Raw genomic sequence first — 243,793 nt, forward strand, 5'->3', positions numbered from 1 at the left:
ACTTGTAGCATAATGCATGGATGGATCAAGGATATTAGTAAGGAAATAAGTTGCATGTTTACCTGAAGTTTCTCTCAAATTATATTGTGCTGATGATAGCCATAAAACCTTCCGAAAGAGTGGTCATATTGCATTTCTGGAAACTGGCTTCAGTTTCACATAACACTTATTATATTTTATATTTTTAGTTATTCAGGATAGCAAATCATTTGCATATCACCTTGCAAGTGTACAACAGATCCATACAACATAGCCTAGGCCCAAGCATTTTACATTGACCATATTGCACTGTATACAGATCTAGACACCATTAGGTGTTATCATTTCTTTGGTGTGTGTGTTGTTAACAATTCAACTCTGTCTATTTTGACCATAGCTACATGATAACAACAGGATGTGCACATTTCTAAGACGACTGTATTAATCCAAACAGCTGCATGCAGTTTACTTAACTGTTATGTTGCAGTTATTTGCTGTATACTCTGTGTGAGGTGAAGGATTTAATCTTCATTACTCGTGTTGTAAATCAGTGTCATGTCAGTTTTTTTTTAACTTGCTGAAGTGAATCCTTTAATATGTTTATTGTCTTTATCCTACACAAGTGCTTTTCAAAACAATCATCTGCATATTGAGTTCCAGTTGGGAATCAATCCAATGCTAGATACCACCTCTGATGGTACTATATGAGACGCTTTACTTCTAATTTTAAAATGTTGTGACAGTACATTAATTTAATTTTAAAATGTTATGAGAAGTACATATAATCATTCAGTGTCTGTGTGGGTTACATGGTGGGTAATGACTTCCTGTGAAGTTTCACAATCGCTAGAGACAATTGCAATAAGTATAAAGTTCTGTAAGAACTTGTCACTATAACCCACTCCACCAAATAATCCCATCAAATCTATATACACCAAACTTGGATGATACGTATATATTTCACTTCGAGAATAGCCAAATATAGCAAACACGTGTGCTCAACCACACTACACATTTCACATGAAATCACAAAGTGCTGAAACCTTTGTAGAAAAAACAACACAACAGCAATGTGTACACTACACACTATAGTAAACACATGCACATGATCTAAATCCTAAACAAAAATACAGTGTCAGTACTAGACTACTACTACTAAATTTCATCAAACAACAACAGCTACTACAGAGTCAATGGTATGTCTTCAGCAGCCTAACAAACATCTTTGCCATGGTTAGGCTTAGGACAATCATGGGACCAGTCAGGTTTCAATGCACACAATATAATCTCCTTACAATCCCTTCCACAATCAATTATTTCACGACGATAGAAGTACCTACAAAACACCATTCACAGCATATACAGTACAGTCGGTTACTTCACTTGTGAAACAGTGCAAACAAGCTGTCATCTTTTTCCATCCTGTCCACAAAGCTTGACCACTCCTGTGGGTGTAAGTTATCCAGGTTGTATGCCTCCTAATATATGACATCATATTCCAGATCACGTGATCACATCACTCACCTTAGCACTGTACTCAAACTGCCAGGTCAAATTATTATTATTATTAGCTTCTGTTAAGTTAGTGAAGTATGTGTAATGGTCCAACACTTGGAAAGCGGAGTTCTCATGGAGGCTTTCAATCTTATAAATGCGATAAGATGGATTGTTACACTTGTAAGGCGTGACACTGGGACCCAAGTAAGCAACACTGTAAAAACAACATCGTTTATTAATGGTCACATGATCTCATTGCAGTGCCATGTGTACCTGATAGCTCTTGAGGAATTAACCATGTCATAAAATATTTCAAACTCATCGAAGTGACTGTGACCAAAGAACTGTCCCACAATAGTTGCTTCATACCTACAAAAAATGTTAATATGCTAAACTACATAATAAACTAGTTAATGCAATGCCCAAAAAAACCTGAAAGTACTTATGAAAAAAATTGTTTGAGGTGACTCTGCTCTAAGTGTTAGTAATTGAATTAATTCTTGCAAGATAAGGATTCAAAAAGCTACTGGGTCGGCACACAACTTACATCCTGTCTCCCTTTACGCTGACAACTTTCTCTGGCATTGCTTTATAGTTTACACACTATGGTTTGCGCTTTAAAAGTGCTGGGTGACTCTGAGCAGCAGTTTGTTATGAGAGTAATATCCACACAAAAACAGCCAAGCTGTGAAAAATGGTGCGGCCTTAAAAAGCTTGGGTGAAAAAAGTTGTGAAATCAAAGGTGGCGGCCAAGAAATGGCTGCAATGATGTCAATGCCAATAAATTTTAACAATGCACACAGCCATTATTAAAATTTTTATCATTAACATCATTGCAGCCATTTCTTGGCTGCCACCTTTGATTTTACACCTTTTTTCACCCAGGCTTTTTAAGGCTGCACCATTTTTTCACAGCTTGGCTGTTTTTGTGTGGATTTCACTTCTTTTTATACTTTATAAGGTCCAAAACCAGCCTATGGCTGACTTTGAGGTTTGTTTTTACTCACATTTCTTCTTTTCTATGCAGATGCAATAATGATTATTGAAGACAGACTTATAAATGTATTTCATTGCATGATTTAATTCAATATTTGATAATATTATTGTAATGTTCTAATAGAGTGCACATTTTTTGAGGACTTCTAATAGAACATGCATAGAATGTTCTAGAACAATCTAGTACTTCTATTGGTGAATGTTTGATTATAAGCAGATTTCAACTAGAAATTTCATTTATAAAGCAGAAATTAAGTGCGGTGATCAGCCAAGGTAGCAGTAGTTCAGTGGTTAAGGATGCAGGTGTTAGGTATGGAGGTCCCTAGTTTGAACTCTGGTAAGGTTTTTTCGACATTTTTTGTACCCCTTTTTTATCCCGTGGTGACTGCTCCAATAGAGTATCTCGATCCTGCAATTTTACATTTGTTTGGTTTTTGCTTTATTACTTTGTAGCTGTAACTCTATTGCTATTCAAACTATAAAAAAACACTGCTACGATGATCAGCTTAACTACACAACATGCAATTTTCAAGTTATTCCTATGCTCGGTTTACCCTGTAGCTGTGACAGAAGTTTGATCTGCTTTTACATGAATAAACGCTCATAACTCCTTGGTTATTTCTCAGACTCACAGCAAACTTGGTACATGAATCCACTGTTACACATTTCTCATTTGTGCCAAAGATTGAGGCAATAAAGTTACACATTTGAGTCTTATAGCAATTTTTGCAAAGTGTATGAAAAGAAAAATCAAAGTCCCCATATCCCCCATACTGCATAAGAAAAAAATTAAGAAATTAAAACAAAACTTTGAACGACCATATCTCGCAAATGGCTGTTGCGAATTTAATCAAACTTGCTGTGTGGGGTACCCTACCTGGTGGACAGCTATAATGCAAAAATGATGTGCTTTGAAGAGGGGGCCATGAAGCTATGCATGTGTGAAAAAGCTGTTTTCTTTCTTCTTGTCAATATACTCACGGTGTGGTGTGCCGGCCACACGACACACTACCGTGTGTCTTGATTAATGCTATTGTTATTGTTGTTAGCGCTTTACAGTGACCAGCACTGAAGGTCTGACAGCAACATGTGCTGCAGCCTTAGGATTACCTAACCTAATTGCAAGGACTTAGACTTAGTGACTTATAGCTGAAAAGGTGTAACAGAAAAGGGGCCAAAGTAAGGAAAAAAAATCCCTCCAACCCCAGGATTCGAACTGCAGGTCACCCAATGTCTAGTCAGGGCCACACTCAGTCTCCTCCAGGAGGGAATGCATAACTAAAAGGATTACTGTAAAGTACAGAGCACAACATACAATCTGCAGGTTTTGTGCACCTACAGCTACTTGTAGCTAGAGTTGTGTTTCTTGTTCCTGAAATTTGCTGGGTGAATGTGAGCAGCATGAGAGTAATATCAAGTAGAATAGAGCACAACATACAATCTGCGTTTATAGCCACAGTGCTTTTTTTTAATGTGTCATAAACCTGTCTCAATCCACTGAGCAAAAAACTAGTGTGTTAAAATCAATGACTTGAATGGATACATTATAGCTTCCCTAAAGCAGCTGAATGGTGAAACACGTCACTCACACACCAAACAAATTTTAGTGGGAAAACAAATACCTTAGTGATGTGGCTTTTGACAGGTGGTAACTACAAGACAGGTGAATTATACAGCACCAGACAGCTTTACAAGATTACCTGTTCATAATACGGTAGTAATTCCATTTCCATACTTGCATGCAGTCTCTACTGCCAGGTCCAATATGACCAATAATGTGTACCTTCTCTCCATCATCTTCTGACTCTTGTAACTCATTGATCAACCATTGTAGCTGTCCAGCTGGATCAGTACTGTTGATCAGTAACCACCTGTGGGATATAGGGGGGATAATACTTACGTATGAAACAGGAAGGCAGTGACATATTCTCACAAACTGATAATTATGAAGCCATGGTGTAAGTTAGATCCATATCAGTATTGTTTCACTGTTATTAAAAACATGTATAAAATGAGTTTTGTTTGTATATATCACACTTATTTTATCCCAGCACGTTGTATTGTAACTCCAGCTAGAATTTGCAGACTAGTTGGGTGTTTGCTCAGTGGGTCACACATATACACCATACTAACGTGTGTCCAACCTCCTCTGACAGCATGGTATTTCATATTCATCTTTAAGAGGAGAGCAAGAATATCTTTGTTTCTATTCTGTACCATCAAGCGAATGTGACCCTAAGCATGCTTGTTTATAATGTAATTTATTGTGGCAACATCCACTGAATAGCCCTCTAGAACTATTATTACACTTACGACGTGACTTATGGTTGATTCAATGAACATGTGTAGTATGGTCACTGTACACGTTTTCCCTCACTATGTCACTACTGCAAAATGTCACATAGGCCTACAGTCATGATAAGTCTAAGAAATTTTCTAGGAGACTGTACAGGGCTTACAGAAATTGCTAAACACATATATGTATCTTTTACTATTCTCCTACGAGATTTATAGAGTATGAAGCTATTCAAGCTTCTTTCTATGCACTTCATTTCAACTAAAAATTTGCAGAATTATGCACACTTTCAGGGTGTAGTGACAATAAACAAATCATCTGTACTCACCAATTCTGAGTATTACAATAGTTCATATTCAGTGATATCAGTTTAAGTCCTTGAACAAGTTTGGTAGAGTAGTACCCACCCCTGTATCACATGTGATTATGTGATATCAACATGTTAGAGTAACTTACTTCTTAATTGTACTGGCTGTGTTGCTAGGCAACCAGCGAGAAAAGTCAGTTTGGTAAGCATCCAACAGCCATTGGTTGGAACTTTTGCCAGTGATAAATGGTGGAGGAAAGCTAAAAATAGTGATAGAAATAATTACCATCTGCATTATATGTGTGTGTGTATGCGCAGGGCCACTGGATGGCAGGTCATGCATGTGTAAGGGTTTCATACAGAACTTAAAACTTTTATGCTATTCAACAACCATGATGAATAGAGTATTTTTATGATAGCCCAACTGTTCTATATCAGTATACACTTTTCAAGCAGTAAAAACTACAGCTCTGCTTACACTGGCTCTGATGTGTGTATGCATGTGTGGTGTGTGTGTGCGCGTGTATGTTGAGTATGCGTACATGCATGTGTGTATGTTCAATAGAACACAACACACAATTGAGCTCTACCTGTTAACTGGTGCACTCTCATGATTTCCTAAAGTAGGGTACACTTTCTTATTCTCTAGATAAGATGCCATCAGTGTTGTTACATTATGGAGTATTCCCATTTGGTCCTCTCTAGTTTGATCCCAGATGTTATGTGCTGGCAAATCACCAGTCCAGTATACCACATCAAACTGGTCCTTGATATCAGCAAGATGTTTAAATAATTCATTGACGGTCGCCATGGGTACATCACAATGGTAGTCACCCCAGGGTCCAGCTGCCGGGGATATTGGCTCGTTAGGAGGACGACAACACAATGGCGCCCCACACTCTGTAGTAGTCAACCCCTCTTTGTAGAGTAGGTCCACATGTATGTCAGATAAATGGAGTATTCTAATAGGATTGTCTTGCTGTGGGTGAAATAACAGCAATAGCCAAACACACAAATATGTACAAGCTTAATTATGTATTCACATAAAATTACTGGAAATCCTTGGCCAGTGAGAAGATTGGTATCAAAATCATGACAGCTATAATTATTGTTACAAAGTTAGTGATGGGCCAATGGAAGTTCACATTGCAGTTTACTAATCCATCTTCTTGTTAATGCCACAAATATTATGATATATACCATTATTGTAAAAGATATGCCATATTGAATCAGAAGAAAATAAAATTAGTGCAACACTGCTTTGTAACATTTTTTAAGTGGCAAACAAAAAATTATATGTACAATAGGAGATATCTGACCTTTGGTGGAGGCAATGGTTCAACAGGAGGTTTTGGTTTGTCAGGGAAACTCACAGTCCAATTTTGATTCAATGGGTTGTAGTGTCCACATCCAGGAACAATAGCACCACAAATATCATCAGATTCAATGGACATGAGTACAGAGAAGACCTCATTCTACACCGGAGACAGTGCATAACTGAGGGTATGTACTGGTTCAGAAAAACCAAAAATATGTGATACAATATAATGTCATGGCTACGTATACAGTGGAACTGTGTTTGAAGAATTTACTTGGGGGATGTGTGTGAATGTGTGTGTGTGTGGGGGGGGGGGGGGGGGGGGGCATGCCCCTCAGACCCCCCTAGCTTTCCATGTACCCCTAAGATGAGAATACCACTTACCTTATAGATATCCCTAAATTCTGCAAAAAAAACAGCATTAATTCCCAGTACTTTGCCTCATATGTCCCCTCTTGACTGTGCTTCTAAAATAAACACTGGTATAAATTTCTCAATTAGGTTATGATTTTGAGTATTTTCACAAGTGTACAGAGAGTATTACCCCCTCCCTGGCCTCCTACTCACTGAAAAGTGTACTATAATGTTGATGTGGTAGCTATTGTACGATCAGTGTTAATTTTTTTCAATACATCTTCTTGCTAATCCTCTCTGACTTGCCAAAATGTAGGCATTGAAAAAATGTTGATCCTTTATACATAATGTACACAGCTTGGCTATGTAGCCAGTTCCTGAAGCAATCATATTCAGAGCCCAGCTGCAACTCAGGTTTACTAAATTATTATTTCTTTTAAACGTTGAAAATAACTTACAGATTGCCTTTTTAGAGAGGCAGCCGGACCGGAGGCAACTCTAATATTCCAACATAAAAGAAAACTTCAGAAAAGCAACTGACAATAAACTCCCAATTATCAGATTTTTTAGCCAAATGATCAACTGTTGAAGATTATCACAAGATTGGATTTTTAATGCACTAGCTGTTAGTCAAATGAAACAAGGAAATTGTACTGAGCAATTTCAACAGCACAAGTACAAGGAATTAAGTTCAATTAGGGTCACTATAGAAATTAATGAAAGAAGTCAGCAGTAGTGAAACAAGGGAGGCCGCCTATGCCCGAAGATATAATAGTGGACCTACTTCAGTCTATACCAATGTTGGATTGAAGTAGGGATTAATGTCTGGTGAAGGTGACCTCCCTTGTTTCACTACTTTTTCATTTAATATTCTATGATCTCTAATCGAACTTAACATTCCTATTTTTCCTTGTAGCTACTTGTTACTTTTTTGTAACACTGGTGACATACCATATTCTGAACACACACACCAACTATCTAATACTGGAATATGATATAGAGGGAAACATTGGCGGGGGTAAACTTTGCGAATAACCAGCTAAATTGCATTTGGTGAAATAAACTTTCACAAATTCAAGCTCAATATTTAACTATAAAGATGCTAATCTCAGGTGCTACAAGTAATTGGTGGTTGACGGATTTGTAGCAAATCGTCAAATTCGTGTTTCCCTCTATTTGGTGGTGAAGTGGCCATTATACGCTTCATTTTCAACTAGCTATGTTCAGTCCATTACATAAATGAAGAATATTACAAGCACCTCTGCAACCAATTCAATCACCATATACAAAAAACTCAGACAATTGCCATTACAAATGTATAAGGTGCTACTGTGAATTGGCACCTTGAGCTGTCAGCAAAAAGAAATGGGACACAAAGGAGGACAAAGGCAAGTGCTGATACATTGTATGTACTGCAACATGCCAAAAGGCACCTATTGGGCTGAAGTGATGTCAAACAGAGAAAAAATCAGGCTTTGTAGCCTTAGCTGTTATTGAGTTACACTTGTCTCAGTCAGTAGAAAATTCCACTAAATCAATTGTTTTTAATACTTCGTAGCAACCTAGCTTTTGAAAACATGAGTCAGGTTGATTATGTAATCATTGTAAGCTGAGTGCAGTGTATGCCTTCAATAGCTATATTACTTTTCAAGCTCTCAATTTAAAGAGTGAGCTTCTAGTAAATTTCAGGGATGTGTGGGTGGATGGGAGTGCAATACGGCGATACACTACTGACTGCGGGGCAACTGACTGCTACCGTTAAACAGCAGGATATAATTAGTGAAATGATTTTCAGTGCCATACCTGCTGATTAACAGTAGCAGTCAGTTGCCCCGCAGTCAGTAGTGTATATACTGCCCTATTGCACTCCCATCCACCCACACATCCCTGAAATTTACTAGAAGCTCACTCTTTAAATTGAGATCCTGAATAGTAATATAGCTAGCTAAGCCTATTGGAGGCATACTCTGCACTCAGCTTACAATGATTACAAAATCAACCTAACTCATGTTTTCAAAAACTAGGTTGCTATGAAATATTAAAAACGATTGATTTAGTAGAATTTTCTACTAACTTAGGTAATCCTAAGGCTGCAGCACATGTTGCTGTCAGACCTTCAGTGCTGGTCAGCGTTGAAACCGGGTCACTACTGCTGACCCGGATGACCCACTGACCCGGATAGCAATCCGGGTCAGACCCGGATTAAATTAAGCCGAGGCGCGCGATAAGAGCTATGTTTCGGGTTTTCTCGAGCGACTCAGGCGGCGAGACTACGTTTTGAGCGTTCGATTCGTGTTGAGTAAACGAGTAGTTATGTGATAACTAAGCCGGTAAGTTTATAATTTAAAATCAGTCAGTGGGTTTGGTTCCACGTAGCTACTGTGAGTTTACAGACAGCAATTGGGTGTGGCTTCGTACATACTTAGTATTGCAATTTCCCAATATATTAAAATGGGTGTGGCTCACAAAAGTACTTATCCTGCTGCAAGACTAGACCTAGACTATATACAACTCATACATTAATCGATTAGTGGGCGTGGCCCCACGTAAGCTTGTAGACAGAAACGGACACAGTTTCATGATACAGACTGTACTTACTAATAAATGGGCGTGGCTGAGCGTATGTTTGTAACGCGATAAGTGGGCGTGGCTCACGAAAGAGCTACGCGACTAGCGTTTATAGGTTCCACGTCGTCAAACGATCAATTTCGTTTCTCACGTGATCCAATCCGGGTCATACTCGGATAATTTGTAAACCGGGTCAGACCCGGATGACCCGACCCGGTTTCAACGCTGGTGCTGGTCACTGTAAAGCACTAATACAATAACTGAAACAAGTGTAACTCAATAACAACTAAGGCTACAAAGCCTGATTTTTTCTCTATTTATCATCACTTCAGCCCAGTAGGTGCCTTTTGGCATGTTGCAGTACATACAATGTATCAGCACTTGCCTTTGTCCTCCTTTGTGTCCCATTTCTCTTTGCTGACAGCTCAATAGCTACACTTTCATATAAATTACAAATGTCAGTAGAACACACAATTTTTTTTTCAGTTTCTTAACTCAGATTTTGTGCATTCGTTGTCCTTTTGCCTCAATGAAGATATATCTGGAACACTTCTAGCTATAGCTAGCGGTTACACACCTGTGTCAAATTTCTGGCCAAGAAATTTCACTAAATAGCCGACTGACACTTTCGGCAGCTTTTGTGGTCTTCCAATAAACAAAGCATAAAAACATCTTCGTAAATCATTATATCTAAAAGTTTTCTGTTTGAACTATCTTTTCACTGTTCAGGTTCTTAGTTTAATATTTCTGCTGTATTCTTACCTGTTATGAATTTCGAAAATTAGTGGAAATATCTATAATGAATAATGGATAATGAACTGCCCACCCGCATATATTTTTGAGGTCAATGAAATGGGAAAGTCAGGAAACAATGAAATTTCTTGGAGTGGCCTAAACGATATTTCATGATTTCACATAGCAGTACTATACCGCAACGCCATTTTAACCATACTACTACACAGTGCTACAACGTCATGGTTACTTCGATCTAGATCACTCCAACATTTTCACTCTTTCCCACAACACACAAACTAGAGGTCACGCATATAAATTATGTAAGCCCTTGCCCACCATTCATGTTGGGTCAACTACTTTGGTACTAGAGTAATTCAATGACTGGAACAATCTTACAGGAGAGCAATTTCCTCTGGCTTCATCAAATGTGGAAGATGGTGCACGTTTGGACATCTCTGTTAATGGCTTCTGGGAAGGAAGTTGTGAGAGAACATTTCTTGATGTCAAGGTTTTCAACCCCTATGCCCCCAGTAATCGTTCTGCAACTCCTAGGGGAATTTACAGATGACATGAAAATATGAAGAAACGAACCTATATGAAGCAAGAATATGAGATAGAACATGCCACATTCACACCTTTAGTTTTTTTCTGCCACAGGAGGGATGGCTTGTGCATTCTACAAACGTTTGGCATCCTTGCTATGTGAGAAGTGGTCCGACACATATGCTGCTGTAATGGGGTGGTTTCGTTGCTACCTTTCATTCTCATTGTTACATTCTGCTATCAGATGTGTAAGAGGCTCCTGCTCTTCTGCTGGAAGTTTTTGTCAACCAGTCTTGACAAATTCAGTTGGGTTGGTTCAGGCAGAAACTGGACTGACCTCCTTAGTTTTGTAACTGTCTGAGTAAATTTGTTTGTATTGGAAAAATTTAAAATTCTAGTGTTTTGTGGAAAAACAGTGATATTGTGGAAAATTTTTAATTTTAAATCAGCTATAGATAATTACTTTTATGACTTCAGATTTATGTTAATGTATTAATAATAATTATATTCATAGTTAAGTTTTGTTTATTGCAACTAATTTATGTATGTATACGTATGTAATTGAATGGGTGTACAGGCTTTTTAGCCTCAACCCAAATCGCATCATAAACATAACCATAACGTTTACGTCAACTTCTGGTGCAACCAAATTATGTGACTTTTGGACACTTCAGTGCGTTTCTACTGCATTTGGCAATAAAGCAAAGATTGACGTCTGTCTGTTGGTGGTCCCCCCCATAGCAATGAATGATATTCAAAACATAGCTAAAGCCAACAATTGTAAATTCCTTGTTTCCCATCCTAGTCAGACAAAAAATACCATGTGGGCGGGCAGGCGGGCGGCTATTATTCATTATATTGTTAAATTCTATTATTTAATATCAAGGATATTAAAGGGAGCTCATTAACTCCAAATTACTCTATTCTCTTAAATTCAGGAGAGCTAGATTCAAGATTAGTAGTAATTTGAAAGATTTTACTAAGATTCAAACCTCTAGAAGGTTAGATTTGAAGTGTTGCAGCATTTACGTATAGAGCTGCTGGGTTTGCCATGCTTGTGGTGACACGTGCTAGCTACATAGTACTGTATCCTGACTCTGTACCATCAACTTCAACAGTACAAATTTTCCGAATGTTTCACACATTAGTAACAGATTGAGAATGGGACTCGTGTTACATCTCAAGTTTACCAATGACCACATGAAGAGATTCACTGCTAGTATTAAATAACATCAGAAACTCACATAAGAGTCTACCTATCCAATAACTTAGTCTTCATCCCAATGACATGACCACACAACTGAACTCCCTGCCAGTATTAATATTTAGATCACGTGACTATCAAACGCAATAATAAATTTGCATGCGGTTCTAAAATTACCATGTGGGTGGGTGACAGGAAACAAGGAATCACCCTGGCTTTTTGGAGGCCATGTCCTTTTTTTACAGCTTGATTAGATATCACTTCTTTTTGTAATTTCATACCTAAAGCCAGCCTATGGCCAGCTTTGGGTATTACAGGGGCATAGGAAGCATGGGTGCTTGGGCACCCATAAATATTTCCAGTTGTGTAACTAACAGGTGTCAGCACACTGTACTACATATTACTGAAAAGATCGAGATACTCTAATAGAGCAGTCAATGACTCTGGTCTTCAGCCTTACCACTGGGCACCCATAAGTTAAATATCTTCCTACACCCCTGTATTACATCACGACAAAATATTTAGCTATGTTTCCCACCACTATAGCTTTAGGTTCTCCTCACCTTAAACTCTGGTACAAGCGCAGAGCACACATACTTGTACATATGTTCTATCAATTCGCAAATTCTGATAGCAACCTGTATAATTTCCTCTTCCGACCTGTGCAGTTCAACTAGGGTTTTTACAGTAACCACCACCAGAATACAGGCTTGGCATTCAGAGTTAGCTTCCGAATTAGCTGGATGGCTCGGTGGATGATGCCGAAGTTGCTTGTCACAGTGTCCATCCACATCAGGATTGTCTGATATCAATGACGCAGACGATTTCAATACCGCACAACACGCCAGCAAGCTAAACACAATCCTTATGTAAGCCATACTAAGTCAGACCTCTCAACTCTCACGATAAATTGGTCGTGAGAGACACGATTTCAGCCTTGATGTCACGACCGCTTGCTGATCTCACGATTTCAATAAAATTTTCTAATGCATCCTTGATTTATAGTGGCGCGATTTCCGGTTTGAGGATAATTGGTCTAGTGGCTCTAGCCCTCGGCAGAAAGGTTTTCACACCTTGTGAATGTGAGCGCCATGCCGGAAAATCCGCGTCTAGGAATGGAAAGCATCGATTCGTTACTGTGGAAAGCCTGAATTTTATTGAATCATACCAGTCTCCTGATGGTAAGAAAGTTAAGGTAAGTAAGGGGGTTTCCGGACAGCTGGGTATTCCGGACACTTAGTTTTTAATCTGCTACTGAAAGATGGAATAGAAACCAATCAGGCTATGGTTTAAGTACCTAAGTACCCTACTTGTGTACTATAAAATACTAAAGTTTTGTTTCGATAGCTTTAAGAATTGCCGAGATACATCACAATTCACTTGCGCGTGTAGAATATTTTTGTGTAAAAACTTTTACTACGCATGTTAACAGGAGATTGAGGGCACCATTCATAATTCTAAGCAACCATAGGCAACACAAATGATCAGTCACACTATTCAGTGAACGGATATATGATTTAGAGATAGTACAACTGGAATCCAAGCCCATTAAGGTAAATGCGGGTATTTCCGGACAGCGTACAATTCCGGACACTTTGGTACCTTTATCAAGCTAGCCGAGGAACGAAACAACGGATTGCCTTGAAATTTCTGCTGTGAATAGCTATTCTTATAGGGATTATAAAAATCGAAAAGTGTGTTCTAGTTGATTCATTCTTGGGTGCTATACACGAAGTGTCCGGAATTGTGCGCTGTCCGGAAATACCCGCATTTACCTTACCTGCGACGTGTTAACTGGCACGCACAATCAACACAACCAGCAGCCCAGAGAAGCCCCAAGCAAGGATCCGCGGGGCTACACTACTTAACTATGCTGTTTCGGCATTAAGGCAAGGACTGATACAGATTTCCAAGCAGTAGATCAAATGTCGCATCTTCGAAAGTGCTGCAAGACATACGCACGGTCCGAGCCGGTAAGGCTGGCAGCAGTTCTGGCTGCTTCTTAAAAATCGCTGTCACCAACAAAGTAACCACACAAACAGAATGCTATCAGTCTCTGCTGGGCTTTGACACTCAATACAGTGTAGCATTTCCCATAACAATGGCAGGTACGTCTTTTTAGTGGTGTCCGGAAACCCCAGCCACATAAATTTTTGACAATTTCTCAAACTGCAAGTTTAAATTGCCTAGTACTCTATACTTCACCACCCACAATTTATACCACCGATAGCCTAGTTCAATAGCTACAGTTCGGCACTAAGCATTTTAAAATCCGTTTTTCTTTCTAGGAGGAATGAACAAATTTCTGATGCGTGTGCAAACTTTGTCCGGAAACACCCGCCCCTACCTTAACGCTGCCAGTTCATCATTTCTGGATGCCGTTTTGTTTCGCCTGATTCCTAATCTGTTGTCACTCAGCAGGATGACACTGTTACAGTGTACTGATTCTTTACAACTCGCAAATAACTCTGATATTTCGTCACAAGATCAATCCTCAATTCACATTGATAATTCAACTAAAGACCAATCCTCGAATAACACTGATAATCCATTTCAAAACCCTTCTCATTATTTGCCAAATTTTTGCCTTTACTTCAACCAACCCTGTATTTACTTGGGGTTCTGTTGATTCTGATACATTTTGTCATTCTCTTGAAGCAGCTTATACAGAAGTAGTCCATTGGAGAATTAACAGTTTTAAAATACCATCTGGAAATCTTGGCAAGAAATTTTGTGTTGGAGCTAGCTCGGCTTTTTCGGTCTGCTGGGGAAGGATCTAGTTTGGAGTGGATTGCTTTGAAGGCTGCTTTTACATTCTGTATCCTAGTTACTCAGAAGCCAACTCGTACCTCAAAATCAAAGGACAATATGTCTTGTCTAGAAAGAAGATTGCTGTTATGGACAGATGGTAATTTAAATGAGTTATTATTAGTAGGAAGAGCTATCCAAAGTCGTCTTCACACAAGTGGTAGAACTTCTACTAATGATTGTTTGTCATAGTCCTTTGCATAGTTGATGTTTTCTGGTAAGACTGCTGCTGCTCTCCAGCTTTTGTCCTCTGCACCTGGGAGAGGAGTTCTTCATTTAGATGACACTGTACCTGGTTCTGGTAAAGTATTTGACATCCTGAAGTCTAAACATCCAGCCGCTGCTCCACTAAATTCGGAAACTTTGCTACCTGACAGTGTTCCTACAACTCCAGTACATTCAGTTATCTTTGACATGTTAGATGGATCAGTCATAAGAGCTGCTGCACTTCGAACCTCAGGTGCTGCTGGTCCATCTGGCATTGATGCTCATGGTTGGAGAAGACTATGTTCATCCTTCCGCTCTGCTTCAGATGAGCTTTGCTCTGCCCTTGCTATCCTGGCTCGTCGTTTGTGTTCTACATTTGTTGATCCTGTGATAATTTCCCCTCTGATGGCTTGCCGGCTGATAGCTCTGGATAAAAAACCAGGTGTTTGACTTATTGGTATTGCAGAAACAGTACGTCGTATAATCGCTAAGGCAGTCTTGTCTGTAATTGGTGAAGACATTCAGTTTGCTCTGTGCAGGCCAACCTTCAGGAGGTGAAGCTGCAGTTCATGCAATGAGGGAAGCTTTTCACAATGATGATACTGAGGGCATTTTATTAATTGATGCTACCAATGCTTTTAATTCTCTGAATAGAGCTGTAGCTTTATATAATATTCAACATCTGTATCCATCATTTTCTACCATTCTGATAAATACCTATCAAAACCCAGCTTGTCTTTATGTTGATGGTGATGTTCTTTACTTGGAGGAAGGGACAACTCAAGGTGAACCTCTTGCAATGCCATTCTACGCTCTTGCCACAATACCCTTGATTCGGAAATTATCTGCTCATGTTACTCAGGTGTGGTATGCAGACGATGCTGCAGCTTGTGGTAAAATCTCTGATCTTTGCCGGGAGAATGGTGGAACCAAGTGTCTTTGGGTCCTTCCTTTGGTTATTTTCCTAATGTAAATAAGACCCTAAACAACAGTATTGTTCTATTGGTAGGGAGATATTTAGTGATACTACTGTAAATGTAACATCTGATGGTAGACCTCATCTGGGTGCTCCAGTTGGTGCCACTAAGTATATGTGGAGAAGTTTACCTTGGAAAGATTGACTGCTGAATTTCTGAAATTGACAAACTGTCCTCTGTTGCAATCTCCCAGCCACATGCCGCTTACACTCATGGTTTAATTAGTAGGTGGCTGTATGTATCATGTACAGTTCCTGACATTTCGTCTTCTTTCCACAAACTTGAGAAGGCATTGTTGACAAAGCACGCTACTTGCATTAAAGAAGCTTTTCAACATTACCTTATTGATTACATCGTGTTTCAAAAGATGCATTTCAATACGTTTAGCTTTTTTTTCCCGTTAGGCCATACCTATAGTATGTTCACGTTGAGCTGAATCCTGAAAAACGGCTAAAAATTAAAAGTGGATTTTTTTCTCAACAGAGTTAACATTTTAGTCAACAGGATGATTATTGGTAACAGCAAAGGTGTCAACAACAGACATGTACAGTTTGGCTCCATTACAAGTTCGGGAAAGGGCTGTAATGGACACTGTATTTATATGGCTTCCCCATAGGAAATGTATTGTGAAAATTTTGATTGGCCATTAATATTATGTCAAACATTTGAACATAAAGATTTTGAAATATTTGTAGCGGGTCAAGCAGTACTACAAATGAGCCAAGTTTCAGGATCGTGTGTAATTGCATCCATGAGTTATTAAATGTTTTTGAGGATTCAGCTCAACGTGAACATACTATATATGAAAAGTTGTTGCTTGGATGTATTTTACTAGTCTGGCGCTGCCTACCGTATTTTATGCTTATAGGTGCCTAAAATAGGGTCGGTGGTGCCAGACTAGTATTTTACAACAAAATGGGTCGGTCGGTAGGCAAAGAAACAACAAAACAACCAACTAGCTAGTTTTAGATGTTTATGATGGTTAGCTACAAGCCGTAATTTATGCTATTTCAAAATAGATCAGTAGCTAACTCAGATTATAAAGAAACGTATAACTATATTGTACTCTATGTAGACATGTCAAATCCTTCTAGTTACAAGCCACATAACTTTTATAAACAGATATAAAACATAGCTAGTAGTTACATACATAGCTCAACGAGCTTAGATGGTATTGATGTATTGGTGATTTTCTTAGCCAGGGGTGTGGAACACTGGTTTAAGCCAGAGCTGGCCTTACCAATAGGCTGAGTAGGCAGCCTGCCTAGGGCCTTAGGGCAAAAGGAGCCTCACTCTCAAACTTTTAGACTGACTATGAATTTATGTGTTAAAATGCTATTCATATAGAGCCAATTGCATTCACACTTCGTTTTATGCAGCCATAATACTGTATGTTATGGTAAGCACTTCTAAGAATTTGCATGAATACCATCTACTTAGCCAGTGTGTGCATGTATATTGTTTTCTACCAATTTCGTTTTGCTGGATGCTAAGGTTAGCCTTGGTTTAAGCAATTTATGCTTACAGAAAGCTAGCATTACTTTTTCAGATCAAAATTGTACCAACTGACTGTTCTATTAGAGTATCTCGATCATTTTGCAGCAATTACAAAAATAAATTCTAGGTGTCATGCAACCCAATCTTAAATAAACTCTGTGCAAAATTGGGTTGATAAAGTCCAAGCAACAACTTTTCAAATAGGTTAGACGTGGTGCCCACCTTGTCAACCTCCCCCAGCACAAGAAAGTGTGTGCTGGACAGGGCCAGCATGGAAAAGACAAAATCCTTAATAAGACAGGTGGGACTCCACATTCACTAAATCCATTGGTGGTCGAGCCCTAAGACACCAATGGAAGAATGTGCTCCACCAATACATCGAATGACAGACTGAAGCAACGGAAAGCCGAAACAAAAGTGAAGAGTATTATATTAGAGGATTCTATTATATTAGAGCATCTTAATCTTGTACACTTGTTCCATTCTTGCATGGTCATTAGCACAAATGAACCAGAGTAGCCATGAGGCTTTGTTGCCCTTTCTATAGAGAATTTGCATATGAAAACACGATAGACAAACTATAAAACACAGTTAAGAAGATGCTTAATTACAAAATTTGTGGCTTAAAGTGGTTTCCTTGAGTTATGCTTCCTTTGCAATACACAAACGTAATTGATGAATTACAAAATAATTGATTAATTATGAAATACATTTAATTTTATTGAGTGTATGTATTCTTACAAAAACAAGGTGGGAAATAAATTAATAGCATGCTGTGTGTATTTGATTGATTCACGGAAGTGGCGTTGCAAGAGCAGAGCAAAGGGCAAGACACAGGATCTGTCAATCCTTGACACCATAGGTTGATCATCAGTGAGTGGTACCCAACTTCTACGATCTTTTGGAGGTAGCAGTAATCTCTTTTTAAAATACAGTACAGTATTACTGTATATTACAGTACAGTATTACTGTATATTACTGTACAGTATTACTGTATATATTACTGTATTACTTACTGTATTACTGTCTCATGCTTCACATTTCGCAGAGTGTGCTTTTGCACACTGTGGAATGACTTCTACCTGTTTCCCTCCTCCCCTTAGTAAAATCCTGGGTCTTCCCTTGATAGTATACCTTCATATAAATTTGCAATTCGAGCACTGACCACATGTACATTATGTGAAGTACAAAATGTAGACCTAAGTATGCATGAAGTCACTATATACAGCAAGGTGGCCTTTTGCCAAAGTTTTGAGCAAACAATCTATTATTATATAAAGCTAAAATGCTGTCCGTCCGACCGTCACACTGCTTACTCACCGTCACACTGCTTACTCACCGTCACACTGCTTACTCACCGTCACACTGCTTACTCATTTCAGTTACTCAATTTTAAATAATTAACTTTTTGAGATTGAATTTGGTAGTGATTTTGAATAAATGTTTATGAAACTATAGCTAATTCAATGCAGTATAAGGAAATTTTGAAAAATTTACTTTTTGGGAATGATATTGTAGTAATTTTGACTGCCATTCACGAGAAACGTGAATACTCTTTGCAGCATCTAGCTAAACCTAAAGATAATAATTACCTCTTTACAACCCAATTTATGATTTAGACAAATAAGTCAAGGTGGGAAAGTTTTTTATCATCCACATTTCCGGCTCCAACTAAGTAAATGTGTCACTGTTAATTGGTACTTACTCTGTACATACACTACCATCATTATATGACTCTTCTTTACTGCTTTAATTTGCTACCTTTCATCATCATCAGCTGATTCATCACCAATTACTTCCTTGGTAGACACATGCGGTCTACAGTAGAGGGGGTAGATAATATAGTTCTACATATAAATCTGGCTATAGGAGATTGCATACTTGCAAAATCAACTATCACTTGCTAATTAATGCACACCTCACTAAAGGAATTTTTGAGGACAGTGGGATTAGCTTCCTCTGGGAGATCAATTGGCTCGAGAATCATGTTACACCAAGTAAGAATATGTATTACTATGTACTAACTAATGTTTCATGGATGTTCTTTGCTGAGGGGTACTGTAGCTACCTTATACTTAGCTAGGCTATCAAGGTATACTAATTTACAAAAATTGTTATCAAGGTATACTTCGTATACCCCCATATACCCTCAATTCGAGCACTGCATGTGGTTGCTTAGTATGCAATACATACAAGTGTGTTGCAATGGAATTGATAAACAGCACATCACAGCAGACATAAAAAAAAATGAACCATCCACCACTGTATAATTATGTATATTCATCAAGTTTCATTGGGGAATATCAGCCGGTACATTGTTAGAATTTGACGCCACAAACATTAAACTTGGTAGCATGGCAACCAGGAGACAAACTGTCTAATAATCTTACCTAACACATTAGACAGGCTGCATTCCATTATGTACACTAAAGTGTCAACAAAACAAGACAATATAGAACCTATAGAACCATTTTTCCTTCCTTTCCAAACACAACTGTTGTATTGCAAGTCTTAATACAATGGATGGTGCCTCTTAATTACAAGTACAATTAATTAGTACCACCATATCACCAATCAAAATCCATATTGGCACAGAACACTAATACTATGCATTTTGTAGCATTGAACAGCATAGCATTGTTACATTAGAGTACTACATATAGCAACTGTATAATTATAGCTAGCTACATCCTATGGCTACTGTATTACCTCAAATTATGGCCAATCTCATCACCACCGTATTAGTCACCAGAGTAGATAACATCATAGCCACAATAAATGCCTGTTTCAAGTATTCATAGTTTCAACAGACATCAGCCTTTAGTGTGACAATGCGTGTGCGACACACAACCATGCACACACCATCAATTTTGTGTGGCAATAATTTTTTGTAATTATTTATATGATGTGTAGACTCAGTAGTATGCCACGCATCATGGTGTGGTGATGCTAAAACATGGAGTTTGTGTACCCACACGTGGAACAAGTTAATTTGCTTTACCCATGCAGTGACAATGTGTGCAAAAATGTTGCAAGTGTCAGTATGTGAAGTAAAGTGGTAGTTTGTGATATCATAAATGCACAACTTAGCTATATTCAATCATATATCAATTGTACGAATCCCCTGAGTAGTGTATTATTGTACATTTCTAAATCTTATGATTGTGTACATTAGTTGTTAAGAATCCCTACCTAGTTTTATAACTATGTAATCTCACCTATACACACTATCTCCAAGGAATACATACATATACAACTATAACAATAGAAATAGTTGGCCTCTTCCATTCATAATCAACAAGTCATTACTTAACAATTAATTATAGATTACATATGTAGTAATCATTCACGATCAATGCTTTACTTTATTACGCAGCTTGTTGGCAATGACAATGTTATGAGAGCACTTTTTAAAAATGAAGGGTGCAATGTAGCTAATACACATGTGGGGGCTTCAGAAGTGTTTTTTATTAATGATGCAGTGCATTCCTTACACAGCAACACAATGCATAGTGTTGATCAGCAAAAACCTTACACGATGACTTTGACTATTTTTAGTCTCGTGTAGCCAGATCCTAGCTCCGTGAGAGTCTGGTCTGTATCAATACTAGCACTTGTGCAGCTGGAATCTAAATAGTTAAAACTGCATTATTAGACTGCTACACATGCAGGTCAATGAGACCATGACCTCACTCATGAATAAGATTAAAACTGTTGTAAGATTGGTATGAGAAACTTATCAATTTTGAATATGCTGCAATCGGATTGGTACCGCATCTATTCTTGCAGTTTGCACAAGTGCTAGCTAGTATTGATACAGACCAGACCCTCACTCCATTAGAATATAAGCGTCTGGATAGCCTCACAAAACCAAACCAGTTTTTGGTCTTTTGCTATTGGGTCAAGAAGAAAAACTGTATAGTGAATACATGTAATGTGAGTGAATGCACGCGTGTGATAATGTGAGTCAGTCAGTCAGTCGGTCAGCCGTCAGTATGCATGTACAGGTGTTTAAGTTGGCCAGCAGGAAATATTATTATTGCTCTTTGGCTGATTTTGGTATGTGACTTGTTTGATTCATAGTCCTGCTGTTGCTTTAGGAACAGCATCATCTCTTTCATGTGTGTTTGCATAGTGATGAAATAATTTCTTCAGAACTGAAATGAAAACATACTGATTAGCTAATAACACTAACAATAACACAGAACCAAATCTGATTGGATGTTTTATGTTTAAACTACTAGACCATTTGTTTATTTTATCTAATTGCAGCTTAACTTAAGCAGACAAGAAGTTTCCTTGATTAGCTACCTGGTCATAAAAAATAAACTGCTTTCCAGTAATGCACTGAGAAACTCCCTTGCTCAGTCCACCCGTCAGTTTGTCCCAGTTTGCTATTTGGCAAGCTAGTGACAAACATGCAAAAATAATAAATGCGATTAAATCTGCAAAAGGGTCTTATATACATAGCCTTCCCAATTGTATGTACCTGGCAACCCATATCTGGTCACATTATAAAACCCTAACATAATACTATTGCTTGGTAAGGTGATAGGTAGAAACATGAGGTTATAGTCAAACTTGAAAATTTGGAAAGGTTGTACTAAATATAATACACCAAATAACAAATAGACTACACTAAATAATAGCTATAACTGTCGTTTCATGCCATATTAAAAACATAGTATTATTGTTATTATTTAATATTAATGCATGGTAACCAAAAATGTATACAAGAATGTAAAATCTCTACAGCATTCATTTTTTAACACTATATCAGCCATGCAGTCAGTAACAGCTGCTAAAGTGACAAAGAGCTTTCCTTAATATTGCCAATGATTCCATGGTGAAGCAATGATTTCTTGAGAAAATGCCTGAAAATACTTTACACTAACAATAACACAGAACCAAATCTGATTGGATGTTTTATGTTTATACTACTAGACCACTTGTTTATTTTACCTAGTTATTATAATAACCTAATGCACACAAAACCTTCCCTGTATCACAGTCAAGGAAATCTTTTTTTTAATTGTTGTTGAAGCGGTCTCTTGGTAACATCATCCACTGTGAAGCTTCAAGATCAAGTGCAACATTTAGTGCACACCACTTCATGTATATACTGTGTTAAATTATAAATAGTTCTATTTCAACTATATGCATGGTATAATTAGAGGATTTAGTGACTACAGCATTATGTGAAAGCAGGGTATTATCTGGGCACAAACTACACCTGGCCCCTTCATATATTTTTTCTAGCCAACTGAATACAATCAAAAGTTATATTATATGAAGTGTTAAAAAAGTTTGTTGTCATGCATGTATAAATTTTATCAGTGTCTTGTATGTCTATACTGTGCCTGCATAGTCACATGATATTAACCATGCAGTCATAAAGCATGTAAACTACAGTGCTTCTCCAGCAGATCACATTGAATCCATGCATAGCATTGTATTGTATTGAAATCCCACTTAAATTAACTGAGTATTCGTAGGTATGCACTATTATACTGACTCAAAACCTCATTGTATGCGTTGGGTGGGCCCCCTTGCTACAGTTTGTCTATAATTATACTTTACAATCAGTATGGCTAAAAATGGTTATAACAACTGAACTTTTGTGACAATTTCTTCAGAAAACAGAAACATGAATAACACATGCTTACATTAACAATAACACGGAATCAAATCTGATTGGATGCTTTATGTTCAAGCTATTAAGACCACATGTTGATTTTATCAAGCTACTAACCTTATATACACAAGACCTTCCTGTATTGCATACATACACTTTCACCATATATGTCAATGGTTAGCTAGAGTGGTGAAATAAAGAGCTCAGCATTAAGATGTAAATGCACTGCAAATTGCAATTAAACATGATACACTGAATGCTTCAATCCTTTAAAAGGAAAGTGCAATCCAGAGATATTTTTATTCTTTTTGGCCATGTGTATTTGTTGTTAATACTACCTACTGGAAGACCCTGACCTCATTTTTCATATGCATAATCAATGTGTGCATAATACCCACTATGTATGTTAGCAAACAATAATAATATCACAGGACCAGTGCATGATGTTAAGAAAGTTAACGCTGCCAGTTCATCATTTCTGGATGCCGCCTGATTCCTAATCTGTTGTCACTCAGCAGGATGACGCTGTTGCAGTGTACTAATCCTTTACAACTCGCAAATAACTCTGATATTTCGTCACAAGATCAATCCTCAATTCACATTGATGATTCAACTAAAGACCAATCCTTGAATAACACTGATAATCCATTTCAAAACCCTCCTCATTATTTGCCAGATTTGTGCCTTTACTTCAACCAACCCTGTATTTACTTGGGGTTCTGTTGATTCTGATACATTTTGTCATTCTCTTGAAGCAGCTTATACAGAAGTAGTCCATTGGAGCATAGATAGTATACCACAGACTGTCTGTGGTATACTATCTATGATTGGAGAATTAACAGTTTTAAAATACCATCTGGAAATCTTGGCAAGAAATTTTGTGTTGGAGCTAGCTCAGCTTTTTTGGTCTGCTGGGGAAGAATCTAGTTTGGAGTGGATTGCTTTGAAGGCTGCTTTTACATTCTGTATCCTAATTACTCAGAAGCCAACTCGTACCTCAAAATCAAAGGACCATATGTCTTGTCTAGAAAGAAGATTGCTCAGATGGTAATTTAAATGAGTTATTATTAGAAGGAAGAGCTATCCAAAGTCGTTTTCACACAAGTGGTGGAGCTTCTACTAATGATTGTTTGTCATAGTCCTTTGCATAGTTGATGTTTTCTGGTAAGACTGCTGCTGCTCTCCAGCTTTTGTCCTCTGCACCTGGGAGAGGAGTTCTTCATTTAGATGACACTGTACCTGGTTCTGGTAAAGTATTTGTCATCCTGAAGTCTAAGTATCCAGCTGCTGCTCCACTAAATTCTGAAGCTTTGCTACCTGATGGTGTTTTACAACTCCAGTACATTCAGTTATCTTTGACATGTTAGATGGATCAGTCATAAGAGCTGCTGCACTTCGAACCTCAGGTGCTGCTGGTCCATCTGGCATTGATGCTCATGGTTGGAGAAGACTATGTTCATCCTTCCGCTCTGCTTCAGATGAGCTTTGCTCTGCCCTTGCTATCCTGGCTCGTCGTTTGTGTTCTACATTTGTTGATCCTGTGATAATTTCCCCTCTGATGGCTTGCCGGCTGATAGCTCTGGATAAAAAACCAGGTGTTCGACTTATTGGTATTGGAGAAACAGTACGTGGTATAATCGCTAAGGCCGTCTTGTCTGTAATTGGTGAAGACATTCAGTTTGCTCTGTGCAGGCCAACCTTCAGGAGGTGAAGCTGCAGTTCATGCAATGAGGGAAGCTTTTCACAATGATGATACTGAGGGCATTTTATTAATTGATGCTACCAATGCTTTTAATTCTCTGAATAGAGCTGTGGCTTTATATAACATTCAACATCTGTATCCATCATTTTCTACCATTCTGATAAATACCTATCAAAGCCCAGCTTGTCTTTATGTTGATGGTTATGTTCTTTACTTGGAGGAAGGGACAACTCAAGGTGACCCTCTTGCAATGCCATTCTACGCTCTTGCCACAATACCCTTGATTCGGAAAATATCTGCTCATGTTACTCAGGTGTGGTATGCAGACGATGCTGCAGCTTGTGGTAAAATCTCTGATCTTTGCCGGGAGAATGGTGGAACCAAGTGTCTTCATTGGGTCCTTCCTTTGGTTATTTTCCTAATGTAAATAAGACCCTAAACAACAGTATTGTTCTATTGGTAGGGAGATATTTAGTGATACTACTGTAAATGTAACATCTGATGGTAGACCTCATCTGGGTGCTCCAGTTGGTACCACTAAGTATATGTGGAGAAGTTTACCGTTGGTAAGATTGACTGCTGAATTTCTGAAATTAACAAACTGTCCTCTGTTGCAATCTCCCAGCCGCATGCCGCTTACACTCATGGTTTAATTAGTAGGTGGCTGTATGTATCATGTACAGTTCCTGACATTTCGTCTTCTTTCCACAAACTTGAGAAGGCATTGTTGACAAAGTGCGCTACTTGCATTAAAGAAGCTTTTCAACATTACCTTATTGATTACATCGTGTTTCAAAAGATGCATTTCAATACGTTTAGCTTTTTTTTTCCCGTTAGGCCATACCTATATGAAAAGTTGTTGCTTGGATGTATTTCACTAGTCTGGCGCTGCCTACCGTATTTTATGCTTATAGGTGCCTAAAATAGGGTCGGCGGTGCCAGACTAGTATTTTACAACAAAATGGGTCGGTCGGTAGGCAAAGAAACAACAAAACAACCAACTAGCTAGTTTTAGATGTTTATGATGGTTAGCTACAAGCCGTAATTTATGCTATTTCAAAATAGATCAGTAGCTAACTCAGATTATAAAGAAATGTTTAACTATATTCTACTCTATGTAGACATGTCAAATCCTTCTAGTTACAAGCCACATAACATTTATAAACAGATATAAAACATAGCTAGTAGTTACATACATAGCTCAATGAGCTTAGATGGTATTGATGTATTGGTGATTTTCTTAGCCAGGGGTGTGGAACACTGGTTTAAGCCAGAGCTGGCCTTACCAATAGGCTGAGTAGGCAGCCTGCCTAGGGCCTTAGGGCAAAAGGAGCCTCACTCTCAAACTTTTAGACTGACTATGAATTTATGTGTTAAAATGCTATTCATATAGAGCCAATTGCATTCACACTTCCTTTTATGCAGCCATAATGATGCATTTCTTAGAAGTGTGATGCAGCCATAATGATTCATGCAAATTCTTAGAAGTGTTATGGTAAGCACTTCTAAGAATTTGCATGAATACCATCTACTTAGCCAGTGTGCATGTATATTGTTTTCTACCAATTTCATTTTGCTGGATGCTAAGGTTAGCCTTGGTTTAAGCAATTTATGCTTACAGAAAGCTAGCATTACTTTTTCAGATCAAAATTGTACCAACTGACTGTTCTATTAGAGTATCTCGATCATTTTTCAGCAATTACAAAAATAAATTCTAGGTGTCACGCAACCCAATCTTAATTAAACTCTGTGCAAAATTGGGTTGATAAAGTCCAAGCAACAACTTTTCAAATAGGTTAGACGTGGTGCCCACCTTGCCAACCTCCCCCAGCACAAGAAAGTGTGTGCTGGACAGGGCCAGCATGGAAAAGACAAAATCCTTAATAAGACAGGTGGGACTCCACATTCACTAAATCCATTGGTGGTCGAGCCCTAAGACACCAATGGAAGAATGTGCTCCACCAATACATCAAATGACAGACTGAAGCAACGGAAAGCCCAAACAAAAGTGAAGAGTATTATATTAGAGGATTCTATTATATTAGAGCATCTTAATCTTGTACACTTGTTCCATTCTTGCATGGTCATTAGCACAAATGAACCAGAGTAGCCATGAGGCTTTGTTGCCCTTTCTATAGAGAATTTGCATATGAAAACATGATAGACAAACTATAAAACACAGTTAAGAAGATGCTTAATTACAAAATTTGTGGCTTAAAGTGGTTTCCTCGAGTTATGCTTCCTTTGCAATACACAAACGTAATTGATGAATTACAAAACAATTGATTAATTATGAAATACATTTAATTTTATTGAGTGTATGTATTCTTACAAAAACAAGGTGGGAAATAAATTAATAGCATGCTGTGTGTATTGACAGATTTTTTGAAGTAGCACAACATCAACTTGATTTTGTACCTTGTCATGATTTCTCTAATCATGCGTGTGTGATCAGGTTGACATCCAAGATAATGATGCTACTTCCTTTATCTTCGAAAGTGATGATGCCTGAACTGCAGACAAGTATTGATTCACGGAAGTGGCGTTGCAAGAGCAGAGCAAAGGGCAAGACACAGGATCTGTCAATCCTTGACACCATAGGTTGATCATCAGTGAGTGGTACCCAACTTCTACGATCTTTTGGAGGTAGCAGTAATCTCTTTTTAAAATATTACTGTATAGTAGGGACCCCATGCACCAAAAGCGACACACGTCCCAAAATTGCTGCCCTTAAAAACCATCATAGAGCATCTTACATGTTACACTCACAATCTTTAACTGATTTTAAGAATAATTTATATGTACATTATACCCGTAATTGAGGTCTGTACATTACCCCAAATTAAATTAAATTTTTGCATGTATAGCCGCATATGTGTCTGTGGCATTTGTAATTATGTGTTTTGAACATTCCTATAGCTAATTAATGATGGTTAGTTTTCTCTCTACTTCAAGTGAACTTGCTAAGCCAACATTTCCAAGGACGGTCCCAACAATAAGTACTTTTACAGAAGTTTGATTGTTCAAAACTGCAAGATAAATTAAGCTCTATTACTCATGGATTTAGCTTTCAACTTGATCAAGATGACGGGGCTAGCCATATATATGCTTGATGTATCTTCAGGCAGGTGTATCTTAAGCACAGGAATGCATGTAACATTAGTACTACATGCATACAACTTATTTTAGTGCCAATGGCTTTTTTCCTTGTACTGCTCTATAGTCTATACAAAATATGTAGCTATCAAATGTTATCTGCATACAGAATATATTATTACAGAACTTCCATTTTTAGTAGTTTAATTGCTCCATTCTCTACGTTGCGTGTCTGTTTGTGCATAAAGTGTTGTTATTCATTGCATAAAAGAACTGCTTCAGATTAGAGTACGTGTATACATTATAAGCATTGTACTTGTGCATATAGCTATACATTTCTAAAGATCCATTTTCTATTTATTAGTAATTTCCATTAGGAACCTGCATGTATGAGAAGCCATTCTGTTAAAGTGCCACGTACACGTTTGAATGCAGAGGAGATCATGGATTGTAGACTACGTGGCTCCTCAGGAACTTGTCCATAGACTGCAAGCTGTTATTGTTAGGGACCCGCCGATTATGCTCATAATTTTACCTATTATGCTATGCTGCACTGCTCAAAAATTTACCTATTATGCTTAAATTTATACTCAATACTTACCTATTATGCTTAAATTATGCCCAATTATTTATGCCTCAGTTCTCATGCTCTGCTAATAATTTCATAAATAATAAGTGGCTGAAGCACAAACTTACTTGTCAAAATGCATATCACAGAAAAGATCGATATACTCTAATAGAACAGTCAGCTATGTGATTGTTCTATTAGAGTTACTGACTGTTCTATTAGAGTATATCGATCTTTTTGTGATAGCTATTTTTATAAGCAAGAATTCGTACTGTTACAAAATATTCTACCTATTATGCTAGCATTATGCTCAATGCTTTCAGATATCTATTATGCTCATAATTATGCCAGCATAATCGGCGGGTCCCTAGACTTATTGTAGGATCAAGTTAATTCCTGCATGGGATCCTTTTGCATTCCACAGAATTTGGTGTCAAATTTCTGACTCCTTGGAACACAGGCTTTCTATATAGCCTTAAGTTTTGTAGTTGCATGTCCCTAGCATGATAATAATAAACTCAAAAGGAGTTTTATAAACTTTCGAACTATGAACTTGTGATGATGAACATTGGTAGCTATTCAATCACAAAACTAACAGAACTTCATTGATTATGAAATCATGTAAGAATATAATAATTACACTGTTATAACTACATTTTCTGCATTAGTATACCAGTCATCTAGTTGTAAATGATAGCTACACACTGATATATAAGGCCTCACACCAGTTTCAGAAATACATTGTTGTAATGCACTAATTTTATTATTGTGGTATAGCTTGCCTGGGTTTTCAAAGGTTTTCTGAAATTGTTATTTGCATGTGGAGGACAACATATACAACTGGAACATCAGAATGCATCTCAAGAACTTCTTTATAAATGTATGTAGTATGATAAAAAGACAAAAAAAAAAACAACAACAAAGTGTAAACAAACTTATGTGAGATGTATTCAGATAGAAAATACATGAGATTCTTTAATTTTAGGATCGCTAATATCAATCACACGTGCAAATTGATGTAGTAATGTGCAGAGGTAGCCTGGACACTGTAAAACTTATGTACTCCTGCAAATGCTGCAGCCACTTTTAATGTGTTTAGTGTTAGACATGTGGTACTGCATGATCACTATCCTTGGGCTAATTATACTGTTGTTTGTTCCACTCAAGTGTTATTAATCACCAACATGATTTTGCTAGAGAGTGTCAACAATTTGCACTATACTGTACAAATTACACATATACTTATATGTATGGCCAAGTAACTGTGTCACACTAATATTGTAGCACCTGATTGTATAGGTGAGGAGTCACCATGATGACATTGTAATTTTCAATAAATAGAAAAACTGTAATAAATAGAAAAACTGTTAAAACAATATTGTCTTTAGAAATAACATTTAGTTATTATTGTGTACAAACGTCACCAAGGTATGGATCATAGATATCATTGTGGTATGAAGAGTTGTGGGACCAGCATGAATTCAGTATACACAGCATACCACTCTTGCAGCCCCCAGTACAACTGGTTGTTTCACGACGGTGAAAATACCTGTGTAAGAACACCACGAATACATAACATCAACAACGAATCTATTATGTACATAAACCCATGAAGCCTCCATTGGCAAGAAGCTTCACTGTCATTTAATGGATAAACTTAAAGGAAATATGAACATTCTAATCTGGAAATGATATGACTGTAGAAACTATGGTAGGCAGCTATGCAGAAACATTTCTAGTGAGAGAATAATGTGGAAGCCTAAATCTACCACTGTTTTATAACCACATTGAGATATTTTACTTGTAAAACAGATCAAACAAGCTATCATCAGTTTTCATCCTGTCCACCAATTTTGACCACTCTTGAGGGTGTAAGTTATCCAGCTTGTATGCCTCCTAACATATGACATCATACTCCAGATCACATGATCACATCACTCACCTTAGCACTATACTCAAACTGCCAGGTCAAATTGTTATTAGCATTAGCTTCTGTTAAGTTAGTGAAGTATGTGTGATGATCTACCATCTGGAAGCTGCTATTATCATGTTGGCCTTCAACCTCATAAATACGATAACCTGGGTTGTTACACTGGTATGGGGTGACACTGGGACCCACGTAAGCAACACTATAAATATGATGCCATTGTTTGGTCAAGTAACTTTGTTGTAATGGTACATATAGCCTTACCTGAAGGCTCTTGAGGAATTTACCATGTCATAAAATATTTGAAACTCATCGTGGTGAGTGTGGCCAAAGAACTGTCCTGCAATAGTTGATTCATACCTACATGATTGCCATAAAATGTTTTGCTTGACTGCACTGACTAAACCCAACACAATGTACTTATGTATACGTGCCAGCTAGAGAAACAAAGTACAAGTGCCCATAAATAGATGTTTGTGTATATCTGTATCTGCTGCTTGTTTACACATGTTACCATACCGATATGCACAAACAAGGCTGATATAGCCGATGACCAACAGCCAATCCAATTATCGGTAAATCTCTAGTACCAGAATAGATAAAAGTGAATGTTATATTAGAGTTTAAAGTGCTGATATGCAACCTTATTAGTTAAAAGTACCAAAAGAATTAGGAATTATAGCAATCTTAGAAAAAAAAAAAGTAATGAAACGAGGGAGGTTATACCTACACCTGTATATGTACTCCACTAGTATATATCTGCAGGTGTTGTGATCTCCCTAGTTACAATACTTTTATTTCTATGATCCTTAATTTTGCTAATTTTTACTTGTATTTATTTCATAATTATGACTGGTGAACCAGTGCATGCTGCATCAAAAGAAAGAATGACATCAAACACGTCATTAAGAGTATATATAACTAAGAGTATTTGAACAGCATATTACCCCATAATTAATGATAGCATAGGATATTTCAGTAATTGTTTGTTTATGTTGCTGTTAATGGTAGCTGTATTTAGTCCAATTCAGCCACTAAACCAAGTGAAAACACAATAGTGTTAAAGGGCAAGTAGATCCTGAAGGCATGGCAAACACTCATTTGTCACTGCTCTCTGGAGTTATCTTAGGTCTTTATTACATGTAATAACTGTTGAATACTACTTGGTTGAATAACATGAAAAACTAGACTCATCGCCATGTTCACTTTTCTGTAGTTAATGGTTGGGGCACACATTCAGACACAAAACTGATTTCATGATATCTAGAGTATATAATAGTAATGAAGAGTATCGAAGGATGTATTACTGTGCGATTAATGAATAAAATAGATTTTATTTCGGTAATTGTGTGTTGTGCAAAATGGTAATTTGCAATGACTCTTTGTTTTCAGGATATGTGTTCAGGATAATGTGTTCAGCCTGTTACACAATGTTATAAAAGAAGAACAGTAAGAGAAGCACATCTGCACTCCATCCAGTCACTATGGAAAATAGAAACAATTCCTGTTACGTAAGCCACTGGGAAGCCATTTCACAATACCGTGAGTTGACACCTTGTGTTGCCAGTAAAAAAAGACATAAAGGAGGACAACGGTAAGTCCACGATGAATGTGTTGCATGTGCTGTATAGAGGTGAATTTGGCGATTTGCTACAAACTTGTCAAAGTTTAACCTGCCAATTGCTCGCAGCACCTGAGATTAGCATCTAATTTATAGGTAAACATTGAGCATGAATTCACCAAAGTTTATTTCGCCAAATACAATCTAGGCAATTCGCCAAAGTACAGTACTGCAGTATGCCAAAAGGTACCTTGCAATATCTAACAGTGAAAAAAATCAAGCCAGTAGTCTTAGCTGTTATTGAGTTACGTTTGTCTAAAGGTATCAGTCAGCCAATCAATCAGGCAGGCAGCAGAAAATTCCACTCATATAATTTTTGTAGTAATCTATAATATGGAGTACTACAGTACCGTATTGTGTGACTTTTAAATTTAATTTTGAATTCCCATACACTGCAGACACATGATATACGTACAATTCATGATGATACCTGTTGATGATACGGTAGTAATTCCACCTAAACACATCCATGCATCCTCCTGGTGGAATATGGCCGATAATATGTACCTTCTCTCCATCATCTTCTGACTCTTGTAACTCATTGATCAACCATTGTAGCTGTCCAGCTGGATCAGTACTGTTGATCAGTAACCACCTGTGGGTAGGGAGGCATACTAGCCTCGTTGAATACAAACCAATTAACTAAACTGGTAGTATCTGCTTTAAATAAAGTACAAAATGCTAAAGGATTTTCCACTAGTACAGTGGATCCTCGCTTATCTTATCACCTTCATTACCCAATTGCCAAATGTGACTGTTCTATTAGAGTATTTTGTGATTGGTGTACACTCTATTAATTGAATATACAAATCAGTTATCCAAACAATTCCACTTATCTGAACACTTTCGACTATCTATAAGAAAAAAGGTGTTCGGATAACTGAGGATCTACTGTATTCACATAATTATATAACTACACCTCTGTGTAATGTACCAGATCAACCCATGATAACTGACTGTTATCAATCAAAGCACAACTCGTCATTATTGACTGCTATAACTACATGCACTGCTCATAAAGACAACAACATAATATTTCATAATCTATTCAAATTGCTGTAAAATCTGTCATGAAAAGGGTGTTCTGGTGCAAACAGTAGATACATGTGCATACCGAAATCCTCATTATGAATACAATCATACAGTGGATGACAATGTGTTGGAGAGCAGAATGGGACTACTAGAGATGGTGGAATAGGGATTGGTAGAGCTATGTGATACCAACTAAGCTAGCATTACATGACATTATAATACTCAAAACTACTAAGATACAGTATAATACTATAATGCCTTCTGAATGGTCTTCTAACATACAGTACATACCGCTCAAACGCAACGTCACTTCACGAGAATGCAAACGATTAAAAACTTGCTTATTAAAGGGATTGGCACCTGTTTCACTCACAAGTATTCATCCCATTATGAATACTCGCAAGTGAAATGGGTGCTGTGCCCCTTAATTAGTAAGTTTCTTAATTGCTCACACTCTCGCAAGATGATGTTGCATTTGAGCGGTACTGTATGATTGGGTACAGTACTACCAGTGGTGAATATTTCTGAACAAATGTAGCTCACTGCAGCAGTATGCTATAAGAATAAATAAGTATAAGGACTATCTTGTGTAGGGACCACACTTGCTGGATTCATTAATTTCACTTCATCTTTTTGTCCTTGAGTGCTACATGTGATGACCATTGTATTAGAGTGCTTGACTGCTCTGTTACGGAGTCTTAATAGTATGTAGCAGTACTATTAGAATCAACACATCAAAACTATCAATAGCATTATACAGCACTATGAAGTATTACACACAATGCCCATATTGTATCTAGTTACAAACTTCCAGTTGAGATAACACTCTCAAATACCAACTGATCTATGCTGCATGTACAGTAGCAATGGGTAACATCAGTAATTCACTGCTGGTACCTGATACAGTAAATCCAAACCCACAATAACAGCTTAATAACTAGACAGTACATCCAGCACAATAGTTGTAGGCATTTGCTCAATCCATTCAATATCATGTTCAGTACTATATTGCTTGTTGACTACAAGCCGTCAGAATATTTCAGCTAATTACGGCTATGAGAATACTGGAATACTATGTGAGCCTGAGAAATTATCGACATAACTTCACTCAATCAACAGCTAGAAATGAACCTGTTTTGCCTTCATTATTTTATATTTGTTAACCTTAAAACTCAAAATATCTATAACAAGAATAGTGTTCTGAAATTGCTGGGGGTACCTTCTTCCTATTTTCTTTCCAGTAATTCTTTTATTTTTAGCCTAATATTTTCCTAGAAATTACTACAATTTTTCTTAGGATTACATGTAGGGCTGGGCAGTATCTCAGTAGTATAGTAATATTGGCTGTATCATCTAGATTTCAGTAAACTATAAATATCGCAATATCACCAATGGTTAAGTGTTTGTGACAGCTCTTTGGAGACCAGAAGATTATTATACTGTACCACATAGAATCATGTAAGCTGGTCCAGGACATTTACAAGTTAGTTATTATTTCAATAGATTAAGATACCCTAACAGAACAGTCAACCACTCCAATATAACAGTCATCCATAAATATTTAATATCAGTAATATCGTGATATTATTCTACACAATGTACTGGGCACTTCTAATAGAGGACTTGCAGCGCGACATAAATCATCATAATTGCTAAGCAACCGTAGCAGTCAGCCATGCTTCGGGACAGTGTTGTGACTGAAAGCACTTTCCCAGGATTTGGTATAGGCTGAAATGAAGCGAATCATTGTTGAGCTGTGTTGTAAATACCACCCAGCTCGTTAAAAAAGGCGAAGAAGTTAGAATCGGTGAGTAATGTATTGAAATCTATTTAGCCACCCATTTCACAGAGCCAATGATAAGATCTTCTATTTCAATACCAGCCCCTCTTCCCAGTACCACTATACCCAGTGCTTAGTGAATAAATCTCGTTACCTTCATTCTGACCCAATATGTGCCATAGAAAGTTGTCATGAAACATGTCCGCCTAGCAACCGTTGCTTCACGCGTGCAAGTCTTCTATACCACCCAGCCCGAATTACATGCAGGATCAAGCAGTGCACTTGGTGACCCTTCTATTAGAGCACTGACTGTTAAAATATACTATCTTGGATTCATCCTTGTATTAATTTGGTATTTTTCCTTCAAGTAAAAGCATAAATTTTGGAGGGCAAATATCAAAAAAGTCGATGACTAAGAATTTTCTACATACATGTGCTCAGCATTAGAGACAACACTATCCAGATTTTCACAAAATTAGACTAACAGCTGCAATTACTAAAAATACAGTAAAACATGAACCATATACAGTATATTCAACATGTTTAGCAAGCCATGCACATACTCTAAACCACAACAGACACTGATTGTATTCACAAATGAAAAGACTTATTTGCATTGCTGCAGACTGTTAATGGAAATTGCATTTTCATGGTTAATCACCGTAGACTACATTTCCCACTATCAATATTATACTCACCAGTTCAGATTATTCCCATAGTTCATATTCAGTGATATTAGTTTGAGTCCTGGAACAAGTTTGGTAGAGTAGTATCCACCCCTGTATCACATGACATCATGTGATATCAACATGTGAAAGTAAACTTACTTCTTTATTGTACTGGCCGTGTCACTAGGAAGCCAGTGGGAAAAGTCAGTCTGATAACCATTCAACAGCCACTGGTTGGAATTTTTCCCCGTGATGAATGGTGGAGGAAAACTATTAATAGAATAAATTATTTCACACACACGCGCGTGCGCACGAATTGTGTGTGTGCATGTGTGTGTGTGTGTGTGTGTGTGTGTGTGTGTGTGTGTGTGTGTGTGTGTGTGTATGCCCAGTCATTCCAAGCTGGTGTTGTTGTTTCCTTGAGCAAGAAACTTTACTCACATTGCTCCAGCTGTTAAATAAGACCTGGTGTCAACTTGGGAAGCCACCAGCTGTAAACATCAAAGGAGGATTTGCCTGTGCTGGCTCCTAGCACCTGAGTAGCATACAAGTGTCCCAGTGCTGGTTCATTGGGTAGGCATGACCGTTTTATAGTGGTAGCCAAATGCATTACTTGCATTTTCATAGGCGTAGCAAGATATTTTTAAATAGTGGGGCTCTAGTTTGGTGTTGAAGAGCACAAAAAAAAGGTCAATACTTTCTAAGAATGGCTGTCCTCCACTAAATTGTATCACTGATAAAGCACATAAAAATCCTTATTCACAACTTCATAGCTTTCTCTGAATACTGCGACTGCTTTATAAGAGTAACCGACTGCTCTATTAGAGTATCTCGATCTTCATTGTTGCTACGCCTATGATTTCGTGTGTGTGCGTGTGTTGTGTGTGTGCGTGCGTGTGTGTACATACTTGGGAGGTTGAAGTACGTAAACAATTTGTAAACAAAATGTCTCATACATCATTCTACTGTGATAGGGACAAAAGGTTTTATATTAAGGGGGATTCTATGAAGGTGTATAGAGCCTTGTAGCAACTTCTCCCACATGATCATAGAGGTGTTCCACAGCAAGAGAAAAGAACAAAGGAAGAAAAGCAGCAAGCATAAAAGCATGTACAGTTTATGTCTGCATGGTAAACATATTACTCTATGCAATGTAGTGTGGCTGCGTGCACTAACCTGTTAACTGGTGCACTCTCATGATTCCCCAAAGTGGGGTACATTTTCTTATCCCCAAAGAACAACTTCATTTGATCTGTCAGTAAATCAATCACACCCAACTGGTCCTCCCTAGTTTGACTCCATACATTATGTGCCGGCAGATCACCAGTCCAGTAGACCCAGTCAAACTGGTCTTTAGATGTATTGAGGTGTTCAAATAAATCATTGAGGGTTGCCAAGGGAACATCACATAAGTAGTCACCCCAGGGACCAGCTGCTGGGGATACTGGCTTGTTAGGGGGACGACAACACAATGGCTCCCTACACTCTGTAGTCAACCCCTCTGTGTAGAGCAGGTCCACGTGTATGTCAGATAAATGGAGTATTCTAATAGGATTGTCTGGCTGTGAGGGAAAACACACACTAGTAGATTAGACCAGCCACAAAAGGACAATACAAGAACAGCGCATAGCAGAATATTAGTTTACAAGATGAAATTGCACTTATTGACAAGGACGGACTCAATTGGACACAAAACACATTTGTTTTATTTCCATACTATTAGATCAAGATGACCATGCTCTAATAGAACAGTCCTAAGCACTCACAGCAAGGACAAATTAAGAATTTAAGAGATATTGACTTTACTAAGTGGGAAGAAATCCTCCAAATTTAAATATCATAAGGATCATTATCACTCTTGTCAGTTTGTCAAACTATTGCAAATCACCATTATTTTAGGTGTATGGTTCCCCAAAATGGCACATTCTAATTCCAAATATAAATCATAGTAACATGCTATGATTCATAACTTGGTTTACCGATCTGATGATAAGCTACCAGCACTAAGAACTTGCTTTTAAACAAATGGTACCTTAGGGAGTTTCAGACCTTCTAATGTTCATTGTATCACTGCACTAATCCACTACTAGTGTTATAACTAGTTTTGGCAATGGTTCAATTTTCTTTGGATGGACCCCTACTATGAGCACTAAATGATCAATGAGCCCAAACAGTAAGCCCCACCCACTTAACAATAGATTATACTTCTTACAGTAGGCTTACATTGGATAGAATTTTTTGTATCTTGGCACCCAAATATTAATGGTGGCTGGTGCTATGTAATATCTGACCTTGGGTGCAGGTAGTGGTTCAACAGGAGGCTTTGGCTTATCAGGTAAGGTTACAGTCCAGTTCTGTTGCCATGGATTATAATAGTGTCCACAGCTACCACCAATAATGGCACCACAAATTTCTTTAGGTCCAAGAGCAATGGATGTGAATACGTAGAGGACTTCATTCTACAGAGGAAAGAGTAGTCCATAATTAAAACAGGAGACAGTAAATATATCAATGTTACTCCCAGGATGCACAGCAGATGAAGTTATGTCAACCAATCGTACCCAGCCTGAGTATGACTTTGGTTGACATAACCCCATCCACTAGGTAGGATACTGCTGTCCCCAGGAGCAAGCAATTTGTTACAATGCAAATTTCTACCTCTGCTCGACATCGGGTAGGTGCATATATAGCAACTGTCAGGGGAATCTATGGTTGTATGTACTAGTTGGCTCTTACCTTAAATTCTGGTACAATTCCTGAACATACTACTTGGTCTTCAATTTTTAACGAAATACACAGCTCAAGGATAGCGTCAGCAATTTCATCTTCCGACCTGTTTTCTCGAGTTAGAAATTGTATGGTTTCCACCACCAGAATACAAGAATCGCATTCAACGTCAATTTTCGCCTTAGCTGGATCGTGAAGTTGTTTGTACAGTTCATCTGCATCGCGATTGTCTGATACCAGTGATGTGGACGATTGCAGCACTAAACAACACAACAGTAAAACTGTCGAATAAATTATATTGTACATCACGTGCTATTTTGTTTATTTGGGGACGTTTGGGGATCTCCCCCAGCATCTCTGCAAATTGCGGGCGCAAAATTTGACACTGTCTCATTGGGAACATTGGTGATACTACAAAAGTAGGTGACATCGGTGATACTACAGAATATACAAAAAGAAAAATGTTGTAAAAAATGATTGCAAGGTCTAGAGTTATTGGTATTATGCCATGGCTCCGGCAGCAGCAACATTAACAGACATCACTGCCTTGATAAGGTTTAGTGCCATTATTACAATGAGAATAGTCATGGGACTGGGCTGTTTTCAATGTACACAATACACTCTCCTTGCAGTCTCCAGTACAATCAGTTGTTTCACGACGATAGTATAACCTACAAAACAACGCCATCCATACCATATTAGCTATACAGTACAGTCAGTTACTTTACTTGAAAAACAGATCAAACAAACTGTCATCAGTTTCCATCCTGTCCACAAAGCTTGACCACTCTTGAGGGTGTAAGTTATCCAACTTGTATGCCTCCTAATATATGACATCATACTCCAGATCACATGATCACATCACTCACCTTAGCACTGTACTCAAACTGCCAGGTCAAATTATTATTAGCATTAGCTTCTGTTAAGTTAGTGAAGTATGTGTGATGGTCCAACACTTGAAATGTGGAGTTCTTGTGGCGGCCTTCGATCTCGTAAATACGATAAGATGGATTGTTACACTTGTAAGGCGTGACACTGGGACCCAAGTAAGCAACGCTGTAAAAACAACATTTATTAATGGTCACATGATCTCATTGCAGTGCCATAATAATATGTACCTGATAGCTCTTGAGGTATTAACCATGTCATAAAATATTTCAAACTCATCAAAGTGACTGTGACCAAAGAACTGTCCCACAATAGTTGCTTCATACCTACACAAACAAAAAATACACCAAACAAATTTTGCTTGAGGTGACTCTGCTCTAAGGGTTAGAAATTGGATTAATTCTTGCAAAATCTATGGAAACAATATTCTAAAAGCTTCTGGGGGGCACACAACCTACATTTAGCTTCCCCTTATGTCAACAAATTTCTCTTCCCACTGCTGTATAGGGTGTGTATGCATGCAGTAGCATATCCAGAGTGACCCCCAAACACCCACCAAAAAACTCTATACACAAGATCAAGAGCCAGTCAAATACTCTAATAGAACAGTCACCATATGCAACACCATTAAGAATCCTCTACCGAGTTTGAAAAGTTGCATCTGTAGCACCAACCATTGGCACACTTAGCTATATAGCCTACAAGGACATTACTTACTTGGTCTTTTGTATGTCATTCTTATATGACAATTTAGTTTTATACTCATAACCAAACTCATGGTCTCTAAATGCACCTCTGTGATGTAGCTGTTGACAAATGGTATCTAAGAGTCTAAGACAGAGTTTTACAAGATTACCTGTTCACAATACGGTAGTAATTCCAGCTCCATACTTCCATGCAGTCCTTACTGCCAGGTCCAATATGGCCGATAATGTGTACCTTCTCTCCATCATCTTCTGACTCTTGTAACTCATTGATCAACCATTGTAGCTGTCCAGCTGGATCAGTACTGTTGATCAGTAACCACCTGTGGGTAGGGGGATAATATTTATGTATAAAACAGGGAAGCAGTGATATATGAAGGATCCCGTGTGCATACAATAAAAATTTAATTACCTTATTAGGGGATAATAAATGATGGTCTCTATTCAGGGGTGGAGAACAGTATTCCAATTTAGTAACTGTGTCTTAGTAAGCAAAGCATACTAGCATGCCAATACTGGGGGCATGTCTGCACAGGAAAATTTTTAGATTGAATCTGAGAGTACTTTCAATGGTACACGTGTCCTTGAATAGGATACTCCTATGATATTATGGCAATGACTATCATTAAGATACTGTACTATTAGATACATCAGTTAATGATGAAGGCATTTCAGATAGACTCGTGTTCTTGATTATGTATAGATACAAGTTAATGGTAAAAGATTAAATAAATTGCATAGAAGAACCCACTGACTGTTCTATTAGAGTAGTTAGGTAACTGCTCTATTATAGTGTCTCTCCCAGCACTAGTATACAATGGTGTAAGTCATATCCATATCAATATTGTTTCACTGTTTACTAAAGTGATTAAAAACATGTGTAAGGTTGGTGTAAAGACCACGATACTGAGCCCAAATCTATTTCCAGAGAAACTATACACAGTCTATCTGATTAAGAATCTCTTTAATCAACAGCAGTAAAAAATACAGCAGCAACAGCAAAATAACAACAGCACACCAGGAGTACAATAACACCAGGAAAATGTACATGCTACACTATCTATTTATACACAATTCTGAAGAAAGTTCTAGAACTTGCCAGAGTCAACCTTTACATCTACACTTTCAATGTTGACTGTTTCACAACAACTAAGTTTATTTTTTATCTTTATTCCATTTCCCCCTCCTCATGTTCTACATGATGATATAGGAGTTAGTGTAATATCAGTAGTGAATCGTTCTCTTTAAGTAATCTTTTGGTGAAGGTATATTATCTCTCAATTGTCTGTACAAAATATTCTTATTTAGCTGATTCCAGTTCTAGTGGACAAAGCTTAACTATTGGTCTAACAAAGGTCTTATCTGCTACTTGAACTTTAACTGAGCGAACATTCCCATCTTGGCCCGAATATACTTCAAGAACTCTTGCCAAAGGCCAGTGAGCTCGTGGACTATCAGTTGTCATCATTAAAACTACATCACCCACTTTCAAATTGTTCCACAACTCGAACCACTTCTTCCGCGGACTCAGACCTGGTATCCATTCATGAAACCATCGTTGCCAAAAATGTCTACTAAGTTCTTGTATTCTTCTCCATCGTCTCAGTGGATGGTAAGCTACCTCTTTTGTACTTTCAGGAGCGAAAGTTCCCCCCATTTGACCATGTAACAAATGATTCGGTGTAAGGGGTACATCGTCATGTGGATTAGCAGATTGATAAGTCAAAGGTCTGCAATTAATCAAGGCCTCCGCTTCAGTAAAAGCCGTCATCAATTCCTCATCAGTAATGTCTGAGTTACTCAGAATAGCCGTGATTGCCCTCTTTGCTGCTTTAATCATCGTTTCGAAGACTCCTCCAAAGTGTGGGGCTTGGGGAGGATTAAAAGACCACTTTATCTTTCTTTTAATCATTGCAGAAGTGAACTTCGAATCGTTTACTATTTGGCATGTCATCTTCTTGAGTTCTTTATCTGCTGCCACAAAGTTAGTGCCGTTATCTGATATTATTTCCTCTGGTAGTCCTCTCCTATTAATCATTCGGCTGAAAGCAGTTAGAAAAGAATCAACATCCAAGCCATAAGCAATTTCCAAGTGAACAGCTCTGCGTGCGAGACACGTGAAAATACATAAGTAGCATTTCTGTCTTCGCTTTCCTCGACCCTGTACCGTGATAAATGGCCCAGCAAAATCTACTCCCACTCTTGCAAAAGCCCTCAAGGGTGTTGTCAGCCTATTCAATGGTAAAGGTGCCATTATTTGCTCTGTCCTCTTTGCTTTCTTCCTCTTACACATGGCACACTCTCTCTCCCACTCAATGATTGCTTCCCTGGCAGCCACAATCCAATATTTGGATGATAAAGTGGACAATATCTGGTTAGTACCCACACTATGGTTCCCCAGCTCATGGTGATGCTTCACAATAAGTTTGGTTATCCAACTTTTCCTGGGCAGGACAATAGGATACCTTATATCATATGGAAGGAATTCACCATACTTGAGTCGGCCCTCTGATCTCATCACCCCATCATCATCCAGTAGTGGACATAAACTGAGTAATTTACTATTTTTAGATAATTTCTTTCTTTCGACTATGGCTGTATACTCTTCTTTAAAACATTCTTTCTGTGTTGTCTTCAAAATTAGTTTTTCTGCATCCCTTATTTCCTCCAAATTTATCCCTTTGTCTAACAATCTTTCATGCTGGTGAGAACGACAATTTGTTGTAAATCTCATAACCCAGGCTTGTAATCTAGTTAATTTATTCCAGCTGGAGAAACGTTCTGGTTGTAATCGCCAAATTATCTTTGTTGTGGTAGTCATAAAGGCTGATTTTTCTTCTGATGGTTCTTTCACTGTATATTTCTGTTTAACTTCTTCTACAGCTGATGCAGGTCTCTTGTCAACAACATTCCTTGGCCATTGGGATTCATCTTCTTTTAAATATTCTGGACCTTCCCACCACATCCTCAACTCTACTAACTCAACTCTACTAACTCCATAAGTTTAACTACACGTGTCAAATAATCTGCTGGGTTTAACTTTGTTGGAACATATCGCCACTGATCAGGAGAAGAGGATGAGTGTATTTCTCCTACTCTGTTTGCAACAAATGACTTAAATGTTCTACTGTATCCCCTAATCCACCATAGAACATTTGCACTATCAGTCCAGAATGTATAGGATTGTTTCTCCATATCTAAAGCATCTGAAATTGATGTCGCTAACCTGCTCCCTAACACAGCTCCCATGAGCTCTAAACGTGGTACACTCACTGACTGAAGTGGAGCCACCTTGGTCTTGGATGAAACTAAACGTACTGATAAACTTCCATCCTGATATTTGACTCTTACATAAACTACTGCACCATAAGCCTCCAGTGAAGCATCCACAAACACATGCACTGCAATTGAGCTCACCTCCTTCCTCAACTGTAAACACCTTGGAATTCTAACACTTGGTAAACTTGATAATTCTCTGAACCATGTTGTCACTTGTGTAGATGTATCCAGTGGTAACTCTTCATCCCAATCTACACCTTGTACCCACACTTCTTGCATTAACATTTTTGCCCGTATTACAAAAGGGGACAAAAAGCCCAATGGGTCGAACAAGGTTGCAATTTTCTTCAAAAAATTTCTCTTTTGTTAACTCAAATCTTTGTTCCATCATTTTTGAATTAAACATAAACACATCCTCCGTAGCTAGCCACATTACTCCAAGTGTCTTGACTGAAGGTAAGGGGTCACTGTTTAGGTCAAACTCATAAATTCTATCCTTTACTGGAATCTGACTAAGAACCACATCAGAATTTGATAGCCATTTATGGGCATGCATTCCTGCCCCCGCCCAAAGGTCGGATAGCTCTTGATAAAGTTGGACTCCCTGATCTTCACTCACAACTGAAGTCATACTATCATCCATATAGGTTGACTTTAATATAATTTCAGAACCCATAGGGTATCTTTCTTGATAAATCTTAGCATGATGTTGTGTCACCAATTGTGCCAAAAACGGAGAACAATTTAAACCAAATACTAACCGATCAAACTCATACTTCTTTATGTCTTCCTCCAAACTTAAATCTCTCCGTAGGAACCTGTGACTAGGCCGATCCTGTGGATAAAGCTTGATCTGTAAATACATTTCAGCTATATCACATATCAAAGCTACTGGGAGCTTTCTAAAACGTAGCAGAACTTGATATAATTCCTGCTGTAACTTTGGCCCTTGGTGTATAGCATCATTCAAAGACACTCCATCACATTGAGCAGAAGCATCAAATACAATGCGGGTTTTAGTTGTCAACCTTGACTTCTTAACTATCGCAAAGTGTGGTAAGTACCACTGTCTGTGGGATTTCTCCGAAGGATTAACTTGCCTGATGTAACCCTTCTCCAAATGTTGTTTAATGGTCTCTTGATAGGACCTGGCCACCTCAGGATTCTTTGCCAGTCGTTTCTCAAAGTTCTTCAAACGATTCACCGCCACAGAATAGTTGTCAGGTAGATACACTGAATCTCCCTTCCATGGTATGGAGACTCTATAATGACTATCAACAAATTGAATTGATTTTTTTGTCTTTTCTAACACCAGTTTATCTTGAGGAGATAAGAAACTCACTTCTCCACTACAACTGTCGACTTCCCAAAATTTCTGTAATACAGCTTCAATCTTGCTGACATCAGTGTCCCCTGTGGTAAAGTAAGTTCTAGCAAAATTAGTCATACAAGCCTGTCCCTCATCATAGACACCCAAGTGGTGTAAGTCTAGCCACAGGCTGACCTGGTTCACCACGTACATCCCTAAAAGAAAAATGTAACTCAGAACAATCCAGCCCTATTAACACATCAACTATCGGTTGAGGTCCTAATTTTTGAAACTCTATATTTCTTAAATGTGGCCATCTTCCTGCACACTCGACCCAGTCAATAACTTTCATGTTCCCGGTAACTCTACCTGTTGTAAGTGCAGTCACTTTCAAAGTAGTATTTCCATCTAAACTTTCTATCAAAAGCTCAACTGGTGAAGTCTCAAAAGTTTCAACCTGGCTATTCAACACATTTACATTTATTCTCTGAAGCTTACCCTTCAATCCCAACTCTGATGCTACATCCGTATTCAGGTAAGTCTTAGTACTAGCATCATCCAAGAGAGCATTAACCATCAACTTTCTATGCCCATTCCTCACAAAAACAGGTATTGTCCTTAAGGCAATATTACTCGAGATTCCAGAAACCATGTTGGTATTTTGAGTTGATGTCACTTGGTCCCCCTCCCTGGGGGGAATCCACTCTTGTCACTGGGACCCTCTCTTCTTGGGTACACTTTGATGCCTCAGTAGTAAGTGGCTGATCAACCTTAACTGTTGATCTTTTGTTTGTTGTTATTCTCTGTGATTCCTCAACGTTATCAGGTAAGGTAACTGGATCTCTATGTAACAGTCGGTGGTGAAGCTCTTTGCAACCATTCAAGCCACAAACTCTGGCACGTGTACAGTATTGGCCCAGGTGACCCTCGCCCAGACAACGGAAACATAGTCTTAATCTTTTTGTACATTCCCACCTTTTCTGGATATTCAGCTGTTTGAACTCATCACATGTCCACGTTCCATGTTGTTTATTACAAACTCTACATGACCTCTGACCTCGGGATTCACCAGACTCCAGCTTGGCATTTGACCTCCCAAAAAAGGTCTGATGAGGTTCTCTAAAACCATGAGATCTAGTCTCTGGCTTTCTGTGCCTTCCAGTAGACAAACCTTGGACTGTTTCTATAGCCCTCATCTGAAATTCTGCCTCCTGAACTATCCATTCATGCAACACCTCAACATTTTCAATCTTGTAGTTTTCAAACACCCAACGATGGTAAACAGCCAGCATTTGAGTTGGTAATTTCTTTTGTAATTTGATATACAACATACCATCCCTTAACTCTTCAGGATAATGTGTTTCCTTCAAATTTACAATAGCAACATCCAATAGGTCTGCAAACTTTTCAATATCTTTGTAATTTCCAGGTCGAACCGGCTTAAAACTGCCAAACACTGTCGTAATTGAAGGAGTTTGTATTCTGGGGTGGCTGGTGCCTGATCCACACAGGCCAAAAAGGCAGCTTTCCAATTTGAGTATGTTCTTTTATCACCGGAGAAAACAGGAATACTAACCCTCTTGAGCTGTTTCCACAGGTCTTGTCCAATCAGTGCAGAATCAGCCATATTCTGGCTTGTCCCTTCATCCAATGGATAATATGCCCTTCTTTCTGGTACTGTAATCTGATGATCCACTGCCGAGTGAAGTGACACAGTGGGAATCTTACTTTTTACTATGCTGCCTTCTCTTACAACTCGCGGCTGGTGTTTTATATTATCTTTTACATGTTCAGACTGCTGGTGTGCTATTAAATCCTCTGACTTTGATACTTCCCTTGAGGCTGTAGTCTTATAATCAGCTATTGTCTCTGACTGTTTGAAACTATCTTCTTCTAATCTCCTGACAAACTTGTTGAGGTTAGCTACTTTATTCAGTTCATCCAAGGTGTCTTGCACACGATCTTGTACATTACTATACTCTAACTCAACCTTTTATATTTCTTGGCTGAGCTTATCACCATTTTTACGATCTCTGTTTTCTCTAAAAGCATCTGCTAACCTAGTCATTGTGTCCATAACATTCGCCAAAGCCTCATCTAAATCTTCACAAACATCCTTAATAACTTCTACAGTCACATCTTTTTTTTGTATCAAAACTAGTGTTCTACGCCTTGCCTTAGTAAATAGTGTCTTTACTTTAGCTTTTTCTTGTCTTAACTCTAATATGCTATCTTCAAGCTGTTCATTACCTTGCTGCTGTTCTAAACCTTTCTCCATCTCTAGTATCTCACTATTAGTCTCCATAGTCATCAGCTTTTAACCTTGATACTGAGCCCAAATCTATTTCCAGAGAAACTATACACAGTCTATCTGATTAAGAATCTCTTTAATTAACAGCAGTAAAAAATACAGCAGCAACAGCAAAATAACAACAGCACACCAGGAGTACAATAACACCAGGAAAATGTACATGCTACACTATCTATTTATACACAATTCTGAAGAAAGTTCTAGAACTTGCCAGAGTCAACCTTTACATCTACACTTTCAATGTTGACTGTTTCACAACAACTAAGTTTATTTTTTATCTTTATTCCAAGGTTATGCAAGATTGATTGGAATATTCATCTTATTGTGGTAAGTAAGAATATCTCTGTTTCTATTCTGTACCATCAAGCAAATGTGAGCTACTGTATGCGTGTTTGTTTATATTGATGCAAAATGTAAATTTATTGTGACCACTTCAATTGAGGGGGCCAGCAGCAAAAGGGGACAAATGCCATTTAAAAATTTAGGTGAACATATAGAGGGCATAAAACAGACATAATTGAAATATTGTGATGTTTGCTAAATATTAATTTGAGACTGTCATGAACTTTTAAATTCTTTTGTTTACTTAGTGCAAAGATTACTCACATGGCTAAAACAGGCAATTCTAATGTTTAAAAGAAAATGGAAAATTTTAAATGTCCCCTTTTTCCACTGACCCCTTCAATTGAATAGTCCTCTTGCTTGTAAGCATGGGTGGGTATAGACCAAAATCTAAGCCTTTGATGAATTCACCAGTTCACGTCAACTAGAGTGAGATATGTCCCAACTTCATAGACTATTACACTCATTTAATGAGCACTTGTGGTATAGTCACTGTACACATTTTGGCTCAGTATGTCACTACTGCACAATGCCATATACGATAGGCCTCACCAGCCATGATAAGCACAATTTTTAAGGAATTTTCTAGGAAACTGTCCATAGCTTACAGAAGTTGCTAAACATTCTTCTTAATGTATGTCTGTACTTCTGTGATTTCAAGGGAGATTTATAGTGCATGCATGAAGATATACAAGCTTCTATGCATTTCATATTTAACAGAATTATGCACACTTTCAGGGTAACACCAACTGTACTCACCAATTCTCAGTATTACAATAGTTCATATTCAGTGATATCAGTTTAAGTCCTTGAACAAGTTTGGTAGAGTAGTACCCACCCCTGTATCACATGAGATCATGTGATATCAACATGTGAAGGTAACTTACTTCTTTATTGTACTGGCTGTTTTGCTAGGCAGCCAGTGGGAAAAGTCAGCTTGATAAGCATTCAACAGCCATTGGTTGGAATTTTTGCCAGTGATAAATGGTGGAGGAAAGCTAAAAATAATTAAATAAGTAATTACTATCTGTGCTTGAGTGTGTGTGTGTGTGTGTACACGGCTGGTGGAAGTTATAAATGGCAGGTTAGGCAAAGTAATGTTTATGTGATGTCTGATCAGGGTATCTAAAGCATATTAAACTATTCAACAACATCGCAACAACACGGTGACTGTTCAATTAAACACACACACACACACACACACATATATGTACACTTTTCAAGCTTACACTGGCCCCGGCGTGTGTAATGTGTACATGTTGTATGTGTTTGTGTAGTATGTGTGTGTGCGTTTGTGTGTGTGCATGTGTGTGTGCGAGCATGCGTGCGTGTCCAACAGAACACAACTGAGCTCTACCTGTTAACTGGTGCACTCTCATGATTTCCTAAAGTAGGGTACACTATCTTATTCTCTAGATAAGATGCCATCAGTGTTGTTACTGTATGGAGTATTCCCACTTGGTCCTCTCTAGTTTGGTTCCAGATGTTATGTGCTGGCAAATCGCCAGTCCAGTACACCCAATCAAACTGGTCCTTGATATTAGCAAGATGTTTAAATAAATCACTGAGGGTTACCATGGGTACGTCACAATAGTAATCACCCCAAGGACCAGCTGCTGGAGATACTGGCTTGTTAGGAGGACGACAACACAATGGCTCCCCACACTCTGTAGTCAACCCCTCTGTGTAGAGCAGGTCCACGTGTATGTCAGATAAATGAAGTATTTTAATAGGATTGTCTGGCTGTGGGTGACATAACAGAAATGGTCAAACACGCAAATATGTACAAGTTCAAATATATACTTACAACAAAATTTCTGAAAATCCTTAGCCAGAAAGAAGTAAAATTATATTGTAAAAGTCACCACTTGATTGTGCATCACAAATATTAATGATATGTCAACTGAAGTTGAAAAGAACATAAAGTTTCAAACAAGACTTGTAACACTGCTTTGTAACATCTTCCTAATGCAAACTACACGTACAGTAGCAGTTTCACTGTGGACATATATTATAAAGTAGACATTAAAATTGTGAGGACCTGACTATGCGTTGTTTACACACATAATCAGGAGAGCATCAAATTCTATGTACAATAGGACTCCTGGCATAATCCATAGCAAAAGGTGTACATCTTAGTAATATCTGACCTTTGGTGGAGGCAGTGGTTCAACAGGAGGTTTTGGTTTGTCAGGGAAACTCACAGTCCAGTTTTGTTTCCATGGGTCGTAGGGGTGTCCACACCCATCACCAACAATAACACCACAAATTTCTTTAGGTCCAAGAGCAATGGATGTAAATACGTAGAGGACTTCATCCTACACAGGATACAGTGAATAACTGAGAAGGGTACTGGTTCAGGAAAATAAATATTGTAATATGTACCAAAAAATATGATGCAATATGCATCATACTTTTTGAAACCAATCCCTATTAGCAGCTTTTTGAAAACAGCTGCCAAAAGATCAGTTCCAGTTGCAGTGGAACCAATCTTTTGGGAGCTGGTTTTTTTTATTGAAAAATTCCTGGGAGTAGGGTGTCTTGCTCTCAGATTCCTCTAGCTACAGCATGCTGCCAGTGTGGCATGAGATTCATGAGAACCCCTCATGTACCCCTGACTGCTTTAGATTTCTAAATTATCTTGACTGTATTATAGAAAATAAACGCGGGTAACACATGACAGGAAATTTTGACGAAGGAAAATAAATATTAATGAAAATCAAGAAACATAAATCATATTTTTAGGGTGCATGTGGAAACTAAAATTTGATGAATTTAACTAACTCATTAACTTTTTCTTTATCAAAATTTCCTGTTGTACAGTATATAATATAAACTTCTCACTTCAGGGGATTTAAAGATTGGATAGGCGGCCTTTCTATACAGTGGACTGCTTAAGAAAGTTTCTCTAAACAAATACTTATTACAGCATAAAAAAACAAAACTTCAGAAAACAGTGGTTTTAAAAAAACAATTGTCAGGATGTGGAAGTGATTTTAAACCAAATGATGGACTGTTGAAGATTGAAAATAGCTATCACAAGGTCGGATTTTGTGTAGGGCTGAACATGGTGTTTTAGTATTCGAGTACTCTCTGGAGTTTATGATTGAGCACTCACAAATACTAGCTACTTGTAGTCATACCCATGTGACACATTTATATCAGATCTTTAAGTTACAACAATGATACGCACAGTACAAATGATTTTGATTCTAGTAAAATTGGTACTCCAATAAGATCACATGACCCAGCTCACACGATGTATTTGTCATCATGAAATGAAACAATGAAGACTGTAGAATTGATTGGTGAGTATTTGCAGTATTTGTTCAGCCCTGACTTTGAGACTTGAAACTAGGAAAAAATTTTATAGCAATTTTAACACCATTAATCCTTAAATTTCAAGGAGGGGGGAGGGCTTATACACCAATACACTTCGAAGCCACCTGTCTATTAAGGCCAGAACAGACAGGTTCCATGATATGTTATCTACAAAGAAAAATCTACTGTACTCGTAGACGAAATTAAACCTTTAGAAATATCAAAAGCTAAACCTGTACCATATGTTGTCAAACAACACTTCTCAATTCACCCAGTCATTGGCGATTTGTCATCCCCAGTAGCAAAGGTAATTTTCAAACAAGCAGAAATGAGTCTGGCCAGTGAGATGATCTCCACATTTTCTCTACATTGGTGGGTGGGGCTTAACTTTTGATGAGTTTCATAATGTGCCCTATCAACGTTGTCCCACCGTACCTCCAACTCTGATGATCATGCCAGAGTAGATATATCTGCAAGAGGCTTAAATTGGAACACTTCTCATAAACAAGCATTTGTCAACGTGAGGGTACACAACCCGTGGTTAAGCTATTGTAAGAATGAGAATGAGAACATATGATGAGCACGTCCTCAATATCAAGCATGGTACTTTCACACCTCTTGTTTTTTCTGTTGCTAATGGCATGGGACTGACTGCCACAACTTTTTATAAACGATTGGCTTCTTTGCTATCAGATAAGTTGCACCAGTCCTATAGTCAAATAATTCATTGGCTTTGTTGCAGTTTTTCATTACTACGATCCTTAATCATGTGCTTGAGGGGTGCACGTTCTTTGTCTGGCGAACCACAGCTGATTGCTGGTGATATTTCCCAGGCAGTTAGCAAGGCCAGGCTTTAAGTATCTGACTGACTGTATGTATTTCCTATTGCTATTATTATGCTAGTTAAAAATAAAAATCAATGATAAGCACTGCAGCACATTTTATCAATAAAATTATAGTGCAAAGATTGACTCTTGCTTTTACAAGCTTTAGGTTTTTTGCTGGACATAGCTCTCGACATAGCTAGCAATGAATAATATTTTATAGAAACAAAATATTTACCCCAGATATTATAAATTTCTCACCTTAAACTCTGGTACAATTCCAGAGCACACATACTTGTCCTCAATGTGTAGTCGTGTACACAATTCAATAGCAGCGTCTACAATTTCATCTTCCGACCTGTTCTCTCGAAATAGGAATTGTATGGTTTCTACCACCAGAATACAAGAATCGCATTCAACATCAATTCTGTCCTTAGCTGGATCGTCCGAGTTAAGTGATTCGGACGATTGCAGCACCGCACAACACGCCAGTAAACTAAACACTATCCACATGTCGGCAACCAAGTCACGTGACATTATTTATTTAAATTTCGGGGTCTCCCTACACGCACACCCACCAAAAATGGCTGACGACGCAGCTAACACAGAGGAACAGTTGACTCAAGAAGATACCACTGAAACACAAGCTGAACAACCCAGCGAAAAAGTCGAGGATACTGAAAAACAAGACGATACGGCTGCTAGTACTTCTAATGAACAAAACGAGGGAGCTGCCTCCCAGAACGTAGAAGGGCAAGATCAGTCTGCAGACATCGACAAAGATAAAATGGAAGGTGCGAACTCGCTGAAATTTATCAAGTGTGTATGCACATAAGACGATATTAACAGGGTCTACTTCAAGTGAGGCTGCCAAGCCATCGTTTCCAAGGACGCTGGAAGAGTTCGGATACAAATTCAACGATAGTAAGTATCGTGTGCTATTAGTGGAATATTAAAGGCCTATCACATCACGCAGGAGGTCAACTACGACAAATTGAAAACGATGAGCCATTTGTTTTCAATGTGAAGGAGTCTGATCAAGCTTATAATCAAGCACACTATGAGGCACTAGGAGAGGTAACTATATATAACCTGTTAAAAACAGTACCAGTAATGTTTTATGTAGACCATTACTGAACATGTTTATGGACTGTTGGAATCTGAAGGGAAGCTAAACAAGACCGTGATTCCAGTACGTGCCCTTTATTTACATCATGTGACAAATGTTAAAAACATGTCTATACATTCTTGCATCATCTTCTCTAATCATGCATGTTATGTATGCGTGGTCAGATTGATGTGCAAGATAACGAGGCTACATCCTTCATCTTTGAGAGTGATGATGCCCGAACTGCAGACAAGTTGATGGTATTGATTCACGGCAGCGGTGTTGTGAGAGCAGGACAATGGGCAAGAAGGTATGTCACAAGATCCATTCATCTTTGGACAGGTTTAAACCCCATCCACTTGTAAGGTTGATCATCAACGATTGTCTAGATAGTGGTACCCAGCTACCCTTCATCAAACGATCTTTGGAGGTAACAATATTCTCTTTTAAAATACTTTTATATTATGACCTTTTTAAAAAATTTAATTTTTAGAACAATTATGGTGTAATGGTACTTAACACCAACAGAAACACTACTACTGTTGATAGCAAAGAAGAATCTCTGACCATCAGAGTAAGTAACCTTTTATCACTCCCCATACCTGTTTGTCCTGATTATCCTGTCAAGCCAGTTCACTTGAAGCCTGGCAAGCCAGTAGTATTTATATAAAGCTTATAAGCCAGCTAGTGGAATAGCAAGCTTTTAAGCCAAGTCAACCTTATTAAAATAAGAACAAAGCAAGCCAGCCATGTGATACAATTATATAACAATATGAAACTCAAGCCAGTCGAGTGTACTAAATTAATGTCCCTATAAAATAGTTAATAGCATTAGCAGTTAAGCCAAGCCGTAAGCTAAAAAAGAAAAGCAGACAAAGCAAAGCGGCTGGCTAGGTGACTCTTAGTAATCATGATAATCATAGGGTCGGCTGTCATAGTAGTCATCTCTTGGTCTGTGGTATCCGTAGCCATGTTGGGGTGGTCCACGTCTTTGAGGTGGTGGTTGATAGTAGCTTTCACGGTGATCATAATGATGAGGGGGTGGTCCATAACCACGAGGATGGTAGGGTGGTGGGCCATAGTCTCTGTAACCATGGGATCGTGGTGGTGGCGGGGGTTGGAAGTTACCTTGACGACCTCCATAGCCACCAGGATTTCTTCTGCCAGGAGGCCTCTTCTGGGGCTTTTCTATATTAAAAAAAGAAACACAAAAGGTAATGAACCACAACTGTACTATTAAATACCTCAACATACCTCCTAAAGCTTGCCTTGCAGCATCAGTTTTGTCAACAACTGTAAAAAGGTTTCAACATTTGACACAGTTACTTCATTTTAGCTACGTACCTATATTTGCACCAAAGAAATGCTGGCCATGAAGATGCTTGATGGCTTCATCCACACAGTCTGGTGTCTTGTATTGTACAAACCCATAGCCATTGAGTACAGAACAGCCAGTGATTATTCCATACTCAGAAAACAGTTTTTCTACATCTTCACGAGAACATCTATCTGTGGGTAGGTGGCCCACAAACACTCGCGAAAATATGTCTTGTTGGCGGTCACTGTTGGTCTTCGTGCCGGGTTGTAACTTGTTGTCATCAGTTGGCTCTCCAGAATCGCCTGTCGTTTCCGCCTCATTTTTCTCCTGGTTTTCCTCTGCGTTTTCTTCCGCTTCTTCCGCTGGCTTCTCGGTAGATTCAGTGGTGTCTTCTTGCTCGTTGTTGTCACCTTCCGCCGTTTCATTTGTTTCTTCTGTCTGAACTTCGTCGTCGCCTGCTGACACCTTTACTTCTCCAAATAGGTCACAGTTCTGCATGCTTTCCGGGTCGACGTTTGTCTGCGGCGCCTCTTCCAGATTGTCACCGTTTTCTTCTTCGAACTGTTCCTGTACCTCAGTATCGCCGTTCTCGCTACTCGCCTGTTCCCTATTGTCGCCGTCCATGCTGTCGTGCGATTCTTTAACGCATGCGCAGAACTTATTTAATCCCACAATCGATACTATACGTTGCTTACAAAATAGCGTTCTTGCCAAATTTGCACTTGAAAGCAGTGTGTGCAATACGTGCATGTAATCGCTTTATCTTTATGAAAAACGACAGGTAGAGTTGTCCTTGAGTTGCTACGCAAGCTCAGTAAGAGTAAGATGATGCTTCATAATCATTTCAGATTTCTCCTAGTGCTAGATTATTTTATTGAGAATAGCTGGCTGTTTGAAAGGTGGGATATTTGTAGGCTATTATTATTATGTTGCAATAGTTCTCACAACTGGTACTATATACTTTCCTTAAAAGTAATAATAATAATATAGCAACACTGACCTTGCTACCCATGATTTGATACACTGAAGTCAATCACTGTGTGGGTGTTAATCGTATTAGTTTGTTATCACACTGTAGGGCAGTGAGTCAGCTGAGGAGCATACAAATTATGTGTGGGACAATGTGATCACTAAGTGTCAAGCTAAGAAGATTGATATTGTTGCTCATAGCTATGGGGGTGTGGCAATATTGGATCTGGTGAGTCAGACAGATACATGTTGTGATGGTAATTTTGTCTAATTTGTTATATAAAAGCTGGTGCAACGTTTTGCTGACGTCAAGAGCAGAGTGGATAAAATTGCCTTTACTGACTCTGTACACCACGTGTCACCTGATCACCCTGATGTCATGCAATGGCTCAGTGAGGTATAGACATAACTGTCTATGACATGTAGCACATATCCATGTGATGTTGTTATAGCATGCCATCAATTGGGTGAGTAGCGAGACACCCCTTGATTCTCTTGTTACACCTGCAGAAGGCAATATTGGCAAGCTGTCAGCTGGTAAGTTAGTCAGCTACTGTTTAACAGTTAAGGAAACCTTGTTATTTTAGGTACTAAGAAACACGAAGAGACCTCTTGGTGTTCTTTTGATTCTATCTTCAAGTTTTTTAATGGTGAAGAGGACTACATGCAGAAGGTGGCCAAACCTGGAGAGCCAACCACTACCACTGAAGAGCCAGTTACCACAACCACTGAAGAGCCAGTTACCACAACCACTGAAGAGCCAGTTACCACAACCACTGAAGAGCCAGTTACCACTACCACTGAAGAGCCGGTGTCTAAAAATGAGGAACCAACTGCTTCAACTGAAGAGCCGGCGTCTAAAAATGAGGAGCCAGTTACTACTACTGAAGAGCCGGTAACTGCAACTGAAGAACCGACCCCTAAAAGCCAGGAGACAACCACTACAAATGAGCCAGATAAAGATATTGAGCACAGGGTTGAAACCAGTGGACATCACCAATCATTGAAGAATACCACTGATACTACCCCCCCAACTGAAGAAATGAAATCAGGCTGTTGTGTCATTGTTTAAACTGTTGTAACCAGTTAACAAGAAAAGTACTGTAGAAAGTTTAAACTGTCATAACCAGTGAACAAGAAAAGTAGAAAGCTTTGTTTTTAAAACAAATCATTGTAAATTCTGTCATTGTTCATTTACGTGGTTGGTTTATCTGTACCGGCTTTTTGACTGGTAGGTGTTTATCATGCTGCGGCAGTGGCTTGTTATGAGCTTGGGTCCTTTTCACCTCCTTTATGCTATCTGCTGGGTAACTATCCACCTGTAATAACAGTTATAACTTGGGAAATTATGTAGTTAAAATAGCTTACTGTTGTAACAGCGCCTACGCTGCTTTGCCCTATCATCAACGATGGCCTACGGAAAAGGTGTTAGGTGGCATGCCGTATTTTAGTCGCTTACGTTTCTGGTAGTTGCTCTAAATACTTTTCATCGTAGGCATCAGCATCTTGTTCTTGGGGCCGTCCTTTAGAAACAATCCTCTTCCCGCCCGCCTTAACTATAATAATAATAAGTGTCAATAACCCAGTAGATATTCTACTAACCTGCGGGAGCATGTCCAGCTTTTAGCTCGCGGTCGTCTTTGTCCGACATCGCATTGACTCTTGACCTGTGTACCTAGTATACGGACAAACACGGAGAGTGTTATTCTAATTATTTCACTTGGTTGTCAACCGTCTCAAACCCTTCTTTGTTGTCGCAAGGTAGCCATTATGTACGTCTCGGTATATTTATAATGAATATCTTGTTACACAGAATGGGCAAATTAGCTGGTCAGATATTAAATGGAGTGCGCCATCAAATTGTCTACAACAAATCGCCTTATGAGCTTCGACCATTTGCCGGTTTCTTTAGTGAAGGAGTCGGAAACCTAGTGCGTAGATTTTTCGACCAGGTATTCTACATCGCACCATCTGTGGCATTCTTCGGGAGTGTGTATTGGTGGATGGATAAAAAACATGTTGCTCTAAACCGAAAGAACCCTAAAGATTTTGAAGATGAAGTTTAGTCTGACTTATATATACACTAATATGCATACAGATGATCATCTTTTATTATCAGTGTCATTATTGGGTACTAGAGTTAGTTTTGTTCTTGGTCTTGACACTTCTAATTCTAGTCGATCAAGTTGCCATGTTCCATTAGCAACACTGGCCTCACACCACAAGTATCCACGTCCCTTGGAACCACTCACTGGAATGCAAATCTGTGTGAAAAATACAGTGGTTTAACTTAGGCAGGGTTGACCACATGCACACTGTATATACATGTGTTTAGGTGCCTTTTGATGTACGTAGAACCTGAAATTATGTTTTGGAAATGATCTGACAAATGTGTTAGGTAATGGTCGGACGTACTCAATAGTATTGTACAAAAAATTTCAAAATGTGTTCAGAAAATGGCAGATGTCTGACCATGGCTCTGTGCAGCAAACATTGGAGGGAGTTTTTACTAACATCATGAAGAACATTATATTTAGTTATGTAAGTAAAACTACAAAAATTCCAGTACCAGGGATTTCATCTGTTTGAAAACAGGCATTTTGTGTGGTGATGCAATCACATTGTTTAAACTTGTTGATGTCATCATGCAAAGAGCACACAATTTTCAAATGGAACTGAAATTCCCTTCAGTTCCTGGTAACCAGTGATTTTTTGTCCATTGTGGACCCCTTAGAGTAAAGGCTAAAAAGGAAAGGTAGGAAGGAGATCTGGTGTTTAAAAGATTCATGCTGACACCTCCAATCCACAGTTGCTGGTGTTATCTAGCTGTCCAGCACTTGACAGCCAGTGCTGGAAGTGAAATAAATTTTAAAAATATTAAAGTAACACATTCTGGCACACATTTTTGTCATGGTTGCACAGCCAGGTTTATTGCTTCTTTGCAATCAATCAGTAGTGTTTGTTGCTTTGCGCCAGGAAGTATACTGGAATGCCCAGTAAAAGGCACATACGCCGATCTGTTAATACAAAGCTCCCCAAAATGCAGTTGGTTATCCAACCCCTAGGAAGGGATCGTCCACAACTTTTCGCAAGTGTACAGAGAGTGCTCTTTTTAAGTAGCCTATCCCCTCCCTCCAAAAGTGTAATGTTGACACTACAATTTTTGTTTTCTTTCCTCACTAGATTTCCCTGCTTCATCCTCTGATTTGAGTCACAATGTAGGTACTGACAAAATATTGATTTGGAACCTTACTTGGCAATGTAACAAGTTCCCAGACTCCAGCTGCAACTCAGTTTCTTATCTTTAACAACACTATTATTATGAATTATTTCATTATATATGGTGCTACCAAGAGTGGGAGGGCAAGTTGGTGCTACTATTAAAGATCAACATTTTCAAGTGGCATACAGATGAACTACCCCCTCCCCCTAGCATACGCCTGCAAAAAAAAAACTTGGAAATAATGGATGATCCTTCCTAACGTATATGGGCAACTGGTTGTATCTATTGCTACATTGAATATAAAATATGCAGGTGAAACCTGGCTGTGACTATTCAGTGGACTGGACCACTGGACACTGACATATTTTTTGGTTTTTTACACATTCTGTGATTAGATTTACTGAGTCTCACTAGTTTAGGGCTATTAGGAAACCTACTAAACACTGAATACATGCACTGGAATATGCAAAAAACTGTCTTAATAATCATGGCACTGTGTACTGTTTGTTCTGCAATTATTCTGATACTGACAGCATGTACTCCTTACTCTGGTGTGTAATGCTGCAGGGAATTAACGAGACTGCAATAATTAGCTAGCAATCGACTTTACTAGTTGATGATATTCTTCAGGCCTTAGAGCTAGCTCGAGAAGAAGTGAGATAGTCTTACATCCTGCTAAGAATATTAATTGCAGATAAAATGCGCATGGTCCTTTGTATGCCATTCTTTAGGCTAATTTATAACTATAGTTGAACCTGACCAACCGACAAAAGAAAAAATACAGGCTGGCATCCCCCATGCTGAAATAGAAGTCAGGCACCATGCAAGATTAGCATGCTACTCGAGCTATCTCGAAGGAGTGTCATTGCTGATTACCTTAAGCATTACTATACACCAGGGTAAGGAGTAAGTGATGTATAGTGGTATAACAAACAGTAGCAAAATTCTGATTTGACTGAGACGGTTTCACATATTCCACTCACATATTCAGTGTGCGGTAGCTTCCCTAAGGGACCTTAACTAGCAAGACTCAGTAAATACAATGTGTAAAAACTTGCCAGTCCAGTACTCCAGTCCACTGAATGACGGCCTGGTAAACCTGTCTACTTGGTACTGCCTGTTCATCTTAGGATTGTGTGCAATTTGCATAACATCTCTCTTGGCATAATTTCCATTGTATGACTACCACTTGTCTTATCATGAAGTACAAACCATGTGTATGTAGTGTTGTAGTAACCATACATTCTAAATACAAGCCACCGAGTCAGCTAAATTAACTGGTGACAGTTAACTGTCCTGCTATTGATGCAGCTGGAAAATGTGAAAAGTCTGGCATGATCATACCTTTCTTTTGTGAGTGTATGTGTGTGTGTGTGATCTCAGTTTGCTGATGACCTGGCACTGTATGCTTCCAGCCGTGATAAGTTAGAGAGTGTCACTACAGGGTTTGTAAGGAGGACAGAGAGATGGGATCTGACTGTTAGTGTTCCTAAGACCAAAGGGATGGCTTCTGGTGATGATTTGAGTGTTGCTGATACTGCTCCATTACAAGCCAATGGTGGGGAGATTGAAATGGTGAACAAGTTTACCTACCTTGGTTCAGTGGTGTCTAATGATGGTGACTTTTTTGAGGATATTAAGTGTAGACTGGCTAAGGCTTCCCGTGTTTTTGGTTGCTTAAGACTTTCAATTTTTGCAAACTCAAACTTGTCATTGGGAACTAAGAGAGCAGTGTATCAGACAACAGTGTTAGCTGTGCTATTGTATGGGGCTGAAACGTGGACTCTTAAGGCTCCCCATGTGAGGCGTCTGACTGTTTTTCATAATCATTGTATCAGAACCATTTTAGGGGTCTCCAGATATGAACAGTGACAACAACACCTTACTTCAGCCGCTTTGTGTTCAGCCGCTTTGTGTGACAAGTTTGGCATTGAGCAAATATCTAAGATAATCATGGAGAGGCATTTATGCTGGTTGGACCATGTTGGGCGTATGGATGAGAATAGGCTACCTCAGATTGTTTTGTATGGTGAGATGAAGAAAAAGAGACCTGCTCATGGACCCAAAAAGTGTTGGAGGGATCTTGTTTCTATTGACCTACAAAATCTTAATTTAAGTGATAGCTGGCAGGAACTCTGTTTGGACAGGGACACATGGTATAAGCGTTGTCAAGAAGGGATATCTCAGCTGTGCCCTATTGGAGAGAACTTGTGTGCTGCCAACAACCAGCCTTCGGGATGGAACATTTACTTGTCTTTGTGGAAGAATCTTTAGAACAGCTGGAGATCGGACAAGGCATCAAAAGTTCTGCAAAATTGCACATTCCAAAAGCCTACTAAAGGCTTCATTATCGCAACGTCAGTTGTGGACGACTTGATGTGTGTGTGTGTGTGTGTGTGTGTGTTTCTTTATGTGCAGGGAAGTGATCTAACTACATGAGACTAGCATACCATATAGCCTAAATATTTTGAGGAGAAATTTTTCATTGATTTCGTGGTTTTGGGGATTATCAGTGAAAATTTTATCCTTGAAATGTTTAATCCTCCATATAGTCTAATACATTTTAGGAGTGTTTGCAAATCTGCAAAAAAAAAATATTTTTAGCAACAGTTACAACACCAGTTGCACAAATATTTGGTGAAAATACCTGAGTCTAGTGATTGTATATTTGTGATCTAACCTTGGCTGTTTCTGGGGTGATGACATTATAGGTGTAGAACAGGTTTATTTTGTGGGCTTGAACTGGGTTGCCTAGTACATCACGTGATGACTGGTGATTCATTAATGATTGAATTGCGTAGGTGTAATAAAGTCCAGAGCACAGCTTAGCTGTAAAACAGTACATGACGTTAACACAACGAATGAAAAGTTTCCATACTTTGAATTTTGAAATGCATGAAATAGCAACTTGAGAACGTAGCGATTCCGCCATAAAATGCTATTTTTGCCAACGACTTCATTGGAATCACGTGACCCAAGATATGGCGTGATCTCACAGATACTGTCTATGTGCTGTTGTGATATAAGGGGGTGAATGTGCGAAAATAAAACCACCGCGATTAAGTAATCTTCCTATTCACATAGTTGTAGCTACAATATGAGTAAGTTGCCTTATCATCAACTGCGCACAGACTCGAGCGAAGAGGACGACTCTCCCCCCTTAGTAACACACAGTATTCGTGATACAATCACAGGTGGGTGTAGCCCTTTATTTCGCTGAACTTGTAGACGTATGTTTATGCATAGAAAACAAATGGAACCATCTTGAGGACCTGGATGGTTTTTTCACTCGGGTGAGTATATCTGGTCATAGGTAGTATATTCCCCGTAAGGAGAATATAACATCTATGATGTGGTCGTGTACGTGATTCACTGTGTACATTGTTTGTGTAGGTGTATCAGTATCACCAACAAAACGGCTTTCTTGCCATTGTGCTAAGTGATGTGCTTGAATTACTGTAAGTTATTTTTTAATAGTGAAAATGTGATGACAAACTTTTTCTGTTTCTATAGTCAGTTCATGTTTGTTGTGTCATTCGGTGTTTTCCTGGTTGTTTGTTTAAAATATGACTTGTTGTTTGATGACAATGCTGACATCAATTCAATAGAGGATTTAATTGATACCTCTCAATTCTGGAATATTTCTGGTTTGGTTATAATTATTCTGCTGGTTGCTATTGTGTTTTGGATGCACCAACTCTCTCGGACTGTTTGGCGAGCTTATAAATTTTGGGAAATCAGATCATTTTACATTGAATGTCTTGGAGTACCCCCCTCTGAGTTAAGGAATTACACATGGAAAGATATTTTGGTCAGGTTGAACATAGCACAGAAGAAGTATAAGATGAACATTCGTAAACAAGATTTGACGGAGCTCGATGTTCATTATCGTATCCTACGTCGTACCAATTTTCTGGTGGCCATGATTAACAAGTCAAAATTGCCTTGCATATTAAACCTTCCATTATTGGGAGAGAAAGTATTCTTTTCAACAGGATTACGTTACAACTTTGAAATGATTCTATTTTGGGGTCCATATGCTCCTTTTGATAACTCCTATCACCTTAATGAAAAATACAAGCAACGAAACAAACGTGAAGAATTAACAAAAAGTATTCAAGGAATCATTTCCATATATGCATTGGTCAATTTTATTTTGTTTCCAGTTATATTCCTCTATAATGTCTTCCATTTTATTTTCCACTTCGCTGAGTTGATTAAAAGACAGCCAGGAGCACTTGGTGTTCGTCGTTGGACTACCTACGGCCATTACTATCTACGCCACTTTAATGAACTTGATCATGAACTTGAAATGCGTCTAAACCAAGCCTACCTTCCTGCCTCGAAATATATGGACATCTTTGTGTCACCCATTGTTGTAGTATTAGCAAGGAACATAGCTTTTGTAGCTGGCTCACTGTTAGCTGTGTTGGCTGTACTAACAGTGTTACAGGAACAGTTGCTTACTGCTGATAATGTGCTTGTGTGGATGTCCCTGCTTGGTATTGTTTTGTTGGTGTGTTCTGCTTGTCTCCCTGATGAAAATCGTCCTCTGTGCCCCCAAGACATGATGCTACAGATACTAACACATATTCAGTATATGCCTAATGAATGGAAGGAACAACCTCATTCTGAGAAAGTACGTAGTCATTTCTCGCAACTATTCCAGTTCAAAGTTGTCACTCTAATTGATGAATTATTGAGCCCAATTGTTACCCCACTTGTACTGTACTTTAAGCTTCGTCCGATGGCTGGTGATATTGTTAGTTTCCTTCATGACTTCACAATTGACGTATCCGGTGTGGGAGATGTGTGCTCATTTGCTGAAATGAATCCTAAACGTCATGGCTCCCCTGACTGGCTATCTACCAGTGCTAACACAACACAATATCAACAAACTGAATTAGGGAAAACCGAACTATCCTTGGTACAGTTTCAAGTGAGGCACCCCACATGGCAACCCTCAGAAGATGCTGCTGCTTATATCTCCAACCTGAAAACATCCCTGGAAGCTTCCATAAACATAAATGAAGAAGAATCACTCAATTACTTGTCTATCCACCCCAGTAGCTACAGCTATATTCATCAACCCACCATGACTGATCACGACTCCATGCAATGGTCCATTTGGAGTGTTCATCCTAAGCCCACCAATCAGCAACAATCAACATCGATGGACAACAGTATGTTGGATACCCTACAATTGCATAAGGTTAGAGTCTCTTGATTTTGCATGTTACTATCATCTTTTTTTTACACAGCTACATGATCAGTGCATCACTAAGAGTGGCATGTCCAGCATACACGTACCAACCAGCTCCATGTATATGTCTGGACCTCCTGCTCTTATTCCTGGTAGAGGAGCTCAAGAGCCACTTTTGATTTTGCAAACCAGTGACACAGTATGATAATACAGCAGCATCGTAAATGTGTGTAATGTCTAACTATAAAATTTTTATTTTAAAATATTATGCAGTGTGCATAATGAATGGAGTATAACGTGAAAAGTATACTATTTACAATAGCTTAATAAATAAGTATAAATACACAATTCTACTTCTAGACTTCAGTACATTGATGTTGTGTCGGTGGTAGCTTAAGTGTTGACAATCTCCTTGGAGGAGGTGGAGACCTTTCTGCATAAGACATGTGTCTCCATAAATCACATTTTTCCATCTCTACTGAAATGTTAATGGAGACTTCAACTCCATCCTGCAAGAATGAATGGAATAGACTAGGGCTCAAACAAATATTCTATTATATATTCGGAGAATATTCGAATACCATTTCTGGTATTCGAATTTTTGTTTCAAAGGAAATACATAACATCAGTGTGTAAACACTTGGAATTCTTGATCCTACATAAGCATATCTATGACATAAATGATCAAATCATGTTGATTCTGAATTGTATTAAAGAGACATCTTGTACAACAGGATTATTGATATCTCGTCCATATACCAATACTGAAAAAGAATATTCAAATATTCGATAGTTGTGAATAAAGAATATTCGAATAGTAAAAACCACTATTTGTTTGAGCCCTAGAATAGACATGTAACAATAGGATGTTTTTTTTTTAAACAATAATTTTTACTATGTCAATTATCATTTCATTGAAAAACCATTGTACTTCCCCTTCTATTCCAAAAGCCTTACCACATTATCTTGTGACTCTAACTGTCTGGGGCTGTTTGCTGTGATGGATGGCTGTTGCTGCAGCTGTTGTCGTGGACACCGTAGCTTGATCAGCGGATCATCCAAGATCTCAAGTTGCTTAGCTGAGAACAGTGAACCAAGAAATGCCCAACGAATTAGTGCTAACACAACAATCTGAAACAAAAAATTAAATATCAAAATTATTGTAAACAAACCACATCAATATCCTGTTTACAACTAGGTCATTTTTCATTATACTTATGACATAAAAGTCTCATTGTGAGGTCATCACCAAAATTCCCCCTTTTGGAAACATCTAGTTTGTGCTGATCAACTATAAATTCAATCAGCAATCTTTAACAGAAGAGGTCACCCATAAGTCACATGTTATATACAACAATGATCAAATACACTTTGTGTCTGTGTTAGCTTTTTTATACCAGCTGCCAGGTCAAACTCACAAAATTATGTTAAAATCATGCACAGTGGAGCCTGTACAATATGGTCCTGATTATCGAGGTGTCCTGATTTTCCAGGTCAGTTTATGTACTAAGAAATACTTTGGGACCTTTACTAAATGTCTGGATTACGTAGGTGACCTCAAGTGTCCCACATTAACAGGTTCTAGTGTATATGGTCCTATTACACTTACCAATACAGGTAGTCCTAGTATAGCCGGAGAGAACACCACTACACACAACAGTACTAGCAGGAGTAGCTGCAGCAATGTGAACAAGTGGATGCGTCGGTTGGGAATACTGCGGACATAACAACGGTCTGGCTTGTGTTTGTCTGTGATGAAGAGTAATGCCAGTCTCTGTACAAACTAGACAAGAAAACAAGTCAACGTGATCACTCATCCATCAAATACATTCATAGTAATCACATGTTATGTTTTATGTTGGATGACTGTCCATCGTGTACTACTCACATTTGCATCTTTGTTCAAATTGCATGGCATAGAGTGTGGCATGTAACTCTTGTGTGGGGCGTGAGCATAGGCTTTAATGATTTGATCATAACCGCAAGAAGCTGAGTTTATATCATGCTACTACAACGCTATGTTGCATGATTCGATCATTACTGCAAATGTCAGAATTATATTAGTGTAGTAATAGTGCTATTGAGTAACAATAGCACATATCTACATCCAGGGAATAAGACTATTTAGTATGCATACAATTTACATAGTATGTACACAGAAATACATTCGACCTTTGATCACATAAAAAATACATATTTGCACTGTCATGCCCTTAACATGTACTATGACACTGCAACATGTGTGATCAGAATATCAGCACATTCCTCGTGTGTATTGCTTGTGCAATGACATTAGCAAAACATTCACTCCTCCTTGTTCTTCTATGGGTTGAATTTTTACACTCAACACTATTATATGTTACAAGTGCAAAACACTATATCTCACATTCCTATTATTTTTTGATGCAATTTTATGCCTTGTCCAGCAACTGCTGGTATAATTCTATTCGAACTAATTGGAAAACATTCAAACGTTTCCCATCATTTGTATTTGAATCACATAATAACTTTATAGCAAACTATATCCCACAAACTTTATGATAACTTGATTCAGTTTATATAGAATAACTAAGTGCACAAATGGTATTGAAGAAAACCATACTAGATTGTTACAAACTGTTTATGACTTCTGTCTGTAATCATGACAATAGACAAAATCCACCACACTGTGCAGCCCATACAGTTCATCAGGCACACCTCAATACAATCAACACTCATGGTTTTGATGGTATTCATGGCCATTGAAGTCCCAAAGCTTTGAGGCACCTTTAGCTAGGTCAACACATTTTCTGCATTTGTAGGCTGTAAATTTAGCTCATGAGTCATGACCTACTAATATGGTGATTCAAAGAGTATTAGAGTACTTTGATCTTTCGACAAGACACTATGAACCTGCCAAGCTAGCAAGAGTTCAATAGTGAGGGAAATTGTCAATGCAGCCTGTATAAATCACTGCATAATACTCTTGATAACACTGAATAGACAATGATCTTTGAACAAATCAACACTTTTAATGATAGAGAACTGTTGATACATAATTGTTGACATAGGTGCTAAATCAGGTAAAGCCTCAAGTAACTCAAAGTTATGCAGTGATTTTGCCTGTAGTTAGACACTCTCCCTTTTTTTACTCACAAATAAGGTCGGTAATATGATACCAATGTAAATGATATCAATCCACCAGGTGCAGATCTGTACCAGAGCCCCACCCTCTTCTCTCCCACAAACCTTTATTCAGCATCCTAACACAACAGTGTATAGCTTTCCAATCTCCATTCACATAGTACAGTATCTACACTTCTCATGACTGTGGTTTTCCATACCCAAACAGAAACAGTCACTTGTGCCAGTATTATGCAAAGTAATGACTTTACAGAAACTATCCAATAGTTTTTAAATAACAAAAATGAGAACCAATGTAGAGATCACTAGGATTATAACATGTTTAGACTTTAAAAGCAAATTCTTGGGAACCCCTTGCATAGCATACAGTAGAAACAAGCTGAAAACATGGAGAATTACAATCTGTATACTGTTTTCATGCTTGTACGTACTTTGAATTACATAATCACACTATTAAATATGTACTGTTTGAAGTTTTGGTGAATTGTTTATGGAATATTATCCATCTACATGTAGACTTACATACAATAATGCAAGAATAAATTCAAAGTTTTATTATTTAATCAGTTGTCCTCAAAAATTTTACACCTCTCTCAAAAATTTTCATCATCTACTTTAATAGTATACTCAGCAGTATACTCAGCACTATACCGACCACTTGTAACAAGCAAATAAGTCTCCCAAGCCAGGTGGTACCATAACAGTAACCATAAGGGATAAAACTAAATCTGCAATCATATGCTATCTAACATAACCTTTTCATTGTGCATAACGTTTTATGACAGTGTCTTCTGGACAACAGTTGTTTTATAGATGGCAGTGCATGTTACACGTAAAACTGGTTTGACTCTAGCTGCGTTGAACTACAGTACGTCAACAGCGCCAGTAGATAGTTTACAAAAGGCTACTATACTGATGGCCTTTTAAAATACAAAATGACAAAAAGAACTACATAATTTGCAAGACTGTAATTACCTGTACATTGGAAAGGGAGTACACGCCCACCAACAGGAGCACTCCATATAGAACAGGAAGTGGAAGATGGCTGAGGACTGGCTCCACGGCAACAGATATAGCCAATAGCATTCCTACGGCTAGCCCAGTGACACGCTGTTCCCTAGTGGGTAAGGGTGGGGTGAATAAGTCAACTCAAAGTACAACACTAACTCACTTAATACTTATCATCTTTTTCCCTGGCAACATCACTGATAAGATGTCGATGTGCGCTAGTGTAGGGACTAAAGCTGCTAGTATCCATGGAAACCCCAGTATAGCAGACACCCCGGCCATAAAGGCAGCCACTATCAAGTCCAAATGGTAACCACGACCCTTCTACAATGGAAAAAAAAACTACATCATTACAGATAAGTTAAAATGATGTCTCGCACACAGCAAAAGCTTTAAACTTGAACAATTTTAATCAATAACATATGTCAACTCTTGTCATCAAAAATCATATTATAAAACAGACATCAAAGTCAAGATGTCAATATAATGATATTTGGGACAGAAAATAGTCATATAACAAACTTACGCTAACTATATAATCTACTATTCAAACAATACACACTACAACACTCGTACACTACCTTCATCTTTTTGTTTACACAATGGATGGAGACCAAGTGTTGACTACTGATGAGCAGTGTTGCTATGACAGCAGGGATGAGGGCAGCAATGATCGCCCATACAGGTAACTTGTCGTCATGGCTACCAACAGGATTGACAATCAAATTACGATCATTAGCCGGTTTGTGGTCTGATTTTATAGGTAGCAATGGAGTGTCCTCATGTGCGATGATATCCACGACAACCCAAATAAACAATGAGATAGGAACAGCAAATCTGCAGACAATGTCTCTGACCTACATACAAGGAAATATGTACTAAATACTTAGAACACAGCCACTTACCAATGATGTAAAATACGGGGTTCTTGCAAATTTTCTTAAATACATAGCAACCAGAAAAGTGCCTGCTAATAAAATGATTGATAAAAAGAACACATCTGGCTTCTGGTTGGTTGGGCATCCATCCCCAATCAACATATAATCTTCTCCAGTACAGTTAGACAGAGGTATATTTACTAGCTGCCAACTAGAATTTGTGCTGAAGTTGCAGTCACATGATCTCTCAGCTATGGGATAGAAGAAATAATGAGAGTGTGGGTAGTCATCGTAAATGTCCCACATCTTGATGGCTATGTAGCCAATGAAACTGATTGATAGAACTACAGAGAATATTTCTAGTGTAAATTTTGTGAGAGCCAGCAACACCCCACTAGCATTGGTTGCTACTAGCAACAGTAATAGTAGCATAGTCCAAATTCCAACCCAGAATCGGAATGGAAAAAATGGAATAGAATTTGAAGAAGTGAAATCATACAATACTGCGTCCAATACCACCGTGGATCTGCTAGTTACCATAACAACCAAAGGCTGTCCACTAAATAGAGGTGACAACATGTTGCCGAGAGATGCCATGAGTAGACTCTCTGGAACACCCTAATATAGTGGTCGGTGTAGTCAATGACATCACAAACATCACATAATATCACTAACCATTGTATTATTTGTTAAATCTTCTAATTCTTTCCCCAGACTAACTGCCAGTGTCAAGGTAACTAAGAACATCAATAAAATGGCTGCCAAGCTGTGCCAGTGGATGGCATCACGTATGTCACTAAGGAAACGTGATCTCCAACGACGACCATCATGAATCAGTCCAGAGAAGGGTCTACAAGAATATGTTGTTAACACATAGTAACTAGGCCACAAGTTTTGTGTACCTTCTTTCGCACTGAAAATTTACAAGCTCTTCATTTTGTTTAGTGATTGTGCTCTTCCTGGCCACCTTAGGACTTTCCCGAACACCAGCGGTCGCCATGGAAACCCGGGCTGTGGGAGAGGGTAGATTTTCAGGGGGCTCAATCCTAATTTGTGGGTCCCATTCTCCAGGAGGAAGCACAGTCACCTGAAGATCACAACATTTATAAATCAAACATCACACAACACTTAACACACAATTTCCAGCTGTAATAACATTTAGAACATGCCAGCTGTTCTTACTGTATGCATACTACCACTCTACCATCAGCTTCATGAAAAAATTTTAATTAGTATTTAATGTCCTTCCTGGCTTTTAACATAATAACATACAGTAATGTACTGTATTGCACAGAAAGCAAACAGCATACATAGAATTTCAGGTGCTCTCAATTGATACAATTTTTATGCTACTGTATTGTTCATTGTTTACTGACTGCTGCACACAATGTAATGTCAACCACCACTTTAAGCAACACACTAAATATACTCTAATAGAACACGCATACTCCACTGCATGCATTCGAACAGCATAACTCAACAATGATGAAATTTTCACAAATTTCATCAAACTAAAACTGCTCATAGAGATCTAATTAAAACCTTGTGTGTTCCAATGAAACTTTTATCATTTTGAGGTGCTTTAATGTAAGCTTTTTCATTGCAGTTTCTATCACAAATACCAACAGATTCGAAACTTTTGCCATTCTGGAATCCACCCCAATCAAAACGTGATCATTATTCTAACTAAAGCACACCCTCACCTTATCAAGAAACTCATCAATTCCAGCCAACAAGTCCTCCCTAGACTTGGCCTTGTAGGCTACATCATGGAATACCTGACGGAACAATATAATATGATTGCTGGATAATTGAGGCACTCCTGACACTTACAGGGTCGGACATTAGTGTTGATATGGACCTGCCCACTTCATGGTAACGAGCTCGATTGCCAAGGGGACCAAGTAGTACAAAGATGAATCTTGTAGGTATGGGCACCTCTGTCAGATCACCTAGCAACACACTTGACGCGAGACGTACAAACGCAATCACAGTGTGTGGCAGTGTTTCAACTTCTCCAACCAACACATTTGAGGCTTCAGCATTGCTAGGCAATTTTTTCATTAAATGCTGGTCAACCTATCAACACGTTACCATGGCAACCATGCACAACAAATACACACTATTGTATACAAACGGAACTACTTCCAACAAAATTTTGTGAATAAATTAAACTTTCTAATTTAATAAGTGGAAGCTGTGCTTAATTTTGAGGCATTGCTAAAGCGGTTCCGTGTTTTATTGATGCCATACTTTGTTGGGTCTGCTAGTACTTGGAGCCACGCCCTCTTCCAGCTCCTCAGCCATGCTTTGCTGCTGTGACTGCAAGCTAGACAATAAATTCTTGATTGGTAACAGTGGAGCAAAACTGGAATTTCTTCTTGCTTCAGAGTTGAAACTAGTTTGTCGGCTCATGGAGGGGCTAGGGCCTTTACTCTCATCACCATATTGTACAGAAGAGTTGTTACGACGTAGTATACCACTGTTGTTATGGTGACAGTGTCGCTGTAGCAACGCTTCTCGGACCAGTGAGCGATACTCTTCCTCCAAATGATTGTTAGCAACCAAGTTGTCAAGGACTAAATCTATAGAATAAAAAATATATAAATACCTGACAAATATACAATATGCCTTAACTCCACAGTGTATAAAATGATTGCTATGGAAGCTTAACAAACAGTTTCTAAGAGCAGCCAATTTTCTTCCAAACAAATCAACATGTTTTATAATACAATAACCTAACAAGTAACAGATTGGATGGGTGGGCTCTGCTAAATTAGTGACACTACAAACATATGGGTGAGTTTTGAGTGGGCAATGATACAATCAAATAAGCCCCCATAGAAATAGTACACATTGGCAGTACACCAACACACAATGCAAACACACATGTGATAAACAAGTATATCAAGTGGGAAAGTTGACCACACCATTACACAGTGCACAATTAGTGCTACAAGGAGTTGCTAACTGTTACACCATTCACAGCAAGAATTGTACAAAATGGTACCATTAAAGGAGCTGCTTTTTTAACATCACCCACATTAAGCTATGGCCACCTGGGATACGTGGGCAATGAAACCATTTAGCATCTAAACGAGTTTAATAATATCTTAGAAATTATAGAATTGTTCTATTTGCATTGCACGCTAATTATATTTGATACATCAGTTTCACAGCCACATAGCCCACCTGCAACTTTTATATGACTTAATATCACGGGTTAGTGAATTAGAGAGGTCTTTTCAGGTGTACCTTGCAGTATGGCCTATAGTTTATTTTATGCTACAAAATGTTTCTCCATATTATGAAGTGCTCAAACTCACTTGTTGGTCCTTCGTCAGCATTGAGCAATTTAGGATATCGTCTCAGGAAATTCTAGTATTTTAGTGATTCACTGTTACATCATAAAAATTACAAAATTTAGTCCATTCTCTTTGAACTTTCTGAAATTTGGCAAAGAGACATTGTAGAGAAATCACTCAATGTCAAGTCACACCATTTTAGAACAATGTATGATCAATTGATTAACTATAATTAGAATCTTAACTTCTGCCAACAACATTTTTGTACAATTTTAACTTGAGGGCTGCATACAAAAACCAGAACAAATTGATAAGTCAGTATACTTGTCTAATATATATGTTTGCTGCCACTTGGTTAATGGCCAGGAATATTTTCACCAACTTTATATGATGCAGGAAATTTACCATATGACACAGTGGGGATTCTTCTGGTTTACAGAAAGGTGACCAAGTACGTAGCTAGATCTAGGCAGGTCTCTTTGTACACAGATGGAACATTAAAAGATTGGTTGATCGCTGATCTAGACAGGTGAACTACGTAAGTTATTACACAATGATGCAGTACAAGTAAGCAATTGCGTAACTAATAATAACTGTTTACAATGCCAAGGGAGTGGATACACAATGACTACAAAAAAGCCCACTCCATTCAAGTTGTAAATTCCATTCACTGTGACAGGCAGGTATCATGACATACACTAATTGAACGTTTGCCAACTTAACTAAATCACTACACATCTAGTTCCCACTAAACAATCAAGTAATTGTGAGGAACATCACCACTAATTTGTGTAATCAAATAAGCTACAATCACCATCCATTAAATGCAGCTCATGAACAAGTTAGGCTGTTTCTTTGACATTTGAATTTATTCAGCCATTATACATACTGTACATACATATGTATCATGTATGCGGTAGCTGTTACTATTCGCCTGTGTAATACATACTGTACAGTGACCAGATTTGTAATTTTCAAAGTGTACTGGTCATCAAAATGCAAGTCACGTGGTAGTGAACCTTACACAAACCTTATGAAGCATTAGCATTTTTGTCCACAACCATACTCTGTATCTAACCAAAACAGTCTATATGCCTTTTCCACACTCAAGGCTATGACAAGTTAAATATAGGCCTCTAATTCCCTAGGGGATTACCCTACTCACCACAGACTTGGGATAAGTTCTCAGCATCAAGGTCCAATTGTACTGATCCTCGCAGCACACAACTACGCAGCTCAAACAGGCTACGCAGGGACAGTGTGGCAACATGAGGTTTACTCCATCGATCAGCATCTTCCTCTAAGTCCTCTTCGAACTTGATCCACCTGTAGTACAGTCAGATGATAATAATCACTCACTAGATCTTGCAAAAAGAATGGGCATTAATTTTTAATGATCCATCAACTGCTATACCTTGTAGCAGCTGCTGCTACAGTACCTTTGATAAGCAATTTGTTTCATTCTTGTACAAATACAAGACTGTACATTATCACAGTACTCCCCAGCCTTTTATAAAGATGTACATTTATTCAAGCCTGGTTTTAGTACTACGACAGCTAGACATACTAACAAACAGGATAATTAGTGTATGACCTTATAGTATGTACAAGTTGAGCTGGATCCTGAAAAAGCTGGATCCTGAAAATCCTAAAAGTGAAAAGTGGATTTTTTTCTCTCAAAAGAATTAACATTTCAGCCAACCAGATGATTAGTGGTGACAGTAAAAGTGTCAACAACAGACATGTACATGTGTTTCATTACAAGTTCGGAAAGGATATTGTATTTTATGGCTTCCCTATAGGAAACGTATGGTAGAAATTTTGATTGGCTGTAAATATTGCGTCAAGCATTTCAATGATAAGATTTTGAAATATTTTTTAGTGGGTCAAGCAGTACTACAAATGAGGCAAATTTCAAGATCGTGTGCAAATGTATCCATGGGTTATTAAATGTTTTAGAGGATCCAGTTCAATGCATACATACTATAAGACTGATTCCGTTTCTGTTTTATTTGCTTAGCACTCAGGCAACTTTAACAGAGAGATTTCACAAAGAAAGCTGCGTATATATACAGTATGCAGATGTACACTTCTTAAAGTTTCATGTCACAAGACAAATTCCACTATAGGAAGTGTAATGTTTAAATACTTTCATTTGGGTGACTTGTACTTGTATGAGCTTAACAGCTAGCTCACAAAGAACGATGAAATCATGCAGGTAGCCAAAATGATGGAACTATTAACCAGTTGGCTTCACTGGACAACTGGCTACATTAGACAATAATTGAATGAGATTTGTATAAGATACACAGTCAACCATTGAAAAGTGTTCCAGGTCATTTCCTTCCACCAGTTTCATTGTAAGGCTTTACTGCAGTTGGCCTCTATTTAAGCAGTTATGTGTATTCTACTAACTTCATATTGAGCTCATAATAGTGTTACAGTATATACTGCATGTGGTGTGTGTGAGTGAGTGAGTGTGTACGTGTGTGTGTCTGATGGGGTTGGTACTGTATAGTTACTGGTGCAGTGTTGTATGCACTGGTTGGGTCATATGGTGAGATGATTGTTTGCCCAAGCAGGTGATACTAGGCCATTTTACCAACACAAGTTGCAGTGTAGTTTTGAGGAATATTCAAAGGATGAGGTCGACCTATGGTTGCTGCCTCTTTTGCCTGCGGCTGTGGGAGGACTTTCAGATGATCTGGGGACTTAACTCGACATAGTAACTTCTGTGCTGGTCAACCTCCTCCACCAAAACAGACAGAGTTCTAGCAGATGTTTGACCGGACTTGGCACCAGCAATACTGCTTAAGTCCAGTTCTTCAGATTCAGGACCCTACTATTGTCAGTTGACAGTCCAATAAGAGGTGTATGTGTGTGTGTGTGTGTGTGTGTGTGTGTGTGTGTGTGTGTGTGTGTGTATGTGTGTGTGTGTGTGTGTGTGTGTGTGTGCACAGACAAGAAATCCTACTAGGTAGTCTGGGCAGCAACAATGTCATGCGACTTGACCATTCAGGCTTTGCCTGTTTTGCTTTGCATACATTTTCTAAGCCAGAATAGGAGTTACAAGTCCCAGCCACACAGCATTACATTACATACGAACACACTAGCAGGCATTATCAGGTAAACACTCTACACTCATACTTGACTTCTCAGAAATGACTCAACCAACACATCTACACAACAGTGTTGATACAACAGGCTATCACCACACTATATACTACAATGTATTCATATTCACAATATACACTTTGAATAGAAGAAGCCAGGAGACTTCATTAGTTGGACTATCAATGAAGTCATGAAATACAAGCCTGGGAGCTGCATGACACAGCTACTATCATAAGGTAGTCAAGAAGGTTTTGTGACTCACTAGGATCAACAATGCAAACTGTGGAGCTGCAAACTTTCCTTCTTTATTGCAAACCAGCTCGCCTGTTGATACATAACAAAAATAGTTAACCAGGTACGTCTACCCTCTTGTGCTGATTGACAACAAGACTTTAATACTGCTGGCGTGAAAGCAATAAAAGTTTCTAACAGCAAGCTTTACAAAACAAAGTTAAATTTAGCAAGTGTACTCTACAGCACAAAAACCACATAGCCTATAGTCTTATGTATGCAGTGATCTGTGTTAAGTAGGTATGTAAGTATACAAATGAGAGATATAAGATTTCAGTATAACATCAAGAATTCATGAACTCCCACTGAATAACTTGAACGTCAGGTTCTCCATAAAAGGAGATCATAAACTTGAGCATTGACATCAATTGTGTTTGCCGATTTGTTAGGTGCTTTTACACAAAGAAATAAGTTTGAGGCAAGAGTGCTTGTTGTAAAAAGACGGACTGTCTGTTGGTGCTTCAATGATTTCATTAGAAGGAGGAATAGGGAAAACACCCAGCAAAAATGCATTAGGTTTTCACAGATTTGATCACAGCACACAGCACACACTACCTTGCTGTTTCCTTCCATTCCATGCGATGATCAGGGTAAGAGCATAGTTCATCCATTTCTGTAAACAACTGACGACTGGTGCAGGTGACTGCATTGCTACTATTGTTGTTGCTGAGGGACCCGCCTACTCCAGCATCATCTTCACCCAGGATAAATTTTACACGATCACAAGGGTTGATAGGTGTGCCAGGTGCTAACAATTCTGGTGGTTGGCATAGCGACTGCTGCCGCTGAGGATGATGATCTGTTACATCATTAGAGGTGGGTGTGGTATCTGGGCTACTGTGGAGATGTCTCTTTTTATGGTGTCTATGGCGATGGTGTCCATGGTGATGGTGTCTATGGTGATGCTTTTTACCATAGGGCATGTGGACGCCGACATACACATTTCTATGATCTGTAAAAACAGAAATAGAACTTTAATTTCATAATAAACACTATTAAACAGTGTTGTAAACAACACATTACATTGTGCTTTTCACACTACCTAGACTTGTGAAATAATAGTTAACACAATACATGAAAAGATTCCTAATATGTTGATGATAGAATTACAAAGTGACATTTACCCGACAAACAAAAAATAACTAGACATATGCAAAATGTTTTATGTACAGAAATTTTTTTGCCTCACATAATATTTATAGTACTAGCGACCAAGGATTGGGTTACCAAAGTTTCAGCCTATTGAAGTTAGTAGTTTTGGAATTATAGTACTAGACAGTAGGAAGAGAAAAGAAATTGATTTGTACTATACTGAAATATAAACTACATTTACAGGCGCTTAAAATTATGTGTGAACGTTGGGCTTCACAGAGTGAATTGGTTCAAAATCAATTAACAAATCTTCCAAGGTATATAGTTTTAGATGAAAGTACTTCAAATGATAAAATGATGACAAAACTGTTTACGTCCACAACATATACTTGCAACACTTAATGTTACAGGAACAAGAACTCTTCATGGACAGATAAATAAGATAGTGTATAGGTTTAATACTTGCTTCATTGAGTTACTAACAACACAATTAAAACTAATGCTCCATTGCTTTGTTTATATTGGAGCAAACTATGCAAGGTTTCGCGGTGGTACACAGAAGAGGTACCTGTATGTACTATGTTTACACACACGTTACACACAAATGCACCTACTAACATCACACATAAACACACCAATCAAACAGTCCCCCTGACAACACATGTAGCTCATGATGCTGGTCATATGTTCAATCATATGACTACCCACAACACATACCTCATGTCACTGTGGTCAGCAGTTTGAGGTTCAATACAAGCTGCTAAACTAACTGTACTCTGATAGCTAAATATATGGACATGTGAGTGAAGTTCAAGAGGTTACGATAACCTGAGAGGGAATTCTTGGACACTAAGTCTTCATGAACAATCCTAAATTATTCGTTATTCATTAACTATGTAATAAACTTTTAATTTCAGTCTAATTCTGAAGAACCTTGCACAAAATAAATAAACAACATTAGCTATGTTTACCAGTAATATGATTATATAGTGTGAACAAGAACACCTTGGAATCAACCAACAGTGTCCTGATTGTCAGGAACCTTAACTAAAGTGCTTGGAGGTGTCCTCAAGTGTCCAGGTTAACAAAATACATTACGTATATCACAAAATGAGTTAACCACACAGGAACATTATCACAAGGAAATCAATCTCTACTTCTCTTCTACGGAGAGTTTTATCATAAATTATAACATATATATACAGTCATCTGTTACATGGGATATCCTGATTATATAGTTGTACATGCCATTCCACTGCAATAAGATAGAGATGTGATCACATCCTATACTGTACTATATGTCAATATCCCACAAAGGAATACACTAGATGTCATCCATTACAAGTGTATTCTCCCCCAACACTTGTGTTAAAAGGCAAAAGCATTATCATAGATTCTCAGAACACCTTTGTGCTAGACAAGAGCCCAGTAAGGACATGGATTAAATGAACCTTATGATGAAGACACCACATATAAGCTAGATATGAATAACATTACAACAATGAGAGAACCAGTCAACAGGTAGTTAAGCCTCACAGATGGTGTTGATGGCAAGTCTAATGGTGGTTGAAATGTTTGCGTTTTGACAATTGTGGCTCTGTATAGTACCACCCCTTAAACGTAACACCCATTGAATATGTGTAGTCATATATAAAAGGCTTACAGCACACATCTATGGTGATGCAGATAAGGGAAAAAAAAACATAAACAGCTATGAGGGAGTGCAAGGTGTAAAGAATAGGAATTTATATTTACTTTCAACTTATTTCACATGGACACACTTAATTCATAGTTAGCTGACCACCTAGAATGACTTGCTATGCCACAGGAGCTAAAATAAGCCATTGGTGGTAAAGCATAAAAACTTTAGCTTTACTAATTACATTAGTACAGGGTGTCCTTACAAACCAAACGGCCAAGTCATACAATAGCAGGGTAAAGCCACGAGCTAGCCAATACGTTAGCTACAAAATAGCGACTCACTGATATAGTCCTCTTCGTCGAATTTTCTGAACTCTACGTCAATTTTTGGTAACTCTTCTTCATGACCAGCCGGGTCCTCCATATCTCCTCTTCAATAATTCGCTCTTTCTGTCTAGCTCTAACCGAAAACTTGCCCGCTGTTTTTCTACTAAGCATACCCGTGACCAGATGAATTGAAACCTGTTAGTTTTCATTGTGGCATTGGGTATGATGTGATCACGTGATCACGGGTGATTTAAAAAAATGAATTTGATTATAAGCGCGGGATGCTAAGTGTTTTTCGTGGTTTGATTGTGGTATGCAGCTATTAACGCGCTGCTAGGCGCTATTTTCCTATTTCATCATGTACAGAATTCGTACTGTGGTGGCGGGGAGCGCAGCAGTTGGCCTGACAGCTACTGCAATCGGATGGAAGCTAAAAGTGAGACAAACTATTTATAAACACCGCTTAAGTCATTTTTACGTCTTTACGTGCAGAAAACCCAAGTAGAGGCACGTGAGAACAAAGCCACTGACCCAATACCTCACCACACAAAACAGCTCTCAATTCCAACCCGGTAGGAATTTTATTTTGCATGAAAGTAATTATAATTAGTTACTATGGCTACAGGGAAGAACAGGTTGCTAAGTTACAGTCAGGACATCAGTATGATGTGCTAGTGATTGGGGGCGGGGCTACTGGCACAGGTGTGGCTCTGGATGCTGCTACAAGAGGTACTACACATACAATCAATATGTACTGAAGTGGAATGTGACCGTGTCTACATTTTGATTCCCTGTCCGTAGTGGGGCATATTTTGTGAAAATTATATTTTAAATTTGGCGAATTTCATGGTCACAACAAAACAAAGCTCGGATGTTACGTAGACATTTATCAAATATTTTGTTCCATGGGACAAAATTTTTGAGCAGGTGTGTACTAATGACCAGTTATTGGATTACACGGTTGGCTGATTCAGATGGGTGACCTTATTACACAGTGGTCTTAGTAAGTGATGGCCACAATAGGCAGGTTACTTTCTTGGGATTTTAAGAGACAGATGATCTTATTACACAGTGACAGTTAGACTGAGTGTATTGTTGATACTTTGCATTTAGGGCTGAGCGTGGCCATGGTAGAAAGGGATGATTTCTCAGCAGGGACCAGCAGTCGTAGCACCAAACTGATCCACGGTGGAGTACGCTACCTACAGAAGGCTATTATGAAACTAGACTACCAACAGGTACGATGATGTGTAGTACTACTTCTCTTCCAAACATAGTAGAAAATTCCAACAACAGACTGACTGCATATATTATTATATCTGAGACAAAATTCTTAGTATCAACAAAATGTCCATATGTTGTTCATGAGGGGTCTGCTGGGACTGGCATTGTGTAAATGAATATTTGATGCATACCATGTAAGTTGTGAATTCTGCATGAAACCTTGACTAGTATATGAAGATCACATTACAGTGGAATTGTGTTTGTATCATTTTTATGGTGATATATGCCACTTCACACTAGCTAACTTTTACATGTTCATTATTTTAATAAATAAACTAGTGTCCATTTGGTTCTACTTGGGGTACTTAGAGATAATGAGTTACTCTCTAGAATTCCTATGGATATAATTACATGAAAATAACAAGGAGAATACATCCTGACCACCTGGTAGACTCCTGTAAGCGTTCGAGCGTAAATCGGATGGCTGCAGGTTCGAGGCTACCTAGGTCCAGTCATGGATTTTTTCTCCTGTCTTCAACTTTTCAAACACACCTTAAGTAGTTAAAGTCTAAGTAGCTAAAGTCTTTGAGCAGGCTGTAGGACCAGGTGTCCTACAGACCTTCAGCACTTGTGCTGTAAAGCATTAATAAATAAATAAATTTTTTTTACTGAAGTCTTAAGGATTGAATTGTTCATGCAATGGATTAATCTAGAAGTTGGGGAAAGGAGGGGAGAAAAGCTGATGAGTGTTATGTTCCTTTAAGGGTACTCTGTACAGTCCGCTTATATAGCTTCCCATGAAATTTAATTTGTTCTATAACTTACAAATGGTTTTAGCTGTACTTTTTACTGGATATAAGCTAACACTAGTACACAGTTTAGTCCAAACCCAACTGCTAAATTTGCTTTAGAACATGAATTACAGTTTTTCCCTTTATACTAGAACTAGTCCTACAGTTTACCCACAAGAGCCTTGATACTTTTATGATACACTATGCTAAACAGCACAAACCATTGTGTGTTTTTATTTTTGTCTTTTAGCTTCTCAATCATCACATATTTATCTTTCGGGTTGACACTCCCAGAAATCCTTTTCTTTACTTCCACGTTATTCATCATCTGAACTTGCTATTTCAAAATGGCAAACGCTCTTCTTTGGCAAAATTACTAAAGTAGCAATTACTAAAGTAGCTTGTGTGAAAATTTCATGTCTATTGGATTAAAAATGACGGAGTAGTTCTAATTTAAGTGAGAGGGTGTAGAATAGCAAGATGCGTGTGCTTGTTGCTATGGGATACCTAATTTACAGGTACTAAAATGCGTCAACATGTCACAGGCTAATTAAGTGACCATACTATTTCTTTTAGTGCAAAACAGACTATGTCTTGGGAAGCCTTGTACAAACTGTACAGAGCATCCTTAACCAGTAAATCTTGCTATAGGTATTTTGCTATTAATAGTTACTAAAATATATTTCAGATACCGATGTGGTTTTCTAAAATGTCTAAATACTAACTTTTGGTGGTATAGTCCATACATTGAGCCATACACACTGCAGTCAGGACTTGTTTAGAAGAAGTATTCATCTCCTTTATAATGGTTTCTTTACTTTGGGGTGCTTAAAGCCTTACTTTGTAGTGCAGTTGTTACTCCTTTACAAGATCATTTCTACCAACACAGATGTGAGTGTAAGTGTAAATCATAACGTATCAATAGTTTAGTGAGTATGAAATATTAAAAGGTATATTTGTGATTTATCTCAATATCATGCATTATTCGAAAATGCAAAACCACTTATCTCTATGGCCCAGGTGTTTATTTTTTTTTCGAGAAACTTTTTGTCCCAGCTACTAAACAAGGCAAGCAACTATACAAGACTGGTTTTTATGTACATGACTAGTATTCATGAATCGACTTCATACCTCAGTGTTGTTCTCTCCTTCATGTTTTTCACAGATTCAAACTTTAAAAGGGCTCTTCTTCACTTCATCGTTTATAACACTGCACAGAATTGTCAGAGATCATTAATGCATGGCTTTTATTTCTGTATACCCTCAGTGACTAAACAGGACTAGGATTTGTATGAGACTGGCCGCAATTCAAGTCAGTATGGTATCTCTTTTAGTCAATTAATTTGTGGCTCTGCTAGTATGTACGTGTTGAGCTGAGCCCTTAAACACATTTAATGGAATTGTACAAGTTCTTTAAATTTGGTTTATTTGTGCAATTGTGCTACTGCTGGAGTCAACTTGACCCCTATCTTTTCATTTAAATTCCTGACACAGTATTTATGACCGATCCAAAAATTTCAACATACGTACATTTCCTATGGGGAAGCCATAATGTGTTGTATACGTCTCTTTCCCAAACCTGTATTGGAGCCAAACCACACATGTCTGCTTTTGACACCTTTACTGTCACAACTATTCATCTGGTTGGCTGAAATGGTATTTCTCTTGAGAAAAAACTTCTTTTTTAGCTGTTTTCTCAGGGCTAAGCTCAACTTGTACACACTGTTAATACAATGACTTTGTTTCATAACTGTATGCAAGCATTTGGCTTGTATGCATCTATTGTGCATGCAACATGCAATCATGAATGTTATTGTATACCTGTGAGGTGCATGTTCCATTGACATGCAGTGTTGGGCAAGTTACTTTGTAAAAGTAACTAGTTACATATTACATATTACTTGCAACTGAACTATTTAGTTACAGTTACATATTACCCATAAAATAAAGTAACTGTAATAATATTACATATTATATTACTTTGTGTCCACAGCCTTAAGCTGTCATGTATGAAACTACAGTACCACCTTATCACGTGACATGATTGCGTTGTTGGACAATATGCAAATTTTGGTTATAAGTAAGAAGCTGGTGAATAAGCTTCATTCAGTAGGCCTCGTTACTTCGTTGTGGCTAGCCGTTTCTCAAAGGACAACTAACGAGATTAGTAACTTCGTTACTTGTAGTAATAATATTACGTAATATTAGACTCGTTACAGTAACTATATTACTTAGGTAACGCGTTACATTTGTAAGTAAAGTAGCTTGCGTTATATTACCTGTTTTTATAGCATATTTCGTTATATTACTTTGTTACCACAAAAGTAATAATATTACGTAACACGTTACATAAGTAACGCGTTACTCCCAACACTGTTGACATGATACACATTACAGGGTAGCATGTGTTGTAGGCACATACAGATTAGTTAACATATGTGTTACATGCAAGATGGAATTTACGATGGTAACACTGTGGGACCATGCCAAATTTTGTGCAGTATATATATGCAACCATGGTAACTGTGGTGGTCTTATTAATGAGGTTGTAATGTGTACCTTTTGGCTATTCAGAACTTACTTGACATGATCACTATAGTAAAGTGGTCTTATTAATGAGGTCATGAAATACACCTTGGCTATTTTCTTATTGTAGACAATTTATTGTGTTAACATATTGTATTGCTCTGTAGTATAAGATGGTACGCGAGGCACTTCATGAGAGACGAAACTTGCTAGACATTGCACCCCACCTAGCTGGTCCATTGGAGATAATGCTACCAGTATACAGGTGACTACCTTATTATATTTTGTAAAGTTTTTGTGAAAAATGTTTTTGAGTTTTTGAGACATTCAAGCATTGAACCATTCTGTTTTGAAAATAATGTTGAAATCATGTTTTCTGCTAATTGTATGTTTACGCGGTTGTTGTGGTGACAGATGGTGGCAGGTACCATACTACTGGGCTGGGATCAAGATGTATGATATAGTGTCTGGATCACAACGGATTAAGTGGAGCTACTTTGTCAGTAAAACTAAAGCATTGGAACAATTCCCTCACTTGAAGAAGGATAGCCTGGCAGGAGCCATAGTGTACTATGATGGTGAGTTGTACAGTAGACTGTAAGCATGGTTTTATTTCTATACTGCATTCCATGTTCCATTCCAGGTCAGCATGATGATGCCAGAATGAATGTTGCTATAGCATTGACTGCTGCAAGGGAAGGAGCCACCGTAGCCAATCACGTTGAAGTAACCTCGTTACTCAAGGAGCAACAAATGGTATCAAAAGAAAACGGAGAACAAGAGACTAAACAAGTTTTGTGTGGAGCTCGACTACGTGACATGATCACAGGCAAGGAGTGGGAGGTGCGATCTCGTGTGATAGTGAACGCTACCGGACCATTTACCGACCATGTGAGGATAATGGATAATCCTGATGTGGTGAAAATATGTCAGCCAAGTGCTGGAGTACATATTGTCCTGCCAAGCTATTACAGGTACTGTGACGTCTTCTTCACCTACTGTATTGAGAGTTAACATGACAAGATTAAAGTGCCAATTTTTTGTGCACAAATTTGTGAAATCTGAATTAGGTGCATCGTAAATTTACAAAACTTTTATCCACCAATTTGTGTTATATTTTTCATCTTTCATTGTACACACTGGAACTTGTTAATGAGGACACCAGACACTTTGATAATCAGGACACTATTGGCTGGCCTCAGTTGTCCATAATATTTATGCAAGTTTTATGTTGTTTTTATTTAGCCCAAAGTCAATGGGATTACTTGATCCAGCTACTAGTGATGGTCGAGTGATCTTTTTCCTGCCATGGGAAGGTGTGTCCTGTGTGATGTCATATTACATTACATGATGTCATGACATGCTCACAGGTGCTACAGTTGCTGGTACTACTGATGCCCCTACTGAAGTGACTGCTGACCCTCACCCTAAGGAGTTTGATATTCAATTTATCCTTCAAGAAATCAGAGACTACCTTAGTCCAGATATATCTGGTACGTATGTATGTTTGGCAAGTTTTTACATACGTAGGCTTTCAGTTGCAGTCCATTGTAGATTATGTAGTTTATTTTACTTAGTGGCCACGTCAGTAATAAGACCACGTCATTGTAGTGACCATGTCAAGTAGGTCCCAAACATAGCTAAGGTGTACTTCACTAATAAGACCACCTCATTATACTATCCCATTATGGACTTGACTGAAAGTGTTAACTAAACAAATAAACAAACAACAATAACAAAAACAAAAACAAAAAAAAACTAGACTTGATCCCCAGTCAACTTGCACTCTTCTTGGCGTTTCATGATTAGACTTATAGTAGACCCAGAAATGGTCCTATTTATGTTAGAATTGTGTTTTCATGCTATTGTTTGCAGTTCGTCGAGGTGATGTCTTGGCCGCATGGAGTGGAATAAGACCACTAGTGCATGACCCAAACTCAAAGGACACACAGTCTATCGCTCGTAATCACATCATTGAAGTCAGTGACAGTAACCTGGTCACCATTGCTGGGGGCAAGTGGACCACGTATCGTTCAATGGCCCAAGAAACAGTGGATACTGTAGTGAGTGTCGGTGGATTTGAACAAGCCAAGAAGTGTCAAACAGACGGGCTAATGCTTGTTGGTGGAGACAATTATTATTCCTCACTGTTCATATCTCTGATACAAGACTATGGTCTGGATGAGGAGGTGTGTGTCTGTGTGTGTGTGTGTGTGTGTGTGTGTGTGTGTGTGTGTGTGTGTGTGTGTGTGTGTGTGTGTGTGTGTGTGTGTGTGTTTGTGTTTGCTATACTTGGGTCCTTGTGATATAACTACACATTCTAACGGATGGTGTAAATTACTTACCACTTGTACAGTGCACCCACCCATGTGGTTTGCAAGCAAGTTGTAATATAGTTGATTCACACCACTTTTTATAGACTTTATACTTCTTCAAGTATAGTTCAAAGCTCATGTAGTATGCATGTTTAAGCAGTGGAGAGACCTGCCTTAGAAGGCTTAACTTTAGAATCTGTTAGTGGCTTAAACTGTGTAGGATTTTGGAAGATGCAGAGTTGGTTTATAAGCCTTACTGATTTTTCGTTCCAAAAGGGCCACTTTTTGTAAGCAGCTTCATGTAAAGAGGAACTCCATCACCCTAAAATGTGGGCTCCAAGAACACTCATCCACAATCCCATTTGGACCCCTGATTCCCAAACATTATACCATGATTTGATTTGATTTGATATATTATTTGGACTCGGCTATAGCCGTTCTTCCTTACAAGAGTTTTAAAAAAGGAGCTACAAAGCAATACTCATACTACACTAAAGCTCACAAAATAAAATACATATACACAAAAATACCATGGTCACAAGTTCCACTGCAGTTATATCCTCTTTCTTTTAGGTGGCTAAGCACTTAGCCTGCACATATGGTGATCAGGCCCCATTTGTTGCTGAGATGGCAACATTGACTGGTCGGAGATGGCCAGTAGTGGGACGTAGACTAGTCCAAGATCATCCCTACATTGAGGCTGAAGTGCAGCAAGCTATGAAGGAATACGCTCGTACCGCAACCGATCTGATTGCCCGTCGAACCAGGTAGGGATGAGCATGCGTTATGGGGGAGGGATATTTAAACATTTCAGATAACCCTAGACCTACAGACATCATAAACATTACCCAAACATTATTCTTTGGTCACTATCCTGATGACTTGTATCACATCTAGATTAACAAAATGGACACTGTATAAGTCCAATAGAGATGCTAGTGTTACAGTGTACAATGTGTCATCAGGTTGGCATTCTTGAATGTCCAAGCTGCTGAAGATGCTTTGCCGAAGATCGTTGAAACTATGGGGACCCATCTTGGCTGGAGCAAGAGCGAGAAAAAGGTGAATGTGTGTATACAGCGATACCTTATCAATACCTGCCACCATGAGTGGAGTGTGCAATCTATACATAGTGTATTAAGTTATAGCATGTGTTACTACAAAATGCAGCCAATCATACCTTCTCTTGGTACATAAAATCACTTTATAACTACAGTGTATGTATGGGCTTACTTATTGTAGCAGGAATTTTTGAGGGAAAGTTTTGCGATTTTCATGGATTGGCAGCTATCCACAAAAATTTCCCTTCTCAAAATTTGCAGCTTGATAAAAATAGAGTATTATGAAATCCTGAAGAAACAAAAATTTTCCTCCTCGAAATTTTGGTTGGCAAAAAATCCCCCCTAGCTCAACATATCCTGCTATACAGTACTTGTTATATAGGCCTGGCAATTTTCAAGCCTTATCAAATCTGGTATGTAGATTTTAGCGAGCTGTATACCAATTATCACTTTTTAGTTTTGATATGTTCAGGAACCTGTAGCTTGCAGAACTTTTGTAGATATGATGGTACATATCAGTGTCATACAGTGGAGCCTTGCCACCCTTTTGTGGACCACCTCATTATAGTGACTAATCAAGTAGGTTCCAAACATGCACTATTAGCTTCATGGCGTTGGTAATAAGGCTATCTCATTCATACATTTGGTGCCGTTCAGTAGGTGGCTTTATAAATAAGGTCACAGTGTCAATATTCGCCTTGTGATCTTAAACGAATGTTGAACCTTGTGTAGTACTAATCCAACATCAACCCTGCCTAATGTTCTAAAGGAACAATTGTATAATATCAAGGCTATTGCAACACCTAGATGTACACCAATGAGACGTTTATCTTGTCCAGAAAGTAAGCTTCCAAGTGGCAAACTGTACTGACATCGAGGTTTCTGTTGCCTCAGACATCAAGTATTGTATAATAAGGTTTTCTAAAGAATGGTTTGGAATTCTGAGCACAGTATATTGGTTTAACACTTACTCTTGTTCTGCAGGCACAGTTGGAGTCAGCCAAGCAGTTCCTGCAAGGAATGGGTCACAAGGCAAGACAAGATCTCTATGAACTACCAATAAACTTGTCCTACACCGAGGCACAAAATTACATCAAGAAATTTAAAGCCTTCGACAAGGACGGAGATGGCCACATAAGGTAAGAGCAATGACTTATTGATGGCCACAATTTCTACAGTCAAATAGACAATTAGACACCTCTGACCAGCCAACTATAAATTCCCTACCTGAAAATTAATACAGCAATGCTAACTTGCCTTATACGTAGTAAGACTGAAAATTGTTGGCCTACTTATACAGGTTATACTGTTAAGTAAATGTAGTGTTTGCTGTTCTATTATAGTAAGAAAGATTTACGCAAGGCCCTAGAAGAAATCGGGGAGCAAGTCAGTGAGGCTCAGCTAAGAGAACTCATTGCTGAAGTGGATGTGAACCAGAACAGTACCATTGAAGAGGAAGAATTTCTCATTGTAAGTGTTGAATTTATATATGGCACGTATGATCGAGTATTTCTGTAGCTGATGAGCTCTTTGAAGAGTGGTGCTGTAGCCCACAATCGGATAGCTAAGATAATGGATAAAGTTGGTGGGCACAAGAAGAGAATTGAAGTGGATCGCAGTGGCGGAGGTGTCTAGATCATCATACTCAAACCTATCAGTACACACACAAACAACAAGAAAACTTTTTCTGTAGTACATATGAAATTCCTTTGTATATATATATATATTTATTTAAAATATCGTGCTATTTCAGATAAATATAAATAAAAAAATAAATTATTACATCATTTTTCAAAATTATGATACAGCCAAAGTTTTCTGCTTCCAATGATGTCCCGTTGCTTTGTTGAACTTCTTGTGAGCTGCTTGTGTTTTCTCACACTCATTGCTTTCCCACAGTGACTTGGCTATGGGGAGCAATTCTTGAAGTTTCTTGCTTCTCTCTTCACTTGGTGGGTGGGTTGATTTGTAATGCCCTATGGAATTGTTATTGGCACCAAAATGGCTCCAAAGACTTGGGCCTGCTGCCGGATTATAGCAGGCACGGGCTGCAAACATCATCCCAATCATATCGGCTTCAGTTTCCAAACTACGAGAATAAGGAAGATGCAGTGCCATTGTTACTAGACGTTTACTAATCATGTGCATCAAATAGGCCAGTGAGTCAAATGGAGCCATGAACCAGATTATGGCAATTGGAAATAACAATAAAGAATCAATGAAAGTGGTTACACTCAGTTTCTCCTGACCGTGTCGTAACACGGCATGGGACATCTCATGGCCGAGAATCATCGCTAATTCATCTACAGTTGTCAATTGTTTCAATAATCCGGTATAAACTAAAATTTCGCCTGTTGGGTATGTCATTGCATTAGCTTCTTCATTACACACAACAAACAATCTCCAGTTGATATTCTGTACTTCTTTATACTGGTTAGCTGCTAATAACTTTTCCACAACTTCTTTGATCAGTTTATATGCTTGGTGTGATGGCTCCAGCACTGCATTTAATTCAGTATATTTCTGTATTGCTCCTTCAAATTCACCTATTGACATCGTTTCCAAGTCTTCGTTAGACACCCATATAAACCTCCTTCTACCTGTAATAGGTGCCTCTTCTATGTGCATTGCTAGGTAGGTCACTAGCGCCCCCAGTCCACCTAAACACACTAGAAACACAGTGTCCTTTCTTTCTCGCACATACTTGACCATACTAGCCTTTTCTCCATCAGGGAGGTTCTTCCACCAGCGGCGTGCGTATCTCCCAGCTACAGCAATGGCGAATCTGGCCAGTGGCGTGCCTAGTATCCATGGGCCAATGTGTAATGGGGCACTAGTGCGAAATGGTCTACACAACTGACGCTTTCCATTAAACAACGCAACATGATGAGGTACTTGCCGTAACTGCACCAAACCAGATGTTTTAATGTGACAATAACCTCGCCAAACACGCCACATTTGACTCGTGTAGATTACTAATACCGGATGAAGGAAGGATCAGCATTTATAACTAAAAAGTTAGAATACAGTGTCACGTGAGCTTCCACGTGTAAACGAAGAACTGAAGATGCTGGTGTTGTTCGAGACATCTAGTGGATATGCCATCTTCAAGGTGAGCGACCTATATATGGTGGGTTGTGCTAGCATCGGTGGCACTTGTTCAGCTGCTTGATGAGCGCAAGCTGGAGAAGGTTGATGACCTGTACAAGGAATTTGAGTCACCAGAGAGTGCCAATAAAGTGTAAGGGATGGTCACGTGTAACAGTATCATGAGTGGTAGTACTCCCGTAGTGTTAAACTGAAGCATTTCTCCAAGTTTGGGGACATGACAGATGCTCTGGCAGGTACAATATTAACATCTTACAAATACCTTCTAGAGGTGGTACTGTACTTGTGTATTCCGTATTGAGGAGTAGGTAATGAGCTGAAATTTCCGATGGGCTTACAACGACAAAGATGACTGCCCATGTTTCATCTTTCAAGGCATGTTTCACTTCATCTTTTATTTATTAAGGCTTTACAGCACAAGTGCTGAAGGTCTGACACCTGGTCCTACAGCCTGTTTAAAGTTGTTACAGAAAGTGTGTTTGAAAAGGTGAAGAAAGGGAAAAAAATCCATGACTGTACCTGAACCTGCAGCCATCCGATTAACACTTGAACGCTTGCAGGAGTCTTCCAGGCGGTCAGGATGTTTTCTCCTTGTCAATTTATATCTTTCTCCGTAATTAGTAAATCTGATATGTGTAAACTGCCATCTGTTTAATCGCCAACTTTTCAAATTTCAGACAATATTTCATTTTTCAAATATACTTTTGAAGGTTACCTACGAAATTTCAGGTCATTATCTACCCCTCATCCTGTACTATGATATTCATCATATGAAGTCAAAAACGAACAAGATGTTTCCAATTGCAGTAGGTCAAATGCTGGTTGAGTCGATGCCATTTCAGAATCGTGATTGTGGAAATCTAAGTGCCATTTTTATTTTTGACTAGTTGTCAAGGCCTATGAGCAGAAATTTTGGCATAGAATTAAATTTGGTGGGCACTTACAAAATCGCCAAATTAAAATCTCCCATATTTTATTATTAGTGTTTCTAATATTTTAACCGATTGAACAGGCACAAGATCGAGCAAGAAGGAAGGTGTTGTATCTGGCGAGGTTATCAAGTACGGTGATGTTGAAGGTCAAGTGCATGGAGCTGATACAAATTAAGATAGTTATGAGATATCTAGCTATAAATACTTACTGTATGGGAGGCACATTACACACTAACTTTTTACTATTGATGTACTGAACCTCAGCCAGTGATTAATCAAATAATTATACGATTGTCTGTAATATTGTCCTGCTGTTTCGTTGGAAGGAAGTGAAGGTATATTCTATGAAAATCTTGCATGGAGAATCATTTTTGGATGGTTAGCTATGGATCTCCATTTCACATGAACGAGTTTAATAAGGTAAGTTACTTCCTTTTTAAACGAGAAGCCACGCAGCTAGCTAACAATTTGTGCTACCACATGGGAAATGCATCTCATCAAATAAAATTTTCATTAAGTGCAAATTATTAAGCAAATGCCAAATATTCTGCTCACCAAAATTTCTGCTTATAGGATATTATTGGAAATGTAATCACCTTGGTTTATATATATATATCACATACCACACATACTAGCTACCACGGCTACTGTGGAAGGCAAGATGGGTAAAGGACTGAAGAAACTACTGAAGAAGGTGTTTGCTTCAGGAGCACATGATACATTAGCAGTGGCTGACTCTAAACTGGGAAACTTGATAAAGGCAAGTCCATAACCCACACACTGTGGTTGGTGGTAATAAAAGTTGAGCTAGTATGCTTGGCAAGTAAATTAATTAGACTTTTACAATAAATCCTTCCTTGTTAAGTGCCTGATATTGCTCACATGATCTCACCATTGCTCATGTGATCCCACAGGAGAAATTTGATGTCAGTTGTTTACACAACAATGCTGTAAATGAGTTGATGAGATGTATCCGCCTGCAACGTAGTAACTTGATCACGGGGCTGCCTGAGGAAGAGATCAATGCTATGTCTTTAGGACTGGCACACAGGTAAGTTAACTTGAGTGAAGCACCTCTTGACGTGTCATTTTTCATAGTTTGTCACGATACAAACTCAAGTTTAGTCCTGATAAGGTGGACACCATGGTAGTACAGGCCATCAGTAAGTGTACATATGTCATAATGTGTGATTCTATAGCATTTGCATATGTGCACACACACACACACACACACACACACACACACACACACACACACACACACACACACACACACACACACACACACACACACACACACACACACACACACACACACTACTCAATGATGCACACATCTTATTGCTTGTTAGGCTTACTAGACGACCTAGACAAGGAACTGAACAATTATGTGATGAGGTGTAGGGAGTGGTATGGTTGGCACTTCCCTGAGCTGGGCAAACTAGTATCAGACAACCTTGTCTATGCAAAGACAGTGAAGGTGATTGGAATGAAGGAGAACTGTGCAGATATGGATCTATCATCTGTTCTACCGGAAGAAGTAGAAGCCGAGGTAAAAGAAATGGCTGAAGTATCCATGGGAACAGAGGTACCAATGTTTTCATTTTAGACATACTTGTCTCATTGCCATGATCACAGATTTCACAAGAAGATATCTGCAACATTATCCACTTATGTGACCAGGTTATTGATGGATCATGTGATCTTGTATGTGCATCATGTGATCCTACAGATCATTCAGATATCAGAATACAGGACCCAGCTTTATGACTACCTGAAGAATCGTATGATGGCTATTGCCCCTAATCTGACTATCATGGTCGGGGAGTTGGTGGGTGCAAGGCTCATCGCTCATGCTGGTTGGTTGGATTATTACCAATGAGATGTTTGCTAGTGTTATTGCATGTACAGGGTCTCTGATGAATCTGGCTAAACATCCATCATCAACTGTACAGATTCTTGGGGCTGAGAAGGCATTGTTTAGGTTTGTGGTATATGTAGCATATGTGCATGCATGTGTGTACTGTGCAGTGTAGTGTATCATACAATATGGTAGTACTATATTAGGGATCATGGAGGTTTGAACTTTCTCACAAAAAGCATTGACCAGAAACCAACCTCACAATACCTTTCATGGCACTTTGGCATGTATATCAAGCCCAAAAGGACAACTCAAAACACTTCCAATAGGTTGCTACTAATTGAACTTAAAATTCTGGTACAAATCTGCCTCAAATTTGGAGTACGTCACCCATGAGGAATTTTATCTCTCAAACTTTGATATGTAATCAGTATGGGATGGATTTTAGTCTGGTAAAGTGAGTATTATTGATCATGTAGCATTGGCTACAGTGGAACCTGGGACCAAGACCACTTTTTGCTATAGTGTGCATCTTTCAGAGGTATGGACCAGACCTATTGGGACCAAATTTTTTGTCTTTATTATGGAGGTTTTTCCAACTTCAGAGAGTTTGTTAACTGTAATGTAGTATGGACATGTACATATATCTGGGCAGGCCATTAAAACATTACCTCAGTAGTGAGGTGGTTAAAGTGGTACACCGTAACTGTGTTAGGGACCTACTCGACATGGTCACTATAATGAGGTGGTCTTTTAGTGAGGTCATGAAGTACACCTTAGCTATGTTTGGGACCTGTAGACTTGATGTGGTCACTATAATGAGGTGGTCTTATTAATGAGGTCATAAAGTATATCTTAGCGACCTACTTAACATAGTTGTTAAAATTGGTGAGGTTATGAAGTACATTTTAGCTGCGTTTCCTACAAGGAAGTGACTGCTAAAGGATAAGGTTTCAGGTCATTTAGTAGTGCGTGCAAAGGTAATATTATTCTATGCTTGTTGTGTTTGTCCATTCAGACTCCATTGAATCTAAAATGGTGAGTGTAGTGCCATTAATAGTACTAATATGATGCAGTTGGTATTAGCATTGATTCCTATTGGGCAGAATTTTTGGAATTACGTACATTGTAGCAGTGTTTTGGCATGTTAAACTGTTATGGCTGCCATTGTGTGTAGTTACAACTTAATTCGAAGGTTTTGCAAGCACCACCATTCTTACAGTACAAGGCACAAAGTATGATGCAAAGTCTGCGGAGTAAATTATTAGAATACCTTTGGTTGTGAATTACATGTGACATTTTGTATTTACTTTGACACCAGAGCTCTCAAGACAAAACACGACACTCCCAAATATGGACTGATCTACCATGCCTCTCTAGTTGGCCAAACTTCCGCAAAGAACAAAGGAAAGGTACTCACATAATATCTTTATCATAGTAGTACCTGTTAAATTACTATTTCAAAACTCTGTTTGAAGATCTCACGAATGCTGGCTGCCAAGACAGCGCTGGCGGTGCGGTATGATGCATTAGGAGAAGATGGGTCCCAAGATGTTGGAATACAAGGAAGAGCAAAAATTGAGGACAGGCTTAGACAGGTGGAACAGGGCCAGGTAAGTAAGTGGGTGTGGCTAGAACTGCTGCAATGATTGGCTGCATTTCAGATGAGGAGAATTAGTGGTACTGGAAAAGCATTAGCTAAAGCTGAGAAGTTTGAAATGAAACCGTAAGTTTAATAATTTTTGTTACCCTCTTCATATATATATATACTATATATCTCTAGTGCAGTCCAGTACAATCCTGCAGCAGATTCTACACTAGAAACAAAGAAAGGCAAAAAGAGGAAGCTAGATGACTCACTGGCAGAAGGTTCCAGCAAGAAAACTAAGAAAGAAGAGCTTATCGAGGGAGCCCAAGATTTTTTGTTCCCAGAATCAGTACCCACTGTTGATACTCCATCAGGTAACAACGTATTGTTGTTCATACAGTGTACACAGTACAGTGACCAGTTCATGGAACTTTACAAGCTTTCAGGACATATGTTTTTTGTATTGACTGATAAGACCTATTGTGGAGGTTGTGTATGACTTCCTATTCAGAATACCCCATCTGTTTTGTAGGTCATTTCTTGTTTTGTATACTTCATTGATAATTGGCTAGAGTAATTTATCTGCATAATGTGATTGCACAAATACATGCTCTGAAGTTTCAGTTTTGAATGTGAACCAGAGGAAGGCAGACGCATTTAGTTTCACAGATGTTTTATTCATGAATGATGTGCTGAGTGACGCTAAGTTTAAGAAATGAGAAACAAAACAGGAATTTTGAAAAACCAAGTGTACCATTGTAAAGCTTACTTGAAACTTGATCCAATTTTCCAGCAAACCCCCTCCAACCTACTGTTTGCTAGTTTTGTACTAAGACTATTGAGGCTCACGTGATATACCAAGCAGAGCTATGCAAATTAAAGCAATGATTTTATGTAGTGCTTAAACCGTGTCTGCCCTCCTCTGAAGGTGAACCATTTCATGCTTTCAGAAAAGAAGAAAAAGAAGAAGAAAAGACAACAACAAGAAACGGAAGAACAAGAACCTGCAGTTGAGGTGGAGGAGTCCAGCAGTGCTGTAGAGGTAGAGCTAGATGATGTGTTTGTATTGTGTTGTGCGTCCACATGATGTGCAGATCCTGTAAAGAGCCTGTTATTAGTTAAGGGAGTAAATACTGCCTGTTAGTATCATTTTGCAGTTAAGTGAGATTGAGTTATTGACTTGACATTGTCACTGCTTTTTAATGCAGGGGAGCCTGCATTAAAGGTCTGTAGAGAGAAATGTAGTATAATTGACTATATGTGACCATCTCAGCGAAAACCCATCTAGTTCTCACAACTTCCGAATTTCTTTTTATGTTCTCAGCATTATCTGCATTGTTCAACGAATGGTTTGCTAAAAGTCAGTCGATTATGATGGGTAGTTTTGGAATTACAGCACTAGACAGTAGGAAGCGCAAGGAAATCAATTTGTACAGTGACTATACTAAAAATAGACTACAGGTGCTTGCATTCACAGCCATAACTTCCATTTGGAGTAGTCTACATAGTTGGATTTGGCTTACAATGTTCACCATGGATTGGCAGATCGACCAAGGTTTAGTTTTCGCCCAGCAGTTACTTGCGCATAGGCGTACGAAGGCGGTTTTGTTGTAGAAATGGCAACAATTTTGTTTACATCTACCGCATCGTAAACAAACGCATGTGACATGCAAGCCATTGGGACTACAGACATTGAACAAAGAGTTTCGAACTCTCCATGAGTAGGCGAATAAGGTGGTATATAGGTTTAATTGATTTGAGTCTTCCTTCTCTGAGTAATAGCTCGATTGAAACTTGCATACAATTTACTTTGTAAATGTGTAATTTCACCAATTTTTTTTTAATTTCGTTTTTCTTGAAACGCGTGCTTGTGTACAAACTAGACGGGTTTTCGCTGAGACAGTCACATATAGCTATTTATAAGTTTACTTGAAAGCTTGTATGGATTTACTTATCATTATAATTATATAACTAACAATTAGTAGAAAGAGAGGAAATTGGTATCGGTAGCATCAAGAGTGTATAATATTTATTATTATTATGTACTCTTTTGTAGCATGGACATAGAAGATGAAATAGACATGTTACTGTATTGTAAAAAAAAACTTTGGCAGTAAAAAATTTGGCGAATAGCATTATAATCGCCAAAGTTTTAATTATTTTTAGCAATCACCTGCTGAAATGATGGGTATCAAAACATCATGACAGGTATTGTGGGTATTTCCAAGCATTCCCTTCGATTAAATTGTCGCAAGGTTCAATTGTCCCAGAAGAGTGCTATAAAATAAAATTTTTTCTAATCAAAACCAAGGGGGTACAACCAAAACTAGCTATTAATACTGTTTAACTACAAAGCTACACTACTTAACTACCATACTACGCTACTTACATTGCTCTCGATAATGCTACAAAATCCAAACGTTGCTCTTGATATTACAAGAACCAGCAAACTTTTACAATAGCTACCAATCGAATGCAACATCGCTACTTACAAGTGATTAAGACTTGCCAATTAAGGGATGTGGCAGCCATTTCCATTGCAAGTCGTCCCTTACTGTGAGGGATAAAGAGTCACGATTGAAACGGCTGCCACACCCCTTAATTGGCAAGTTGTTTAATCATTCACACTTGTGTGTAGCGATGTTAGTACAGTACGTGGTAGCTACGTTCTATCGTAGATTATAAAAAAATTCAGGTGAAAAACCCCACTCGCCAAAGTTTTTTTTGCTAATTTTGCAATAGTGGGTTTTCACCAAACTTTTTTACTATACAGTAAATTATTATAATTTGTGATCCTTCTTTACTTGTGGTTGGGCGTGCTTGTGGACTGCATACATGGTGATGATATATATGGTGTGTAGCAACGTGTGTTACTGTACATGTGTTGTGGTATGGACAGACCGCTGAGGTAACTCCAAAGAAGAAAAAGAAGAAGCATCATCAAACTGAGGAAGAAACCACAGAATCAAGCAGTGCAGTAGAGGTACCAGTTATGATTGTATTGGGTTGTAGTGATATACTACTGTCTGTACTAAGGTACTTGAAGTCACCACTCCAAAGAAAAAGAAGAAAAAGGAAAAGACAGAATCTTGACTTGTGTAGTTATTGTAATTATTTTAATTCATTTCTTCATTGTGTGTTCTTACAAGGGTGTGTGTATGTGTCTGAGTCTGTCGTCGTCACCACTGCATCTCGTAATCCAAGTCCTGTGGAGTGTCACACGTCAAACATGTTAGAAGAGTACCAACTCACAGAAAGTCTTCGTTTTAGTTTAGCAGGACTAATGTCAGTGGTGTGTTCACGTCTTTGCACTCCATTTTCAACCCGGGTCTGGTTGTTATCCGGATTGTTAGCTATTTCTCCGGATTCTGCCGTCCCTGGTCGCGATGCTGACGTTCCAGGTCGTGACTCTGATGATCTTGGTCGCTAGACATAAAAGAAAAAACAATACAGTTTCAGTCAGTATAAAACAATGTGAATAACTTGGTGTCTCGCTCACCTCAGCTGGGCTTTGCCTTTCGCGGGAAAGTAATGCGGCAGTACGGGCCGCCTCTCTTTGTCGGTCTATAGTCCTTTGCTTTCGCTTCGCTTCCCAGTGGTAACAATCCGCTCCAGACATGGTTGACGACTTCACACCTTAAACTCAAACTGTTAGCACTTCGGAAAGTTACGTGGGAGGGGCTCGATAGAACAATCACGTGCTGCAAAACGAATCGGAAGAGCTGTAGCTTAAATGTGCCCCGCCCTATATCTGGGCTCCCTCAAAGATGCTAGAGGTGTAAACGACCATTATTTATGATGTATTTCGGCGAGTCGGATGGTTTATCACAAATCAAAAACCTTCCAGAGCCGAGTGGTGAATGGGAGTTGCTTGAAGTGATCGGTGGAGGCAACTACGGGGAGGTGTTTAAGAGTAGGAACTGCAAGAATGGTGAAATAGCTGCTGTGAAGATCATGGAGGCGGTACTGGATAAGGAAGAGGACATCAGATCAGAACTAAACGTGTTTCAGAGTCACTCCAGTCATCCAAACATAGTAAAGTTCTTTGGAGCGTTCGTGAAGAGGGACAAACGTGAAGACGATCAACTCTGGATCGTAATGGAGGTAGAATACACATTACATACAGATACTCCACCTACACTATGGTTACACACAATTTTCTATAACGTATAGCTATTAGCTATAGTGGCTAAATATAATAGTTTATAGATTTTCTATTACCTACACAGTATTGTTCTGGAGGGTCGGTGACCAATCTGGTGAAGAACATGAATGACAAGACAATGTTTCTGCCAGAGGATCTTATTGCATACATCTTGAGGGAGGTCACTGAAGGACTAGTGTACTTACACAAAGAACATGTCATGCACCGTGATATTAAGGGACAAAATGTGTTGCTTACCCGACAAGCTCATATTAGACTGGTGGACTTTGGTAAGGAGTTGTTAATGATGATGATGTTGCGATATTGTGTTGTTAGGGGTATCTGCTATGGTGGAACGGACCACTGGTTATCGGCATACATCTATTGGGACACCATATTGGATGGCACCCGAGGTACGGTATGAGTGAATATACGTAACATCATATGACAGTGATTGTACACTGCATGAATAAATAAACGAGGGAGACTACAGATTAGAAATATTATTAATACAGACTTTAGTTAGACACGGTCCATAATTTTTAAATCACCGTTTGTGTTTTACACTGAATTTGCAAGTAAATATAAATAATTAATAGGCATGGTACATGTGGCCTGTACGGTGAGCATGGTTGATACATATGAAACCAGGTCAGTGTTGCTGGTCCATAATTATGGTATAGACCTGTCAAGCTTACACTGCTGACTTAGCAAGACACAGGAACAATGTGGGTACATAGCATGAAAAGCTATGTGATAGATGTTCAACAAAACCTGGCATTCTTCATGAAACAATTTACTATGTAACTGACTTTCCAGTGATGCTAATAAAAGGATTGTGGGATGATAGTTTTATAAAATGATACAATTAATTAGGTCAAAGGTCAAGCCTCAAATGTCTGCATGGACAGTTCTATGGTTGCATAAACCGCTAGCCCCAATACTCCACTGCAGTGGCTTATCAGAAAAAAGTTTCTCTGAAAGCAACAAGGTGTGATTAATTTTATGTATTCTATTTTGCCCAAGCTATATGTTAGCAGGAATAATGAACCATTTTGATCTGTACACATGCACGTGTGTCTGCATGAAATTGAAAATGTGTTGACAATTACTTGCAACCAGGGAAGTCCTGGCATATATAATTTTCTGCTAAAATGCTGACCAGTATAAAATCATGACTGCATAGTTGGTCACCTGGGGTTCTCTTCAATATACCGAGATAGCTAGCTGGGTATATGACCCATACTGTTGAGCGACCATCTTGTAAGAATAAGGATAGATGTTCTTGGAGTGCTTGTTAGGTAACATAACTATATTGCTAAGTGCCTCCCAAAACTCCCAATGACTAGCTATAGTTCAGAGAAAAGCAAGGTTCAATTATGATAGAGTTATACTCCATCATGCTTCGCCAGTATGATACCACTGGGTATAGATATGTAGCATGTGAGACCTATACGGACACCTCTCTCTGCATGAAATTGATCACTACACAATACTTTACCACAATGACTGACACACCTTTAGATTGCAAAAGAGGAAATCCAAACCAAAAATATTTTGAATCTGGTTCATGACATCATTGTATTCCACATGTATAGCCAACATCAATGTGTTCTCGTGAATTTCACTAAAACACTTGCAATACAATCAGTATAGATTGTCATTGGCAGGTTTGCATATCATTAAATACATTAAGTAATAAAAACTGACATATGCATGAAGGAAAGGTATGAATTAGATTTTAGATTCTTAACAGAGATATCTCAATAATTAATGAGGTGCAAAAAGACCATTTGCTATATCAGCTAACAGGACTTGTTTACTATTAGCTATCATGTTGACATTACAGGTGATAGCTTGTGAGAATCAAGCCTATGAATATGATATGAGAGCTGATGTGTGGTCACTTGGTATCACTACTATTGAAGTTACTGATGGTACACCTCCATTGTATGGACAACACCCTATGAAGGCATTACTGGCTATACCTCGGTCACCGCCACCCACTTTGAAGAAGCCTGACAAGTGGAGTAATCACTTGAATGAATTCATTGCAAAGTACAACTATTTTCACTATATATAAGGTGTTACTATTGCTGCATTTAAAGATGTTTGATAAAGGATTTTGAAGTACGCCCGACTTCGTCTGAGTTGTTGTTACTTCCATTTCTTAAACATGTCCCCCAAAACACTCGATCAGTAAGCACAAGACTATTGTTCGTAACATTATTAGCATTGGTAATTAGTTGAGGAGGAAGCTAATGACATTGGTGGACCTTTACAATAAAGATAGTGAAGGACAACATGAGCAGATCCTCTCTGATGGGACTGGTTCTTCGGATGATAAGGAAACAATGAAGTAAGCTATAACAATCATTTATTTGTAGTAGTATGTCTGTACGACTGTTAGACGTAAAAACCTACAGAATAAACTGGTAGATGATTTGACCACTTTGGAATACGTTGATGAGGTGAGTCATAACTTTGAGAGATGACAATCTATTCTCTATGTTCTTAGGGAGTTATTGCAGCCCAGCTGAAGGGACGTTACTTAAAGGGGACCATTTATACCTATGTTGGAGATATCCTGATATCAGTCAACCCATTTCATGAGCTACCAGACTTATACTCAGAAGAGGTAACCTAAAATGACTGTTAGGGCTAATGATATGTACAATCGTGGTTAATCTTGGGAAGCCACTCAACAGGGTGATTCTGGCAGTATTATTCTTGCTACCTCTAGGAATCCTTGAAGTACATCAATGTTTCTAGAGGACATTTACCCCCTCACATCTTTGCAATATCTGATGGTGCTTATCAGGGTATGATCAGCGAGGACAGAAGCCAGGTGATCGATGAACACTATATTATTAATAGGGTTTTACACAGGGTATTGTCTAGTGTATTGTGATATCCGGTGAAAGTGGAGCTGGTAAAACTGAAGCGTCTAACTTTGTTGTTCAGCAGCTGATGAGACTTGGGAAAGTACATGTTAACTTTATTGTTTAATTTTGTTGTATATCAACCACATGGCTTCTTTCACAGGCTGAAACTAGAACTTTAGAAGATCAAATTTTACAAGTAATTATAAATGAAATTGATATGATTGGGTTGTGACAATTCATATGTAGGTTAACCCGCTATTGGAGTCTTTTGGAAATGCTCGTACAGTTATCAACAATAATTCTTCTCGATTTGGAAAATACCTGGAGCTTCATTTTACCCCTTCAGGGAATGTAGTGGGAGGTTGGTAACTCAGTATCACCTTGTATTTCAATACTGACTTTCATTATCAGCAAAATTGTCTGAGTATTTGCTTGAAAAATCACGTGTTGTTATGCAAGCAAGGTATCATTAGCTATACCAGTTTGTCATAATTATTTTTTCATATATTGACACTTATTTAAAGGAAAGAGAAGAATTTTCATGTGTTCTACTATCTGCTGGCCGGGCTTACGTATCGCGAAGCTCTTGATAAATACAAACTCAGACCAATGCAACAACATCGGTTAGTACGCCAACTTGTACTTTCAATGTTGACACGTCTGTTACAGCTATCTCGGCCATGGTGGCACAAGTACACAAAAGAGAGTGAAATTCTACGACATGTTTCTGACAATTGAACGATGTTTCCATGTCATCGGGTTCACCCCACAGGTCAGCAGGTAATTGACCAGTACAAGTTGTATTATTGGTACCAACAGGAAGTGGAATCAATGTACAGTATCTTGGCTGCCATACTACACATTGGGGATATTAAATTAGAAGCTGATTCATCAGTAGCTTATGCTGGGGAGGGTACCTATGTATCTACTATGGAAGTGTTAACATATGGTATCTAACCAACTACATGTTATGGTCAATATTCAATTTGTTTGTTTCCCCCTTAGCTGCCACTCTATTGGGTGTACAGGCTAATAGGATTGCTGCAGCTCTTACTTCATCAAATGTTATCACTATGGGAGAAACAATAAGACGTCCTGTGTCTATTGAAAAGGCTGTAGACTTCAGAGATGCAATGGCTAAGGTATATAAATTTAACACATGCCTAAGATTGTGTCATTTCCGTTAGGTGTTATATGGACGACTATTCACTTGGATTGTACGTAAAATTAACATTATACTAAAGCCACCAATGGAAAGGTGAGGCATACAGATATTGTTACAGTTTAAATAGTGATATATTTTTATAGTCGCCAGCTTCATACCATTGGAGTACTAGATATTTTTGGGTTTGAAAATTTCAAGAACAATTCCTTTGAGCAGCTCTGCATAAACATTGCAAATGAACAACTTCAATTTTACTTCAACCAGCATGTGTTTGCATGGGAACAGGTAGGTGGGGCTCAAGAGTAGTCACTACAGACTTATTACTGTGGAACAATAGGAGGAATATGAAAGGGAAGGGATTGAAGTGGACACGGTGATGTATGAGGATAATCGGCCACGTTTGGATATTTTCCTCAATGTAAGATACTTACCTGCTTATCAGTTTAAATATGATGTACCATACCAGAGACCAATGGGTATGCTGGCTTTATTGGATGAGGAAAGTAGATTCCCTAGAGCAACAGACCGATCATTAGCAGGTAACATACAACATGTTAATACAGTACTACAATTTACCTATCTGTCCTTTAGATAAATTTCATGACCACTTTTCAAGCTCTGCTTACTACACTCCTCCCAAAGATAGAGGGCCTTGTTTCACCTTCACACATTATGCCGGCCCAGTATGTTTGTAATGTGCAAGTGTAAAGTGTATTCATGCTTGGTAGATAGACACAAGATGCTGGCTTGTCTCCTATTTACATAGTTGTGGTCCACACACTAGGTTACCTATGAAACAGCTGGCTTCTTGGAAAAGAACCGTGATACTCTCCATTCTGATGTAGTGAATCTGCTAAAAGATTCTAATGACACACTAGTCAGTGAACTATTTGTCAGCTCACTTTCAACTGAAGTTGCGGAGACTGGAAGTCCTCACCAGAGAAAGAAACCAAAACCTTCAGCTACACCAATATTTAGCCGCAGAGCTCCACAGGTTTTAAACTAAACATTTAGAATGCTACTATTTCAGTATCTCTGGTACACACTTTAGGTTGGGTCCCCTCAAATGAAGGCCAAGTCACCATTATCATCTAGCGGGACTTTAACCGCTAGAAAATCCCGCACAGTTGGGGCATATTTTGTGGTGAGCACATGTAGCTGTCAACAGTGATAATTTAATACTGTTGTGTTTGTGTGTTGTAGTACTCATTGAGAGATCTGGTATCACAGATGTTAGCTGGCACACCTCACTTTGTTAGGTAGGGATGGACAAAACATTACATCATCTATTATCAATTATTATTGTACACAGGTGTATTAGACCTAATGACTTTAAGAGTCGCAATCACTTTCAAATTGACAAAGTCATTGTCCAGCTACGCTATACTGGTGTGATTGAGACCACTCTCATTAGAAAACAAGTAGGCTGATTGTGACATAGTATTGTAGTGGTCATTAAGGAAAAATGCCTCCACACCCTTGAGTTAAGATTTCCCCCAGACATGCATACTGTTGGTAGACATTTAGACTTTCTCATTCTTGCACTGTTCATTGTAACATGAAATCTTCTCATTAGGGTTACTCACATCGTATTCCATTTGATACTTTTGTGGAGCGATACAAATTGATCAGTTTCAAATTGAGTGAAGCAGTAGAAGCCTGTCCTACAAATTGTATACAAGTGTTGATGCAGTCAGGACTAGAGGGATGGAAAATGGGACTCACCAAGGTAAAACTCCAAGTTTCAAAGAAATTAAAGCAAAACATTGTTTAATAGGTTTTTCTGAAATACTATCATGTTGAACGGCTAACACAGATTATAAACACGTACCACAGAGCTGCCAGAGTTATACAGAATGGTTAGCAATCATATAGATCTCAAATCATTTAGATGGAGTACCTATTGGTAAATAGGATTTGCTCGCTGGCTAGCATACAAGAAATTGATGGCAAAGAGAAGAGAAGAACTGATTATCAAGTTACAGGCAAGGGTGAGAGGTTTGCTGGTCAGGAGAAGTCATCACAAACAACAATTAGCTATCACCAGATTACAGTCAGGTGCTAGTTTTGTTTTCTGTATGTGTAATTGTTACCATATGGTGTAGCAATTCGTGGGTTTCTTGCTCGCCACCACTTCAAAGCAGAAAAACAAGCACAAGCAAAGAGACTTACCTTAATAATCCAACTACAATCTGGTAAGATAGTACTATTTTACCCACACTTTACTCAACATGCTGATAATGTATAGTAATACGAAGGTACCTAGCTAAAAAGAAATATGAAAATTTAAAAGAACAACGAAGAGTACAAATGACACAGACCATAGTAAAGTTACAAGCTGGTTAGTAAATAGATTAAAATATACTTGTAATGAGGTATGTATGTTTTCTATTGTGGTAATCATGGATTTTCTTGTGGTTCCTTTTTGTGAATCCTTAAGAATACCATTTTTACAGCTCATGTGTATTTCATTGTTTATGATGTCATACAGCAATAAGGGGTATGAGAACTAGAGCCGAAATTCTAAGGATGAAGGAAGAACGTGCAAAGAGGGCTGCTACAAAAGTGGCACAAAAATGTACGTCTCATTTATAGCAACATGCATTGATGCTATGTTTTCACCCCAGTATCACGCAACAACAGTATGCGGCTATTACTACACAAAAGTGTTATGTCAAGTGTGAAAGTATTAGAGACTAGGATGAGACAGACAGAGACACAAAGGACGCATAACAGCATTGTTTTGCTCCAGTCTGGTACGGCCCATGTGTGTGTGTCCATGTAACTGTATAACTTGTTGATTGTAACTTTAGCCGTCATCCGATATAAGATACTATAACAGTGACCCTTTTCCTTTTCCCCCCAGGGATTAGCCAGTAGCATTGAAACTAACAAAGTGGCATTACTTTATATGAAATAGACCCTTCATTGTAAATTAGATAAGTGGAGTGTTAATAGTTCTACCATAGATAAACAGTTAGCTTGTGGTTAATAAAATAACAACTGGCTTCCATTCTCAAGAGTTGGGTTGGCTTCACCATGACCTCTGCTTGTTCTATGGATCACAAAATTTGAATGAATCCGCTCATCTACTATTTTTGGTTGGCAGGACATTTTGAATAGTTTAATTGGTGGTGAGTGTGGGGGGTAACCACATCAAGTTCCCATGTCTTTCTAAGAATCTCCTTGTACCACTACAAAAAATGAAATCACCTAATTACATCAATTATCTCAAGTGTTGCATTATATAATTGCAATAGCTATCAGAGGAAATCTAGCCCGAAGACATTTCAGATATCTCAAGCAGAAATCTATACAGGAGAGCGAGTCAATAAACTCTTTCTGTTCACAGGTCAGAAATATACCACGATCTGTCATGCACAATTGAATTGCACATAATGTCACAGGTAAACGCTTCATCAATCAACTATTATCAACTACAACAAACCACTGAACACGCCATAAGAAGTAAGATGTGTTGTGAAGCCATTGACAACATAGTCAGTGGTTATGCCTCCTACAACACTTGCCAGATCATCAGATGGTCGTTTTCCTTTTAGTGTGGCTTCTATCACACCTTCTGTCTCATGTGATGCTAATGTGTGCTGTACATTGCAAGATAGGGCTTCCCCACAACGACATTTCTGAGGCTTGTAAAGTAGACAGCTAGTTTACCAAAGCGTATTAGTTAGGTTGACTCCTCCACGCTAAGTTGTTCAGGTGCCATATGTCCTTGCATACCAGAGCTGGGATAACTGAATAGCACTACATCTTAGATAATAACCACTGGCTATTGACTCTGTAACACTGGTACATCTCTTGTCTATCTTTATAGGTGCCACGCCATTCAAGCAACACCCTCACAATCAAATCAGGTGTGCTGTGTTGGTAGCTATTTAGTTGTTATTAACTGTACCACCTCTTCCTTTTCTTACAGGGAGGACCACAAAGTGGTAGGTGGTTAATAGCCATATAAGGCTGTACCCAACAGTTGGACTTGTAGCCCCAGGAATTGGTTGGCTTTAGTTGTGACCAGAATCAGCACATAAATTGATGGTGGCACCACTAACAAGTGGAAACACTCACATCATCCTGCAAATTAACTGTTACCACTAGATTAGCTCATCATGTTTTTGTTCTTTCCCTAACTAGGATGCCAGGAAGCAGAGCCACAATCCAACAACCAAAGTGTCAATTAGGTAAAAAACCATATACGTTTTATGACACCAATATTCACCTAGAGTTGTTTAGTGTTGGTGGTCACATTCACTCAACAAGAAGACTTTATGAACAGTTAGCTGAACAAGCACAAAAAGAACCACACCGGCCGATAGCCAAGGGTAAAGGTGGACACTTTAGGAGGTATACTCGTCGAGAAGGCCTTGGTGAAGGAGTGAATTCATTTTTTAACTTCAAACAAGTATTGGAGAAATTCAATAGTTTGGACATTAATCGGACAGCCATATTAAACCATTCTAAACAATTTGTATGACGTTATAAAAAATCACGTGTAAGACACACCCATCACATTTAAGCGGCACGCCTCCTGGAGAGTGCAGTGGTTGTGGTGCCAGTACAGCCAGCAGTCAAACTTCGTGATTACAGTTAACTTCGCTGAGTGGATTCGCTCTATTGTGCGCCGTTTCAGAGCAGCGACTAAAGTTTGTTGTTTCGGAAGGCGTATCCTCTGTGTGCGTACGGCTTCAGAAAGTGGTCTACAATGACGTCATCCCCCGGAGCCACGCCCAGTACGGATCATGATTATTGTACAGAGGAAGTGGTTTACACTACGTCTTTTGAGGTTAGTTAGTATATACGCTGCGGTCATGGGCCGCCTCCCGGCATTGGTGGTTTGTAGCTACTCCAGTTATTGCTTTCAATAGCCAGTTTGTAGCGGATGAGTGATCGCAGTTAGGTGTGTAGCTATTAGTGTGCCTAGCTGAGGAAGAAAGAGAGATTTTGAATTTCTAATTATAGCTCACTTAAGACGTTATGGAGAGGGTTAATGGCCAGATGTTTGCTAAACTTGTACAATACGTACCTATCATACCTGTGTATTATACCTCCGCCGTTCCCTCTTCACAGCCCGAGCCAACGGAGCTCGCAACGGAGAGTGATGTCGTCAGTGAGGTGAAGAAAGAAGTTCTTAGTCCTTCAGCTGCCACCGCAGATTCCTATACTCCACCCACGTTCGTCACCCAGGAACTGTTACCACAAGACACACCTGTATTTGTTCAGAATCCAGCAGGAGGGGGTGGACCACAAATGGTTACTATGGCTACTCAACCAAATGGTAACCCAGTGTCATGTATGCCAGCAGTACAACTAAATCTGTCCTGTGACCCTTCCTCAGGGAAGGCTGGAATACAGCTACAAGCTTCCGTCGCTTGTTCACTCCAACAACAGCCACCGATCACAGTTGAAAGTAACAATGGATCAATGCTAATACCAGTCTCGGCTGATGGCAAGCAGCTAAAACTGATACAATCTGGTCACCCAGCCATGATGCAACAACCTCCTCCTCAACCTCAAGGATATGTTAAAACTATGCCTACTGTTGTGACGTCTGATGGAATCCAGTTACTATTAGACAATGCTCAACCTACGACTGTCAACTTCAGCCCTGAGCAGGCACAAGCTATGGGAGGTCAGCATGTGTATATGGCTCCGAATGATTCCAATAACAATGGTGCTGTGGTTCAGTATGTTCAAATTGCTGGCCAAGATAAGCAGGCAGTCTTACGACGTGTCAAACAAGACACGAGTATGGTTAGGAGAAGAACTGGCTGTACTTGCCCCAACTGTCAAGAGATTAGAAAGAATGGCGCTCCAGCTGGAACTAAAAGAACTCATATCTGTCATTGGCCAGGTTGTGGCAAGACATATCACAAGTCTTCGCACCTTAAGGCCCATGTCAGGACACATACAGGTGAAAAGCCATATGTGTGTGAGTGGCCGACAGCTTTTATGAAGATCTGTGGTAAAAGATTTTCAAGATCTGATGAGTTACAACGACACTACAGGATCCATACTGGAGAGAGAAGATATCAGTGTACCGAGTGTGATAAACGGTTTACTCGTAGTGATCACCTAAAGAAGCATTTCAACCGAATGCATACGGCGAAGATGCAGAAATCATCAGGAATGAGTGAATTACCATCAACCGCCACTAAAGTAGAATTACCATCTTACCCTTCCCCTGACAATGTAGGAGAAGTGATTCCAATGTATACAACCCATACTGAAGAAGATTTTACACCCTCAGACACCATGGAAGATGGCTTACCAGTTTATTCCCCTCCGGAAAATGATTCCATCGATGATACACAAGTAGACGAATCTAGCGAACACTTAACGGTAACAATTTATCGTGATGCCAGCAATTTCATGCAGTCAAGTAGCTCAGAATCAGATCTTTTGAATGCTGAAGATGACTTACCACCAGTAGATCAGACAGACATCCTAGAAGACAATCTACACACATCATCTGTAACAGTTGACCCACCAGCGAATAGTTGCTGAGTATTTGTATGTGACTAATGTTTGTATTACTTATTGCATTACAAAAAGCATTATTTTTTTATACACTTTTTGAACGTAACTATATTTTAATAATTTTTGTTTGGGCAACCGAATATTTTGTGTAAGAATCGGAAGTAGGAGAGGCATATTAACATCGATCACGCGATAAAAATTGGACGTGGGCGGTGGTAATAGGGTTTCCTATAATAAGCGCGCGTGTTGTTCCGTCCCAGGCGTAGTGAATAACGTTTGGGACTGTTTACTCAAGATGTCTTTGACGCAGTTATTATTACCCGCTGATTATTTCCAAGGTCAACAGCTAGATCAGCAGCAGCAACAACCGCAACAGCAGCAGTACCAGCAAATAGCGTGGTGCCCGTCGGATAACGTAAGGCTGCTTTGTTTGTATTCAACATTTATCGCTTATGCTAAATTTATTTTGACGTCTTATTTACTTGAACTGCTTTTCAGTCTCCGCCCTGCCCCTGTCTTTTAACACACGTTTATCGCCCACAGGACTCATCGCTGGATACACTTGCTAATATTTGTACTTCGGTGCAAGAACACGAGCAGGAAACGGCAAATAGAATGCTGCACAAGCCAGCTGGACTGCTCATCCCAGCATCTTCCCCAGATTGTGCTATGGTTGAGAGTATCTGTGCACTGCAATGGCCACAAGACAACGGGCCAACTGTGTTCCAGCAAAGAGTGAATCATCATCAAAATATGCCGTTTCCTTCGCCTCCATACTCAGCCCTGCCGTCCACCACTCCCAAGTTTGAAGTTTTCTCCGACAACTATCAACCTCCGATGCGTATAGCGTCTGAGCAAAGTGCTTCTCCATTTGGGCTAATCCCTAAAGCAGAGCCAACGTCTCCAGGATGCGTGCATCACTACCATCAACAGCAGGTACATGACGAGCAGCATTCTAATAACTGGTGGGGGAATAATGTACGTGGTAACTCGGGGCCCTGGTCAGCCCCAGCTACACATGCTACCACTAATGGTACAGCCTTTCCTTACCCGACTACCAGTAGTCCTTTTCAACCATTGAGCCCTACTTCTCCTAATCAGTCCACACAATCCATTGGGACAGTAGCTTTTACTTCAACAGTAGAGCAGCCAGCTATTGAGCAACAGAAGCAACAGCAACAGCAAATGGACACTGTGTGGACCAGTGGGGCAACTACTATTACTACGATTCACCCAGTCTCCTTTCTAGCTGATACTACTGTGTTGGCGTCACGTAAAGTGCGTCGTGTTGCATGTACTTGTCCAAATTGTGTTAATGGTATGAACAGTATGAAGAATGCTGATGGGACTCCCAAGAAGAAGCAGCATCTGTGTCACTATCCCGGATGTAATAAGGTCTATGGAAAGACATCACATCTTAGAGCACACTTGAGGTGGCACACTGGTGAACGGCCGTTTATTTGCAATTGGCTCTTCTGTGGGAAAAGGTTTACAAGGTCGGATGAGCTTCAGCGGCATAGACGTACCCATACCGGTGAAAAGAAGTTTGTGTGTCCAGAGTGCTCAAAGCGATTCATGCGGAGTGACCACCTCAGCAAGCACATAAAAACTCACAATAAAACTAAAGAAAAGTCACCAGTGAAATCAAGGGGACAGTCATCAAGCTTAGATGCAGACAGCATTAGCAGCATCAGTGGCAGTAGCAATTCTTTAAAGTCAAACAATTCAGATATTCCATCGATTCAGAGTATCACCGACGACATGTTACCTGACGACGTAGCGACGATAGTTGTTCACACAGTACCTGAACTCCAGGAGATCTAACTTGAGTTACCCTTTAATTTACTGTGCTGGTCAAAAGGATACATATATACAGGTCAAGATTTTCACCGCTCACTTATTTTATTTAGTTATTTTCCAGTTTTTTGAATCATCTGTATTACATTGGCACGTTTATTTTCTCTCCACTTTGTAATTTTTTTTTATAGTGGACCGACCAGGTTTTTTTCTTTACTTCCCTGTTTTGTTACTACACAACTGACTGTCACATACTACACATACACTAACTGTAAATACACTGTTATGTTTCTAAGCAGGTATACCCAGAAAGTGAACCTTTTGGCAACTGTAACTCTTATAATACCCTTTTTGTTTGTATACTTTTAAAAAACTTTTGTACAAGATGTATTGTGTGTGTTGAAAGATATTTATTTGATTAAATTTAATTCCACAAGTTTCACATAGACGCATGTAGTTCAGGCAGCAGTCAACGCATGGCTCACTTTTTCTTGCCACTTGTCAGGCCTGCCCCAGCATTGAACTTAAAGTAAATTATATCACCATCATCCACAACATAATTCCTTCCTTGCTGTCTGTATTTACCAGCTGCCTAGCAATATATAAAGCGCACAAATATGTGTAAATGTACAGGGTATGTAACACTTCTCACAAGTAATAAATTTCCTTTGTTTAGCAAAATTTGGGTGGGATTAAACTAGTTTACGCCAAAAGCTATAGAAATACAAGATGGAAAATTGCCTTTCACAGGTAGAGCAAATTTGTCACTCAAGCTTGCTAACCAACAAATCAGCTGATATATAACACACCTTTATTATTATTTCAATAAAGGTAAGGCTTTCATCTCGCCAGAAAACCAAAGTTACTTTTCTTCACCAACAATTACAACCTATTTGCCAGTGGGCATGTCTTGGCTCCAGGTATATGCCAACTACAATTAACCACATAAGGCCAAACAATGGTCTTGTTGGTCTTGTTGGTATTGAAGTAACCAGAAACCTTTAGCCACTGTTTTGATCACAATGAAACACCTATTAAGGTAGGTTGTATTGTTAGCCCAGTATTGTTTACAAGCCAGTGTGTGTGTGTGGTTTTATCGTGGTGTGTACCTTTGCAGCAGACTCTGAACCCAGCTCTTTAAAATCTTCATACTTCATAACCTGAAAACAAATAAATTTGTACCATCATGCTTCATATAGCAAAGCTAATGGGCAACCCTGGTAAGGAATTACCAACTATCTCACCCCCTGCAATGCTTAGCACCTATAGACTGTGATCACCTCATGATTTTGACTGTTTTTCCTTATACACTAAACCACACATTCTAGCAGGCAATGTGAGGAATGCCACACTTCCTTATAACTGAAAACAACTTGTTCACTTAACTTGAAAACTCCCACAATCAAGGGCCCAATAGACAAAACCTTGAGTGATGTTGTGGTACCAATATGTCTAGCTCCATTCAGAAAACTCTGAAAGCAAAAGAATTTCTGTACTATGGAAAGTGGACCAAAAATATGGGGTATAAAAGTTCACTTAATTATTTGACAAAGTTAGATCACTGAAGGGAGTTGACTGATTTGGTAACCTTACACTGGTGGGCTTAGCTTTGTGATTAACCAGTTACCATTGTGGGAAAGAAGATTGGCTTACCTCTGCCATGATGAAACCTTTCTCAAAGTCTGTGTGAATTTTTCCAGCTGCCTGAGGTGCTTTTGTTCCTTGCTAAAAAGAGGGGAGGGGCAGTGGATTAGTGCAGACTTAACAGTTACACTCACCATAATTGTCCATGCCTTTACTTCATCTGATCCACATGTGAAGAAATATTGTAAGTGAAGAGCCTTGTAGCCATAAGATATTATCTTAGGTAAAGCACTATATGGTAAACCCCATTCAAATAGGCTATGTACAACGTATTCAAAAGGCTGACCAGGTTGTTTTCTTTTCATCAAGGTATCTTTGTGCTTCATCATCTGCCATGTCAACTAGCTATCGAGGAGGTGCATTGATAATGAAGTGTTGTTTGTGTGTGTTGCTGGTGTCACCTTGGCTTCTAATGCTCCACTGAATGGGATAATGGTACACCCTGGCTCCCTAGCATCCACCCATTCCTTTATCTTTACTAGCCATTTGTTTTTCTTGCGAATGTAGTCCTTTTCTGATAAGTTGACCAAATAGATGACTGGTTTGGATGTTAGGAATAAGTGTTTGTTGAGGACGTCTATCTGAAAGGGATATAGAGTTGGTGTGTGTGTGTGCGTGCGTGCGTGCGTGTGTGGTGTAGCATAGTGCGTGAATTTGGTGGGGTGTACCTCTGCAGTACTCCACTCTTCAAATCTGACATCTTTTTTGCTGTCTACAAGACAGTGTTGCACCTTGACAATCGTCTCCTGTGTGCATCAGTGTTCATGATTTTAGACACATATAGACATAAGAGACTAGACTCACTACACTACCATAGCTACACTATATACTACAATGACTACATGGACAAAATATATATTCTTGACATAATTTATGTATGCGTACACACACACCCACACACACAAACTTGATACTCACACTACACTACAAACAACTACAACATTAACACTACACAACATCTCTTATAATTACACACACTAAGAACACTAACATATTCCAACTTCCTTGTCTTGTCTCCTCCCCTGACTACCACTTTCTCTAATGAACTAATTTGATTAGCAACATATTGTTCATCCTACAATAACACAACACATGTTAACCACATGTCCATAACAACAATGACCCACCTTCTTCCTCAACTCCTCATGTATGGTCTCCAGGTCCCTCACAGGGTTGACCTCTCCATCAACATGTGTCACATCAGTGTCTTCAAATGCACCTTATAACCAATCAGATTGCACCGATTACTGACATACTCTCTATGTAAAAATAACTTACGGATTACATGGAAGATAGCATCACAGGCCCCGATGTGGGATAGAAAGGCATTACCAAGTCCTTGTCCCTCATGTGCCCCTTTAACTAGTCCTGCTATGTCGACCACATGAAGGAAGGCCGGCACCTTACTACAGTAGCATACTAGAGTATCGCAGGCCTTCTATGTAACACAGCATACCAACCTTGCAGGTTTGTGGTAGTCACACAGAAAATCAAATCTTGCATCAGGGACCGCTACACGAGCCTCATTAGGGTCTAACGACACATTGTATCAGTGAATGATCAGAAGATCTATTGTGATTACCTATTGTGCAGAATGGGAAGTTCTCGGCTGGTGCATTGTTTTTCGTGAGTACATTAAAAAACGTTGATTTTCTGTAATGATCAAGAACACACGTGCTAAGTTTATATTCTAAATAATGCCACCGTTACAAGCTCTTGTAAAATCGATAATTTCAAAAAAAAAAACTTACCCTACGTTGGGTATGCCGACTATTCCGCATTTGAGAGAAGTGCCGAATCTTCCTAGGAAAATAGGCGACTTTTCTTCCTCCTTTTTCTTAGGCGGCATTCCGGTTACTCGAAATTTACGGTAAAAGAAAGCCCGAAACCGTTTAGAGCTTATCTGCCGTTTGTTTAGACGAACACTTGTACACAATAGTATAAAAGAATTTGCACATTTTGTAACAAAGTAATTTAGTTGGAGATTCATAGTGCAAAAATGTGTCGATTATATTGCCATGGCAACACACAATTTTCACAAGACAAAATGGCCGTTGTACATAACAAAGCTTCGTTACTGCTGTTGGAGTGCGTTTAGCAGCTAATGGATTCGAGAGTGCAGGTAATTTGCTGTTGGCATAATAAATACTGGAATTATAAATATTTATCTCCAGCCCCTGGTTGGAAAGAAACCAGAGCCTGTAAGATTTCTTCCCAAGCTACCAGAGGTGAGCATTTTTTACACAAGATTAGTTAATGTGTAAGTGTTTGTGTAGCATCGTACTAAGCCGTCGTGGCAACAAACTACACCAAATTTTAAACTACTACCTGAGCCACCACGCCCTTCTAATGGACACAGAGAAGTTGAACCACACCCACCTCTAGGAAAAATTCCTACCAATGGTTAGTGCAAGAATGTAGAAAGTTTGTTGTAATATATAACCTAGGCCAGAGACCTAAGCGTTCACGAAGTTACTCATGGGAGCCAGGTTCTTCTGGGCCGATGACAAAGAAATCTTCCTTCACTAAACCAAAAAGGGACCGTGAACAATTCAGGAGTGCTTTAGTTAATATTATATTGTAAGTTGGTCACTCTTCATTGTCTGTCATCTTTACTCCCCGTATTATAGACATGGCAATGAACATGGACCCCCTGATGCTGATGCAACATTAACTGAAGCATCTGGAGATTTAGCGCGTTCGCCATCTCCCACTCCAGCAGAAAAAGATCTTCTGGTAAACACGTGTTATTTTATCAGCTACTGATATACTGGTGTATACCACAGCGTTACTATTACTACATTCACAATGGGATTGATACAGACCATGTGGCTCCCATGGAGGACTCCTGGCTGGACCATGTACTACAACTGGTACCCAAACACTTGAGAACTACATTTGTACTCAGTATTGAACAACTATCTGATGAAATGAAGGATGACTATATTCTCAGTGTCAAGAAATCCATCGGTAAAATATACAATATTTGTGATGGATATATTTAGTTATTAATGTGCAGTGGACTTTGTGCTGAAGGACCCACGTCTCAAACAAGAGCAAAAAAGTGAAGTGTCACTACCTCACAGAAAAGAGTAAGACAGTCTTATATAGGGAATGGTGAGGCATTTAGTGTGTGTTATAGACTAGCAGTGGTACCCAAGCCATGGAATAAATCTTATGTAGCAGCTGTTCAGTCAGTATCCAAACAGTTGTACATCACCAACCCCACCATGCCTGCTGTTCTCAATGCTTGGTATAACTACCACAGGTACAACACATAAACAATAGCCCCACCCGTATTTTGTATTGCAATTTTCTTGTACAGTCAACTGAGGTTGATTGGAATAAAAGACCTTATGGCAAACAAGAAGGCATTTCATTTGAGAGAGTATCGTAATATGTTAGTGTTACATATTGAAGAAGCTGAGAAGATTATTTTAAAGAAGTGTGTCTGTGTAGTGTTTTGGGGGCAGTATACTGAACATTATGTTTACAGGTGGTTTAAAGATGTACAGAATATATTTTATCTCGGCAACAAGCGTAAGATGGTACCACTTGATGATAGCCACTTGGAGCGGTTCTTTGACTCTGTCAGTGTCTTGATGTCCAATATATTACGTCAGTTAGCTCTTGATAGTATTGCAGACTATAGTGAACTGTTTAGCTGTAATGAGGTATGTTTGTGTGCATGTGTGTGTGCGTACATGCATGTATGAACGTGTATGTACAGTGTTTTCTAGTAACATTGGTCAGAGATTTTTGTACATTGATCATATACTTTTTGTTTAATACAGCTTGGTAAGTTTCCAGGGTTTGTAGTTGAAGTTGTATTGGAAGGCTCAAAGGTTACATTTGAACCAAACGTCGCTGACATTGAGGTATAGTTGTTGATAATGAGCAATGTAGCAGGTTGTCATATATGTGTTATTACAGGGTGTTGTTCTCAGTGGGTTTGTCATGATGATGGAGGCAATTCGTTCAGTACCTCGAGTGGAAAGCAAGCTCTATTCAAAAGAGGTGGGTGTGGCTGATCAGTGTAGCCACACCTCTACATGTTGTTGCAGACATACAAAGATAAAGGCAACCTTACTCCAGTCATTGCCGAGGAGATCATTGACAGAGCTAAAGAAAAAGTGAGCACCTTCAATTCATTAGCAGAAAAATGAGTACCATTTTGTGCTTGTCCCTAAACAGTTATCAGCTATCATACATTCTGCAATGGATGGTCCTGAAGATTACATTAAAAGTTTTGAGAAATATGAGACTCTTATTACCAGACAGGTAAGCATGACCCAGAAGTGTTCTGTTAATGTGTCACATACATACAGGCTGATGCTGATTTGGACCAATTCTTATCTGAAGAACATTTATTTGATGAATACAGTGGTGTAAGTTGATCACCTGCAGTGTGTCTAACAGTAAGTATATTGACTATTTAGCTTGTGGATAAGTACCACAATCTGGGTAGAGAGTTACAGTACAGTGTAACCAAGGTAGGGACCTCATGTACGGTAGTTAGTAATATTATTATTGTATATGTGCTATAGCTGGTACCATTGGGTTTGTATGAGTTACACTGTGATGAGCTGATCAGAGCTTTGGTGAAGAGAACTGACAATATTTGTAACAAGTTACTACAACGTATGATTAAAGACAACCAAGAACAGAACAAACAGCTAAGACAGGAGTACGAGAAGATAGCAGAAAAGGCTTTGACTACGCCTGCCAACACAGACCATCTTATGGAATTAAAGGAATACATTGAGAAGGTGGAAGAGAAAGATATTTTTGATTTGGAACAACAGATGGTTGAGTCAATGACCCGACTAAAGTTTCTAATAGAACATACGACACTGACCCAGTCTGAAATGAGACTCAATGCAGAAACTTTTGACTGGTTGTCAAGAATGCCATCCATTTTTGCTGAACACAAAGAGATTATAACACAGACAAGACGAGAGGCTGAGGAGGCTCTTAAGGTAATAATAGAATTGTGATGTGATGAATAGATGACTCTTTAATGTTGTAGTTACGTCGTGAACGGTTTAATGAAGAACTGGAGGGTTATGCTCGTCAAGTTGAAGAATTTGAAGCATTTGGAGATCTAGAGGAGGTGCCACGTTACCAGAAGAAGGCACAGAGTTTGAGAAAGAAACTTGAGGCTGCCCAGGAGAAGATTGAAACATTCAATAGTGAAGAAGATTTGTTTGAGTGGGATCGTACACAATATCCAATGAGGAACAAGCTTGTTAATAAGTTTGAACCTTATGTGAAGTTATATGATACCATTGTGGAATTTGAGGAGAAGTACCAGTAAGTGTGTTTGTCTGTGTGTATGCATGCATGCATCAAGTGGATAGGTCTATTAGTGCTGCACCAATATCACAAGTATCGTTATCAGTCAATTACGAGGTGTGTATCGTCGATATTTCATTTATGTACAATAAACCTAGTCTTGCAGGCCAGACCCTTTTCTGCGCAGGGCGTTATCACTTTCAGTTTAAGCACCTGTGTGGAAGGGTCTGACTGCATTACTTGAATCAAACTTGATTGGAATTTAGGTAGACCAATCAGATCGCAGCATTTGCTTGATGTAACCGCACTAGTTGCACCATAACATTTTCAAACCATGGCTTTAGGCAACATCAATGATAAAAATACAGTGGTTCCTCCATTATCCGAACTCATTGGGCCCTAGGCGTGTTCGAATAATGGAAAAGTTCGGATAAATGAAGCCCATACATTTATATACAGATACTCTAAAAGAACGTACACCTTAGGTAAAGTACAGACTAATAGAACAGTCACTTCCACAGTTTGGATAACAGAACATTCAGAAAATCGATGGCCAAGGGACTACTGTAACACTGTTACGTAGTCATTTTATACATTACTTCCTGAGGATTTTGTCCAGATTCCCCAGACCCTCCTGTAAGGGTGCTTATACTGCAAAGGATAATGGGAAAAAGTCTGGCTTGCAAGACTATAAGTTTCAAATGTCAGAGTAGCCAGGTTATTTTTTTCTTCACTTTTGGTATCTTTATAGCTTCTTTTTGTACAGTTGATTTGTACTGACAGATTTTCATCAAAGAGCTTCATTGGTAACTAGCTACAGTATTGGATAATTGAAGAGGTTGTTGAATTAGCCACACAACAGTGATTGAAAGTTTAACACTTGTATCTCAAAAAAGGATATTGGTTAGTATTGGCTGTTTTTTGTAATGTCGGTTCATTGAAAAACTTTCGGATCAGATGCAAAATGTGGTATCGGTACAAGCCTAGTGTCTACGTATGTGCAAACAAGCACTGGATACAATTATATGTGTATGCTAAGCTATACTTAGAACATGCCAACAGGTTAACTGTCACTGTGAGTCTCTTCAAGGCCCCGTACATCAAAGACAATATTATTATTCTTTTAAGTGACAGCTACACTTGAAACATAGGGTTCTACAATAATATCCTGTGTTGTTGCCACAAGCAAAGCAAGGATACTGTAATGTTTTATCACAAATCAAGATACATGATAGTGTGTTGTGCGGCCAAGAAAGTCACTGTGGATATATTAATAGAAGAAAAAACACCATTTTCATGAGTGCATAGTTCCATGGCCCTTTCTCCAAAGCACACCATTTTTGCATTATAGCTGTCCACCAGGTAGGGTAGGCCATACACACACAGCAAAATTTGCACCAGCCATTTGTGAAATATGGGCATTCAAAGTTTAGACTTTCTTCTTCGTATTTTCTTCTTAAGTCTACAGGGTCTTAGATTTCTTTTTACTCACTTTGCAAGAATTGTTATACGCAAATGTGTAACTCCATTGCATCAAACTTTTGTCACGGCTACAGGGTAAACCGAGTATGGGAATAATTTGAAAATTGGTGTGTGCACAGGCTGATCATCGTAGTAGTACCTTTTGATGGTTTGATGAATAGCAACAACAGAGCTTCAAAGCAAAAACCGAGTGTAAAGTCACAGATACTCTAATAGAGCAGTCACTGTGGGATAAAAAAGCTACAAAACAATGTCAAAACATTCAATATATTCTTACTAGTGGACCCCATACCTAACACCTGCATCCTTAACTACTGAACCACTACTATAATTATTCCACTTAATTTCTACTTTATAAATGAAAATTCTGCTATTATTAGTAAATGTTTATAATTTCATTGATCCAATAAAAGTTCAAGATTGTTCTATGTATGTTCTATTAGAGTCCTCAAAAATTGCGCTATATTAGAGTATTGCAATAATATTGAAGTAAATCATGCAATACAATACATTTATAACCCTGTCTTCGTTGTGTCTGCATAGATAAGAAGAAATGTGAGTAAAAACAACCCCTAAAGTCAACCATAGGCTGGTTTTGGGGCCTTATAAAGTACAAAAAGAAGTGAAATCCATATAAAAACAGCCAAGCTGTGAAAAGATGGCGCGGCCTTCAAAAGCCTAGCCATGAAATCAAAGGTGGTGGCCAGGCAATTAATTGTAAATTTTGGATAGAGGCGTAAGCTTGTACATCCAAACCATACACTCTAGTCATACACAATTTATTTTAACCATTTCAAATCATACGTTACATTTATTGGTACCTGTCCAGCAGGTTCTTAACTGATTTGGGGAATTGGCATCAATCACTGACTGGGATAGACAGGGGCAATTTTAGGGGGATTTCTGGGGTTTCCGGAAACCCCTTTGGTGTTGGGCTGACTTCAGAACTGCTGTCTAGCCATTTGGCAGCTATATATCTATTAGCTAATATTGTACTGATTCTTCACTGTAGCACCCCATAGAATATAACACATGAATTATCATAGATGGTGGAAACAGGGGGGAGAGCAGGGGGCCCACTTTTAAAGGACAATGCTTGTAAGAAAAGGTCGAGATACTCTAATAGAGCAGTCAGCCATTCTAATAGAACAGTCAATCACTCTAATAGAACAGTAACTTGTATAATATCTTTTGAAGACTGTAAGTGACTACTTTAGAAACATAATAAAATACTCTATCAGAGCTTCTGTAATGTGAACTTTTCTTGAAGGCAAGCCCGATGAATACCATTCAAATCTGCTAGCTATACACTTTAATCTCCACTGTTTCAACTTCATTGCCAAAGTTGGCCCCCACCTTTTGGCCTGCTCCACTGCCCCTGATTATACTCACCAATACCCATCTGCTAACTAATGCTATCACTGTTCTTGCAGTAAAACTTAAGAATCATATCCAAGTGAAAAATGCTATTTCTAATTGATACCCATCACTTAATTATTATATTTTGTACATGGCCAACAACTGATTTTTAAGGAAAATTTCTTGTTGTTAGTAGTAAGACTACAGAACAAACAGAACTGAGAAGGTGGTACTTCAATTAGATAGATAGCTAACTACTTAGAAAGAGATCAACATAGCTACTTAACCCTTGGCCCTATGTTAATAAAAAAAGTTGTTCCGTTAAACGCGAAAGCCAATATATTGGCATTTGTTACACGCATGCGTTCAAACGCACATATCTCGTAAACAAAATATCTTATGAATATACAGTTTGGACCATGCTACTCTGTGGTTAATGGGTAATACCCTAAGCTTTATCCAAACATTGTAGCATGATCAAGCGTGAAGTAAGGCCAATATACGTTTGAAAGAATTTTCAGCCATTTTTAAGATAATAATTTCTACGATACTACCTGTCATAAAGGAGAGACGGAATAAAGAGGGTTAGTAAAAGTTAAATGATGTTGTAGATCTATCCTTCATGAGTAGTTTAACACAAACCACGAAGGCCTACATGGAGTAACAGGAGCCCAAATTTATATGTCAAAACGCGTATTTTTCGTAAAATAATTTTTGTTTTTAGGAACCAAAGCCAAAATATTGGCTTTGGGGCCAAAGGGTTAAATGTGCAGCTAACTTGTCTGACAATTCATTAAAATAATGATATCACAGCAGCAGAGTGCTGATAAGCAGCTTTAAAAACTTGACATTTGCCATGCAAATAAGTTCAAACTGAATAAAATTTATGGATACCCATAAAACCATCTTGTCATTCTGTGGATGCAGAATAGCTAGCTATTTCACTAGAATATTGGATGATAGTGAACATCAGTATATCGGATATGTAAAATAACTAATGTGTAGTAGTATAACACATCAAAGTTTTATTAAATATATTGTAATTATTAAAACTTTGCCAGCGTCTGGGGGCTGCATCCCCAGACCCTTGCGCTGAGTCTTACTACCACTGGAAACCCCCTTCTGAAAATCCTAGATCCGCCCCTGATAGAGAATTCCAATCATTAATCACTCTAAAGGAATTATCTTGATCAATAATTTGTGTGGGAATTTAAGCCTACGATACTGTAACGACAGTAATTTTAAATAATGCAGTCAATCATAATATGGCAGATCTCAACAGGTGGGGGGGCTCATCATTGAATGGCCTCTACTTTTTGTTTGTCCATAACATAATGTGGGCCCCAGATTGCATTGTTATACTCACACAAAAATGATTGCCATTAACATCATTGGAGTCATTTCTTGGCTGCCACTTTTGATTTCACAACTTTTTTCATCCAGACTTTTTGAAGGCTGCACCATTTTTTCACAGCTTGTGTGATTGTATATCACTGTAGTATAAATAGTGAACAAATTTAATAATTAGTGAACAAATTTAGTAATTAGTGAACAGATTAACAATTTGTAAACAAATTACTTGCTAATTATCAATTATTACAAACTACCCACCTGTATTAATTTTTAATACAATTAATTTACACTACAACATGGTATGTTTTAGGATGTGGATGTTTGGTCCAATGGGTGCAGTAGATCCTGACCAGGTAGACAATGATGCTGGTGGTTTCTGGCGTGGTCTCTACAAGTTGGAGAAGACATTTAGTGACTATCCTAATGCTCAAAAGATGGCTCAGAAGGTCAGTCAACTACCCATGTTACAACTATTGAGAACTTGCAGCACATTTGTATGTATCTATGTATCACTAAATGGTTTGTTTGTGCCCAACCTGCTGTCTTGATTGTTCTAGAGTGATTGAATTTAGTGTGTGTTCTATTAGGGTTATCACCGATACTATATTCCTATTAGGTTAAAAGTCGTGTGGACGAATTCAAGGAGCATCTTCCATTGTTGGCAGCTCTGTTTAATCCTGGTTTACGTGATCGTCATTGGGAGAAGATGAGTGAGATAGCAGGACAAGACCTAAGACCCAATGAGGTTGTGTATCTATTAGATAATTTAACATGTAACCTATCTGTGATACTCTAGAACTCTAACCTGTCACAATATGTGGAAATGAACCTTGAGCCATTCCTTGAGCAGTTTGAGTCAATCAGTGAAGGAGCAAGCAAAGAATTTTCTTTGGAGAAGGCTATGGAAAAGATGGTATCAGAATGGGATGAGGTGTGTTGGTATATATGTCACCATGTGGAGATTGGATGTCACTGTTAGTATGGTCCTACTGATTCACAATGAGATGTTTTTGTGTTTTCAGATATCATATTTACTTGGTTAAACTAGTATTAGCCTAGTGACCTTCACTTGTCGTTTTATACTCCCTTGGTCACTCCTACTGCTCTTATGTCTACCACATGTAATGCTATATACCCTGCCAAAAACAGGGTATGTTTTGGGCATTGGAAACATATATAGACCCCACACAGGGATGGCTAATAAAATGAAGACGTGGTGAGAATTTTATTTGCAATAGCTTTAAGTTATGTACAATACATTGGTTAATTAAACTCACTATACCTACTAATAGTGTTTTATGCATTAAAAAATAGAATTTAGTCGGATACATAGTGTAGTGCTCATAATTGATCATGTTGATGTACATACGCATGTGTTCATGGAGTTCATTTGTTTAATTCCAGATGGAGTTCACCCTTATCCCATACCGTGAGACTGGTACTAAGATATTGACTGCTATTGATGACATTCAAAACTTGTTGGATGATCACATTGTGAAAACTCAGACGATGATGGGGTCACCCTTCATTAAACCTTTTGAAGCACAAATCAAGTAAGTCTGTTGTGTGGATGTGTGCGGCTGTTTTTATGTACATATATATAAAAGGCTGTTTGTATGGTTGCTTATCAGGTGTACTGCGTATGTGTGCAACAGTTAGTACAAAACAATGATAGTTTGAAGTGTTTAATTTGTAAGTTCCAGTTCATGCAAATTGTGTTCAGAAGTGCAAGTTGTAGCATTACTTTTATGATAATTGAGGGGTAGCAGAATAATCCCAACAGATTCTGTCAAGCCAAATTAATTATCATTGTAAAATTGATAGATCAGACAAATACTCTAATATAGCAGTCAAAGCTGTTCTAGTGTAGTAATCTAAAACACACATTTATTCTAATATAACAGTCACAGTAGTCATAAACCAGTGAATCACAAAGCTGCCATTATTATAGGCTAGCTACACATAATCTTATAATCCTCATGTACTTCAGAGGTAATATCACTACAGGGAATGGGAACATAAGCTACTCAGTTTACAAGAAATTCTTGACGAATGGTTGAAGGTACAAGCCACCTGGTTGTACTTGGAGCCCATCTTCAGCTCTCCCGATATCATGGCTCAAATGCCAGAAGAAGGACGTCGTTTCACGCAAGTCGATAAACATTGGAAGGATATTATAAAGGCTGCTGATATTGTAAGTAGTTTGTGTTGTGTGTGTATAAGCTCTATACAAATGACATTCCTAGGATCGACATGTGCTAGTAGTTACATTGATTGATAAGATGTATGAACGACTGAAGAAATCTAATGAGTTGCTTGACCTCATTCTGAAAGGATTGAATGAATACTTGGAGAAGAAACGACTTTACTTTCCTCGTTTCTTCTTCCTTTCCAACGATGAGTTGCTGGAAATCTTGTCAGAAACTAAAGACCCAACTCGGTAAGAGCAGCTGCTCTATGCTTGTCTTTACTTGTAATTTTGTAGTGTTCAGCCTCATCTTAAGAAGTGTTTTGAGGGTATTGCTAAACTGACGTTTACAGAAGAATTGGATATTACAGAGATGAAGAGCTCAGAAGGAGAAGTGGTACCATTAGTGGAGACCATCTCCACAGCTAAAGCTAGAGGACAAGTAGAGAAGTGGCTGCTTGAACTAGAGGGAGATATGGTGACCAGTGTACACAATATTACCCAGCGAGCCATGGAGGCTTATCCTGATAGTGTCAGAGTGGAATGGGTTGTATCATGGCCAGGACAAGCTGTGCTGTGTGTCTCACAAAGATATTGGACAGTTGAAGTACACAAAGCCATTCGTAGTGGTCAAAAGGTACATACATATTGAAGTATAGTGATGGTTTGTTCATGTGATGTATTACAGGCATTAGAGACCTACCTAGCACAAAACAACACACAGATTGACAGTATCGTAGAACTAGTGAGAGGAAAGCTAAACAAGCAGAATCGGACAACACTTGGTGCACTGGTGGTGTTGGATGTACATGCACGTGATGTACTGGACAAGCTAGTGAAGAACAGTGAGTTATCGGTTGATACTAGTAGGACCTAGTGACTACACATTACTATACTAGAGGTAACCAGTGAAAATGATTTCCAGTGGCTGAGTCAGTTACGTTACTACTGGGAAGAAGATAACATGGTAACTAGAATGATTAATTCACATCTCGCTTATGGATATGAATATCTTGGTAACTCATCACGACTGGTCATAACTCCCTTAACTGATCGGTGAGTGTGCAGTGTTTGTTAACCCCACCCTTTTACTGATCTTCCACACCCACCACAGTTGTTATCGTACATTATTTGGTGCACTACATCTTCACTTGGGAGGGGCACCGGAGGGTCCTGCTGGTACTGGTAAAACAGAGACTGTGAAAGATTTGGCTAAAGCTGTAGCTAAACAGGTACTTATGAATACATATTTTATTTTATTTATGTTCTTGCAATAGTGTGTAGTGTTCAACTGTTCTGATGGATTGGACTATATTGCACTTGGAAAGTTCTTCAAGGGACTTGCATCTTGTGGAGCTTGGTCCTGTTTTGATGAGTTCAATCGTATTGACCTTGAAGTGTTGTCTGTTGTTGCCCAACAAATCTTAACCATTCAGAGAGGTATTAATTCAGGAGCAGCAACACTGCTGTTTGAAGGAACAGAGATCAAGTTGGATCCCACTTGTAGTGTATTCATTACTATGAACCCTGGTTATGCTGGTCGTTCTGAACTGCCTGACAACTTGAAAGCATTGTTCCGTACAGTAGCTATGATGGTACCGGATTATGCCTTGATTGCTGAAATTGTGTTATACTCTTGTGGCTTTGTAAATGCTCGTCCCTTGTCAGTCAAGATAGTAGCCACTTATCGTCTGTGTTCAGAACAGTTGTCTTCTCAACACCATTATGATTATGGTATGAGAGCTGTAAAGTCTGTACTGACTGCTGCTGGAAATTTAAAGGTGTGTATTTGTCTGTAACGTATTTGAACAGTATTTCATGGTTTGGCCTGTATATAACTACATAGTTGGCATATCCAAATGAAGATGAGGATATTCTGATGTTACGTTCTATCAGAGATGTAAACCTCCCAAAGTTCTTGTCACATGATCTTCCACTGTTTCATGTGAGTCAGTAGTCATTCATAGATCTTATATGTAGAGTGACAGGTACAGTGAACCCTAGCTTATCTGAACCCCAATGTGATGGTAAAAGTGTTCAGATAAGTGAATTTTCTGGATAACTGAAGTTTTATATGCAGAGCTTTGTTGAAATACTCTAATAAAACGTACAATTGTACTCAAAATACTCTAATAGAACAGTCAACTCTGATTTCGGATAAACGAGGGTCGGATAACTCTATCTATGTTTCTCTAAGATCTATACTTTTTGCAATATGGTATACAGCTGTATAATTATTAGGGTATCACAAGTGACTTGTTTCCTGGAGTGAAACTACCTGAACCAGACTACTCTATACTGGCCCCAGCAATTGCAGAAAACTGTAAGAAGCTAAACCTGCAATGTACTGAGGTGTTCCAGGGAAAGATTCTACAGGTTAGTAACACTTATACCGCTTTATAAATAAATAAATAAATACAAAGTTGCTGTTTGTAAAAAAAAATTGTTCTTCACAATTAATGTACAACAGATCTACGAGATGATGATCGTACGTCATGGGTTCATGATTGTTGGTGAACCATTTGGAGGCAAGACATCAGCTTATCGTGTGTTAGCACATGCTCTAGGAGACATTAACGAAAAGGTGGGTGTGGCTGCAATCTTGCATAGCTTGTGATGATCATGTTATGAAGGGTTTGATGGAAGAAAACAAAGTACAGATCACAGTCATCAACCCCAAGGCCATCACAATGGGACAATTGTATGGATCATTTGACCCTGTATCTCACGAGTGGTCTGATGGAGTATTGGCCGTCAGCTATCGATCATTTGCCAGCTCAACAGTAAGTGTTCACCATGTATGGTATAGTAACATGCAGTCATTGTAGCCTGTGTTCTCTACCTAGACTCCTGATCGTAAATGGTTAATATTTGATGGACCAGTAGATGCTATTTGGATTGAGAATATGAATACTGTGTTGGATGACAATAAGAAGGTTTACTTTACTGACTGGCCAATATAGTTCTCTATGTTATGTCTTGTCTAGTTATGCTTGATGAGTGGTGAGATTATTCAGTTGGCTTCCACTACTAACCTGATATTTGAGCCAATGGACTTGGAGGTGGCCTCTCCAGCTACAGTGAGCCCCACCCACTTTTAGTAGCTACATTATTTGTTATTATAATTCTACAAGGTATCACGTTGTGGTATGATCTACATGGAACCACACATGCTGGGATGGCAACCACTGTTCCAGTCTTGGTTAGCAACTTTACCAGAACACTTGAAAGATCAACATGAGTTGCTCACACAACTGTACAATAGAATGGTACCACCATGTCTTGACTTTGTAAAGAAGGCTGGCTTTAAGGTAAAGTGATGGTCTAATGATTGAAATCATTTTTGGTTGAACAATAGGAATTGTCACCAACATCTGATTCTAACTTGACTAATTCTCTGATGAACATCCACGAGTCAATGATGGATGAACTGACAGATGAGACTAAGTTTAAACAATTGTCCCCAGAACAAGTGGAGGCTTGGATAATGGTGAGCCCCATCCACCCATTGTGCAGATACTATATGATTGACTTTACAGGGAACGTTCCTGTTTTCATGTGTGTGGTCTATGGGAGCTACTGGAGATGAGAAAAGTAGAAAAGCATTTGATTCACTTATCAGGGAATTATCTCTGGTAATTAGTCACATGTAGTTATTGTACTATTGGGTACTGAGTAATTGTAATAGGGTCCTCTGTCAATGGATATGCAAACCAAGCTTCACATTTTGGAGTCTGTAGCTGCTCCAGAAATTCCATTTGCTGTTCCATTTCCAGAAGAACAGTCAGTTTATAGCTACCGGTTTGTGAAGGAGGATTTTGGGCAGTGGGTTCCTTGGACAGATGCTATTAAGGATGCTCCAGCCATCCCTAAGGTTATCCAGTGTTTTCCCCCGTCCCACACATACATAGTTTCTCCTTACAGGATGCAAAGTTTAATACCATCATTGTGCCAACAGTGGATACAGTCCGATATACTTTCCTGATGGATGTGTTAATTAGCCATAAGAAACCTTGTCTGTTTGTTGGTCCCACTGGTACTGGAAAGTCAGTATATATCACTGTAAGTTCTGTCATTGTTATGTTTGATCACTGTTAATAATGTCTTCAAGGATTTTTTGATGAACAAGTTACCTAAGGATACATACAAGCCAGTACTGATCAACTTTTCTGCTCAAACAACATCAACACAAACACAAAACATTATTTTGTCCAAATTGGACAAACGTCGTAAAGGAGTATTTGGCCCTCCACTTGGCTGGAGAACTGTAAGAAAACCATATGTTTGTGGGAGTAACAATGATGATCATTGATAGGTTGTGTTTGTGGATGATCTCAACATGCCAGCCAGAGAAGAATATGGTGCTCAGCCTCCTATTGAATTACTACGACAATGGTTGGACCACTGGAACTGGTATGGACAGGTTATTATGACTATTAGTTTCATTGGTAGTGTACAGGTATGATCTGAAGGAGACCACAGCCATGAAACTGGTTGATATTCAACTGATAGCTGCCATGGGCCCTCCTGGTGGTGGACGCAACCCGGTCACTTCACGTTTCTTACGTCATTTTAATACGATCACTATCAATGAGTTTGATGACTCTACCATGAGTCATATCTTTAACCGAATTATGGACTGGCATCTTGCAAAGTGAGTAGTGATGTACAAATTGCTATTGACCTAGCATACTATGTCCTACAGAGGCTTTAATGCTGATTTGCGAGTTGTCGGTAAACAAATAGTAGAAGGTACTATGGCCGTGTATAAGAATGCCACCATCAACTTACTGCCTACCCCTGCTAAATCACACTACCTGTTTAACCTCAGAGACTTTGCTCGTGTTATTCAGGGTGTATTACTGGGGAGTGCTGATACAGTGCAAACTGTGGATATGTTGTTGAAACTTTGGACTCATGAGGTGTTTAGAGTTTACTATGATCGGTTGGTGGATAATTCTGATCGTGTCTGGCTGGTTAACTATCTTCAGCAAGTTATGACAGAAGTGTTTTCACGAGACTTTCATGAGCTATTCCAGCACTTGGACTCTAATAAAGATGGTAAAGTTCTGGATCGTGTCTCACATTGTTTATATCATGTAATCCATAGGTAAAGTAGATGATGATGACATGAGGAGTTTGATGTTCTGTGATTTTGTTGATCCCAAAGCTGACAACAAACCTTATGTTGAAGTTATTGATGTTGATAAGCTGCGTCTAGTAGTAGAGAACTATTTGGATGAGTTTAACAATATCTCCAAGAAGCCCATGAATTTAGTGCTGTTTAGGTCTGTAGTGTTTCACTATAGCTGTCATTGCTTTTATACATTTGTTGTTAATAGATTTGCTATTGAGCACATTTGTCGTATCAGTCGTATCGTCAAACAACCTCGCAGCCATGCTCTCTTAGTCGGAGTTGGTGGAAGTGGTCGCCAGTCTCTCACAAGACTTGCTGCATACATGGCAGATTATGAACTGTTTCAAGTGAGTAGTACAACATGCAATAACCTACCTGTTAGTATACTGAGACCAGGTGGAAATTGGTAAAGGCTATACTTCAGTGGAGTGGAGAGAAGATTTAAAGAAAATTTTGCGGAAGGGTGCAGAGGGTACCAGTAATGCTGTGTTCTTGTTCAGTGACACTCAGATCAAGGAGGAATCATTTTTGGAAGATATCAGCAACTTACTAAACTCTGGAGAGGTGCCTAACATGTTTCCTATTGATGAGAAGAATGAGATCTGTTCAAAGATGAGACAAATTGACAAGTTAGTCATTTCTCTGTTGACTACAGGCTGGTAACGTATCATGGTGATTATAGAGCTAGAGAGAAGTCCAAACAAACTGACGGAACTCCACTGGCTTTGTTTAACATGTTTGTGGACCGAGTGAGAGATCAACTTCATGTAGTGCTAGCCATGAGTCCTATCGGAGATGCCTTTCGTACTAGACTGAGAAAGTTCCCATCTTTAGTAAACTGCTGTACAATCAACTGGTTCCAGGTATGTATTTAGTTATAATGCTCTTGCATACATCTTTCCTTAGAACTGGCCAGATGATGCACTTGAAATTGTAGCTCAGCGTTTCCTGGAGGATGTGGAATTGGATGACAGCACAAGATCTGGTTGTGTACAGATGTGTAAGGAGGTTCACCAGTCTACTATCCAATTGTCTGTACGCTATTTGGATGAACTTGAAAGGCACAACTATGTTACTCCCACTTCTTATTTGGAGCTCATCTCCACTTACAAGACATTGCTGGCAAAGAAAAGAAGGTGTGTTGCAAAAATGGGTTGGGCTAGCATGTGATAACATGTTGTACAGTGAGGTGATGAAGCTAAAGAAACGTTATGAGGTGGGGCTAGAGAAGTTGGCATCAGCAGCATCACAAGTAGCTTCCATGCAAAAAGAACTGGAGGAACTACAACCCCAGTTGAAAGTGGCTGGTAAAGAAGTGGCCGAGATGATGATAGTGATTGAGAAAGAATCAAAGGAAGTTGCTGACACAGAAAAGGTATACATGTCCACATTGTAGCTGTTGATGACAAGGCTGACTGGTAATAGATTGTAAAGCAAGATGAAGCGGTAGCTAATGAACAAGCTAAAGCAGCTAAGGCCATTAAGGATGAATGTGATGCTGATCTTGCTGAAGCTATTCCTATCCTTGAGTCAGCCTTAGCTGCCCTGGACACATTAACTCCACAGGTACAATTGGGCCACTCTTATCATTATCAACATTGTTACACATGTCCTCAGGATATTACAATAGTGAAGACAATGAAGAGCCCTCCAGCTGGAGTTAAACTAGTTATGGAGGCTATTTGTATATTGAAAGGAGTCAAACCAGATAGGATCAATGACCCTAGTGGATCTGGTATGCTAAAACTTTGACACATTTCAGTTTTAGTGTTCATGTTTATAGGTAAGAAGATTGAGGACTTTTGGGGACCATCTAAGAAAATATTGGGAGACATGCAATTCTTGAAATCACTTCATGCATATGATAAAGTTAGTATAGAGCTGTACTACACATTGCAATAAGCTACTGTATTGAATGTAGGATAATATACCAGTTGCTGTCATCGCTAAAATTCGCAAGACGTACTCTTCCAACCCTGAGTTTGATCCAGAGAAGATCAAGTCTGCTAGTACAGCCGCCGAGGGGTTGTGTAAGTGGGTGTGTGCCATGGAACAGTATGACAGGTGAGCATTGCCCAATCTGTGGTCAGCACACACAACATGGCATTCCTTTAGGGTAGCTAAAGTGGTAGCCCCTAAGAAGGAGAAATTGAAAGAAGCTGAAGGAGAATTGGCAGTAGCAATGAAGGTACAGTAAATAACTAAACATTTTACTTTGTCATCCTATCTGTTTTAGTCATTAGAAGAGAAGCGTGCAAACTTGCGTCAGGTACAGGAGAAGCTAGCAAGACTTCAGGAGCAGTTTGAAGTGAATACTAAGAAAAAAGCTGACCTAGAATTTCAAGTAGACCAGTGTTCCAAGAAACTCGACCGTGCTGAGAAGCTGATTGGTGGTCTAGGAGGAGAGAAGGATCGGTGAGTATAATGTGGTCACAGTAGAGTGGATATAAACTAGTACCTCTACAGTTGGAGTCAGGCTGCTACAGAGCTAGGAGAAAAGTATAATAGTTTAACAGGCGATGTATTAATATCTGCTGGAGTAGTAGCATATTTGGGAGCTTTCACTTCAGCATTTAGACAAGTCAGTGTCACTCTCTGTATGACACCTGCACATATTGTTGACTGTATAGCATCAAACTGAGGAATGGTTAAAGTTATGCAAACGAAGGAGCATTCCTTCTTCATCTGATTTTGGCCTCAGTGCAACATTAGGAGAACAGGTGAAAATTCGTGAGTGGAACATCTTTGGATTACCTACTGACACATTCTCTGTTGAGAATGGTATAATCATCAGGTCAGTTAGCTAGTATCTCATGCTGTAGTGACTAAACTGTTCTTGTAGCAATGCTCGTCGATGGCCTCTCATGATTGATCCTCAGGGTCAAGCCAACAAATGGGTAAAGAACATGGAGAAGGCTAACAACCTACATGTCATCAAGCTGTCTGATTCAGACTTTGTGCGAACACTTGAGAACTGTATACAGTTTGGAACTCCAGTGCGTTTGTCTATTAGCCTATTTGTGTGTATTTGTTGTGTTTGTGTAGATTTTGCTAGAAAATATTGGAGAAGAGCTTGATCCCATCTTAGAGCCTTTGCTGCTCAAACAGACGTTTAAACAGGCTGGCAGTATTTGCATCAAGTTGGGTGACAGTACTATTGAGTATTCCAAAGACTTTCGGTTTTACATGACCACAAAGTTACGTAATCCTCACTACCTGCCAGAGACATCAGTCAAAGTGACACTACTCAACTTTATGATTACAATGGAAGGACTGCTTGATCAGTTACTTGGTATTGTAGTGTCCCAAGAAAGACCAGAACTGGAGGAAGAAAAGAGTCAGTTGATCTTGCAGAGTGCAGAGAACAAAAAGTGGGTGGAGCTGATGTAGTGACAGCATTATTGCTACAATTCAATGTAGGAAACTTAAAGAAATTGAGGATAAGATTCTAGAGGTGTTATCCTCATCAGAAGGAAACATTTTAGAAGATGAACGTGCCATTGAGGTTCTGTCTTCATCAAAAGTTCTTGCTAATGAGATCCAGGAGAAACAGGTCAGCATACTGAGAGACTATCGTCTAAGGTACATGTATAATTGTTGCTATAGGCAGTTGCTGAAGTTACAGAACATAAGATAGACACTACTAGAATGGGCTACAAGCCAATAGCACAACATTCGTCAGTGTTGTTCTTTTCCATAGCAGATCTGGCAAACATTGAGCCAATGTACCAATACTCACTACCGTGGTTCATCAACCTGTTTGTTAATTCTATTGATAACTCTGAGAAGTCTGATGTCTTAGAGGAGAGGTGAGGTTCAACGTAGAGTCTGGTGTTTGAATAGTGACAGTAGATGATTTTTTTTGCTGCTCTTTTCTGGGTTTGATAGGATAGACTGTCTTTTCAATAAAATAAAATTGAAGAATAAGGACTGTATTAACTAATGGAAAACTGGGACTTTATACTCTTACCAGTGTACTACACCGAGGTAGCAACCAATTACTGAACATGCACCAGCACCATATCCAAAATTTAATGTCATTAGAAGCATAGTCTATGTGCCCATGCTTTTCTACTAACACCTCTTCTATATCAATGACATCACTAGTACTAAATATCAAACAGTACAGTAGTACTGTTTAAGTAGGGATCCCCCTGAAAATGACGTGCGCCACCTAAAATGCTGCCTTCAAAAATCATCCTAGAGACATCTTATGCCACAAAAATCACCTTTACGGATATAATATTAGTCCATCTAACATGAAATACAGCATTAAAAACAAGAAAACACTTACCGGTGACCGGATATAGAATTTTTTTTTTAAATCGCCAAAACTTGAAATTCCATCTGCCTCACTCACTCACTCACTGACTACAGTCGCATGCATAGAGGCCAAACAAAGCAGTGCACAGCCACCATTTTATGCCACAATAATAAACTCACCAGTGGGATGTGCCTTTTAGGTTCCAACGAGTGTAGGCCCTCCGTGCCTTGTCGTTTCTTTTATCTTCAATCAGGCTGCTTGTCTTCTTCATCCAACGAAACCATATTGAGGCATTAATTTTCCATATCAACACTTTCATATTTAGATGCCACAGAATTATTTCAGAGCTCTAGTGGATTTCAGAAGCATTTCAGTCCCGGTGCTACTATAAGAGGTATCAAAGCTAGCTAGATACCTGCAACTTTGTGATTAGGATCCCGTTTGCGATAGGTTCTCGACCACAACCATCAAATAAAGATCTATGTGGACTGATGGCAATAGAGTGCGGAGACTACACCTCTTAATAATCTAGCTATTTACTTAACAATAAACAAGATGACCTCGCTAGCTGCACACCCCTTTGTTGACTCGAGATACTCTAATACAACAGTCACTCTAATACAACAGATATTCTAATAGAACAGTCACAAGTTACACTGTAACTAGCTGTGCCACAACAAAAAAAACTAAACAAACTAGTATTTTAAATAAAAATGAAATAGGATAAAAAGTAGTGAAACAAGAGATGAATGATGGTATTACAGCATAGCTCGGTGGGAATGTCCCTACTTTGGCACATTAGCTATAATTTTGTTCAATGCCAAAGTAGGGACTTGCTCACCTAGCTATGCTGTAATACCATCATTCATCTCTTGTTTCACTACTTTTTATTGTATAGATCTCTACTTCATTTTTCATTAACAATTTTTAAAATACTCAAGTACTTTATGCGGATGACATATTGATAAATAAAGTAATTAACGCGGAAACTGACACCATATGCCTTCAAAATGATCTTCTCGCTCTGAAAAACTGATAGCAAATGGATTACTAATGCATACACCTTGCTATATCAAAGAAAAACAGTTACATAAAACATTGTTATTAAATTATGATCAGCAAATCCAGTAAAACAAATCAGCATGGTACCTAGGTATGGAACTTGGAAAGAACACATCAATGAAGTATGTAGTATAGCCATTAACACAAAGCATTTTTACAGTGAAATCTTTTTAGATGCCCTAAATTCAATTGTTGCTTACACATCTATAGTGAGGCCTATACTGGAATACACAGCTAAAGTGTGGTTACCACATGTACAGATAAACAAAATTGCAACGAAGTTCAGCTCGCTTTGTTATGAATTGTTTTCATTGTAATCAACATGTTAGAACAACTCAAGTGGCCATCACTTGAACAAAGGAGAAAATTTCAATTCTTTTCTTCATAACTGAATCCTATCTGAATCCATTTTTACCCTCAACCATCAATTTATGGAACGGATTACCTCAGTCAATACACAGCCTTACAAAATTTGATGATTTATCTGCTCACCTCTTCCCCATAGATCATAGCTGATTGTATAGCTATCTGTGCTTTATAACTCATCCTGTGAGTTATAAATAAATAAATAAATGCAGGATAACCCACAGAACACAACAGTAAATAGTCAATACAGATCAGTACACAATTAAACCTTCCCAGGTATTTCACTTAAGACGTTAGGAAGGATTTAGTTATCCCACACTCAATGAAATTCTGTAATTGTGCAAACTGAGCACATTCAATGTTCACACTTAATTTTAACACTGTATGCATGTATCATACAACAATTCATGTGTACTGCATAGAATATCCAGTGCTACAAGATCATAGAAAAATGACATTTGAAATGCTGTGTTGTGTACTGCAATGCCATTCATGGCCATGGCAAGATTGTCAAGCTAGTCACAAGTATAATTTATGCTGTATGTTAGGTATGTGGCTAAAGAAATGTGCTGCTATTGCATCCTAATACTATCTTTTCCTAAATAGTAGATACATTATACACTGTGTTACAAACTGTACACATGTAGTTTTTAGCCATCTAACTGTTTTTTCTACCTTTTAGACTGCGTCACTTACAGGATCACTTCACTTACAGTTTATATGTTAATGTTTGTCGTTCACTGTTTGAGAAAGACAAGGTAGACTACTGTTATACTGCTCTGTACTTATTTGTGTTGTGTGTAGTTACTCTTTTCCTTCCTGCTCTGTGTCAACCTACTTAAGCACAGGAAAGAAGTAAAGGAGGAGGAATGGAGGTTTCTTCTCACTGGAGGTATTGGTCTAGATAATCCACATGTTAATCCTACCAAATGGTTGCCTGATAAGTCATGGAATGAGATTTGTCGTCTTGATGATATTCCCAGGTAGAAATTCATGTTATTTCAAGCATCAAATTATATGTACTGATTTCAGCTTTAAGCATCTTCGAATAAAGTTTGCATCCCAAACAAGTGAATGGCAAAAGATATATGACAGTGTGGTAAGTGATTGTTGGAAAGGCACAGTTTTCTAATGGTAGTATCCATGGCCTAGTGAACTGTAAGAGTACAGGTTTGATCCCATTGGAATTTATTTTCTGCATATAGGTATAGGAATGATTAAGCCCATGTAGCAGGGGCGGGTCCAGACTTTTAAAAAGGGAGGTTCCACTCTGGAATTCAACTTCAGCCTAGCTGTAAGTTGAAGACCAAAAAAAAAAAAAAAAAAAAAAAAGTCATCACCTGCTCACAATAACTGCCCCTCACCATAGATGCCCTCACCAACTATATTTCCTTATTTATAACTAGATACATACCTTGCTACGCTGATCCTCGAAAGACTACTGTGACTGCTCTATTAGAGTATCTCGATTTGACTGCTCTATTTTGCTTTTGTCTTGAACTGTCCACCCCATCACATGTACTGTAACTACTGTATGACACAATAGGAACCACAAAATGAGCCATTGCCAAAAGATTGGGGACATCTTGAACACTTTCAACAACTACTGTTGCTGCGTTGCCTAAGACCTGACAAAGTTAGCACCCAAAAGGTTTTGTGTTGTTGTTCATGCATTGTTCTTAGGTTGTACCGGCAGTACAAGACTTCGTTACTGCTAAATTAGGTCACAAATTTATAGAACCACCTCCATTTGACCTGGGCAAGGCATTTGGTGACTCACACAGTTGTGCTCCTCTTATCTTTGTGTTGTCCCCTGGTGCTGATCCAATGGCCTCACTGCTGAAATTTGCTGATGACCAGGTAAGGGTGTGATTGTTGCCCATAAACAGTTGACCATGAGATGATGATAGGGATTTGGAGGTGCCAAGCTCAGTTCACTATCACTTGGGCAAGGTCAAGGACCAATTGCTCTTTCTATGATAGAATCTGGTCAAAAGGAGGGGACTTGGGTGGTACTCCAGAACTGTCATCTAGCTGCTTCATGGATGTCTACTCTAGAAAGAGTGTGTGAGGTGAGTGTGTTATGTTTTTGAAGAATGTATGCTTATTCGCATCATGCAGGAATTCAACCCTGACACTACTCATCCTGACTTTAGGCTATGGTTAACCAGTTATCCATCACAGAATTTCCCAGTCTCTGTACTCCAGAATGGAGTGAAGATGACCAATGAACCTCCGAAGGGGATGAAGGCCAACATCTTACGATCATACCTAGGTGATCCTGTCTCTGACCCAGAATTCTTTAATGGGTGCAAGAAACCCGTAAGTTACAGACTCACCATGCTTATGTGATGTATGGCATTGTATAGCACGAGTGGAAGAAATTGTTGTTTGGCCTGTGCTTTTTCCATGCTCTTGTCCAAGAGAGGAGAAAGTTTGGAGCACTGGGTTGGAATATTCCTTACGAATTCAATGAAACTGATCTACGTATCAGTGTTCGTCAACTACAAATGTTTCTCAATGAATATGAGGTCAGTATATAGCTAAGTATAGTTGTATGGTCGTCTAATACATCACTGGCAAGGATCAAATTGATAGGGAATGTGCAATTAAGTAGAATAAAAGTTCACATCAGTTATGAGGCTAATTTACTGGGTTGTTACAGGAAGTTCCATTTGATGCACTACGCTACCTTACTGGTCAATGTAACTACGGTGGACGTGTGACTGATGACTGGGATCGTCGTACACTTGTCTGTATCCTGAATAAGTACTACTGCTCAGAGATCATCTCTACTCCACAATACCCATTCTCTGGTAGTGGAATATACTATTCTCCTGATGATGGTGATGTAAGTTGTCATCTTTAACATGCCCTAGATGGTAACTGGTGTGGTGTATATAGTATGATCACTATTTGGAGTACATGAGATCCCTACCTATTATACCTCATCCTGAAGTGTTTGGGATGCATGCTAATGCTGACATCACCAAGGACCAGCAGGAGACCAATCAACTATTTGACAGCATCCTGCTAACACAAGTGGGTGGGGCTACTTTTGCTGCATGTAAAATTATTTTGGTCACTAGGCTAGAGCAAGTTCTGGAGGGGGAAAATCAAATGATGAGATTCTTCAAGAGGTTTCTGGAGATATTTTAGCGAAGTTGCCGAAACAGTTTGACACAGAAGAGGGACTAAGAAAGTATCCTACAACATATACTCAGGTGAGGTCATTTATTTGGTGTGTGTGTGTGTGTGGATAAGTGTGTCTGCCACAGAGTATGAACACAGTACTAGTACAGGAGATGGTACGATTCAACAGGTTAACTGTTGTGGTTCGTGGCAGTCTTATCAACTTACAAAAAGCCATCAAGGTAATGAAATATGTCAAATCTTTTTCTAAAGTTGTTTCTCACAGGGTCTAGTAGTAATGAATTCAGAATTGGAAGAAGTAGCTGACAGCATTCTGAAGGGGAAAATCCCTGGATTGTGGAAGAAAAAGTCTTACCCATCATTGAAGCCATTGGGTAGTTATGTCAATGATCTGCTAACTAGACTGAAGTTTTTACAGGTTAGCTATATACTATCACAATTTGGATTATTATCTTGATTTTTTTCACACAGGACTGGTTTGATCAAGGACCTCCTCCAGTATTCTGGGTGTCTGGCTTCTTTTTCACACAAGCTTTCCTTACTGGTACCTGAAACATCAATACATTATATGCAAATGCTATATATTATCTTTCTATATAGGAGCGCAGCAGAATTTTGCTAGACGTTATCGTATTCCAATTGATCTGCTGGGGTTTGACTTTGAAATGCTTGAAGACAAGAAATACAAAGTTCCTCCAGATGATGGTATGGGGAGCTATTACACACACACACACACACACACACACACACACACACACACACACACACACACACACACACACACACACACACACACACACAGATCATCCATTTTTCTTTTAGGAGTGTACATCAATGGTCTGTTTATTGAGGGAGCCTGCTGGGACCACAAAACCAAACTGATCGGTGAATCTCAACCTAAACAATTAAACGACTTAATGCCAGTGGTCAGTTGACATACCTAACACAGTGACATGTATATTTATGTATTTAATCTTGATCTTGTATTATGAGTTGAAGTGGTGCTAATAAGCTGTACCCTTAAATTACTGATTTATTGCTCACATAGATATGGTTGAAACCATGCAAGAGAGATGATATACCAGTGAAGCAGACTTACACTGCTCCAGTATACAAAACCAGTGATCGAAGGGGTACCCTCTCCACCACTGGCCACTCTACTAACTATGTTGTAGCTATGAAGATACCATCAGATCAACCAGAGGAACACTGGATACAGAGGGGTGTTGCCTTACTCTGTCAATTGGATGACTAATGTATTATTGTATTATATTGTCCATGTACATGTTCTATTTGTCAATTTAATAGTGTCCAAATCATAATAGGTGCTTTAGTTATAGATCATGCAGTACATATGTACAATAGTTGAGCTGTGTATTGTTGTGGCTGACGCATTCAATGAGCTACATCCTTGGCAGTGCCTGCATGTATATGTGGTCTTGTTAAACACATTATTATCAGGGACCTACTGCACATAATAGGCACATGAAAGTATTGTAAATTATTCAGCATGCATACTCTAGTACAGCAGTAAGTGAATCTAATAAAGCAATCTACTCTTTCAGTAGACTTGTTTAATTCATGAACCAATATTTTGTACATTGCATAACCTACTCCTATATATATATAGTTCAGTACAATTTAAGCTGGAGTATTGAAACGTTATAACAACGTTAACTTAGTGATTTGACAATACAAGTGACCTAGTCTTATACTTAGTCACATCAATGACTGCATATAAGCTTGTCATTTTCACAAAATAATACTTATTAAAGTGCATTATATATTATTTCAATTTTGCTATGTAGTACTCCTATAATAAACTTAATAGAATTAAAGCTTATAGAGATTGCACACCTAGACCTTCCAAAAGTTGGAACTCAAACCACACTGCAACATTTCTGCTGTGCAGGACTGCCAAGAAGAAGGGGGGAAACTGGGCACTTTGTTCTAAGCCACCCCAGGCTGCAAGTGCATGGCTTCAAAGCTTGTTAAAAAATTGTCCAACCTTCAGGTCACTTCAGTGTATATGGCATCAATTTTAAGACGTAAATTGCTACAGCTTCCGGAGTTACACCCCCAACCCCCCTTGAAATTCTACTCTATTCTACAGACATACTACAAGATATAGGCGGAGGAGGGGGGAGGGGGGTAGAGGGGCCATCCCCCATCCCCCCCCCCCCCCCATTTTTATGAGACACTGTTTGCAAGAAAAGATCGAGATACTCTAATAAAACAGTCAGGATCAAGATACTCTAATAGAGTAGTCACAGTATTCAGAGAAGCAGTGTAGCAAGCTACTTTGCTACGTATAAGTAATTGGTGGAGAGCAGCTATTATCAGCAGGCAGTGACCTTTTTTTTTTTTGTCTTCATCTTACAGCTGGCCTGGCCGGCTGGCCCCCTCACTCTTTGGCCTGCTCACCACCCCTGCTACAAGATTTTTATTGTGTTCACCTGTATTTAATCAGCTCTAGAATTGCCACCACTATGCTCTGCTTATTTTTCGTTTTATAACTGATCTTTTATAGATCAACATGACTGTAATTGTTGTAACTACCATATAATAAAATATACTATGTCTGGTTGACTTGATGTACACTTTAAGCAGTGTGATATATAAATTCAATCCAATTGAAATGATTTCACTTAGTTAAAGTGGCCCACAAGGCTTATGCTTATTAAATTTCAGTCAAACTTATTACCAAATTCAATCTCAGAATGAGGCTAAATTTGCAAGTTTTCTTATGGGGGGGCATGCCCCCTAGACCTCCTATATAGTATATATGCTTCACACACTGTACTAGCTCTAGCTACTAGATGTATCAACCAACTGCAACTTTTCTTAGCCCCACTATAGATGCCCCTAGCTTAGCACCCCCTTGGGAAATCCTGGATCTTCCCTTGATTTCAATGCTATAATTTATAGTAAATGTTTTACGAGATGTGATAGTCAATTAATACATAGTGGATGTGTCAGTTCAACTCAACTGGTACTAGGAGAAACTACAACCTACCGTCATATCGGCCACTAGTAGGTCTACCTACTCTGAGGCTAATTGGTTGACACAAAAGTAGTCTCAGTCATGCTCCCCACTCTTTCTTTACTGCACAAGGCTAACACCAAAGATGTTACTCTGACACTCTAATAACCTGTGTAAACACCTACTGAAATATTAACCACCATGTTGTGAAGACAAGATGTGATGTGTGTTCTCTCTTCTCCACAAGTGATGAATATATAGGAATTAAGCCAAATACCCACCTAATATACTAGCATTATGCTGGTATAGCACTCCAGCCTATTATGCTTTTTTTATTATGCTGGCATATTTGACGCAGGCCTAGTAATCGACATTGTTGCATTCATATGTAAGTAAGAGTTGTATGGGACTAGTTGTGCTCATTATGTCACGCATCCTTCAGCAGTTATTACAGGAAGCTACATTAATCCAAAGCCAGAGCACTTCATCCCCCAAACAATTTAAAATTACATAATGTATACACTTAATTTAATGTCATAAAAGTTGTGTTCAAGGATTGCTTTGTGTTTTTGTAGGCATTTATATAAGTTTCATATATAAGAGAACATATTAGTAATTTAGTAGTCATGCAAAACATAACAGTACTAGTTGCTCACCTAATCCAGAAAGGTTATGTCAGTTATGCTTATGCACCTATCAATATTAAGCCCCATTACCCCCCTCCCGGGCGTACATGGGAAATTTAACCTTTAAAAATCGCCCCACTCAGGGGCGGATCCGGGGGGGGGGGGGGGGCTTTTGGGGCTGAAGCCCCCCCCTTCATATTTAGGCTTTACTTGATCAATATGCTGAGTATTATAATGAAATTTTGTCTTAGCATAATTATATGATCACTAATAATACAAATACTCATAAAACCACCTTATAAACATCTTTCCAAGGTATTATCAGTGGATTTATGCTAAAGTTTATGCAATAAGGACCCGGACCAGCATTGGAGGTGTACAAGATCGAGATACTCTAATAGAGCAGTCAGCTAACTACTCTAATAGAACATTCACTGGAAACATCATAGTGTTGATTCTGTTATGGAATTTTTCCAAATCTGTCTGCGCCTATACATACAATAAAGTGTATTGGTCTGTTTAAAGGGCTTCATTCATCTACCTGTGTAGTTAATATGTATGGTAATACTCAATTCAGGTACACAAATTCCATTGAAAATGCTCTCAGATTCAATCTTGTATTGTTCAAATTTCAAAATTTTCCACTTTCAACATTATTATTCTAACATGCACTTATTCACTGTTGTGCAATTGTGAGAGGGGTGCATCATGTACTTGATTGTCTGTACCTACCCAAACTTTTCCATTAACAAAATGCTTCAGAGAGCCATACCTATAATCTAAATGTAGTATATAAAATATCTACAGGCAGAAAATATTATGAATTTTATGTGGAAATGTCCCCAAATTGCACTATTTTAGGATATATTTTTCAAAATTTTCCTGGGGGGGCATGCCCCCAGACCCCCCTAGTTCCAGCATGCGAACCCAAGAGATAAGTACCTTGAGTTAGCCCCCCCCTTTTATAAATCCTAGATCCGCCCCTGCCACTAGTGGGGAATTTGACTGTTTAAATTTTTTAGCATTTGCTTGACTTTATAAGCTATGTACCTCCTGCAAGAATAACCTACTTTCCCAAAGTACACTACGTGGGGATTTGACTACTTGTCATGCCCCACGGGTGGGGAATTTGATTTTTGAAAAAGTCAAATCCCCACCTTCCCCCCACCCTTGCCCGGGAGGGGGGTGGTGGGGCATAATATTGATAGGTGCATTTAGACCTTATCACAAAAGTGAGAATAGTAACATAATATTATTAGTATTACTTTTTACTGTATACAGAAACCTCCATGTACAGTAGATAGTATAAATAATTTAACTGTATAAATAAAGGTATGCATTAATTCTGGTGTATGGCTGTAGAAATCATCGATTAATCACCCTGTGTTTCACTTGATATTCACTGGAAAAATCACTAAATGTATCGGCCACCCACTCCTTATCTTGTCCATCATCAGTAGATCTAGAATTGTTATTCTTCTTGGCCTCGTAACCATGACAACAGTTATACCATGTTATATCAGTTCCTACCTTTTGTCTGGTTTCCAGGATATTCATCATCTTTTGTACTTCATTGTCTCCCTGGTGTCTATTAGAGCTGAAACAAATGTTCGATTTGCTCGGATATTTGCTCGGTATTGTTAGTATTCGAATACCTAAACAGGTATTCGAATACAAACTTGAACAACTAAGCTTTTAGCAATATTTTAGTATTTCTGAGTAATTCTACAAGTAATTAAATGTATTTATACAAATATTTCTAATTAACCTTCTTTAAAACGTTAACTCTAATGCATTTGAAGTGCTACCACAAGGTTTGGAATAGGCAATTACAAATCAAATCACATGAATTCAATCAATATAGCACATTTAAACTATTCGAATTATTCGCTTGTTTTACTATTCAAACTATTCGAATACTAAATTTGATATTCGTTTCAGCTCTAGTGTCTATCGTCTATTATCATTTTTTACACACCCCATCATTCACAGCTCATTGCAATATCAGACGAGCCCCCCACACAGTGATGGGATTACCCCACAAACTTAATACTGTAATACTAGAGTTGAGTGATAATCCTGTGGCTAGTTCGTCTGCTCCATGTAACAGTATAATACCACACTGGTATACACTCAGTTTCCTGATCCTGCTCTTACTAACAGCTCCTGCAATGACAGTGATGCCATCATCACAAATGTTGCTACTTCGAATTCCCATCCAAAGCTCTTGTAGTATATTATTCACTTGTAGTAGCTCACCAATACACCTGGCACCTGTAGTGATCAGTAGACAACAAAAATTACTACATGTTCTCATGAGGGACTAATGATGGCCTAATGTGGTGGAGAAAATGTCAGACCACCCATTAACTATCTTTATTTGTGGACATATAAAAAAACTTTTTTTGCCATTGTGCAATTTTTAATCAACCCATTAATGGCCACTGCCACCGTATGGCGGCATGGCATCATAACTCACTCATAGAATAAACATCAGCCTTGTCATAAGGGCAAGGGCATACCCAGGATTTTTCCAAGGGGTAGGGGAGCTTCCAGATTTGGTATATAGGGCACAGCCCCCAGCCAAGTGCACTGACAGAGTTTGAGCATCAAATCTTCAAAATTTACTAGTTTATTCTCTATAACAATATATGCTTAGTTGCTTAGCTCCCTATATATAAGTCCTATCCTTTTTAATATGGCTGCCAGGCTGGTCAGGGGTATTGTAGTGACCCAAATAGCTATATCAAATTATCCAGTTTAAAAATTCAAATCAATTTTAGCGTTTCAAGCTAGTCTAATAGTCTTGCATTTATCACTAGTATTCCTTAACAGGGGCGGATCTAGGATTTCAGAAGGGGGAGTGCTAACATAATGGTTGGTTGGCTAAGAAAAGTGACAACCGGTTAATACAACTAGCTCAGCATGCGCAGCATGCTCTATCTAGGGGGGTCTGGGGGAATTCCCCCACAGAAAATTTTTGCAAATTTTAATAGCCTATCCAGTATTAAAATGCAATATTTTTGACTGAAAAATGATTTCACAATGGCTGTAAAGCATTGTGAGTCATCTAAGTGTAATAATGATGAAATGACACTATTATTCCAGAACAGTTGTAATAGCTACTAGCTAGCTGTCATATAAGGGCACAGCTAGGAAACTAAAAATGTTTTCTTTACATAAAGAACAGGAAGGAGAAGGATGCAGCTACACATGATCAATACTTGCCATTAATTTTGTGTTTGAAATACCTTAATTTAGCGGTACATTAAATTTAGCCATTATAGAGTTGTTTTTTTTTTAATTTAGCAATTTTAGAGTTTGGTTTTTGCTAATTGATTGCATCAATAAATTATAAATTAATAAAATTTATATGGTAAGTCCATAAATATACAAGATCGCTAAATTTAGTGTATTGCTTGGTTTAAGGTATAGCTAGTGTGCTTTACAGTCTCATGGTTCAAACTATAACGTCCAAACAGTACCAATGAAGAGAGGGCAAGTATACGCTCACCATGCAGTGTATAGAGTATGCATACATAGAATTTTCCAGCTAGGGGTGTCTGGGGTGATGCTCCCTTTGGAAATTTTTGGAATATAGCTAGCTATCACAAGATTGAATCTGGAAGCTATTTTTAACCAAATACTCTATTGTACTGAAAGATTGTGGGGGTACAAGATGGATGAGTTCAGTTGTAAGCAATTTTAGAAAAACAGAACCACACTTTTAAATGCTATTGGATTATAAGGCAATACATAATAGTGGATTGTCAAAGACATACACAGGATTGGATCTTGAGGTCATTGTAGAGATTTAACACAAAAGTAAGCTGTTTTATTGTCAAATGTGTCAGGAGATGTACACATTCACAAATGTACATTTTTGTATACAGTCATCAGAAGATTTACTCCATCCATTATCATATTGCTGGAGTAAATCTTCTGATGACTGTATGCAAGAGTTACACTGGCCTACCACCAAGCAGCACCACAAGTATTTCTCCATTTTCCATGTACATGATAGTCTGCACCACAGAAGCTCTTTACCTTTTCACAATCATTTTCAGTTACCCGAAACCTCAACTAGATCTCATCCTCTATCAATCCGACCAGTTGTATCTACTATTAATTCATATCGCTTCTCTTTTTTTGTAAACGGCCCTTTTCTTTGGAACACCATACCACATTCCATCCTACAGATTAAGAAGTCAAATCTATTCCGTGCTGCCCTTCGCCGATTTCTATTCAAATAACTTTCTCTTTTTTTTCCTGTTGTGTATTGCTCTGTTATTAGCTATCTGTCTCGTCTTAGTTATTGTATTCGTGTGCATTTAATGTTACTGTATGTATGTTTAATTGTGGCGAGTACATTTGCAGGCTTGTCCTTCTGTACGACCCTGTCATTTTGACAAAATTGATAATAATAATAATAATAATTGTACAATAGTCAATATGAAGGACATGGTGCAGCTGTGTACTATTTACCTTGGAAACAAGATGAGGTTATAAACAAGTTGGTAATTCAAGCAAGCAACTTTACAATGAATGCATAGTATATATAGCCACAGACTGTTCTGTTACTATTTCAATCTGACTTTTACAACTATATGGCCCAATCACCATTTTTTACAACCAGAGTCCAAAGTCACTTACATATACAACTACACAACTAACCCCCTTATAACGTGACAGCGTAAATGCTGTGGTATCATTTGAGCTTATAAAGTTGACTTTCAAGGGGTTTGGGAGTGCAAATCCTGTATGACATTAAATTTTATTAGCTTCAATTGATGCTAGATTCAGATAAATGCAGCATGAAACTTTGGTACTGATAAAACAAAAACAACAGTTCTCAGATACTACAGCCTTGTTAACTGTATACATGCCAAGAAATTAACTGTTTTACTTAAGCGTGTCTGTCAACCCAAGCATCAATGTAGCAACAACTGCAAATATATACTCACTATAATATTAAACTATTTGACAGAAGTTGCTCTCAGAAAGTGATTAGTATATGGCAGGATGTTTGGAGCATTGGTAAGATAGCAGACACACTGGCAACTTTTTGAAAAACATTATGATGGATGTTCTATTAGAGTAGTTGACTGTTCTATTAGAGTATTTCGATTTTTAGCAGCTTTTAGGTTAAGTCTCGCACCAAAAGTATAGTTTGAACCCTATTAGTAATTCTAAGTAAAGATTAGCCATTCCCCTTTCTCTTTCCATCCTTTCATTTCCCATGCATATGTATAAGATGCAATTGCATCTATACTGCAACTTCTAGAAGCTTCCTAGCTTGCACATGGTAAAACTGTGCTTCAGCACCTCAATCACTCCCCCTAAATCCGCCCTTGTAGTACTGTATTGTCTAAGACTTGACTGTATTGTAGTTTGTTGATGATTTAGGCAAAGCCGAAGAGTGCTAGTTGCTATGGTATATTTAATCAGTACAGGTCTGAATCAGTGACAACAACAATTTTATTGTTGTTTACTTTTATATTTCAGATCAGTAAAACCAGGTAGTTCATTATTCATTACAGCCTTACATGCACCCTACTGTTTTATTAGAGGTAGTTGGATGTTCTGGAGAGTTTCAATCTATTATTCACTGCCTGACTTCTTAAGAAGAGAAAGGACTACAGCTCCCTTCCCTGATGTGGAGGAGGTAGACCTTCAGCCAGTCTAGCCTGGTTTCTACTGTGCATAGCTATGTAGTTAGTTTATACAACAATGAGATGGTGAAGCATAGATAATATACCTCCAGAGGTATATATTATCTATGGGTGAAGTGATGACATAACAACGACTAAATTTAGTCGCTGGGACATAGCAATTTGGGAAGGGGATCTTAAACACAATTTCAAGCCTCATCACTATTCCCTATGATGTAAGCATATACTGATTTTAAAATTTTCATTTTGTGCTGTGATGCTGTGCTTGCTTTGCTCCAGGCCACCAAAACAATGGGACTACGAATACATTTCAATACAGGAATATGAGCTCATATACACTACTAAACCACATAGGATTGTATCCTGACATTTTAAGAAACCACACACTGATGTGTATGTAGCTGTAACAAATTAATATAACTGTACATGATTCTTCTCTACTTTCCCCTCATTGCAGCTGGCCGCAAAAGTTGACTTGACATAAGGTACACAAAATTAATATTATCGTAGTCATGGCAAGAATTAATTTTACTGGATCCTTGCCTCCAGCAGCTATAATTGTGTGCTTGAGTATATAAAGTGGTTGCAGTAAGTAAACACACCAGATAAAGGCTATGTGTTCCACCATAGTGTCCGGAGGTATATATCTATGGTCCCACACATTCATGCTGTAACAATAAAGCATGGGTAGCTTTCAGCACTGCCACACACAGTGGTTTCACCTAGCCAGGTGCTCTGAATAGACAAATCTAATTAATTATATAAGGTAAACTTTGGACTCACAAGAAGTAATGACCACAGCTTTAATAATATTATTGAACAATAATACAAGACAAGTATGAACTGAGGACCCTTCGCATGGCCTGCAGCATGCACACAACAGTACAGCGGGTTGTATTGTGCATAGTGTAACAAGACGTAGATCAGTCTGATACAACAATTATAACGATCGCGAAAGGAGTTATTAATTACAACACTATGTCACAGTGTACAACAAACAATTTTATAAACGTTGTCGAAGTAGGGGGTTCACACGTATAGTAAAGTTAGCTAATACACAGTCAGCTGGTATAGCTACAATGATGGCATCAATACTAGGATCAAATGGCATGTTGGATGGGAGAGGCACAAGGGTAGCAGCATGCTCATCTCCCAACATAAATGCAAGAGTGAATCCGAAAGGCTCTGTAGCTCCAGCTGCTTCTAACACCTACAGTAAAGAACGCATAACATTAGAGCCATGTAGGGCTTGTTCCACACCTGTATTTGAACATCCTCCAATTGTGCTAAATCGGTGAAGGTCTGAACTTGATTAGCCAAGATGGACTCTCGTGACACCAGGTCTGTCGGATAATCTGGCACATCATTAGGATGGACAAATAACATGTGATTAATGACTGTCCAAAAAGGTAGCTAAGAAGGAAAAGAGCACTGCAAATGACAAGTGTACTAACATCTAATGCAACCACTAGAGAAGTCAGTTATGCATCAGCTACAACATAACATGGTGTGGTTAACTAATCAGAAGGCATGTAATAGGATATTACTTTGAATATTAAGAAACATCTAATACTAAACTACACAACCCTCCCTAAACAACGAACAAACAACAGCTGTACTCATCCATGAATCTGATAATGGAGATATTGGTATGATGCACAACTGACCTCCTTATACTGTACTTCACTATATACATACCGTATTCATTGGTATGCCCCCTGGGTGCATGGTCTCGCTGCTAGCAGAAAGAGTCATATATTCCTCCTCCATACTTGCAGCTGATATTTCTTGCTGGTAGTATTCTGGGGTTGGCTGGTCAACGGATGGTTCCTTCTCCAAACGACAAAATTTTAGTTCCTGAGATCGGTCAAAGTTAAACATGGGAAAATGGGCTGAGGATGAAGACTGAGAAGAAACTTGACTGCTCAATGTTGGTCCATCAACTCGTCTCACTTGAGCAAGTTGAGCATCACCTGCCAGTTGTACAGGTGGTAATTTAGATGTGACCATATTTTCAGGATTGTATTTTAGGTATTCATGTCCTGTGGCTAAATCTCCACTCCCATCATCATTTTCCTCTTCCTCACATTCAAAATCACTGACACTCTTATGATCTTCTGGTCTATGGTATTTTCTCGGGTCATCGTCCCCATTATCTCCTCCACTGCTGCTCCCACTAGAGCAATCACTCCCACCTGCGGGTGGGGCTTGTGCAGCACCATGTGATCCACTCCCTTCTGAATCAGGACTCTTTCCACTACTGTGACCACTAGTACTTCCACTGTTGCCACCTGTTGCACCATCACTGGGTTGATCTGTGATGAACAAAACATATGTTGCTGAAATAATATGTGGTCAACCACATGACTATAATTCCAGTGATATCATCGAAAATTCCCTGGGACTTCCCCTGCTTTTGTTGGCATCAACAAATTAACACAAAAGAAAACAGACAATGATTGTGCACTTCTTAGCTTCCCGACACGCGCGATTTAATTTCCAAACAGTTATCAAAGTCAGTCTCACCTTCCAGCTCCAGTAATCCTTGATGAAACCACTCAGGTATCTTGCCAGTGCTGAGGTACAAAAGGTAGAAAACACAAGCGATGGCTACTAGTTGTAGCAACGCCTTTCTATTACAAAACTGACGCAGAAATCCGTCAAAAACTTTACCCATGGGACATGGATAGAAGCGTCTCGAATCGCACTCCTCGAAATACTGAGACAATCGCTGTTGCACTTCCATACTATTAAATCGTACTACACCACTACTGCTACAACCTAACTTTACTAAACCGAAAACGTTAATCATAGATATGTAAGTAGAATATCTATGCGTTAATCTTGCTTGCGATCAACTTAATAGCTTATGTGAATTACGTAATACAATTTGTGCTATTTTAAGAACAATTAGCATCATAACAAAAATTAGATTAATCACTAAACGTCATTTATCGTCAGTGTCAATATCCGTATGGTCTGGAGGCTCCAGTGGTGGAGGTAGTCCAGACATTGAACTAGCAGTCGTAGAGGGTCCTGCTGTGATCATAATTTATATCGAGGTACCCTGCCACTCCAACTGGCCCAGTAAGGTAGCCAGCTGTCTGTGTACTGGTCAGTGAGGAAGAGGTCATGTTTCTGCTCTTTGTATTCCTTCCAAATGGAGCTCTCCTCCAGCAAGGTGTTCACCTGTAGCAAGAAACAAATGTGTGTAAAACAGACCTGTGAGTTAATGTGATGCTAGCAGGCTGGGAGGCAAAAATAATTTTAAAATTGATTTCATTAGTCATACATGTAAATGCATCACTTAAACATGTACACTGCAAGTTTCTAATAAACTAAGCAATGCAAAGCAAACTTCTATGAAATATATGACTTTTCTGCTTTACAGCATCAGTTAGAATCAGAGGGTGGACCCTGAACAGGGGTCCAGGAGCTCATGTGTGGCAAGGGGGGGGGCACAAACAAGGCTAGGTTGTAGGTGGTTGTGGAGAGCAGATTCTCTTGTATTTCAAATAATCACCTCTTAGCATTGTCTTGCAATTTTGGCCTTTGTGAAGTATTAAAAGCTGTTTTAAAGGCTAGAATGTCTTAAATACGAGGCTACCTAGGTCCAGTCATGGATTTTTTCTCCTTTCTCCAACTTTTCAAACACACCTTAAGTAGTTAAAGTCTAAGTAGCTAAAGTCTTTGAGCAGGCTGTAGAACCAGGTGTCCTACAGACCTTCAGTACTTGTGCTGTAAAGCCTTAATAAATAAAATAAAAAACCACCAACACGATAATCATTTTAGAGGCGCTTAGTTCGTACGAAGGTGCTGGGTGACAGTCTGATAGCTGTTTTGACTTATAGGTAAGTTTGCAATAAATGGTAGTAATTTATACATATTTTTATAAGCTATAACTATATTGTGGACTGACAAGACTATCCCGGATCTGCCATTGCTAGATATCTGACTGGTACAATCTTCCCATGGTCCCACACATCACATGTACACTTTAGACCAAGAAATGCCACTTACAAAGGACACCCTGAAGATGTTACCAAGCCAACAGCACTGTCAGCACAAGGTGTCCAATCAAAGACTACAGTTTCTAAGAACTGAAGACAATGTTGGCAATTAATTGCTGCAAGTGTTGAAGTGAAAAACCAACTAATTATAATGTGTGTATACAAAAGCCAACCAAGAGTATGGTTGAAGTGGTGCAACTGCTGCACCGATTGGCAAGCAAGGTAGTTGTGAACACACTCTTCCAGTGCCTTGTCAAGGCCAGACCACCACAACCAAAGGAATGTGGATAGTACAAAAAAGGTTAAGGCTGTAAATATCACATGTCACAAACCACCAGGAAACCATCACATGCAGGCTTGCCAAACATTCACTGGTTTGACCTATGGTTTGACTTACTCGATTGCCATTGGCTAAATCTTGGCACAATCTGTGCCTTGGCAGCCGAAGTATGCTCACATGACTCCAGATTGCTTTCTAACAAGGACAGTAGGAACTGGACTAGGTCAGCATTGAGAGCCTGTGAAGGAGAAGATACCATGTAGTGTATGTGTTTTATGCAGTGTGTATGCGCATTGTGTGTGCGTGTGTGCATAAATGCATACAAGTGTGTAAGTGTTGAGTATGTGTGTGTGTTGTTGTTGTAAACGATACTATATATACACACACACACACACACACACACACACACACACACACACACACACACACACACACACACACACACACACATAGTATTATACCTTCACTACCAGTTCAGGGATATTCAGATCAAACATCTTATGTAGTGCCTCTGCTGCCATGCCAACACAGTCAGGTCTAATCTTCATGGCAGCAATAAGAGGCAGGATGCTATCACACTTAGCCATAGTCCGAACACATACCTGTGAAACAACACATAAATAGACAAAGAATGTTGGATAGTTTAATAAAGAATTTTGGGAGGTTAGCTGGTTGTGGCACACATAATCATGACAATACCCACAAATTAAGTTAAGGATATGACCTTAAGCGACATTTTGAGGGATAATGGTGTGATAAGGTAACCCATTTCCCTCCCCCCACCCCACACACATGCGCACACTACACACATGCACGCACTACACACAGGGTTATACCAAGTGACATCACAGAGTCTCTGCTATCTAAGGTCAATCTAAGATGATCACAGTAAGTGTTATCAACAGCATTAGGCTATTTAACAAACAGAAGTATTATTTAGGTGGTCTTATAAAGCGTGAGAATTTTACTGTAGAAACCAGAACAGTTGAGTGGCTATCTTGTCAAAACATTTACAGCCAAGTGTCTGCCAGCCTCCTACATGTATAGCATACACATAGAATAGAATTAAAACCAGCCAGTGTGTTTGCTTATAGTATCATTAACTGCAGCCATGCAGAAACACTGGCTACCACACACATCCAATCCATTAGGCAGAGATGACACTTAATTGTCTTGTAGCCCATTATCCATTTCTTGTGACAATTATCAGGAAGAGGAAATAATATTATGGTAGATATGCAGTTGCCATGGATATAGAATAAAAATGTGTAACAGACTCACAGAGTAATATAGTGTGACAGTCACATGGACATGTCAGGGATGAGTACAACAAAAATGATGGCTGCAACACACGGGTCACATGCATGTACGCACTCACTCACCCACTCACACAACATACACACACAAACTGTACGCACACATGCAAACAGTAACACTAACACTGACAAACAACTCACAGTGAATCAGCTGGTACTAATGCCACTTGTACACAACTCTTGGGGATTGAATCATTTTTGGACTTCATACAAGCAAAGATACAAGGAATGTGTCCCATTGGTGGAACCTGTTAAGAACAACATTGAACCCATACAGTATATACAAATCACCCAAACAACTTACTTGATCAGCCAGGGATGGTTGGGCAATAAACAGACACACTATCGCCGTGGTAACTGTTTCCAAAACTTCAGCCTAGATATCAACCAGCCAGACAAAAACAGTCAATAAAGTACCAAATTATAAGCCACACTGGCTTACATTTGGGCTGGATGACTGTGTTATTTGACCAAACTTGTCCAGTATTGCAACAAGGAATTCTTTTGGTTTCCTCAACACCTACAAACACAAACCATAAACATTATTATGACAAACAAAGGGTCATACCCAAGATGGCTGTTGGATGAAAAGACGAAGATAGACCCCGCCCACTTCAACCTCTCCTTCAACTTGTGAAGGAGAGGGTACTGTGAAGTCATCAGGTAGTTTCCATGACAGTGATGGGTCTTCCTTCTACTTTTTAAAGTGGCTGTGTGTTCACAAAAAATATACATAGCATTTACCTACACACAAACACAGAACAAACAAAGGAAGAAAAAATGAAGTCTTTGACTATCATAAGCTCAGTCGCACCTACTCAGTTGGCTGGGCCACCTTGCACTACTCAGATACTTACAAGTCCTCCTTGGTTGAAGGAGGCTCTCAACCTACATCCCACCTGAGCCTCACCTGTTATGCGAGACATGGACAGTTATGTAAGCTGTTGAGATCCTCAAGCATTCAAGGTAAACTGGGTAAACTGGAGCAATGTGGGTAAAGTTTCTTGCTCAAGGAAACAACAGCAACTAGGCATTTATGATTACCAGGATGGTAGTCTAACCACTTGGATGTGCACGCACACAAAACACAACAATGGACAGACAGACAGACAGACATACTTGTTAGTCATAGTTTCTGCTATTTCTGACACTTTCTCACGAGCATCATCATTCCAAATCAATTCAGTGTACCTACAGGAAATCAAAAATATAATTAATCAGCGCACAACATCCACAAAATGAAAAGGTCTCCCAACACTCAGCTGACTGCTGGGAATGACCGCCATTACACAACATCACTGGAATGTGCAAATTCACACATCAAGGGAATTTTCACCAGAATGCGGATACCCGCATGTATGCTGTATGCTGCGGTAAACAAGTTCACACCGCACCACACCAAAGACACCATATATAGATGAGACCAAGGTTTGGTATACATTGCTCAAGCCAACAAAAACTTTTTTCTTATTCTCAAGAAATGCTTAATGATTTCCTTATACAGTAGTTGTCATCTTGTGTAGCGTGAAACCTGTTCAATCCAGTCACCATTGACTTTAGCAGATAAATGGCTGCAATAGTTATTTTAGCAATGATAAGCTTGGAGGAAGAGTAGCATAGAACAGAGGGTCATACTATATGAATAAATGCCTTGACAGTTACATACATTGAGCAAAAAGCTGAGGTGTTTACCACCAAACACCATGGATACACACAGTGACTGGAGTCTGACAGTCTTGTATTGTGAAACCTTACATGTAAGGGTGTAGGGGTGCTCACAAGCAAGTGGTGTGACTGTGTGATATGACTGAGATCAGCATTTCGTTGTTGTCATTTCACATACTCCCACGTTAAGCAGTATACACAAGTTAGTACACAATGCTATATAAAGTACTGTACTAACACAGATTTGGTGTTGATAATAAAATTGAATAGCTCCAGATGAACTCTCATGCATACAATAGAGCAGTCAGATTGACTACGAGTATGTAGACACACTACCATACAATACAACTTATTGGTGGGAGACAATTTAACTCTAGATAGAAATACCTTGGTGAATACTTGTCATGCTGTATTCTCTCTGTACCAGTCAACCCTATACCATACAGTATGGTAGTACTGTATACTAGGGATCATGGAGGTTTGTACCTTTATATTGACCTGAAACCAGCCTACAGTACAATACCTTCATGGCACCATGGCAGTATTGTTTAGGTATAACAAAGCCCAAAAGCGCCTTCAGCATATGACCTGAAATGCTCACAATAATTTTTTAAAAGAAATATTCTACTGACTGGCTAACGCCTTCAGACAAGCATAACGTAATAACAGCTAAGGCTACAGACTTGGTTATGTCATCCTGTTTTGAACTGATAGTAGAGGTCCTTCTCATAGTGCTCTTCATATGTAATGCTGTGTCAGGTTGAACATAGTTAAAAACAAAGCGTAATGGCCACTTCACTATCTCAGTAATAATTGAATTTTCACCTGTTCTCAACATTAGGAGAACAGGTGAAAATTCGTGAGTGGAACATCTTTGGATTACCTACTGACACATTCTCTGTTGAGAATGGTATAATCATCAGGTCAGTTAGCTAGTATCTCATGCTGTAGTGACTAAACTGTTCTTGTAGCAATGCTCGTCGATGGCCTCTCATGATTGATCCTCAGGGTCAAGCCAACAAATGGGTAAAGAACATGGAGAAGGCTAACAACCTACATGTCATCAAGCAGTCTGATTCAGACTTTGTGCGAACACTTGAGAACTGTATACAGTTTGGAACTCCAGTGCGTTTGTCTATTAGCCTATTTGTGTGTATTTGTTGTGTTTGTGTAGATTTTGCTAGAGAATATTGGAGAAGAGCTTGATCCCATCTTAGAGCCTTTGTTGCTCAAACAGACCTTTAAACAGGCTGGCAGTATTTGCATCAAGTTGGGTGACAATTCTATTGAGTATTCCAAAGATTTTCGGTTTTACATGACCACAAAGTTACGTAATCCTCACTACCTGCCAGAGACATCAGTCAAAGTGACACTAATCAACTTTATGATCACAATGGAAGGACTGCTTGACCAGTTACTTGGTATTGTAGTGTCCCAAGAAAGACCAGAACTGGAGGAAGAAAAGAGTCAGTTGATCTTGCAGAGTGCAGAGAACAAAAAGTGGGTGGGGCTGATTTAGTGACAACATCATTGCTACAATTCAATGTAGGAAACTTAAAGAAATTGAGGATAAGATTCTAGAGGTGTTATCCTCATCAGAAGGAAGCATTTTAGAAGATGAATGTGCCATTGAGATTCTGTCTTCCTCAAAAGTTCTTGCTAATGAGATCCAGGAGAAACAGGTCAGCATACTGAGAGACTATCGTCTAAGTTACATGTATAATTGCTATAGGCAGTTGCTGAAGTTACAGAACATAAGATAGACACTACTAGAATGGGCTACAAGCCAATAGCACAACACTCGTCAGTGTTGTTCTTTTCCATAGCAGATCTGGCAAACATTGAGCCAATGTACCAATACTCACTACCGTGGTTCATCAACCTGTTTGTTAATTCTATTGATAACTCTGAGAAGTCTGATGTCTTAGAGGAGAGGTGAGGTTCAACGTAGAGTCTGGTGTTTGAATAGTGACAGTAGATAATTTTTTTGCTGCTCTTTTCTGGGTTTGATAGACTGTCTTTCAATAAAATAAAGTGCCAGAAAACTGAAGAATAAGGACTGTATTAACTAATGGAAAACTGGGACTTTATACTCTTACCAGTGTACTACATCGAGGTAGCAACCAATTACTGAACATGCACCGGCACCATATCCAAAATTTAATGTCATTAGAAGCATAGTCTATGTGCCCATGCTTTTCTACTAACACCTCTTCTATATCAATGACATCACTAAATATCAAACAGTACGGTAGTACTGCTTAAGTAGGGATCCCTCCGAAAATGACGCATGCCACCTAAAATGCCGCCTTCAAAAATCATCCTAGAGACATCTTACGCCATGAAAATCACCTTTACGGAATAATATTAGTCAATCTAACATGAAATAACAAGAAAACACTTACCGGTGACCGGATATAGAATTTTTTTAAATCGCCAAAACTTGAAATTCCATCTGCCTCACTCACTCACTGACCGCAGTCGCAAGCATAGAGACCAAACAAAGCAGTGCACGGCCACCATTTTACGCCACAATAATAAACTCACCAGTGGGATGTGTCTTTTGGGGTTCAGACGATCTGTGCCTTGTCGTTTCTTTCATCTTCAATCAGGCTGCTTGTCTTCTTCTTCATCCAATGAAACCATATTGAGGTGTTAATTTCCGTATCAACACTTTCTTTCAGCAGCATATTTAGATGCCACAGAATTATTTCAGAACTCTAGTGGATTTCAGAGTCCTGACGCTACTATAAGAAGTATACTAGCTAGCTAAATACCTGCAACTTCGTGATTGGGAGCCATAGGTTCTCTACCACAACCATCAAAATTAATAAAGATCTAGGTGGACTAATGGCGATCGAGTGTGGAGACCACACCTCTTAATAATCTAGCTATTTACTTAACAATAAACAAGATGACCTCACCTGTCTAGCTAGCTGCACACCCCTTTGTTGACTCAAGATACTCTAATAGAACAGTCACTCTAGATATTTTAATAGAAGTCACAAGTTACACTGTAACTAGCTGTACTACAACAAAAAACTAGTATTTTAAAAATTGTTAATTTAAAAATGAAGTAGGGATCTATGCAATAAAAAGTAGTGAAACAAGAGATGAATGATGGTGTTACAGCATAGCTCGGTGGGAAAGTCCCACATTAGCTCAAAGCCAAAGTAGGGACTTTCCCAGCAAGCTATGCTGTAATACCATTATTCATCTCTTGTTTCACTACTTTTTATTGTATAGATCCCTACTTCATTTTTAAATTAACAATTTTTAATAAGTCCATCACAAGTACTTTATGAGGATGACATATTGATATATAGAAAAAGCCAAGTGAAATTTCCATTTTCAATGCAACAAGAGTGGTATTTATCCCAAATTTCACTGCTACCCATGCTATTCCGAGTTAATACCATACTCGTACTTTGGTTGCCAAGCAACAGTTGTTAGGGTCTGGTTGCTATGGCTCAAATGGAGAATCAAAATAGCTCATAGCAACTGTCACTATGCAACCATAACCGTGGTAACCTTAGCAACCGTTGCCATGGAAACCATTTCTAATGTAATAAACATTTTGGGCCATAGCAACTGCACTACATAATCTAGCCAATGAAATGGCAATTGCAACTTTCCACTGCTACCAGTGAAATTTGGGATAAATTTTACTGCTGCTATTGGGACTTTTGTATGGGCAGTGAAACAGGTATGGTATTAGTACTAGTAATAGCATGGGTAGCAGTGAAATTTGGGATAAATACCACGAGTGTTGTATCGGAAATTTACCATTTCCAATACAACAAGAGTGGTATTTATCCCAAATTTCACTGCTACCCATGCTATTCCCAGTTAATACCATACTCACTGCATATAGCATGCTGTGCATTAGCATTGCCATGTCAAATTTGTCACTATGTACTAAACACGCGTCAACACTAATTGGCACTACATTGTTAACATAAATTCTAGCCAATGAAATTGCAATTACAACTTTTTCACTGCTGTCAGTGAAATACGGGATAAATTTCACTGCTACTATTGAGACTTTTGTATGGGCAGTGAAACAGGTATGGTATTAACACAGAAATTGACACCATATGCCTTCAAAATGATCTTCTCGTTCTCAAAAACTGATGGCAAATGGATTACTAAATGTGTACACCTTGCTATATCAAGGAAAAACAGTTACATAAAACGTTATTAAATTTATGGTCAGCAAATCCAGTAAAACAAATCAGCAAGGTACCTAGGTATGGAACTTGGAAAGAATACATCAATGAAGTAAACAATACAATACAATACATACCCAACAATTAAGCGACTTAAAAATATTTTTTATTCACAAGATACACGCGTCTACACTGGAAGCAGGTTTTCAAGGCTCTGTCATGGAGCGTCAAACCTTTCCCCAGTTCTAGCAGGAATGGCCAGCATGACATCTACTTTCACGTAAAATGTAACAGCTTAATACGGCCTTTTTCATGGTACAAAGTAGGGGGTTTAACATTACAAATAAAACCATTGGCAATGAAAATATTGGCTCACCCCAACAATCCAGGCGCGAACTTTTTAACGAATCCCGGTTATACAAGGCTAGATCGCTCCTTGCTTGAATACTTCAGCTAGTTATACCGTTCGTGACGAACGTTTTAGATGATACAAATAATTTTATAAAAATCACCATCTCAATCCAATAGTCGCATACCCCGGCTGAGCACTGATTATTAGTGACGCGCGCGCTATATTGCGTGGGCGAGTTGGTTACGGAATAGTTTAAAATGCGTGGGCGGAACAAATTACAAAACCTGCTTTAAACCAAGCAGGGATAAATAATTTCAACAACTGTGTTATGTTAGCAATACAACTAATTGTGCTTGTTTGTTTTTACTACAGAACAATGACTGTTCTTGGGTGTGTGGTCTACAATAGAGCGATGTTTTATAAAAACGCGCCGCCAAAAACCAGACTAACAGATTACTGAATCCTTATAATTTCAACACAAGTGGCTAAACAACTAAAATATCTAGGTCCTGTGGAAGCGATTTTTTAAGTTACTGGTAGTATAGACGTTTTATTGAACTTTTAGTAGTTTTTTCGGGTGAAACAAGCTCTTTGAAGGCTTGTATCCGAGTCACTTGGGAGAAACACGCCAAAAACGCTTCCACAGGACCTAACAAATTTAATATACAGTATCACTATGCCCCAGAAAAGCCAATAGAGCCTACAGCTTTTGCTGTATTTGGCGGCGGAAAAACATGGTAGTGACAGCTGGAGCTGAGCGATGTACGGGCTGGCTTACTTGTGTTACTACATTGTAGTGTTCCACCTGCCTCAAACTACACTGTAGCTACATAAAAACATTAAATATGAAGGGCTTCATCTTCATTTAAAACTTTTCACGCTGCTAGACTGGTTTTATGGGCTTCTCAAAAAGTATCGATAGGCATTCAAAATTTTGAATGATTGCCCGTGACTATACCGTAACCTTAATTCATCAACTTTTCAATGTTAAATAGGCCTTTTAAATCATGCTAATAACACGTTAAACTATTTTGATCACGTGATCCAACTTTGTATTTTGTACATGTAATCAAATAAATATTTTTTTTAAAAATGGTCATTATAAAAGTTTCAAGTTGGCTGTTTGCAGTTCTCCAGCATGTAAACCTGTGGAAAAAACGGTCATATTTTAATTGGTGAATTTAAAAAAAATCTTTATCACGCACACACTACGCACACAATCACACTCACACACACTCACGCACACACACACACGCACACACACTCACGCACGCACGCACGCACGCACGCACGCACGCACGCACGCACGCACGCACGCACGCACGCACGCACGCACGCACGCACGCACGCACGCACGCACGCACGCACGCACGCACGCACGCACGCACGCACGCACGCACGCACGCACGCACGCACGCACGCACGCACGCACGCACGCACGCACGCACGCACGCACGCACACACACACACAAAAGATCATCCATTTTTCTTTTAGGAGTGTACATCAATGGTCTGTTTATTGAGGGAGCCTGCTGGGACCGCAAAACCAAACTGATTGGTGAATCTCAACCTAAACAATTAAATGACTTAATGCCAGTGGTCAGTTGACATACCTAACACAGTGACATGTATATTTATGTAGTTAATCTTGATCTTGTATTATGAGTTGTAAGTGGTGCTAATAAGCTGTACCTTTAAATTACTGATTTATTGCTCACATAGATATGGTTGAAACCATGCAAGAGAGATGATATACCAGTGAAGCAGACTTACACTGCTCCAGTATACAAGACCAGTGATCGAAGGGGTATCCTCTCCACCACTGGCCACTCTACTAACTATGTTGTAGCTATGAAGATACCATCAGATCAACCAGAGGAACACTGGATACAGAGGGGTGTTGCCTTACTCTGTCAATTGGATGACTAATGTATTATTGTATTATATTGTCCACGTACATGTTCTATTTGTCAATTTAACAGTGTCCAAATCATAATAGGTGCTTTAGTTATAGATCATGCAGTACATATGTGCAATAGTTGGGCTGTGTATTGTTGTGGCTGACACATTCAATGAACTACATCCTTGGGTGTGCCTGCATGTATATGTGGTTTTGTTAAACACATTATTATCAGGGATCCACTGCACATAATAGACACCTGAAAGTATTGTAAATTATTCAGCATGCATACTCTAGTACAACAGTAAGTGAATCTAATAAAGCAATCTACTCCTTCAGCAGACTTGTTTAATTTGTGAACCAATATTTTGTACATTGCATAACCTACTCCTATATAGTTCAGTGTTATTTAAAGCAAGGAGTATTAAAATGCTATAATAACATTAACTTAGTGATTTGACCACACAAGTGATCTAGTCTTATAGTTGGTCACATCAGTGACTGCATTAACTTGTCATTTTCACAAATACTTATTAAAAAACGAAAAATAAGCAGTAACAGTTCAGCATAGCAGGATCTAGAGCTGATAATACAGGTGCACAACATAAAAATCTGGTATATCTGTAGAATCATAGATTAGAGTAGAATTTCAGGAGGGTTGGGGGTGTAACTCCAGAAGCTGTATGCTGGCCAAACTATGAAGCGAAATTAGATAGATTTTCCCCAATAAAGCAGACTACAAATTAGAGCACTCAAATGCATTGTACAGAGCTCCTTAGATCGATACTCTCTAATAGAACAGTCACTTTGTAGTAAAATACTCTAATAGAACATTTACTGATTGAAATGTTCCAAAATAATTGTAAGAAGTGTTGTTAACCTAGGAGCATAATGCAAGCATAATGGGAACACTGAAGAGCATAATAGATGAAATTAAATGTTGGAAAATTCCTGAAAGCATTTTGGGCAAATTTTGAGCATATCATGTTTGACTCAGGCCTACTGGGGTGGCCTAGAACAAAGTACCCCAGTTTCTCCCTTCTTCTTGGCAGCCCTGTACAGCAGAAATGTTGCAGTGTGGTTTGAATTCCAACTTTTGAAAGGTCTAGGTGTGCAATCTCCACAAGCTGTAAAATATTTAATTTAATTAATAGATTAAGCGTATTAGTACTACATAGCAAAATTGAAATATAATGCAGTATAACTGATTTTTTCTATAGACCAGCATGACTGTAATTGTTGTAAATACCATATACTACGTCTGGTTGACTTGATGTGCACTTTAAGCAGTGTGATAGACAACTAAATTCAATACCTTTAGGTTGCATATCTGCATTAGTAAACTTCAGAGAGAGAATAGCATGCGTACTGCACACTATTGGCTACCCACCTGTGAATTCTAATTTCTGAACACAGATACTGTACAAGAGTAGGTTGGGGTGTTCTTACTACCCCAGTTCCCTGATTTCTCTGATGCTGAGCCCTTTGCCAGTGCTACAGAATAATGATTTCACTAAGTTAAAGCTGCCCACAATGCTTAAGCTTATTAAATGTCAGTCAAACTTATTACCAAATTCAATCTCAGAATAACGCTAAATTTACAAAATTTACTTATGGGGGCATGCCCCCAGACCCCCTAGACAGTGTGTTACACACTGTACTAGCTCTAGCTACTAGATGTATTAACCAGCTGCAACTTTTCTTAGCCCCTAGCTTAGCACGAAATCCTAGATCCTCCCTTGATTTCAATGGTATACACTATATAGTAAGTGTTTAAGAGATGTGATAGTCCATTAATACGTAGTGGATGCATCAGTTCAACTCAACTGGACTTATTGCTACTGCCACATGAAGTTGATCTCTCGCTCACATGTTGAACAAAGCCAATGGAGTTCCATCAGTTTGTTTGGACTTCTTTCTAGCCGTATAATCACCACAATATGTTAGCTACCAGCCTGTAGTCAACACAGCAGTATCTAACTTGTCAATTAGTTTTGTCTCATCTTTGAACATATCTTATTTAAATCATCTATGGCAAACACGTTAGGCACCTCTCCAGAGTTTAGTAAATTGCTACAAAAATGATTCCTCCTTGATCTGAGTACCTCTGAACAAGAACACTTAGCCTTTACCCATTTCCACCTGGCTAATTTTCAACTAGAGTAGGATACAATTCTACATCGATAAAAGTACTGAAACAAGCTGGAGTAGTGCATGATATTAAATCACTTTTCACAATGAATGGATAGCCACACCAATACACTACACATTCACACCACAGCCATGCCTCTGATTTGCTTAGGCTGCTTTTCACCAGTGGAAGGTGCTAATTGAGGTTTGACAAACTAAAAGTTGATGAATTTATTCCTTTTGTCAAATTTCTTTCATCACAAATTTCCGCTACCACCAACTCCCACTAGGAGAGCATGGATAGCTGTGAAGTTGTTTGATGAGTGAACTCTGAGCAGCAATGATGATGTCACATACTGTACTTCAATTGGCAGGTGATAAACAATGTTGGACTATACCGGCTTTCTTCATAAATTTTTATGGGTAACTACTGGTGACCAGTTGATACTAAATTTTACTGTTGGTCTTTTACATAAATCACCAATAGTATTGTGTTAACTGGTCACACCAGTAGTTAGCCCACAATACCCATAGAGATGGTACATTGTTCAATCATCTGCCAATTGAAGTGTCATCATGACAGTGTGTGACATCATCACAGCTGCTCACCTGATCTGAGTTCACTGATGATGTGTGGGTGTTTTATCCATCACGGGCACATGCATATGCCACAATAAATTCATCATGTTTGACCAGGATGCTATAGCTATTGACAAACTGAGTATCATTTGTGTGTCTATAACATCATGTGATATCAATCCCTACAGCAGTCAAGATGCTAGTGACCATGGTGAAACACCAGTGCTCATTCAGAAGATTGTTGCAATTCTATGCAGTGTTTATGGGCTCATGATTTTGTTTGAATACAATACACATGTACAATTATAGATGCTTTACAGGTAATCATGATCAAATAAAATTATTTATGAGAGTTACTTGCTACAGTAAAATAGCATATACCTATACAAAACTCAGTCACAAAATTACAAATATATATAAACAATTTTATTGACGCAGATATGGGTTCACACGGACAGCAAAGTTAGCTAACACAGAGTCAACAGGTACGGCTACTATGACAGCTTCAATGGTAGGGTCAAAGGGTGTATCAGGCTGGAGAGGCAGAAGGGTAGCAGAATCCGGGTCCCCAAACATATAAGCCAATGTGAACTCAAATGGTTCTGTAGCCCCTGCAGCCTCTAACACCTAAAATAAACAAAGCATTATGAACAACCACAAATGTGGGTGGGGCTTATGCACACCTGCTTCTGAACATCTTCTAGATATGCCAAATGGTAGAATGTCTGAATCTGATTGGCTAGAATTGACTCTCGTGATACCAGGTCTGTCGGATAATCAACAATACCGTCCGGGTGGGCGTATAATGTGTGATCAATGATCGTCCAGAAAGTCAACTATTAAAAGGATTACAAGCAACCATCGGTAACAAAGTACAGATAACACTAGCAGATTGGAACTGTGCCATTCAAATTATATGCTATATTCAGTGAAATTAGAATCCTTATAGGATTCAATTAGGTCAGTTCACATAACACTAACTTTTATTTTTGGCTTAGTATAAACTGCAATACAAGAAATGGCCTATAATTTGTTGTCACCTACACAAAAATATTAGAGAAAATTTGGTCATGAAATATAATTGATTCTAAACCTTCCATTATCTATTCACCTAAGTTGCCCTTCAAAATTCTCAATGGAATGGTACCATTCAACCTCTAGACATACTAAATACCTACCGAGTTTAATGGAGTTCCACCAGCTGATGTATCAGCCATCGTGTCAGAGTCTACATCGCTGGTTGATAACAGAGTGAGATGTTCTTCTCCAATACTAGCTGTTGAGAACACTTGTTGGTGGTCATCTGGTGTAGGCTGGTCCATTACAGATAACTTTGGCACATTTCCTTCCAGAACACACTGATCATAACTTTTGAATGATGACAAATGTGTAGAGGCCCAATGACTCATCTCTAGGCTATGCACAGGACCACCACCTTGTTCTCTTGTTGGATCTGATAGTGGATCACTATATTCCAGTGATGGTGAAAACTTGGGAGTGACCATCATTCCCTTGTTAAATCCTGGTGATGGTTTCAAATTACTAGTGGCTAGTTTCCCATCATCTTCCTTGTTCTCAATCTCTTCTGCATATGGAACATCGTCAGACATACTCTTTCTGTCTTCAGGTTTGCGAGGCTTTTTATTTGGATCGTCGTCATCCCCATTGCCACTTCCACTGCTGGAGCCACTACCACCAGGGGGTGTGGCTTGTGGAGCATCGTGTGACCCACCACCTCCAGGATCAGACTCCCCTCTGTCATCATTACTACAACCACCACCACTACTGCCACCAGAGGCACCATCACTCGGGGCCTCACTATGACCTGCAGTAAATTAAGACAGTGAATTATCAAGTTTACCACTCATAGAGCTTGTACAATGCATTTAGCTGCATGAACCAAAGAGGTAAAAAGAAATGTATGGAATGGTGGAAAAGCAAACTCAAGTTTGTCATTGTGCCAAAACCAGACCCAAGTTAATTAGCACTAAGTAAATGATCTATGGCTTTAACACTAGCATGAAATAAAGGTTTACACAAATGTCAGTTGGTGACATGCCAATTGTCCTTAACATCTGTATATCTATGTTGCACGCTGTACAGTAAAACCGTCTTCGGGCGGTCACAAGGGGTTCGACACCTTTGCAAATCTGTACGTGATTTGAAACCTGATTTGTGATTTGAAACTTCACTTGTGATTGCCGTAGTGTGATTTGTGATGTTATTACTGTGCTCTGAAGGACAGTAGTTCATGATTATAACTAGTATCGTATCACCATAGATAATAGACACCCCATACTGGATTGGAAACTTCTAAGCGCCACCTAATCTATCCGCGCTTCGCGCCCCTTATACTGTACACAGTACCGGGAGTATATTTTATAAGAACATGTTTTGCTTACTGGTGAGTAGTAAACCTACCGCTATGGAATATAAGGTTTGGCCTATTCATAGTGGGTGTACTGATGTGTATTAGCTAGAAGTTTGACAAGCGCGAAAGGTGATACTTGACTAAACTGGAGCGAATATACCATGAAACACATACCAGTACACGTAGCATTAGTTAGTAATAAGCATCAGCCTTACACTAAACTTGTTCACCCCGCCATTTTCACAAACATGTTCAAATACTTTTTATACGGAAAGCGCCTATACCAGTAGTAGGCCAATCGCCACCCAAGAAACAATCTACTAAACTTACTAGTTAAAGCAACCGAGCTGTATCCAGACAGTAAAACAGAATCTTCGAATGAAAAAGAGTGTTTGAAAACTTCAGGCGCGAAACGCGGATAGAACAGTAGTTTTGTATGGGCACTATACGTGTGCTTCCAATCCAGGTAGGGGTGTCTATTATCTATGGTATCACTGTGAGCTTGTATTGTTTAGAAATATGTTTTCGAGAGTAATTTCAAGCAGTTTTAATTATTTGCGTGGGTGAAACCGCTCGAGATTTTGTTGATTTGTGATTTGGTAGCTGAAGGGCGTACGTGATTTGGAGAAGTGTCGTACCCCTTGGGCGATCACGAGGAAATATTTCGCAGAGATGACGTCATGTCTTAAAATTCCCCTTTGCGTGACCGCAAATTCCCAGGGTAAGTCCCTTAAATTTCGCAAGCCACAATGATCAAGCAAAATCACTATCACACAATACTACCAACGAAGACTATCCAGTCACAAAACAAACCCTGCACCTCTCTTTCCTCACCTTTCGATTTCGACGATCTCTCAATAATCGACGCGGACATATCCGTACTAATGTACATCAGATAGAAGATACAAATTGCAGCTGTGACTCCTAACAAAGCTCTCCTGTTGTTGTTATAGAACTGATGGAACCCTTGCAATGTTTTGTGAAGTGGGCATGGGTTGAAATGCCCGGACTCCCAGTTCTCAAAATACTGTGGCAATCGTTGAACACTCATCGTATAAGTCTTCGCTGCTAAACCTAACTCTTATGGAACACCGGAAAAAGTAAATAAACCGCTCAAAGAACAATGTCTTAAACTCACATTTCCAAAACAAATTACGTAATGTGTTACTATTTTTAAAACATAAATTTAGATTAATATTCTAAACAAATAAACGTCATTTATCGTCAGTGTTATCAATATCCGTATGATCTGGAGGCTCCAGTGGTGGAGGTAGTCCAGACATTGAACTAGCAGTGGTAGAGGGTCCTGCTGTGAGGTACCCTGCTACTCCAACTGGCCCGGTAAGGTAGCCAGCTGTCTGTGTGCTGGTGAGGAAGAGGTCGTGTTTCTGCTCCTTGTATTCCTTCCAAATGGAGCTCTCCTCCAGCAAGGTGTTTACCTGCAGCAAGAAACAAACGTGTCACTAGCACAAAGGTGGAATAGCTTTCAAATCAGTTTGATTTGCCTCCAAACAGTTAGACAAAGACATTAAATTTTGTAACGTGTACTACAGTTCTGTACAGATGTCACTTAAATAAATGCACACCGCACATATCTAATCTAGGTTCAGTATTTCCCATACACCATATGTACACTTTAGACCAGAGCATGACCCTAAAGAGGACACTATGAGCTCACCAAGCCAACAGTACCATCAGTACTGCCAATCACACACAAGTATTGAAGCCAGTGGTGTGAAATTAATTGCTGCAAGTGCAAATCAATATGTAGGAGAACCAGCAGACCCAACAAACTAACCAAAGGACATAAAAAATTAAAAGGTTAGGGTTATGAATATCAAACATGTCGCAAACCACCAGAAACCATCCCAGGCTTAGGATGATAACCAAATGTCACTTACTCGATCACCATTGGCTAAATCTTTGCCCATTGCTTTGAGTACTTTCACGATCTGTGCCTTGGCAGCCGACGGATGCTCACATGACTCAAGATTGCTTTCTAACAAGGACAGTAGGAACTGGACTAGGTCAGCATTGAGAGCCTGTGAGGAGAAGATGCTATGTAGTGTGTGTGTTGAGTGTAGTGTGTGTTGAGTGTAGTGTGTGTTGAGTGTAGTGTGCCGTACAGTGTACATGTATGTAAGTATAATGTGAGTACGTGTTTGTTGTTGTTGAAAACTACATAATGCAATATACACATTACACCACACATAGTATTATACCTGCACTACCAGTTCAGGGATATTCAGGTCAAACATCTTATGCAGTGCCTCTGCTGCCATGCCAACACAGTCAGGTCTAATCTTCATGGCAGCAATAAGAGGCAGAATACTATCACACTTAGCCATAGTCCGAACGCACACCTGTGGAACAACACACAAATAGACAAAGAATGTTGGACAAAACTTGACAAGTTTAGTAAAGAATTATGGGAGGCAAGCTAGTTGTGACACATAGTTATAACAGTACCCACAAATTAAGTCAAGGACATGACCACAAGTCACATTTTGGGGGATAACGGGATAACGGTGTGATAAGGTCATCCCCCCTCCCCCCCCCCCCCCACACACACACACACATACACAGAGTGTTTATCAGTGACCTGCCTAATACAGAGTCTCTGCTATCTAATGTCACACCAAAGATTATCATACAGTAAGCATATTATGGCAAATAGCTAAGGAAGTATTATTATTTATGTATGAAGTGATACAGTACATCTTGGCAAGGTCACTATAAAAAAAGCATGTGCTAAGTGAGAATTTAATGTAGTAACCAGGACAGTTGAGTGGCTATCTTGTCAAAGCATTTACAGCCAAGTGTCTGCCAGCCTCCTACATGGTCCATCATATACACATGGAAATTAAAGCCAGTCAAGTGTATTTGCTTACTTCCTCCACCACAGCCAGAAACACTGGCTACCCCACACATCCAATCCATTAGGCAGGTAAGATACTTAATTGTATTGTAGTCCATTATCCATTTCTTGTGAGAATTATCAGTAAGAGGAAATAATATTATGGTAGATATGTCATTGCCATGGATAAAGGATAGAAATGTGTAACAACTCAAAAGAGTGATACAGCATGACAGTCACACGGATGAGTACAACAAAAATGATGACACACAATGGCTGCAACACAATGGCTGCAATGCATGGGTCATGCACTCACTCGATCACTCACTCACCCAACATGCTGTACACACAAAATTGCACACCGCACACATGTAGACAGCAACACAAACACTGACAAACAACTCACAGTGGAATCAGCTAGTACTAATGCCACTTGTACGCAGCTCTTGGGGATCGCATCATTTTTGGACTTCATACAAGCAAAGATACGAGGAATGTGTCCCATTGGTGGAACCTGTTAAGAACAACATTGAACCCATACAGTACATATAAATCACCCAAACAACTTACTTGATCAGCTAGAGACGGTTGGGCAGTAAACAGACACACTATTGCCGTGGTAACCGTTTCCAAAACTTCAGCCTAGATACCAGAAGTCAATAAAAGTACCAAATTATAAGCCACACTGGCTTACATTAGGGCTGGATGACTGTGTTATTTGACCAAACTTGTCCAATATTGCAACAAGGAATTCTTTTGGTTTCCTCAACACCTACAAACACAAACCATAAACATTTATTATGACAAACACAGGGTCATACCCAAGATGGCTGCTGGATGAAAAGACGAAGATAGACCCCGCCCACTTCAACCTCTCCTTCAACTTGTGCATATGCTACTGTGAAGTCATCAGGTAGTTTCCATGACACTGATGGGTCTTCCTTCTGCTTTTGAAAGTGGCTGTGTGTTCACAAAAATGTACATAGCATTTACCTACACACAAACACAGAACAAACAAAGGAAGAAAAAAATGAAGTCTTTGACTATCATAAGCTCAGTCGCACCTACTCAGTTGGCTGGGCCACCTTGCACTACTCAGATACTTACAAGTTGAAGGAGGCTCTCAACCTACATCCCACCTGAGCCTCACCTGTTATGTGAGACATGGACAGTTATGTAAGCTGTTTGTTAACTGGATCCTCAAGCATTCAAGAAACTGGGTAAACTGGAGCAATGTGAGTAAAGTTTCTTGCTCAAGGAAACAACAGCAACTGGGCATTGAGCCTACAGATTTATGATTACCAGGATGGTAGTCTAACCACTTGGATGTGCACGCACACAAAACACAACAATGGACAGACAGACATACAGACATACTTGTTAGTCATAGTTTCTACTATTTCTGACACTTTCTCACGAGCATCATCATTCCAAATCAATTCAGGATTCTCTTGTGTATCTACAGGAAATCAAAAATATAATTAATCAGTGCACAACATCCACAGAATGAAAAGGTCTCCCAACACTCAGCTGACTGCTGGGAATGACCGCCATTACACAACATCACTGGAATGTGCCAATTCACACATCAAGGAAAATTTCACCAGAATGCGGATACCCGCACGTATGCAACGGTAAACAAGTTCACACCGCACCACACCAAAGACACCATATATAGATGAGACCAAGGTTTGGTATACATTGCTCTGGCCAACAAAAACTTTTTTCTTATTCTCAAGAAATGCTTAATGATTTCCTTATACAGTAGTTGTCATCTTGTGCAGTGTGAGAAACCTGTTCAATCCAGCCACCATTGACCTTAGCAGATAAGTGGCTGCAATAGTTATTTTAGCAATGATAAACTTGGAGGAACTTCACAGAAGAGTAGCATAGAACAGAGGGTCATATTATATGAGTCAATACCTTGGCCAGTTACACACATTGAGCAAAAAGCTGAGGTGTTTACCACCAAACACCATGGAAACACACAGTGACTGGAGTCTGACAGTCTTGTATTGTGAAACCTTACATGTATGGGTGTAGGGGTATAGTCACAAGCAAGTGGTGTGACTGTGTGATATGACTGAGATCAGCATTTCGTTGTTGTCATTTCACATACTCCCACGTTAAGCAGTATACACAAGTTAGTACACAATGCTATATAAAGTACTGTACTAACACAGATTTGGTGCTGATAATAAAATTGAATAGCTCCAGATGAACTCTTATCCAAACAGTAGGGCAGTCAGATTGACTACGAGTATGTAGACAGACTACCATACAATACAACTTATTGGTGAGAGACAATTTAACTCTAGATAGAAATACTTTGGTGAATACTTGTCATGCTGCATTCTCTCTGTACCAGTCAACCCTATACCATACAGTATGGTAGTACTGTATACTAGGGATCATGGAGGTTTGTACCTTGTCACAAAAATATATTGACCTGAAACCAGCCTACAATACCTACATGGAAACATTGTTTAGGTATAACAAAGCCCAAAAATGCCTTCAGTACAACCTAAAATGCTTACAATAATTTTTAAAAGAAATATTCTACTGACTGACTGATGCCTTCAGACAAGCATAACTCAATAACGGCTAAGGCTACAGGCTTGATTTTGTCATTGCGGACATCGCTTTAGCCCGACAGATGCCTCTTGGCATTACCACAGTACATACAATGCATACTTCATGAACTTTCCTGTGCCCTCCTTTGTGTCTCATTTATCTTTGCTGACAGCACAAGGTGGCGATTCAAGATAACACCGTATGATGGCTTCCCTATGCCATCCTGTTTCGAACTGATAGCAGAGGTCCTTCTCGTAGTACTCTTCATATGTAATGCGTGTAACAGGTTGAACATAGCCCAAAACAAAGCAGAATACAAACTAGCAACACAACCCCCCCCCCCCCCTGTGTTCCTTATGTACACAGTGGTTTGCCAATGTCATAACTTAATTAAGAAAATATTCTGTCTGAAGGAATCACTCTCACCAGAAGGACTCAATATCAAAGAGCAAACAAGGATTAAGGTTGAACAAGACCAATTTACCTTTATACATTATTAACAACCTGTCTAATATGGACACCTTTGGGACCAACTGACACTAAGAGACACTTTCGGACCTTAACTAAGTGTCTGGAGTCCTCAAGTATCCATGTTATCATGTTCCTGTGTAATGATGGAACATAACTTACTCTCAAACATAGTGACCGAAGCCTCAGCGTTGTCTTTCATGGCATCCATAAAGATCAGAGGCAAGAACTTTGTGAGGGTGATCCGAACTTTTGGACCAACTAGCTTGTCAGTGATCATCTTGCCAAGAAGGGTAGCTGTCTGTTCCCTAACAACAGGACTGGTGGAATTGCAGAACAAGTGGAGCAGGTAAATCAGTGCACCTTTGAAAAAACAACAATAAAAAAACTACAAGGTGACACACGGAAGTATCACATCTTAATTTCTGTACAGATCTAATACAGTCCACCTTTCAAATTACAACAGGTCCAAAACAAAGTTAAGGTGTTGTTCATGACATAAGACCATCTCATTATAGTGATCATGTCAAGTAGGTCCCAAACAATCCTCATAGCTTCATTATATCTTGATCTATTGTAGTCCTTTGTGTACATTTTAGTATGTATGTGTCCTTACTGTGTTGCCGATTGTGTATGCAATCTTATTACCTATAGCACATTGTATACTTGCATCACATAAAAAAACAGGTTATCCTGCTGTGGACAGGTTTTCCTCATTCACAAAAACAGTATCACACTTTTGACTGCTTGTAAATGAATGATGTTGAATTCTTTTAACAGATTATATGCCTAACACAAGAAAACAGGGGACCATATGGAGCTCTGATTTACAGGAATCCGTGATTCCAGAGATGTACACTATTACAAATAGAATTGAATGAAGTAAAAATGTGATCATGGACAAGTGCCCTGACTTATCAAAGTGTCCACATCTCAGAGTATCATCTCTAAGGACCTACTCACTCACTCACCCTTCTGCATGGCTTCTTTAATGATCTGAGTATTGGAGGTGACTGCTTGTAACACTTCCAGTACCAGTTCTTGTGCTGTGTTGAAGAATGGAACAAGTGCAATGTATTCTAACAGATTGGTACACCTCACTTGTAGGTAACATATACAGCACCAACAGGAGGTACTGTAGTACTGAGGACTCTGCTATGTTCTGCACACATTGCTTGTTACCTGTGACAACTGATACTACCTACAGGAAGGAAATAGAAAATTAATTTAATGTAAAATGTACAAAACACACACACACCACACACACACACCTGTAAAGCCAGTTTCTGCACATTACCAGCACCCTGTATAGCCAACAGAGCAAACAAGAGTTTAAAGTGTCCAATACACTTCTGCTCCACTCCAGCATTAGCTCGTATCACATGATACAATGACTGGAGGGCCATCTCAACATGTTGTAGCCTCTGGGCATGTGACTGGTCTGTAGTGTCCACGTCGCTACTGGTTACCATCATTAGTGAGTGAAGGTATTGAGCATTAGAACCAATGAAATTTAACAAGTGACTGGCAAATCCTTTGGGATCCTTGCAGACATTACAAGTTAATCTCAATGATTTTCAGTCAATGAAATTACCTCTAAGACAAAAGTTGGTTGTTCATTGTATACACGGACGTAGATATCGCCAATGACAAGTTCATCCTTTAGAATGTCAAACTCAAATTCCTGCCCAAATGTGGGGTCACATTCTCCCTATAGAAAGGTAGAGTGGGTAGATGGAAGGAAGTTAATGTTGGTCAGGCATCATTCATTCATTCAGTAAACATCTCATGACCTTAACAGGATTAACCTTAGCACCTGACAATACTGTATGCATTTAATTGCAGCCTTACAAATGCAAGCCTTACTTTATGTGTACACACACTGTACTTGAAGCTATGAATATAGCAATACATGCTCAGTGTTGGGCAAGTTACGAACATTGTCATATCTTTACAGTTACTCACCAAATGCAAAATAATTTAACATGCTACACAGCCTTCTATTATTCCAACTAGCCAGCTACAGTAAAGTCTTCCAGTATGTATGTTGTGGGACTGCTGGTACTTCCAGCTGGGATGCTTTCCTCACCTTCAGTTCAGCTACAATTGCTATAGTATAGCGGCACAACTCAAAAATTGTGCACTTTCATAAAAGCATGAAACTTTCCACATAACTAGTATTCCTCATGACATGTATTTTTGATATAGTGCCATCACAGATTTGCCCTTTGGTGACCATTTTTGCCCAGACATTTCTGTCTTTATCTCCCTGAGGCATTAATTTAACTTGTCAAAAACATGGTACCAGAATAAAGATCTTGTTGAATGAAACAACTTAGTTTTTATTTGAAGTTATGATCATTTATATTACCCATGAAGTTTGAGATAATTTACCTCCCCATGGGTAATTTGCACTCCAAGTTTGCAGCTAATAAAAGCGACCATAACTTCAAAATGGAACTACCTACATAAAACCAAGTTGTTTCGTTCAACAAGACCTTTACTTTGGTACCATGTGTTAACACATCAATAAATGCCTCAGGGAGATCAAGACAGAAATGATCAAATTTCTGTGCAAAAGTGGCCACAAAGGTCACCAAAGGTCAAATCTGCGATGGCACTATATCAAAAATACACATCATGAGGAATACTATTTATGTGGAAAGTTTCACGCTTTTATTAAAAAGTACATGATTTGGCTAATTTGGGGGCTACACTGCTATACTACTAGACTGGAGCTATGACAATACTAACTTGTACATTTTTTATTAAGTTACTTTTCTTGGTACTAGAGCTTCTGGTTAAAATACCACACTATGAATAGAAGCTATGATAATATATATTACTTATTATTAAGCTACTTTTCTTGGTACTAACAATGGATTAGGGTTTCTGGTTAAAATACCAGTGACATATTAACTATCACATAATGTGTTACTTAATTTAGAAACACCTTATTAAGTAACACCTTATTAAGTAACACCTTATTCCCAAAAAATGTACATGCTTTATAATCCAACACATTTGGAACTCTAGATCTGACAATATGTAAGAGCATTAAACTATAATGAGATTCCACTGGATTTGGGACTTGAACTCAGTACCCTTTCTTCCATAGTGGACCAGAAATCAGTAATGATCACCACCATAGGCATGCTGATGTCAAACACTTGTGACTACAGTACATAATATACAGATGATACAGTATAGCACAAATCTTTGTTTGACAAACGAAAATTGGATGAACAAGAGTAAAATTTTGCCAAAATTTTTAGATATTTGTGTAAGAGAAAACACTAAGTGTAATTTTGAGAGGGAAATTTTGGACAAACTACATTAAACTATCGTGCTATATATGTACAGTAGACACATGACACGTACACTTCTTATCATGCTCTGCTGTTGTTTCTCCAGGAATTCATTCAACTCTGCTCTGGTACGATTATCCCAGACGAGGTATGGGCTCTCAGTGTTACTGTTGAGTAACTTCAGTATCTGTGTGAATGAGCTTGTAACCAAGGGAACGTTATATGTAATACAGTATAACTTGTGTAATATGGACACTTTGTGAACAACCAATAGTGTCCTGATTATCGAGGTGTCCTGATTTTCCAGGTCAGCTTACAAACTTGGGGGCCTTAACTAAGTATCTGGATTATGTAGGTTCCTCAAGTGTCCACGTTAACAGGTTTCCAGTTTACGCATGTTTATTTACGTACCTCTCTGGTAGTCACCTGTCTGATTTGTTTGAACAAGTATGGTGTGAGCATGGCTGATAATGCTTGTTGGACTGATTTATTGTCTGGCGTGGCATCATCACCAGCTACACAATGACACAACACATAACACACAACACAGACAGGATGGTGGCATACTGTACAGTTAGTACAAAGATAAATCTGATTTTTAAATGTGAGTTTATTATAGCTTTTTGTGAAAGATCAACAAAAAGTGATTTCATAAACTCCTACTATTCTTGAAAATACATAGTAAAAACTATAGCTGTTCAAAGTTTCAGGACATACAGTACAATTCAGTTTAAAATGCTTACAGAGCAATCCTCCCAGCTTCGCCACAGCAACAATGCTCAGTCTAGCCAAGTTGTTACACACCTCCTACAATTATTCACAATATCACATGACCCAACAATGACACATCATAGTGACGGACGTACTTGTTGGTTAGTTTCGTCAGAAGCATCCACCCCACTCTCATCCAGTGTGTAGTCATATTTGAACAGGAACAATAACAAGTGCCACAACACTCCCGCCTACAAGTAATAATTGTGTGTTATTATTTCCTCCTTCTGCTATCAGTTTTTGTTTGTCTGAACTGGCTGCCATAGTTACACACACACACACTGCAGGCAGTTTATCATATATGGTAAACAAAAGCATCATGACTATATTAGGCTACATGTTGAAGTCAGCAGGTTGGTCAAGTCAGCAGGTTGGCATGCCTTACTAAAATAACTTATTGTCATTTAGACATTAGATATCAAATTCACCAGGGGGAACTAAACACATACTTTACCATGTGACCTCACACCTACATGTAAATGACATAACATGGTATGCACATACACATGTACTGGTGAAGTATACAGCACAACTCCTCTTAGGACCCTCTGTGTAAAGGACAACATATATTTAGCTTCCTTATAAAGGACAGTTTATCAAGTCCCCATAAACCTCTACCAATTCAATTTCAATTTTACCTCTCCAAAATGACAACAGTAAAATTTCATCAAAATCAGTTGGTTCCAAAGTGTCCGTTATATAGAGGTTCCTACTGTAACTCTTACGTACTGTACTCACTACTGGACATATTTCCCATGAAAATCCAATGAAAAAAATGTTCAACCTGTGAAAAGTGAAGTTTTCATTGGGTGGTCCCAATGGAATTTTATTTTCATAGCATTTTAATTGGGCAAATTAATGAAAACCTAATGAAAAATTATCACTGAAAACTCTGTGAAACACTTTTCATGGAATTTTCATTGGTCACTTTTCATCAGTTTTTCATTGGTTTTTCATTAATTTGCCCAATTAAAATGCTATGAAAATAAAATTTCATTGGATGAAAACTTCACTTTTCACAGGTTGAACTTTTTTTTCATTGGATTTTCATGGGCAAAATGTCCAGTAGTGACTTACAAGATGGTATAGTCATAACAAGGCCACCCTACCTATTGGACCAATAATTGGCCTTAATAATGAGGTCATGAAGTTACATTTTAGGTGTATTTGGGACCTACTAATTATATATATAAAGGTGACCACTACAACAAGGTGGCCTTACAAGAGAGGTGGCAACTAAGTGAGATGTCACTGTAGTAAGTGTCATGCATGTGATACTGTATGTACTACTGTACATATACCTCTGAAGTTAATACAAAATGAAATACAGCCTGTATACAGTACTACTGTACATACCTGTAGCAGTTGTGTCTGTAGCCAGTACTCTATTGCAAATGCTGATACTGTCTGAGTCACTACTGAATTCAAACGAGGAAGATTCTATCCAATCAGAATCAAGCTCACAACAAACTCACAATCAATACCATCACTACTCACATTATAGTAGAGAATACGACACAAGTCAGTGACGATGGCAGGGACTTCAGTAATGGCTTCCCGACATCCTTCAAACTGTGCTGATGCCTTGTAGCACCGAGAGATGTGTGTACATACCAACACTGCCATGTCATCTTCTTGACTGCTCTGTGAAAGCACGCTAACACAACGAGCAAACGCTGCTTGTAACGTCTACAAAATGGCAGGACAAGAAAGATAAAAAGAGTACTGTGAAAATAAATGTACATAAGCATTTAATCTAGACATAAAACCAAGTCAAAGTCCAGGCATGCATGCCCATATAAGGCATGAACTAAAGCTCACCGCTATGCCGCCTTCACGACGTAACTCCTCAGCATTCAATACTGAAGTGTTAATTGTGTGGAAGGCTAGTTCACTTGCAGCCGTCAACAATGGTGCACTCTTTGAGAACAATTCTTCATCGTTGGTCTCTAACTCAATTGTCTTTATCAACATTGGGTAGCCAGCATACTTGTATGGTCTCATTGCTGTAACAATCCCAATTAATGTGCACCACCCATTGAGCCCCACACACAAACTCACTATCAGTATATCTCTTGTACAGGATGGATTGTGTGTTGAGTATTAGCACAATTCTGTTGGGGTCTGGGCCCTCTGTGACTTTGGAGGATCGCGAGCACAAGAACTCGTAGGCCTTGTTCACGGACTCAAAAATTTCTCGTCCATCTGGGTTCTTGTCCGGATGGTAACGCTGAGCCATCTTGAAATAAGCCTTGCGTATCTTAGCTTCTTCATGTCTATATACGGATACAGAAGTGGTGACACACAGCTAAGGGCAGTATGACACACACTTACCCTCCTTGGCCAGTGGGCAGTCCCAGTATTTCATAAGCTTCCTCAACAGACATTTCTGGAGGTTTCTTGTCCACCTCCTTCTTCCACTCCTCCAACACATCCTTCATGAGCTTCACCTGCAGAAAGATGGGTGGGGAAGCACAAGATGGGTGGAGCTCAACAATCAAACCGTAAATACGTCTGCCAAGCCTGGGGGACCTAAAAGCAAGTTTATCTCAGTGCACTGGATTGTAATAAGAAAATCCAGGTAAACCTTTTTGGGATTGTTCTATTTTAAATTGAATCATTCTACCCATCAGGGAACAATGCATAACTCATGACATGTATAGAAGACAAGATTAGGCAAATATATATTTGTAATTGTTTGTCTCACTTAGCAACTGCCACAACCACAATACCACTAAAGTGCTATGGTCAGTGATTCTGCAATAGAGTGGCTCCAGATTACTTAGCTTCAGCATTACCCCATAACTCACACAGAACATAGCATTGCAAAATAACAACTTCACTTGCTATGATTATGCAAGTTTAAGACCAGGATGTGGGTATGTACAGGATGGGTTCGACTAATTATTATTCCCATACATAACAGTTCATGTCAGCATATAGCAAGCTGAGGTCTTGGATATGTGAATTGTGCAATACTGCACACTTCACTTACCGGTTCTTTGATAGGCCAGTCAGGGAATCGTTGGGTATCACAAAGATGTCTGAGGTAATAAATGTTACAAAACAGTTCATTCTCCAGCTGAGGGTAATTGATCAGTGGGATGGCACAATATTGGTAGAGTGACTTTGTATTGCTCAATAGTCTTGGGGTGAAGTCTGCAATGTGTCCAGCTATCTTCTCAATCATCATTCTCCTCATCTCACTGCTCCAAATAGCCTCAGGGGTGTCAAATTCCCCCAAGAAGATCTCTGAAAACTTGTCAGCAGCTGTAAATGAAGGTAGCAGGTACACTGTATATATGTATGTACATGTGTACACACATACTACAGACATACACACACGTATGCAACAAAAACAAACACAGAAACACCCACTGTACAAACAATTACACACATACTGTACCATAATTGTCCAGGAAACAGACCATAGCCTCAGGCAACAGTTGACCTAAGATACTCCGTTGTGCCAAGTCTGACATCTGCTGCTGGTCATCAGATCGGAATGATTGTTTAGTGTGTGTGTACTTGAGGAACCTACAAGTAAGAATACAACAATACAGACAAATGGACGGAAGGGAGGAAGTCACTTTGCTATTGGCAGGATGTTGCTTCCAGTGTACATCATTATGAAATAGAATACACCTGTCATAAATAACCGTGGTAACACTGGGTTATCCTGTGGGGGAGGTAACAACAATTGCAGCATGAGTGGGTGTGGTTAGATCACATGATTACCTGCATGATCAGGTTCATCAAGGTGACCACCTTCTCAACAAGACGAGGATCAAATGTTAACAAGATCTGTACGACATGCGGCAACACAGATGGTTCACTCAACATCTTTTTAGCCCGAGGCAATGGCCGTACAACAGCACCATCAGCATCCCGACTGGGATAAAACTCGCACATCCTGTTTAAACAAGATTTACAGGGACAGTCTTTTTATAATAGGGCTTACCTGATCAGCATATTCAACACAAGCACTGCTATATCAGATTCATTCATTAGTGGTACTCCTTGTGCTACTAGGTTCCACTTTAACTGTGCGATATCTTCGACAGCCCTCCATCCTTCCATTCCTTGTGCCCAGCACTTCGTCTTCTGGTTAATAGCAGACTCTGTCCAAAATTCTTTCATCTATAGAGCAAAAATTACAATTGCATGGCAGACAATGACATGTACCTCTTGAAAACTGAATGGTCCCAGTTTTTCTTTATCTTTAGGATTACTGTAATACCATTCCTTTTCTATGCTGTCACCTTTAGCCATGTCTGGTGCTGCCTCTATAACGTTGAGCTGGGGAGGGATGGGGCTTACATTAGTGGGTGTGGCTAGAAATGTACTAACCTGTAGTGGGACAGTTGCCCGTGTAGTATGGAGATGGGATATCGCCAAGAAGTCTACAAGTATTTTGATTCCTGAGGCATCTAAGAACTCTTTGACATTACGCTACAAAACAAGAGTGTCGTAAGTAAACAAGTACATAAATCAATGTACAAGCAACACCTTATTGTAGAGAAGCTTATCAATAAACATCAGTAGTCGATCACGCTCTTGTCTGTCATGACACTGTGTGTGAAAAGGAGTTAGATGTGGCTTATATTCTGACACAAACTCACCCTATGTAACAGCCGCACCATGAATTGTGTGTCATTGAATGGTCCAATCTGTTCATGACATTGTCCATACACTATAGCCATCGCCTACAGCGTGTGATATAAGCTAAAATAGTGAAAGCTGGTCACTCACATAATACATACAAGCATAACATATTACGCAGTGTTAATATAGGTATGTTTTACCAATAAACACTACAACGTAAGGAATCAAACAAAGTGTGACCTGTCTAATACAGCAATGAAGCCACCTGCTACATGTACAAAGTTTTGCTCAATATGCACCTGTACATGACCATAGTTTAGTTCAGGGTCTTCACTGTATGTGTACACTACACGTAATGACACACCAGGGAGACCATTAAGCTGGTTGTGATCAGTGAGTTAAAGGTATGATTAGAGTATGTGGGCTTTGCTAGAAATAATAACAACATAGAAACACTTATATACATATGAAAAAGCTTCTTTTTTTACCTAGAAAATAAACTGGCCAATCAAAACACTACACACATACTGCATATACGTATATACTCACACACATTCATTGTAATATTTGCATAGAGCCAATGAGCAAAGAGTGACACTTCAGTCAAACTCACCTGCAGGCACATGGCCTTCATTGCAGGCTTAGGGGACAGAAGGAATCGATGGTACAAGTCATTGAAAAAGTCCAGGGGCTTGTCAAAACGTGTTGTAGTCCCACCTTCCTCTAGCAGTAGTCGAAGGTAGTAGTCTCCAATCTTGATCTCCTCTAGTAGGCTCTCGTAGCGTACTTCAAACTCAACATGATTCCAACTGATGTCAACATTACCACTGATCTCCTGAGGGGATGTAAAACAAGCAGTGACAACTGCTAAATGGAATATAATAGACAGAGAAAACAAATGTTATGAAAATTTCCAACAGGACAAATTTTGGTGTAGCAGTTTCAGCACAGTACGTACATACTATATATAAGCCAAAAAGGGGGATCATATCCTACATGGCTAGGAAAGCCTAATTTGATTATTTTACTTCACTGAAGTAGCTGGCAGTAGCAATACGTCTTTATCCTATGGCACTAGATGTGACTGTGTCTGGGAAAACCGGTATTATCGCCTATTTAAAAGTATCGGGAAATGTCAGTTTTAAGTATTAACGTGCTGTAGTTGAAGTTCAGTGTATCAAATTTTTCACACGTTTTACACCAATTTCTTACCTTCCAGAGCATCCACTGTACAAGTAGCCAACGGTTAAGCTTCCCATAATTTGTAGATAGTTTGTAGCTCAATGATGACTGTTTCAGGCAAGCTTGAGTAGGGATGGTGGAGGGAAGGGCAAATGGTCGTTTACAAAGTGAAAGAGCAGTGTGTAGGGATGGAATAAGCCAAATTATGGGCCATTCAGGTATCAAAACTGGAAGGAAATTTATATCACCAGTCTTTATTCAACACTGCGGAGCTATAAAACTACATACTGCACAGCTAATTTTGACAGTGAAATTTGATAGAATGTATTCATGTAGTTTGTGTGTTCGTGGCAAAAAATCAAAACCTGATGTTATGGGCAATAAGACCTTTTCCCCAGATCCAATCACAATAAAGTTTTTATGGTGACAATGGCAATGCCTGGTTCCCAGTTATGTATACAATAAAATATTATGCCTTTGTCACTATCCAAATGTAATGGAGGATAGAACCACAGAACATGACTAAGCATACTCTGTAGACAGGCTAACAGCACCAAGGGATCCCGTTACCATGGTGACATTCATAATACTAATACCAGTACAGGACAGAGTACAGAATGTTGAGAAAACCTCTAAAAACTGAAAACCCCCGCTAAGTAAAGTAACAACCTAATATGGTGAATTACCTAACCTATATTTAGATAACCTAACCATGGCTAATTGGATTAAGAATGTTGTCAAGTGAAAAACAAAAGATAAGTAATGATCTACCAGTGTGTAATGTGTTGTGTGTACAAATTACCTGCAACTGGAGAAACAGAAAGTGTCCTTATTGGTATCAAATGGGACCATGGACAAGTGTCCTGATGGTTATCAAGGTGTCCTTATTGGTGAGGTGTCCTGATTTCAGGGGTCTAAATGTGTGTACTCTAATACAAAGCAGACCGTGGACAAATGTTATGTACATTTTTTTTGAGCTTCGTATCTTCCCTTTTGAGGGCTATAGTACAATACTGCACATGTCACAGTAGGGACATTTGTCCACAGTCTGCTTTGTATTATTATGACAAAATAAGGGGTAATGTGGTGTGATGCGTGTACCATCATATAAACACATGGTTGTGCACGCATCACACCACATGACAAAATAAGGGGGTAGTGATGTCACACTACATCACACCAGCAAATTTGGCTAGAGTAGTGATGACATCACACCACATATGGTGTGACAGAGAACATTTTACAACACCTTATAAAAGACTATTAGTGTATTTCCTGTGTGAAAAGTGTATGACTTCAGATCAAAATTTCAAAAACCATAAAAATACAACTAGAATTCTTGTTGTACATTAGACCACATCACTTTGTGTAGTAGTCTAAAATTGACTACCACTTCTGGACACGAAGGATTACCATATGGACTCTGCAATATATCTATATTTAGTCATGCCGAGCTATTAACAATACTATATAAGGGTTGCAAAACTGTAGCCATGATACCAAAATATCAAAAAATAGTGAACATTATATAGTAGCTAGTCGTTAATAGTAAAATGAGGGTATTCATTTGACTTCACACTGTTATCTTTGTGAATGTGTGAGGCAAGAGTCAGTTACATGCAGAAAAACTGGTGAAAATAAGAAAGCATTTGTTATGTTATTCATTGCTTACTAACATCACTTTGCAGCTGGAGGAAACAGGGCCATTAAACTCTAGCTGGTTAAACCAGTCCCCTTTATTCCCACTCTTGAAGTGGCTATTAACATAAATAACTCACTACAATTTTCCCTAGTCTCAGTTGTGCATAATTGTAAATAGTTTCATGTTCTCACACGGGTGCCATTGATTTTTGTCCCAAAACATGGCATCTAGTAACTGTTACTAACTAAATTGATGCAAACGGATACCCTCGTTGTAGCCTTGCCTACATTTCCCATTTATTTGTGATTATTTCTTGTACTATATCCATTCAAGGGCAATACCTATATTTATAAGTAGGTGTTATCTTTTAAAACACACCAAATAAAGGTTTTTAATTTTTATATCAACAAATACACAAAAAACTTTGGAATTTTCAGCTAGAGTAGGGACCATAGCACATCGATAAAAAGTACTGAAACAAGCTGGAGTAGTGCACAATATTAAATCACAGTAAAACAATAAGAAGTGTTATATCCCTACTGTGTATTTTTATTATGGTATCTTGAGCACAGTAGGGATATAACACTTCTTATTGTTTTACTGTGATTTAATATCGTGCACTACTCCAGCTTGTTTCAGTACTTTTTATCAATGTGTTATGGTCCCTACTCTAGTTGAAAATTTCTTGTGTACTTGTTTGTAAACTTTTTTTGTAAATAATTATTATGACTGGTGAACCCACGCATACTTGCACACCCCAACTATATCAATTATTGTCTGAAAAGTGAAGTATCCATTACGCTTTGTTGTCAGCTATGTCCGACCTGTTACACAGCATTGCGAATCAAGAACTGTACCTCTGCAATCAAAGTAGTCACTATGAAAAATACAGACGATTTCCATTTCAAAGGGAAGCCATCACGTGCTACCGCCAAATCGACACTTTTTGCTGTCAGCAAAGATGAATGGGACACAAAAGGAGAACACTGGTAAGTCCATGAAGAATTCATTGTATGTACTGCGGTATGCCAAAAGGCACCTCTCAGGATGAAGCGATGTCGAACAGTGAAAAAATCAAGTCTGTAGTTGTAGCCGTTATCGAGTTACGCTTGTCTGAAGGCATCAGTCAGTTACTTACTCAGTCAGTAGAAAATTCCGTAACAACTTGTTGAAAGCGTTTCGGGTCGATCTGAAAGCTTGTTTGGGCTTAGTTTTACCTAACCAATACTGCCTCATCGTTGTCTGGGAAAATTGAGGCTGGTTTTTGGGTGATGTTATTTCATGTGCCATGCTTACTCCTTTGTGCCCCCTACTATACAATACGATACCTATTGGACAGTACACTTTGTATAAATATGTCACACTTAAATAAACCTACAGTTCTAGCAGGAACAGTACTGAGAGCACACTACCACAATAGTATTAATTCACTAGCTCATTCTTGAGTTTATACATACACCTTAAGGTCATGCAGACACAATTCTTGAAGAAACTGTTTCACTTTACAATGCTACAATACTATAGAACAAACAGTATAGGTTCTATAGTACAGTTCATTGAGACACTCACAGTTCACACGTATACGTAGCTAACCTTATCAACAGTGAAGGAACGTATCTCATTTTCCAGAGCTTCTCTCAACTCCTCTCTTGTCTTGTAGTTCCAGATTAGTGCAGCCTTGGAATGGTCTTCCATAAATCTGCAGGAATGGAGAACAGGAATAGAGAACAGGAATGGAGAACAAGTAAAGTGTGATGTAAAATAATTATTCACATGAAACTGTAAGCATGGTCATTTCTTACTTGTAATAAAATAGTACCCAATTTGCTTCACTCTTCACTCGTTGCCGTGGTTTCCTTAACGTGATAGGTGTCTGCTGCTTCTGTGGCTTCGATCTCAGCCGAGCTCTCCAATGAATCAATGTTGTTTCTATTACATTGGCACGTTTACGAGATATCGTCTGCACAGCCTTGATATTATCCCTGACATGCATGCGGTCCACTTCATTGTCTGGTATCTAGGTAACCACAAATTATGCTGGGCATTAAACAGAAATCATCACTTACTGATTCAGTGGAGTCCAGATATTGTACTAGTCCAAGTGGCTATATCAATGGTGAGCATTAGATAGAAACAGACACTTGACAGAACCATGCTACACTTACCACCATTCTACGCAGCAAAGCATTAGCAGTTGGATTACCAGTAACCCATAGTCCCACAAGATGTCTACTCAGTTGACTATAATTAATAAAAGAGATATAATTAGCACTTCACACTACAACCTCATTAATAGGACCACCTGGCCATACTATTAATGAGGCGGTCCCATTATTGAAAACCTCCAAAAAAGAAAGCTGCATTATTTAACCACAGTCATAGTTGCTGTAACATTCGGTTGTTTGAAACTAAACATAACAGTATGAGATTCAATCGCGCATCGTGTAATAATTATGCCATGGGACATACATAATAGGATAAGCATTAATACCAAGCTTATAATAATACAGCTTTTGTAAACTGCACAGGATCATAGAGATGAAGATATATACTCTAATAGAACAGTCAAAAAGAATATTTGGAAACAATACATGTAGATTGTACTGTACTAGATTATGACTAGTCTATGAGAGGATCTTTTTGACACCAATGAATGGATTTCGCACTTCTTGGTCATCAAACAGACAGTTTGTACCTCAGCACAGTATTTTATCATAGTCCACAAGAAATTCACCTGCTTTTGTGTTAAGTCTGTCTTGTTTAGTAGGCATAACAACAAATCACACCCGAGGTTTCTCAAAAAAATGTATATGATAACTCTATCCAATCTATACACAAATTGGGCCATACAGTAAATGCGGTATAACATGTCCATAAAATTTAAATAAAACATGTGTACTTGCATGCTGCAAAACACAGAGAGGATTAAGAACTTTGAAGGTGTGTACAGTATAGTATATCAGAGATGGCTGGACAGAATACTTGGCATAGATGGTGTCCCATTCGGATGGAATTTTATATGCAATATCCAATACAAAATGATTTGATCTATTTATGCCCAGAGTTATGGAATGCAGCATTCTGCAAAATACGCACCCATTTATGGCCGCACAACACAATACTACATGTCTGGATAAAAGGGCACAACTCACCGGTGGGTCAATAGTCTGTTATCACTACTGGCAGTGAACAGAGCAGTGTGTAGGTGTCGTGGTAACGCCCCCTCAGCTAGAGCTAGTTCCTGCATGTGAGCTGCTGTCTCAGATTCACCCTCCTGTAAGATCACATGATCTCATCAAGGATCACATGATTATGTGCCTACCTCAATAATTGTTTTCATTATCAAACCTGCTGCTTTGACGATAGCCAATGAGGGGTGTTGAAACAATTTGAATAGATATCGGCCAAGTCCTAGTGATACAAGTACTGATAATGTTACCAATGGCAACACTTACCGGCCACTAATTCTAGTACTTTATCAAACAGGGTACTGTCTGTGGTTTCACTGTGGTGACATATGTACATTAGTATTACCATGACAACTGGTGATGCATTCACCTGTAAGGTGGACATATTGCAAATGTGAAGAAGTCAAGTAGAGCATTGACCACTAGTGCTCCTGATCCTAGTTTCTGTAATACAACATCATTAATAAAACCAAGAGTACATAATAATAGAGTAGGGAGGAGAGTGTCTAACTTCAGTGGATTCACCAAACTCACTGAGCTCAGACCTTGTGCAATCAACTATAGCCACCAAAGGTGACAAATGGCTTGCTCTATGAAGGTGGTTGTAGCACTTCTACTGCTTCAATTAGGAAATATCAACAGTCTTCTGTTCACTTAAAGGTATTGATTTATTACTAGAAGTTTTATGGATTGAAGTAGGAGGGTTTGGGTTTGAGCGCAGTGTGTTTGTGTGGATTATATTGAGAGTTAGATCGACACTCTCCTCCCTCTTCTATTATTATGTACTCTTGATAAAACAATGGGCAATATTTATGTCACTATGGACAGCCACACATGCACAGCCACACATGCACTCACACACATGCACGCACTCACACACACGCACTCAAACACACACGTTCAAACAACACACAAGTTCAAACAACACACAAAGCCTCGACCCACACCACAGGAAGCTGTAGCATGTCTCACAGGTGAAGGTGTAGGTACCCGAAGTCCCACCCGAGCTTCACCTGTATTTTGAGACATGAACAGATACATATACTTTCCCAGTTACACAACACATTATATAATACTGGATCCCATGACCCATACATACCACATGATACTGGAGGATGTCCAGTAGACCTTCTATAAATTTCTTATTAGACAGTAGTGAAGATTTGTTCATTTGCTCCAACCGCAAGTCAAAATTGTCATGCATCGGCTGTGGGAAACTACATAATTGTCATTGTAACTGGTAACCACACCCACCTGCATAAGTGCACATAATGTATCCACAGCAGCATGACTTATTCCATCATCTTTCCTCTTGAGTGCCTTAACCACTTTTAGTCCAAGTGTCTCACGAAAACTGTGACATTACACTTGTGAGGATAGTGGAGACAGGAGAACCGTTACCTTGGTAATGAAGTGAAGGCCTCAAATCCTGCCTTGGAAGCTACTAGTCTTCTCAGGGCATGAAACTGTGCCTCCAACTTCTGATTATTGATTAACTCCTGATCACCTGATGGACACAACACCAAACAATCTAATAGTACAATCATCACTTCGTGTGTTTGTGTGTGTGCATGTACGTGGGCCTGGACTGCCAAGCTACTGCCTGGTAACACGCCATTTGTCAGAAATGTGGTTATAATGGCAATACCCTGACCTGTCCCAGGCTATGTGGTGGAGACCAGTGTTCTCACATTGGCCTTACAATGGATCATATATACATGTCATACAAACTAATGCAGGATGATTGCTTCAAAAACTCTAGATCCCTGCTAATATCCATGGCTTATCCACTATCCATTCTCCTGGGGGTCCACTCACCTGGCCTAAATAAAAGGGGTTACTCAACTTTCCTTACCTAGGTGGATAATGATAACTTTCATCAAGGGGGAATGATTTTTCCTCGGACAGACAGAGAAATTGTGTGAGTGTGTGTGTATGCATGCGTACACGTGAGTGGTGGTGGTGATGGTGTGTGTGTGTGTGTGTGTGTGTGCATGCGTGTGTGTGTGTGCGTGTGTATGTGTGTGTGTGTGTATGTGTATGTGTGTGTGTGTGTGTGTGCGTGCGTGCGCACGATACCTTCTCTCTGCAGCAATGCTTGCAGTGTAGTAGTAATCAACTTCTCCTTGTTCTCAGCAAATAGACCATCAGCAGACACAGCATGGTTTAGTCCACTGTACGCTATGTTAGCATTAAACCTGTCTACTGCTTCTGAGAACAACACTCCCTGTGGTTGGGTGGTAAGGTAACGAAGGTATTGACTCTCTACATCTTCTTCAACAGCAACTGAGAATGGTCCAAGTCGATGGCCACGGTTAGTACGATACATCTTGACACAGACGTCACGGTTACCACTAGCTCGTACCCCATCCAATATGGTGCATAGTAGAGCATCTCTGTTACCATAGTGACATGATACAATATTGTTGTTGGTATAGTTATAGTTACCGTTCTGTGCAGGCATAACGACGAACTTGACCATGTAAATATTCTATAGCAAATAATTGAGGATCGTCTGGGTAACGGATCAGAGCAAACACCTAAAAATAATTAACACATGGTTATCACAAAATGCACAAACATCCACAATGACCCACTCACTCATTCAGGCACTACTCACCCACTCCACCCTTGTTTGCTCACTTACACATACTTACACACACATACACCACAATACATACAGATATTCTACCTCAGACAGTGGACGTATAGTTGGGATGGCATACGTTGATGGATCTCTCTCTACAATACAATTTTCTGACAAGCCAAGAATTCTTGCAACTGGCTCCTAATGCATGACACAATATTAAGGGAGGAACTAAAATAAGCTCAAAGCTGCTTACACTGTGTCTACGAGAATGCTTGGTTACGGGAAATTCCGATAATGATAAAATACTGTCATCATCACTGAAACGACCCAGACGATGATTCAAAAATTGCTGTGAAGTGATCGGCTCTTTTCTCATCCTAAAAAACAGTGACAAGTAATACAGTCATTACCATGGCAGTAGTAGCTCACTTCAGGTCAAACCCAATATTTTCAGAAGTTGCAGTTTTCATAGCAACAATGAGTTGATCTCTTTGGGGTACTATAAACATGTGCTAAGTGACAAATAAGAAGTGCAATGATGAGTTTTCTTTTCAAATTCTTTTTTATACACAACAAATGAATACTCTGGTAAAGTTTCAGGTTGTATTAACAACAAAATAACAGGAAAAAATTACACATGCTTAACAAAATGATTATAATATAGATATAGAGAGTCAACACAGTACACAAATATTACCATTCTTCCAAATCCTCCATGTACTATAATCAAGCCTGCAGCATGATCAGAGACCTATAAACCAAGTGGTAAAGATCTCTTCTACGATAGTCCACACATTACCATGGCAACATATTGTATATCCTTGTAGCAGTAATCAGCCAGGGTGCGCCCCTCGTAGTAGTCCACTTGACTGATGCAATGTTGCCTGACAACCAGTACCGTTCGTTTCTTAGTCTCTGACCAGTGATATTTCTCAGCTTCAAATTTGCGTTCATATTTGGTGACTTTGTTGTCACAAAATAGTGGACTGAATTTCTAAAGAAAAAATAATGTGTGTTAGCAGATTACTACCTATTACCGTATAGTCTGAATATTTCGAGGGGGAAAATTTTGCTGATTTTGTGGGTTACCAGCGAACATTTTATCCTTGAAATATTTAGACCTCCATATAATCTAATACATTTTGGGAATCTGCAAAAAAATTATTTTTAGCAATATTGCTCAACCTCAAAAAATTTTCCCCTCAAAATATTTAGGCTATACGGTATTTGAGTGTCGCCTCCAAAAATCACCAAGATACTTTACAGCTCGGATATTATGGAGTGGATATCATTTATAAGCAAAGCCAGTTGCATTTGGGTTGTCTATCTCTTTAACATTTTGCATTAGAATATACGGATATGACCAATAGAGTTATGATAGCTTTCCATGATCTTATTAAGATCGCAAGAAAATTCAGATGGCATGATAAAGAGCATCTCGATCACATGTTATTTACATATACCATATATTTGACCAGTTAATAGCCGTGGCTACTATAACTTCCAGCCCTGCAGCTACCATGCAAAGACAACTACTATGGGCTTGCGTGTCAGCAGCCTGCGGCATTTACACAGACTCACGAGTGACTGATCTTGATTAATCATCTCAAAAACACTATTTCCTACAAACAACTCCTTTGCCTGGTTTCTTCAGATACAAGCTGCGGCTCTTATTCAAGGGCGGCTCTTGTGACTATAATTCTAGACTGTAGAGCAGCTACTATCTGGGGGGCGACTATTGTACAAGCCACGGCTATTAACCAGTCACGGTTTGGGCATAATAGTTACAAGCCATCCCTCAACCAACATTGGGTTTGGCCTTTTCTCCACATGAGTTTGTTATCGCTGTCTGTTTATGGTTGGGTGTTCCTCTTTTCCCATTGTTACCACTTTGTACATGTTTGTCTGTCATAGATCAGTTTGGTGACCATCTTCTTGGTTGCTCTCATGGTCCACTACGTATCCAACGCCATGATGCTCTTGTTTCTATAGTACATCATGCTCTACTGCAAGATCACCCTGGTGTTCTCCATAAGCAAAGCATTGTCTCTGATCAATGTCGTCCTGGGGACATTTACCATCCTGATTTTACTCTAGGCCGTCCTGCTTACATTGACCTCTCTGTCAGGTGCACAACTCAGCCTTCCTTTATTTCCGCTGCTGCATCTAAGGCTGGGGTAGCTGCTGCTGCCGGTGAGGAGGCTAAGGATGACCATTATTTGGAAACTGTTAACAAACATGGTGGTGAATTTTTTCCCCTAGTTTGCGAGTCATTTGGTGTTTGGACACCCTTTGCTTTATCAACCTTATCCACGATTGCCGACCGTACCACTGTTAAAAGTGGTATTCCCAGACAGTTAGCAAGGAAATAATTGCTTCAGCGCTTGTCAGTTACTCTCTGGCGATATAATGCCAAAATGATCCTGAGGCATTATGGCTTATGCCCAGAAGATGGCATAGACTTGTTGAACTAAGTTATTAATTAAGGTTGTTTTGTAGTTAAGGTAGCTAGTTTTGTAGTTAAGCTAGTTAGAATTTTGTATAGCATATTTGTATTTTTTCATTATGACATACTTTACTAATGAGGACTCAACAATAGTTTGCATGGTAGGTATATATGACAACAAATCACGTTTAATTCTTTTAACTGGATGTAACTTGGTGGTGCTGTATATACAAATTAGAAGGCTGTATGTGTCCTACAGACCTTCAGCACTTGTATTGTAAAGCCTTAATAAATAAAAAAAGAAAGTAAATGCACTGTAATTGTGTGCTTGTAATTACTACCTTTCAAATCTGAAAGGCATGATGAACAAGTTAAGGCAATTTTCCAGTTGCAAGAAGTAAGACAAACTCTTAGCTCAAAACGGCTGTACTAATTTTGGTACAGAAAATCACAAAGATCCTCATGAACTCAGTTTAGGCACAACCAAGTTACAGATGCGTGAAACTCATGTTTGCTAATTGTCTCTCACATGCCAACACTGGCCCCACGACACACTATCATGTGACACCCAACTGTGGATCTGTACACAAGGGTGAGGACCATGTAATGTAATGTAAGTGTCCCTCAACCAGTCAACTAGTGCTGGAAATTCTTAACAAGCAAACTTGTATGCATCACTTGCAAACGCACATGTAGCCACACACATGTAGCCACACACATGCACGCACGCACGCACGCACGCACGCACGCACGCACACACGCACGCGTACACACAACATACCAAGGCTTCCGTCAAGAGGTCCATACGATGATCAGTTGAGAAAGTCATCGTATTTGTCTTCTTTCCTTTCTTCATTGAAATAATAAACTCATTATTAGCCTTACTGCTCGGGGCTATCCCAGCAAACTCTTTATACGCCCACTACAATACACGTGATCACAACAGATACCATAAAAGTTACACAACTTCACCTGATTGGTGATTTCATGAGTGGTGGGGTTAAGTGTGGTGATGCCTTTTGTTCCCACACAAAACACACGCTTGTACCTGCACACGAGACGCGTTTACAATATGTTCAACCCACGATTACAAACAAATGGTCCACTATAACGTAACTTAGCTCACTTTCCACGCCATGAGTGTTTGGTCGTGTAGTAGCGAGCAATGTCCTCGTTGCCACTCACTACAGTTGCAGCCATCGTTTACTCGCTGATTTTGTTTTTACATTTTATTCCAAGTAAAGCGCGTCAACGCAGTCAGAATCACGTGCTTAAATAACTTCAAGAGGCGTTGTATCGCTTATTTCGTTAGTGAATAGGCGCTCTGCTCATTACTCTATCGGAGTGTCTACATCGAGGTCTATATCCACCGGTATACCGGTGTCAACATAGATAATATGGTGTCAATAAGAACCACCTACTAGCTATTGACACCGGTGTGTATGCCACAAGCATTCGACTTTAGGGCCCGCGTCTAGTAGTTCCCCGAGCATTCGACTTTAGGAGATGCGAAAAGTAGTGTTAACGTTAGGTTTGGGTCGGGTTCAGTTTTGGTTCCTTGTTCTTTAATGTATCTATATCCACCGGTATACCGGTGTCAATAAGAACCAATTAACACCGGTGTGTATGCCCCAAGCATTCGACTTTAGGGCACGCGTCTAGTAGTTCCCCGAGCATTCGACTTCAGGGGAAGCGTCTAGTAGCATTCGACTTTAGGGGATGCGAAAAGTAGTGTTAACGTTAGGGTTAGGGTCGGGTTCAGTTTTGGTTCCTTGTTCTTTAATAATAATATAGTACACCCTTGTGGTTTGCTACTATAGTTGCATTTATAATGTAGAAAACCAGCAAAGGAAGGTGATAGCTGACTTTTTTTTTTTTTTTTTCGTTCACCGGTGGATAGCCTTTCGTGGCTCTAAGCGCCACCGATATACAGGTGGCTATAGAGCCGGCCTTACTCTATTCCTGTGCTTGTGTGTGCGTGTGCGAGACTGTAAATTCAGAAGTATCATATAGTACTGTAAATGCATTGACACATACGGGTCACTGTAAAGTGTTAACAATAATAATACAGTACCAACAAAAAATAGCATTACAAGGACCGCAAAAGTACACTACGGAAGAAAGAAACAATACACAAAACAAACACACAGAAACTCAAGATCTAAGTACAAAAAAGACGATAAATGGCACAACAAAAGGATTTACAGATTTGATAGTGAGTATATCAAATGATACAGTATTCAATCTTTTTCACCCTTTTCCCTATGACCTTGAAAGCCCAGTGTAAAGCTTCTTCTTCTCTTTCCTTAATAGCTCCTGTGGCAAGCGAATTTATTTAATTAGTATTATTATTACTGGCCAGGCAGTAATTACTGATTATGCTTAGTATGGGGAAGGGGAATTTACAAGGAAGGGAGAATTTACAACACCACGTACACAAGTCACAAGAGTGGATGAACTCAGTCAACCTTACTTAATTTGTAGCAATACAGTACTACAAAAAACTGGGGGTTTCCAAGTCACCAAGGTACAGTATAACACTGTACCTCATAACAAGGCTTCCCTCCCAATCGAAACAGCAAAGTGGCTTGTGTCCAAGCACTATCAAAAATTCCACAACGCAATAAGGTATTCTCGTAGTTTAAGGTCAAAACATGAAGGGAAGGAGCCCAAATAGGAAGATAGCACACAACAGAGATAGTGAGTGACCTTGTAAACACAAAGACAGCTTCTATAGAATTACATCACGGGTGGCTGCGATTTGATAAAATAATTCCCATGTAATCCAATTTTAACCACAGATTAACAGGGTTTAACTAGAAGGTCACTGTACACTCATTACTGCATGTTAGTCAACTGAATGCTTACCTTTTATTTTACTCATGGCTAACTCATAACCGGACAATCAACTCCCTGGATAATTTTGTATCACGAAGCCACATAAATAATTAAATAGACTTTGAGTGGGACTTACTCACTTTCACTTAGCAACGAGTTTTAAGCCAACCCAAAGCCCACCTCCCTGAAACCATTATTATAATAAGTTGATTTGCTATGCATTCTAATCTTCTCGAACCTCTCGTAGTGTGTTACGAGATCAACCCGAGGGTCAACCTCCATCTCTATTAGCCAGCAGATGTTGGACTCTTACTGGCTGATGTGATCAGGGTTTGTGTCATGTGATTGGGCTTCTCAGTCTGGCAGGTTCATCTCCAAACTAATTGCTTTCTGCATTTCAAATCTGTTTCAATTACATATGAAGTGTGTGCAGAGCAATCCAATACATGGTTTCCCACTCCTGTCTCAGAGAAGGTCCTGAACCTCAGCATGGCTATCCTTACCTCCACTTCCTAGTCGGTACAGGCTCTGGTCTATAAGTAACATAAAATTTAATACCCTGTGAGTCCAGACAACTATTCAGTGTTCCTGGACTCATAGGATGACAATTAGACCACCACTAGTCAATTTAATTTTTGTTATGCAAGACTCAAATATGAGTGTAATGCATATCAAGTTAACAACTTAATAATTTAATAAATGAACATAAGTTAGGAGAATTAACTATTTCTTCTGGCAGAGAGTTCCGAAGCAAATTGAGGATCCGCAAGGTCAGCCAGCTTATCCTGAATGGCAATTATTTTATCAAATTAAGTAGAAAAACAGCCATCACAAAACTGAGGAGGGCCCAAACAGGGGAGCCAAGAACCCCCAAACAACTGCTTTCAGGATTAATACACTTGATGACTGTAGGAAAGTTATAAAAAGAGAAGGCAGCTGAAGGCCAGTATAGCTCACACTCGGATAAGTTGATGTAAAGACCAAAACTGGGCGTAAAGTGTGAAGACAAGATCTAGTTCCCACAAATGTGCCATCATCTAAGAAATTGAACCAAAACTAAAGAAACAGTAAGGGGCCTAGCCTGCTGAACACCCGGCACGAATATGTCTGTAACCAAACCACACATTGGTGCATAGATAGTATCATTGATGTCCGGAGGTATATAGGTATATAGCTAGCTACTATCTTTGCAACACCGTAGGTGAAGGGGTGGTTTGATCTACTTGTACCAAATTCTCAAAGATAGTATCATTGATGTCCGGAGGTATATAGGTATATAGCTAGCTACTATCTTTGCAACACCGTAGGTGAAGGAGTGGTTTGATCTACTTGTACCAAATTCTCAAGGCAGTTATGATATAGATAATCATTTATTTACACCATCCACTTCTACTGTAACAAGAGGTCACACGAAGAAATTATTCAAACATCACACCAATTCATACAAGATCTAATTTTTATAGTATCAATGACTGGAATTCATTACCCCCAATCTATTGTTGATTCTCCCTCTGTCAACTATTTTAAAACATTGCTAGACAGACATCACTGTAATTGCTTATTTGATTTTGTATAGTAGTTAGAATAGCTAAGTACTAATTTGTCTATGGATGTGCAGGCATAAGCCTTTATCCTTAAAATACAAAGTCAAATACAAATATCTATGGTTGGTGATAGCACCAATAAACCCAAGGGGTCAGTAATCTCACAAATGTTGCAAGCACCAGGGGTGTAGGTGGGGGGTTCGGATGGTTCGGGCGAATTTGATATAACCTCTAAAATTGTTTGAATAACTTACAAGGTCTATATAGTATTGCTAGCCACTGTCACAACCTACAAGGACTAAACTTGATGGACATACCAGTCAAACAAGTGGAGAACCAACTTCAATTGTGGGAAATACTGAGTGACATGAAGTTGACCCACTTAGCAATAGATCTGTGTATACTGTTACTAAATGTGGGAGATGATCCTGGTAAAGAAAAGCTGATGTAGTTATTAAGAATTGTTCTGGATTAAAAACACTGCAATGCTGTTCAAAGTTTGCGGTAAGGATGGCACACAATATTATACCAATGTTGTAACAATTTCCTTCACTTCACCATTGTGTGTTTACTGTCAGTCATCATCCTCTCAACGACCTCATAGCTAGTTGTAAGGAACTCAGGTATTTGAAATATTCCAATAGGATTGTCAAGCAACTGTCATCTGTTTTTGTTAGCCAAAATCTACAACAGATATTACTTACGCCCGGACAATTTTATGAGTTCGATTCATTGTCAGCTGGTACATGTAGTGTTGAGTGTGAGATCAGTAACCAGCGATGGGATTATTGTGATTGCAATGAACTCTCCTAAGTTGATAACATTTCGTGTGTTCATGACAGGAAAAGTGTTTTATGATGGTGAAAGTGCATGTGATTTTTGATAGTACGATTAGAAAGAAATTTTCCTATATCCTACTGACAACTGTTTGTGTTTGGTAGCTAGTTATGAAATAAGCAATTATTACAGTTTTGTTTTTAGTGAAGTCAATTACAAATATACTACAGATCTACTGTCATTGTGGCAACAATAAGATTAATATAGCTACGTGCATGGAGATGTCCTGCACTGATGCCGTAGTTGATTCTCCCAATCATACCAGACTGCCACTCTTTCCAACATTGGAAGCTGCAACTAATCTAGTCCCTTACCCATGAATGGTTCAACTTGAGAAGTTATTCCATGATGAAACCTGATGGCCTCTCTCAGTGGTTTACACAGTGCTTCTGTTAACTCTTTTACACAGCTAAGTACAGCCTCTGAATGATCTCTTTCAAGTGCCCACAGACAGGTCTAATAAGTTAACCTTCCTCAGTGTCTTTTGCATCCATCTCTTCATGTTTTAGCATCTGGCCACATCTTAACAGTTGCTCCACAGTAGCCCGGGCTTCTTCCAACTTGGCCTCAAGTGTGTGAATAGTTGGCCTTTTCATCACATGACTTTTTGTCATCACTGTTCGCTTGTGGTTGAGTGTTCCTCCCGTTACCTCTCTGTACCTGCTTATCTGTCATTGACCAGTTTTGTGACGATCTTCTTGGTTGCAATTGCTCACGTGGCCCATGGTGCATACAACATCATGATACTGCTCTGGTTAGTTATACACCATACCCCGGCGACCCCACTCCAGGTGTCCCTTGGGAACAAGGCATCACCTCTTCTGACCATTCTTGTCCAGGACCTCTTTAGGTCATCCAGCTTATTTTGACCTCTTTGTAAGATGCACAACTCAGCCTTCTTTTATTTCCTCCACTGCTTCTCAGGCTGGATGTTGGTGAGGAGGCTAAGGCCAACCATTATTTATAAACTGTTAAAAAACTACAGAGGTGATTTTATTCCTTTAGTTTGTAAATTGTTTGGTGTTTGGTCACTCAGTAGGGATCCGCCGATTATGCTCATAATTTTACCTATTATGCTATGCTGCACTGCTCAAAAATTACCTATTATGCTTAAATTTATATTCAATACTTACCTATTATGCTCAAATTATGCCCAATTATTTATGCCTCAGTTCTCATGCTTTGCTAATAATTTCATAAATAATAAGTGGCTGAAGCACAAACTTACTTGTCAAAATGCATATCACAGAAATGATCGATATACTCTAATAGAACAGTCAGCTATGTGATTGTTCTATTAGAGTTACTGACTGTTCTATTAGAGTATATCGATCTTTTTGTGATAGCTATTTTTATAAGCAAGAATTCGTACTGTTACAAAATATTCTACCTATTATGCTAGCATTATGCTCAATGCTTTCAGGCACCTATTATGCTCATAATTATGCCAGCATAATCGGCGGGTCCTTATTGGTCACCTTTTGCCTTTTACAATTGCTGATCGTTCAACTGTTAAGAATGGTTTGCCCTAAAGCTAGCTAGGAGGCAACTGCTGCAACACTTGTCAGTTATTCATTATGGTTCTCAGGCACTGTGCTTTGTGTCCAGAGGATGACAGACTATAGTTAAGTCTTGTAGTTGCTGTCTTGTAAGTAGTTATTGTAATTCTATGTGCTATATTATAGTATGTGTTGATATGTATTTGTTGATTTCTTGTTGTAGTTTTGTTATTGTGTTTTCTGTAATTCCTTTTTACCTTTGAATATCCATATTACTAACATCTGATCTGACCGCTAAGTAAACACTTTGACAGTTGAGGTCACATGTAAGTTGATAAATTATTAGTACATGCAACATAAAAATTATTATTACGTTTAGCCTATGCTTTTTCTGTTCTGCATTTGATGATAGCTTTGGCCAGCCAGTGAGAGTGGTTAGTTCAGTAGAAGACAGGCTCACAGTGTGATGTTTGGAAAGGGGTGCCACCATAGATTATTATATAAATGCCTTGTGAGACCCCATCTTGAATATGTCTGTCCTGTTTGATCTCCGTTTACTACTACGAGCAGCCCACTGCATCTGTGGTATGTGGAATGACTGGAATCCACATTTATAACAGTGGTTCAAGTGATCAGATGTTTGTCTCAGTAAACTGAAGTGGCCATCTTTGCAGTCTAGAAGGAAGTTCTTGTCACTATCCATCTATTATATGAAATTTGGAAAGGACGTACTGGAATACATTTTAGTAACTACTATGAGTTCAATAAACTATGTAGGAGGTCACATTAAAGATAGCTTCTTCACTTTTCATCACTCTTTTTTTTGTTTTTGTTTCATTGGCTTTTTTGTGGAACATTATTCCAAAAGACCAAAGCCAGGTCAAACATTTCGGGGCCAATTTTTATTGTGATTTATATTGTGTATGTTTTGCTTTGCAGTTGTTGCTGTAAATGTGTGGATTGTATATAAGGGTATCACCTTGTACAGGCATTTGACTTTTGTGTATCTGATCCCTTTAAACAATTTGATAACATATAGCAGGTCCAATTTTGCAAATACAGTAAGCAAAACAAAAACTGTTTTACCCTTTTAGAGCCTTTCTCTGTAAGCAAAGTCAGTGGGGCTTGGCTCTGATGGTGAAAAGTTTCATTGTATTGTGCATAAAACATAGCCAGGCTTTCCCGAGAAGTGGTGTAACAGGCCTAGGTGTAATAGTACGTAACCTCTAATAGAGCAGTCAGTAAATTATAAATACTGTACTTTAATAGAGCAGTCACAACACATAATCCTCCATAGCTGCTGAGTACTGTTATGGTAGTGGATATTGAACCGTAAGTCGGTCCAATAAGCCGTACTGGCTATTGAACCAACAGTAAAACTTAGACAAAAGGGTCACTAAACAAAAAAAAACAACAACACAAAACTCAGCTGGGCTCAAATCCTGGACTAATGGAGCTTTACCACTGCTAGCTACCCGCCTCCCCTACTTTTCTGTCTTATAAATATTGCTCAAGTAGTAAGTATATAGTAAGAAGAATGTAACCTAAAGGTGAAGAAGAAACCAAAGCTGAACCCAACCCTAACCTAATACTACTTTTTGGTCGAATACTTGGGGCAACCACTAGATGCGCCCTAAAGTTGAATGCTCAGGACAACAACTAGATGTGAAAATAAAAACCTTTCAGTTCAGTAACCACTTCTACTGGACCGCTTGAAGATGACATCACAGATGTAACATTACCACTGGAAAGTGTTATTGTAAGAATCAAGTTTCTTGCTATGCATAGCAACAGGGATTTGGTACCAGGCCAGGGCTCTAACCATTTGGTTGAGTTGCCTCACATCACACACATACACGCTTGCAATATTATAACTACAACACACCCAGTGTAATTTAGTAATATTGCAAGGATTCCAACCTGGTCCAGCCTACAGTAACTGTTTTTTATTCATTAAAGCGATTGAAAGAAACTATGTTGTTTTAGCCTGCACTAATGATTTCAAATGTACACTGTTTTTTAAAAGTACTAATATTTGAGTTGCTGATCATGAAGTGGTCCCGAGTATTTTCTACCTCCATCATTGGTCTTGTAGTTCAAGAACTAATCATTTGTAGGCTTATTTCTGCTAAGAGCTAGTGCATAAAGGATAATGTACAAGTACTGACAAACTACACCTGTATTAAGATACGCTCTAAATTTGGTGTAGTCTGGCAACATTGCAACAGTCTGCAATGAAACATAGATTCATGCAAAACAGTATTAATGTATTGTAGATTGCTTAGTTTATTATGTAAACTACAAGATTGGAGGCCAATAAATATATTTGAATGCTGGTTTCAACTTAATTTTTTTCTTCCAAAAACATTTTTTTTTTTCACACTGGTCATAAAGAATGAGGTTTTGACAGACATTGGATGTCCAACTACATAGTTACCTTAAAATTTACAGCAACACTTAAATATTCTAATAAAACCATCATTTGATCTGCAACTATCTATAATTTGTGGATCAGACTTTACCCAGGTATTACTATTTAAGGGATCAAAACTACCAATTGGTAGTTTGTGAAAATAAGTAGTCACAAAATCGATTCAGCCATACTGTAGTACCAACCAGACATTTGTATTACTTATTGAGTGTTATCCCACTAGGGACCTGTGAGAAGGCTTAAATTGTGAATAAAGAGTAAAAACATGTAACTAAAATGTGAATGCAGAATAAAACATCCCAGACCCTGTGGTGGCTTGATCCCCAGCAACATGCAGTCTAGGCATGTGCAGTCTAGGCATGCACCATTAACATTCCCACACCATATGACTCCATGAATATTTACTGTCATGGTTAACTACACATATTATTATCATTATACTGTACATCCCTAGTTACACTGATAAGACATTCCCCCCTCACACCCATTAGCTGGTCACACTGTATACACACCAACAGACGGCTGTCACCCAGCTGGTATGGTCGGATTGGGAACTCCATGGTTACCAGTTTCGCTGGCAACAGTAGCCTTCTGTAACAACAAATATAACATCATAGCTAATGGGTGGAGCTCATACTTGTAAGACAGCTCTTTTTGCTTGCACAATCCACTGCCACAGACTAGGAAAACTATGCGAGTCAATGAGCTTGCTAAAGGGTTCTTGAATTCTAGTCGCACTCGGGCACTCTGTCCCAATGCCACTTTCTGTGGAGTGCATGTCACTTTCAGCTTTGGAAGAGTCAGAGAAAAGTCATGGAGACGTATGAACATCTGGCTGTTCTCCCTAGCTTGGACACACACAAAGAACTGCAGCATGGCCTGAGGCACAAGGTGACGCATGTACTTCTTTCCCTCAATGGGAAGCGAAACAGATGCATCTGGGAAAAAAAAAACATTGTACAATGTTATACTGAGTTTTATATGCATTACATGGATTCTATTAGTCAGTGTTACAACAGTTCACATAAAAGCAAGTACATTTGATATGTCTGTGTATTTAATATTTGAATAGAGCCATCTAAACAAACTTTAATTGCCAATGTAAATGGCTTCTGTAAACATAACAGTCAGTGGAACATTTCCATAGTGATGTTGAGGCTCTTGTAAGGTATTGAGTTACAGGGGACTGAAAAGTCTTTGTTCTTACCAGATAGGCTTTCCTATTGATTTCTAACAGTTAGATAACCAGTGTTGAAGCATGTTGCAACTCTATTATAGTATCAGCAGTCACCTGTGAGCCAATAGTATCTTGGCAGCTAGGCATTACTCTTGCAAAACTAAAGACAGTTAACAATAAGCAGCTATGACAATTTCCACTGTTTCCACACTGTTAGTTACAAATCAATCTCACCTTGTCCTGGGCTAACAGTTCCAGTGAATTGCATTGTAAAGAAATTCCTGACAGCAGTGCCATTGTATTGTACCACCTTGCCTACTACTCGACCGTCAATTGTCCGCAGCATACCACCCTGGTTGCTAATGGATACAACCAGTTGTATGGTATCTCCTAATAAGGCATTGTCATTGGTAGAAACTGAAAATGAACAGTCTCTGGAGGGTGGAGGAAAAGACCCCATTTTGTATGTCATTGTTGGCTCGGGATCTCCCTGTTGTTTCTTGTAATTCCAAGTCAAGTCAATGAGACTAGCAGCACCATGTCCAGAAGATGTTGCTATGGAAGCTCCAACAGTGCCTCTTTCCACAAGTGCGACAGCAGCCTTGCGAACAGACGCTACATCATGTGCTTTCACGCGAAGGTATTTGATGTCGGCAGAAATGGCAGTATGTACTATGCCGGTCAGATACGGCAACTGTTGTTGCTTGTTTGTTGCCTTTTCACAAACAGCTTTTGGAGCTACAGGGCCAACAACTCGACCAACTCTGGGACTACCTATGGTATCTAACAGCTGCCACCCATCATAGCCTGGAGGCAAATCATCTCTTCTCATGTGAGCCTCAACACAGACACGATAAACCCTAAGAAGCAAAAACAAGTGTCAACAACATACATACATCATTGTCGACGTCCTAACCAGACTATGTCACTGGTGATGCCGTGTACAAAGTCTCCTTCTGAAGTGAAATATCTTGCTAGTGTACTGCCAAAGCAGCTAGCAATGTTGTAGCAGGTTACAGGACGAGCAGCAATGCCAAGGGCTCTCATCAAAGTGACAGCGACACCAGCTAGTACCCAACACTGAGCATATCTAAAGAAATAGAAACTTAATAGTACATTCAGTGTGTGTATTACATAAAATGTCAACTACTACTACTATATATGGACCTTGAAGGACAATTTAAGACCGGAGCACATGTGGTCAGTTTAAAGATTGAGGTACAATCATCATCAATTTTGTCAAATGACAGGGTACACAAAAGGCTAAGTGCAGTGATACAAAAACTAAAATCTAGTGCTTAAGGCAAAACATTTACAAAAACAAATAAAAGGACACACAGACATAGAATTACGCAAAGTTTTAATTTAAAAGCAACCAAAATGTACACTTGGTCGCAGCCACTACTAAGACATCACTGACTGGCTTTGTGAAAACCTTGAGATAAGTCTGGCTAATAATAAGCACAGCTGGCAAAAAAAATAGTATGGCCACAAGAAAACTGCCAAATACATATTCAATGGGCAAATTAACAATGCACGATTATTCACCCTTTCAGTGTCATAAGTGTTCTATTGCAATGTGTATACATGTCAGTGTAAATATAGCTCATTGTAAAATAGCTGTAATTCTTGGATGAAGCATGACAAATAGCTACTACAAACTCATTTTGAAAAAGAAAAAATATTTTAGTCTATTCTCTCTTTTGGTTGCATGTGAACACTAGAGGAGACACTTTCTTCTCCATTTAAATATTTATAGTTCCTTACTTGACTGGTGTTCTTGTGTGGAGAAATTTTTGGAGAATTGTGGATGACCCATTCCAGCAAGCAGGGTGTACACCGCTACCATAGCGACCTGTCCAACTAGCCTTCATCACACCTAAAACACAAACCACGTCATACAACATGTGTTGAGCATGACATCACGAGGGGGTACCTGTACCATCACTGTCACAAACTTTGCTGATGAGACATCGTGTTACTGTGGCTACTGTTCGACACTCATCAGCAGTTAGTGGAGACAAAAGAAACAGTGCACTTTCCAGGCTTCCTTCCTCATACTACAAACACCAAACATGTGTGGAAATTACCCATGAACAACAATGGAACGTGTTACACAATAGTGACAATATCCTGGGATCAGGAATCAGGTACTATGGGTTACTTTACTAAGTGTCTGGGTTCTACAGGTATCTCTGTTTTAAGTGTCCACATTAACAGATTTCACTGCAATAAAAGTACTATAGAACTAACTCTGCAAGCATCACTGGAGCCAGTTCTGCAATAAAGTGTTCCATTAAAACTACACACAAAGTGATCTTTTCATGAGGCTAAATACTAGGTACTGTAGACGCTATACAAATAATGCATTGCTGACCTGTCCATAGTCCCAGTACATAGCAGTCTTTTGTCGGTGATTACCCCTCCATATTACTCCTTGACTGTCCAACACATAATGACCAACCTCTGCACTACCACACCCAACATAGCTATCATCCTCTGCAATGAAACCAAATCATCTTATCGTAACAACAAGTTGGTATAATATGCAATTTTGGTAGCAGTCCATTAGAAAATGTTTGTTAGGAAACACAAAACACTAAGTAACTACTTGTAGGGAAACCAGTGTGTAGTTCCATTAAGTTAGAGTATGTGCTGTATAAATGAACCTTTCTAGATGCATTTATAAGGTTAACAGGAGGGATATACTACATCTCACCAAGGCTCAAATCTTAGTATTGCAACTTTTCAAACTAATAAGTGTTCCAGAATTCTGATCTGATTTATATTACATATGCAGAGCTTGATGCTAACCTGAGTTCCATGGATTAAAGATTACCATAATCGCTCCTCGGTGAAAGTGGGTGAGAACTTCTAGATACCCTCGTAAGCTGAGGGTGATGTGTGCATGGTACTTTCCCACGGGAAAGTTTGTAGGAATGGTAACACTTAGCCATAGCTCACATGATGTCTTGGCTATACCAGCAGCCCTAAATTCTGCAAATCTCTCACGTGATCGATACACCGGTGTAAAGACAAGAGAGACGGTATAGGATCCAGTAAATTCCACAGATGTGTACAACTTAACAACTAAGGTGTTTCCTCGCCGCAATAAAACATCTTGATCTTTCAGGGGGAATAAATCAGTGTGTATATCACTACTTGCTTCTTGGCACGAGATCTCACTGTTGACAATTTGTATAGGACTGCATGAAGTCACGAGAGTCGCGCGGGAGGCTGGGCGGCTTGACTGCGGCCTACTCGCTGGTGAAGGGCTTCTCGAGTAGAGAACTGATGGTGGGCGGGAACTGTAACGAAAAAGATAATCGTTAAGCGCTTATTTGCCCACCATACTTACCTTCTCTTCTCCAACAGCTCGCACATATTAGCAACAAACGATCTCTAGTGTTACGGAATTTTCGCACCTCAACTTGCATCTTTCCATCGGTTGCCAAGACAACGGAAAACAAGCCCCGCCCTCAATTTGCAACAGCAGCTGTCCCTGCTCCCCTCCCACCAAGAAAAAATTAACAAATGTCATTTAGGTCTTCCACGTTAGCTTTCAGTATGCAACGGGCTTCTGTTCCTGAAAGGCATCCTCAGTCCTTTATGATATTACGATACGTACAATTCGCGAACCACACGCACAAACAACAACAGAATTAAAGTTCGCATGCGTAATTTGAAGGGATTCCTCGGTCCATGTGCGGTCAAGTGTAGTGTAGTGACGGATTTATGCTCAGTAAATTGTTTATCGTTTTACTTTCTGATTAAATCAACTGGCATTTGATCTGATATGCGTTAACTGGTAGTCGTTTATCGTCCTGTTGGTATTTAACGTTAGATAGATATACGACAATCTGTTGAATGGACAACCAACACTCTAAAGAGCCCTCTAATAATGGTACAGGCGATAGCGGTGGAGATGATTACGGTGAGATGTGATGGTATTTATCATGCCCCGAGGAACACATACCCTTATTATTTCTTCATAACGGAGGCTTGTTTTATTCTGCCTTCTTATGTCATTTGTACGCTTGGATCACGTGAGTAATATTGGACCTATTTTTGCACAGAACCACTAGTGTATGCTGTAAGTGGAGTGGCTGCATTCTTGGGAATTGTAGTGTGTGTGTTGATGCTGATCTTGTGCCGTATTCTGTACGTACGGAGAAGAAGACGCAAACACCAAATCAGTACCAATGGTGATGCATTCAGTCAAGGTAATATTAGTGCATGCACAAGCATGTGTTTGTATAGTGTGAGTATGTGTTACATAAACTGATCTTTAAGTGATGGGATATATACAGTCTAGACTTATTGTCTGTTGTTTTTATTGTATTAGGAACAGCTCTCACCACATTACCAAGCACTGATAAGAGATTTGATGCCTTCTCGACTGTTACCAGGTAAGCTGAAGCACATGTGTGGCATTAATTTGTTTATGTACATAAGTACCTGGTGGTGTTAATTGAATGATGTGTTTACTAATTATTACTTCCATTTCTGGCTGTGCCATAATTACTAAGTAAACTAGGGAATTATCTGATATAGCCCTAGGCTATTGTCTTATTTAGACAACAACTTCTTTTGTAATTCTAGTGTGCGTGAAGCTACTTGTAACAGCACTGTAAAGTCAGATGCCTCGACCACTTCATCCAATCATATTAGAGTATCTGACAGCTCCGGTAGTTCTGGAGGCCAGACAAAACCAGAAATTGTCACTGCTACAATAGAAATGAGCAATGGTGGAACACATAAAAGACTTGAAGGAACTGTTAGTGCAGACTACGCTGAGATTGAAGAATCTAAAGAAGTGAATGATCATGAACAACAGAAGGGAGATACGTTACAGAGTGCAGCTGATAGTACGTTAAGTTCTGTTGGATCTTTTAACAGTACTGTGCGAAACAGTACAATGTCATACAGTGAGGACCCTTCAGTATTGGACAATCTTGAGCCGGGTGCTCACAATACCCCAAAGTTTCCTCACCGACCTATACTAACAAATAGCTCAGATGTTGATAATGATTATGAACAGGACCCAGATTACAAGGAGGCCTATTCACAAGATTATGAAAGAGATCCGAACTATCAGAAACAAAAGAGACCAGTTGTACCACCAAGTGTGTACCAACAGCTTCAGCCCAACCACCAACAGTTACATGAGATGCATTATAGGGCACCAGAGAGAAGCCTTCGTCCATTATCGGAGACCGTAACAGCCCGTGCGTTGTTACAACATGATTATGCTGATACAATTCCCCACAGCAATTCAATATCAACACCCCAACCACAGAACTATACTGAACTCCGTGCATCCACATTAGACCCCTTACCCCATTACACACACCTTGATATAAGTACTAAGGAGCATACCAGAGGTAGTGGTTTGTCTTATGTAACAACAGATTTGTAACAGTATAATATCTTCAATGTGTATCGTGATGTATGTAATTTGTGTCTGGCCTAATTGCATTCTAATGTTTAATGGTGATTGTAGTTACAAAGTGCTTCTTGCATTACATGATAGAAAGGACTGTTTTGAGTACCAATATAAATATGCTATATGTTGTTACAACTAATTGGTGCTTCTATTAATATAGGTAAGATGAAATTTACTGGTAATATTATTTTAGAACATTTCATTGTTATGACTTGAGAATGCGTGAATAACTAAAAGTCTATGGTGATGACGTAATAATAATAGCCATGGTGATTTACTAAATCGAATACCACAATCAATACTAATGGACGAACCCCAGAGCAGTCTAAAGCCAGCCAGGCCTCCGCCGCCCCAGCGGCCTCCACAGCCGACCATGAGTGCCGGTCAGATTCCAGTTGAGATACTGCCACTACAACCGCACGAAATTCGTTGGTTTTACAAGGAACCGGGACGTTTCTGGGTTCCCTTTAACGGCTATGATTCGTTAATGCTAGAGGAACGATATCAGACGCTACGCATTGGACATCAGGACTTCTTTAGTAAATCAGTATTAACTCCAGTGAGAGGGGAACTGTATGATGCTAACGTACTGGAGAGAAATGGAATCTCTGTATATTGGAAAGGTATGTGACCTTAATAAGGTACATTAATTGGAACCAACCTTATGGGCTCATTAGAAAACCCTCATTAGTACAAATATTTTAGTTCCAATGTGTCTGGCTATCCATAGATCCAGAACCTAGTTTCTGGGGGTACTTATAGGTGTTCCTACCTGAGATTGCACTAATCTGTGGACAGGGATTACAAAGACATAGGGACAGGGTTACAAAGACATAGGACAGGGATTATAAAGACACAGTACAGGGTTACAATGACGTAGGACAGGGATTACAAAGACATAGGACAGAGTTACAAAGGCATACTAACATGGCTGCATAATCAGATAGCATGAAATGGTAAAATTCATCACGTGACTATCACATGGTTTAGGAAGCACTATAAAGTTATTGAGAGGAGAATGGTTTGAAGTGATATCAGACAAATGGTACCCAATTGAAGAAGATGAAGCACAACAAATTGAAGCAGGTCACTGCTCCACAGCTTGGAGACTAAAGGTATGAAGCTGTCAAGTACATCTGTTCAGTGTAACATCATGAAATCCATTTGTGGCTTCTTGTTCACGTCTCTTTCTGTGCTTTGAAAATGTGTGCCTTATCTGTCAATGGTTGTCATGGTGATCATATGGATGTCCTGTGATTGGTTAAAAGATTTTGTCAGGCTGTCAGAATAGGAATCCATAATCTGTTTAGTTATGACTGAGAAATTTATGGATTCATTGTTTGATGTTGCTTGAATACTATTTCTGTTTGTGCTTTGTTTGTAGTACAACAAGGATGTTGGATTGGACATGCAAATATCTGGTAGCCCTTCACTGGCTATGCGCAATGGTATGTATACATGAGCGTTACCCCTTTAGCAATATAACATCTTTTTTTTTGCCAGTTGCACGTCACAAAATTACTGTGAGTAAGCATGAGGTCGTGTGGTTCAACGACATGGATGTTCGATGGTTTAAAACCTCTGACTACTCATCTAAAGTTATGAACTTCGTAGGCAGAAAATTAATGGGAAAAGGCAAGCATACAAATGCCTCGTGTATTTAATGGCATATTGTCCGTGATTTTGTTCTATTATAGATGAGACATATGGCTCAAAACATTTGAGAAGAGGTTACTGGGATATTTGTAGACAGACTGATTGTTTACCACCCATCAAACATGTTGTGTTTGTGATCCATGGGATTGGACAGTGTATGGAAGGTGCTGATATCTGTAAAAGTACTAACGAGTAAGTGTGTGTCACCTTGACCCCCTATGGGAGGGGAGTAATATGACAATGTGTGTATGTAACATATGTAGATTACGAGACACTTGTGAGAAGGTGGCACAGAGGCAGTTTAGCGACCAGTGGAAACAAGGACGTGTGGAGTGTATTCCAGTGGAGTGGCGTACTGGGCTACATTTAGACAATGGTACACTCTTCTCCTTAGATTTGTATCTTATTGTAGTTGTTTGATAGGTATGGTGGACAGTCTTACTTTACCGAATGTCCGAACCCTCAGAAATATTTTAAATACTTCTGTACTAGACGTGATGTATTATCTTAGTCCTACCTATGGTCCCGAGGTGTGTATTGTATGTGTTTGTCTATTGTCTGTATGTGTGTTTGTCTCTGTGTGCGTGTGTGTGTATTATGTGTGCATGTGCATGTGTGTATATGTATTGTATGTGTATGCACATGTGTGTAGCTGTACGTATGGTTATGTATGAGTGTCATGTGTATTGTCCATGTTTGCTTAAATGAGTTTTACAAGATATAACTATGACATACACTTAATAAATGCTTCTACCAACAAATGTTACTCTACACATTATCAACATCATTATCTCATTTCATCACATTATTGTGTGATCATAGCTATTACACTGTCAACCTCATCATTCTAACATGTTATATAATTCACCAGCTATTGGCTGCCTTTTGTTATCAATTGCAAATGTGTGGAGCCAGTCAGTCTATGGTGTGTACCTAATTATGTTCTGAGAAATGCTTTTAGGGTGATATGCTTTTAAGAATAGTTCATAATATATATACTGAGGAGAGTTAGAAGGGTGTATCATGAAGTTATGATGTAATCACAATGACAAGATGTTGTGGTTTGTGGCATACATGTACAAGCAGCTGTAAAAGAATCATTAGCATTGTCAGGACACCAGTACTCTAGCAAGAAATGCCTTTGCAGTTGTCAAAACCAAGCGTGTACCTCAGCGAGAAACTCTGAGAGCTCGAACTAGTTTGGTTGCTAAAGATGTTAGGCTTGTGTTCAAGCAATGTTATGTTCAGTTAATGACATCATTAATTATGCAGAGAGAAATGGGCAAACTCAGAAATGTTATATCATAACTTCACGATGCACCCTTCCACAAGAGTGGGATACTCTCCTCAGTATATGACATTATAAACTATTACATTTGTGTATGGTACCGCTCAAATGTAACGTCATCTCGTGAGTGTGTGAACGATGGAAAAACTTGCTAATTAAATGGTGTGACACCCGTTTTGCTTGTGAGTAATCATCCCGTTTCATTTGGAATGAATACTTGCAAGCGAGGTGACCTTTTAATTAGTTTTTTTTTTTAATTGCTTGCACTCTTGCGAGATAAAGTTGCATTTGAGCAGTACTGTATAATTGATATAGTCCTATTTGTGTACATATTATCATGCCCAGAAATCAGTGATGTTGAAAATTTGCCACTAATCCTTTTATCCAGTACCTAAAAATGCTGCCCAGAATTGTTCAGACACATCTATAGCAAGAATAACTCCCATATGAACTCGTGTATATATATATACTACACACTACATATGCTTCACTGTGTGTACATTACCCCCATTGCTTCACTATATCAGAAAAAGAAATGCTAGCAATCTACTTAGTTTACTTTCAAGTGGAGTTTTTATGGGTCAGCACAGGCGGCAGGACCAGTAACCTGCAGGAAGCTGTCCCATGTCTGACAAGTGAAGGTGTGGGTACCCGAAGTCCCACCTGGACCTTCACTTATTGTATGAGACATGGACAGTTGGCATTTAGCATGTACACACACACAATACACAATATAATGTACATTCAATGATTTCAATGCACTAGATTCTTGATGGCCTGGCAACAAAGATTAACCATCAGTACAAACTGTTCATGGATCGTCAGCCAGAATATATTGATAATGGAGGTGTGTTCTCAATCGCTGCTCATTCATTGGGCAGTGTCATCATTTATGATATCCTATCACTGCACAAAACTGGTGGGTGTGGCTACAGTCTTTTGCTCTTTAGCTACATGTCTTTGCAACAGATGTCTGTGATGCACCACTTGAGGATGAAGGACGGCATCAGTTACTACAAGAACTTCAAGAAGCTAAAACTCGGTAGGCAAGTATTAGTGAATGTTCTATTAGAGTATTTGAGTGCACACACTGCAGTATGCAATCAGCACTATAACTGGAACAGAATATATTAATGGCCATGCAGTTTGTGTTAACACTTACTTAAAATGTCCTTTGTAGTCTAAGGGTATTTGGCTAGTTAGATTATAGATTGTTTAACCACAAGCCACATTCCTTGTAGTTGCAGTACAACACTTCTTCATCCCACATACATGTTACCTTTGATGGTTTTGATTGCCCTACAAATTGTGTGTCATATATGGCATGTGTAACCTTATAGTGTGCTTGAATTGGAGGCTGCACTAAGTAAAAGGAGTTTTGTGCCTAACAAACTTTCATTTCAGGTGAGTACAAAGTTGTTATTATTTGTGTGTTGTTATTTTGATGGCGTTATGATGTAGCTAGAGCATTTGTTTATTCTGGGGTCCCCCCTGGGGATGTTTCTTGCACTGCGTGATGTTGAAGAGCACGTTTATCGTCATCACAAATCTGCTCAGTCACTGTTACCTGCATCTATCTGCAAACGTATCTATAATGTTCATCATCCATCAGATCCTATAGTAAGTGTGTGTGTTTGGTGAATACTGAAACCTTATGATAGGGCCATGCACCTATATTATTATGCAGCCAAAATTATAGCCTAAATTATAAGGTGGTCTGATTAATAAGATCTTGAGGCACGCTTGGGACCTACTTGACATGGTCACTATAATGAGGTGGTCTTAATAATACAATCTTGCAGTACACATTAGCCGTGTTTGTGAGACCTACATGACATGGTCACGCTATAATTTTAGGCACCACAGAATCTGTATGCTAATTCAGCGCATATAGTATTTGCCAGATCACCAGCCTTTAAAATCATTGCACTATACACTAAAATTGTAGCACAGAAAATACAGACTTGTGCACCTGCAAGCCCCACCTACTTATTTCTTTGCAGGCATATAGACTAGAGCCACTAGTTAACAGTGCCTATGAGAAAGTTAAACCAGTTAAGATAGACCGGTGTAATGCTGGGCCCAGTGACACTGCCCATGAACTGGCTTGTGGTCCTCGTAAAGAAGCAGAAATGGAACCACCTCAGAAGAAGGGAGGATGGCTGAGTTACCTTCCCTCCTTGGCTAAAGGGTCAATTGCTGTTTCAGAAACTGTAGTAAATGCTTCTGCTGTCAACAGCATGGATAAGAAGGTTTGTACACAAATTAAATAAGTTTTTTTTTCATTGTGCCAATTTTTTTCCATTAGATGTTAAAGGATGACAGTACTCTTCTGCCCAAAGGTGTGTTATATTTTGTGGGATTTAAATTTAGCACCCTTCTCTTAAAGCTGTGTTAATTGTGTTGACATAAATTTTTGTGGGATACAGTGAAATGGTCACTGTATATTTAAATTTAAAATTTTAGATGGCTTGTATCAGTATGTAACTTGTAATTAAATTGGGCCTGTGTTTAAGCCATAGCAGGAAATTTTAGTCCAATTAAGGCAAGAGGGAATTTGCTGAACAATTTGCTTGACTTATATTTGTGGTATTTCACAGACAAACTTTATGAGAGGTTGGATTACCAGTTACAAGAAGGGACAATCTCAAGCAGTTATTTCAACTCATTCACAGCACACACATCATACTGGAGTGACACAGATGTGGCCATGTTCATGTTACTACAATTCTACTCCTATCAACCATCAGCCCCACCAATGGGACCGTGATATATACTGTTGTTTATTAATCATTTTTATGATCGCTTATTTATTGCAGCTGTTTTTAAAGCATCATTATTATTCTTGACCGCATCGTTATTATTCTTGATTACTTGATTGATGTAGTATTCATTTTCTTGACTGATATCGGTCAACCTCAGATCAAGTTGTAACATTGTCTTGTTTTCTTCCATGCCTTCTTGAAGTGCCCGCCCACCTGCCTGTGTTCACATGACCATCATGTGATCATGATACATGGATCACATGATCACCTTACCTCTCCTATTTTGTTACAGCTCAATATCAACCCAGTGAGTGTAGTGTTGAGAATCAGCATCTAATGGAGATATAATAGGTTGAAGCTGACCTATCAATGTAAATAAAATGTATGGACAAATATTTGAGGCACAAACAATTACCATTGTAAATTTTTGTAAAAATTTATGAAGGGTTCAGTGTACTTAAATTATTGAGCTCACTGCTTCCAAGGATGTAGCAATAACCATGAAACATTTTTTCAAGCCATACATACATAGATATTTCACTCACCTCTGATAGAACAGCAGCAGTAGATTCAGTGATGTCATTAGAGGCAAGGTTGAGGGTGTAAAGTGTCTTGTTCTTGATCATGTTCTTAATGATAGCTTGACCACCCTCATCTCCCAACCTGTAGTGGAACAACAGGCATTTGGGGTTAGCATGACTCGTAATTCTGACAGTATTGAATATCATATATAGTGTGTGAAACACTGCATAGCTGTGTTACCCTGCAATGAGACGTGTTGTTGTTCATGTGAAACCCATAATTATGACAATGACTAGCTAGCTTACAACATATAGTGGAACCTTCGTGAAAATAGAAATTTTATATGTTGAATTTGAGAGTGATTTCAGCAGCTTATCAAAAACTATTATAATAAATGCTTGACTGTTGTAGTAGGGTAACAGATTAGGATATTGTGATCTTAGTTTCTGGAAACTACAGACCCTGTCTCTACAACAGGCCTTAGTTGTAATTTCAATTAAATTGTGTTATTTCATAAGCAACCTCAGAAATTTATGTAGAAAGGCTAGAAGTATGTACAGACATTTAGTGAACCTTTAAACTGTAGATGCTCTCAGTTCACAAATTTACCTGTTAAGACGCAGGTTCAGACACACCAGGTGAGTATTGTTAGCTAGTGCATGTCCAATAGCTATACCACCTTGTCCACCAATACAGTTATTACTGACGTCAAGTGTATGTAGGTTACTGTGTCCATTGAGTAGCTTACTAAGGGCACGCCCTGCTCCATCACCGAGTTTGTTGTGTGATAATTCTGCAATAGTAAAATGGGTGGAGCACAGTTAAGTACATACAGCCACACCCACCTAATTCCTTCAGAACAGGATGATCAAGTAAGTATGAAATTAGCTGGCGGGCTTGATCATCGGAAACTTGACTGTGATGTAATCTTAGTGTCTGCAAGCATTTGCTACTCTTGACTGCCTGACACAAATTCTTACAATCTGTAGGTGTAAATTGGAATAGCATCCATTCAAAATTCATTCCACAGTTTTTGACCCTGCATATAGAATTGTTTAGCATCTGCAGGACAGATGGGAGTGGCTGGTTACCTGTAGCAAACACACAGCTCTTCCAAGTTAGACATATGCTTGGTCAAATACTGTATGTCTAAATGATCCTTTACTTTGTGTGTTGCCGATAATTCACTGAGACTAATAACAAAATACTGTAATGGCAAAGATCAGGTGACACTCACTGACCTTTCAGTGTCTTCCTCCTCAGCTGTCCCACCCATTCGGTCGTTAGGCAATAACTGTTTAATGTCAAGACGTTTCACGAAAGGATTACACAAATCCAGCAAGGCCAGTATCTGAAAAAAAACAAAAAAACAAGACCATTATACCCATGCCATGCTCATCATTTAATAGCCCCACCCACTTCTTTCATGCTGTCACCATGCATGCTGCTAGATAAATCTGGTGGTACAAATTTCTCCAGTGTATCCTCCAAGTGTCGTTCAAAATACATTCTCTTCCAACAGTTGTCATAGCAGCTGACATCACAAAGATCCCACCGCGTTTTACAACATCTCTCCCAGAAGGTCTCCTCCTCTATCAGTGGACCTGTAATACTACCAAACACATTAAGATGTCTGTGGTGCCCAAGACTTCACTTTAGTACATGCCAAGTGTATTAAGCAGCATACTTGTGTGCCAGCCAGTTAACACATAATGGACTAAATGTTAAATCTGTAGAGTTGTAGAAAACAGTGCATACACAGCCACACAGTACTGTGGAAACGTTGGCAGAAAATTTTACTCACGATAAAACCAGAGGGGTTGCCCTATTCAAAAAATATACCATGCATGTTACATGCAATATGAATTGGCTATAACATGCATGATGTCGATCTATTGTACATACAATGGAATTCGAACCTTGTTACATGAACTTGCATATTGCTTGTAATATAAAGGTAATGTTCAGTGCTGTTGTCAAAAGAGAAAGCATGCATGGTGTATGAATGTTACATGCACAGCTGTTGCTATGGCTGCTATAGTTGAGCGATGACATGTGACAAAATCAGAATTGGGTATACGAAATACCTGAAACACTCTAATAAAGCAGTCAATTTTTTTTTATAATACAACAGTCAAGCAAAGGTATTTAAACTGCTGAAATTCTAATTTCCTGGGGGAGCTCCTAGGTTGGCAGATTATAAATTTATAGTGTAAGCACACTAAGGCATGCTCCTACATATGTGTGTCACACACTAAGGTATGCCTTCTCTGCAAAATAATATCACCTAGTTACAGTGTTATACAGGACATGTCACACCATTATTTACCTGATGGGTGTCTTGGTGGGTAGGATGGACAAGAGAAGTGTTTGATGTTTTGGCAGTAGTTCCTTTAATACTGGCCTTTCTGTAGTAGGTGATAACAATAGTAGTAACTTCAACTCTCCTTTGTAGCTACCCCCCATTAAACATAACAATTACATGACATGTACAGTAATATCCTCTAGTCATGAGATGATTTGGCCGATGCTTGGACTCCCTTATAGCTTGTCAAATTCATTTATGGCTGTAGTATTATTAACTCTTGGCTGTATTATAGCAAAAATTTCTTCTAGCACTGCATGGTGCAAATTACCACAATGATCTACGGTTTATGTTTCAACACTATCTACATCAACTCACCATTAAATGATCGTACAAGGTGTTGGATACATAGTTCCGTGAGAGGCGACACTGTTTCTAAGTTCCTACACAGCACAAAAAACATCACGAAGACACGCACTGAAGTAACATTACCATTCTGGATCCTCAGCTATTATACGCCTCATCTTACGAGGATCCATTTTCATGTTCTAAGTAATGAAATAGAACTGAACGTGCAGAAACTAGCTCGCTAACCTTGGACGACTCCATTGTTCTAATTAACGCGTATTGTTACTTCGGTTGCTATAGTTACACATCATAGCGATAATCAAAATTCTGTGCACCACTATACATTAAATACAAAATACAAATTTCATGCTTGTCTGCAGTTAGACGCGTTTGCTCTGTCATCATCTCCTGATGACAAATTGGAAGGATCAAATGCAATACGGTATCCCAGACTGAGAAACATCATTTCCAAGGGGTCTGCGTGCATACGTCGTTGATTCTGCTTACAAACAGTCTCCCAGTCAGTGTCTTTGACTAAACGTTGACGAACAAAGTCCCTTGGCTTGGGCTCCCACAGTCGTACAACATTTTCAATTCCACTTGTTGCCAATATAGCTTGGTAGGGATGCCATTGAATACAATTGACAATTGAATCATCTCCATTAAGTATCATCACTAAATTTTGTGTGCCCTTTTCCCAAATGAAAATGTTTCCATCATCACTTCCAGCAGCAATGTAGTCACCATGGGCACCGAGAAAATTAGCTTCTTTAATGTCTGTGTGTGCATTACAGTGTCCGGTGAAACGTCGAATGAAGTCCGAGCTTGCACACTGTATCTGGACTGGATGTTGTTCTCCACTGGAATGACCATTCTTTGTAGCTAGAAAACAAACAATAAATAACTTAGTTGCATAGTAAACAATTAATACCTTGTTTTTCTATCTTTTCTTGCATGGCAGTGAAGTCTTTATCGTGGCTGCCAGGGTACATGGCTTGGTATATAGACATCATTTCACGTGCCTCCTCTAACCATCCCAGCTCATACAGACAATTAATTCTCCTGTATTGAGACTTCTTGTGAGTTGGGTCAAGACTCAAAGCTATCTCACAGTCAAGCAGAGCACAATACACATCTCCATCCCTACATCACACAAGTACATTGAAGAATTTCAGCATGTCACAGGAATAAAACTCTACACATGTGTTTATGTACAAATACAAGCACCAACACAACTTAGTAGTTGCAAGTGTAGACTCAAAGTGGAAAATGCTATAGTATGTATTGCATTAAAATCCTGACAATCAGGCACACCTGTCTATGGCCCCAATATATTATTATACTTGTTGAATTAGGAAACCCATCTGGATGAGGATGTTTGCAAGGTGTCCTGAATAGAGGGATGCCACTGTTATATCAACACAAGCCAACAATGAACACAGCAACACTTAGACTGTATACAAGTATATTAGGTACATACCACTTGCGACTCAAGTAGGAGGCCGCTCGGTTGGAGTAGAGCACGGCCATTGAGGAATCCATCTGGATGGCCTTACTATACAATCCTATTGCTGCATCATACTTGGTGGCCTTGTGATGGGTATTCCCCTCCTCTTTCAGCAGACCAGCCACCTCTGAGCTGCTTACTGTAGGACTATCGTACAAGTGACAATATGGTGTATGACTTGCTGCAGATGTAAAGTGATCATGTAGTTTCCGTGGTGTCAATGAGGCAATACATAACTGTCCATCACTATCTCTTCTATATCTAACTGGTTCAATCATTCTGACAATGTCGTAGAGGTATACATGCTCACTGGTCAAATTTACTAACAGTTCACTACCATCCGGACTAAACGAAACAAAAGTTGTGGCCAATTGTTGTGACACACCACGTCGTTTGATCCCACTCTTACAGACATGTCCTGGTGCAAAATGTGCAAGACATCCAGGGTCTTTGTCACTGGCTAATGATGTCGTAGATGGAGTTGTAAGATTCATCATCCGAGTGTCGTAAAGTCTTACATAAGGGTCAAGGCAGCCTACTGCTAATTGCTCCGATCTTACTGGGTTAACAGCAAGACATTTGCACTGTGAATGTTGACAAGATGATTTTAAGTTGATGAGAACATTACGGCATTCTTGCTGAGGCTGGCAACTGTGAGCCTCACGAAGATCATATTGTCTACAACAGAAACAAGACCACTAATAAGTTTATTACATGTAGCACACAAAGAAATGACTGTGACAAATATTAATATGGTGGCCTTATTAATGGCAACACCAACCATGCTGCTTTAATTAATGTTGTAACCCCCCCCCCCCCCCAAAAAAAAAAAAAATTGTTATATAGCTATAGTCTCTATATATTGCAAAGACAGATTGTTTCTGTAAACATTCCAAGTGATAACTAGCATATTGAATGGTGGCATTGTTACAAAATTAGTGATCTAATCATGGCCACAGGTGTTACATTTTTATCATCAACAAATTAAGGGATTACCTGATACAACCATCTTCTGCTGCACTCCAGCACAAGTAAGGATGTTGTGGTGACACTGCCAGACGTTTCACTCGGCTTGGAGAACATGCCCATACAGCTAATGTTTCAGTAGTATTAGCATCATGGTGACGCACTTCGTGATCTTCAGCACACGTGAGAACACTGGAATTACCAGAGGCTGGCAAAAACTAGATGGTAAAAAAGAATAGAAAGGTGTAAACTTTTAAATTTGTTTACTTTGACGGAAAAGATGTTTCCCGAGTGTCCAGTTTGTATTCTGGCAACACACTTCTTGGCCAGCGGGTCCCATAGAATCACATCAAGGTCGTCACTCCCAGAAGCGAGTAAACTATGAGTGGGTTTATATCACAATACAATGAAACGAGCAATGAAACACGCACAGTACACTCACGTGCCACATCTACTCCACTCCAAACAATTCACACACCCCTGGTGCCCCTAATTTAAGAAACACTCACACATAAAAAAAACAGTACACAATAGTAACACACCTCTAATTGACACTCGTACCCCAATCTTAGAACAAGTGACGAATGTCCGTGTAGAAGTCTTCGTATTAGAGAATGGTTGTTCGCCTACATTTACACACGCATTAAACATTATAAGAACAACGCATAACCAACTGTTAATTCTCTGTTAGCAATAATCGTATTGATTGTTGTGGCCGTCATTACTAAGAATCTAAACCCACAATCGATACGTACCAAAAAAGGATGTAATCATTGTATGAAAATGGCCACACCAGATGTCCCATTAGATGGTAGCCCGGTTGTACTACGCGGAAACGCGGGCCGGAAAATGAGCCGTCATTTATCGTTCAGAGATTCGGTGATGAGTATCAAAATAGATCGCACGGAGATAGGTGAGTGTTTGTGGAGATGGAGGGTGCGCCACGCCTGTGCACAACACGCGGGAAAGTGTACTTCAACTAACGAATGAGTTGGAATCATTTAACATGTTATTATTCATGTGGGAGACGTTCAATGGATATCGTTATGCATTTCTGGAGCGTCGCATTACGAGAGGTGTGTGGGTGTAGCTTCCAACCGCACGTGAGCCGTTTTAAGCATCTGCTAGAGATATTTGTTGTCACCTAAGCGAGTGAAATAGCGGTAGGAAATTAGGAGAGGTTCTAGCGAGCTGCCACAGTCGCAACAACGAAATTTTGCTTACTACTGCCAGAGGAAGCCTTTTAACAGTGTAATATTAGAAGTTGCATATATTTAATGTATTCTCAATACTCAGGTAAACGACAATGTGTGTTCTTTGCGTGTCCTTCATGTGTTTAATATTTGTAGTAATATATAAATGATGTTTGTCACATTAGCAAAGACAAATGATCGCCTACTACCTGTTAAATCACCTGTGAATTTTTGATTAAATAAATACTGCTCTTTTGTAACCATAGCTAGAACCAATGTTATACAAATGTTTATGTTGTAGTTTGTATAGGACATATGGCCATTATATTGTGATCATTTTAGTGATGTCACTGATTCCATGGTGATTTCTACTTGGTGGCTTTGTATCAGTGAATTTCTATTATAAGATTTCATCAGGTCTTTGTGCATGCTGTGAGGGTGGCATATAGGCCTATTGGGTGGGTTCTATTGTTTCAAAAAAAACTTAACAGTTAGTCAATTAAAGTTAGTTATGAAGTTAAACATTCACTTTAGTCTGGCTTCTTCATTTCCACGTGTTTGTCATAACTTGGGTCAAAACCTTTTAGGATAAACAAACCACACACATGTAGTGTTAAGGAAAGTGATAATATGAGTCATTTGGCATTAGTTTCAGGGCTAGATCACTGCATATATCCAGGATGGGGGCAACCATATGACACCATCTCATATTAGTTGTTTATGCTACACCACAACGTTGTGTGGGGGTAGTTAGTGTATATATCACCCATGAAAGTATAGCTATCATTAGTTGATTTTGAGTTGCTGGTTTTGGTAGGAGTAGATGGCTCTATGTGATGACTTTATCTTTACAGATGCTATACTTGGCAAGAAGTGGCATTTTCGAGAAGTTCAACAACTTATGGTCTCCCAACTGGCTACAATGCCAGGTAACTTCTGGTTTCCATGGTGATTTGTTGTTATTGTTTGTTGCTTAGGTGGTCGAGATAGGCAGGGTGGTGCAGTGGTTGTTATGGTAGCACAAGATGAGAAAGAGTTTAGTCCTCATGAGGTTGGAAAGGTGATGACGTATCTTAGCAACATCCCAGAGTAAGGATGGTCTTTAATTAGAGTGGCCTTAATTAGTAATTCAATCCAACCACAGGCCGGCCACAAGACAGTGTGGATTTACAATAGTAATAGATGCAAGAAAGTCTACTTGGCATGTTGCAAAAACAGCTATCAAATCTCTTCATGTAAGTCAAGTGTATGATTACGTGAATAGAAACGTATTGTTATTGAAGTTTAGCTACAGTGAATTTTACATTATAAATCCAATTGGGATGTAGTATTTTGTTATGTCATTCACACATTTCATAGAATTTATATTCATTGCACATCTTAAATCGCTTCCCTGCCTCTCTTATATATCCCACCTCAACTTGATTAATTTTTTAATTTTTTTTTACCAGCAAAAATCTCAGATACCGGGTTGGTAGGTTGGCATATAAATAATGGAAATGCATGGGTACAACATATCAGTAAGAGGACATCTTGGTTGCAGTCGTAGGGGAACAGGGTATTTGCATTGGAATAATATGAGGCTTGTATCCACTTTAAATCTTTTAATTTAAAAGGTGGATCAGTCAGGCCCTAATGAAGTTGACATGGCTTTATTTAAGGGTTGCCTTGAATAACTTTTGTGCCTGGATACACAATGTTTCACAATAAATAGGGCATTCTTTCTGTGTTCCTGACATGATAGGACCATCTTTGTTGGTAGAGAAGTATCTTCATAATAACACTGGACTAGTGTCCTAATTATCAAGGTTTCCACATTTTAGGTTGTATTGTGAGGGATTCTGTGTACCTTGTGATGGGAAAACATTCTAATTTTGAAGTGTCTAGTTTCACCATATGATAACAAATTGGTACAATAATGTAAATGCCATATTCTAGACCTGACATACAAAGATTTTTGTAATAAGGTCTTAAAATGGCTTGAATTGATGCTAAAATGAACCCTACCAATGCAATATATGCCACCTTTTCCCAAGATTTTTCAGAAATATTTTTCGAGAGGAGAATAGTCCCCTCCCCCTTGAATTACCTATAATGAATACCAAGTTGTTAAAGTTATCTAGTGTACTTGTTTGCAGTGAAGCCTCAGCTGTACCAAAAAATTAGATGAGGTGGCCTTTTTGCCGAGTATGTATGCCTTAGCTTTATTTGTAACTTGGTAAAGATGGCCATAGAGGTGTCTGCTATAGGTGAAGTTGTACTATATGAACATATGTATGTAGCTACTTGTAATGTGTGCAGAATTATGTAACATCCAAGCATCAATGGGATACAGTATGCTGCTGTTATTTAATATTGTAACTTTCACTGTGTGTTTACAATGAATCATTACTGGTCACTGTTTGTTTCCTGATCTTTTGAGATTTGATGTATAAACAAATTACATGTGTTTACGTCTGTATCATGTATAGGTAATTTCCAAGTCTAAACTCATGAGTTTCATAAACATATTGTTGTGTAATGACTGCCCTGAAACCTGTTAATATGGACAAAAACTGTCACTCCCCATGATATCTCTTTAGTGTATACATACCTAATCTGACTGGGACGATCAGCACACATTGAGATTATCAGAACATTTGATTTGTCACAATTATTATATAAATTATTGTTTATATTCATGGTAGTAGATGCAATGTTATATTATTTTATTTAGTCTTTTTTTTTTTAATATGTCTTTTACAGTGTCACATATACTGAGGCACAAAAGCGATGTGTGCGTGCGTGTGTGTGTGTGTGTGTGTGTGTGTGTGTGTGTGTGTGTGTGTGTGTGCTCTTTTACATTCATAAGTGCGTTCACTTATTCATTGTGTACACCCTGTACTGTTGTTACTGTCTAATCTTATAGCACACATTTTCTGAACACATTACTCAACTACTATTGCTGAAGCCGAATAAGTTCTGGGAGCGACGTCGTGCTGGCATGGGCAACCGGAGCCGGTACACATTTGCTATCCATATGTTGGACAATTGTAAAGATCTGTTACACTACCTCGGTGCATCACAACTACCTGTGGAACTGGAGGGAAGTTTACCGTACAACCATGATGACTGGATTGCAGCACAAGAGGTGAGCAGAATGTAATGTATTTACGTACCATTTAGGTTGTATTTACCTTTAAATTTATGTACTGTGAAATTACATGTACACATGTACGGTAGTATCACAATTCTGTGGGGTTGGTTGGTTGTTTGTGTGTGTATATGTGTATAAACCATGGATACTGTGTACAAAATGTAAACTAACATGTATAAAAACTAAATGTACCTACAATTCATAACTATATGTGATAAAGTGTTGACAGTAGTCCTTGTTGTGCTTTTCCAATTACCTAAATAATGGCCGGGGGATACCATTTCCAGTCCTTATTAAGAGTTGTGTACTGATGATGAAACTTCACTCCCATATGGGTAGAAACTGATTGGATGCAATGAACATCATTGGATTAATGATAAACCAATGAGAGTGTGTAAACATACCATACTAAGGGAGACTTTGGTAGAGAGCAAAGTAATAACACTGATGCAAAGTCTGCACCTGTGTAATTACAGTAATTGCTGATGGTTGTAATGAAAATGCCCATAGTGTGATGATTACCCTAAAAGAATTCTGTCTGGTGGGCTGTACTGTGAGATGTTTCCTTCATATGAAAGTGGGTGTGAATACTTTCAAAAAGTTTTGTAAGAGTTTCTGTCTGAAGGATTCTCTCCAATGCTGTACCAGGAAATAACATGCAGTAGCTCATTGTGTAATTGTACAATATACAATGTACAACTGGGCTCATTGTCAAAGGAGCAATTTTTTCATACAGTATATAGGCATGATTGTGTGAATAAAATAATGTTTTATTCAACTTGGTGCCTTTCCATTTAAGATGATCATATGGTGTTATTGTACTGCTAGTGAATGTGGAGTGAATGAGTTTCTAGGGATCAATTTCATGGACTTTATTGTTGTAGAATACTGTCTTCTTTTGTAGCGTATGAAATTTAAGACTCACTCAAAAGTATGTACATATGTCATTGATTACATGTACATCAATTTGAATACACTATGGAAAATGGAAGTGGTCTTATCAGTGAGGTGTCCTGATGTCAGGGGTACACTAGTACAGATGGGACCATGTTTTATTATCAAGATCCCCACATTTCGTAATATTTGTAGTTCGCACAACTTCTGAATTTCTTTTTATTTTCTCAGCATTATCAGCATAGTCCAAGGAATGGTTTACCAAATTTTCAGTCAATTATGGTGAGTAGTTTTGGAATTACAGTGCTAGAAAGTAGGAAAAGCAAAGAAATTGATTTGTACAGTGACTATGCTAAAAGTAAACTACAGGTGCTTATATTAGCAGCCATAACTTCCATTTGGATTAGTCTACAAAGTTGGAATTTGGCTTACAGTGTTCACCATGGATTGGCAGATCAGCCAAGGTATAGTTTTAGCCCTGCAGTCACTTGCGCATAGGCATATGAAGGCGATTTTATTGAAAAAAACAGCAATGATTTTGTTTACGTCTACCACATCGTAAACAAACGTACATGACACGCAAACAATTGAAGCTACAGAAATGGAACAAAGGTTTTTGAACTCCCCATGAGTAGGCGAATAAGATGGTATATAGGTTTAATCGATTTAACACTTCTTTTCCTGAGTAATGGCTCGATTAAAACTTACATAAAATTTTCTTTGTAACACAGTCACGTAATTTCACCAATTTTTTTTAAAGTTTTGTTTTTCTCAGTGCGCATTTTCTCAATACGCATGCTTGTGTGGGTTTTCGCTGAGACGGTCACATTTTAAGCTTGAGGGGCTGCACTTTAATAGTATTATAATACAATGCCCAGTAGCCATGCATTCCTATTCGCTGCTAATTCTCAATAACAATTCCCTATTGTGTACCTCATGACTAGTGATGCATACAGCCACTCTCCTAATATAGTCTGCCCTGCTTCCCCTTCACCTAAAGAAGTAATAACAAGGTTGTATCATGATTATGGAATGGACTGTTTGTCTGCAGCAACAGTTGTTTGCCCATATAGAAAACTTTTCCTGCCATAAAGAAGGAATCGGATGGACCATACATGTTGTGGTTTGGTCACTTCATTAGTTGCTGGGTAACTAATGGTTGAGGTTGTGCTGGTATGACATATACTGCCCTCAGTCTTACTGGCTGTCTCTGAAGGATGGACTGTTTTGAATGTGATAAACACTGGTCACTTGTCAACTAATTTTGAAATGTGGTGAATGAGGAGTTTAAATGATAACATGTTAAATTATGATTAAACACTTTGATTTTTACTGCGATAATATAATAATTTGGGAGATTCAATTTTTTTGGAATTTTTATAATGACTTTGCCTACCACAAAATGTTGTCCTGGTTGCTAAACTGTAAATTAAGAAGCAGTACTTGGTAATAATGAATGCGCTTGACAATTATACTGCGTGGAATCCTCATGTTTGGTTGTGTTACACTCGGCTTTAAATGACATTTCTGTAGTAGTGCCTTTTTGGCGACAATATCTACAATTTACTCTTTGTGTTTCATCACCACACGGACGATAGTGTTTGCATATGGTGTGTTTGTGTTTTAATGTACTATACTTTGCTGTAGCAATATTTGTCTGTCCTCCCACCCTTTCTACAATTGTTACTCAATTTTAGAATGGAATTACAGGTAGGGTCTCTGATGATCACTACAGAAAGCCAAATAATTCCTTGTAAGGCTTTAGCATCTTTTCAGTGATTGTGAAGTTCTTGCAATATGTGATTTCAAGCATATATATTAAATGGCTACTGTGTTTCATTGAACCCTCAGACGACCTGTGGTGAATAACCATTACCCAAATAGCAATAGCATGTGTCAGCTGTCAGAGCTGAGTGGTGAAGGGTACTCTGTGATGTACATATGTTCTTGTGCTTGAAATTTTTAGGAATCCCAAATCTCAGTACTGGACTCCTATGGAATTATTTCGTCTATCTAATTTTGTGTCCTAGTTGGGTGGCGGATATTCCATAGTTCTTACCTGTGGCTGGGACATGCCCCTAGAAACCATTCTGTTGAAAAAACATTGTTAGGATTTGTGTGTATATGGCTGTCCATTCTGAAAAATCCCTCGTTTCATTTTTGTGTGCTTTAATGTTTAAAAAAAAACTTGAAGTGCATGCACAAGGTATTTCTTCCTGGTAATGTACAGGCAGTGATATTCCACACATACACTAACCACTATCTTGAAATCTTCTTATACTTGTAGTTTAAAGTGTACCGTTGTACAAGTATTCCATCGATTTCCATGCATACAGTTTAGGTTGCAAGTTTTATCACATATGATTATGTGGTTCATTACAATCACAAATCCTTGTGTAGGTAATTGAACGTATTCATTCTTCACATTATGCCATACCTACTCCTCCCTATTGGAGGAGTGTTAGCTGGACATGATTGAGCTGTGTGTTGTGTTTGTGTGGGGGACTATTAGTCCCACATACATTTCATTCAAATTTGCCACACATTCCTGCATACACACACACACACATACACACACACGCACACACACACACTCACACGCACACACGCACACACATACACACACACTTCTAGCTCAAACACACACACACACTTCTAGCTAAGCCATATCTACGTAGTAGTATATGTACCAAGAAGGGAATTACTGGCCTCTGAACTCCATCAACACATGGCATGGGAAAGTGGTTTTGTCTTAATTGTGTATACACATTCACACCAAATAATAGGATATGTTTGTGCTGTATGTAGTGTTATGTACACAGTACCAAGTTACAGCTGTAGTTGTGGAAAGGTTTAGACTGGACCAATTACAATTGTGGATTTAGAAAAGCAATTAAGCCCTGGGGACCCACTATCAATTGTTTCAGCTTGGAAAGTACATAGATATTAACTTTTAACAAGCATTGTCATGTTGCATAGCATATGAACTCTTGTTGTTGTGCAGGTGTAGTATATAGCTAATGAGTAATGAATCATATTATGTCAACTTATCCCGAGGACATTTAATTTGAACCATTAATCTGTTGGTTAGTGCTCGGTGTAATTTTCCTAAATGAAATATGATTATTCTAAAATAGTTCTATCTTAATAGCACCTCTACAACAAGACAATACACTGTTAAAATTTTGGGGGATTGTTGTTTTGTACTCCTCTAAATATTGCAGTTTTTTTTTTGTTCTCATAAACACCTTGGTGGATAATGTAGGTATACCCAGCGGTAGTAACAGTATACGCTACTTGTTCTCTAACAAGTTTTATCACTTGTCCAACCAAATTCCACCTTCATTGAACCATATTACTGCATGCAAAACCCGTTCGTAATGTGTATTGCATATTACACTGTACCTGAGTACAAAAAATATTATATACATGTTGCTTGAATGCAGAGGTCTGGATCCCTGGCTTAGGGTATTTGCCTACATTATAAGTTGTACAAGTCACCACCTAGTCTTTTTCTGTATTCAACATACAGTGGTTTTAGTATCAAGTATCTGACTTCCTGCAATACAGGCTAACCATTGTACAGGTCCCTGATGGGATGGTTATTAATAGTCTTGTAATCATTTGTACATGTGCAGGTACTGGAGAAGACAGAAGCAGAGCTACTGGCTCTATTAACAGAATATGAACAACTTCAGGAAATCATGGAACATTACAACCTACCTGGGAACTTATCTACTGCTAAAGATGCACTACAATTACATACAGAACATGCTAAACTAATAGAAGAGCAACGACTTGCACAACTTGTTAAACGCTGTCAAGATGTGATCAAAAGATTACGACAACCTGCATTACATCCGTATGCCTTTTCACCATCTAAACATCCTGATTTTAAGGCATGTATGTTACGCTTGGAATCTCACATGGGTCAACTATATTCTACTTGTGGACTATTGACAACACTATGGCGACGCAAGGATGAAGATTTACAAGCATGTTTGCAGCTACGACAACTGGAATGGGAACACGGATCAGTAAGGGTGGTCGGTTACCATAATAATAATGTTCAAATTTGTTCTTTTAGCATTTAAAATGGCTAGAAGAAGAGGGCAAGTGGTTTCTACGGAAACAAATGGATATTGGTAACTCATATGAGACGGCTATAGAATATCTACACCAATGGAAAGAGTTCAGTGGAAAAGTTAACGTGAGTGGATCTTTGTCCCTACTGTAATGAGCCCGAGATCAATATCTTGTGTTGGGATAATGTAATGCTTAAATTTTCCTGGTTGGTAAACTTTCCTGGTAGGTAAATTTTCCTGGGAGCTGTTTGTCAAACTTTCTTGATAAGAGTCATGTCGCCTGCTTCCTTCCTCCTTTTCTGTGAAGTTTTTTGAAAGACAAATCATTTGTTATATGATTTTTTCTGTAGTTGGTTGGTCAACAGATTTGTGCTACCTTGGTGGTGGGGGAGGAATTGCAATCAGCCACTCATTATGCTTCAGAACATATCAAAGGATTGATGGCTGAACTGAGTAACCAATGGGAGAACTTCTGTCAGCTGTTGCAAGAGAGAGTGGGGCTCCTTGAGCTCTCTGTAAACTTCCATGAAAAGCTGCAATTGGTAAGTGGGTGTGGTATATGCTTACAGTGTACAGCAATGCATCTGTACTAAACTGAATTGGTCTGGCAGCTTCGCACTATGGAGTAAGGGTCTGGTGACTATAGTATGGTACTCGTGTGATTATCACTATAGTGGTAGAGCCAATCAAATCACAGTACCTAGTTTAAATAAGTACTTGTGACATAATCCGTGTAGTTTGCATCCTGAATAACACAATAACCATGGTGATAAAATTCTAAATAGTTGACACTCTTTGAGCGAGACTCTGAGGTACACCCAGCGTAATGACTTTTGTTTTAGAAGTATGAAGTTCATGTTTTCTTTGCCAGTCTGAACAGGTAGTATATTATGTCATGCGCAATTTGAAACCATGTTTGCTTTCCAGTTGCACAAGTACTGTATACGGTAACCAGACCCTTACTCTATGCAAAGGGGTGAGCAATGCCTGAATGGTGTACCATTTGGAAGTACTTTTAAGACCTTAAAATTGTGAATTTGTACAGTGAAATGTGGACGCTTAAATATTCAAACAGTGATTTAAGTTTTTGAGTAAAAGTAATTGGCAAAAATGCATTGTGTTTACTGGATGCTTTGAATGAGAAATATTTTATCCTGTGTGTTTCAGAAATTTTTACGGAAGCTGAAATCATGGTTGGATGAATGTAAAGCAGTGGAGTTGTCAGACAGTGTTGAAGACAGTGAGGAACTGATTGATGGTCATGACTCACTGAAGGAGACCTACCAGTTGGCGTACAGTATTGCCATGAATGATGGACAACAATTGAGGGAGGGGCTCATGCATAACATGAGCACTACAACAGGGGGAACCCCCACCCACTCCAGCCTCAGTGCTCACCTACAACGAGTACAGGTATCCTGTAGCACTAGTCTCCTGTACATTTCTGTAATAGAATATACAACCACTGCACATTCAGATGCACAGAGGGTAGCAAAAACACTAGTACTAGATTTGTTTTCCGACAGTTTATCATGTTAGCATATCCTAAAGTGTACCAGGAATATGTTGACACGAAACACATGCAGCCAATAAAGAACGTTATTGGTTTAATATACTCTAATACAGCATACACTTACTCACTGTACATAATACTCTAATTGAACAGTCAGACTATTTGATATCGCTGTCCCCCTAGGGTATGATTGACAGTACTACTGATCAGTTACATCATCTTAATAAGGAGTGGACTAGGAGATCACATGAGCTCCACTGTCAATTAAACTTGTGTAGATTTAGGAAAGAATCAGAACAGGTAACTAACCATGTGTGATTGTTGTGTTTGCGGGGGAACCCCCTTCATTATGGGAAGTCTACTTATTTGCAGAGATATTTTTACTTTAAAGGTCTTATGTGTGCACATATTACAAATGGGGACTGTGGACAAGTGTTCTAATTATGTGTGTTTGTTAGTGAGGTACTTGGGGATCTGAATGTTAGTATGAATAGAATCTGTTTTTATCAAGGTGTCCATTATGGGGTCTCCACTGTATTAGTTTTTACTACTATTATCACACCACTGTGTTGACGTCTTATAGGTGCTTTTATGGATAAGTCAACAAGGTAATAAGTTTTTAGTAGAGACAAACTCTATTGGCTCAAATGCTGAAGAAGCTAATCAAATCCTAATGCAGTTTGATAAATTTGAAGAAGGAGCTGCGGTAAGTGGTAGTGGTTATTATGATGATGTCACACCAACCCCACCCACTCCTACAGGAGATCTACAACACATGCACACAGCTGCTGTCGTGGGCACAACAGATGGAAGAGAGTGGCACATGCTGGCCTGATCAGATCAACCAGGAGGCCATACGACTAGAAGGTGCTGTTCAGGAGTTTGTGTCTCGGCTGGAACAATGTAGAGAGACTATGGTGGTTGCTATTGACTACCATAACAAAACTAAGAAGGTGAGCATTAATCTGTAGTGAGGTAGTTTATCACCCCATTATGTTACTTCAATTTTGGGAAGGTACTGTATTTAACAGGTGGCTGTTTTATTCTATTGCAGTCTGTTCTTCAGTATCACCCCTATTGTGGCCACTGTAGGATAAATACCTGCTTACTCTCTATTTACAAGACTGTATGCATCAATGAATGTGTAGTTAAGTGTGCTATAGTAAACAGTAAGTAATCATCATTTATATCAAAGAACTCAACATGTGTTCACTTTCCAATGGCTTTGTATTGTGGCAGCTGTTATTATGGTTAACAGCATGTTTCATACATTTTCCAGCTACAGTAAATTGGCCCAATACATACATATGTGTGGGAGGCTGTTGTGCTAGCTTGTACTTGATAAGGTTAGTGGTTAAGAGCTTCACTGCACTACTAAATAAATTAGCAGGTGTTTTGACATATTACCAGAGTGCACTTTCAGGCACGCAACTACAGCTGTGGGTGCACGCCTGGTTTAGTGAAATTGTTTTTCGAAGAACGTGTGTGTGTGTTTGTATGTTTGTGTTTGTCTTTCTGCACTCATGTGAACAAAATAACTATAAGCAGTCTGTATGTGAGAAATGAAGACTACACAGGTATGTAAACTTTCGCTTTGAGGCATTTTATTTATGCCAGCTTCAAAAATGGGTAAAGCGAGTTCATGAAGACGTTATAAATGCCTTTCACAGACATAAAACAACTGAAACACCTGGCTTTGTAGGCTACCAAAAATAACGAACTACTTCGAGGAAAAAGGGTGTGTGTCCATACTTACGCGAATGGAAATGAAGGGCAGCCTTGAGACTTTCTCTATACAATTCATGTGAGAAAACACGATAAACATATTATAAAGCAGTTGAGAATATACTTCTGTACGTAACTTTTGGTTTAAAATGATTTGTTCTAGTTACGCTTTCTTAGCAGTGCATAGCAACGTAATCAAATTATTCATGAATATGCTATATTACAGTATTTTCAAATCTAATTATCTAGCTGAATTAAAGTAATAACATACATGGTTGATTAATTGCCTATTTAGCTAGAATGGGATAATATTAATTGCATAGGTGCCTTGTCTTTAGAAGTAGCAAAACATGAACTTGTTTTTGTATTGCATTCTATAAACAATTATGCTGTGCTGTTTAACAGCTTATGGATTAATTCTCCGCAGCTAGTAAATTATTAATAAATCCACCTATGAGCCGCAAACTTCTTTGTACATCAAATATGCATACAATAAATCAAGAAAGATTGTCGTCAAAATTTTTTCACAACTGGCTGTATCGACAAAAATTAAAGCGATGAATTAATAATTTTTGCATACAAATAATTAGCTATGACGCTATGGTAAACAAATGGCCACTGCTCCAGCTACTCATCCTTTACATGTGCTCCCACGCCTGCCAGCAACGACAGTGGATATGCTGCACTAAAGTAACGAGTTGGAAATAACTTGCAAAATATTAACGTATATAGTTATTCTGTCAACTTTTTCAGCGATTATGAAAGTGATGAAAACATGTTGCGTCAAAATTTAAATGCACGAAAATTTTGAACTCCACAATTTTCCTGATTAACAGTACAAGTGTTTGCTCAAATACATTATACACATAAAGTGCTCTAATACAACAGTCACTATATGGTATAGTAGTGGTTCAAGCTTAAGTACTTTACATGAAGGAACATACTGAGTTGTAAAACTTGTGAGTGACGCATTTATGAGCAACATGTGTATTGGCTTCTGAATAACGCACTTAGTACGATGATTGCTATTGTTTATCTTCTGCAGACGCACCAAGGATGGGAGGGGCTGCAACAACGTCTATTAGGTGAACAGTATGAAGATGGAGTAGATGGCAGCCGGGAACAACTACACCAACTAAAACTACGTTGGAACAGTGACTGTCAAGGAGCCACACAAATGTTCTCCAAAGCGTCAGAGTTGACCGATAGGTTGAACATGGACGTTGGTGTGGATTATCAGCTAGCTTATCAGCAAGTGGAGAATGTTGTGAGGAGTCTACAAGAGGAGCAGCAGAAGGCACAGAGGGTGTGGAAGTGGAGACAGTCTTGTTTAGAGGCGTGGCTCAGCATGCACCAGTATGCTGCAGATGTTGCAATGGTAAGCTAATCAATGTACTGTATGTGATGAGTATTTGCATGCTAATTGGACATGTGGGCAAACATTTCAAACTTTTAGTAACTCATAACTTCTCATTCCATTGTGCCATAACCATGCAATTTTCAGCCTTTGTTAAACTGTCCTTGTAAAAGTTGTAGAATGGAAATATCCATTTATAAATGCTGATATATGAACTGATATGTGAGTGGATGTGGTTTGTGCCAACGTGTCCAGTTTTTTTTTACATATCCAGTAGCGTATTACATGTATGTGATGCACACTGTATGCTACCAACTGCTGTACAATTTTTGTAGCATTTAGATCGCAGCAGTAGTTGGCTGGAACAAGTGGTATCCACTAATATGGACGCTATTCAAAGTTTAGTTGATGCTCAAATGAAGTTGGACAGCTTTTCCCGACAGACTAAGGAGATACAGGCTGCCCATGATAAGCTAGTGACGAGCAGCCAGGAAGTGTTAGCTAAACTAGAACAGTTTGGGCTCCTTACCACTGCCGTGTACGGCCATACAAGTACACAAGATCATGTGACCCAGCTGGTTCAAGAACTAGGGGCACTTCTAGTTGAGGTGAAGTCACATGGAGAAATTATGGAAAAACAACTGAAGGACTGTCTGGAGTTTTATCATTTCCGCCAACAAGTTGAAGAGGTCAGCACTGCTATGGATGTTTGTTCTGAGTAATAAATAAAACAGTGATGAAACATATTCAAAGTCTCTGCGTTTAAGACAAAATAGGAAAATATCTGAACACCAATGTACCATTTTACCTCCACCATAGTGAATTTGTAACCAAACTTCACTATGCAGAGCTCTGTTCAATTACTGAAATAGTGCATGTGTTTACTGTGGCATATGTTGTTGGGTTACTTGAATTGCAAAGCAATATTTAATTTTTGCAGAAGCAGCTGGTAATGTATCTATGTATTGTAGGAGTACCCAGGCAGTAATAGTGCTCAGCGGTATTGAAATTTGAATACATGGTATTAGTAACAGGAAAATACAGTATTGTGGTATATTGATGTATAGTTAGCTTGTTATTATAACTTTTGCATCATTTCTTGGGCCTAGTGTAAAGTGGTATGCATCCCAAAAACCAGAAAATATAGTTCAGTACAAGAAGTAGGCATGTGTGGTAACGTAACAACCTCAAGTTTTTAAACCAACAACAAATCAGGTAATTAAACACCAAAGGTTGGGTTAAAAGCAATCCTATACTGGTATTCTGATATATCGGTTATCAAAGGCTGTCACGATATGATAACCGGTTATGTTAATTTATCACAATAAACGGTATTACTGGTATATTGCCAAGCACTATTCAGTAACTGACAACAAGATTATTGATGACTGCTTGCTGTTAGGTATTTCCAGCTGAATATCCTTTGCATACACAACCTGTATTTGTAAATGGAAAATTGTTGCATTAAAGCTGTATATGCCTATTCAATCCTACATGTAGTGTTCCATTAGTATTGGCCAGTGTGCTAGTAGTATTGAGCCAGTCTATGCTGTTGGTCACTCCATGTCAACTGCTGAACGACTGAATGACTTAACACTGAGATCATCGGAACAGATGAAGGTACAGTACGCACACACACACACACACACACACACACACACATACACACACACACACACACACACACACATCCATTCATGTGTATCTAATGCTCAAATGTTATACAGGCTGTAAATGAGGCCCTAGATGTGTACGAAGGACAGTTGAAAGAATTTGTAGCTAAGCAACACTTCAGACATGACCAGATGCAGTCAGCATTCACTGCTGCAAAAACAAAATGGGTGGAAACTAACGACCGTATGAACATTAAACTGCGTCTGCTGAATTTAACCATCGTGTTTTATGGAAATGCAAAAACGGTACGCTGTTTATTTTATTATCAGTGTTGTACTGAGGGTACGGTTTTAGGTGGATTCTAAACTGGATAACGCTCAGAGAGTTTTTGGTTCCAAGGATGCACCAAGTACTATTGAAGCTTGTGATCATTTACTAGCAGAAAATGGACAATTGCTAGAAGAAGTCAAGCAAACTTGTAAAGAACTGGAAAAAGAAGGACAGTCATTGTGCAATCAACTACTGCCCTGGTTAAAAACTGGTACTCAAAAGGCTACAATGATGGAGGATGTAGCAGCTTATTGTACGCCACCATTGAGACGCGATGGGAAAATTCGTAACTCCATTGATCATCTTGATGTAGCAGGCGGTAAAGAGTTGACATCATACGATCATACCAATCAGGCTCTAATGAGGAACAGACTACGTGAGGCTCACTGCAAGGAACTATTTTCTAACCAGCAACAGTATGTGAGACAGATTGCAATGAGGATAAAATATGAAAATGAAGTTCATGAGGTGAGTCTGCGTATTAGTATTTTGTTGTCCACCATTGTGGTACTTTTGCTATGTGAAAAGTTTCCATAAACTAATTCTAGCTCCTACAGTTTGTGTGCTCAACAAAGTAACCAGCAGACATTCCATATTACCAGCTGTTGATGTTTGCCCTATACAACTGCTTGTTCACCTAATTATTTCAGGGATTCTTTAGTTCAAAATTATAGCCTATATTTCATCCCATTTGTAAAGCATATATCCTAAACACCTGGATTGCTGTTTAGAAATTTGAAGTTGGCTGTTTTAGATGGGTGGTCTATCTATAAAGTGGCGGTTAAAACAAGTTCTATTGTAGTTGTGATTGCATAATTCATTTGTGATCAATTAATTACCCAGGCAATCCAATGGGTGAATGATATTGGTAATAAACACGTCGATATGGATGTCCGCAGTAACGATGAACAAGAAGCTCAACAACTGTTGTTGGATCATCGTGAGTTTATGGAGAATGAAGCAACAGTAAGTGTGATGGAGTTATTCAACAGTAGAGCCATCTTATGTAATGCATTATTTTGCAGATTAAAAATGTTGCTGTCAATCGAATACGTGAAACAGCCAAAAGCTTTATTGACAATAATCATATCCATAGTGCACAAGTGAAGCTGTTACTTGGAGAGCTCAATGCTGTATGGGGTCGCTTTGAACGTAACCTAAAAACCAGAGAATATGAACTAGTTTTGTTGCAGGAATTTCAAGAAAAGATGAGCTCGGTTAGATATGTCTGTCTTTTTAAAATGAAGTGTTTATATTGTGCTTTGTTGCAGTGTAATAATTGGTGTTCTGGAACAAAGGAACTTCTAAATAGCTTTCAAGTAAAAATGAGCATGTCGGATACATCACAGGAAATCTATGACATGGTAGCAGAACTGAAGATCTATACCACAACAACTAAACTAGAACACAACACACGTGTGATACGCACGAAAGCACTGGCATCACAGTTAAAACTAAATGAACTCAACGATCTTGTTTGTCAGGTAGAATATAAGTTTACCAAGTCTGTATTGCTTATGATTTTGTTATAGATGGAGGGAGAAACTAGTTCCTATATTCAGCAGTTGGGGGATATGAAGACCCAGCTGCGAGAGCATGCAGAGAAGTTGGTATTGGTTGAACAAGAACAGGACAAGAGGCAACGCATACTGAAGCAACAGGAGTATGTTTTATTATATGTGTGTAGATTTGTATTAAATTATGTTCCATTGCTAGACGTGTTTTGGAGGAGTTGGTCTCCACTGAGAGATTGTATGTAGCAGATTTGATGGTTGCTATGGACAGATATCTTCTTCATTATAACAATATCCCGATGGTGGATGCTGTCGAAAAGAAGGAAGGAATTGTGTTTGGAAATTTGGAATCAATTGGAAGATACCACTCTAAGTAAGTTTGCAATCCCTTGGTACTGTGGTTTGAGTATTGCTTTTCTCTGCATGATATGCGTACACACCCTGTACTCAGTGAATCACATATGTTATTTTTACACAGCACATTTCTGCCACAACTGGAGAAAGCTCAAGGCTGGGATGAAGTAACAGAACTTTTCCTGAAGCAATCAGAACAGCTGGCAGCATTATATGTATCATTCTGCCAAGGAAAGACAGCCAGTGAACAATTAATTGTTGCTAATATATCGTTCTTCAACAAGTTACAAAATTATGTAGAGGTGGAAGCACCATTGTCATCATACCTGATCAAACCTGTACAACGTATTACCAAGTATCCTTTACTACTTAAGGTACAGTGTGTGCATATCGTGTTATTGCATAATCACTGCCATTAAAATGAGTACCTATACTTATTATCATGTGCCACTTGCTTTTCATCTTGAAGGTATTTGTTTAATCATGGTAGCCTAGGAGATCATTTATGTTGTGTTTTGATTGGTAGTAATGGCATTCAGAGCACTATCAGAACTATACATTTTATTGAGGCCATTTGCTCCTGTTTTACCAGGTATGCACCCACAGCCGGCTTGCGGCCAGCTGTGGATACGCACCTGATTAAAATTCTATTCACCTTTTATATGAGCTTGTATTGATGTTTATTATCAAAGCATGTAACTATGTTTGGACTGTGCTCCTTCTGTTATTGTCAATGTTTCTTCTAAGCTGTTGTTTGTATGCTGTTGTAGGAAGCACTGCGATATCGTGTACAAGTAGAAGATGAAAATAACTGTACTAGACTTCAGCTAGCCTGCCAGCAGTTAGAAAAGGTGGTAACCAGGACTAACAATGCAGTCCACCTCAGTATGTTGGATGGCTTTGAGGAACCACTTATTGAGCTTGGTATCTTGCTCTATCAAGTAAGTTGTTTACTGTTGCTATAACATCATTTGTATGTGATCGTGTATTGTGTAGGGATCTTTGGTAATAACAGAGCGTGGTTGGCGTAGTCATGAGAAAGAGCGACATGTGTTTCTGTTCCAGTTAGGAATATTATTGTGCCGAAGACAAGAATTAAGCCTGGGCAGAATAAAATATGTCTTCAAACAGAAAATAATGGTTAGTCGATTTTGATTATTGCATCCTTGTGCATATTATATCTGTATGGCAAAAGTGGTATGGTGTATCTCAATGTGTAGTGTGTTCTATTAGAGTATTTGGTTATTTGTGCTGTTAGGCTGTAATGATAGCTTATAACTTGCGTAGTACATCCCTATATCCTGTACAAAAAAAACGCCAGCCTACTTGGGCAGGGTCTATGCCCTGCTACCTGCTAAGCTCTACTTTTCATATACCAGTTTATTAGCATTTCTTCTATTTTACAACTCTGTTAACACTTTAACTGTTGTAGGCAGGCGATATCTTATCTGTGGAGCTGTTGGAAGATCCATGCAAGTTCCTACTGGTTTTAAAAGGTGATCAGAAATTGGTGTTTAAGTCACTGACTGTTGAGGAGCGAGAAAAATGGACTGGCCTGTTGACAGCAGTGCTGAATAATTTGGATCTTATAAAGGAGTCTGATGCACTACAACGTGCGTCAGCACGAGGATCTCTTCGTAGAAATGCAGTCACAATTACACGCTCATCCAGTATGAGTCCCACGTCTGTTATTGTTAACAATGCTGACAGCCCAAGAAGTAGCCCGACTCAGTTTCTAGACAGCCCAAGTATGTCAAGAACTGACTCAATTTCATCAAGAAACAGCATCAATGTACTAAGAGGGAGTCCTGTATTATCCAGGCGTAGTCCCACTCCGTCTAGAAACAGTCCAACTCCTTCTCGAAACAGCCCCAGTCCAGAACATAATAATACGTTTACTTTTTCAGTTTTACACAGAACAGCATCTTCAGTTAGTGCAAGCAGTCGTACAAACAGCCACACCTCCAATGATAGCCCCACCTCCCTGCACAGAACCATGTCAGCTGTGCAGCCCAGAGCTACCAACTATGACACCACAGATCAAGGGAATGGAAAGAGTCAAAAGGTTAGTAGCTACAGCCTTTGACAGATTCTCACTGCTGCTTGTTACAGTATATGGTTTTGAAAGATTTTGACCCTCCAAAGGGTGGACGTGGTATAAAGCTAAAACGTAACCAGTCAGTTTTTATACTACACAAAGGAGAAGAAGAGTGGTTTGCTCGTACCAGCTCAGGACAAGTGGGATGGGTCCCTAAAGAAATTGTGGACAGTACTGAGCCACAAGATGTAAGTGTAACAGTGTAACCACCTGAATGACAGTTACTTGTTTACATGTGTAATAAGTTGACATGATTACATATAGAAATGTTTTAGAATAAGTAGAGACAAACTGAATCAAAGTGATTGTTCTAGTAAAGTATTTCACTACATGTGTGTGTGTGTGTGTGTGTGTTCTATTAATATAAATATAATGGGTTTAAGTTATCCACTTACTGTATCTGGGGACTTTTGTGGTTGAACTGGCACACAGGTGTTCAGAAAATGGAGCTGGTTCCACTGCAGTTTAATTGCTTTTTCTTACAGAGTTCACCAAAGAGTGGTAGTAGTAGAAGACACGGAGCAATCAGGAGAAGAGGTGGAGGGGTGAGTTGTGCCACTTCTTCCAACTATGACATGTTGGCTTGTGTATTTTGTGAGCAGATTAAACCAGCCGTCAGTAACAACAGCATTGCTAGTATGGAGGATGATGAAGATAAACTAGCAGCTGGCAAAGAGAAGATGATGTTTGTGTTGAAGGAGTTGTTAGACACTGAGAAAGAATATGTAGAGAAAATGAATGATTTGATTAAGGTAGGTATGCTGGTACTATAGTGCCTCCGGTTAATTTTATTCTACTTGTAGGGATTTATTCCTGAAATGTCCAGTAGTGATTTGCCTGAGGCACTACTCTACAAGGAACGGATTGTGTTTGGCAACATCGAGGATCTGCATACATTCCACAACAAGTAAATATGAATGGTTCCCAATATACCGTGATGTTATATTATCACTCTTTTCTTGTAGTGTGTTTTTTCCAGCACTTTCATCACATGATCTTCAGTCAGATGACATTCACGAAACCATAGCAACATGTTTTATCAACAATGTAAGTGTGCCAGATACTTGATTGTTACACCAAGTTTGTTTTTTGTTAGGCGAATGAGTTTGAGATGTATGTGAAATATTGTGAAAACAAACCACGTTCAGAAGCTTTGTTAGCAGCTGCTGCTGGAGCATATTTTGATGTGAGTATCAAATCATATCAAATGTACTATATTTAGTAGTAGTATTTCTCTTATTAGGGAATCCAGCTACAGCTAGGCCAGAAAGAGGACATTTCTTCATTGTTAATTCGACCCGTGCAGCGTATAACAAAATATCAATTACTTCTTGGACAAATGTTGAAGACAGCTGAGAAGTATGTTTTACCATACACTGAACTGGAGAAGGCTGTAAAGCTAATGACTGAAATACCAAAACGTGCTAATGACAAAATGAAGCTTGGTTCAATAGATGGTTACCCTGGTAACATCAACACTAATGGTGCACTACTGATGTGTGACGACTTCACCGTGTATGAAAAGACTCGTTGGAATGGTACAAGCCGTCGTGTCTTCCTAATGGACGCCAAAATGATTATTACTAAAGTAACCGATGATGGCCGTTGTGTTTATAAGGATGGTCTTAATGTAAGTAACTGTAAATATAGCTCTAAGGTTACTTAATGTTCTTCTACAATAGCTACACAACTTAACACTCACTGAGAGTTTGAGTGATAGTTGTTGCAAGTTTGCAGTCAACTCGGCTGGTACAAGTAACTCAGACCATTACTACATCATTGAGGCGCACAGTGCTGAATTGAAGGAAGAGTGGGTGGAAAGCATTAAAAAGATATTACTAAAGGATATGGAAATGTTGAAAGGTGACTTACTTGGCCTGTGTGTGTCACTGATAGTTGATGACATTTTTGTATTTCTTGTAGCTCTTGTGGGTGGGGCTCCAAGTACTATAACAGCTGCTCAGCCACAACAAATAGCAATTTGGAGTGACTCAGATGATGAGGGACAATATTACTCCCCACCACAAAAATTACAGGTAGGAACATCATATAGTAGTAGCAGTAGACGTAAAGGTTAAAGTTTGCAGCCAACAAAGTATGTTGTATGATATTTGACAAACGTTTTTGTAGTATGTGTCCTCATTCCGATCTGAGGTACATACTATTCATACTATGACTTTCTAATGACATTCCACTGTAACTGATGCCTTGATTCATAGATACTGTACTAAAACTACAGGTACTGTTCACCACGTAGCTACATACCTAGGAACTGAAAAGGATTATTTAAAATGTTTACATACCAGAAGTAATTCTGGATCTCAGACTCTGTGGCTCCTTAGGCTGGCCCTTGTATAGACTGTAAGCTGTTTGTGGATTGAGTCACCAGCTGGTCTGGGATTTTTTGTCTGCATCAAACATAATTTTCTAACTCCCTGCTACACAGTAGCCTCCTTGCAGTGATGGTAGGTAATAAATTATCATACACTGCACAGGTTGTAAATGGCAAGGAAGCTCCACAATCAAAAGATGAGCTGTATATAGTTACGGAAGATTGTGCCCCATCTACTGAAGGGGAAGGAATTTTGTACATGAAATGTGGACAAGTTTATGAGGTAATCAGCAAAGTTTCTGATTGGTGGAAAGGTCGTCTTGTGGTGGACATGGCCAACCCAGACGTGGTCGGTCAAGAGGGATGGGTGGCCCCCTCATTTCTTAATCGTTACACTGGAAATCTTCAAGAGCAGCTGAAACAACAGCAAGAGAGACTGCAAGAGCAGCAACGATCACAAGAACAGCTGCGAGTGCAGGAACAACAACGACTAAATCAGTCGTCACCACAATTCAGTAAGCTTATGGTATTCTTTACATAAAGGATTTATGTGCTTCATATATAAGGACACCGATCGGTAAGCGATGCTTCAGTTTTTGGTAATCGGGATCGTGCACACAGGTATGTTAATTTTTAATATGATCTTTGTGACTGTCATATTGTTGCTGCTTAGTAAGGGATATAAGAAATTGCTACGACGCGGAAAACAGCCACTAGTTGCTAAAGCTAAAGAGAACCCATTTGCATCCCCAACTTTAGGGAGAAACAAAATGGTATGCATTTTCTTGTTATTCCTTTTCATTACTGGCAACTGTTTTTGTGTTAGTTTTCTGAAGAGCTGTCAGACGTGTCATGCATGGTGGGTGAAACTGCAAAGTTTCGTTGCTCATTGGCTGCAGAGTGGTCCAATATCAAAGCTAACTGGTTACACAATGGCAACCCAATCAGACACAGCCGAGCATTTATGAGTGAAGGACAAACTTGTATATTCCAAATCAAACCAGTGGAGTTCAGCGATGCTGGGAACTATTCTTGTCACTTAACAGTTGGAGGTGGAACAACAGTCATATCATCTGCACGACTAAAAGTGATCAGTAAGTTATTACATACCTTAGCAAGTTGTTGTAATATCATTGATGTCTTTTATTACAATTTTAGCATCACCTAATGCTCCTGGACAGCCAACAGTTGTCCAGTCTGCCCCCTCGTTAGTCAGTCTTTATTGGGAGAAGCCCATTGAGGATGGTGGAGGTGCCATAAATGGTTACGTTGTGACTGGTAGTGATCAGGATGAGAGGAATCCATCAAACATAACTGAATGGTTTCCTAAATGTGGAGGGATAGTTAGAGAACTCAGTGTCGGCCACACATACATATTCACAGTAAAGGCAATCAACAAAGCTGGGGAAAGTATTCCCAGTAATGCATCACAACCAGTAACAATACCATTTGGGTCAGTAAAAAAATTTACAATGCAGAGAGAATATTCAACAGGAGTAACGATAGGCGGTGGTCGCTTTAGTGAAGTGCACCTATTACTTCAAGGAGGTGGCAAACTTGCCTGTAAACTAATAAAAAATAATCTGGGTGAAGCAGTAGCACAGCGTGAATTAGAAATGTTAATGATGGTATCACATAAGAACATTGTTGTGTTGGAGGATTCCTACAAGACATCAAAACATTTTGGGATTGTAATGAACTTGTGAGTGTTACATAACTGACGTTGTATTGTGATATTGTGTTCCCCTCACTAGGGTGGATGGATGTTCATTGTTTGGTTATGTGGTGCAGCAAGATTGTTTAACTGAAGAATTAGCTGTGGACTGTCTTCATCAATTATTATCAGCTCTTCAGTACCTTCATACTCACCATATTGCTCACTTAGACATCAAGGTGTGTAGTGTGTGTGGTGGTGTGCGTATACATGTGTGGTGTAGAAGGATAAATGCAGTGCGTATGATGTGTGCAAAGTTTAAAGAAACTGTACTTTCCTGTACTGTACATGACATGTGCATACAGGTAGGTATGTACAGTGAAACCTCTCTAACAGACGATTTGCTAGTTTTGGATCATTTTTACTGCATGTCTTTAAAAGTTTAAAGTAGCTAAAATGGTTATGAATAAAAAGTCTTTCCTTCCTATTGAGGCATAGTTTTTTTTGAAGAGAGGTTTTGCCACAGAATGTGCATATTGTGTGCAAACAGTACGTCTTCAGTGAACAAGTCACTTACCGCATTTTAGGCAGAGAATGTCATGGCAACCAGTAGTGGTGTTGTTCCACATGTCACACTGATTGATTTTGGTAGTGCACAATTCATTCCTCCTGGTATTGATGTGATGGTTGATATTCCTGCTGGCAACATTGACTTTGTTGGTAAGAGAACATTCATTTTGTATACCAAATTGCTGTATGTGGGCCTACAATTGGAACAATGCCACAAATGTTTAAAGTACAATGGAGTTATCATTTTTGTCCAAAGATAAGTAACTACTCTAATAGAACAGTCACTTAGCTGATGTGGAATCTAAACTTGTACTATATACCAGTAGTGTATTGATGAAGCCAGCTTTGATTTGGTGTTATTTGCCTTAGGGTTTCCCAAAGTTTCTCTATACATTGTAGTGTTTTATTAATGTTTCAAATGCCGTGTATGGTAATTCAGCTGGAAAATATCTTTTGTGTAGCACCCGAAATATTGAACAACAAATCAGTCTCCACAGCTACTGATATGTGGTAAGTGCAAACAAGGAAATTTGTAAACTAACATCTCATTCCATTGTTCTTGTCTATTTATTCATACAGGGCTTTTGGTGTGTTCACCTACATATTGTAAGTTGCTGATTAACATATATAGCTAATGTGAGAGATTATTCTAAATTAGATTAAGTGGCATTGGCCCCTTCATCGATTCATCAAAAATGGCTGCCATGAAGGACATTTCTACTGCCAAGTATTCGTTTTCCTCAAAACAGTTTCATCCCATTTCCAGCACTGCTAAGAGCTTCATCTCTAGACTTCTTGTCCTTGATGGAAAGTGAGTGACTGCACTCTCAAAATATATCCGGTCATTCATCATGCTTTTACGTAGGTCTCGGCTAACCAGTAGTGAGGCTCTAGAAGCACCATGGATACAGGTACATAAATTTTGTGCTCAAACTTCAGTTGCCTCATCAATTGACTGTTTTCCATGACACAGGGTGAAATTAAGAAATCCAGCAAATCACAAATCAAATTAGATGTTAATGGATTAAAACAATTTAACGCAAAGAGAACGTGGCAGGTTAGCATTTGTGTGCGATGCTATGTTGTAATGCTGTGGTCGTTACAGGGCTCTAAATCTTCATACAAAGAACGTCGCTCATCAAAAACATGATACTGAATGATATATTTAAAATATGCTGTCTTATATTTTGCTTCTTAATTTTTATTTTATTACATCTGGTTTTATATTTTCCATATACATGTAATTGCATACAAACTAATGTTTATTTATTCAATGCAGATTTCTATGAGTTGTACATGTGCACAAGTTACATTTGGGCGGCTTGTTGAAGTGCTGTTGCTCTTGTTCTTGCTTGCAACTGTACTAACAAATAACCAAGGCTCTTAAGCATTTCAGTCTTTTTTTTTTTTCCCTGGTTGTCTACCAAGAATGCAAGTACGTATAAATTTGTGGTGCTTTAGAATTGATAATCAGGAATTGAAAAAGGCACAGGGTGGTAAGATGTGCGTTTACTTTTAGGTAGCGGTGGGTAAACGGCTTAAAGAAAGACTATTTATTTATTAATGCTTTACAGCACAAGTGCTGAAGGTCTGTAGGACACCTGGTCCTACAGCCTGCTCAAAGGCTTCTATAATCACAGGGGCGGATCGAGACTTTTTAAAAGGGGGGTTCCACGCTGTAAGTCAAAGACCAAAAAAAAAGGTCGTCACCTGCTGACAATAGCTGCCCCTCACCATACATACCATAGATACCCTCACCAACTATTTATAACTCCACACATAGCCTACAGCTGCTA

The 243,793-nt window shown here is 38.9% G+C and overlaps 27 protein-coding genes and 1 pseudogene across 32 annotated transcripts; 11 read left to right on the plus strand and 17 right to left on the minus strand.

Annotated features, from left to right (window-relative positions):
* Nucleotides 1–993: 993 nt before the first annotated feature.
* LOC136241479 (sphingomyelin phosphodiesterase-like) lies at nt 994–12,778 on the minus strand. The gene is made up of 10 exons (XM_066032696.1): nt 12,361–12,778; nt 6,395–6,550; nt 5,666–6,054; nt 5,225–5,335; nt 5,097–5,177; nt 4,173–4,343; nt 1,750–1,845; nt 1,504–1,690; nt 1,363–1,457; nt 994–1,315 (listed from the first exon to the last, which is right to left on the minus strand). The coding sequence occupies exons 1-10, from the start codon at nt 12,673–12,675 to the stop codon at nt 1,192–1,194; spliced, it is 1,725 nt and encodes a 574-aa protein (XP_065888768.1). The 5' UTR covers nt 12,676–12,778; the 3' UTR covers nt 994–1,191.
* Nucleotides 12,779–29,608: 16,830 nt separating this feature from the next.
* Nucleotides 29,609–38,357, minus strand: LOC136241484 (sphingomyelin phosphodiesterase-like). Its single transcript, XM_066032701.1, has 10 exons — nt 38,052–38,357; nt 37,607–37,774; nt 36,492–36,877; nt 35,475–35,585; nt 35,346–35,426; nt 32,266–32,430; nt 30,479–30,574; nt 30,230–30,416; nt 30,089–30,183; nt 29,609–29,836 (listed from the first exon to the last, which is right to left on the minus strand). The coding sequence occupies exons 1-10, from the start codon at nt 38,346–38,348 to the stop codon at nt 29,692–29,694; spliced, it is 1,731 nt and encodes a 576-aa protein (XP_065888773.1). The 5' UTR covers nt 38,349–38,357; the 3' UTR covers nt 29,609–29,691.
* A 75-nt stretch (nt 38,358–38,432) lies between these two features.
* Nucleotides 38,433–51,582, minus strand: LOC136241485 (sphingomyelin phosphodiesterase-like). Of its 2 annotated transcripts, none has more exons than XM_066032702.1 (10): nt 51,282–51,579; nt 49,026–49,193; nt 48,233–48,618; nt 47,763–47,873; nt 47,635–47,715; nt 39,787–39,957; nt 39,161–39,256; nt 38,912–39,098; nt 38,771–38,865; nt 38,433–38,713 (listed from the first exon to the last, which is right to left on the minus strand). In XM_066032702.1, exons 1-10 carry the CDS (start codon nt 51,555–51,557, stop codon nt 38,572–38,574), a joined length of 1,713 nt encoding a protein of 570 aa, XP_065888774.1. In that variant the 5' UTR covers nt 51,558–51,579; the 3' UTR covers nt 38,433–38,571. The 2 variants fall into 2 exon arrangements, with proteins under 2 accessions (XP_065888774.1, XP_065888775.1); XM_066032703.1 differs by having other exon boundaries at nt 38,588–38,713; nt 38,766–38,865; nt 51,282–51,582.
* LOC136241486 (uncharacterized) lies at nt 39,991–47,615 on the minus strand. 2 transcript variants are annotated; one of them, XM_066032706.1, is made up of 2 exons: nt 43,099–47,615; nt 39,991–42,951 (listed from the first exon to the last, which is right to left on the minus strand). In XM_066032706.1, exon 1 carries the CDS (start codon nt 44,433–44,435, stop codon nt 43,155–43,157), a length of 1,281 nt encoding a protein of 426 aa, XP_065888778.1. In that variant the 5' UTR covers nt 44,436–47,615; the 3' UTR covers nt 39,991–42,951; nt 43,099–43,154. The 2 variants fall into 2 exon arrangements, with proteins under 2 accessions (XP_065888778.1, XP_065888777.1); XM_066032705.1 differs by having other exon boundaries at nt 39,999–42,951; nt 43,099–47,554.
* Nucleotides 51,569–55,608, plus strand: LOC136241482 (cotranscriptional regulator ARB2A-like). 2 transcript variants are annotated; one of them, XM_066032700.1, is made up of 12 exons: nt 51,569–51,814; nt 51,870–51,944; nt 51,997–52,097; nt 52,147–52,212; nt 52,314–52,438; nt 52,495–52,558; nt 52,622–52,702; nt 54,525–54,644; nt 54,702–54,812; nt 54,868–54,952; nt 55,003–55,115; nt 55,164–55,608. In XM_066032700.1, exons 1-12 carry the CDS (start codon nt 51,604–51,606, stop codon nt 55,485–55,487), a joined length of 1,476 nt encoding a protein of 491 aa, XP_065888772.1. In that variant the 5' UTR covers nt 51,569–51,603; the 3' UTR covers nt 55,488–55,608. The 2 variants fall into 2 exon arrangements, with proteins under 2 accessions (XP_065888772.1, XP_065888771.1); XM_066032699.1 differs by having other exon boundaries at nt 55,003–55,608.
* Nucleotides 52,830–54,120, minus strand: LOC136241487 (RNA-binding protein with serine-rich domain 1-like). Its single transcript, XM_066032707.1, has 3 exons — nt 53,473–54,120; nt 53,383–53,421; nt 52,830–53,316 (listed from the first exon to the last, which is right to left on the minus strand). Exons 1-3 carry the CDS (start codon nt 54,068–54,070, stop codon nt 53,030–53,032), a joined length of 924 nt encoding a protein of 307 aa, XP_065888779.1. The 5' UTR covers nt 54,071–54,120; the 3' UTR covers nt 52,830–53,029.
* Nucleotides 55,548–56,176, minus strand: LOC136241488 (death-associated protein 1-like). The gene is made up of 4 exons (XM_066032708.1): nt 56,018–56,176; nt 55,875–55,971; nt 55,784–55,829; nt 55,548–55,734 (listed from the first exon to the last, which is right to left on the minus strand). Exons 1-4 carry the CDS (start codon nt 56,064–56,066, stop codon nt 55,606–55,608), a joined length of 321 nt encoding a protein of 106 aa, XP_065888780.1. The 5' UTR covers nt 56,067–56,176; the 3' UTR covers nt 55,548–55,605.
* Nucleotides 56,177–60,600: 4,424 nt separating this feature from the next.
* On the plus strand, nt 60,601–63,131 carry LOC136241481 (autophagy-related protein 9A-like). The gene is made up of 5 exons (XM_066032698.1): nt 60,601–60,832; nt 60,885–60,931; nt 61,032–61,096; nt 61,152–62,850; nt 62,900–63,131. Exons 1-5 carry the CDS (start codon nt 60,736–60,738, stop codon nt 63,044–63,046), a joined length of 2,055 nt encoding a protein of 684 aa, XP_065888770.1. The 5' UTR covers nt 60,601–60,735; the 3' UTR covers nt 63,047–63,131.
* Nucleotides 63,083–77,829, minus strand: LOC136241480 (electrogenic sodium bicarbonate cotransporter 1-like). The gene is made up of 15 exons (XM_066032697.1): nt 77,636–77,829; nt 75,116–75,512; nt 72,321–72,481; nt 70,104–70,435; nt 69,684–69,929; nt 69,554–69,628; nt 68,753–68,937; nt 68,526–68,700; nt 67,878–68,468; nt 67,554–67,829; nt 67,136–67,296; nt 66,940–67,081; nt 64,451–64,624; nt 63,799–63,972; nt 63,083–63,350 (listed from the first exon to the last, which is right to left on the minus strand). The coding sequence occupies exons 1-15, from the start codon at nt 77,715–77,717 to the stop codon at nt 63,198–63,200; spliced, it is 3,324 nt and encodes a 1,107-aa protein (XP_065888769.1). The 5' UTR covers nt 77,718–77,829; the 3' UTR covers nt 63,083–63,197.
* An 81-nt stretch (nt 77,830–77,910) lies between these two features.
* Nucleotides 77,911–87,313, plus strand: LOC136241492 (glycerol-3-phosphate dehydrogenase, mitochondrial-like). Its single transcript, XM_066032711.1, has 15 exons — nt 77,911–78,056; nt 78,113–78,192; nt 78,246–78,349; nt 78,734–78,858; nt 82,329–82,426; nt 82,576–82,739; nt 82,805–83,135; nt 83,407–83,477; nt 83,532–83,654; nt 84,037–84,350; nt 85,050–85,243; nt 85,442–85,538; nt 86,522–86,676; nt 86,881–87,007; nt 87,056–87,313. The coding sequence occupies exons 1-15, from the start codon at nt 77,979–77,981 to the stop codon at nt 87,170–87,172; spliced, it is 2,178 nt and encodes a 725-aa protein (XP_065888783.1). The 5' UTR covers nt 77,911–77,978; the 3' UTR covers nt 87,173–87,313.
* Nucleotides 87,168–88,575, minus strand: LOC136241498 (metalloendopeptidase OMA1, mitochondrial-like). Of its 2 annotated transcripts, XM_066032718.1 has the most exons (2): nt 87,889–88,575; nt 87,168–87,840 (listed from the first exon to the last, which is right to left on the minus strand). In XM_066032718.1, exons 1-2 carry the CDS (start codon nt 88,493–88,495, stop codon nt 87,335–87,337), a joined length of 1,113 nt encoding a protein of 370 aa, XP_065888790.1. In that variant the 5' UTR covers nt 88,496–88,575; the 3' UTR covers nt 87,168–87,334. The 2 variants fall into 2 exon arrangements, with proteins under 2 accessions (XP_065888790.1, XP_065888789.1); XM_066032717.1 differs by having other exon boundaries at nt 87,168–88,575.
* LOC136241494 (nucleolar protein 58-like) lies at nt 88,537–96,177 on the plus strand. Its single transcript, XM_066032712.1, has 17 exons — nt 88,537–88,649; nt 88,702–88,778; nt 88,829–88,881; nt 90,213–90,337; nt 90,492–90,628; nt 90,676–90,740; nt 90,930–91,165; nt 91,216–91,260; nt 91,310–91,436; nt 91,489–91,561; nt 92,760–92,850; nt 92,917–93,051; nt 93,103–93,164; nt 93,222–93,400; nt 93,977–94,068; nt 95,926–96,009; nt 96,063–96,177. The coding sequence occupies exons 1-17, from the start codon at nt 88,605–88,607 to the stop codon at nt 96,117–96,119; spliced, it is 1,683 nt and encodes a 560-aa protein (XP_065888784.1). The 5' UTR covers nt 88,537–88,604; the 3' UTR covers nt 96,120–96,177.
* Nucleotides 96,121–97,142, minus strand: LOC136241500 (uncharacterized). Its single transcript, XM_066032720.1, has 3 exons — nt 96,526–97,142; nt 96,279–96,452; nt 96,121–96,232 (listed from the first exon to the last, which is right to left on the minus strand). Exons 1-3 carry the CDS (start codon nt 96,643–96,645, stop codon nt 96,206–96,208), a joined length of 321 nt encoding a protein of 106 aa, XP_065888792.1. The 5' UTR covers nt 96,646–97,142; the 3' UTR covers nt 96,121–96,205.
* On the plus strand, nt 96,707–105,740 carry LOC136241491 (myosin-IIIb-like; annotated as a pseudogene).
* A 287-nt stretch (nt 105,741–106,027) lies between these two features.
* On the plus strand, nt 106,028–109,940 carry LOC136241315 (uncharacterized). The gene is made up of 3 exons (XM_066032508.1): nt 106,028–107,737; nt 107,916–108,130; nt 108,259–109,940. The coding sequence occupies exons 1-3, from the start codon at nt 106,213–106,215 to the stop codon at nt 109,537–109,539; spliced, it is 3,021 nt and encodes a 1,006-aa protein (XP_065888580.1). The 5' UTR covers nt 106,028–106,212; the 3' UTR covers nt 109,540–109,940.
* LOC136241495 (obg-like ATPase 1) lies at nt 109,844–113,150 on the minus strand. The gene is made up of 13 exons (XM_066032713.1): nt 112,908–113,150; nt 112,739–112,809; nt 112,617–112,689; nt 112,435–112,562; nt 112,284–112,375; nt 112,148–112,231; nt 111,825–111,902; nt 111,558–111,737; nt 111,443–111,501; nt 111,291–111,387; nt 111,166–111,237; nt 110,622–110,672; nt 109,844–110,104 (listed from the first exon to the last, which is right to left on the minus strand). Exons 1-13 carry the CDS (start codon nt 113,144–113,146, stop codon nt 109,994–109,996), a joined length of 1,335 nt encoding a protein of 444 aa, XP_065888785.1. The 5' UTR covers nt 113,147–113,150; the 3' UTR covers nt 109,844–109,993.
* LOC136241489 (dynein axonemal heavy chain 7-like) lies at nt 113,143–138,137 on the plus strand. Its single transcript, XM_066032709.1, has 79 exons — nt 113,143–113,278; nt 113,331–113,384; nt 113,433–113,559; nt 113,604–113,736; nt 113,787–113,892; nt 113,943–114,126; nt 114,176–114,248; nt 114,299–114,424; nt 114,482–114,601; nt 114,653–114,830; nt 114,951–115,034; nt 115,090–115,173; nt 115,221–115,289; nt 115,351–115,437; nt 115,485–115,544; nt 115,596–115,649; nt 115,704–116,135; nt 116,186–116,469; nt 120,956–121,091; nt 121,262–121,390; nt 121,442–121,576; nt 122,050–122,198; nt 122,653–122,839; nt 122,892–123,085; nt 123,131–123,470; nt 123,522–123,678; nt 123,733–123,889; nt 123,948–124,065; nt 124,111–124,614; nt 124,680–124,778; nt 125,075–125,209; nt 125,304–125,417; nt 125,467–125,616; nt 125,680–125,769; nt 125,821–125,913; nt 125,968–126,144; nt 126,192–126,323; nt 126,373–126,468; nt 126,522–126,707; nt 126,758–126,895; nt 126,945–127,100; nt 127,149–127,246; nt 127,293–127,487; nt 127,539–127,894; nt 127,944–128,121; nt 128,176–128,317; nt 128,367–128,599; nt 128,653–128,833; nt 128,877–129,106; nt 129,156–129,345; nt 129,396–129,536; nt 129,588–129,705; nt 129,754–129,839; nt 129,892–130,034; nt 130,086–130,158; nt 130,207–130,385; nt 130,437–130,551; nt 130,601–130,764; nt 130,813–130,966; nt 131,016–131,341; nt 131,391–131,523; nt 131,577–131,779; nt 134,345–134,420; nt 134,467–134,645; nt 134,695–134,761; nt 135,209–135,298; nt 135,346–135,522; nt 135,573–135,734; nt 135,784–135,984; nt 136,032–136,193; nt 136,328–136,513; nt 136,567–136,704; nt 136,752–136,886; nt 136,941–137,036; nt 137,081–137,233; nt 137,287–137,359; nt 137,416–137,520; nt 137,638–137,741; nt 137,864–138,137. The coding sequence occupies exons 1-79, from the start codon at nt 113,261–113,263 to the stop codon at nt 138,068–138,070; spliced, it is 11,994 nt and encodes a 3,997-aa protein (XP_065888781.1). The 5' UTR covers nt 113,143–113,260; the 3' UTR covers nt 138,071–138,137.
* Nucleotides 138,138–147,019: 8,882 nt separating this feature from the next.
* LOC136241496 (uncharacterized) lies at nt 147,020–149,219 on the minus strand. Its single transcript, XM_066032714.1, has 4 exons — nt 148,623–149,219; nt 147,795–148,411; nt 147,357–147,509; nt 147,020–147,306 (listed from the first exon to the last, which is right to left on the minus strand). The coding sequence occupies exons 1-4, from the start codon at nt 148,906–148,908 to the stop codon at nt 147,100–147,102; spliced, it is 1,263 nt and encodes a 420-aa protein (XP_065888786.1). The 5' UTR covers nt 148,909–149,219; the 3' UTR covers nt 147,020–147,099.
* A 1,284-nt stretch (nt 149,220–150,503) lies between these two features.
* LOC136241316 (dnaJ homolog subfamily C member 13-like) lies at nt 150,504–154,287 on the minus strand. The gene is made up of 8 exons (XM_066032509.1): nt 154,193–154,287; nt 152,764–152,893; nt 152,271–152,396; nt 152,145–152,222; nt 152,007–152,078; nt 151,844–151,950; nt 150,848–150,988; nt 150,504–150,624 (listed from the first exon to the last, which is right to left on the minus strand). The coding sequence occupies exons 1-7, from the start codon at nt 154,285–154,287 to the stop codon at nt 150,931–150,933; spliced, it is 666 nt and encodes a 221-aa protein (XP_065888581.1). The 3' UTR covers nt 150,504–150,624; nt 150,848–150,930.
* LOC136241499 (dynein axonemal heavy chain 7-like) lies at nt 153,706–159,884 on the plus strand. Its single transcript, XM_066032719.1, has 7 exons — nt 153,706–154,290; nt 154,339–154,492; nt 154,542–154,867; nt 154,917–155,049; nt 155,100–155,302; nt 159,384–159,487; nt 159,611–159,884. Exons 2-6 carry the CDS (start codon nt 154,361–154,363, stop codon nt 159,409–159,411), a joined length of 822 nt encoding a protein of 273 aa, XP_065888791.1. The 5' UTR covers nt 153,706–154,290; nt 154,339–154,360; the 3' UTR covers nt 159,412–159,487; nt 159,611–159,884.
* A 2,872-nt stretch (nt 159,885–162,756) lies between these two features.
* On the minus strand, nt 162,757–166,000 carry LOC136241497 (uncharacterized). Its single transcript, XM_066032716.1, has 4 exons — nt 165,703–166,000; nt 163,676–164,322; nt 163,181–163,333; nt 162,757–163,124 (listed from the first exon to the last, which is right to left on the minus strand). The coding sequence occupies exons 1-4, from the start codon at nt 165,917–165,919 to the stop codon at nt 162,924–162,926; spliced, it is 1,218 nt and encodes a 405-aa protein (XP_065888788.1). The 5' UTR covers nt 165,920–166,000; the 3' UTR covers nt 162,757–162,923.
* On the minus strand, nt 165,982–191,765 carry LOC136241490 (dnaJ homolog subfamily C member 13-like). Its single transcript, XM_066032710.1, has 53 exons — nt 191,626–191,765; nt 191,472–191,547; nt 191,281–191,421; nt 188,853–189,047; nt 188,751–188,804; nt 188,483–188,565; nt 188,307–188,430; nt 188,156–188,251; nt 187,912–188,003; nt 187,543–187,859; nt 186,865–186,970; nt 186,718–186,817; nt 186,563–186,670; nt 185,834–185,907; nt 185,731–185,780; nt 185,598–185,686; nt 185,428–185,549; nt 184,441–184,516; nt 184,342–184,380; nt 184,078–184,292; nt 183,869–183,974; nt 180,065–180,286; nt 179,469–179,552; nt 179,356–179,418; nt 179,197–179,298; nt 179,032–179,145; nt 178,808–178,986; nt 178,585–178,759; nt 178,437–178,525; nt 178,253–178,383; nt 177,842–178,116; nt 177,181–177,296; nt 176,908–177,122; nt 176,668–176,852; nt 176,344–176,535; nt 176,203–176,286; nt 174,942–175,037; nt 174,819–174,882; nt 174,487–174,590; nt 174,149–174,262; nt 172,362–172,478; nt 172,039–172,311; nt 171,869–171,968; nt 171,739–171,813; nt 170,930–171,130; nt 169,103–169,184; nt 168,547–168,685; nt 168,420–168,497; nt 168,296–168,367; nt 168,132–168,239; nt 167,091–167,231; nt 166,770–166,910; nt 165,982–166,307 (listed from the first exon to the last, which is right to left on the minus strand). The coding sequence occupies exons 1-53, from the start codon at nt 191,697–191,699 to the stop codon at nt 166,083–166,085; spliced, it is 6,693 nt and encodes a 2,230-aa protein (XP_065888782.1). The 5' UTR covers nt 191,700–191,765; the 3' UTR covers nt 165,982–166,082.
* An 8,273-nt stretch (nt 191,766–200,038) lies between these two features.
* LOC136241350 (protein-glutamine gamma-glutamyltransferase K-like) lies at nt 200,039–204,505 on the minus strand. The gene is made up of 9 exons (XM_066032540.1): nt 204,184–204,505; nt 203,640–204,133; nt 203,203–203,324; nt 202,762–202,885; nt 202,593–202,704; nt 201,742–201,915; nt 201,060–201,685; nt 200,286–200,586; nt 200,039–200,239 (listed from the first exon to the last, which is right to left on the minus strand). Exons 1-9 carry the CDS (start codon nt 204,207–204,209, stop codon nt 200,062–200,064), a joined length of 2,157 nt encoding a protein of 718 aa, XP_065888612.1. The 5' UTR covers nt 204,210–204,505; the 3' UTR covers nt 200,039–200,061.
* Nucleotides 204,489–206,338, plus strand: LOC136241354 (uncharacterized). The gene is made up of 4 exons (XM_066032545.1): nt 204,489–204,759; nt 204,902–205,048; nt 205,171–205,234; nt 205,428–206,338. The coding sequence occupies exons 1-4, from the start codon at nt 204,693–204,695 to the stop codon at nt 206,242–206,244; spliced, it is 1,095 nt and encodes a 364-aa protein (XP_065888617.1). The 5' UTR covers nt 204,489–204,692; the 3' UTR covers nt 206,245–206,338.
* Nucleotides 206,339–206,533: 195 nt separating this feature from the next.
* On the plus strand, nt 206,534–212,085 carry LOC136241351 (phospholipase DDHD1-like). The gene is made up of 14 exons (XM_066032542.1): nt 206,534–206,894; nt 207,262–207,386; nt 207,656–207,719; nt 207,775–207,906; nt 207,969–208,119; nt 208,191–208,303; nt 208,351–208,457; nt 209,981–210,134; nt 210,185–210,257; nt 210,556–210,619; nt 210,677–210,835; nt 211,219–211,467; nt 211,524–211,557; nt 211,816–212,085. The coding sequence occupies exons 1-14, from the start codon at nt 206,576–206,578 to the stop codon at nt 211,983–211,985; spliced, it is 1,914 nt and encodes a 637-aa protein (XP_065888614.1). The 5' UTR covers nt 206,534–206,575; the 3' UTR covers nt 211,986–212,085.
* LOC136241353 (dynein regulatory complex subunit 5-like) lies at nt 211,993–215,503 on the minus strand. The gene is made up of 12 exons (XM_066032544.1): nt 215,402–215,503; nt 215,300–215,355; nt 215,186–215,250; nt 214,832–214,910; nt 213,922–214,114; nt 213,744–213,853; nt 213,594–213,695; nt 213,348–213,541; nt 213,112–213,295; nt 212,526–212,643; nt 212,254–212,313; nt 211,993–212,197 (listed from the first exon to the last, which is right to left on the minus strand). Exons 1-12 carry the CDS (start codon nt 215,414–215,416, stop codon nt 212,012–212,014), a joined length of 1,362 nt encoding a protein of 453 aa, XP_065888616.1. The 5' UTR covers nt 215,417–215,503; the 3' UTR covers nt 211,993–212,011.
* On the minus strand, nt 215,451–218,579 carry LOC136241352 (WD and tetratricopeptide repeats protein 1-like). Its single transcript, XM_066032543.1, has 8 exons — nt 218,303–218,579; nt 218,171–218,254; nt 218,071–218,117; nt 217,896–218,007; nt 217,659–217,846; nt 216,636–217,340; nt 216,087–216,298; nt 215,451–216,037 (listed from the first exon to the last, which is right to left on the minus strand). Exons 1-8 carry the CDS (start codon nt 218,348–218,350, stop codon nt 215,520–215,522), a joined length of 1,914 nt encoding a protein of 637 aa, XP_065888615.1. The 5' UTR covers nt 218,351–218,579; the 3' UTR covers nt 215,451–215,519.
* LOC136241349 (kalirin-like) lies at nt 218,380–243,292 on the plus strand. Of its 2 annotated transcripts, none has more exons than XM_066032538.1 (48): nt 218,380–218,541; nt 219,676–219,750; nt 219,799–219,910; nt 219,966–220,056; nt 221,730–221,951; nt 226,490–226,888; nt 226,939–227,061; nt 227,287–227,478; nt 228,104–228,349; nt 228,633–228,749; nt 229,033–229,155; nt 229,211–229,402; nt 231,220–231,552; nt 231,867–232,220; nt 233,032–233,151; nt 233,259–233,450; nt 233,500–233,943; nt 234,319–234,441; nt 234,501–234,692; nt 234,747–234,959; nt 235,008–235,138; nt 235,192–235,362; nt 235,468–235,717; nt 236,114–236,284; nt 236,340–236,483; nt 236,776–237,408; nt 237,456–237,629; nt 237,927–237,986; nt 238,044–238,193; nt 238,245–238,348; nt 238,407–238,488; nt 238,538–238,627; nt 238,685–239,071; nt 239,124–239,304; nt 239,365–239,477; nt 239,937–240,288; nt 240,340–240,394; nt 240,447–240,546; nt 240,600–240,867; nt 240,932–241,475; nt 241,528–241,666; nt 242,015–242,147; nt 242,459–242,507; nt 242,577–242,603; nt 242,656–242,808; nt 242,863–242,908; nt 242,971–243,054; nt 243,103–243,292. In XM_066032538.1, exons 1-48 carry the CDS (start codon nt 218,406–218,408, stop codon nt 243,145–243,147), a joined length of 8,835 nt encoding a protein of 2,944 aa, XP_065888610.1. In that variant the 5' UTR covers nt 218,380–218,405; the 3' UTR covers nt 243,148–243,292. The 2 variants fall into 2 exon arrangements, with proteins under 2 accessions (XP_065888610.1, XP_065888611.1); XM_066032539.1 differs by lacking the exon at nt 218,380–218,541 and adding an exon at nt 218,742–218,924.
* The last annotated feature ends 501 nt before the right edge of the window (nt 243,293–243,793 follow it).

Source organism: Dysidea avara, chromosome 12 (genome assembly GCF_963678975.1).
Source record: "Dysidea avara chromosome 12, odDysAvar1.4, whole genome shotgun sequence".
NCBI classification, from domain to species: domain Eukaryota; kingdom Metazoa; phylum Porifera; class Demospongiae; order Dictyoceratida; family Dysideidae; genus Dysidea; species Dysidea avara.

Bases quoted from the DNA above. Each gene is read 5' to 3' on its own strand.
- LOC136241479 (XM_066032696.1), bottom strand. From the start codon at position 12,675: ATGGCTTACATAAGGATTGTGTTTAGCTTGCTGGCGTGTTGTGCGGTA. The intron at 6,551-12,360 runs GTGAGGAGAACC...TCTCCGGTGTAG, and splicing joins CGCTTGTACCAGAGTTTAAG to AATGAGGTCTTCTCTGTACT. The intron at 5,178-5,224 runs GTAAGTTACTCT...CATGTGATACAG, and splicing joins ACAGCCAGTACAATTAAGAA to GGGTGGGTACTACTCTACCA.
- LOC136241484 (XM_066032701.1), bottom strand. From the start codon at position 38,348: ATGTACAATATAATTTATTCGACAGTTTTACTGTTGTGTTGTTTAGTG. The intron at 35,586-36,491 runs GTTAGTGCACGC...TTCTATTAATAG, and splicing joins GAGAGTGCACCAGTTAACAG to TTTTCCTCCACCATTCATCA. The intron at 35,427-35,474 runs GTAAGTTTACTT...CATGTGATACAG, and splicing joins ACGGCCAGTACAATAAAGAA to GGGTGGATACTACTCTACCA.
- LOC136241486 (XM_066032705.1), bottom strand. From the start codon at position 42,599: ATGTGGTGGGAAGGTCCAGAATATTTAAAAGAAGATGAATCCCAATGG.
- LOC136241485 (XM_066032702.1), bottom strand. From the start codon at position 51,557: ATGTCACGTGACTTGGTTGCCGACATGTGGATAGTGTTTAGTTTACTG. The intron at 48,619-49,025 runs GTCAGATATTAC...TGTCACCCACAG, and splicing joins AACCACTGCCTCCACCAAAG to CCAGACAATCCTATTAAAAT. The intron at 38,866-38,911 runs GTGAGTGATGTG...GTCATATATTAG, and splicing joins AGTTTGAGTACAGTGCTAAG to GAGGCATACAAGTTGGATAA.
- LOC136241482 (XM_066032699.1), top strand. From the start codon at position 51,604: ATGGCTGACGACGCAGCTAACACAGAGGAACAGTTGACTCAAGAAGAT. The intron at 52,439-52,494 runs GTATGTCACAAG...TCCACTTGTAAG, and splicing joins GCAGGACAATGGGCAAGAAG to GTTGATCATCAACGATTGTC. The intron at 54,953-55,002 runs GTAAGTTAGTCA...TTGTTATTTTAG, and splicing joins TATTGGCAAGCTGTCAGCTG to GTACTAAGAAACACGAAGAG.
- LOC136241487 (XM_066032707.1), bottom strand. From the start codon at position 54,070: ATGGACGGCGACAATAGGGAACAGGCGAGTAGCGAGAACGGCGATACT. The intron at 53,422-53,472 runs GTACGTAGCTAA...ACCTTTTTACAG, and splicing joins TTTCTTTGGTGCAAATATAG to TTGTTGACAAAACTGATGCT. The intron at 53,317-53,382 runs GTATGTTGAGGT...TTTTTAATATAG, and splicing joins TGCAAGGCAAGCTTTAGGAG to AAAAGCCCCAGAAGAGGCCT.
- LOC136241488 (XM_066032708.1), bottom strand. From the start codon at position 56,066: ATGTCGGACAAAGACGACCGCGAGCTAAAAGCTGGACATGCTCCCGCA. The intron at 55,830-55,874 runs GTAAGCGACTAA...CCTTTTCCGTAG, and splicing joins TTAGAGCAACTACCAGAAAC to GCCATCGTTGATGATAGGGC. The intron at 55,735-55,783 runs GTAAGCTATTTT...CTGTTATTACAG, and splicing joins GCGTAGGCGCTGTTACAACA to GTGGATAGTTACCCAGCAGA.
- LOC136241481 (XM_066032698.1), top strand. From the start codon at position 60,736: ATGAGTAAGTTGCCTTATCATCAACTGCGCACAGACTCGAGCGAAGAG. The intron at 61,097-61,151 runs GTAAGTTATTTT...CTGTTTCTATAG, and splicing joins AGTGATGTGCTTGAATTACT to TCAGTTCATGTTTGTTGTGT. The intron at 62,851-62,899 runs GTTAGAGTCTCT...TTTTTTACACAG, and splicing joins ATACCCTACAATTGCATAAG to CTACATGATCAGTGCATCAC.
- LOC136241480 (XM_066032697.1), bottom strand. From the start codon at position 77,717: ATGGAGGACCCGGCTGGTCATGAAGAAGAGTTACCAAAAATTGACGTA. The intron at 68,938-69,553 runs GTGAGGGTGTGC...TGTGATCTTCAG, and splicing joins TTGATGAGTTTCTTGATAAG to GTGACTGTGCTTCCTCCTGG. The intron at 63,973-64,450 runs GTAAGTGTAATA...TTTTTGTTTCAG, and splicing joins TACTAGGACTACCTGTATTG to ATTGTTGTGTTAGCACTAAT.
- LOC136241492 (XM_066032711.1), top strand. From the start codon at position 77,979: ATGTACAGAATTCGTACTGTGGTGGCGGGGAGCGCAGCAGTTGGCCTG. The intron at 82,427-82,575 runs GTGACTACCTTA...TTGTGGTGACAG, and splicing joins ATAATGCTACCAGTATACAG to ATGGTGGCAGGTACCATACT. The intron at 87,008-87,055 runs GTAAGTGTTGAA...GTATTTCTGTAG, and splicing joins AAGAGGAAGAATTTCTCATT to CTGATGAGCTCTTTGAAGAG.
- LOC136241498 (XM_066032717.1), bottom strand. From the start codon at position 88,495: ATGTGGCGTGTTTGGCGAGGTTATTGTCACATTAAAACATCTGGTTTG.
- LOC136241494 (XM_066032712.1), top strand. From the start codon at position 88,605: ATGCTGGTGTTGTTCGAGACATCTAGTGGATATGCCATCTTCAAG. The intron at 91,261-91,309 runs GTTATTGATGGA...GTGATCCTACAG, and splicing joins TTATCCACTTATGTGACCAG to ATCATTCAGATATCAGAATA. The intron at 96,010-96,062 runs GTACCAGTTATG...GTCTGTACTAAG, and splicing joins AATCAAGCAGTGCAGTAGAG to GTACTTGAAGTCACCACTCC.
- LOC136241500 (XM_066032720.1), bottom strand. From the start codon at position 96,645: ATGTCTGGAGCGGATTGTTACCACTGGGAAGCGAAGCGAAAGCAAAGG. The intron at 96,453-96,525 runs GTGAGCGAGACA...TTTTATGTCTAG, and splicing joins AAAGGCAAAGCCCAGCTGAG to CGACCAAGATCATCAGAGTC. The intron at 96,233-96,278 runs GTGAGTTGGTAC...GACACTCCACAG, and splicing joins AACTAAAACGAAGACTTTCT to GACTTGGATTACGAGATGCA.
- LOC136241315 (XM_066032508.1), top strand. From the start codon at position 106,213: ATGGAGAGGGTTAATGGCCAGATGTTTGCTAAACTTGTACAATACGTA. The intron at 107,738-107,915 runs GCTGAGTATTTG...CGCGATAAAAAT, and splicing joins TGACCCACCAGCGAATAGTT to TGGACGTGGGCGGTGGTAAT. The intron at 108,131-108,258 runs GTAAGGCTGCTT...TATCGCCCACAG, and splicing joins CGTGGTGCCCGTCGGATAAC to GACTCATCGCTGGATACACT.
- LOC136241495 (XM_066032713.1), bottom strand. From the start codon at position 113,146: ATGAATCTCCAACTAAATTACTTTGTTACAAAATGTGCAAATTCTTTT. The intron at 112,690-112,738 runs GTAATCACAATA...ATGTGTCGTTAG, and splicing joins CTTCCCATTCTGCACAATAG to ACCCTAATGAGGCTCGTGTA. The intron at 111,903-112,147 runs GTTAGTGTTCTT...TGATGCACACAG, and splicing joins AGACAAGGAAGTTGGAATAT to GAGACGATTGTCAAGGTGCA.
- LOC136241489 (XM_066032709.1), top strand. The intron at 125,770-125,820 runs GTTTACTTTACT...TGTCTTGTCTAG, and splicing joins TGTTGGATGACAATAAGAAG to TTATGCTTGATGAGTGGTGA. The intron at 130,386-130,436 runs GTGAGTATAATG...GTACCTCTACAG, and splicing joins CTAGGAGGAGAGAAGGATCG to TTGGAGTCAGGCTGCTACAG.
- LOC136241496 (XM_066032714.1), bottom strand. From the start codon at position 148,908: ATGATTAACGTTTTCGGTTTAGTAAAGTTAGGTTGTAGCAGTAGTGGT. The intron at 148,412-148,622 runs GTGAGACTGACT...TGTTCATCACAG, and splicing joins AGGATTACTGGAGCTGGAAG to ATCAACCCAGTGATGGTGCA. The intron at 147,510-147,794 runs GTATGTATATAG...TTTCCTTCTTAG, and splicing joins GGGGCATACCAATGAATACG to CTACCTTTTTGGACAGTCAT.
- LOC136241316 (XM_066032509.1), bottom strand. From the start codon at position 154,287: ATGATTATACCATTCTCAACAGAGAATGTGTCAGTAGGTAATCCAAAG. The intron at 152,397-152,763 runs GTTAGACTACCA...TTTAAAAAGTAG, and splicing joins TGTGCGTGCACATCCAAGTG to AAGGAAGACCCATCACTGTC. The intron at 151,951-152,006 runs GTAAGTTGTTTG...TGTTCTTAACAG, and splicing joins AACCATCCCTGGCTGATCAA to GTTCCACCAATGGGACACAT.
- LOC136241499 (XM_066032719.1), top strand. From the start codon at position 154,361: ATGATTGATCCTCAGGGTCAAGCCAACAAATGGGTAAAGAACATGGAG. The intron at 154,493-154,541 runs GTGCGTTTGTCT...GTGTTTGTGTAG, and splicing joins GTATACAGTTTGGAACTCCA to ATTTTGCTAGAGAATATTGG. The intron at 154,868-154,916 runs GTGGGTGGGGCT...AATTCAATGTAG, and splicing joins CAGAGTGCAGAGAACAAAAA to GAAACTTAAAGAAATTGAGG.
- LOC136241497 (XM_066032716.1), bottom strand. From the start codon at position 165,919: ATGAGTGTTCAACGATTGCCACAGTATTTTGAGAACTGGGAGTCCGGG. The intron at 164,323-165,702 runs GTGAGGAAAGAG...AATTTACTGCAG, and splicing joins GAGATCGTCGAAATCGAAAG to GTCATAGTGAGGCCCCGAGT. The intron at 163,125-163,180 runs GTGTGCATAAGC...TGTTTATTTTAG, and splicing joins TAGAAGATGTTCAGAAGCAG to GTGTTAGAGGCTGCAGGGGC.
- LOC136241490 (XM_066032710.1), bottom strand. From the start codon at position 191,699: ATGGCTGCAACTGTAGTGAGTGGCAACGAGGACATTGCTCGCTACTAC. The intron at 186,818-186,864 runs GTAACGGTTCTC...GTAATGTCACAG, and splicing joins GCCTTCACTTCATTACCAAG to TTTTCGTGAGACACTTGGAC. The intron at 169,185-170,929 runs GTAAGTTATGTT...GATTTCCTGTAG, and splicing joins TTCGGTCACTATGTTTGAGA to ATACACAAGAGAATCCTGAA.
- LOC136241350 (XM_066032540.1), bottom strand. From the start codon at position 204,209: ATGTGCGAGCTGTTGGAGAAGAGAAG. The intron at 204,134-204,183 runs GTAAGTATGGTG...TTTTCGTTACAG, and splicing joins GAGCTGTTGGAGAAGAGAAG to TTCCCGCCCACCATCAGTTC. The intron at 200,587-201,059 runs GTGAGATTGATT...TTTTTTTCCCAG, and splicing joins AACTGTTAGCCCAGGACAAG to ATGCATCTGTTTCGCTTCCC.
- LOC136241354 (XM_066032545.1), top strand. From the start codon at position 204,693: ATGGACAACCAACACTCTAAAGAGCCCTCTAATAATGGTACAGGCGAT. The intron at 204,760-204,901 runs GTGAGATGTGAT...ATTTTTGCACAG, and splicing joins TAGCGGTGGAGATGATTACG to AACCACTAGTGTATGCTGTA. The intron at 205,049-205,170 runs GTAATATTAGTG...TTATTGTATTAG, and splicing joins TGGTGATGCATTCAGTCAAG to GAACAGCTCTCACCACATTA.
- LOC136241351 (XM_066032542.1), top strand. From the start codon at position 206,576: ATGGACGAACCCCAGAGCAGTCTAAAGCCAGCCAGGCCTCCGCCGCCC. The intron at 208,120-208,190 runs GTAAGTGTGTGT...TAACATATGTAG, and splicing joins ATCTGTAAAAGTACTAACGA to ATTACGAGACACTTGTGAGA. The intron at 210,135-210,184 runs GTGGGTGTGGCT...TCTTTGCAACAG, and splicing joins CCTATCACTGCACAAAACTG to ATGTCTGTGATGCACCACTT.
- LOC136241353 (XM_066032544.1), bottom strand. The intron at 214,115-214,831 runs GTAAATAATGGT...TGTGTTTGGTAG, and splicing joins CCCACCAAGACACCCATCAG to TATTACAGGTCCACTGATAG. The intron at 213,296-213,347 runs GTGGGTGTGGCT...TTACTATTGCAG, and splicing joins TCCTGTTCTGAAGGAATTAG to AATTATCACACAACAAACTC.
- LOC136241352 (XM_066032543.1), bottom strand. From the start codon at position 218,350: ATGACGGCCACAACAATCAATACGATTATTGCTAACAGAGAATTAACA. The intron at 218,255-218,302 runs GTTGGTTATGCG...GTGTAAATGTAG, and splicing joins TTGCTAACAGAGAATTAACA to GCGAACAACCATTCTCTAAT. The intron at 217,341-217,658 runs GTAATCCCTTAA...TTTCTGTTGTAG, and splicing joins GCAGAAGATGGTTGTATCAG to ACAATATGATCTTCGTGAGG.
- LOC136241349 (XM_066032538.1), top strand. From the start codon at position 218,406: ATGAAAATGGCCACACCAGATGTCCCATTAGATGGTAGCCCGGTTGTA. The intron at 238,194-238,244 runs GTAGGTATGCTG...TTCTACTTGTAG, and splicing joins AAATGAATGATTTGATTAAG to GGATTTATTCCTGAAATGTC. The intron at 239,072-239,123 runs GTAAGTAACTGT...CTTCTACAATAG, and splicing joins TTTATAAGGATGGTCTTAAT to CTACACAACTTAACACTCAC.